The sequence below is a fragment of the Zalophus californianus genome, chromosome 2, assembly GCF_009762305.2.
Source record: "Zalophus californianus isolate mZalCal1 chromosome 2, mZalCal1.pri.v2, whole genome shotgun sequence".
In the NCBI taxonomy this organism is placed as follows: Eukaryota; Metazoa; Chordata; class Mammalia; order Carnivora; family Otariidae; genus Zalophus; species Zalophus californianus.
In genome coordinates, this window is record NC_045596.1 from 180,244,890 (window position 1) to 180,533,247 (window position 288,358).

The window sequence follows — 288,358 nt, forward strand, 5'->3', positions numbered from 1 at the left end:
CAGCTTTCCCCAAATACAAACCACCAGGTGAAAGGAGGTGAATTGTTTTAATTTTGATAATGGTATTTAATTATAACTGATTCCTTTGTAATCTTATGAATTTAATTTTTGCAGTTAGAAATACTGTTTTAAGACTGGGCCAGTAGGTTTTATTACACGATCAGAAATGTTCATGATAAAAGAGAAGAAATCTTGAGGTAGAATAAAAGCTACATTAGAACAATAATGGAGGATAGTTGGAAGAAAGGCAGGCAGGAACAAGCCCTTACCCCCTCCCCCCCCAAGAGGAAACCACCCTCAAAAGGATTTTACACCACCCTGAAAGGAGCCCTCCACCCTTTTCCAAGTGATAGATAGATGGCAAAAACCTGACTGGATGATGGAGGGTTAATCAGATTAAAACCGCCCTCCAACAAGCCCATAAAAAACCCTTAGATCTAAACGCCAAGTTGGCAACCCTCTCGGAACCTCTCCCTGTTGGGAAGCTTGGTACTTTCACTCAATAAACTTTGCTTTGCTGCCCTCCACTCTTCCTCTGGTCTCCCTCGTCATTCTTCCAAGCAGCCTAACCAAGAGCCCGGCACCGAAGTTAAAGAAATCCTGTAACAACAGTACTTGACCCATAACAGATAAGTTTGCTGCTATTGTTCTTAAAATGTTCAGAGAGCAGGAATTAAAAGTCCTTTTCATTTTTGCATTCCCACTTGTCTAGTCCAGTGCTCTGCACTTCGGCGCTCCATGGTTACTGAATGAATGGGAAGGAGTGGTGTGAAGGTTGGCTCCTCAGGCCCCTCAATTGGGGCTGCAAGGAACAGCTGTGAAGTTGCAGGCGGCTAGTAGGGCTAGTGCGCATCCGCGGGATTATACTACGTGGATTGTATTAGAGGCTTGAGAGGGCTCAGTATGTGAGCCACAGATGTGTCTCTAAAAACCTCCCAATGGAAATGGAGATTGCCCCTTGGCCACAGGGGCCATGTGCTTATTAATTCCTTAAATCGCTCCTCCATTATCCTAGAAGGCAATTAGGTCTGTGGCTCCAGGTAAACAGGAGTTTACTTCGGCAGGACTGAAGAGGCCCCTCGCATATTCCCGGAACCTCGCACTGGTTTCAGTAACAGTGCAGCGTTCAGCCGGTCAGCTAGAGAACCGTGGCCCCGCGCCGCGTGGGTCTCAGGGAGAACTCTGGCCGGGGGCGCAGCGCGCCGTGCACGAGGCCCCCATTCCCTCGCCACGCCCACTTCCTGCCCCATCCCAGGCCTTTCCAGGTCCCCTCTCCCGGTGAACCGGATGCTCTGTCAGTTTCCTCCTCCGCGTCCTCGGCGGCCTCCGCTTCCCTGGCGCAGCCGCAGGCACCCCCGAGGGCACGGGCAGGGGCTCCCGGCCGTTAGCCTGGCAGGAGTAGGACGCCGGTAGGAGCTGGGCGCGCACGGTTACCGAGCGTGGAGGAGACACTGCCCTGCGGCGATGGGTGCCAGGGGCTCTCCTTCACGCCGGAGGCAGGCGGGGCGGCGGCTGCGATACCTGCCCACCGGGAGTTTTCCCTTTCTCCTCCTCCTGCTACTTCTCTGCATCCAGCTCGGGGGAGGACAGAAGAAGAAAGAGGTACAGTGAATCTCTTGGCCTTCCGGGTGGGCCCAGGCTGGCTAGGGCGGGCCGGGGGGGTGGCGTTGCCAGGCAGCCTGGCTGCGTTGCTAGGCAGCCGGGCGGCTGGGCTTGGGCGAGGGCGGCTTGCGGGCAACAGCCCCGCGGTTGGGGAGCCGGTGGGCCACGCAGTCGCGGATGTGGGGTTAGCCTGGTGTTTTCTCAAAAACAGTAAAGCGTCCCCTTTCACTCTGCGCCTGAGCACCGCACACCTTTCAGACTCACGGCGCCCTTGACCCTCGGAGGCCGAGCTCTGGGTCCCGGAGTCACTAAAAGGGGTGTGTTGGATGTGAAAATACCTTTTAGGAGTATTTGCAAACCTACGGAGAACTATGTGGTCTTTCTGTTCGGTACTCAGCTCCCTTCGTTATTCGTTTACGTTTGTATGCATAATTACCATTTTTAAAGCTGTAAGGTTTGTTTTTCTTTAGGTTGAACTCCTATAACGGTGAGAATAAACTCATAATTTTGTTAGGTAAATTTGTGAAGATCACCTGATTTCAATCTTAGTCCTCTAAAAACTTTGATTAAGAGGATTGAAATCACTATATTTAAAATAGTAATTTGTGAATTTCAGTTATCCCTCTGCCTTGGATACTCAATCTAGCAGGATCGGAAAAAGTTATTTGGAAATGCGAGTAGTGTTTCTAAGAGTACATTGTTTTAGTAAGAGTATTCGCTTATTCAAGATAGCTTTTCCTGGTGAAGTATTACATACACGTGACTCAAAATCTAATTCGTGTTTAAAGTATTACGACAGGTTTCCTGATAGCTGGGTGGAGAGTGAAAAAACAGCTTCATGTGTAAAAATAATTGATTCTCTTCACTCTTTGCCTGAAACAACTCTGAACTCAATAGTAACTTCTTCCCGTTCGCTTTTTAATTTTATTTATTTTTATTTTTTAAAGATTTTTTTTCATTCGACAGAGAGAGACCAAGTGAGAGAGGGAACACAAGCAGGGGGAGCGGGAGAGGGAGAAGCAGGCTCCCCACTGGCAGGGAGCCCCATGCAGCTTGATCCCAGGACCCTGGGATCATGCCCTTTTGAAGGCAGAGGCTTAAACAACTGAGCCACCCAAGGCACCCCTACCTTTTTAATTTTAACATGAAAGTAGACCATGAGAAATTCTTCATGGAATTCTGGCAAGAGGTTTAGAGAACTGTTAAAATTAAAACTGTACTTACAAATAGAAAGATATATATTTTTTAGCATTTTTTTTTAGCATTTACATACCACATTCCAACAGTTTTAGATGTCATAGTTTTTCTTTTGTTTCTTTTTTTTAAAGATTTTATTTATTTGACAGAGAGAGACACAGCGAGAGAGGGAACACAAGCAGGGGGAGTGGGAGAGGGAGAAGCAGGCCACCCGCGGAGCAGGGAGCTTGATGTGGGGTTCTGTCGACCTGAGCTGAAGGCAGACGCTTAACGACTGAGCCACCCAGGCGCCCCATGTCATAGTTTTTCTTGAGGAAGGGAGATTAAAAAGTTTTTTTCGAGGATTACCACAGCAGAGGGCAGTAGAAAACAATGAGAAATTCCATGGAAATTTGATGTTTTACTTCTTAGAAAGATCACTGTGGGGGCACTTGGGTGGCTCAGTCCTTTGAGCATCTCCCTCTTGATTTAGGTTTAGGTCAAGATCTCAGGGTCTAGAGATGAGCCCTGCCTTGGCAGTGCTCAGCAGGGAGTCTGCTTGAGATTCTCTCTGGCCCTCTCCCTCTACCCCTTCCCCCCCACCTTCCATCTCGCTTTTGCCGTTCTCTCTCTAAAAATAAATAAATCTTAAAAAAAAAAAAAGAGGGGGGGGAAGACCACTGTGATCACAGTAACTTTCACTTGGAAGAAAAACCCAAAAATCTGTAAAGTGTACCTCTTCAAAGCATCTTGGTATCCAGTTGTACACTACTTTACAGGTGAAAAGCCTTGTTAATTTAGCACAATTACAATTAACATCTGTTCCATTAACATATTTATAAAAGAAGTTTTAAATGAAAAATTGGAAGAAAATTGTTAAGGATTAGAAAAGGATGTCTTGGGGCGCCTGGGTGGCTCAGGTGGTTAAGTGTCTGCCTTTCAGGCTCAGGTCATGATCCCAGGGTCCTGGGATCGAGCCCTACATCCGGCTCCTGGCTCAGCAGGGAGCCTGCTTCTCCCTCCCTCTGCCTCTCCCCCTGCTCATGCTCTCTCTCTCGTGTTCTCTCATCTGTTTCTCAAATGAATAAATAAAATCTAAAAAAAAAAAAAAGAAAGAAAAGGATGTCTTCCAGAACTGCTTTTATTTCTCTTAAACGGGAGGGTCTAATACTACTATTTGGTGGTATTGCAGAATACATATGTTTAAGGAAAAGAAGAGCAAAATAACAAATAATTGAAGTTTTAACCAACTAAGACACCCAGGCACCCAAATAATTGAAGTTTTAATACTTTGCTCAATGAGTACACATATCTGGAATGTAGTATGTGAGAATAAACTCACATTACTTAAATTTATTTGTGAAGTTCAGAGCACCTGATTTCAGTCTTTTTTTTTTTAAGATTTTATTTATTTATTTGACAGAGAGAGCACAAGTAGTCAGAGAGGCAGGCAGAGGCACAGGGAGAAGCAGTCTCCCCGCTGAGCAGAGAGCCCAACATGGGGCTCCATCCCAGGACCCTGAGATCATGACCTGAGCTGAAGGCAGACATCTAACCGACTGAGCCACCCAGGTGCCCCACCTGATTTCAGTCTTAGTCCTTAGTAACTTGGAGGGCTGTGGTGTCTTTCAATGCTAGAAGAAATACATTCTTTATTAGAAATAATGGAAAGTGGTTGGTTATCATTGTGGTACTTTTCTAGGGGTATTCCAGGGTTGTTTTGAACATGTCACTTCATTCTTTGCTGAATTTAGACACCACTGAATCAGCAAGTATAGCAGTTGGAACTTAGTTTACTACAATAAATATTACTGATGTAAGTGCTAGAGGAGTTGACTTGGCATGAGTAGTATATCCCTTCATACTGGGGAGGCCAAATTGACGTCGAAAGTTAAGCCTGGAACCAAGAATGGACTTTAGTTGCTTTTAAGGAAGTAATAGTTACGATAATAATAGCTACCACCATAGGTTTTTGAGTCAGACAGATGGTCCATTTACAACTCAAGTCACTATCTAATTGTATGACATCAGGAAAACCACTTAACTTCCCTGAATTTTAACTTCGTTTTAAAACACAGATATAATACCTACATCTCAGGGTTGTCACTGGGATTGAATAAGATTGTATATAAACTACTTAGTGCAGTGCCTTGAACATAACAGATAAACAATACTGGTAGCTATTATTATGTGTTCTTCATTTAATGAGAGCATTGGATATGATGAAATCCTAAAATGTGATAAAATATTTTAAAATTTTTTTGCTAAAGTGATTTTATCATAATTGTAAAATATATAGTTATTAGAATAAATTGCCTATTTTATTATGAAACACAGAGTTCCAAACTCTTATATTGTTTGAGAACTTCCCCGGAGATTTTGCAACATGGAAGAATTGGTGGTATTCATGAGTGTGTGTGTGTCTGTCCACATACAAGTTTTTGTATCTGTTTCTTCATGAAGACATTTAATTCATTAAAAAATAATTTTGTTATATTCTCTAAGAATATAGTGAATAGCAATAGATGAGTGAATAGGCAAAGAAGATTGGAGATTTTTATAGTCACTTTCCTTAATTACATGGAATATAGTCATTAAACTAATTTTTGAATCCTCATGTAAAGTGATATGAATTTGTGGGAGACTAGTTTCTTGGTAGTATATCATTTGCATATTTAGTGCATCATTTTCTTTTTATTTTAATGGCTTCCCTATTTTCTACATTGTTAACACTTAACCAGTTAATCAGCTTCATTTAGAATTGTATTAATCTATAATAACACCTGATAATATAAAAGGAACTCAAAATCTGTAATTATTTTCAGTGGATTTATTGACTTTGACATTATCAAAAGAAGCTACTAAAATAATTTATCCTTTACGTTAGCTAATAGGCTATGACATGTAGGTAACAATGAATATGCATTATGAAAATTTAAGCAGCTCATAAATATTTTTGCGAAGTAATATGATTGCCTAAATGAAATATCTCAATTGCTTCTGACAGAACTTCTGTATGTCATTAATGTTTTTAAGCACATTTTACACTGAAATGAATATATCCAGTTATTTTTTTAGTGGCATAACCATTAAATAGAGACTTGACTATCTTAGCAAATGAAGAAAAGGGAGAGGATGGAAGTTAGCAATGGATTTTATCTTTAAACAAAGAACTCAAGTTGAAAACAAAGTAAGTTTGTAAATACATGAGCACAACTTTAAGAAATGCACAGTAATTATGCATCGATGTATATACACATAGACCACTGATTATGCCCATGCAGGTATTTCATCTAGGCTAGACTTTGTGTATAGAAACTGCTTGCTGAGTAATTGGAAGTGACAGAACGGCTTGTCAAGTACTGTGAAGGCTTAGCCCACTGTAGTTTCACAGATGATGGCAGAACGCCTGGAATTCCCTGGCCCCAGGTGGACGGGTTATCACTCAGCAGCTGCAGATTTGCCAGAGTATCAGCATTCATGCTGATGACACAGGCTAAATGACCCCTACAGGTGTAGGAAGTTTTGTAGCAGAAGAACCTTGAGCTTAAGGAGCTCAAATCTTTTATAATGGGCGGAAAGCTTGTTTGACCTTTGACCAGAGGGTGACATTTTCATTTTAGAAGGGACACTGTCTTCCAAGGCTTGTGTACTATATACATCCTTGAAAAGGTTTCCAGAACAAAGTCCGTTAGTACTTTGCTTGCATGTTATGTAGAAATCTATGAAGAATTGTTTCCTTAAGTAAGAGAGTAATTTTGTCGAAAGAGAATTTTGGAATATTTTCCTCCGTATACATACACCACCAGTATATTCAGTTCCAGATATGTGATCTGTTCTACATGGAAGACAGAAAGGGAAAGGGCAGAAATACATAACCTGAGCCACAGATTTATCAGTTGTTAATCTTTTGCCGCATTTACTTTTGCATTTTCTCCATATTCAGTGAATTTGGATGAGTGTGATCCGGATGCCAGTGACTGACATTGGTTACTTTGGTGGTCACCACGGTTTATTTATCTTATGATTGCTTCTTTCCATAAGACTCCCTCCTGGAGCATCACGCTAATTCCACCAAGATAGAAAATTTACCTTTGTCTGAGTATAGGAGTGGCTCTTATTCCCCTGCTAGACAACAGGTAGATCACGAACAAATGTGTATGTTATATAACATTGAGAGAGAGAGAGAGAGAGAGAGAGAGAGAGAGAGCGAGCATGTGTGTGCAATAAAGGGACCAAATAGTATTTATGTAAGTGTCTACCTACTTTTTATTTTACCTATTGGGCAAGATATCTGCTGCTTCTCAAATTGAGCATATCTAAAGGGGAACTCTTTTTTTTTTTTAAAGATTTTATTTATTTGACAGAGAGTAAAGCGGGGGGGCCAGGGGCAGAGGCAGAGGGAGAAGCAGGCTCCCCGCTGAGCAGGGAGCCCGATGCGGGGCTCGATCCCAGGACCCCGGGATCATGACCTGAGCCAAAGTCAGACGCTTAACCCACTGGGCCACCCAGGGGCCCCTAAAGGGGAACTCCTAATCCTTCTCTTTGCCCACCTGTTTTCTCATTGCTGTTAACAGTGCTGTTTTATGGGGAACAAATTTTAACATCCTAGAATCTCATTTTTTAAATAATCACTTGCCAGTATAATATGACTTTGTCACTCTTACCCTGTATTTTGCACATTGTATACAGAAAGGCTGGCTCTACGTACTCGCTTGAGGAGTTGTACACAGATTTGAAGAGAACATCTTGCCAAAATTGGGTTTCTTCCTTAATAGCTATGAAAAACACATAAACAATGAGTTTGAATATTAAAATTTCAAAAAAGTTATTTAAAACAATAGGTAATTTTTTTTTCGTAGTAATTGGTATCTATCTGCCTTCCCACCTCGTTGTCTGTATTTAATGATAAAAGAAAAAAGATCCACAGTGAGCTTATGGAGTTCTTCAAAATCTATGATAAAAGTCTTAACATAGAAGAGTAGAAGAACTCTGAAGCGATTTATGAGCTGAAAAAAAGTTAATAAAAGGAAGTCTTTACTAGTTTTTTGTTTATTGTTACTAAAGTTTTGGTTGATCATATAAAGATACCTAATTAGTTTGACATTTGGAGGTGAAAAAGAAATTTCTTTCCGTTGCATGTTACCATGAGAACTTAACTACCTCTAATGAAAAGGAGCACTTGAGTATAGGTTGAATAAATTGTGATACTGATTTTATTAAATGGAACTCTTGTTATTTGTTTCAGGAGTGTATTTTTAGAGATGGCTTAACATTGTCAATATGATTTAACTCAACTTTTGGAAATATTTTAATTCAAGAGTCTTCTGTGCTTGGAAAACAAAACCACTGGGAAATTAATTTGTATGAGTATTGTGGTAAAACTTGGGGTACAGAATTCATTATAAGTTGTGGAATCTGCTTACTACTCATATTAAATATTAAATTGAGGGGCGCCTGGGTGGCTCAGTCAGTAAGCGTCTGCCTTCGGCTCAGGTCATGATCCCAGGGTCCTGGGATCAAGCCCTGCATCAGGCTCCCTGCTCAGCGGGAAGCCTGCTTCTCCCTCTCCCACTCCCCCTGCTTGTGTTCCCTCTCTCACTTTCTCTCTCTGTCAAATAAATAAAAAAAAATCTTTAAAAAAAAATTAAATTGAGTTACCTTAGGATAGATAACTCATTAAATTTAATAAACTTGGAAGTTGGAAATAAGTCTAAATTATATTAGGAAATGAAAAAAGTTACAATAGAACAAATAGGAGATAAAATGCTAGGTATTTCACTTAGGTTAGATATGGTCTTTACAGTATCTTTGCTTGGTGGTTTGGCAGACAGCTTTGTTTGCCTTACCTTTATTTTGCTAATAGTACCTTGTTTTGATTTAGAGAAACTGGGACTGTCCCAAGCCCCAAACATTTAAGTCAAAGATTATTATTATCCAATACCTTAGAAATTATTGGTTTAGGAGTGAGCACATATGCAATTATATGGGGACTTGTGACAAGTCTCCTCCTCTTTCATAAAGGACACAAGGAAGGGGAATTCTCTCGTCTTTGTTATATGAATATGAGAATGTGATGCTTGAGTTCCTGAACCCATTTTGTAAACATTAAAATACAAGCCTGAGGGCAAAACCAGTAAGTTCATGATGGCAGAGTAGAAAAATGGAAGGAATATGGGTGTTTAACATGACTTAACTAGCCTTGTAATTGCTGTAACTCTGGACTCCTTGTTAGGTGCTAATAAGTTTCATATTGTTTAGGACATTTTGAATTGAATTTTCAGATTTTTTGTATTTGAAAGCATTCTGTTGAGGAAAGTTATCTTGGATTAAGAGTTTTACCCATGATTGTCATTTAGCCAACTTGTAAATTTACAGTCTTCTTTCTTTTTATACTGTGCTTAGTAGCTTAATTACCTAGCTATATGACCTTCTTTGTTAATTAGATAATAAATGTTAAAGGATTATTTATATATATGTAGATCTCCCTTATCTTTGTATATTAGTGATCATTATTAGAAATCTGTATGTTTTGGTGTTTTTAGAAGTGAATTTTTCTATGTGTTCCTTTTATTAATATAACTTTGTTTTTATTGTATGAATTGAAGTTCTCTAAGTATTATATGTCCAAAAAATTGTAGGAAAGGAATTGGAAATAAATTTATTATGTGCCTTAAAAGCTCTTAGCCCAAGAAAGGAGAGAAAGGATAAGGCGTGCCTCAGATATATTTCCTGTATGCTGTTTTCTGTGTGAATGCTTTACTTATTTCTTTTGCTTTTGTGTGTGTAATAGAGTGGTACATAGTTTCATTCTAAAGACTCCCAAATGATCATGTTTTAATATTGTTCTTTTGGTTTACATTTGAGTTTAAGATTAAGCAAAAGAAAAGTTGGGACCCTCCTCCCTCTAAGGATGAGGGTATTGGGCAATGCTGATTGTTCCATGTTTTTTTTGTTTGTTGTTTGTTTTTTAGCATTGGAGCTTTCAAAGTGAATAAAGTATTTTTGTCATGCTCAGGAAAGTGAAGTGGTATGCTTTGTCTTGCTATTGTCTCCTGTACTTTTTCCCCTTGGAGACTTTATGGGGAGAAAGAGTGGCTGAGTCCAGGTGTAATACTATCATGGTGGTACTCTAAATTTAGCTTCCTATTGACAGGTACATGAGTCACATGCTTTGATGTTGGAGCATATTCCAAATCATAAAGAGTGTTGTAACCATAGATTTAAAAAAAAAATACTGCATTATGGAATGTTAGAGCAGAAGTGTCAGGTTTCAGGCTAAATAACAAAGTTGGGAATGGAAGTTTGGTTTCCTGACACCAGAGTTTATATTTCCATATTCCCATGCTCAATTATGCTGTCAGATTTTCCTCCCCCCCCCCAGCCCCTTCACCACTTTCATTATACTGTATTTTCCTCTGTCTTTTCATAACTGATGTTTTAACTTTATAACTTCCTCTTCGTGGATATTCGTTTTTTAAAACCTAAATGATTAAAAGTTTGGCAGGTGTAAAACCTACTAATACTGCTTAGACATGATTCCTTTGAGAACATAATTTATAAAATTAAGCCATCTGTTTCTTTATGAACCTGTGTAAGTAAATGAAGTTAGGCGACGGTAAACCTTAGTCACAAGAGTCAGAACTCTAAAACAGCACAGAACCCAAATCAGTGCCTCCTATAATTCCTAATACTAAGTGAAGCATATTCACAAATCTATTTGCCAAAGCCAGAAATCTGAGCACATTTCACTTGGTTTCAAACCTTTACTTACTTGTGACTTTTTTTTGACACTCCTTCCGTCACCCCAGCTAAAGATATTCTGTAACTTCTCTGACCAATGCTGTTTTTGAGGAGTACTGTTTACTTACTGTTTAAATGCCACAGGGTGCAATCCAAGGTTCTTTGCGTGCTATTAGTGCTTTTCCTGAGTGAGCCTCTGTCTGACTTTTCCTTTTGGCTCTCTCTCTGCTCTGAAATGCTTCCCTTCAGTGGCAAGTTAAGTCACTTACCCCCCTACCCCGTTTTGGATGAGGGACTCCTCACACAAATGGATCTTTGTATTTATTTCTTTATAACACTTAGGTGAATTATTGTCTCATCTGTCATTCCTGTTATTCTACAAGCCCTTTGAAGAGAAGAGTTTTTTTTTTTTCCCTTCATTTCTATACCCACATATTCAAGCATAGTGCCTTGCAGTTGGTAAATGCTTAGTGAAGTTATTTTGGTCAAGTTACTTAATCTCTCTAAGCCTCTTTTCCTTATCTGTAAAATGAAGATAGTGTGTTCGTCTGTACTGTAGAGCTGTGAGCCTTACATGAGATAATCCAGTAAAGGATTTAGAAGCATAGTGCATGGAACATAGTAAATGCTTCGTGTTAGCTTTGATGCTGATATTGGTGAATGAATGTGTAGGGTGTATTCTTGGTTGTTTTACATGAATAGCACACATTGATTTGACATTACAAGAGACAAAAACTAATGCATTTGATATGCATAATTTTTTATAAATAGTTTGTTTTCCTATTTGACAAGTTAGGGCTCTTGAGAATGTCATTGCTTTCTTCATTGCCAGACATAATGGGTACTTTTACTACTTGACTTTTATATGGTATTTAACATTGTTGGCTACTACTGCCTCACCCTCACCCTCCCCAGCTTTATTGACATATACTTGACATACAATATTTTGAATATTTAAGGTGTATAACATGCTGACTTGATAACACTTATATATTAGAAAATGATCATCACCATAGCCTTAGCTAACAGCTCTATCACATCACAACTTCTTTATCTAATCTTTTACTGATGGACATTTAGGTTGTTTCCATATTTTAGTATTGTAAATAATGCTATTAGGAACATGGGGGTGCAGATATCTTTTTGAGTTAGTGTTTTTGTTTTCTCTGGATACATTCCCAGAAGTGGAATTGCTGGGTCATATGATAGTTCTATTTTAATGTTTTTAAGGATCCTCCATTCTGTTCTCCACAGTAGCTATGCCAGTTTACAGTCCCACCAGCAGCATACTCACAGGTTCCTTTTTCTATGTATACTCACCAGCCTTTGTTGTCTCCTATCTTTTTGATGATAGGCTTTTTAAACAGGCATTACTTTTTTTTTTTTTTTTTTTTTTGATGGCCATTCTAACAGGCATGAGGTGATATCCCATTGTGGTTTTGATTTGCATTTCTCTAATGACTCATGATGTTGAACATCTTTTCATGTAGCCGTTGGCCTTTTGTATACCTTCTTGGGGAAAGAAATGTCTATTCAGGTGTTTTGCCCATTTTTTAAATTGGATTTTTAGGGTTTGTGTGTGTGTGTGTGTGTTTGTTTTGTTTTGGCTGTTGAGTTGTATGAGTTTTTTATATGTTTTGCGTCTGGCACAAATATTTTTTCTCATTCTGTAGGTCATCTTTTTCCTTTGTTGGTGGTTTCTTTTGCTGTAGAAGCTTTTTAGTTTGATGTAGGCCCACTTATTTTTTGTTTTGTTGCTTGTACTTTAGATGTCATAGCCAATCATTGCTAAGACCCATGTCAAGGATTTTGTTCCTGTTTTCTTCTAGGCATTTCATGGTTTCAGGTCTTATGTTTAAGTGTTAATCCATTTCAATTTAATTTTTGTGTGGTATAAGATGGGAGTCTAGTTTTATTTTATATGTGAATATCCAATTTTTCCAGCACCATTTTTTGAAGAGATTGTGTTTTCTACACTGAATGTTCTTCGCTCTCTTGTCAACTATTAGTTGACTGCATATGCTTGGGTTTATTTGTGAGCTCTTGATTCTGTTACATTGATCAATTTTTTTTTTGTTTTTATGCCAGTACCATACTGTTTTGATATTTAGTATTATAGTATTGCTGGAAATTAGGAAGTGTTAGGTCTCCTGTTTTGTTCTTTCTCAGGGTTGCTTTGGCTATTTGGGGTTTTTTATGGTTTCATACACATTTTAGGATAGTTTTGTCTACTTCTGTAAAAATGCCATCGGAATCTTGATGGGGATTGCATTGAATTTATACGTAGCTTTTGGTAGTATGAACATTTAACAATATTTTTTTCAATCCATGAACATGGGATACCCTTCCACTTATTTGTGTCTTCTTCAGTTTCTTTCAGTCTTGTAGTTTTCACAGGGGCACCTGGCTGCCTTAGTTGGTAGAGTACATAACTCTTGATCTCAGGATCATGAGTTTGAGCCCCATGTTGGGTGTAGAGATTACTTAAATAAAATCAGTCTTTTTTTTTTTAAGATTTTATTTATTTATTTGAGAGAGAAGAGTGAGAGAGAGAACGAGCACAAGTTAGGGGGGGGAGATTTTTGTCCCATGGAGACAGGGTGGTTAGGGGAAAGAGCTAGACCTCAAACACTGATCTTCTGACTCTAAGTTCATTATTTTTTCCATCAGATATACTTCAGAGTGAGTAGTCATGTATATTTGCTTACCTTGAGTTATAGAAGACACATATTTCTGGAAGTTGTAACATGCATCATATTTTGTTTCAATTTGTATTGTGTTCTCTATTGGTCTTCACTTAGTATTGACTACCAGGAGGGGCTTTTATTGAATGTGCTCTTGGATAAGACAGTGGTGCAGCCAAATGGGAATCTGTAACAAAGGTTCTGGTCATAGTTCTTTTAACTCTTCACTCTGTCTTCTTGGTTAAGCCACTCTTATTTTTTTTTATTTATTTAAATTCAATTAGCCAACTATAGTAGTACATCCTTAGTTTCAGATGTGGAGTTCAATAATTTATCAGTTGAGTATAACACCCATTGCTCATCACATCACGTGCTCTCTTTAATGCCCATAACCCAGTTACCCCATCTCCTTCCCCCACCTCTCCTCCAGCAACCCTCGGTTTGTTTTCTATAGTTAAGAGTCTCTCATGCTTTGTCTCCCTCTCTGATGACTTTCCATTCAGTTTTCCTCCCTTTCCCTATCCTCTGTGCTGTTTCTTATATTCCACATATGGGTGAAACTGTATGATAATTGTTTTTCTCTGATTGGCTTATTTCGCTCAGCATAATACCCTCCAGTTCCATCCACGTTGATGTAAATGGTAAGTATTCATCCTTTCTGATGGCTGAGTAATACTCCATTGTGTGTGTGTGTGTGTGTGTGTGTGTGTGTGTGTGTGTGTGTGTGTGTGTGTATCACATCTTTTTTTATCCATTCCTCTGTCAATCGACATCTCAGCTCTTTCCACAGTTTGGTTACTGCGGACATTGCTGCTATAAACATTGGGGTGCAGGTGCCCCTTCAGATTACTACATTTGTTTCTTTGGGGTAAATACTAGTGCAGTTCCTGGGTTGTAGGGTAGCTCTATTTTTAACTTCTTGAGAAACCTCCAGACTGTTTTCCAGAGAAGCCACTCTGTCTTTTTAGGTCGTGATAACTTCTGTCAATTAAAAAAAGAATTAAAATTGAGCTAGGTCAAGGGTTTCAAATTTCACATCTTGTCAGTCCTTTTAATGAAAGAATTGGAACATATTTAAGGGCAGTAAGGGAAGCTTTATTTTCAAAAGAGTGCTAAAGTTAATACTTTTTTCAGTTAAAAAATCCCCCCTTTTTTAAAAAAGATTTTATTTATTTATTTGGCAGAGAGAGAGTACAAGTAGGGAGAGCCGCAGAGGGAGAGGGAGAAGCAGGCTCCCCACTCCACAGGAAGCCTAATGTGGATGTGGGACTTGATTCCAGCGTCTTGGGATCATGTTCTGAGCTGAAGGCAGACGCATAACTGACTGAGCCACCCAGGAGTCCCCTAACTTACTGTTTTTGTACTTAGCCACTATTGATCACTCTCTAGGGGCTATCATAGCACATTTTAAAATTCTTTTCTCAAATACTAGCATAATGTCCTTTATATTTATCTTCAGATCTCCCATAGAACTTAGTCTAGTATTTTTCCTAGAATAGACGCTTAAGTATTTGATACTCAAAGTAGTAGCAGGCATTTCCTAAGTATACGAGGTCCCCTTTAACTGAAATTAACTAGTACTGAGAAATAGATTTATGAATCTAGTTAAAATTAGGAACAGTGTTTCATAGAAGTGAAGAAAAAGGAGCTATCCATATAAAATTAAATCAAAACTATGAAAATTCATTTAGCTGAATGTGTGTTTAAAATTTAGCTTTTTATTCCAAGTAGTCATGATTTGTTAGAATGACAATGGATGAATAAATGCTGATATTTTTGGTGTGATTTTTCTCAGTAAAATTGTATGATAGCATGATAGGACATCTTCAGTTAGTGCTTGACTTTTGGACTATGATTTTGGAGGTTACTTTCACAAAAATATTTTCAGGTTTACCAGTTTTCTCAGGGGCATCTCTGTTATTTAATATTCATATTCTTTTTGATGTACCTAATGTCATCATCCTTGTTGGTTTTTCTTTTATATGCTAATTGTTATAATTCTGACATGTCCTCATTTGTCAGTGATTTTACGTATAATTTGAGTAGTTCTTATGCATCAGTTTTTAAAAATCAACTTGATGAAATTCTTTGCTATTACTAAGATTGTAGTCAAGTGTGAGAATGACCAAAAAGTAGTGTGACATGGTGTGTTGGGCTATATGCTGGGGTGAAATGAGGATGGATGTCTGCACAGGGACTACTTTTAGAAGTGGTTGGTTCATTTGTATTCCTCGGTATTTAGGTGCATATACTGTGTTTATTTTCTGAAAAAGTAATGCATGGGCTTCTGAAGAGAAGATACGCATATATAAGGGACAATAAACCTTGTCCACATGTAAAAAAAAAAAAAGTGGTTGGTTCATTAGTGAATGTAACATAAACAAACATATATTGCCTCTCTATGCAACTTTGTATTTTTGTGTGTGTGCACGTATTGAATACTTAGATAAGGAGCATCTCTTGTGGCATATGCAGGACTGAAGACTGCTATGAAATTGCTGAGTCCAGTGGCTTGTGTTAGGTTACCAGTAAGAAAGGACAGCTTAAATAACATGGGGTATCTATTATTTTTGTCCTCTGTAGGCCTCCTCTTTCTTCCCTCCTCTTTGTTTTCATCTTTACACCCTTCTTTATGACCACATAGGTGAGTGTATTACCAGGCTAGGCTAGTCGTACTGCTCATTGCACTTGTCATATTTGGCACAGGGCTGGGCAGGTGACTTAGACTCATTCACAGGTTTCTCTATGAGGAACTAGTAGTACAATTACCTTGTTAATTGGTGCATTACATTGGAAGGATGTGATTTTAGGTTGCCTATCATTCCTGGCATGGAAAACTCTAATGTGTGGAAACTAAACAGATATGCAAAGACTGAAGAGATTTTTCACCGATTCAGTAAACCCTTGAGTATTGACTTTGTGCTGGTCTTTGTTCTAGGTACCATCAATACAGAAGTAAACAAAACATATAAAAAATATTGTCTCCTTTGAGTTTCTGTGGCTAGAGGGAGTAGTGACAACACCAAGTTAGTAGATCAATGATTCAATGCATGCACAGTAGTCAGCAATGGGAATTTCAGACTCTGGCAGGACTGGGTTGTTATATGGTCCAAACTAGAGTTCTGTTTTTTGATTGAACCAACAGTTGTTAGGTTTCCAATATTGTTTTTCCTTTTCTGGGACCACTTGTTGGGCATCTCTAGTCAGTTTTTCTAGATTGTCATTTGAGGGGATGTTCCTTCGGAACATGCCAGAAGTTTGGTCATTGGCCCTTTTGAGAGCAGCAATCTTAGCAGAAAAATCACCGTGGTAGTCCCCTTTTGCTTCTAGGAAGTTAAGTTTGGAATTTCCAGGGACCTTATAATAGCCAAAGTAGCTGGTAGGAGTATGGCATCTAGTAAGTTGGACATTACAGCATTTTTAATCTTGTTTCCATTAGGGATAAGAAAACCTTGCTCCTTGCAAAGTCATGGGTCACCTCAAAGTTTATATTATCGGTGTAAATATTAGGGGTTTTGCCCTTAGCTAGAGTGTAAGCCTGGGTAAGAGTATGAGTGTGAGCTGAGTATGAGTATAATGGATTTTTCATATATGGCCTTTATTATCTTGAGATGTAGTTCCCTCTAAACCAACTTTGTTGAGAGGTTTTTTTTTTTTTGTCATGAATGGATGTTGTATTTTGTTAAATGCTTTTTCTGCTTCTCTTGAGATGACCATGTGATTTTCCTCCTTTTTCTTGTTAATGTGATCTATCATATTGATTGACTTGGGAATATTGAAGCTCTCTTGCATCCGTGGTATGAACCCCACTTGATCATGGTGAATGATTACTGTGTTGTTGGATTTGATTTGCTAACATTTTGTTGAGAATTTTTGCATCTATCTTCATCATAGATATTGGCCTGCAGTTTTCTTTATTTGTAGTGTCCTTGTCTTGTTTTGGTACCAGGGTAATTCTGTCGGGCCTTGTAGAATGAATTTGAAAGCTCTTCTTCATCTTCCTCTTCTTCATCTTTTTCTTATATTTTGGGAATAGTTTGAGAGGAATATGTATTAACTCTTTAAATGTTTGGTAAAATTCACCTGTGAAGTCATCTGGTCCTGGACTTTTGTTTGTTGGGAGTTTTTTGACTATTGTTTCAGTTTCACATTGCACTTTACACTTTAGCACTCAACTTATTACATCAATAGATAGATCATCCAGAGAGAAAATCAACAAGGAAACAGTGACTTTGAATGACTTTTTAGAGCAGATGGACCTAACAGATACATTCAGAATATATGATTCTGAAGACAGAATACAAATTCTTTTCAAGTGCATATGGAACATTTTCCAGAATAGATCATGAGTTGCAATAAATTGAAAAACATTGAAATCACATCATGCAATTCTTTTGACCACAGTGGTATGAAACTAGAAATCAAGCACAAGAAAAAATCTGGAAAGAACACCAATACTTCTAGTTTTAATAACATGCAACTAGACAATGAATAGGTCAACCAAGAAATCAAAGAGAAAATAAAAAAAAAAATACATGGAGACAAATGAAAACGAAATCATAACAGTCCAAAATCTTTGGGGTGCAGCAAAAGCTGGTCTTAGAGGGAATTTTATAGCAACATAAGCCTACCTCAAGAAACAAAAAATCTCCAACATTCTTACCTTACTAAGGTAAGGTAAGGTAATCTAAAGAGGCTAGGAAAAGGAAAAAACAAAGCCTACAGGCAGTAGAAGAAAGGAAATAATAAAGATTAGAGTGAAATAAATGAAATCGAGTCTAAAAAAGCAATAGAAAATATCAGTGAAATCAGGAGCTGGTTCTTTGAAAAGATCAACCAAAGTGATATTCCTTTAGCCAAACTCTTGAATAAAGAGAGGGGACACAAATAAATTAAATAAAAAATGGAGGAGAAATAACTGATAACACAGAAATACAAAGGTTTATGAGAGAATGTTATGATAAATTAGATGCCAAAAATTGGACAACCTAGAATAAATGGATAAGTGCCTATAAACATATGACCTACCAAAATTGAATCAGGAAGAAATATAAAATTTGAACAGACCAGTTACTAGCATTGAAATTGAATCAGTAATCAAAAAGCTCCCAACATACAATATTTCTCTAATTTTTAAACGCTGCTTTTAAAATTATGCCTACTATTTGTTTTTTCATCAGTTAAGCAACTCATTTTCATTAAAATAGAGGCTTTTTTGCATCCTTTATTTATTAATAATGAATTATGGTTTATATATACAAAACATTGATGGATAAGTTTTCTCAAAAGAGCCCGTAGATATAAAAAAGGTACCCGCATTATTGTTACCCATTTATATCTTGTCTGTAACCCTGTAAGTTCTTTGTAACTTTTTCTGTATAGTGAAACTGATTTTGCACATTATATGATCTTCACTGAAATTTATTTCATTTCCTAAAACACTGTTGCACATGTTTTTGTTTTGGAGCGTTTAAACAGTATTTTATGTACAGACACACGTACATTGAATGCTGAAACACTTCTTTTGAATGTTAACTGATCTTCCTGATGATGTGTGATGGAAATTGGTTAAATTGTATTTGTTGTTTTGAAATATGTCAGAAGTATATAGCATATGGAAGTACATAAACTCAAATATAGACTTGTGTTTTTTCCCCCTCCTTTGTTAATCTAAGGAAAACTCAAAATTCTCTTTGAGTAGCAACCACTAGTAGTTTTGTGCTTGGAAGAAGAATTTGGAAATTATTTAAAAAACATAATTGTTTAGATTTAATTAAAATAGGCACTAAAATTTACATATCATTGGTATGTTCCACTGTAGTTTATAATAAACAAATGACAATAACTAGCATTTATTAAATACCTGCTATGTGTCATGCTTTGAGTATTTTTATATATGTCATCTCATTTAAGTACAACTTAGTGTAATTTTATTTTATAGATGAGGTTCACGTAGTTGAACTATTTTGCTCCAAATCATGCAGCTAACAATTGTGCCAGTATTCAGATACACAGTTGACTTCTAAGTTGTTCATTTTAACGAACTACTAGTTTATCTGTGCTTCTCATGTTAAGGGCAGAAGAGTGAATGCATACTTTGGGGCATCTGGAGGTGTAGCAGGATACTGCCTGATTGTTCAAAATGTCTGTGGTATTAGATTTTATATTAAACATTCTGCAACTTTGCCTTCTATTGCATTATGTTAGGGTTTAAAAAAATTTTTTTTAAATGTAATTGTCTATTTTTTGTACTCTCAGTTGTTGAATGTAACTATTGCTTCAGGATAGTATACCATGTTTTTCTTGGCATACCAGCAAGTATGGTATGGTATGGTAAGGGTGCCTAGGATTATTCTCTTTGTGAAACAGGAGAATCAGAGCTATCATGCCTTCCAGTAGAGTATTCGTAGTTATTACCAGTTTCAGCCATACAGAACTTGTGTATGTCAAGCATTTAAACAGTTCCTAAACATCAGTGTGGTGGCATCTGCTAGGTTGCCTTGCCATACTTAAATAGAACTTGCTGGTAAGGAGATCAGAGAACCCAAAGGAATTTAGATAGTTTCATTACTCCAGACACAGAAGGCGTTATGACCTTCAGGTTCTAAAGGGCTCCTCTATCTCCACTCATGGGGGTGATAGAGAGGTGGGCTCTGGTGGATGCTGTGCACTCGGTAAGTCTGTGTCACAACTGAGGAATCCTGAGTTTAGGAAACCTGTTCTTTAAAGGAGTCCTAACCTCTTTGCAGTCTTTGGCCTGCAGAGGGCATATTTTTATTATTCTGGTTGGGAAACAAACTGTTCTCTGACCCAGAAGGAAACCCCTGTCCCTAGCTTCTGCGACTTTTTGTTTTGGAAACATTACTGAAAAGATATTCTGGGAGAAAAGCTGTCGTAAGACATGCAGATATTGGAGATTTGTCTCCCAAGCACATGCCACCTTGCAACCTCCCTGGCAATTCCAAATATATGGAGAAAACACAATTATCTTCACTGTGCAAGGTAGAGAATGAATTGGCCAATCCCTTTCTTGGGTAATTTTAGCTATTTCCCTAGCCATTTTTGGGTGATATTTTGTTCCTGGAAGTTTTTCCAGTCTTTTTTTTTGAATCCTTTATCTCTGTTAGGTGCACTTAGGGAAATTCAGCATTGTTCTGTTAAAGGGGCCTCAGTGACAAATTGTTAATCTACCTTAGTCCCTCGTTAGTTTTTTTATGCACTCACCCGATAGCTGTCTCCTTCGGTGCCTCCCTCTCCTGCTGTTGTGTACACTTCAACACTACCAGGAAGATCTGTAGAGGTATAACCTGCCGCATTCCTCTTTGTTGCTACCGGTAGCAGACAACTATGATTGTAAATATAGCTATGATGAGGATGGGAAGATTGCATAGGTCATAAAAATGTCAGAAGCCATTATTTTTCTAGCGCTCAGCTTCTTCTCTGTTTGTTGTCATCCTGTTCTTATTTTTTCCTTCGTGTAGTTAGACTTCATCACATTGTCTCTCTTGCTCAGACTCTTTCTTAAAACCAGAGGTTCTTTTCTTTTTTTGCCAGTTAGATTATGATGGGACTGGACAATAGATGTGATTTAGTAAAGCATTCAGCTGCCTCTCAACCCCGTGAGCATAATTTATTTATTGATGATTGTGGTAACTGCCTCACAAAGCCTACTTCAGGGTTTTTACTCACAGGTGTTTCCATAGAGGTAGACTAGCATTCTCATTCCTTTTCAGAATTTGGGAGGATTTATACACTTAGTTGGGGCAGCTATAACAAAATACTGTAGACTGGGTAGCTTATAAACAAGAGAAATTTATTTTTCACTGTTCTGGAGTCTGGAAGTTCCATGAGGGTGCCAGTATGGTTGGGTTTTTATGAGAGTTCTGGGTTGCAGATGGCTGACTTATTTTATCCTCACATGGTGGAAAGAGGGCAATAGAGCTCTCTGGAGTCCCTTTTATAAGGCATTAATCCAATACATGAGGGCTCTACCCACATTACCTAATTACCTCCCAGAGGTCCTACCTCCTAATGCCATCACATTGGGAGTTAGGATTTCAACATGTGCATTTTGGGGGGACACAAATACTCAGTCCATTGCATCCATTTTAGAGAAATCACTCAAACATTTTAAGCTAGATGTTACACATTGTGTGCAAATGAGTTTTCATCCAGAGTTAATTCACTTGGAAAACATTTAGAGGGATCAGCCAGTTAGGACCTGTTAAGTATGCCTAACTTAATACTTCCAGCCTTAGGGAATGCCTCCTGCTGTGGAGCTAACTATCCCAGGGTTATTAGAGACACACCTAGTTTGTGCTTCCCTTCATGATGCTTCAGATACTGCACTTTTTTCTTTCTTTCTTTTTTAACAAATTGGAGGTTTATGGCAACGCTGCGTCCAGGCACCATTTTTTTTCTTAACCACATTTGCTCACTTGTCTCGGTTACATTTCACTAATTCTTGCAATATGTTAAACTTTTTCATTATTATTTGTTATGGTGATCTGTCATCAGTGATTATAACTCACTGAAAGCTCAGATGATGGTTAGATTTTTAGCAATAAAGTACTTTTGGATTAATTTAAATAAATTTTAAGTTAATGTTTTTTTATTTATCATGCTTAATAGACTACAGCATATTGTAAACATAACTTTTATATGCACTGGGAATCCAAAAAATTGACTTGACTTGCTTTATAGTGATATTAGCTTTATTGTGGTGTGGAAATGAACTTGCAGTATCTCTTAAGGTATGCCTTGTATTTTTTTAAAAGTTATCTTGAAGGAGAAAAGACAGTTTAACTTTTGGGATTTGGGGGGCTTATTTTTATATAATATTTAATTTTTATTTACACTTTTCTTGAATTTATTGTTTAGAAAAGTTTTATATTTACTGTAAGCTTACTCACTAAAAGCAATTAGCAATTTTTAAAAATACATTGTCATTTAAAATGCATATTTCTTGGGACATAGTTGAATAATATTTGCATATATACATACACATATTTTATATATGAACATATACTCTGTGTTAGAAAATAACAGGAATTTTGTAAAGTTCAGTTTTTTTTTTGGTAAAGTTTATTTGTGTGAGTTTGATCCTTAACACTTTGCTTTGTTTTATTTTTTTTTTAAAGATTTTATTTATTTATTTGAGAGAGCGAGAAAGAGCACATGAGAGGGGGTAGGGTCAGAGGGAGAAGCAGACTCCCCGCTGAGCAGGGAGCCAGATGCGGAACTCGATCCTGGGACTCCAGGATCATGACCTGAGCTGAAGGCAGTTGCTTAACCAGCTGAGCCACCTAGGCGCCCAACTTTGCTTTGTTTTAAAAAGGACTACAGCTTCCTTGTGAAGTAGCCAGTGTAGTATAAAAAAGCAGCTGAACTGGGATAATTTGATTTTATTTTGCAATGATTATTCACACTTGGTTTTCAACTGCAATGGAGTCTTTTCATGACAAATTAAAATATTAAGTTAGATGAATCTAATGTATGTATGTATGTACATACCTTGTTTTATTAAGTAAGAGGATAATTTATTTCAGAAATTCCTTTGTGTTATACTTCTTTTACAAATATGTAATCTTACTTTTGGTGGAAATGATAGATGTTTTAGACTTCTTAAAGATACTTTTACACCCAAGATTAAAACGAATTTTAAATCTAGGAAAGGGTTATAAAAGTCAGTCAGAAATTTGTGATTTATATATTAAAATATGTATTATTTTCAAGTGGGTATAGTAGCAACTGAATAAGATTACCAATTTCAGATTTTGAACTGATCTTAGTTTTTTTTCCCTATGGAAATTTAAAAGATACTATACTTCGGTTCATTTTTGAACCTATGTAGCACAAAAGTTTTCATTTTCATTTTTCTAAATAAAGGTTTTCTATTAAAGCAACAAATCAGTTTTTAATTGATGTGTGCAGAATTCTTGCTTTCTTAACTGTGAGAGACTAAACTACAAGTTCATTAGTTGATGGACCGGCTTCCTTTTGCTAGGCAATTAGGAATCTGCTTTTTCTATCTGATGTGAAAATAGAATTAAATATGTTGTTTCTCTTGAAGAATGAAACTTGAACTAGTTTTTATAAATTTTTTTTATTGTTTCAACATTTTTCTTTATTGTTACTTGTGCACCCAAGTGGATTGAGGGATACATTCATGCTGTAAGAAAGGGCATTTGACTACTTTGATTATACACAACAACATATTAAGTTTCTAAAAATTCATATTAACATTTTAAATGCAAATAATGAAAGATTAAAGAGAACAAAAGTTAAAGATACTGTAAATAACTTGAAAGATACTTATAGGTTTGTAGGTGACCATATAATTGACATCAGAACTGGAACAAATTCGAGAGTAAAAGGGGATGCTCATGGTAATTATCCTGTGGTAATAGGAATGATGTAGGATGATGGCTCAAGCATATCTAATACAAGTGGTCTTAATGATGTTATTAAGGACAATATAAGTTGTATATTTTGGCATAGAAATTTTTAAAATGTACATTTGCCTTTTTACACAATGCATCCTAGAGTTAAAAATCAAAATAATATGTTTGATGTTAATCATGTCAGGACAGTTTAATCCTACTTAGATTTTTTTGAGGTAGAAAGCATGTTTCAGACTCTTTTGTTTTTTCATTTGGTCGTGCTTTGTAGTTTGTTTCTTTATTTTTAATCTTTATTTGATGAATTGTCATCCTTTACTTTTTCCAGTGTGGTTTTTTTTAGTTGTTTGAACATACGTATAATAGCCACTTTGAGGTCTTTGTTAAGCCCAGTATCTGGACCCACTCAGGCAGTTATTCTCTAATCTTTTTTTTCCTGTGCAAGGTTTGCACTTTTGTGTTTCTCTGCATGTCTTTTTGCTGTTTCTATGCATGTTTTTTGTTGAAAACTGGATATCTTAAAGATATTTTAGGAACTCTGGATTCTGACTATTCCCTTTTCCCAGGCCTATTCTTGTTCTTTTACTTTTTTATTTGTTTGGTGGCTTGCCTGGATTAATTCTGTGGAGTCTTTTATTTCCCCTGCAGTGTTCCTCCTCTGACTTTAATGCTTAGTTTTTTTGCATCCTTGTTTCTGTTTTTAAGCCTGGCTTCCTAGGAATTGCCAATGATTGGTTAGAGGTTCCTCCAAAAACTAATGATACAACTACCATATGATCTGGCAATCCGATGTCTGGGTATTTATCCAAAGGAATTGAAATCAGAATCTTGAAAAAATATCTGCATCCCGTGTTCATTACAGCACTTTTCACAACAGCTAGATGTAGAAAAACTACCATATGATCTGGCAATCCGATTTCTGGGTATTTATCCAAAGGAATTGAAATCAGAATCTTGAAAAAATATATGCACCCCCATGTTAATTACAGCACTTTTCACAACAGATGTAGAAAAAACTTAAATACCCATTGACAAATGGATAAAGAAAATGTATATGCATTCAGCCTTGAAAAAGAGGGAATATGTGACATGGATCAACCTTGAGGACATTATGCTAAATTAAATGCCAGTCACCAAAAGACTGGCATTTTGATGAGACATCTAAACTAGTCAAATCCATAGAATCAAAGAGTGAAATGGTAGTTGCCAGGTGCTGGGGGGAGGGGAAAGATGGGGAATACTAATCAATGGACAAAACATTTCAGTTAAGCAACATGAATAGATTCTAGGGATCTGCTGTACAACATTGTACCTGTAGTCAACAGTAATGTATACTTGAAATATTAAGTGTTCTTAGTATAATAAAATAATTTTAAATACTATCTCTGCCCCCCCAAAAGACTATGCTAAGCACCAATTGGAAACAGTTGTGAATGAGACAAAAATTTGACTATGTTGCTGTATTAAGATACAGCCTATACTGTGTTTTCTTACATCTCTAAAATGTTTTCTGACTTCATAGACAGGAAGCATTCAGTAATGCCAACTGAATAGGTTAACAGCAATGAACATTTCTGGTAGGAGGAGGAGCCATTGCTGATGTGGTTTCTCTTTTGCTGCTACCTACCTTACATTCCTTCTGATCCTGAAGTTGAAGAGGAAGTTTTTTATTTTTTGAAGGTGCTTTAGAATTTTTCTATAGCATCTCCTGATTCTGTTGATTTTGTGATCCTAATTTGGGTTAGAACTGAAGATTAGGCATAGTGCTCTGTAGTTTTTGGCAGATTTTTAAACTTCATTGTTTAGCAATTTGACATTTAAGAGAATGAAAATGTTTTTAAAAATCCAGTAGTAGAATGAGCAGTGAGAAATGTATAGAATTGTTGAATCGTACACCTGAAACTAACGTAACACTGTATGTTAACTGTGCTGGAATTAAAAAAAAAATCCAGTAGTAATTAGGCTATTCTTACATTGATTATCTACACATATTTCAGATAAAGTTCTTTACCACTACAAAGATAATAAACAGTGGACCCGTTAATTTCATTTGTCAAACATTTAAGTAGACTGCTATGTGACACTGTTTTCAAGCGCTTTACAAATATAAACTTAGTGCTCTGATTTTTCTACTAATTGTAGTCCATAAATTTCATATTTAATCACAGCAGTTATAGGATTTGGTAGTATAGGGATTCTTTTCTAAGTTGTGTTGTTTTTTGTTCCAACATTCGTAGTCACTTGGTAATGAAATGAAGAGCAAGTAAAGCACTCTTAAGGTTTGAAAACTCTAGCCACTTGGTAATGAAATGAAGAGCAAGTGAAGCACTCTTAAGGTTTGAAAACTCTGGCCAGTGCAGAGAAAATTGACGGAGATGGTAAAGAGTGAAAACCACATTACTTGGGGAATATTGGAAATAATTTGGCAAGTTTAACTTAGAAAATGAAAGATAAAGGCTCATTATTGTTCCCATTAAATATTTGACAATGTATCTTCTATGGTTAAGACTTACTTTTGTAGCTCCAGAGGGCAAAATTAGGTTCAGTGGATGGTTATTATTTGAAGTATTATCACCATTTTGAAATTAAATCTGCCCGTTGAGATAGCAAGCTAATTTTTATTAAAAGTATTGACCTTTGGTGATCAATTGTCAGGATATTGTACATGCCGTATTGTGTGGGAGGTTTAATTAAATTATATCTACTCCAATGCCAATTATATCCTTTTGTGAAGGGAAATAGTGAATTATATTTTAAAAAAGGAAATTTTTTTGGTTGTTGGACAACTCTTAAAAAGGTACATTATAAGCATGAGCCATTTCTATATTGTAAGCCAAAAAAAACCTTCGTATTTTAGAAGAGTCTTCTCTTCAATGATTAGAATACATTTTTAGGAAGGAAAAATCAGGAATGGGAAGAAGAAAGGGGAATATGATCTCAGTGAGCAGATGTGCTTAATCAAGTTTCATGACAAGTGGTATTAAGTAGATTGCCCTTTCTGCTGATGGGGTGGTAGTTTGCAAGAAAATGCTCTTAAAAACAGCTACTTATGGAAAGTGTGATCAAATGCATTGGCACAACTGTTTAATATTTCTGTGGGAATTAAAAATATTTAGATGCTTAGTTGATGTTAAACATTTAATTTTCTTTAACATATTCTCAATTGTGAACCTCATAAACATCATTAATTTGAGTAGAGGACAAATGTTTTGATATGTCAGTGAGTAACTGTAAAATTGTTAATCAAGTTTAATTAAAAGCAAACTGATCAAGGAGGATAGTGTATTTGTTTTTGTATTGTAAAAGTGGAAAAATATTCTACTTACATGTAAGAATTTTCTTATAATACTTTTATGTGTTTTGATGAATTTATTACTCATTCATTAAATGTATACTAGCACAACTGGAGGAATTTACAGGTTTAGGGGGAAATCTAAAGGCAAAGAAAGTATATCCTATTCAGAGACTGTTTAGTGAGAGAGACCTATATAAATACTAATAACAATAGATAAGTGCTAGGTAGATTCACTTTATGACCTGATAAGAATAAGTCCATATCTCTACATGGTAAGACTTAGAAAGGCTTCAGAGTTAGGTATTTGATTGAATTTAGTTTTGACTAATGAGGAGTTTGACATCTTGGTGGAGGATTTAAGTGGGTGGGTGGGTGGGTGGATGGTGGTGGTGAAGGGAGGAGAATGGAGAATCTCAGCTGGTGAGAACAGCATTCCCCAAAGGTACAACAATCTGAAAGTATGAGTTCAGGGGATTTCAAATACTTAGGGCCTTTGCATGTGCAGGGTTCTGTTGGGATTAACGTGAGGTGAAGATGGACAGGCAAAAATGGAAGCCAAGCTTTGAGGGTGTGAAATGCTAATACAGAATGTTTGAAATTAACATTGTAGGAGATGTGAAGACATTGAAGGATAATACACAGATTTGTGATACACTACATATCTGTGTTTAGAAAGATAACTTACAGTAGTAGAGAAGAGATTTGGGGCTGGAGGTGTTTTTTTAAATATAACACTCTTAGAATAAAGACCAGTCAAGGCTATGAAAGTACTAGTTTGGGAGAGATAATGAAGCCTAAGATATTATGATAAAAGGAAAGGAGAAAAGGGGATAGAGCCAAATGTTTTAGGAGGTGGAAGGGCTGCTAGGGTATAGGAATGGAGGAGAAGGGGGACTGTAGAATGGATTGTATGTTTCTGGCTTAGGCAACTGATGTATTCACTGGCATTAGGAATATAAGTGTGGGAATTATATTAGGATACACATGAATTCAACTTTAGACACATGGCATTTGAAGTCCTTGGCAATTTCATTTGAGGTTCAGGATATAAACTTTGGAATCCACAATTGGTGTTACAAATGTGTAAGCTGATAAAGCCATAAATGTAGATGAGATCACCCAGGGAATTCATATAGAATGAGGAGACAAGTTGGCCTGTCTTAAAAATAATTCAGGGGGGAAGGATACAGTGAAGAATGCTGTGAAAAATTAGTGAGGGTGGGATGAGGAAACTAGGAAAAACATCTTAAGGAGGGAGTGATAAATGGTGCCAAATACTATGTTCAAATAAAGTAAAGCCAGAAGAGTATCCATCAGATTTGCCAAGTCATTTTTAGTTTGTCAAGAACAGTTTGAGTGGTTAAGTATGGAGGATTGAGTGTTGTGGGTTAAGGAGTGAATTCAAGGCAGAAGCAATTGGACAGATTACTTTTTAAAGAGCAGAAGTGGGGAAGAACCACAGTTAACTAGAAGTAAATATGAGCTCAAATGACAAGTGTTTTGTTTTTTATGGGAGAAGCTAGAACTTGTCTACAGGAAGAACATCAGTAGAAGCCAGGAATAATTGATGAAGGTGGGTTAGTAGAAGGCTAAATGATTAATCAAGGTCCTAGAATGACTTGATTTCTGTGTCCCTTCTGGGACACATACCTTTGGATCAGGAGGTCCAGAGTAATTAGTGTGGATGTAAATAATTTAGGGGTGAGAAGTTGAAGGGTTTATGTAATAAATAACATGGCTTAATTTTTCTCCATGAAGTAGGAGGCAAGTCATCTGTGTAGCAAATATACATCGTTCAGGGCCAAACACATCTATTGCTGTGGAGCCAGTGCTGACATGGAGAAGTAGCTGTGGAGCAGAGTCCCTAGATCTTTGATAGATACCAACAGCAGTTGAATGTAGTGCTTCTCAGTGTGGTCTTTTGACCAGGAACTTATTAGAATGAATATTTGGGGGCCATACTGACCTACTGACTTTAAAACTCTTAATTTAAAAAAATGAGCCCTCAGAGTAATTCTGACTCATGGTAAAGTTTGGGAACTCTTGCTGGTTGGGGGAATTACACTTTGAAAAACACAGTTTTTTTTTTTTTAAATACCAAATTGTCCTGACTTTCTTAGTCCTTGTTGCTATTGTAGCAGCTGTTTTTCATCTTGTGCTGAAACAATTAACAGAGACTTCATGATCAACTGACCGTATATTCAGATTTTACTACTTACGTACTGGGTTACTGATAAATATGGCACAAACTGAAGGTAATGTTTATGGACTTTATTCCTTACACTGCCCTTTCTACATTTATCCTGATCTTGAGTTTATTTAAATTTTTTTTCTAGATATACCTGTATTCGCTTGCCAGAAATGTACTTTTTTCCATGTAATGTGTTGTTATAACATTCAGTTTTATTACTATTTCTGTCTTTTATATTACAAAGAAAAGGATCTGCCATTCATATTTAAATGATACTCCCATGGTTTTTGGGGTTTTATCTTATTTTATTTTTAGAGAGAGCGTGCACGAGGTGTGGAGGCTAAGGGTAGGGGCAGAGGGAGAAAAAGAGAGAATCTTGAGCAGGCTCCACACTCAGCGCTGGGCCTGAGGCAGGCCTCGATCTCATGACTCTGAGATCATGACCTGAGCCGAAACCAAGAGTCAGATGCTTAACTGTTTAACCGACTGAGCAGTCCACGCACCCCACCCCCATGGCTTTTGAATAGCCCTTATTGTATATCTTGTTTCACCCTGCTACCCAGAAACATGCCAAAAGGAAGACTTATTAAAGTAGGGTTTTAAGTTCTTGAATAGAGTAAGTAGAGTTGTAGAGCAGTTTGGCTCTGGTGTTTAAAAAGAATTGACACTTAGATAACTTAGTCTCTCAATAGAACTGCATTACCAAAGATGTTTTAAGTTGATAGTATTGGTAGGATAATTATGTGTAAATGCTGTATTTATACCACTTTTTAAAAAGTGTTCTAGATTCATTAAGTGTTTGAGTTTCTTTATTAGAATTAGTTGACTTTATTGTTTTCAAATTAACATGGTTTCTAGGTTTTTGCCTCGGAAACAAAGCTTTTTTCCCCAGGTAATTATTCTGAGGTTGCTAGGATTTTGACTATTACTATTCAAAGTGTGGTTCATAGATTGACAGCATCAGCTTCACCTGGGAGTTTAACTGTAGCAGTTTGGACTCACACTCCAGACATTTTGAGAATCTTCAATTTAACAAGATCCTTAGGTGATCCATATGCACATTAAAGTGAGAAGCATGGCTTTAGAAAATAGAATAGGGTAAGATTAGAATCTGTGTTGATGTTGGTAAGTTGATCAATTAGAAACTGTGAAAATTTAAAAGGACAAACCTCACTAAAAAAGAGTTGCTAGGCCATAATGGGGAGCTTAGAAGGGAGTCCTAACATTCAAATGTCAATTATAGGAAGAATTGTTAAATAGGAACTCCAACAGTCCTGTCAGTTACCTTCCCCAAGGAAGAATCCTCAGCAGGAAAGAATCTGTCACAGGCCTCAACAGAAATTGGCTACCCCTGCAACTCAGTGAGTGAAAAGCCGTTGTCACCCTGACCTCTTGCTTTTCTCCAGTGGACTGTCTTTCAGAACAACTTCTCCCAACTTCCTCCTCCTTTTACCCCTCTCCTTTGTTGGACTTGCTTATGGTTTTGCCTTAGCTTGCTTGTCTTTAATTGCAGTTCTCTGCTATTTTCAAATAAACCCATTTTTGCTGGTAAAATCACTGGCAGTTTTATTTTTAAAGGTAACAACATCGGGATGAAGTTTGGGAAGGAAAAATGTAGTATGGAGCAGAGTTAATTTAACATAAGGCCATTAGTAGGTAATTAAAAATTAAATTTTAAATTAACATTAAATTTACTGTGAGATAGAAAATAAGCCCGCTGCCACATTGGAATTCATAAGTAGTGTGCTGGATCACTAAGCTCATATTATTACATCCCATAATTGTTAGATCATATTAAAATTCTATGTATAATTCCAAGCTTTGCAGCCTTAGATGAGTTGGACAATATGTGTAAGTTTGAATTGAAAGTTTCAAAACTGGGGCGCCTGGGTGGCTCAGTCGTTAAGCGTCATGGTCCCAGGGTCCTGGGATCGAGCCCCACATGGGGCTCCCTGCTCGGCGGGAAGTCTGCTTCTCCCTCTCCCACTCCCCCTGCTTGTGTTCCCTCTCTTGCTGTCTCTCTGCCAAATAAATAAAATCTTTAAAAACAAAAAAAAGGTTCAAAACTGAATGAAATTGGAAAGGGACAGTAAAAAAATTTTAGAAACACCTTTACTGCTAAAAAAAGATGAAAAAAAATACGGACTTGAGTATTTGCTTCCTGGTAGGTCACTTAACCACCATCATCATCACCACCTTACAAACAAGTAGACAGCATTAGGCAATGTAAGTAATATAGTCAGTGTCCCACCAGATTTTATGATAAAGATAAGACATGATTTGAATTCTTCTGGCTCTTGGAGAAGTTGGGGGAAAAAGATACTTCCATGTAGGAGCAAATGAGTATAAGATCTCACTGTCTTAAGTAAGGATAGAATAGCAAAGAATTAATAAACTTAAGTTCTCTTTAAGATAAACTTACTCATGTTGGTGGGATAAATTTCACTTCATCATTAATGTATCTCTAATTCATGATAACTATTTAAGTTTTTAATTAGACTCAACTCCATTAAATCTCTGTTTAAAGTCTCTGATTTGGATTTAGGCAGCCACATATTATATTGTGATAAAATAGATGGATGACACTTATGAATATTTCAATTTTAAGATGAGTCATCCTAGATTTTCTTTCCAGTTTATCCCAAAATATTTAATTATTTATACCCAAGTTCTTATAAGTTTGTTTTTCTAAATCTTGAGAATTTTGTTATATAATTACTCGTTTAGTACAGTTGACCCTTGAACAATGCCAGGGTTAGGGGCACTGACCCCCTGTGCAGTTGAAAATCTGTGTATAACTTCTCACCTCCTCTAAACTTTACTTGTAGCCTACTGTTGATCAGAAATCTTACTGATACCATAAATAGCTGATTAATAGTATGTCATATATATTTTTTACTTTATTCTTATAATAAAGTAAGCTCAAGAAAAGAAAATGTTATCATAAGAGAAGTACATTTATAGTACTGTACTGTATTTATCAAAAAAAATCCACGTATGAGTGGATCTGTGCAGTTCAAACCCATGTTGTTCAGGAGTCACTTGTATATGCATTTATGTGTACTAGATGGGATAGAAAAAGAAGCTACATTTCTACTCTAGTTAGTAGTTTTTGTTTATTTTTGTTACTTTTCTTAACCCTAATAGTGTAGTTTTGCTTTATTTTTCATGTCTTCTTTAGGTTTTAATATTATGTTTCTTCAACTGTTGTGATACTCACATGAGAAACATTCCCATACTCACTCTTCTGTGGACCTCTACTCCTTGACCATATGTAACTGATTTCTGTATGTCTTTTGTCAATAAACTAGGGGTATAAAAAGTTACATGCCTTTACCGCTTCCAAAATACTTGTAGTTTATTCTGTTGATTTCTTCTCTGTGAAGATACATCTTAGGAGATAAATCTTAAATTATTGATCCGTTCAAATAAAGAAGTTGTGAAATTTCCCTCTCTGTTACTAATGAAATGTTTAATCACGTTAATAACAAATTAAAAAGTAATAAATTTTGTCCTCTTTGAATGATTGCATGTGTATTCTGAGATAACTAAAATAGTTATCTCAGAATACACATTAGAAAATACTATTAGAAAATAGTATTTTCTTTTTTTTTTTTTTAAGATTTTATTTATTTATCTGACAGAGAGCGAGAGAGGGAACACAAGCAGGGGGAGTGGGAGAGGGAGAAGCAGGCTCCCTGCCAAGCAGGGAGCCCGATGCGGGGCTTGATCCCAGGACCCTGGGATCATGACCTGAGCTGAAGACAGACGCTTAACGACTGAGCCACCCAGGTGCCCCGAAAATAGTATTTTCTAATACTATTTTTGTCTGTTTCGGTGTATTAGAATTTTTTTTGAGGTATTAGTTTCAGGTGTACAACATGATGCAACAATTCTATACATGCATATTTTTAATAAAATTTGATTTTATTTAATGAAGAATTTACTTTATGATGGCAATGATAGGGGCCACACAGAACCTTGAATTTTTATACCAAGCTGAGCTTGCAAAATAGCTTTGCCATTAACTGACTATGAGTCTTTTCGAAAGTCATTTTTCTTCTCTGACATTCTCTGGAATTACTCACCTACAAATTAAGTAGATGGACCAGAAATTTATAGCCTTTTCTTGATACCATTTCATAATGGTACAAACCATTATTTTGGTAGGTGTGGTAAGGAGATAATTATGTTCTTACTTAGTTTTTTAACATTTAAAAGGTAAATAATATTTATAACTAATTTTAGTTTCACCGGAGATTTCTTTGCTGTATGCCTCCGATCTTTGCTGTTTTCCACTCAGATATTCATCACTGTTTTTGTTTTGTTATCTCTCAATTAATTGATGTATTAGCTTTTGGACTCAACCATTTCTTATACTTTTATTTAGAAAAGTTTTTTTTATTTATGTGAGCCTCAGCTTTACTAAAATGTTCTAGTCATTTCAACCATGAAGCAAAGGAATGGATTTTCTAATACTATTTTTGTCTGTTTCGGTGTATTACAATTTTTTTTGAGGTATTAGTTTCAAGTGTACAACATGATGCAACAATTCTATACATTACTTAGTGCTCAGGTAAGTGTAGTCATCATCTGTCACCATCAGCAGTTTTAAAATCTTACTGGCTGTATTCCCTCTGCCCTACATTTCATCTCTGTGACTTCTTTATTTTGTAACTGGAGGTTTGTACCTCTTAATCCCCTTTATCTAGTTCAGTCATCCCCCCACTACCTCCCCTCTAGCAACTGCCTCTTTGTTCTCTGCATTTAACATTGTTTTTTGTTTGCTTTTTTGTCTTTTTTTTCCTCTTTGTTCGTTTTTTTCTCCTTAAATTCCACATATAAATGAAATCATATAGTACTTGTCTTTGTGTATGACTTATTTGACTTAGCGTTACACCCTCTAGTTCCATCCACATTGTTGCAAATGGCAAGATCTCATTCTCTTTTATGGCTGAGTAATATTCCTATATTTATAAATCACATGCACACACACACACACCACATCTTTATCTATCCATCTACTGATGGGTGTTTCGGTTGTAAATACCCAGTAGTAGAATTACTAGATCATATGGTATTTCTATTTTTAATTTTTGGAGAAACCTCCATACTGTTTTCCATAATGGCTGCACCAGTTTGCATTCCCACCAACAGTGCACAAGAGTTTCTTTTTTTCCATATCCTTGCCAATGTTTGTTATTGTCTTTTTGATTATAGCCTTTCTGACAGGTGTTAGGTGGTAGCTCACTGTGGTTTTGATTTGCATTTCCCAGATGATTAGTGATGTTGAACAACTTTTCATTCGTTAGCCATCTGTACATCTTCTTTGGGAAAATGTCTGTTCAGGTCTTCTGCCCACTTTTAATCAGAATATTTGTTCAGTTGATGTTATTTGTGTAGGTTCTTTATATATTTTAGATATTAACTCAATTGGAATACCACTGGCAAATATTTTCTCCCATTACGTAGGTTACCTTTTTGTTTTTTGTTTTGTTTTGTTTTTGATGGTTTCCTTTGATGTGCAAGCTTTTTGTTTTGGTGTAGTTTTGGTAGTTAATTTTTGCTTTTGTTTTCCTTACCTTAGGAAACCTGTCTAGAAAAATGTTTCTGTGGCTTATGTCAAGAAGATTACTGCTTGTGTTTTCTTCTAGGAGTTTTATGGCTTCAGGTCTCACATTTAGGTCTTCTAATCCATTTTATGTTTATTTTTGTGTATGGTGTCAGAAAGTAAGGTCCAGTTTCATTCTTTAGCATATAGCTGTCCAATTTTCCCAACACCATTTGTTGAAGAGAAATGTCCTTTCCCCATTGTACATTTTTGTCTGCTTTGTCGTAGATTAATTGGCCATAAAAGCATGGGTTTATTTGTGGGCTCTCTCTTCAGTTTCACTGATCTATGTGTCTATTTTTTGCTAGTACCATACTGTTTTGATGACTACAGCTTTGTAGTATATCTTAAAATCTGAGACTGTGATACCTCCAGCTTTGTTTTTTTTCCCTCATGATTGCTTTGGCTTTTTGGGGTCTTTTGTGGTTCCATATAAATTTTAGGATTATTTGTTCTAGTTCTGTGAAAAATGCTTTTGGTATTTTGATTGGGATTGCCCTGAATCTGTAGATTGCTTTGGCTAGTGTGGACGTTTTGATCATATTCATTCTTCCAATCCACGAGCGTGGTATATCTTTCCATTTGTTTATGTAGTCTTCAGTTTCTTTCATCATTGTCTTATATTTTTCAGAGTACATACTGATTCAGTTTCATTGCCAGTACACAATCTGTTCAAATTTTCTATTTCTTTTTGATGCAGTTTAGGAAGATCTTAATGTTTCTAGGAATTTATCCATTTCTTCTAGGTTATCCAGTTTGTTGGCATATACTTTTTCATAGTATCCCTTTATAATCCTTTATATTTCTGTCCTGTTAGTTGTTATTTCTCCTCCTTCATTTCTGATTTTGAGTCCTCTCGCATTTTTTCTTAATGAATCAGGCTAAAGGTGTATCACTTCTGTTTATCTATTCAAAGACCAGCTCCTCATTTCACTGGTCTGTTCTATTGCTTTTTTTAGTCTTTATTTCATATATTTCTGCTTTAATCTTTATTATTTCCTTCCTTATACTGGCTCTTTGCTTTATTTGTTCTCCCTTTTCTAGCTCGTTTAGGTGTATGGTTAGGTTGTTTGAGATTTTTCCTGTTTCTTGAAGTAGGTCTGTATTGCTATAAAGTTTGATCCTAGAACTGCTTTAGCTGCATCCCAAAGATTTTGGATTATTGTGTTCTTATTTTCATTTTCATTTCCATTTCTGTCCATGTGTTCTTTTTAATTATCTCTTTGGATTCTTGGTTGACCCATTTACTCTTTAGTTGCATGTAATTAAACCTCTATGTATTTATATTTTTTTCAGACTTTTTCTTTTAATTGATTTCTAATTTCATAATGTCAGAAAAGGTGCGTGATGTGATTTCAGGCTTCTTGAATTTATTGAGACTGGTTTTGTGGTCTAACATGTGATCTGTTTTGGAGAGTGTTCCATGTGCACTTGAAAAGAATGTGTATTATGCTGCTTTTGGATGGAGTGTTCTGTATATATTTTTTAGGTCCATCTCATCTACTGTGTCATTCAGAGCCACTGTTTCCTTATTGATTTTTTTTGTCTGGATGATGTATCCATTGATGTAAGTGCAGTGTTAAAGTTTTCAACTCTTAATGTATTACTGTCAGTTTTTCCTTTTAGGCTGTTAATTCCTTTATGTACTTAGATGCTCCCATGTTGGGTGCATAGATACTTACAATTGTTAATATCCTCTTGTTGGATTTTTCCCTTTATCTTATATAGCGTCCTTGTCTTTTGCTACATGTGTGTTTTAAAATATGTTTTGTCTGATACAACCACTGCTATCATAGCTTTCTTTTTGCTTCCATTTGCATGATAAATGTTTTTCCATCCCCTTACTTTCAATCTGCATGTGTTAGGTCTGAAATGAGTCTCTTGGGGGTAGTGTATAGATGAGTCTTGCTTTATTTTCCATTCAGTCACTGTATGTGTTCTGATTTGGGAGCATTTAGCCCATTTACATTTGAAGTAATTGGTGATAGGTATGTACTTATTGCCATTTTGTTACTCACTTTTCAATTTGTGAAGTTCTCTGTCCTTTCTTCTTCTCTTATTCTGTTCTCTTGTGGCTTCATGGCTTTATTGTTAAGCTTGGATTCCTTTCTCTTTGTGTGTGCATCTATTATAGGATTTTGATGTGTGTTTACTATTAGGTTCATATATAACATCTTATATGTATAGCAGTCTATATGTAAAGGTGATTGTCGCTTAAATTTGAACTCATTCTAAAAAGCAGTATATTTTAACGCCCCCTTGTTTTATGTATATGATGCCATATTTTACCTTCTTCTATTTTGTGAATCCTTTGAGTTTCATAGATATAATTGATTTTACTGCTTCTGTGTTTTTTTAAAGATTTTATTTATTTGAGAGGGGTAGAGAGAGAGAGGGAAAGAGGGATTGAGAGAGGAGCAGAGGGAGAAGCAGACTCCTCACTGAGCAGGAGGCCCAATGCAGGACTCGATCCCAGGACCCTGGGATCCTGACTCAAGTTGAAGGCAGACGCTTAACTGACTGAACCACCCAGGCACCCCTGCTTTTGTGCTTTCACTTTCAAAATAACTTATAAGTTAGTCTAGTACCTTTGTTATATGTTTGCATTTACCTATGAAATTTTTTTCTTTCATAATTTTCTTCTAGTTATGGCCTTTTCTTTCCACTCAAACAATTCCCTTTAATGTGTCTGGTTTAATGGTGATGAACTTCTTTAACTTTTGTTTGCCTGGGAAACACTTTATCTCTCCTTCTATTCTGAATGATAACCTTGTAGAGTATTCTTAGTTGTAGGCTTTTTCTTTTCAGCACTTTGAGTATATCATGCCACTCTCTTCTGGCCTGCAGTGTCTGCTGAAAAAATCAGTTACTAGCCTTATAGGGTTTCCCTTGTATGTGACTGTTTTCTTTTGCTGCTTTTAAAATTCTCTTTATCACTGCTTTTTGCCATTTTAATTATTATATATCCTGGTGTGGTCCTCTTTGGTTTAATGTTGTTTGAGGCTCTATGTGATTCCTACATCTGGATGTCTGTTTCTTCCCAAGGTTAGGGAAGTTTTCAGCTATTATTTTTTCAAATAAGTTTTTCTGCCCTGTTCCCTCTCTCTTCTTCTGGGATCCCTATGATGCAAATGTCATTATGCGTGATGATGTCACTGAGTTCTCTTAACCCATTCTCAATTTCTGTTATTTTTTGTTTTTGCTGTTCAACTTTATTGTTTTTCATTACCTTGTCTTCCAGATTGCAGATCCATTACTCTGCAACCTCCCATCTGCTATTGATTCCCTCTAGTGTATTTTTATTTTAGTAGTGAGTTCTTCATCTCTGACTGGTTCCTTTTTATATTTTCTGTCTCTTTGCTGAAGATCTCACCGAGATCCTCCACTCTTTTTTTTTTTTTTTTTTAAATCTAGTGCGTATCTTTATGACCATTACTTTGGATACTTTGTCAGGCCTATTGTTTATCTTTGTTTTAGCTCCTTTGCTGTAGTTTTGTGCTTTTCTTTCATTTGGGATATATTCCTTTGTCTCCTCATTTTGGCTCTCTTTGTTATGTTTATCACTTACTAAAGTGCTATAAAGTACATTTTCCCATGCCAGTAGCATGGTCAGAGCATTATTACATAATGATATTTAAATAAGTTATTAATATTTATATATGTATTATCATCTTTATGAGTTTCATTGTTGTTTTAAAATTTTGTTTAAAATGAAAACTGTTTGAGTTAGGATTTGTCACCGGTCAGTCCCATAGATTAGTTCAATAATACAGTTACAATTCAAATGGCCAGATTTTTGTTACCCCATCTCTGCTATCCTTACTTTTGTAACTTTTTATAGTCTTTTTTTAGTTTTCACCATCATATTGAAATTACTCTGTTACTTTTTGCTGGTTTTCTCCTTTCTATACCTAAGATTCTTTTAATCCTTCTATTCTTTATGCGCTTTGCATCTTTGTTTATCATTGCTTAGTCCCAACTTTCTTTTTGTCCTTCTTGCCTTTTAATTACTGCTATCCCTTATTTTCTTCTCCATCAATCAAAATGTTACCAATTCTGAAGACCTAGTGAAAGCATTAACCTACTTGGTTGTCTCTGATCATTATAGCCAATATTAATATTCTTTTCATTATTCTATATCACTAAGTTTGGCATGTACTAATAATACTAAGATATGAGATGTTTTATACATGTATGTCTTTTCTCCCCCACTTTTATTTTAAATTTATGTTCTGAATTCAGTTACCCTTATTTGAGAGAAGCCTTTTTAAATTAGAGAAAATCAAAGCATTTTGTTTATTTTGAGTTCTTTCATGCACTGAGGTAAGAGCAAGCCAAGAGATCAAAGCTGTAATAGTTATGTTGGTATCAGAGTTCACACTTGATGTTTTTGTGATATTCTGTTCTTGAATTGTATGAGTGTTAACATGCTATATTTGTGCTAATGGTATTTACTTGAGAATCAAAATTGATGTGTTTATTGATTCACATGTTAAAAATAGGCTTGAGGATGAATGGAAACAAATCTGAATTTTTTTTTTTTTAATGGTGAACTTCATTTTAAAACCGTAAAATTTCCTGATTTCGAATTTGGAGTATAAAGATTTTGGGATTTAGTATAACATCTGTATATAAGTTAAATGTATATTCTAGTGTGATTATATGTAATGTATCAGTACTTTAAATATGTCACTGTGCTCTCTCTTCCTGGCATTATATCCAGTTGGAAATCTGCTATAATCCTGTCTTTGTTTTTGTGTATGTAGTGTGCCTTTCCTTTTCTCTTGCTCTTTTTAAGATTTTTTTTCTAATACTGGTTTTGAGAAATTTGATTATGCTGTGCTTTGGTGTAATTTTCTTCATGTTTCTTGTATTTTGGATTTGTTGCATTTCTTAGATCTGTGGGTGCATAATTTCATCAAATTTGGAGAAATTTCAGCCATTTATTTCTTCAGATTTTTTTTTTCTGTAATTACACATTTATTGGACCACTTAAAGTCCCACAGCTCACTGATTTTCACAACAGTTTTTATTGGCATGTCTTTAAGTTCACTTTTCTTCTATATGTCTCATCTTCCATTAATCCCAACCAATATGTTTTTCATTTCTGGAAGTTCACTTTGGGTCTTTTTATATCTTTCATGCCTAACATTTTGAATATATTGAATACAGTGAATTATACTCTCTGTTAATTTCACCAGCTCTGTCAGCTCTGGGCCAGGTTTGATTGATTAATTTCTCATTATGGAATGTATTTTTCTGCTGCTTGACATGCCTGGTAACATTTGATTGGATTCAAGAATTGAAATATTACCTTTCTGGATGCTGTATATTTTTGTATTCCTATCAGTGTCATTGAACTTTATTCTGGAATGCAAGCATTTTTGATCCTTCAGGGCCTTGATTATAAGATTTGTTAGGCAGTACCAGAGCAGCATTCTGTTTAGGGATGATTATTACCCCCTATTGAGGCAAAATCCTGTCCTGCACCCAGTGCCTTGTGAATTAAGTTTTACAGTCTGGCTGGTGGCACAGGCACTATCTTGGTCCCTTTGTGAGTGCTGAATACTGTTTTCATTATCCTTATGGGTAGAGCTTCTTCCTGGCCTCAGCTAATTTCCTTTTGTGCAAGTTTTGATCACCACTCGGCTGACTACTCAAGGGGACCAGCGGTAGACCTCTGGGTTTCTCCCCATGCAGTTCTCTATCCCCAACTTCTCTGTCCTGGGATTCCAGCTGCTTTGGTGACTTTCAGCTCCTTCTCCTTAACTCAGGAAGTTAACTGAGATCTATCTGTATTCTTCCTCTCCCTGACTCAGCCTTGAATCTGTCTAAGGGCAGTAGGTCAGAACAGCCATAGGGCTCACCTTGTTTGTTTCCTGTCTCTTCGGCTTCACTGTCTTTTATTTCCTGATGTTCACTGTCCTTAGAACTGTTTAATATATTTTATTTGCTTTTGTTTGTTTCAGGTAGGTGGGTAAATACAGTCCCAGTTGCTGCTCTTGGCCAGAGATGAAAGTATTCTATTTGTTGTTGCTTTTTGAAAAGCATTATGAAATTGATGAGAGAAATTTTTAGAGTTAGTCATTTTTAAGCCTGGTGCAACACAATGTAACACTCATATCGGCTTTATGTTACTCTGAAGTTGTCTGAAAAATTCAAGAAGTATTTTCTAGAATGTGTATGGAAATCAAAGTAGACTTGAAAACAAATTTTTTTTTTACATACAGGTTGTACTTGAGCTATTTTTGCTGTAAGAATTAAAATGACAATCTTAATAAGTTCAAGGTATGCTATAGGGAGTTAGTGGTTTTAGCAAATGACTATAATTCGACCAGTTGAATAAAGGTTCCAAGGGTATATTTTCAACATATTTCTCCAGGTCCTTACAATTAAGGTTTTGTGTAAAATAGCTTTAGGATGATAGGCAGTCTTCCTCAAACTTAGTTTGACATTTTTCTAATCTCTCACCTAAAGTTTTAAAACATTTATTTGTTCAGAATGCATTTACAGGGAGCATTTAAAAACCTAAGTATTCCTTTTCATTTTATAGTCACATGTTCTTACTGGGAGCATATAGTCTATCTGTAATCATGAGATGAATTTTCTGAAATGGGTTGTTTTTAAAGTTGATTTTATTTGCTCACAGGAAAAACATATTTTTTTCAGTGTTGTAAAAAATTATTTGGAACTTCAGTTAATATGCCTTCTAATAGTAGTAATTGTAGGCTAATTATGGGGTGTACTGTTCATGAGTTATAACCTTAATTTTTATACACTGTTGTTATGCTAATATCCTCATATGTCAATTGTGCTTACATTTTCTCTATAAAAACCCAAATTTAAATGACTTATGAAGAGGCTTTGAAAGTGGGATATATGGTGCGGGCATTGGATAATTTACATTATTTATTTATTTATTTATTTATTTTTTTATTTTATTATTTTTTTTTAATTTATATTACTTTAAATGAGTAGATGTGGTTTTTTGGCTGGGATTGAATATAGTTTTATTATTCATAACTCTTTTCTCCCTTCCCTTGAATGTTTCATAAACTATCTCTCTTCTAATGATACTCAACTATTAGAAGATATTCTTTTAAAATTTAACATAGTAAACTGACCATCGCAGATTGTGATGGAGGGTGTGCAGTTGGTGATAGGGTTGATAGTGCAATTTAAAGCTTGGACAGAAAGCAGCATTTGAAAGTAAATAATTAGTTGTGGAAGGCTAGGAGAAAATGGATCAGTTCAACAGAAGTAAGAATTATTACCCGAGAATTATCAACAGGGAAGATGTTAGAAATAGAATAAAAAGTAACATATGAGGATGAGGTAGCACCTTGCTCAAGGTCAGAAATATGACAGTGCAAGGAGGAGCTATGGTAGTAATAGAGATCTGCTGCAGATTTTAATGGTGGTAATTTAATCCTCTCTTGGTCCGACCCAGGAATTGTCTGTACTGATTGAGAAGGCCCAATGGCCCTATGAGCCTGGGTGATCTGAACAAAATATCGTTTAGTTTATCTGAGTATAATCTGGGAAACTATTTTTTTTTTTAAGATTTTATTTATTTATTTTAGAGAGAGAGAGTGATTGAGCACAAGCCGGGGGGGGGTGGGTGGGTAGAGGGAGAAGGAGACTCCCCACTGAGCAGGGAGCCTGGGACCTGGGATCATGATCTGAGCTGAAGGCAGATGCTTAACCAACTGAACCACCCAGGCGCCCTGGGAAACTATTTTTTTGAAGGAAATTTTGTATTATTCTTGGGTCAATTAGGTGCTGGGTTCCTGAAATATTAGTTGTTAATTTCAGTTTATCAGTATGCTTGGTAATTTATTGAGTAAATTCATGTGCTACTTTTCTTCTTTTTCTTTAAATTATTCTCTTCAGCTCATTGAAGTTTGAGTTATATAAAACTCTGCAAGTAATTTTTTTTAAATGATCAGGCCTATAAAATAGTAATAACCTAACATCTAAAGTATTAGTTTCACGAGCCTAAAACATCGGGTATATAATAGCAAAATATACATTGAAATGAGACTGACACTAGTTAGAAAAACCTTCATGAATGTGTTCTTGGAAAATGATGACCAGATATCTGTCATTGGAATTAAGGACATCTATTGGAAGTATATGCCTAATTGGCTTCTTGCCTTGTAACAATTTTACATTTTATCATTTGTCAGATTAAGAATCACCTAAATTTTTAAAGCAATTGGAATTCTAATTTAGTAATAAGGGGAGAACCCTTTACTTGATACTATGTGTTGTTTTAGATAATACTAATAATAGTATGTAGTAATGTCCACTGATCAGCGTTTATATATGTATACATACATACACACACATACACTTATTCTGTGGACCATCAGTGATAATTTTGAAGCGCTTTATATATGTATATGTACATACACACATGTACACTTATTCTGTGGGCCATCATTGATAATTTCAAAGTGCTTTCTGTACAATTTCTTGTTCTTTCTAGATTCACGATAAATAATTGCAGTGAGCATCTAGCTATTTCCAAACACCAAGAGTTTCTGGTTGAATAAATCTGACTCAAGGAGGGATTGGGAGAACATAATATAAATTTAGTTTTTATATGATTCCTGTCATTATAATCTAGACCTTCATCCACTCCCCCAACACTACACCCAAATGTTCATTAATTAATACATTAAATTTTTTTCTTTGGTTTTTCTTGTTTATACATACTGTAGTTTCATGATATGATCCCCTTTTTACTGAAATTTTGATTGAGTTAGATGACCTTTAAGTTTGTTCCAACCTAGAGTTGTGATATTTATAATGTTTTCCCCTGTCTTATAGTCAAAACTAACATGTTATATTTTGTTCCATTGCTGCTGGATCATAAGTAGAAGTACTGAAGTAGATTTCCATTCTCTTTTATTTCTGTACTTTAAAATAGGTTTGTAGCAACTTTTTCAAAGTTAATTAATTTCAAGTAAAATACTCTTCATTTAACCAGTACACAAGTATAATTCAAAATGTTACTATTGATTTGATATTTAATCTATGCTGGATAATTTAGGAGATCTTTTTGTGTTGATGAAGTAATCAGTATTTTCCATTTTTATATAATGACTTTCCTCTTAAAGATGTATAATTTTAGCATGGTAAGACAAAATTTCATATAATTAAATAGGATATGTGTACATACTAATTTTCTATTAGTCCATGGAAGAACATTTAAGTGGCAGTGTGGGGAATGCTGACATTTGCAATGAACGTAAAAGAAAATAATATTGCTGTAGTAATAATAATTAAGAAAAATGTTGAAAGGTTAAGTTAGGTAAATATATCAGAAGTGCTTATATTTAGGGATAAGCACATTTGATTAGGATTTAGGTAGGCTTAGAGAATGTAATGAGAACATTAATTAACTTGAGAATTAGAGATGAGTGATGATTCTTATAGTTTATTTTGTGTATAAATTTCTTTCCCTTGATCAAGTTTTACCATTATTAGGATCCTTAAGTTTGTTAGGTGTATAAATGACATTGTTTTATCTTTGTTTTGTCTTAATGGTTACAGAATAAAATGAGTTGGTTGGGCAATGGGAGAGGGATAAACATGAACATTTGAGGAGGTGACTCAGTACTGGCCATGAGATATGTATGAGATGTGAGATACTGTTTTGCCATATAAGTTAAAAAAAAAAACACATGCATGAGAGAGAGAGCGTGTGTGCACCAGCAGGGGAGAAGGACAGAGGGAGAGGGAGAAGCAGGCTCCCTGCTGAGCAGGAGCTTGAAGCGGGGCTCCATCCCAGGACCCCGAGATTATGACCTGAGCCAAAGACAGATGTTTAACTGACTGAACCACCCAGGCACCCCTGAAATCACTTTCTTCTTGAACTCTCTCAATGAATACTTCAGCTACTTGCTATAGATTGTGAATTTTTTTGTGTTTGTTAGCATTGTTGAACTTGCTAATAAAGGAATTTGTCCCTGGTAGATTGGGTAAATAGAGTATCAACAGTGTGAAATTGCTTTATAACAACAGAAATAACTAATCCCAATAACTTAATGATGGTAATTATACATATTAAGAGCTTATGTGTGCAGGTACTGTGTTAAATACTTTATGTATTTAGTGTAAATAACTTTTTTTCATTTCAGTGGGAAAAACACAGGTTCACTCAAATCAAGAAAAGTAAAGTCGATAACACCAAAGAACTTTAAAATATGGGTTAACTTTGTAAAAGGTCATCAGTGGATTTGTTCTCACAGTATCCTTGGGTAGCAAGCCTAAGGTGGGTTTATTTAACCAAAAGATTCTTATGAGAATGAGGTCTTAACCAGTTTCAGGGACTATTGTTTTAATAAGCAGCATGGGTATTTATTCATTAATTACAGTGATAGCTGTCTGCTTTTTTTTGGTATAAAATACATTACCCCTACCCCCACAAAAAAACCCCACAAAAACCTCTCACACAAATGTTTCTTCAAAGTGTTCTGTGACCAGTAGGCACTCATAATGGGAAGGTCTAAGTGCTTGAAGCAAGAGGTTTGTAGGTTGAAGGGATCTGAGAAGAGATGCTAGCCCACTGAACAAGACCATAGTGGTGAGGCACTTACCTAGTGGCACTGCCTGGTAACCTAAAACAGTAGAACAAAGCTTAGGTCCCTTTCTGTGGGACACAAGTGATCAGAGCTAAAATTTTGGTTACTCCTGTAACAGTTTTAGGTTTAAATTTGATACTTTCTATTTAAATTAATCCTCCACTTATAAAATCTGTTGTCCTGTATCAGTGGAGACATTGCTTTAATGTTAGGTTCAAGCAGAATCTGAGGAGACTTTATGCAGGCAGTAGAGATTTATAGTGGTCTCTTAAAGCTGGTGACGATGGTTCTCATGCAGCCTGGTGGCCTGGGTTCAGCAGTGGCAGCACTGCTGGGCCTGTAGACTGTGACAGAGGCCTGGAGACACAGTACAGCTGCCCCATCTGTCTGAAGGTACATCACCACCCCATGACCTTTGACACCCGTGGCCATGTGTGAGTGTGCTGGCCTCTGAGAAGTGATAGGGTGGGGTGTCTGTGCAGGGCCTGTTAAGGCCCGAGGCTTGTGGCCTCCCAGTAGAGCCTTGAAGCCTGCTGGACAGAGGACTAGGGCAGGGGCTGGGCAGCACCAGGGGGCACAGGTCTCCCTGTGTAGCGCCATTCCTGCCCTCTGGGGGCTTTCCTCCCCTTGTCTGCCAGCGCCAGGCACTTTATCTGACCACCCTTTGGGCATACAGGGGAACCTGCAGCCCTTCCTGGTCCAGCACCCTGGGGGCTGCTGGTGGCCTTAGTAGGCCTTTCTGGGTACTCAGAGGGCAGCATTCATGACCTCTGCACCAGTAGTTCTCAACAATTTGTTGAATGGATTCTATCAATTATATCTTCACATTTTACACTCACTTGTTTTATATATATATATATATATATTTTTTTTTTTTTAATTTTATTTATTTGATAGAGAGACAGCGAGAGAGGGAACACAAGCAGGGGGAATGGGAGAGGGAGAAGCAGGCTTCCCAAGGAGCGGGGAGCCCGACGCGGGGCTCGATCCCAGGACCCTGGGATCATGACCTGAGCCGAAGGCAGACGCTTAACGACTGAGTCACGCAGGCGCCCCACACTTATTATAAATATTGTTGAGTTTATATTTAGAGTCAGTTTCTCATCTTGGAATGAGAAGGTAATTCAGTAGATTGAGATAAACAGCATAGAGTTTGCAGATCTTGTGCACATTTGTTAACAATATGCACAAACCCCTCACACACAGTATCTGTTAACATAGTGCCTATGTGTTCAGTTTATGTTAGCTGTTGTTATCGGTACAAAAGGCAATAAAAGTGATCTGTAGAAAAGTGAAATTAGATGATTACCTCATACCACAAATAAAAATAACAAAAATAAAAATCTGTTAAATAAAATTTTAATGCTTATATTAGAATATTTTATGATATCGGAGTAAAGGTCTTTTTAAATAAGACAGAAAGAAGTACAGATTATAAAGAAACATACTGAATTTGACCAATTTAAGAAACAAAATTCTGTATTACAAAAGATATCATAAATTATTTGTGGAATCTTACATGATAGAAGATAGTTGTCACTCATGTAAATGATTAATATTAATTACTAATACATTGCTAATTAATTACCAATTAAAAACCAGGAATTCATAAGAAAAGACAACTATAAACAAGCAATTTGTAGAGGATACTCAAGTGGTTAATAAACATATTAAAATGTCTTTAATATCATTGGTCATCAAAGATATGAGAATTATAAGATTGAGATGCCATTTGTTACTCATCAACCTGGAAAAATATTTAAAAGTCTGAAACTTCTTATGTTGATAAGGGTATGGGAAAATGAAAATTCATACATTGCTAATGGGAGTGTAAATTGTTATAATTAGTTTGGATAAGCAATTTGGTAATATCTTACAATTGGTCACTAACTTTTTGGTGTGTTGTGGGCAAATTTGACAGTCTGGCACCTGTGTACTTCTTCACAGAATAATTTTTAAATGAATAAAGTATATAGAAATGCAAAAGATAACCATACTGAAATATAGTTATCAAAATATTAAAGAATGTGATACAGTATATAAACAATATCTAAGTTATCTAACAAACTGAATAAAATAGTAAAATATCTGTGATTTCTATTGGTTATCAAGTCAGGTATTGTTAATTCTACTGTTTTGTTGTTTCCATTTATCATTGAAATGTTAAATTTCAGTTAGACGTTTGTGAAAATGAAGACCTGTTTCTTTTCCCCTTTCCAAGTTTATGGTCTCTCTCTGAATTCTTATCACGGAAGCTATGGAGACCCAGTTTAAGAACTCCTGTAGAGAGAGTTGCTAAACCATTGGACAGTGCTCATGATTGTAGCATTGCTTATAAGAATTTAAAGAATAAGCAGGAAAAATCAAAATGACTTGTTAAAAAAATTAGAAAATGTTAGAATGATATATGTATATGATGGGATGCAAATGAATTACATATATGTTAACATGCATAGGTAAAACAAAATTTTGACTTAAAAGTTCCAGTATGATATTGGAAGCGAACATTATGCAAATTTAAAAAACCCATATAAAACCATATTTTGTATTGTGTTTTATGTACCTGTGTGTGTGTCTGTATAGATACAAAGATAGATTTGAAAATATAATACTTTTACCTGGATGGGAGAGAGAGGGAGATGGGATAAAAGAGTTCAGATACACCTGCAGTGTTTTAATTCTTTATGTTGAAAAACCCATCAAACGTTATTCAGTGATAATTGTCATTTATAGATAGTGGATACATAGGTATTTACTTTGCTAATCTTTGTACTTTTCTTAATTAAAACAGTTCTCAAAATTCTTAAAATGATTATGATAAAAATATTATAGTTACTATAAAGAAACATTATAATAAAAAAGTGGCACAGAGATAGTTTAGTAGAAAAGGGAGTAAACTTCAGTCCTTTGTTCCAGTTATATATAGCTTATTGAAGCACATACTTAAACAGTTGATATTTTGTGATTAATGCAAGATTTGGTTTGCCCTTTGCTTTTCTGTTTAGATAGTAATAGTAAGCCTTTGACTAGTGGTTGATGTTTATGGTAGCACAATGGGAACTCTATGAATAAGGTGGTTAAGACTGTGTTACTGGGCAAGAACTTAATAGCCCTAAATTTGTCCATTTCTGGCATGTTTATTACCAGAAAAGCTCAAACCTTTATCTTACTAGACACAGGCAGATGGTTTTATTTTTTTTACGTTATCTTGGTTTCTTGTATCTCTTCTCTCTAATGATTTACTGGATTAGATTTGAAGTGTCTGGAATTGCTTTCTTCAGTTTCTCGGTAAAGAGAGACATAAAATCCTGATTATTGAAGAAGAATTTTTGATACTTGCTCCAGGTCATAAAAGAAGGTGTTGGTCAATAAAGATGAATGTAGTAGTAACTGCAAGTTAGAGTATAGTAGTCCCCTCTTCTCCATGGTTTTGCTTTCCATCCTTTCAGTCAGTCATGGTCTGAAAGCAGATGATCCTCCCGCTGATAGATGATCAGTCAATAGTAGCCTCAGAAGATCAGTAGGGAAATGAGACAACGCTTTGTCACAATGCCTCTGTCATTCACCTCACTTCATGTTGTCATGTAGGTATTGAATCATCTCACATCGTCACAAGAAAAGAAGGGTGAATACAGTATAAGATTTTTTGAGAAAGACCACATTCATATAACTTCTATTATAGTATTTTATAATTCTGTTTATATTAGTTATTGTTAATCTCCTACTGTGCCTAATTTATAAATTAAACTTCATCAAGGTATGCATGTGTAGGTAAAAACATAATAAATAGAGATTGGTACTCTCTGCAGTTTTTGGCATCGACTTGGGGTCTTGCAGTATATCCCCTATGGATAAGGGTGGACTGCTCTATAATGAAACATCCTCATTTTCTCAAATACCAGACTGACCAAAAGTAAGGATTAGACGGAAGTGAAGTGAGTGTAGCTTCCAAGAGAGTGGAATCAATCCATAGATGGGAAGATTAGGGTAGGAACACAAAGAGGCAAACAGTAGTGATGTAACACCTGGCTGTGTTAAGTATTTCTTCCTAGAGGAATCAGAATTTCTTATCTTTTAACTTCTCTATTTGGGATATCTCTTTCACTGTCTCTTTCCAATTGGCAATAACTATTCTGTGTAAAGTAATGCAGGTAAAAATTTCAAACAACATAGACATTTATAAAGTGCGAATTAAATATACCTCTGTAATCTCTAGAAATAAACCATTATCATTTTGCTATACATCTTTTCAGATATTTAGCATATATGTAAAAACAAGTTGAGTGAATAGACATAAACATATTTTTAAAATATGAAATAGTACTTTACACAGATTCTGATAAGAAATCCTGTTGGATTACTTAAACATAAGTTGTGACTATCCTTTTAGGTAAGTCTGTCTCATCTTCTTAATGACTACAGTAGTGTTCTACTTTAAACTATATTATCATCCAACCAGTCTCCTTTTTATAGGCACAGAAATTATTTCCAAATACTTGTAATTATGAACAGTATTGCAGTGCACAGCCTTTGGTATAAACACATGTGCCTTGTCTGACTATTTTTTTAGGATAAATTCCTAGAAACATTGTCGTACTAAAGGGTATACACATTAAAATTTTATATGTATTAGTAGTGTGATCTTGAATGATTATACTAATGTACATGCATGTGGTGTCCCTTAACTTTTTCAGTGACATTTTCAATATAACATATTTATATGTGAAATGAAGCAAAATGGTTTTATAATATTTTTGCCAAATGACTATTAGCACTAAACAAGGACCTGTGTCCACACTACTTCCAGGTTTTAATGATGAACTTTTGCTTTGGGCTGCTGTCTCTAGTCATAATCACAAATGTTTTAAAAAGCGTAATTTTCCTTCCTTCCTCCTGGGGAAGGGTGTCTGGACTGAGGACCATGTTAGCCATAAAGGGGCTGTGTTAATTCTATTTCTGCATTTCCAGTCAGTTACTTCATTAGCTATATAAGTATTTATTTAAGAGGCATGGGCCTGGTCACTGGAGAGACAATGATGAATAAGACACAGTTCTGGGCTTTAAGTTCTGGGTTTTAGTGGTAGAAATTTAGTGGTAGAAACTGATAAATAGATAATAAGCCACTCTTCTTAAAACTAGCATCATAGTTATAAAATGATATATGTTTGTAAATTGATACATTATAACAAAAGGAAAATAGAAATGTTCAGAGATGAGCGCAAAAAAAAAATTCACAAAAAAATTACAGCATCCAGAAACAACTGTTATTAATGTTAGGTGAATTTCAACATTTTATTGCGCAGATTTGCAAACATACAGAAAAGTTAAAAGAATTTTACACTGAATAATCAAATACGTACCACCCAGATTCTACAGTTAACATTTTACTTTGCTTGCTTTATCATGTGTCCATCTTATTTATCATCCATCATTCCATCTGTTTTCAATGGATTTTATAGTAAGTTGCGGACATAATTATACTTCCTTTCTTCAACATGCATAAATTTATTTTAAATAACATCATGTTGTAATTAAAGCCTATATTGATTGACTTTATGCTGTAGATGTGGAAATTTGTATTCTTACATCCCTCTCAGATTTCTGTCTCCATCTCTAAATATTTAATAACTTTGTCTAATTATGAAACATAATGTGTTATAAATCTTGAATGACCATATGACTTATCCATACTGGGATATTTTTGAGAGAGAAAAGGGGTGCTATTGATGAATATGTAGGGACAACAAGTACAATTTGGGACTTCCTAGGCAAACCAGGGTGGTCTGACTGTAACAATAATTGCTGGAGTTTGTTCTTAGTTTTATAGTTAAGTGTATTTGCATTTAATACATTAAACACTGTAGTCAACATTTGGTCTTTTACCATAGCTTCTTTATTTCCTGAGTTCTTTATTCTGATTCACCTCTTAGCTGGATTTTATCCATAGTTTCTCCTTTCATGAGTTACTTATTTTGATTTATCATTTGGCTGGGTTTTATCCTCAAGTAGTCCCTCCTCTGCCCCAAGAGGGTCTAATTTGTACTGAATTTGTTAATTTCTTTTTGCTTGCTTTGTTATCTTACATTATTTTTGTACTTTTAATAAACAATAGATTTCAGTGTGTTTTTGTTTTTGATATTGTAGGGATATATGGAACAATAGTAGAGGCATCTCAGTCTATCTTGGACTGGGGGGGATGTGAGATTAGAATCTTATCTCCAATAGTACTCAATGTTTTCTACATAAAGCCCCATGTAAGAAATTTCTTTGGAGATTTTGGTGCCCCAAACTCTTTGGGGCTCTGCCAAGAACATAGATTTCAGTTAGTAGGTAGCTGTGATAGTTTTTAAATAGCATACCTTTTATACAGAATAACCCAAACAAATCTTTTTTTTTGCTCTCCAAAAAACTTAATTTGCTCCTGCCATTTGGAAGTGATTTGGTGGACCAAATACGATTTAGGCTAATAAAAAAGGAATTGGAAAACTTCCTAAGTACATGGAAAGCTTTGTTCTTGGCTTGTTTTCTGTTGGATTCCACTTAATTTTTCTTGGTTTTAATAATTTAACCATCACAGATTTTACTGGTTAGTTTGTGTGACTCAAGAATAAACTTGCTGAAAAAAAATCACTTCTAAGTTTTGTAATTTATGAATAGTTAATGTTTTTATTTTTTCATATTCTTGCAGTAAAAATTTCTTCAGCTGTATCACTCAGTGTGATGCTATTAATAGTGAAGTTACATACAAGGACTTCTAGAGCAGTGCAGATTATTTTATGATCTAATGTATTATTATAATAGGGTATCTGCTACACTCATTTACTCTGGCAATGGCTGCATCCATGCTTGCTCTCAAGGGAGTAAGGCCAAATGGCTGTGTACAGCTGCAAGTAGATTTTCTCTGCTCTTAATAGCTGCCATGGATTCTTTGTTATCAGGTACCTGTTTTAAAATGAGATATTTATTTATACAACAGAAGGTATATGAAGGAGTCCAAGAAAGATGGTGACAGAAACTAATGCAGTGGTGGAATGAAAATGAGTTGCTCATTTAACCCATTTTGTGATTGTCCCTTCTTTCACTTAGCATAATACCCCCTAGGTTCGTCCATGTTGTTGCAGATGGCAAGATCTCATCCTTTTTTTATAGCTGAGTAATAGTCTGCGTGCACGCGTGCGTGTGTGTGTATGTGTATCTCATATCTTCTTTATCCATTCATCTATCAGTTGACATGTGGGCTACTTCCATAGTTTGGCTATTATAAATGATGCTACAATAAACATAGGGGTTCATATATCCCTTTGGTTAGTGTTTTCGTATTTTTTTGGTAAATACTAGTGGGATTTCTGGATTGTAGGATAGTATGGTTTTTAATTTTTTGAGGAACCTCCAAATTGTTTTCCAGAGTGGCTGCACCAGTTTACATTCCCACTGGTACTACAAGAGGGTTCCTTTGTCTCTACATCCTCACCAATACTTGTTTCTTGTGTTTTTGATTTTTGCTATTCTGATAGGTGTGATGGGATATTAATATTTAATTATTTATTCAAATTAAATTTAAAAATAATCCATTTGAATAGGGTTAATAAATGATCAATTCCTAGGTTATAGCTTAAAATCTTACAAATTGTCCATTCATTGAATACATATACATAGGGGAACGTATATAGAGAGAGAGAGGAGCTTCAAGGCCTATCAGGAACTAGCCATGTTCAGATACATTTGAGGGATACAAAATAGCAAAAATGTGGATCTTTCCTCAGGGAAATTTTCTGAGCAGAGTTCAGGTTGATAAGGCCACTAATTAAGAGTTTTACTGGAAATATTTTTACTGAGTTTCTAGAAAAAGTTTACTTAACTGAATATTGTAGCACCATAATGGAAGATTTTTCCTTTCTAAAAAGCATGGACATTTGGATAAACTTTTTCTCAAATACCTTTATTTCTATATTTCTTATTCAGATCTGAATTGAATTACATATTATCTTTGACATGTTGGGCTTAAAAACGTATGTAAGCCCCCATATAAACTTGTGGATACTGCTGTATTGTCTTGACAGCTAGAATCCCTTTTATGTTCTTATACAGACCAGGATCTGCTATGAGGTGGAATTGGTCAGGGATTTTCTCCTAGTCCTTTAATTTTAAAGTGCTTAATGTTAAATACATCAAAAAACTTTCAGTATGGGGTGCCTGGGTGGCTCAGTTGGTTAAGTGGCTGCCTTAGGCTCAGGTCATGATCTCAGGGTCCTGGGATCGAGTCCCTCATCGGGCTCCCTGCTCTCCCTTTGCCTGCTGCTCCTCATGCTCTCTCTCTCTCTCAAATAAATAAAATATTTAAAAAACAAAACAAAAAATTTTCAGTATGATTTATTAAATGTATTTTGAATCTCTTACCAAAACCCTTGAAATAATAATAGTTGAGATTTTCCTATAGTGTAAGATTACATTTCCTGCCGAGATACCATGATTTGCCAAGTTCTTAACTGATTAAACCAACTTCTTGTTTGAACCTTTGTCCTCTTCATGGCATGTGTACTGCCAGAGGTTTTATATTTTCGATAAAAATGGTCTATTTATCTTATTGTGTAGCTCACTGTGGTCTTCTCAGTGCTCTTAAGCCTATTGGTGATCTTTAGTGAACAATTTGTAATGTATTTGGGGTGGTATAGTGATTAATCTCTGATATTTTGGTTTCTGGAAGCATTAATTGCCGTTTATATTTTTTTCAACTCTGAGAGCAATGACATAATATTAATGAATAAAGGTTTTTAGTATCAGATAATTTCAGAAGTTGAAGGAAGATAACTTTTCCCCCAAATGTAGAACAATATACATCTGGCTGCTTCTGTTTGATTTTTCAGTGGGCTTTGGTTGAACATCTTAGATTTTAAAGTCTTGAAAAGTAAAGCTCTTTTTCTCTCAGAGGTCTCTATAAAATACAGGGAAGAACAGAAGAGGTCACGACGTTTCTGTGTGTCACCAAGAGATGTATTTCAACATGTACTTCTTATCTTCCTTCCAAATCTATATCCTGTAAGTGTGATAACACATAGTACCTGCGTAAATACTATGTAGGTAACTAGTACACAGACATGAATAGCTAGCTATCCCTCTGGCAGATGTCCTTTTTTTTTTTTTTTTAATATGTAAGACCATATACATATTTTAAAATGGTTATTATTAAAATGTGCCGAAGGATAAGATGGTGGAAACAAAAACACGAGTATAAAAGTATTAGATTAGTGAGGCTTTTTTCCTGTTTCAGCTTTACTTTGGAATGAAGTTTAATTTAATGTTGTATACATGTACCATTTCTTTGTATTTTTGTTAAGAGGGTTCTAGAGGGGAGGGGCGTGGGGGGATGGGTTAGCCTGGTGATGGGTGTTAAGAGGGCACATGTTGCATGGAGCACTGGGTGTTATATGCAAACAATGAATCATGGAACACTACACCAAAAACTAATGATGTAATGTATGGTGATTAACATAACATAATAAAATTAAAAAAAAGAATTGGTTTGTTTAAAAAAACATGAATTGTGAAGAAGTTGAGTAATGTCACATATTGGGGACTGGCACATAGATTATGCCAGTTTGTTTATTGTATATATTGCCTTAAGATTCAGTTTTCATAAAAGCATTAAGATAAAAATATAAATCAGAAAGCTGGGCCCCTGTAGTTAAAATGACTGCCTATCTTCATTAATATGTGGGATCTGTTCGTCTTTTCCTTTTACAAAGTAACAGGTAAGAACAGGGTTTCCCCTTGAAGAATCTAAATTTTAGATTTCTTTTTCTTTTACTGATACTGTCAATTTATGGTACTTATGTACCTGTTCCCAGCCTTATGCCAGAGCAGAGAAAACCCATCTACTCACACAGTCTTCACTGATATTACCAGTCTGGGTTTCAGAATTTTCCTTTTTTTTTTTTTTTTTAATTTAATTTTATTTATTTTTTTTTAAATGGTTTTTTTTTTAATTTTTTTATTGTTATGTTAATCACCATATATTACATCATTAGTTTTTGGTGCAGTGTTCCATGATTCATTGTTTGTTCATAACACCCAGTGCTCCATGCAGAACGTGCCCTCCTCAATACCCATCACCAGGCTAACCCATCCCCCTACCCCCCTCCCCTCTAGAACCCTCAGTTTGTTTTTCAGAGTCCATCATCTCTCATGGTTCGTCTCCCCCTCTGACATACTCCCCTTTTCTTCCTCTCCTGTTATCTTCTTCTTTTTCTTTTTTCTTAAAATATGTTGCATTATTTGTTTCAGAAGTACAGATCTGTGATTCAACAGTCTTGCCCAATTCACAGCGCTCACCGTAGCACATACCCTCCCCAATATCTATCACCCAGCCACCCCATCCCTCCCACCCCCAACCACTCCAGTAACACTCAGTTTCTTTCCTGAGGTTAAGAATTCCTCATATCAGTGAGGTCATGTGATACATGTCTTTCTCTGATTGACTTATTTCACTCAGCATAACACCCTCCAGTTCCATCCACGTCGTTGCAAATGGCAAGATCTCATTCCTTTTGATGGCTGCATAATATTCCATTGTGTATATATACCACATCTTCTTTATCCATTCATCTGTCGATGGGCATCTTGGCTCTTTCCACAGTTTGGCTATGGTGGACATTGCTGCTACAAACATTGGGGTACACGTACCCCTTCGGGTCCCTACATTTGTATCTTTGTGGTAAATACCCAGTAGTGCAATTGCTGGATCGAACGGTAGCTCTAATTTCAACTGTTTGAGGAACCTCCATACTGTTTTCCAGAGGGGTTGCACCAGCTTGCATTCCCACCAACAGTGTAGGAGGGTTCCCCTTTCTCCACATCCCCGCCAACATCTGTCGTTCCCTGACTTGTTAATTTTAGCCATTCTGACGGGTGTGAGGTGGTATCTCATTGAGGTTTTGATTTGGATTTCCCTGATGCCAAGCGATGTTGAGCACTTTTTCATGTGCCTGTTGGCCATTTGGATGTCTTCTTTGGAGAAATGTCTGTTCATGTCTTCTGCCCATTTCTTGATTGGATTATTTGTTCTTTGGGTGTTGAGTTTGATAAGTTCTTTATAGATTTTGGATACTAGCCCTTTATCTGATATGTCATTTGCAAATATTTTCTCCCATTCTGTCGGTTGTCTTTTGGTTTTGTGGACTGTTTCTTTTGCTGTGCAGAAGCTTTTTATCTTGATGAAATCCCAATAGTTCATTTTTGCCCTGGCTTCCCGTGCCTTTGGCGATGTTTCTAGGAAGAAGTTGCTGCGGCTGAGGTCGAAGAGGTTGCTACCTGTGTTCTCCTTTAGGATTTTGATGGACTCCTGTCTCACGTTTAGGTCTTTCAACCATTTGGAGTCTATTTTTGTGTGTGGTGTAAGGAAATGGTCCAGTTTCATTCTTCTGCATGTGGCTGTCCAATTTTCCCAACACCATTTGTTGAAGAGACTGTCTTTTTGCCATTGGACATTCTTTCCTGCTTTGTCAAAAATAAGTTGACCATAGAGTTGAGGGTCCATTTCTGGGCTCTCAATTCTGTTCCATTGATCTATGTGTCTGTTTTTGTGCCAGTACCATACTGTCTTGATGATGACAGCTTTGTAATAGAGCTGGAAGTCCGGAATTGTGATGCCACCAGCTTTGCTTTTCTTTTTCAGTATTCCTCTGGCTATTCTGGGTCTCTTCTGGTTCCATACAAATTTTAGGATTATTTGTTCCATTTCTTTGAAAAAAGTGGATGGTATTTTGATGGGGATTGCATTGAATGTGTAGATTGCTCTAGGTAGCATTGACATCTTCACAATGTTGATTCTCCCAATCCATGAGCATGGAACGTTTTTCCATTTCTTTGTGTCTTCTTCAATTTCTTTCCTGAGTATTTTATAGTTTTCTGAGTACAGATCCTTTGCCTCTTTGGTTAGATTTATTCCTAGGTATCTAATGGTTTTGGGTGCAATTGTAAATGGGATAGACTCCTTGATTTGTCTCTCTTCTGTCTTGTTGTTGGTGTATAGGAATGCCACTGATTTCTGTGCATTGATTTTATATCCTGCTACTTTACTGAATTCCTGTATGAGTTCTAGCAGTTTTGGGGTGGAGTCTTTTGGGTTTTCCACATACAGTATCATATCATCTGCAAAGAGTGAGAGTTTGACTTCCTCTTTGCCGATTTGGATGCCTTTGATTTCTTTTTGTTGTCTGATTGCTGTGGCTAGGACTTCTAATACTATGTTGAATAGCAGTGGTGAGAGTGGACATCCCTGCCGCGTTCCTGACCTTAGGGGAAAAGCTCTCAGCCTTTCCCCATTGAGAATGATATTCGCTGTAGGTTTTTCATAGATGGCTTTTATGATATTGAGGTATGTACCCTCTATCCCTATACTCTGAAGAGTTTTGATCAAGAAAGGATGTTGTACTTTGTCAAATGCTTTTTCTGCATCTATTGAGAGGATCATATGATTCTTGTTCTTTCTTTTGTTAATGTATTGTATCACGTTGATTGATTTGCGGATGTTGAACCAGCCTTGCAGCCCAGGAATAAATCCCACTTGGTCGTGGTGAATAATCCTTTTAATGTACTGTTGGATCCTATTGGCTAGTATTTTGGTGAGAATTTTTGCATCCATGTTCATCAAGGATATTGGTCTGTAATTCTCTTTTTTGATGGGGTCTTTGTCTGGTTTTGGGATCAAGGTAATGCTGGCCTCATAAAATGAGTTTGGAAGTTTCCCTTCCATTTCTATTTTTTGGAACAGTTTCAGGAGAATAGGTATTAATTCTTCTTTAAATGTCTGATAGAATTCCCCTGGGAAGCCATCTGGCCCTGGGCTTTTGTTTCTTGGGAGATTTTTGATGACTGTTTCAATTTCCGTAGTGGTTATAGGTCTGTTCAGGTTTTCTATTTCTTCCTGGTTCAATTTTGGTAGTTGATACATCTCTAGGAATGCACCCATTTCTTCCAGGTTATCTAATTTGCTGGCATAGAGTTGCTCATAATATGTTCTTATAATTGTTTGTATTTCTTTGGTGTTGCTTGTGATCTCTCCTCTTTCATTCATGATTTTGTTGATTTGGGTCATTTCTCTTTTCTTTTTGATCAGTCTGGCCAGGGGTTTATCAATCTTGTTAATTCTTTCAAAGAACCAGCTCCTAGTTTCGTTGATCTGTTCTACTGTTCTTTTGGTTTCTAGTTCATTGATTTCTGCTCTGATCTTTATGATTTCTCTTCTCCTGCTAGGTTTAGGCTTTCTTTGCTGTTCTTTCTCCAGCTCCTTTAGGTGTAGGGTTAGGTCAGAATTTTCCTTTGTACTGAATTTAAATTAGCCACTATCCATCAGGTAGTGTTCGTAGAAGTAAGATCTTATATGCCATCCTTTCCTGAGTTGGCACTAAGCCATTTACTTAAAGCCACAACCGCTACACATCAACACAAATTAGCTTATTTGCTATAAAGGCCTTGACAGTGAGATTTGTTGTACGCATTTTTCATTTTCCATAAATTTAAAACAATGCTTGTCATGTAATTAGTAATCCACAATGCTTGTTTATAAATTTAGCACAATGCTTGTCATGTGATAAGTACTCACAAAGTATTTGGTAACTCTGAAATAGAAGGTATTAATGAGATTTTTTTAAATTCCCGCTGTTCCTTTAGCAGCCTAGTCCTAACCCAAGGACTAGGTTAGAAACGGTCAGTTTAGAAACTGACCCGAGGCAAGGAGCAAAATTTGTGTACCTATCCTTTGCAAGATGATGTCCTAGAAGTTTTCCATATATTAACTTATTTAATCTTACCAACATCTTTATGAGGTATTATTTCAATGATATTGATGAAGAAACTGAGATTTATAGAAGGAATTTGGGCCAGTCACATTGCATGTAAATACAGAATCATCATTTGAACTTGAGCTGTCAAATCCTTTTCTATTTTTAAAATGGTCATATGGCACTTTCTCAGCTTCAAAAGGTTGTATTATATTTCATCTTATGGACATTTCTGTGTTCCCTTAACTACACAAAGTTCCCTTAGGCATGAGTATTTTTTAATTCTCCAGTAGGAATAGGGAGTTCAGATTCATGGGCATCACTTTCTTTAAGAGACCAAGGGGAACACCCAAACACCTAAGGAGGTGAAGTCTTGGAAGTAGTAAGTGAAACTGTAGCAGGAAGAAAAATCTCCCAGTAAAAAGACATACAAATGGCCTTGGAAAGGGAAATACTTGGAAGGGATAAATGTACTCAACCTTGTCCATAAACAAGGCCATATTCCTGTCACAGAGAAATGCAGCAGTGGAATAATCTCTATTTATGGACATAGCTCAACATGTGAGTCTTTTTTAAATTTTCAAAGCTTGTATTCAAATTAATCAAATGTTTTCTCCTTACTGAATATTTCTCTGATGCTGTCTTGTAACATTTTTTTTTTTTTGAGAATTAGCTCAACCTTTGTAACAAATGCTCTTGAAAGTTTGAGTTAGCCATGATGCCCTAAAAAGCTCCCTTCCTAGAGCTTTTTTTTAATTTCTGTACAAAAGTGACTAGTTCAAGGTGCTGTGCAGTTTTCTCTTCTGTTGTTGCGTTTTCACTTCTTCAGTATGTAGACTCCCTTGCTTAACATTTTATTCCAAATGCAACATGTGTATTTTAGTATTAGGATATTGATTGCACGAATTTTTTTTAAATATTTTAATTTATTTATTTGACACCGAGAGAGAGTACAAGCAGGGGGATTGCAAGAATTTTTTTTTTTTTTTTTTTTTAGGTTTACTCTTTGTTTTACTTTCTGTGGGGTTTGAATTTTTTTAATTTTTTTTAATTTTATTTTTATTTTTTATTTTTGTTTATTTTTTTAAAGATTTTATTTATTTATTTGAGAGAGAGAGAGAATGAGAGATAGAGAGCACAAGAGAGAAGAGGGTCAGAGGGAGAAGCAGACTCCCTGTTGAGCAGGGAGCCCGATGTGGGACTCGATCCCGGGACTCCAGGGTCATGACCTGAGCTGAAGGCAGTCGCTTAACCAACTGAGCCACCCAGGCGCCCTTATTTTTTTTTTTTTTTTTTAAGATTTATTTATTTGACAGAGAGAGAGACAGCGAGAGAAGGAACACAAGCAGGAGTGGGAGAGGGAGAAGCAGGCTTCCTGCGGAGCCGGGAGCCCGATGTGGGACTCGATCCCAGGATCCTGGGATCATGACCTGAGCCGAAGGCAGATGCTTAACCAACTGAGCCACCCAGGTGCCCCGGGGTTTGAATTTTTAAATAATCTCTGAAACCAGTAAGATTCTGCAGTATAGTATAGAGGTTTAGTGTATATACTTTGGAAGAAGACTGTCTGGGAATCATGACTCTACCATTTGCTAGCTGTGTAATCTTGGACAGGTTACTCAACCTCTCAGTGCCTCAGTTTCCCTTCCTCTAAATTTGATCACCCCTCTCATGGGATTGTTATGAGGACTGAAGAATTCTTCACTGATGTAAGGAAAGTGTTTTGTAGAGTGCCTAGCATATAGTAAGCATTCACTATCAGTGTTAGCTAGTATTATTACTACTACAGTTCTTTAAGGTTCATTACTGCTATGTTTATAACACCTTTTGTTTTTCATATTTTTTAGACTTATTAATTTGTTAGTATAGTTCAGTATCTTCAGAAATTGTTGCTGTTTTGTGTATATATTTTTCACACGGACATTTTATTTACTAAGTATATATATTGTCTTTGCTATGTATAGAAATTATTGACTTTTAAAAAATTGGAACGTTTCTTTTAAAAAATATATAGTAAAACTAATCCTCTACCTCTTAGGCTGAAGTATTTTATCTCAGAGGATAGGTCAGCAGTATCTTTTATACTGTAGTAATGGGGTGTTTGCAGCTTGTCAAATAAGTAAAAGTGAAAGAACTCACTAGAGATGTCAGTTGTTAGATTATGATAACTCTGTTGTCCTTTTTAGAGTCTGTTCCTAGTATACTACTCAGTGTAGGGCAATGGTGAGAGCTGAACTTCTTTAGACTTTTGTTCCTCATCTGTAAAGAAGTATACTATCTGCCTGCTGCTATGATTGTTATGTCAGTTTGCTAAGACACCATATGTGATGTCTACTGCAGAGTCTTTAGCGTATAAAAAGCACTTAAGATTTTGTGTAGTAACTAGACAAAGATAGACTTTTATTTGGGAGATATCTCATTATTTTTTTATCATCTAGTATTTAACCTGAATATAAAGATCTTCTCAAGTTCTCTGGTAACAGCCAGAATTAAAACTATGGTTCTCACTGAAGTGTTGTGTTTTTGTTTGTTTGTTTAAAGATTTTATTTATTTATTTGAGAGAGAGAGAGAGAGAGAGGGAGAGTACAGAGGGAGAATGAGAGGGAGAAGCAGACTCCCCGCTGAGCAGAGAGCCCAGCGTGGGGCTCAGTCCTGGGACCCTGAGATCATGACCTGAGCTGAAGGCAGACGCTTAGCCGACTGAGCCACCCAGGAGCCCCTGAAGTGTTGTTTTAATGTATTTTCAGAATATGTGGGAAATTTGACAGGAAAGGAATTGTAGAATTATAGTGGTAAGATCATCCTTTGTTATTTTAAAACAATAAAAACAATATTACCAATGCTGCCTTATATTTGTATAGTACTTTATAAGGATTTTAATCATCCATTTGTGTTTATCAATAAATCTTTATGTGGGCAGGTCATATGTAGTACATGAGTCCATAGGTTCTAAGAGGTGAAATGATTTGTCCAAGCTTACATGTTTAGTGACCAGAACTTAGCCCCCTTGCCCCCCCCCCTTTTTTTTCAGTATTTGTAGACTTTGCTTGGTGCTCTCTGGTGTAACTATGTGTATCAAGTTTCATCAATTAAGTTATGCTTGAGTGTTGAAGCTAGAAGTCTGCAAATAGAAATTTAGTAAATTATGTATTCCTTATATTTTTTAGGCATTATTTTTCTTGAGTTTTATAATTTAGGTATAGAATTTTAATTCAGAACATAAAGGCTTTCTTTCATCCTGATGTACTTTTTCCATAACTTTATTCTTACCATTTAGGAAAATGTAATGGTCAGTGCTCATAGGGTATGTGATGTGCCTAACAGTACTTACCTGGGATACTTTTTAAAATCAGAAAAATACATAAGTTATAACTATATATTTTGGTGATTTATTTTTTTTTTTGAAACTGACATTACCAGAATCCCAGAAGTTAGCCATTCAGTTATTACCCATCCCCGCTCCCAAAGTTAGTGACAGTCTTGACTTTTATTTTTATAGATTACCTTTATTTTTGAATAGTGGGGGCTGTACTTTTCTACTCATCATTATATTTGTGAAATTCATCCAAGTTTTTCAAGTAGTTGTAGTTTAGTCATTCTTACTGCTGTATAGTATGTGTCATATGAACATACCGCAATTTATTAATCCATTCTGTTGTTGAGCTTTAAGAGTTGTATCCAAACTGGAACTTTTAAGAATAATGCTGCTGTGAATATGCATATATTTGCCTTTTCAAGAGCATTCCTATATGCATTTCTATTAGATATTGATCTAGGAATGGAATTATTGGTTCATAATACATACTGTCAAATAATTTTCAAATCCATTGTACCATTTTACACTCCATTTAACTATGTAGGACATTCAGGGATTGTCTGTTTTTCCCTTGTAGCCTTTCTAGTGGGTACATAGTATTATCACATTATGGTTTTAGTTTGCATTTACTTGATGAATGATCATATCGAGCACCTTTTCTAATGTTTGCAGATATTTTTTCTTGGGAAGTGTCTGTTCAGATCTTTTTGTGCTTTTTAAAAAATCAGCTAGTCTGCCTTTTTCTTACTGAATTGTAAGGAGTTCTTTATACGGTCTTCTTACAAAGTCTTTGTCATATATGTGTATTGCCAATATCTTCTCCCATCTGTGACTCGCCTTTTCCCTCTTTATGATATCTTCCAGCAGTTAATGAAGTGCAGCTTATCAATGTTTTTCTTTGATGTTTAACACTTTTTTTCTTTCTTTTTGTCTTTGTATATCCCCAAGCCACAAAGATTCTAACTTACATTTAGTTCTAAAGATTTTGTTTTGCCTTTGATATTTGTGTCTGAAATCCTATCTGGAATTAAATTTTGTATACAGCTTTGAGGTGTGGATCTGGATTCAAACTCAAATTTGAATAACCTGCAAGTATTACACATTTTCCTTTCTCTGAGTGGCATTTATGTAATTGTACTGGTTTAAGATTGTTTATCTGGCCTAGTTCTTGCCATATATCATGCATGCTTACAAAGAATTACTTTCTAGGCGTAGTCAGGGAATTAAATTAGAAGAACTTTCACAATAAACTGTCTCACTGGGTAGAAAGGTCTAATTTTGTTTAAATAGTTGCAATTTTTAAAAAAAATATATTGCATATGTATATGCATATAATATAAAATACATATGTATATAATATACATACATATGTGTATCTGTATAACATACATATACGCACACATCTCATTACATAGAGAAAACAGCACAGGCATTAATGACAGAGAAGCCAAGTTTGAATCCCTTTTAACAACTTACGAATTTGATCTCAAGTAAGTAATTGTTCTCGGAACCTGAATTTTTTCTCTATAGAATAGGGTTGTCGGTATGGCACCTGACACATTGTAAAATGGGACATGCCTAGTATGGTGCCTGATACATTGGAAGTACTTACTAAATATTTGTTCCTTTCCATTGATTTGGAGCCTTATATTGTACAGATGATAATGGTACATTTTAAAAATAAATTATTGTTTTCTGTAATGAATGTGGTTAAATGTCATTGTCTGTGTCTTTATCAGTGATGATATATTGACATTAGTGATGTGGGAAGTAAAAAATCTTAATTTAGCTTATGTAGGTTTTATTTTTTCCTTCGTTTATAAACGTCATTTATATAGTTAATACATTGCTTGTATGCCTTTAGTGTTTCCTTGTGTTTTTCTTGTGTGCACAGATGAAACCAGAAATAAATCAAAGGTATATATTTTATTTTTTTTAGTATTTGAGAGAGAGAGAGAGGAGTGGGAGAGATAGAGCGTGCCTGCGGAGGGGGGGAGGGGAGGAGAGAGAGAATTTCAAGCCCACTTGGTACTGAGCTTAGAGCCTGACACGGGGCTCAATTTCATGAGCCTGAGATCATGACCTGAGTCTGAACCAAGAGTCGGATGCTTAATTGACTGTACCACCCAGCCGCCCCATGAAAGTATATATTTTAATTTCAAGTGTCTCTGACTTTTGGATTGTTGGCTTTAAAACAGGGAAGAGATGTTTTAGGTAGGAGATATAAAAACTGATCACTTTGCTTCTTATGCTTGAGTATTTTAGAAATACTCAAAAAAAAAAGAAGAAAAAGTAGAGGTCTTATTCTTTACTGCCTTTTAATAGTGACTAACTTCTATCTTAGACGCTTATAATTAATGGTATATATTTGCATATAAAATTTAAACTAGGGTAAGAGGGGAGGCAGCATACAGGTAGAGCATGACGATGCATGTGGTAGGTGGTCTGCTAGTTTCTACAAAGGGGAGGGACTGAGGATCCCTCAGGGGCTTTATGAAAGAATCCTTGAATGTGGTTTTATTTGAGTTGTCCCTTTAGGACAAGGATAAATTCACCAGGGACTGGCAGTGGAAAAGGTACATATTCCGTGCTAGTCTGGTGATGTAAAAATAAGTGCCATGTTTCTGAGATTGATTAAAACAGTGGCTTCTCAACTTAGTCTTCATGTTAGAACTGTGCAGAAAATTTATTAAGGAAAATACTGGTTCTTAGATACTCCCAATCCAGGTATAAGATATATGAGGTAGAGAATGAGGTAACAGTAGGAGGTGAAACTAGTGAAATAGAGATTAGGGCCAATAGTGATCTTGGTTCTGTGTGCCATGTAGATTTTCTTCTGTCCACTGGGTAGGCGCTGAAGGTCCCCCCCCCCCCCCCCCGCAATTCTCTCTACTTTTTGTGTCTTTCAGGGAAGTTGGAACTTAAAAGTCAACATACCTTTTATTAGCATGCTATAATTTTGTTGATTTATTCTGCAAATATTTATTGATGCATGCTATGTGCTAGGTGCTATTTTAGGTGTCTAGAATTCAGGAGTGAACAAACAGAACACACGCAGTCCCTGACCTCAAATAGAGGGTCATCAACATCCAAAACTGAACTCAGTTTCTTACAAACTTGCTCTTCTATTTGTGCTTTCCTGTCTTAGCGAATGAGGAAATTGTTTACCTCCATGCTCAAAGCAGAAACTTTAGTATCATTCTTTAGTATCATTCTTGATACATTCTTTGAGAGAAATGTATCAATCTACATTTCTCTCATCTCTTACTTCTCCCTGTGTACTGCTTCTGCTCTGCTCTATGTGTTTATCATTTTAAGCTGACTTCTACTGCCTCTCAGCTGACTCTTCCCTCTTCTGGTGGGTTCTCAGGCTTGCAGCTTGAGGAATCTTTCCAAAACAAAAGTCCATAGCCTTTAACTTTTTAACTTAAATATTTTCTTTTTGACAAAAATTACTTATATTTAAGGTGTACAACATGATGTTTTGATATATACACTGTGAAATGATTACCACAAACTAACTAACATATCTGTCATCTCCCGTAGTTACCATTTCTTTTATTGTGGTGAGGATACACTTGACCCTTGAACAACTCTGGGGTTAGGGGTGCCCACTCCTATGCAGTCGAAAATCTGTTATAACTTTCGACGCCCCCAAACTTAACTACTAATAATCTAGTGTTGACCAGAAGCCTTACTGATAACATAAAAAGAAAATTAACACTTATTTTGTATGTCACATGTATTTATACTGTAGTCTTACAATAAAGTAAGCCAGAGAAAAGAAAATTATTAAGAAAGTCATAAGGAAGAGAAAATAATTTATAGTACTGTATCTAGTGGCAGTGTTTCCCTAGTCTGCTGGCCTCAGCTCAAAGGCATGAGGGCAGTAACAGCCTGGAGGTTCATCACCACCCGGTGGCCGTCTGCATGTGCGGCCACATGAGAGTGCGCTGGCCCACAGAGGCTGTCAGGCTGTGGTGCCTCGGCAGGCAGGTGTCTCACCCTGTCCCAGAAGGGCAGGCCCTAAGGCTAGGGGTCTGCCCCGGAAGGGGGAGGACCTGGGGGACAGGGCTCTTGGTGGAGCGTGGAGCGTGGAGCCAACCCTGCCCCCTTCTCCATCCTGCTGCCCACCGGCCTGGGGCACGCTCCCCCGGACCACTCCTTCTACTGTGACCTTAGCCCTGCCTGGTCCTGCCCTTCCAGCAATGAAGGGGAGAACTTGGGGGACAAGGCTCTTGGTGGAGCGTGGAGCCATCCTTGCCCCCTTCTCCAGCCTGCTGCCCACCGGCCTGGGGCATGCCCCCCCCCCCCCCGACCACTCCTTCTACTGTGACCTTAGTTGTGCCTGGTCCTGCCCTTCCGGCAACAAAAGGTCTCTGCAGGCCTCCCAGGTACTCAGAGGGCATTAGGTGCCACCTTTGCACCAGTTGCCTGTGATTTGGTTCTGTGGTGACTGGGGTTGGAGGTTATAAATAAATAACTTGTGGCTTTTGCTATTAACTCTTAAAATAAACAAAAAAAATTAAAACCCACATATAAGTGGACCTGCCCAGTTCAAACCCTTGTTCTCATGTTAATTGTATTTGAGATTGCTCTCTTAGCAAATTTAAAGTATATAATACATTATTATTATTATTATTAACTTAGTCACCATGCTGTTTTAGTTTCCAGAACTTAACTTATAACTGAAAGTTTGTACCCTGTGATCAGTATCTACCCTCAGCCCCGACCCTCCAGCTTCTTGGTAACCACCATTCTATTTTATGTTACTGTATGACTTTTTCCTTCTAATTTTTTTTTTTTTAGATTCCACATGTAAGTGACATTACGTGATATTTGTCTTTCTGTATCTGGCTTATTTCATTCTGCTTAATGTCCTTCAGGTTCATTCATGTTGTAAATGGCTAGATTTCCTTCTTTTTTAAGGCCGAATGATACTACATTTTGTGTGTATTTCACATTTTCTTTATCCATTCATCTGTCAAGGGACACTTAGTTTGTTTCCACATCTTGGCTTAGCTTTTAATCATTTAAGGCTTTTATGATTTTGCCTCTGTTTTCTTTTATAGCACAATTATCTCACCAAATAGCAAAAAAAAAAAAAAAATTCATTACACACCCAGTATAAAGAACATATACCTTCATTAACAGTGCTGTCAGTGTCATTTTAGGCTTCACTAAACATCATCATTTACCATACTGATGTTTGATTTTATTAATAAGTTTTGACATTACTTTTGTATATAGTTTTAAATTTGTTTTATTTAAGTTAAATAAAAGTTGTGCATCTGCATCCTCACCAACACTTGTTTCTTGTGTTTTTAAGTCATTCTGACAGGAGGGAGATGATATCTCATTGTAGTTTTGATTTGCATTTCCCTGATAATGAGTGTTGTTGAATATCTTTTTCATGTGTCTTTTGGCTATCTATATGCCTTCTTTGGAGAAATATCTGCTCTTGTCTTCTGCCCATTTTAAAATTGATTTTGTTTTTTTGGGTTTTGAGTTGTATCAGTTCTTTGTATGTTTTGGATACTGACACTTTATCCATTATGTCACTTGCAAATATCTTCTTCCATTCAGTAGGTTGCCTTTTAGTTTTGTTGATTGTTTCCTTTGCTTTGCAGAAGTATTGGCAAAGATTTGGAGAAAAAAGAGCCATCATGCACTGTTGGTGGGAATGCAAACTGGAGCAGTTGCTGTGGAAAACAGTATGAAGTTTCTTCAGAAAGTTAAAAATAGAACTACCCTATGATCCAGTAATTGCAATATTGGGTATTTACCCCAAAAATACAAAAACACCAAATCGAAGATACACATGCGTTCCTATGTTTATTGCAGCATTATTTACAATAGCCAAATTATGGAAGCAACCCAGGTGCCCAATGATTGATTAATGGATAAAGAAGAAGTGGTATATATATGCAGTGGAATATCATTCAGCCATAAAACGAATGAAATCTTGCCATTTGCAAAACACAGATGTATTTAGAGAGTATAATACTAGGTGAAGTAAGCCCGTCAGGGAAAGACAAATACCATATGATTTCACTCATGTGCGCACTTTAAAAAACAAAATAAATGAGCAAAGGAAAAAAGAGACAAACCAAGAAACAGACTCTTAACTGTGGAGAACAAACTGATGGTTACCAGGGGGGAGGTGGTAGGAAGGATGAGTGAAACAGGTGATGGAGATTAAAGAGGACACTTGATGAGCACTGTGTAATGTATGGAATGGTTGAATCACTATATTGTACACCTGAAGCTAATATAACACTGTTAACGATACTGGAATTAAAATAAAAAACTTAAAAAGTTCATGTCTATATAAAAAAAAGTTACACATCTAAATATAGAAGCCAAAGTCTATACCTGTTATATATCTACATATTGAAATAATATAGTAAAAATAATTAAGACACCTGGGATCAGCACACTATTAAAATTTAAGAAACACCACTCTATAAAGTCAGTGACATCAGGGACTTGATCATATTTTACTCTTATATTCTCAGGTCCTAATTCTGTGCCTGGCGCATAGGAGATACTCAGTAAATATTTTTTTGAATTAGAGAATGGCTCACATGTATAAATATGTGCACTTTTGGAGCTGTGCTTCAGTTTTTCAGTGTGCTTCACGTATCATCCTGAGGATTTCCCAGCGAAGTCTACCAAAATCTGTTGATCTAAGAGTTTTGCCTGATTGTTTTCTTTTCATCACACCTTCATGATCCTGATCATAATATTTCCAAAAATTAAAAATAATTATTCATTTTGAAAATGGGCTAGGGTAAAGCAACACTAGCCTGTAATTTTCTCTCTCTGAACTTTGAGCGCAGAAGTTTTCATTCCAACATAGACTGACCAAGAGGTGAAACCTGTGTGCATTAAAAAATTTAGGGATATAATGTATTTTTATATCTTATATTTATGCTTTTCCTTTTTTATTTTGAAATATAGTTTACCTTTGAACAACATGAGTTTGAACTGTGCAGGTCCAGTTATATGAGGATTTTTTACAGTACAGTACTGTAAATATATTTTCTCCTTTTTATGATTTTCTTAACATTCTTTCTGTAGCTACTTGGTTATAAGGATACAGTGTATAATATATATAACATACAAAATATTTGTTAATAGACTGTTTATGGTATCAATAAGGCTTCTGGTCAGCATAGTCTATTAGTAGTAGCAGTAGTCTACTACTCATAGTATTCTATTTGGGGAGTTAGAAGTTACTAGTGGATTTTTGGCTGTGTGGGGGGTCAGGGCCGCTAAGCCCAGGGTCTTTCAAGGGTCAGCGGTAATTTTAAACTTACAGAAAAGTTGCAGAAGTTGTGCGGTGGTCCCATATGCCTTTCACTCAGTGTCTCCCAGGGTTAACAATATGTACAGTTTCAAAAATAAGATGTTAACATTGGCTCAGTATTATTAACCAACCTATAGACATTTAAATGTCACTAGTTGTTTGACTAGTGACTAATGTCACTTTCTTGTTCTAGGATCCATTCCAGAGTTCCACATCCTATTTAGTTGTCATGTCTCTTTAGTCTTTTCCAGTCTATGACAGTTCTCTGTCTTTCCTTATCTTTCATGAACTTGATACCTTTCAAGAGTACTAGTCAGTTACTTTGTAGAATATTACTAATGTGGGCTTGTGTGATGTTTTTTCATGATTAGATTGAGGTTATGTGTTTTTGGCAAGAATACCACAGAATGATGCATTCTTGTTAGTAGATTGTATCAAGGGATACATGATGTTGAGAAGTCTTATTACTGATATTGTTAACACTGATTACTTGGATGAGGTGTCCGCTAGGTTTCTCTATTATCACAGTACTATTTTTCTATTGATAATTACTAAATATCTTTGGGCAGGTACTTTGAGACTATGCAAATACTATGTTTCTCCTCAAAATTTTACCTATTAAGCTTAGAACCCATTAGTGTATATTACTAATTGTATTTCTATTACCTCTGCTACCTCTCCTTTATTATTTGGAATTCTTCTCTAAGGAAGAGTAATCCCTTTCTCCTGTTTGTTTATTCATTAAGTTATTTATATATATGTAAGTATGGACTCATGGACTTTTTTCATTATGTGATTTAGAATTCAATGCTATTGTCATTTTTCTTGTTGCTTACATTTTTCAGCTTTGGTTATTGGGAGCTTTTTCCAGTTGGTTCCTGTGCCCTTTGACATGCCTTTCTTGAGCACTTCTTTACTCTCTGGTACTACGAGATAATCTGGTCTCATGTTGTTTTTCTCTGTCTCAGCCTTTTAATCAGCTGCTACTCTAAGAAAGCCTGGGTCTCTTTAATGGAGAATGATATTTAGAAACAAAGATCTTGGTGCCATGTGTGCTCATTGTATTGGGATGTCATTGCTCCCCAACCTTCTCATTGGACAGAGCTGGAAATATATGTATACTAATCCATGTATTCATACAGGTTCATAGTTTTATCTGTATCTATCTATAAATATATATGTGTCCATATTTTTATGTATGTATGTGTGTATGTATGTGTATGTGTGTATGTATCTATACATCCAATCAAATACTCTTTTCCAAAGTTATGTGTATATTCTTGATTTATAATACAGTTAGCTTTATTTTTTAAGGTTTATATTTCATTTTGCAATCTCCTCCCCCTTGGTTGAATTTTTAAAAATAATTACTTAAAATTCATTTTTATGTCATATATTTCTTTGGGTTTTGACAAATGCATAGATGTGGTTCTGTCATCACAGTCATGAGAGAGAATACTTCAGTCATCCCTCATGCTTAACATTTTGGAAGAAAATATTAAAAGTGGTTTGGTACTTAGAGTGCATAGGAAAATTTTACCAGTTGATTTTACTGGTGTTTGGTTTGAATAATCACATTAAGAGCGAAACTTGTTTAATTAATAAAGCAGTTAGGATATTAGAACAGGAGGGAGACTTCTTAATGGCACCATCATTTGTTATTCATTGTGGCTCCAGAACATGGATTTGTTTTTTCAGATTTTAAAGAATTGAGATTTTTAATATAATAGAGACTTTTTAAATGAAAGTAATTCACAAGATATAATCAAATAGATATTTTTAAAACATTACTTTTCTTATTGGCTCTATGTTCACCCTGTAAGCAAAAAGAAGATAATTTAGAAGTGATAAAATCTAATCCTAGTGCTATTTTAATTTGTTATTATGGAAAGGGTTTTATTACATATATCTAAATCTCTTCTATCTAATAAATTACATTTGTGAGTAGATGAAAGATAAAGGACATGAGATAACTAGTAAAAGATGTAGAACTGATATGTAGAATTGTGGAAAAATGTTCCATTTTGCCAGAAAATAACAGTGCAGATTAAAACAATGAGAGGGCGCCTGGGTGGCTCAGTTGGTTAAGCGACTGCCTTCGGCTCAGGTCATGATCCTGGAGTCCCTGGATCGAGTCCCGCGTCGGGCTCCCTGCTCAGCAGGGAGTCCGCTTCTCCCTCTGACCCTCCCCCCATCTCATGTGCTTTCTCTCTCATTCTCTCTGTCTCTCAAATAAATAAATAAAAATCTTAAAAAAAAATAAAAAATAAAAAAATAAAAAAAATAAAACAATGAGAAACCATTTTAGTTATTGAGAGATTTAGTTATTTAGTTATATGAGTGAGAATGAATACCCTAGTCTGGTGAAGGTGTAGTGAAACTCACTCAAATACATGAGTACATAGCAGGTAACATTAGCATTTCACACCAATACCATACTTTTAAGCACGGTAACTACAAAAATACTGATACAGTTGACCCTTGAACAACAGAAGAGTTAGGGGTGCCGACCCCCACACAGCTGAAAATCCAAGTACAACTTTTGAGTCTAACTACTGTATAGAATACAAACAGCATACAAAGTATGTGTTAATTCTGACTACTGATGTCATAGGTAAGGCTTCTAGTCAACAAAGGTCAAGTAACACTTACTTTGTATGTTGTTTGTATTCTATACTGTATTTTCACAATAATACATAACTTTTTTCTTAATTTTTTTTCAGTATTTCTAAGCCACTCATTTTGCAAGTTTTCCAAATTGTCTCTCCAAAAAATTTCCCATATATTTATTGAAAAAAATCCTATTTATAAGTGGACACATGCAGTTTAAAACCTGTACTGTTCAAGGGTCAACTGTAGTCTGTCAGGCTGATGCACACTTGTGGGACTGATGGGTATTTTCTTTTTTAAAAAATATTTTCACTCATATGTGGAACATAAGGAACAGCATGGAGGACATTAGGAGAAGGAAGGGAAGAATGAAGGGGGGGAAATCGGAGGGGGAGACGAACCATGAGAGACTATGGACTCTGAGAAACAAACTGAGCGTTCTAGAGGGGAGGGGGGTGGGGGATGGGTTAGCCTGGTGATGGGTATTAAGGAGGGCACATACTGCATGGAGCATTGGGTGTTATACGCAAACAATGAATCATGGAACACTACATCAAAAACTAATGATGTAATATATGGTGATTAACATAACAATAAAAAATGTGTGTATGTATAAAATGGAATCATTTATATGTTGAATTTAAAAAAGAATTCAAATAATAGAATCAAATAGAAAAGTGGTTGCCAGGGCTGGGGCACATACAAGGGTTGTGGGGGGGGGGCAAGGAAAGGTCGGTAAGTGGGGACAGACTTTCAGATATAAGATGAATAAGGTCTGAGGATCTACTGTGTAACATGGTGACTATAGTTAATACTGTATTGTGTAGTTGAAATTTTCTGAGAGTAGGATTTAAGTGTTCTCACACACACACAGCACACACACCGAAGACAAAAAGGTATTCTATGTGAGGTGATGGATGTGATAATTAACTAGATGGAGGGAACCCTTTCACAATGTATATGTATATCCAATCATCATGTTATAAAATTTAAATATCTTACAGTTGGGTCAGTTATACTTGGTTACTTATACTTGATTGAATATACAGTAATATAAGTAAAGCTAGAAAAAAATAAACCTTGTTGAGAAAAAAAGTCTTATTTTTGACTCAGGATTCTTGTTTTTGTCAGCATCCATGAAACTGGCTTGCTTCCTCGATAACTCAAAAAGTAGAGGTAGAGCAAAATCCTCTGCCTTTCACAGTTATTTAATGCCTTGAAAGATACATATTGGTGTAATGATGTGACTTTTTTAAAAACAAGAACAAAGAGAGTAAGATTACTTTAGAAATACAGAATTTAAAAGGAAAGTGTGTGTTTGTATTTGTATTTATTGTATTTATTGAGAAAAGTATATGAAAATACCCTAGGAACTTGCAGGTAAGTAGCTGTTTTTTAGACCACTTCCCTTCTGCCCTCATGAGGGTTTATTTATCTCGCTCAATTTCCAGTCTGGAGGTTCTGTCTCTACATAGAGGGTCACAGTCCTTCTTATAAATAAAATATTTATATAGTATATATTTTATTATTTTAAAATTATTTCAGAAGAATTTATAGATCCTGAATTAACTCACTAAGTGTTAGGGTAAACAATTGAAGATTTTAAAATAGTAAGACAAACACTAGTAAATTATGCTTAACATGGAAAATACTTTCACTATTTCTCAGAATTCAAACCAAGAAAAGTTAGTAAAAGTCCTTCTGCTTAGGTTTTAGCTATTTTGTGTGTATTGATGAAGCAGAGCAGTATCTTCTAAAATAAGCTTTAATTTTCAGTTTAACAAGAGTATTGTTTTGTTTTGTATGGAAATATATTCATATTATATTTGCTGTCAGAATTAAAGGCCCAAAGTCAAATATAATCAAATCCAAATAATTTGTTTTGACATTAGAATGAATTTCAGTGAATACCTTTTGTTAAGGTAAAATTTTGTGTTGTTTTTTTTTTTTTAGTAACAATTATGCCAGTAATTAGCTATAATACTTCTTTTTTATACCGTCAGTCTGCCATTGTGCACTTACCTCAACGTTCCGTCCCATTACTTATTAAGCATGTTGCTCTTTGACCAAGCTACTGCCCCTCCCTCCCTCCTCTCTTTCATTTCTTTTGATTTATCTTTTCTCTTCCTCAAGTAGGTGCAGAGCAATTCACCAAGTCTTTTGCCCTAACCCAGGGAAGAGGTCTGCCTCTCCTCTCTCCTTCTCCTCCTCCTCTTTTTTTTTTTTTTTAAAAGCTATGGGTTATAATCGATATACAAAACATTGAACACATTTGATATATGTATCAGTGAGTTTGACATATGTACACATCTGTGATTCCATTACCACAATCAAAGTACTAAACACCTACATCACCTTTAAAAATTTTCTTTTCTTTGCATGTGTGTATAGGTTGTGGTACAAACACTTAACATGAAATCTGTCCTTTTTAACATTTTAAAGGTCACAATACTCTACTGTTAACTATAGATACTATGTCACAGGGAATCTCTAGAACTTACTTATCCTGCACAGCCGAAACTTTATATCCATTGAGTAACAATTATCCATTTCCCCCTCCCCTAACCCCTGGCAACAAACATTCTTATCTCTGCTTCTAATGAGTTTGACTATTTTTGATACCTCATACAAGTGGAATCATGCCATATTTGTCCTTAGGTGACTGGCTTATTTCACTTAGCATAATATCCTCTGTGTTTATCTGTGTTGTTGCAAGTAGGGTTTCCTTCTTCTTTTTTTTTTTTTTTTTTAACACTGGACATCCTTTTTCAGAGCCTCCTTCTGTTTGTTTTTTTTATATAATGGCCAGAGTTTTTTGTTGTATTTAGTGAGAGGATTAGGAAAAAGCATGTCTGTTTCATCTTTATGGAAGTGGTAGACTGTTTTTGCTTTTGTTACTGTTGTATAAACCTTTGTGATCATTAGGAAAAATAAAATGAAATATTTTATGCATATATAGTCAGTTAATAATGAATACACTCACCAAAAGAACTTTTAGCAGAAATTAGTTTTGGTTAAGACACAATTTCATGTAATTCAGTTTATATGAAATACAAAGTGAAGAACTTTAACTCTGTGTAAATTTAAATTCCTATGTTTAATTGCAGAATCTTTTAGCTGAAAAAGTAGAACAACTGATGGAATGGAGTTCCAGGCGCTCAATCTTCCGAATGAATGGTGATAAATTCCGAAAATTTATAAAGGCACCACCTCGAAACTATTCTATGATCGTTATGTTCACTGCTCTTCAGCCTCAGCGGCAATGTTCTGTGTGCAGGTAATTTATGTATTCTAAAAATATTTTAAATTATTATCATATGCTTGTATATTTATTACATATATATAAATCTGTATAATAGAATTCAACAGCTGTTCAAGGTTATAGTCAGCTATAAATGTGGATTTAAAAGTAAACTCAAAATCAGGGGCGCGTGCGTGGCTCAGTTGGTTAAGTGTCTGACTCGGTTTTGGCTCAGGTTGTGATCTCATGGGTCCTGAGGTTGAGCCGCAGGTCAGGCTCTGCTCTCAGTGCAGAGTCCGCTTGAGATTCTCTCTCCCTCTGCCCCTCACCCTGCTAGTGAGCATGCGCGCGCGCTCTCTCTCTCTCAAATAAATCTTTGAAAAATATAAGCAAGCTCAAAATCAGTGTATTTTAGAAAATAATTTGATAGGCTAATATTCTTTTATTGTGTAAAATACTTATTGATCAATCCATTTGTAATCATAAAACAAATTTGCTTCTTTATGTCCTGTATGAAGGTAACTATGTGATAGAATTTGGTTTGAATATTGCCTTGTAGGTCACCTAATTATGTTTTATGGGCAATGAAGTCATCTCCTTAAACATATTCTATTTTAATAGTTTAATAGAGAGGACACACTTTTACCTACAAAAGTCCATTTACTTTTCATTACCTCAATGATTAGAAATTTCTCCCAATGATACAGAAGTACATCATTTCAAATGAATGAAATATTTTTTTTAGTGGGAATGTACTAAAAATTTTGGACAAGTACAAATACATATGCAGCAACGCTTTAAAAAATTCCTGTTTTTGAAATAATTGTAGATTTACATGCAATTGTAAGAAATAATACAGAGAGACCCTACATACCTTTTATTCAGTGTCCCCCAGTGGTAACATCTTGCAAAACTATAGTATAATATCACAAGCAGGGTATTGGTATTGATATCGTGAAGATACAAAACAGTTCCATCACCATAAGAATCTCTCCTCTTGCCCTTTATAGCCACACCCACCCACCCATTCCCATTCCACTCCCACATCCTGAATTTGTGCTCCATTGTGTTGTTCCAGTAATGTGATGTGAATGGAATCCTACCCTTAAAGATCTTTTGGGTTTTGCTTTTAATAACTTAACATAATTCCCTCAAAATCCATCCAAGTTACTGCATTTGTCACCATTCTTTTTATTACTGTGTAACATTTCATGGTATGAATGTACTGCCATTTGTTCAGCCATCCGTTACAGAACATCTGGGTTGTTTCTAATTTTTGACTATTACAAATACAACTGTTGTGAACATTCTGGTACAGGTTTTTCTATGAACTTAAGGTTTTATTTCTCCATGATGGCTAGGTTGTTTGGTAGTTACATGTTTAGCTTTGTAAGGAACTGCCAAAATGTTTTCCAGAGTAGCTGTATTATTTTACATTTCCTGTAGCAGTGTATGAGTGGTCTAGGTTATCCATATCCTTATCAGCATTTGTCACTATTTTACTTTACTCAATTTGCTAAGTATGTAGTGATAACTCATTATGGTTTTATTTTGCATTTTCCTAATGGCAGTGGTGTTGAAAATCTTTTCATGTGTTTGTTATCTGTATATCACATCTTTGATGAACTATCTGTTCATGTCTTTTGCCCATTTCTAATCAGATTTTTTACTGAGTTTTGAGAGTTCTTTATGTATTGTAGATACTAGTCCTTTGTCAGACATGTAGTTTTCAAATATTTTCTCCTAGTCTATAGTATATCTTTTCATGTTCATGACTGATCTTTTGCATATTTTAATTTATGAGGCCAGTTTACCAGTTTCCTATTTTGTAGCCTACTTTTGTTATCCAGTTGAACTCTTTGCCTAGCCCTGTATCCCAAAGTTTTTCTCTAATTTTTTTTTTTTCTGAAAGTTTTATAGTTTTTTGTTTTACATTTTCATCTGATCTTTGGAAGAAAGTATTTAATCATTAATGATGGTACTAGCTGTAAGATTTTTGAAGATGTTCTTTATCAAGTTAAGGACGTTCTCTACTAGTTTGATGAGAGTTTTGATCATGAATGGGTGTTGGATTTTATCAGTTTTTTTTTTGGTGTGAATTGATATGATTTTTCACCCTTAGGTGCTTGGTATAGTGCTTTATAGTAATGGATTTTTGTATATTGAACCAGTCTTGCATTTTGGAATATATCCTACTTGATTATGGTATATTACTCCTTTTATGTATTACTGGATTCTGTTTACTAATAAAAGTCTTATTAGAAATTTGCATCTAAGTTCATGATAGCTATTTATCTGTACTTTTCATTTTTTATACTGCTTTTTGTCTAGTTTGGTATTAGGCTAATACTGGCCTCATAAAATGAGTTGAGAAATGTTCCCTCCTCATTTACTTTTTAGAAGAGCTTGTGTAAGATTAAATAATTTTACAAGATTGTGTAAATTCTTTAAGTATTTGATGGAATTCTTCAGTGAAACCATCTGGGCCTCATGATTTTAAATTACATATTTCATTTCCTCAATGGCTAAGGACAATTCAGGGTGTCTCTTTTTGGCTGAACACTTTTTCAAGAACACTTTTTATGTGGTGATTCCACTTAGTGACTCTCCACATTGCATAGTCATTTGTAGACTTTTAGAATTTAAATCATTGTGAATTCTAGTGGAAACAAGTTATTAATAACATGGGTCAATGAAAAAAAAAGTTTCAGACTAGTTTGCAGAAAGGGAATTTCAGTGTCTCAACATTTTCTAGAAGATCTTATGATTTAATAATGACTGTTGACTGTATGTTGGGGGCATGTCTAAAAGTGGGTAGAGAAGATGGTGAGCAAAAGTATTTTGAGGGGCTCCTGGGTGGCTCAGTTAAGTGCCTTTGGCTCAGGTCATGATCCCAGGACCCTGGGATCAAGCCCCGCAGTAGGCTCCCTGCTCAGCAGGGAGTCTTCTCCCTCTGCCCCTCCGCCTACTTGTGCTTTCTCTCTCTTGCTGTCTCTCAAATAAATACAAATAAAATCTTAAAAAAAAAAAAAGTGTATTTGAAAAACAGCGTTGTAGATGATTCAGGATTCTCCTTTCATCTTATACAAGGGACAGTATGCAAGTTGGCATTAAAAGTGTTGTCAGAATTGGGCTAGCACATTTGGATGAGTCTATATACTCAGACTGTCCTACTCAGACAAAAACACCACCTTAATTGGCATTTTGGTGTAACAGTTAAGTTTCCACTAAAAATACGTGTCTTCTGGCATCCTCTAACACCATATATATTTTAGGAAAATCATTTGCTCTTAAAAATTGAATATATTGCTTTCTTATATTTGCCACTATTAGGAAGTATATTTAATTGATCATTATATTTTTTGTAGCTGTAAACTAGAAAGACTTTATTACCCAAGTATTTACTTCATAGTTATATAAAATTGTATGTATTGTGATGATACAAACTATAATATACTGTTAAATGTTGTATCCTTTAGATATTATTTTACTTAATGCATTATGTCATTAAATGAATTGTTGAACATGGAGCCTTAATTTTTTTAATGACACATAGGTCAAAATAACCTGTTTTTTACAGCCTATTTTGTAATAAACTTGAAAATTTTAGAAAAGTTTTGGATTTATAAGAGAAAAAGGTTGAAGTTATTAGAAAGTTAAAATAATAACTTTAGAGAAGAAAAAGTAGATTAAACTTTAGAAGCAAATAAAAAGTAAAGAGCAGACATGGTTCCCATACCCAGAATTCTTCTCCCTCCCCTGCATCAGTATTCTGACTTAATTGTTTTTGGGTAGGGCCAAGACATTGACATTTTAAAAAGTAAGATCTCTAGGTAATTCTAGTGTGCACCCAGTATAGAGAAAGGGAAGGTAATAAAAGCAGGTACGTGATTCATAGCTTTTATTTATTTGCTTTTCATTGAGCGGTGGGAATGGGAAGGTTTAACTAATTGGGTGACCATATAGCATTGAGAATCCTTTTGAAACTATAATACCCAAATTCTGAATCTGTAGAATTTAATGATTTTCTTCCCCAATACTCAGCAACGGAGGAGAAAGAACACTCTGCTTAGAGGTTAATATGTTTGGTTTATGGTGTGAAATGGATTACGTAAATGATTTTAGGTGCTAGTGAGAGTATATTTGAAAGATATAACTGTGGGTCCAGAATTGGCTGGGGGGTTAGAGGACGCCGGGGATAGCTGATAAACTAGATGTGATATAATAAAGCTAAATTTTTCGTGAGAGTGAAAAACAGGTTTTGTGTAAAAGTAAGGTGGAATTGAAAGTTAGGAAGTAGTTATAAAAGGCTTTTTTAAATAACTAAATTGCTGAAGTATAATGTAGATGATTGTTGATCTTGTAGAGACATTTGAGGAACTATAAGGCTGTGGTGATGTCTGGTTTATAAACATGTATTTGAAATTATTTCAGGGTGATAAGGGAACTGGAGAGGAAAAAAAATTAAGTGAGCTGATAGAGGGATACCTTGGACTTTATTAGATGAGGATGATAAATTTATTCTATAGGATAAGTAAATCTCAAAGATCTGTTAAATAATTGTGGTGGAGCAGTGGTCTGTGATCTATTATTGAGCCAAGAGAGTATTTTTTTCATATGATAGTGTATTTCATATGATAGTGGGCAGTGTGGATCAAACAGATCCCAAGGTGACAACTATGATGAAATATAGAGAGGAGTTTCCAGAAAAATTTTCAAGAAAAATTATTCAAACTTTATTTCTCTATTACAAATTAAGCCTCAAGGGGAGATGCAGATTCCCTGAGAAAGGCAACCAACCCATCATCAGTAGCCTTCTTTTTTTTTTTTTTTTTAAACATGAATTAAATTTTCCTGGATCCTTCTGTGTCATTAGAATTTTGGACCATTTTTATAGTACTGCTATAAATTTTTATAATTCTACAGAATCATTGAAAAGTTCATAGCTATAATTTTTTTCATAGCTATAATTTAAAACTCTTAGTGCTTCCCTCTGTGAGATGGAGATGTTTTTTGCTTTTCTTTTTTTTTTTTAAGGAAAAGTGAAATTTTCTTTTAGAGTTGACTCATACTTAGATTTTCCAGTTGCTTTTCTTTGCTGAAAGGCTAGTGAATGAGCTATTGGCTTCCTATAAGCCCTCTCACTAAATCATTCTGCTTTTCCTTTTTACACAGTTAGTTTATTCACAAATTTCAGAATTCAATTCTCACCTTCATCAATGCTAATATCAAACTCCTTGGCCAAATAAAGTTGTTAATTAAGACTACGCAGTACAATTCTCACCTCCCCTAAGTGTTAACTCCAAACTTCCTTTATCAAATTGTACTATAGAGAATATTTCCCATAATTGCTAAATCTCTTAGGTGTATTCTACCGCAAAGTTACTCATTTCTTCCAGAATTCACTAAAAATTCTAGGAACAAAATATCCTTTTCTAGGGTTATTACTATGGATCAGTAGATGCAGGAAAAAAAATTTAGGTGAAGGAAAATTAAAAAGTATGTGTAGAATCAAGCAGAGTGCATGAATAATCAAAGTTTGCTGACATGTTGGAGATTAATATCTTATTGGACTTCAATAAATGAAAAAAATTAGCAATTACATATTTTAAAAAGGAGCATGAATAAATTATGATATTGACCCATGAATGTTCCTTCCTCCTAAATATAATTATTATGTGTAAACTATTGGGGTTGCATTATTAAGTTGTTGTGTGTGTGTGTGTGTGTGTGTGTGTGTGTATATATGTACACACCCACACACACATACATATATATATATAATCCTACATCATTCTCACTAGTCAAGAAGGTAGGCCTGAAAAAATACCCATTTTATAGATGAGAACATCAAAGCTGACGGGTTATATAATTTATCCAAAGTCACACAGCTGTCAGGGTTGAGTTTTGGAACTCCAGATCTAGTAGAGTTTAATGCTTCCCTTAAGTGTATATGTCCATCATTGCTTTTACCGTGTAAACTGTATTTGCATTTTGATTTTGTGTTCCCATCTAAGATTATTAATCATAGGGCAGGATCCGTCTGCCAGCATTTCTTAAACTCATTAGATCATGAAAAGCTTTCATTCAGAGTAGCCATCTCATAATGGACTGCCGATTTAAATGGCTGGCCAAAACTATGTGGAAAAGAGCTCATCAGCTCATCAGCCTTTTGTTTTACTACAGTGAGGTTACATCTCTTAGGAGATTAGATTCTAAAGTGAACACAGAAGGTGAAAATTATGTATAAATAAAATTACCCTTGTACATAACTTGATGCACTTGTAAGTGCTTTATGAATGGTTTTGGGATTATAACTTTTATCATTTCCTTTTTTCCTTAGATAATATTTCTCCATGGACTTAATTCTTAAGTTTTCCTCATATGCGTGGCTACCTGAACAGAATATTTCACTTCTTTGACAAAGACTGGCAAACTCTTTTGACATTCACACATTCTTTGCCTGGCTTGGGTAATGAGAACTGTGTCAGGCTTGATTGAATCCATGACTAGTGTAATATAAATGAAGATCTCAGTTTATTGCTGAGCTCCATCCAGTTTAATTTTTTTTTTAAGTGAAAGCATATACATAACTTCATAAATTTCTTGCTAGGTGTCCCTTGAGATTGGATAATCTCAACTCTTCTAGTATTTTCAGTGAACTCTTACTATCTATGTGACATTGTAGCATTTTCGGAGCTCTTTGTATTTTCCATATTCCAAATTCCATTTCCATGTTTATAAGCCCAGCTTTAGTCCCCCGTCTTTTAAATTTCAAACCTACCAAAGTTGAAACAGTAGTACAAGGATACCAGTCTACCCTTTACCGACATTCACTAATTATTACCATTTTGCCACATTTTGCTTTAATCCTTTTTTAAGTCAAAAATGCATCCCATATCACCAAACGTATCTATAATTTTTAGATATTTTGAAATATCACCATTGAGTAGTATGCAACTTTTCAGAAAGGGACTATCTTACATAATCAGAATACCATTATCACTTTTAAGAGAATTGACATTAATTCAATGATATATTCTTCTTATACTGTCCATATTTAAATTTTGCATTTGTCTTCAAAATGTCTTTTATTTCTTATTTTTTGTTTCAATTTTTTAAAAATTTGAAATGGAAGTATGGTGACATGTAATAAATTAGTTTCCAGTGTATAACATAGTGATTCAACATGTATATACATTACAAAATGCTTACCATGATAAGTGTAGTTACCATCTGCCACCAAACAAAGTTACTACAATATTATTGACTGTATTCCCTATGCTGTACTTTTTTAAAAATTTTTTTTGAAACTTAATCTTTTATTTACTTGTAAGGGTTTTTTTTTACTTAGAGAGAGAGAGAGAGAGAGACAGAGGGAGAGGGAGAAAGAGAAGCTCAAGCAGACACTGCTCTGAGTGAGGAGCCTGACGTGGGGCTCAGTCTCAAGACCTTGAGATCGGACCTGAGCCAAAACCAAGAGTTGAATGCTTAGCCAGCTGTGCCACCCAGGTGCCTCTAATGGTGTACTTTTCATTCTCATGACCTATTTGTTATAACTGGGAGTTTGTACCTCTTGATTCCCCTTCACCTATTTCATCCATCTCTCCAACCCTCTCTCCTCTGGCAACCACCAAGTTTGTTCTCTGTATTTGAGTCTTTGCTGTTATTTGTTGGTTGGTTGGTTTTGGTTTTTAGATTCCACATATAAGTAAAATCATATGGTAATTGTCTTTGTCTGTTTCACTTAGCATAATACCCTCTAGCCAGTCCATGTTGTGAATGGCAAGAATTTGTTCTTTTTTAAGGCTGAATAATATGCCATTGTATATATACCACATCTTCTTTATCCAGTCAGCTATCAGTGGATACTAATGTTGCTTTCATACCATGGCTATTGGAAATACAGCTTCAGTGAACATAGGGGTGCATATATCCTTTTGAATTAGTGTTTTCTGTTTCTTTGGATAAATACTCAGAAGTGGAATTACTAGATCATATGGTATTGTAATTTTTTAATTTTTTGAGGAGCCTCCATACTGTTTTCTGCAGTGGTTTGCATGAATTTACATTCCCGCCAGCAGTGCACGAGTTTCCTTTTCTCTACATTCTCACCAACACTTGTTGTTTCTTGTCTTTTTGGTACTAGCCATTCTGACTGGTGTAAGGTGATACCTCATGTGATTTGGATTTGCGTTTCCCTAATGATGAGTGATACTGAGCATCTTTTCCTTTGTCTCTTGGCCATGTGTATGTCTTCTTTGGGGAAATGTCTATTCACGTCCTCTGTCCATTTTTTAATTAGATTGTTTTTGTTTTCTTGATGTTAAGTTGTATGAGTTTTCTTATATATTTTGGATATTAACCCCTTATCAGATATGTCATTTGTAAATATCTTCTCCTATTCAGTTTGTTACATTGTTTTGTTGATGATTTCCTTCATTGTGTAAAAGCTTTTTATTTTGATGTAATCCAAATTGTTTCTTTTTGCTTTTGTTTCCCCTGCCTGAGGAGACAGACGCCAAAACAAACAAACAAAAACATTGCTAAGACTCATATCCAGGAATTTATTGCCTATGTTATCTTCAAGGAATTTTATGGTTTCAGGTCTTACATTTAGATCTTTAAACCATTTTGAGCTTATTTTTATATGTAGTATAAGAAAGTGGTCCAGTTTTGTTCTTTTGTATGTAGAGATGGTTTTAACCCCATTGCATATTCTTGCCTCCTTTGTTGTAGATAAATTGACCCTATACATGTGAGTTTATTTCTGGGTTCTCTGTTCTTTTTCATTGATCTCTGTCTTTTTTTGTGGCAGTACCCATACTTTTTTGATTATTATAGCTTTGTAGTAGATCTTGAAATCTAGGTTATGATACCTTTAGCTTTGTTCTTCCCTCTCAAGATTGCATTGGTGTTTTGGGGTCTTTTGTGGTTCCATACAAATTTTTAGGATTATGTGTTTTAGCTCTGAAAAATGCTATTGCTTTTTGATTGGGATTTCATTGAATCTTTAGAATGCTTTGGGTCGTATGGATGTTTTAACAATATTTATTCTTCCAGTCCATGAGCATGGAATATCTTGCCATTTGTTTGTGTTGCCTTTAGTTTCTTTCATCAGTGTTTTATAGTTTTCAGGGTACAGGTCTTTCACCATCTTAGTTTATTCCTAAATGTTTTATTCTTTTTGGTGCAATTGTAAATGTAATTGTTTTAGTAATTTCTCTCCCTACTACTTCATTATTAGTGTATAGAAATGGAACTAATTTCTGTGTACTAAATTTGTATCTTGGAACATTACTGAATTCATTTATTCTAACAGTTTTTTGGTGGAGTCTTTAGGGTTTTCTATGAATAGCATCATGTTATCTGCAAATAGTGACAGCTCTACTTTTTCCTTACTAATTTGGATGCCTTTTCTTTTTCTTGTCTGATTGTTGTAGCTGAAGCTATATGCTTTTTTAAACATTAAATACTAGGTGGTCTGTTATGACTGACCCATCCTTAGGTACAGTTTACCATGGTACTGAGGGATGTCAAGATAGTATTAGACTTTCACATGAGAAGCACAGCCCTAAGGAGTGTATATAGTGCTCCTATGAAGTGTTGCTTACAATTATTGACATTCCCCAAGTGGGACCTGCCTCATTTAAGGGGTACTGCTTGACAGTGCTTCCAATGTAGTCTTTTGACTGGTTGGTAGATTTTGGGTCCCCAGCTCAGTTTGCATGATTAAATTGTGTTCCTTATTTCAGACAGCCCACTTGAGGATAGTGTAACTTGCCTTATTTGCCCATGCCACTAACATGATATCCCTTGTGTACTCCCAGGAAACAATAGCCAAGGGAATGGGCTGATAGAAACATCTAGAAAGGTCTATTGTATTTTGTATGGAAGCCCAGTAGCCATTAATGTTTCCCATAAATTCCTCAAGCTTAAGAAGAATGGCAATCAAAGTTAGTCAGAGCCCGCTGGTAGAAGATGGCAGGTCCAGCACTTGGTTAATTAAGAGGTGCTTGAATTGCTTTGGAGAGCTGCAATTGGGTGTATTTTTTTTTTGTGAGAAAGTCTCCAGGAGTGGTTCTGAAAGGCAAAAGTTCATGGCTCTCCTTTTCCTGTACCTCCCAGGGTCTGAGTTGTTCTCTTTTCACATACCGAGATTGCTCCTTGCCTTTTACCACCATAAAATTGGTGTCTCCCATCCTCTCCTATCTTTTTAGTCCAACTTTTATATCATGCCTTTTCACTTTCAGTTTTTGTTCTCTTACCTGTTTTAAATTCTTTTCAGTAGTGTCCTTTATTACGTTTTCAGTCAACTCTGGCTTTTGAGCATTGAATAATGCAGTGTTCATTTCTGCAAGGATTCCATTTTTAGTTTTTTCCTTGTATTGGTTTTTAGTCAGCTCTCATGTAACATGTTTGTGTTTATTCACTTCTATTTTGAGTTTTTGAATTTATGATTTGAGATTTTTTTTATGTCTTCAAATGCTTATTTAATGATGCCTAATACAAGTTGGAATACTGTGTTTTATTTTTCTCGTCATGGTTGTTTTTTTCAGGTAAATTTTTTATCAGTTGAAGGATTATGCTGCTTTTCTTTTCTTTTTATAGTAGTGTTGCATGGATACCACTGGCTATGTGCTGCTTCTAAAATTTTTTTTTTTTCTTTCCTAGACCAGAAATAACAATTTATATGTGGAGGTGATGGTGATACTTCTGAGTAGCCTACTAATTTTTTTTAAGTTTTATTTTTAAGTAATCTCTACACCCAACTTGGGGCTCAAACCTACAACCCCGAGGTCAGAAGTCACATGCTCTACCAACTGAGCAAGCCAGCCACCCCTAGAATACTAGTTTTTGAATTTGTTAATTCAGGTACCCTTTTCTCTTTATAAAACAGAATACGTTGAACACAGCAGTTTTCTTCTTTACCTTTTTCTCCCTTTTCCTTTTTTTTTTTTTTTTTTGCAGTAGCATCTTCTGATTCTAAGATAATTTCGTGTTTCCATAGGTCCTGTACTTTTCATAACTTGCTTCTCCCTTTCACTGTATCACCAAGCCTCTAAGGACTGTCTGACTCTTTGTTGCCTCTCATTCCCCACAAAATGGTACATCCTTAAGGCTGCTGTGTTTGTTCCTGTGGACTTGTAAGCCTCTTCTTTTACATTGGCTAGCAGCCACTTTCTTATCTATCAAGTCTTAGTCCTGTTCTCAATATTGCCTAATTCAGGTGAGATCTTTTCTTTCTCAGTGTGTGTGTTTTTTTTTTTTTTGCATTCCACATCTGCTAAGATCTCTGTTCCCCCCTTTTCTGTGGTCCCTGTCCTTCCTGTTCTTGCATGGGGGTCTGAGGTCATGGATGTGAATTTCCCCACCTTTCTATAGCTTTACATTCTCCAGTTTTTTTTTTTTTTTTTTAATTCTAGTTATTCTCTAGGGATGAATAGTTTTGTTTTCTCTTCTGGTAGATCTGCAGTTTTTAGAAGCTGTTAGTTGGTTGTTATTATCCAATAGGAAGACTGAACTCTAGGCAGAGTTAATCTTAGTAGGAAAATTTGGAGTCTTTACACAAGTGAGAAAGTTCTCTGAAGGAAAAACTATTATACAAATACGATGATGATGGTGACATGCCAATGCTAGATCACATGCAGTTAAGGGCTTTGCGTTTTCTATGTACTAAGTAGGATTTTATTGAATGAAACTAATGATTAATACTATCTATTGGAAAAAAAACACATTGAAAAGTTTCTTGTTATGTAATTATGAAAGTAAATAGGCTATAAAACAGCATTTTATTCCTTTAGAAAGCTTTATTTATGAAGAATATAACTGAAATGATACAGTTATAGTCTTTTTTTTTTTTTAAAGATTTATTTATTTATTTGAGAGAGCGAGAATGAGAGAGAGTACATGGGGGGGGGTCAGAGGGAGAAGCAGGCTCCTTGCTGAGCAGGGAGCCCGATGCACGGGACTCGATCCCAGGACTCCGGGATCATGACCTGAGCCAAAGGCAGTTGCTTAACCAGCTGAGCCACCCAGGTGCCTGATACAATTATAGTCTTGATAGCTACTGTCAAGCATTCAAAATAAAGTACATTTTATCTTTAAAGCTAGAAATATTCATACATATAAATTCATGTTCACAAATGATAGCATTCATGTTGTTTTTAAGCATTTGTTCTTGAGTTCCATGATTTTACGATGTTAGTCATTAACATATTAAATGTAGTTTACTATTGATTGTGTTCCCCACCTTAGTCCCTAAATAATTTCTCTTAGATGCATAGGAGGCTTGGTCCGATGGGAATAAATTTGTACAGTCCAGGGCTTTGTCAATTAGAACAGCTTCAGATTTATTCTTTGTCGTAGATCATTGTCTTTGTGAGTAAAATCCAATGAACAACATGACTTGTTCCTTATTTTTTTGCATGGGTGATGAACCTGTGCAAAAACAAATTAATATAGCAGACCTGAGATTACTGTCCTTAGAAAGGTCTTTCTCAAAAGTTCAGTTCTTCATTGGTGTATGGAACTTGGATTTTAAGAATGTTCCCACAATTCCATAATTGGTAAGAGTCTCACTGTGCCTAAACTCTTTATACAAACAATGTGGTTTATGCTGAACATGTGCTTTTGTTCTGAGAGTCTGGAATTTTGGTCTGTGCTAGGCAGAGGGTATCTACATGACCAGCCCTCAGTATACATCCTGGACACTAAATCTTTAATATGTTTTTTTGGTAGACAGCACTCTGCATGCACTGTCACAACTCACTGTTAAAGGAATTAAGTGAATCTTGTGTGACTCCATTGGGAGTCACTCTTAGAAGCTTGCATCTAGTTTCCTTCAAAGTTTTTCCAGGTGCCTTTTCCCTTTGCTGATTTTGCTTTGTATTCTTCCACTGTAGTAAATCTTAAAACTTTCACTGTAATGAATACTGACTATAGACTAATTCCCATGAGTCTTTTTTTGTGAGTATCTGAACCTGGGGTTGGTATTGAGGACACCCAGCATGCAACCGTTTAATAATTATGAAGTGTTTCTTAATACTATTGACGACGAAGTTATGTACTTAATATTCATTTTAGTTTTTTAACTTAAATTCTCATGTTTCAGGTCTGCAGAATAGTGTTTGTTGTTTTGTTTTTCCCTTAAGAATCTTAAATAGAACTGGCAATAAAAAGAATCTTTATAAAGTTATGGCTTTTTGCCATGGAATTGGATACTACTGTGATGATACAATATTATATTGATTCTGACATTTAATTTATATTTTGAACCAATATTTTTTGAACAGTCACTATGTATAGATACTGAGCTGGATACTAAGGAGGTAATGTGAACAAACTGACCAAATTGCCCCTGTCCTTGATCTCAGAATTTAGTTGAGGTGCTGAACAGTCTCTCATTACACAATTAACCTTGTAATTACCTATTGCCTAAATACCATGAAGAAAAAGCACAGAGATCTATGAGAAGACCCTGGTTTTATCTGTTAATATCGATGTCTAAATAAAAAGGCTTATTGGGGAGGCAGGATGGCTCAGTCAGTTAAGTGTTTGCCTTCAGCTCTTGTCATGATCCTAGGGTCTTGGGATCAAGCTCCATGTGGTCTGTCTCCCTGATCAGCGGGGAGTCTGTTTGTCCCACTCCCTCTGCACCTCCCTTCACTTGTGCTCTCTCTCTTGCTTTCTCTCTTTCTCGAATAAATAAATAAGATCTTTTAAAAAAGGCTTATTTTACAAAGTAATAACTGAGGTAATAAGATCTGCAGGATGAGTAGGAATTCACAAGGCATGTATATCTGCTCCCGTGCCCTGGACATGGCTGTGCTCTCTGTCTGTAAAAGATAGGCTAGAAGAGAAGGAAGGAAGGAAGAGCACCTAAAAAAAAAAATTCAACTTCAAGAGTAAGCCTAGTTTGTTGAGGGAAATAAAAGAGAACTTTTAGGCCTGGTATAGGGTAAGAGGGGAAATACCTAAGGATGAGATTTGAAAATTCAGTCAATGGATTTCAAGCTAGATACTGGACACACTGAGATTTGCATAACCCTTTGCCATTTACTAAAGATGTTCTAATATCTCATGCTTTTAATTTCATAACAATCAGGAATTATTGTCATGCTACAAAGGGAAAAATAAACAAAGTATATGTGACTTTTCGAAGTTTGTATATTATGAAATGCAATGCCAGTACACAAGTCCAGATTTCAAGAACTCAAATGCTATGTATATATTTACTACTTGGCCAAAAGGATAATAATAAGAGTAGTATTACATTATTTGGAAGTCATGTTGAGAATGTTATGGTAGTTTTATATTTGTTTTATTTTACAGCACATTATTGTACTTTTATACATACAGTGTTTTTCTTTCTGAACATAGATTAACATGTTTAACTTTTGAGGGAAGACTAGTATAGGATCAGATGAAAATACTTCATCTCTGAAACTTTTCCATTGTTTTGGAGTGTTCATTTTTACCAGCTATTCCCATACTTCTCTGTGCATAAAATATACCTGGAAAGCTGGTTAAAATATATTTCTGGAAGACATTTTTTTTTAATTTTTTATGGTTATGTTAATCACCATACATTACATAATTGGGTTTTGATGTAGTGTTCCATGATTCATTGTTTGTGCATAACACCCAGTGCTCCACGCAGAACGTGCCCTCTTTCATACCCATCACCAGGCTAACCCGTCCCCCCACCCCCCTCCCCTCTAGAACCCTCAGTTTGTTTCTCAGAGTCCATCCTCTCTCATGGTTCGTCTCCCTCTCCAATTCCCCCCCCCTTCATTCTTCCCCTCCTGCTATCTTCTTCTTTTTCTTTTTTCTTAACATATGTAGCATTATTTGTTTCAGAGGTACAGATCTGTGATTCAACAGTCTTGCACAATTCACAGCGCTCACCATAGCACATACCCTACCCATTGTCTATCACCCAGCCACCCCATCCCTCCCACCCCCCACCACTCCAGCAACACTCAGTTTGTTTCCTGAGATTAAGAATTCCTCTTATCAGTGAGGTCATATGATACATGTCTTTCTCTGATTGACTTATTTCACTCAGCATAACACCCTCCAGTTCCATCCACGTTGTTGCAAATGGCAAGATCTCATTCCTTTTGATGGCTGCATAATATTCCATTGTGTGTATATACCACATCTTCTTTATCCATTCATCTCTCGATGGACATCTTGGCTCTTTCCACAGTTTGGCTATTGTGGACATTGCTGCTATAAACATTGGGGTGCACGTACCCCTTCGGATCCCTACATTTGTATCTTTAGGGTAAGTACCAGGTAGTGCAATTGCTGGATCGTAAGGTAGCTCTATTTTCAACTTTTTGAGGAACCTCCATACTGTTTCCCAGAGTGGCTGCACCAGCTTGCATTCCCACCAACAGTGTAGGAGGGTTGCCCTTTCTCCGCATCCTCGCCAACATCTGTCGTTTCCTGACTTGTTAATGTTAGCCATTCTAACTGGGGTGAGGTGATACCTCATTGAGGTTTTGATTTGGATTTCGCTGATGCTGAGTGATGTTGAGCACTTTTTCATGTGTCTGTTGGCCATTTGGATGTCTTCTTTGGAAAAATGTCTGTTCATGTCTTCTGCCCATTTCTTGATTGTATCATTTGTTCCTTGGGTGTTGAGTTTGATAAGTTCTTTATAGATTTTGGATACTACCCCTTTATCTGCTATGTCATTTGCAAATATCTTCTCCCATTGTGTCCGTTGCCATTTGGTTTTGTTGACTGTTTCTTTTGCTGTGCAAAAGCTTTTTATCTTGATGAAGTCCCAGTAGTTCATTTTTGCCCTTGCTTCCCTTGCCTTTGGCGATGTTTCTAAGAAGAAGTTGGTGCGGCTGAGGTCGAAGAGGTTGCTGCCTGTGTTCTCCTTTAGGATTTTGATGGACTCCTGTCTCACATTGAGGTCTTTCAACCATTTGGAGTCTATTTTTGTGTGTGGTGTAAGGAAATGGTCCAGTTTCATTCTTCTGCATGTGGCTGTCCAATTTTCCGAACACCATTGGTTGAAGAGACTGTCTTTTTTCCATTGGACATTCTTTCCTGCTTTGTCAAAGATTAGTTGACCATAGAGTTGGGGGTGCATTTCTGGGCTCTCTATTCTGTTCCATTGATCGATGTGTCTGTTTTTGTGCCAGTACCATACTGTCTTGATGATGACAGCTTTGTAATAGAGCTGGAAGACCGGAATTGGGATGCCACCACCTTTGCTTTTCTTTTTCAACATTCCTCTGGCTCTTCGGGGTCTTTTCTGGTTCCATACAAATTTTAGGATTCTTTGTTCCATTTCTTTGAAAACAGTGGATGGTATTTTGATGGGGATTGCACTGAATGTGTAGATTGCTCTAGGTAGCATTGACATCTTCACAATGTTTGTTCTTCCAATCCATGAGCATGGAACGTTTTTCCATTTCTTTGTGTCTTCCTCAATTTCTTTCATGACTGTTTTATAGTTTCCTGAGTACAGATCCTTTGCCTCTTTGGTTAGATTTATTCCTAGGTGTCTCATGGTTTTGGGTGCAATTGTAAATGGGATCGACTCCTTAATTTCTCTCTCTTCTGTCTTGTTGGTGTATAGGAATGCCACTGATTTCTGTTCATTGATTTTATATCCTGCCACTTTACTGAATTCCTGTATGAGTTCTAGCAGTTTTGGGTGGAGTCTTTTGGGTTTTCCACATAAAGTATCCTATTGTCTGCAAAGAGTGAGAGTTTGACTTCTTCTTTGCTGATTTGGATGCCTTTGATTTCTTTTTGTTGTCTGATTGCTGTGGCTAGGACTTCTACCACTATGTTGAATAGCAGTGGTGATAGTGGACATCCCTGCCATGTTCCTGACCTTAGGAGGAAAGCTCTCAGTTTTTCCCCATTGAAAATGATATTCGCTGTAGGTTTTTCATAGATCCTTTTATGATATTGAGGTATGTACCCTCTATCCCTACATTCTGAAGAGTTTTGTACTTTGTCAAATGCTTTTTCTGCATCTATTGAGAGGATCACATGATTCTTGTTCTTTATTTTATTAATGTATTGTATCACGTTGATGGATTTGCAGTTGTTGAACCAACCTTGCAGGCCAGGGATAAATCCCACTTGGTCGTGGTGAATACTCCTTTTTAATGTAAGGTTGGATCCTACTGGATAGTATTTTGGTGAGAATTTTTTCATCCATATTCATCAAGGATATTGGTCTATAATTCTCCTTTTTGATGAGTTCTTTGTCTGGTTTGGGGATCAAGGTATGGTGGCCTCCTAAAACGGGTTTGGAAGTTTTCCTTCCATTTCTATTTTTTGGAACAGTTTCAGGAGAATAGGTATTAATTCTTCTTGAAATGTTTGGTAGAATTCCCCTGGGAGGCCATCTGGCCCTGGGCTTTTGTTTGTTGGGAGATTTTTGATGACTGCTTCAATTTCCTTAGTGGTTATAGGTCTGTTCAGGTTTTCTATTTTTTCTATTCTATTCTATTTCTATTTCTTCCTGGTTCACTTTTGTAGTTGATATCTCTCTAGGAATGCATCCATTTGTTCCAGATGATCTAATTTGCTGGCATAGAGTTGCTCATAATATGTTCTTATAATTGTTTTCTATTTCTTTGGTGTTGGTTGTAATCTCTCCTCTTTCATTCATGATTTTGTTGATTTGGGTCATTTTTCTCTTGTTAAGTCTGGACAGGGGTTTATCAATCTTGTTAATTCTTTCAAAGAACCAGCTCCTAGTTTCTTTGATCTGTTCTACTGTTCTTTTGGTTTCTAGTTCATTGATTTCTGCTCTGATCTTTATTATTTCTCTTCTCCTGCTGGGTTTAGGCTTTATTTGCTGTTCTTTCTCCAGCTCCTTTAGGTGTAGGATTAGGTTGTGTATTTGAGACCTTTCTTGTTTCTTTAGAAAGGCTTGTATTGGTATATACTTTCCTCCTAAGACTGCCTTTGCTGCATTCCAAAGATTTTAAACAGTTGTGTTTTCATTTTCATTGGTTTCCATGAATATTTTTTAATTCTTCTTAATTTCCTGGCTGACCTATTCATTCTTTAGTAGGATGCTCCTTTGCCTCCATGTATTTGAGTTCTTTCTGACTTTCCTCTTGCGATTTGAGTTCTAGTTTCAAAGCATCGTCATCTGAAAATATGCAGGGAATGATCCCAATCTTTTGGTACTGGTTGAGACCTGATTTGTGACCCAGGATGTGATCAATTCTGGAGAATTGGCTGGTCCCATGTTAGGGGCATAGAAATTTACAATTTTAGAACTTCTTGTTGGATAGACCCTTTAAGTAGGATATAGTGTCCTTCCTCTTCTCTTATTACAGTCTTTGTTTTAAAATCCAATTTGTCTGATATAAGGATTGCTACCCCAGCTTTCTTTTGGTGTCCAATAGCATGGTAAATGGTTTTCCACCCCCTCACTTTCAATCTGGGGGGGGGTCTTTGGGTCTAAAATGAGTCTCTTGCATTTAGCACATCGATGGGTCTTGTTTTTTTATCCAATCTGATAGCCTGTGTCTTTTGATTGGGGCATTTAGCCCATTTACATTCAGGGTAACTATTGAAAGATACGAATTTAGTGCCATTGTATTTCCTGTAAGGTGACTGTTACTGTATATTGTCTCTCTTCCTTTCTGGTCTATGTTGCTTTTAGGCTCTCTCTTTGCTTAGAGGACCCTTTTCAATATTTCTCGTAGGACTGGTTTTGTGTTTGCAAATTCCTTTAGGTTTAGTTTGTCCTGGAAACTTTTTATCTCTCCTTCTATTTTCAATGAGAGCCTAGCTGGATATAGTATTCTTGGCTGCATATTTTTCTCATTTAGTGCTCTGAAGATATCATGCCAGTCCTTTCTGGCATGCTAGGTCTCTGTGGATGGGTCTGTTGCCAATCTAATATTTCTATCGTTGTAGGTTACATATGTCTTCTCCCGAGCTGCTTCCAGGATTTTTTCTTTGTCTCTGAGACTCGTAAGTTTTACTATTAGATGTCGGGGTGTTGACCTATTTTTATTGATTTTGAGAGGAGTTCTCTGTGCCTCCTGGATTTTGATTCCTGTTTCCTTCCCCATATTAGGGAAGTTCTCTGCTATAATTTGCTCCAGTATACCTTCTGCCCCTCTCTCTCTTTCTTCTTCTGGAATCCCAATTATTCAAATGTTGTTTTGTCTTATGGTATCACTTATCTCTCGAATTCTGCCCTCGTGTTCCAGTAGTTGTTTATCTCTTTTTTCTCAGAGTCCTTATTTTCCATCATTTGGTCTTGTGTATCACTTATTCTCTCTTCTGCCTCATTTATCCTAGCAGTTAGAGCCCCCATTTTTGATTGCACCTCATTAATACCCTTTTTGATTTCGACTTGGTAGATTTTCGTTGTTTTATTTCTCCAGAAAGGGTTTCTCTAATAACTTCCATGCTTTTTTCAACCTAGCTAGTATCTTTAAAATCATCATTCTGAACTCTAGTTCCGACATTGTACTGTTGTCTGTATTGAGTTAGGTCCCTGGCAGTCGGTACTGCCTCTTGTTCTTTTTGTTGAGGTGATTTTTTCTGTCTTGTCATTTTGTCCAGAGGAGAACAGATGAATGAGAGAACAAAATGCTAACAGGTTAACAACGTCCCCAGAAAATATACTCTAAAGAAATCAGAAAAGACTTGAAACCGGGGGAAAGAAAGGGAAATAAAGATAAAAGAAAAAAAAATTAAAAGAAAAAGATAAAAACAAAATACAGAACAGAACAAAACAAAAAACAGAATATGATCAAATATGATTAGGCTGGTGCATAGATCAGTGCCACACACTAGACTTTGGGTGTATTTTGGTCTTTTAGAAGAAAGTGCCTCCCAAAATTTTAAAGAAAGAAAATCTTATATATGTACAAAAATAAGGGATGGAATATGACTAAAGATGAAAACTATGAAAGATTTTATAAAAGGAATTGATAAGAAGTTGTTTGAAAAAAGAAAGAAGAGGTTTTAAAAGAAAAAAGAAAATAAAAGGGAGAGAATGTGATCAGGCAGGAGACTAGAACAAAGCCATACATTAGAGATTTATGGTATATTTTGATCTTTTAGAAGAAACTGTATCTCAAAATTTTAAAGAGAGAACTGATATATATATATGCCAAAAATAAGGGTAACTACTATGAAGGGATAGAATATGACTCTAAAAATGAAAAATAAAAATGTTTTTTAAAAAAGGGATTGATAAGATATTGGTTGAAAAAGGGAAAAAGAAAAATTAGAAAAAAAGTTAAAAAAATTATCTTTGAAAGACTAAAGAATCATGGTAAAAAAGCCATGAATTCTACGTGCAGTGTTCCCCTAGCGCTGGAGTTCTGCCGTTCTCATTGATTGGTAAACTTGGTCTTGGCTGGCTGTTCGTGCTGATCTTCCGGGGGGGGGGGCGGGGGCTCTTGCCATGGTTCCCAAATGTCTTTGCAGGAGGCGGAATTGCCCCTCCCTTGACAGGTCCGGGCTAAGTAATCTGCTCAGGTTTGCTCTCGGGAGCTTTTGTTCCCTGCAAGCTTTCTGTACAGCTTTGTAGTTGGAGAGTGAAAATGGTGGTCTCCCAATCTCCGACCCAGAGGAGCCAAGAACTCGGGGCCCCGCTCCTCAGTGAGCCCCCAGAGAAAAGCATCAATCACTCCTGTCTCTGCAGTCTCTGGCCGCACTCCATGCTCACCCGGCCTGTGACCGAGCGTTTATGTCTCTGGCACCCGACCCTGTGCGGAGTCTCCAAACCCAGCAGATTCCTGCGGTTCCCCCTGCGCTGCTTCTCCCGGGGGAGGAAGGGGAGTCTCCCCCAATCTGCCGCTTGTTGGGTCCCTGCTTCCAGAAGGTGGTGGCTTTTCTGTTCAGAGAGTTGTTGCTCTTCTTTTCTTCCATCTCCTTTTGAGTTCGTAGGTGTTCGGCATGGTTTGATCCCTATCCAGCTGAATTCCTGTGACCATACGAAATCCAGGTCTCCTACTCCTCTGCCATCTTGTTCCTCACCCTCTCTGGAAGACATTCTTAATAGACTCTAACTTGTTATGTGATCACGGATTTGTGTTTACTAAAAGACACTAACATAAATGAAGATTCCCTTTTATGGACTTAGTAGTAGACTGAATATGAGCTGGAGGATATATCAGTAGAATCCTTGAAAACTAAAAACCAGAGAGAACGAAGCTTGAAAAAAAATCCAGAATATCCACGGACTGTGGGACAACTACAAAAATTTCAATACCAGTGTATAATGGGAATAATCAAAAGGAGAAGGAAAGGAACATAAGAAAAATTTGCAACAATAATGACTGAGAGTTCTCCAAATTAATGCCAGATCTCAAAGTACAGATTGAGAAAGCTCAAGGAACACCAAGCAGGTTAGATGCCAAATAAACAATCCCTTGGCATATCATTTTCAAACTATAGAAATTGAAAAACAAACAAAAATTCCTGAAAGAAGCCAGCGTTGGGGGGAAAAAAACCTATAGAGGAACATGAACAAGAATTACATCTGACCTCTCAGAAACCATGTGAACAAGAAGACAGCAGAATGAAATATATGAATGTTGAGAGAGAGTAGAAGAAAAAGCCAACCTAGCACTTGCACCCTATAAAATTGTTTCACAAGTGAAGGATAAATACTTTGTCAGACAAACAAAAATTGAGATTTGTTGCCAGTTGACCTGCCTTGTAAGAAATGTTTTAAAAGAAGTTCTTTAGAGAGAAGGAAAATATATAGGTCAAACACTTTTGGGTCTATTTAAAGAAAGGAAGAACATCAAAGAAGGAATAAATAAAGGTCAGATAAAAACTTAGGAAATAACATATATACAGATTTGGAAGGAAGACATAAAACTATCTTTGTTTACAAACAACATGATTATGTAGAGAACACAAAAGAATCAACAAAAAGACTTTTGGAACTAATGATTAATTATTGCAAGTTTGCATGATACAGGGCAAATATGCAAAAGCCAATTGCTTCCTGTATACCAACAACAACACATGAAATTTGTAATTAAAAACACAATACTATTTACATTAGCACCCCCCAAAATGAAATAAATACTAAGGTATAACTCTAACAAAATACGTAAAAGATGTATATGAGAGGGTGCCTGGGTGGCTCAGATGGTTAAGCGTCTGCCTTTGGCTCAGTCTGCCAGAGTCCTGGGATCGAGTCCCTCATCGGGCTCCCTGTTCCTTGGGAGCCTGCTTCTCCCTCTGCCTCTCTCTCTCTCATGAATAAATAAATAAAATCTTTAAAAAAATTTATATGAGAAAAATTACAAAAGTAATGAATGAAATCAAAGAATAAATAAGTGGAGAGATATTTTATGTTCATGGATAAGAAGACTCAATATTGCCAAGATGTCAGTTCTTCCCAATTTGATCTATAGATTAAATGCAATCCCAATAAAAAAATTCCAGCGAGTTATTTTGTGGATGTTGATAAACTGATTCTAAAGTTTATATGGAGAAGCAAAATACCCAGAATAGCCAACACCATGTTGAGGGAGAAGAACAGAGTTGGGAACTGACATTACCTGATTTTAAGACTTATTCTAAAGCTACAGTAATCAAGACCTTGTGGTACTGATGAAAGCATAGATGAATACATCAGTGGAACAGAATAGAGAACCTAGAACTGCACCTCCATAAATTGAAAAAAAATCATTGACAAAGGGTCAAAGGCAACACAGTTAAGCAACAATAATCTCAAATAGACATCCACATGCAAAAAATGAATCTAGATACAGACCATTATAACTATCACAAAAATTAAAATGTATAGACCTGAATGTTAAATGCAAAACTATAAAATTAGAAGATAATATAGGAGAAAACCTGGATGACCTTGGGCATGGTGATGCCTTCTTGGAACACCAAAGACATGATTCATGAAAGAAATAATAAAAAACAACTTCATTAAAATGAAAAATTTCTGCTCTGTGAAAGGACAATATCAAGAGAATTAGTAGACAGGCCACAGACTGGGAGAAAAATATTTACAGAAGTCTCATAAAGGACTCATATTATCTGAAATATAAAAAGCACTCTTAAAAGAATAAACACACACACACAGACACACACGCAAATGGGCCAAAGACCCTAACAGACACCTCACCGAAGAAGGTATATAGATGGCAGATCAGAATATGAAATGATGCTCCACATTGTATGTCATCAGGGAAATGACAATTGTGATCACAATGAGACCCCACTACACACCTATTAGAATGCCAGAATTCAGAAAACCAAGAACACCAAATGCTGACAAGGATGTGAAGTAACAGGAACTCTCATACATTGCTGGTGGGAAAGAAAAATTGTATAGCTACTTTGGAAGAACGTTTTTGTACAAAACTAAACATAATTTTGTCATATGATAGTAGTCACTCATGTTGGTATTTATCCAAAGAAGTTGAAAACAATGTCCACATGAAAATGTGCACACAGATGGTAATAGCAGCTTTACTCATAATGTCAAAAACTTGGAAGCAACCAAGATGTTTTTCAGTAAGTAAACAGATAAACTGGTACATCCGAGCAATGGAATATTATTCAGTGCTAAAAAGAACTCAACTATAAAGCCATGAAAAGACATGGAAGAACCCTAAATGCATGTTACTAAGTGAAAGAAGCCAATTTGAGAAGGCTACATACTGTGTAATCCCAACTATATGACATTCTGGAAAAGGCAGAAGTATGGAGACAATAAAGATCAGTGGTTGCCAGGAGTGAGTGGCGAGAGATGAATAGGCAGAGTACAGAGGATTTGAGTGAAAATACTCTTGAAGATATTATAATGATAGGTATATATTTATACTTTTATTCAAGCCCATTGAATGTACAATACTAAGAGTGAATCCCAAGGTAAAGTATGGAATTTGGGTGATATGATGTATCAATATATGTTCATTTGTGGTTTAAAAAAAAAAAGAATGTACCATGCTGGTCAGTGATGTTGATAATGGGGGAGTCTATGCATGTGTGGGGGCAAGGAATATATGGGAAGTCTCTGTTCCTCCGATTTTGTCATAAACTAAAACTGCTCAAAAAACAAAATAAAGTCCGAGAAAAAAATCCCAGATGATTTTTGATGCAAGTGGTCGGGGAACAATAATACTCTTGAGAATTGAGTTTGTATCTTTATCTTTATATATAGCTGTAGGTGTAGTTATAACGTGGCTCTTATTACCTGAGTTCAAATTCTGCTGGCTCTAATAATTACTGGCCATAGAACAGAGCCAAGTTGATTAATTCTGTTCTTCAATTTCCTCAAATGAAACAGAGATAAAGCCTAGTACCTGTATTAAAAGGCTTTGTGGAGACTAAATGAGAGAAGTGTAAATACCTAAAAGCACACTTGCACACTGTAAACCTCAAATGTTACTGATGATGGTGATGCTTTTAGTTAAGTAGAAAACACCTAATCTCCATCTCATGGAACACAGTGTTTTTCATCTTGTGTCTGCCTTTTTGATTCATTGCCATTAAAGTTCTCTATAAAGTCTGCATATTTTAGGCTCTTTACCACATGTTCAGGCATCCTGTAGGATTCATGTTACGAGTTAATGCTTTCCTATTTTCAACTTGTTAGGTTTTGTGATAAATGTATTCTTTTATTCAGATATTTTTGGATATTCTAATAATTCCTGGGCAAGTTATTATAAACAAGATTTACATTGTTTTGAACTTGTTCATTTGTTGTTCTGTATTCATTATTTAACATTATATACATTTCCCTAATAGGTGGACATATCATATGGCAAGGGCCTATATCTTTCTGCTCACTTTTACAAAAACCCTTCCACTTCATCCATTTATTCATCCATCTGTTAATTCTTTATTGTTCCACAAATATTGATCAATATATACTACAGTTTTTATGTCTATAGTGTGTGTGTGTGTATAAACTTGTTAAGTGAACAATGGATGAATCTGTTTCTTTACTACATTGTGTATCAGTCTTCTTCAGACTCAACCTCTAAGCATTTATATGTTATTGTTACCATTTTTTTAAAGAGAACAAAAATTCTGACTTATAACTGAATGGTTACTATGTGTGTGTGTATATATATATATACACACATATATAAAATTCAGTATCTCTTATGTTCATACACAATTTTGACTTGAGATACATGTTTGAATCACATATTTCATGTTACAGTTGTTTTCCAAGGAAAGGTAATCTACTTAGGTCTGATAAAGGGAAAAAAATACATGCATAGAAAACATGGAACATGATTGACACAACCTCTTTAATTTTTCTTACCAAGTAGTCAATCACAATATAGTATTGAACTGTTGATACTTCAACTCTTCAGAGGCATGGGGTTTGTTGAATATATTTCAATATATTTATTAAAGGTCCTGGGAACGTATAGCATAACCAGAGGAAAATCACTGTTAAAATGTTTATATATTGTGCTGTTTACCAGTTTGTTTGTTTGTTTTCAGGGTACCAGAACCGTAAGTAATAGGCATTCTACTCACATCAGATCTCTCTTTACATATCGTTATCTATAAAAATTGATTAATTAGGGGTTTTATGAAGAAATACTTTGGAATAACTTTGTAATGTGTATTTATATACATATATGTCATCATAAATATATGACTCCAAAAGACATACATTGAGATTTTGATAAGAATCTGTTACCTTATAGGAAGTTTGATTAACATTAAAAAGAAAAACCATATTTCTTTAAGAAAAGTCCCTTCAAGGACATTAAAGATAAAAATTACATTCATCATGGGAAATATATTAAATATCTACAGCTACAGATGAGTTAATAATCCCTTTTAGTTTTACATAACCTTTTAAAAAGGGTTATAATATTAAAAAGTTACAGCGTTTGGATTAGGTGATGTTTTTTCTTGTTCCCATAATAAAAAAATTTAGAAGATTTAATATAACAGATTTAACAGAAGCATGCCCTGAAATTATTGCCTAAGCCCTTCTGGATGCTTTGATGCAACTTGACTGCCCTCTTCAGGCTGTATAAAAGTATATTAGAACAATTTACAATGTCCTTTAACCTTAAAGAGAACTGGGTTTACGTTATCAGGGCACATTCCTTCTCAGGAGTCCTTTTTACTTTGAATAGGTATCATTAACTTTGAAATACATATTTCCCAGTCTCATTGAATTATTTAATGACAAACAGATCTGTTCACCAACGCTATTGCTACTGAATTGCACCCAACAGAAAAAAAGGCCCCCATTTACGTTGTCAGTATTATATTTTCTCTAATTATTATATTTGTGTTAAGAAAGTGTAATTTGCTTGGCTTCACTGGAATTCTCTATTCCAGCTAGAAATCTTTTTTTTTTTTTGATTTTTTATTTATTCATTTGAGAGAGAGTAGGGGGGAGGGCCAGAGGGAGAGGGAGAAGCAGACTCCCCGCTGGAGCTCGATCCCAGGCAGAGGCTTGACTAACTGAGCCACCCACACACCCCCTAGCTAGATATATTCTTAAGTAGAAGCAACCTGTCTAGAAGAGTTTTTGTTTGCTTTGTGCTCTAGATTCCAAAGGAAAATATGTAAGAAATAGGTCATAACTTCATTTATATACTAGTTTAATAACCTCGTATATTTTTCCAACTAGACTAGTATAGTAACATTTTAAGTGTTTCCCAAACATTTATTTTCTCCACCTCCGATATACAATACACACTGTTGCCAGATACCACTTTTTAAATTAATATTTTGTACAATCCACTTTTTTCAGAACATTTATAGTTGTTCACTGTAGAATAAAGTCAAGGTCCTATTTATATTTCTACTGGAAGAGAGCTTCCAGTCTCTTCTTGCCTTATTTTCTAACATGAAACTTGAATTCTATTATTTGAAATACATAATACACATTTCAGGCTGGGTAGTCTTTGTTTATACTGCTTCTGCTACCTTAATATTCTCTTTCTGTCCTTATTATAATTTTAGTCCTTCCATTCTTTTCTGAATATTTTCACATTCATGCTTTGTCCAACTACTGCAGTCCACTGTGATCTCATTCTCCTCTATATTCTATATATATCGCACTTAGAATCTGCATTATTTTTTTTAAATGTACGGTTGATCTTTGAACAACACAGAGGTTGGGGCAATGATCCCTGTATACATTCAAAAATCTGTGCATAACTTTTGACTCCCCCAAAACTTACTAATAGCCTACTATTGACAGGAAGCTTTACATATAACATAAATAATTGATTAGCAAATATTTTGTATATAATATGTATTATATACTGTAGTCTGATAATAAAGCTAGAGAAAAGAAAATATTAAAGTTATAAGGATGAGAAAATACATTTACAGTATTGTATCGAAAATTTTTCATATAAGTGGACCTTTGCAGTTCAATCCCATGTTGTTCAGGGGTCAACTGTGTATGTATCTTATTTATGCATTAGTACATTTCTATTCATTTTTCTTAAAGGTGGAGATTGTGAGTTCTACTTTATTATTGTAGCACATATTAAAATGCTGAAAAAACATCGTTAAGTTCTGGGTTCCATATTTGCATATGAAATTGACATTATGAATTATGTTAGATGATGCTTTAGATGATGTTAGATGTTAGATGATGACTTAGTCATTATATTAGATGATGTTAGATTGATGATATAGTCATTATAACCTTTCAAATCATGCCTAGTATTCCTTTGGCAAATAGCATGTATTTGTGATGGTAAATAGACTTAAAATATTTCTTTTTCTTCTTCCCAAGACCACCATCCTCTTTGACTCCTCAATACTCTTTGTCACATATTCTTTTTTTTTTCAAGAGACTATTAAATCATTTATTGATTACACATGATAATGGATGATACACAAGCTTTAATCCCATCTATAATTTTATCTGATACCATAATTCAATTTAGATATATTGCATAGGATGTGCCAACAATCATATTAATAACCAAATAAACTCCAGGACTTTGCTTAGGTGACCCTTTTAATGGTGAACTCCAGGTCACAACACATTAAGTGTCAGTTCAACTACACCAAGGTTTGTGGAGACAATGGCTTCTGTGCCCAAGCAGGTTGCAAATCAATTTCGAATGGAACCTGGCATCACCCTGAAGGAATTCCAACTTCACACTGTTGGGGTAGTATACCAAGATGGCTTCAGAGTAGACTAACTTTACACAGCACATTTAAAAAAAGACACATTTAATCAGCGTCATGATCAGACTATTACATTTAGCAATCAACAGCATGGGTGCAAAAAAAAAATCTACATTAAAACCCTTTGTTGGAATGCTTTACACTTTCCACAGAACAGAAACTAAAATAACCTGTTATACAATTAGTCACAAATACAGTCCTCGAGTTTTTTGCCCGTACACATGAGTATTGTCTAAAACATGTCTTCCTTGTAGCAGCTAGGCCCTGCCACCACTGTGCTTGGCTGAGTTCACAAATCTGTTGTAACCTGTAGCTTCCCTGTCACTTCTCTGGCTCTCCTCTCCTGCTAAGCTTTGTTTCCTGGCAGTAATTAAAACCTTCTGCCGCTGCCATAGCTACTGCTGCTGCTGGAACCACCACAGCCACCTTGGTTTCGTGGTTTGGCAAAATATTGGCCTCCACCACCATAAGGGCCAGAGCTTCTGCCTCCAAAATTTCCTCCTTTCATGGGTCCAAAATTTGAGGATTGATTGTTGTAATTGCCAAGATCATTATAGCTTCCGCCTCCTCCAAAGTTGCTTCCATCATGACCAAATCCGTTATAGCGATCCCCACTGCCACCATATCCACCACCACCTCGACTGCCACCAAAGCCACCTCGACCACTGAGGTTCCCTCCACCACCAAAGTTGTCATTCCCACCAAAACCACCTCCACGACCACCACCAAAGTTTCCAGAACCACTTCGACCTCTTTGGCTGGATGAAGCACTAGCCATCTCTTGCTTAGATAGGGCTTCCCTTACTTCACAGTTGTGGCCATTCACAGTATGGTATTTTTGAATGACAATCTTGTCCACAGAGTCATGGTCATCAAATGTTACAAAAGCAAAACCTCTCTTTTTGCCACTGCCTCGGTCAGTCATGATCTCGATCACTTCAGTTTTCCCATACTGTTCAAAATAATCTCTTAGGTGATGTTCTTCAGTGTCTTCTTTAATGCCACCAACAAAAATCTTTTTCACAGTTAAGTGGGCACCAGGTCTTTGAGAATCTTCTCTTGAGACAGCCCTCTTTGGTTCCACAACTCTTCCATCCACCTTGTGTGGCCTTGCGTTCATGGCTGCATCCACCTCCTCCACAGTGGCATACGTGACAAACCCAAAGCCTCTGGAGCGCTTGGTGTTTGGATCTCTCATTACCACACAGTCCGTAAGCGTTCCCCATTGCTCAAAATGGCTCCTCAGACTCTCATCGGTTGTTTCAAAGCTCAAACCTCCGATGAAGAGCTTCCGCAGCTGTTCAGGCTCTTTGGGAGACTCTGACTTAGACGTGACGGCGGTGGGAGGGGAGACTTTAATGATGCTTACTCTGCGGCGTCCACGGGCAGAAAGTCTTTGTCACATATTCTTGTTTTACTTTCTTCAGAGTACTTATGATTATCTGAAATGTTGTATATACTTGTATGGGCCCTCTCTTTCTCACTGGACTGTATTCTCCTTAAGATCAGAGACCTTGCTCCTTTTTAATTTTTGGCAGCACTAATGTATATTTGTATAGTGAATGAATGCATGAATGTATATTTAGTAGATTCTAGTAGGTCTGGGCTAGGTTACAGCATTATGAGGGAAAGAAATTCAACATTATTCCTATGCTACATCATTCTATAAGATACTATACATAGATGTTGAACACTAAAATTTGATTGTTTTCTTCTTGCATATTTTTCAGAATGAAGCATTTTCATTTCTTAGAATATCATTGTCACAAGAATGCCAGCTTTTGCTGATTTGCTATTTCCCTTAGTTTCAGTTTTTTGAAGTTAAAATGTTCTTTTGTGGAAAAATATACTGTTTTTTTTAATTGTGATGTTAATCTGTTTAATGATTTTTTTCTAAAGGTAGCATTGTTCTCTTGAGGTTTGTTAGTGTGCAAAGATGTTCAGACCTACCTAATTGTTGGTGCCAATTTACTGTGTGAAGTGCTTCTTTAAAAAAATCAATGATGAATACTTACCAGTATTATATTCCATATGACAAAAATCAAATCAGATTTTAGGGCTTATGCTGGTTTTTACTGTTTTTATTGTAGCAGTGAGGCACTGTTTTAAATAGATGAGGGAGGGCATAAGCTCTGTATTCTCTGTGTATTCCTCTAATAAACAGAGAGCATGTTCTCATTTATGTCACAGCTTCATTTTACCAGCATCTTAAGTTCTTTCCCTCCTTAGGCCTTTGTGCTTGCTTTTCCTGCTACCTGAAATGTTTATTCTCTAGCTTCTTTCAGTGTTGTGATTTTCTCATCCTTGGGATTTGAGCTTTAGAGTCATTTTATCTGAGAAACCTTTCTTGACATTCCATGTACATAGATCCTCCATTATTTTCTGTAATACCATTCTATTATTTTCTCAGTGTGTATTGTGGATTTTAATTACATATTTGGTTGTTTATTATATGTCTCTCCACTGAAATATCAACTTCATGAGAGCAGAGACCTTAGAAATTAGCTCACTTAGCTATTAAGTGCTCAATAAATGGTTTTTGAGTGAATTATAGTAAATTAAATCTTATTCAACCACCAAAGCTTTAAAAGATTGTGATCATTTTCATTGAACATGTTCTGCCTACTGAGCGCAGTGCAGTCTTAAGCTGATCCTTACAATGATCTGTTTTTGTACTATGGTCCAATAAAATGATGCCCTTAAGGTCTTTATGCTAAATGACCTCAGATTATAGCCCTGTTCGTATTTAACTCTTTTAAATATATATATTTTAATCACAGCAATATTATGTGCTCTTTGTTAATTTAAAAAGCCTAAAATGAACAACTACACTCCCTAGCCTCTACACTCATCTGTGTGTATACTTGGCCATAGGCAATCACTATTACTCCTTTTTATTTTCTTCCTCTAGTGATTTTTTTCTTGATATTTCTAAATATTATTTTATAACAGTATTTCATAAAGCAGACTTGATGTTTCTTGCTATGGTAGGTAAGGATTTAATTCATCTCTCCTTATTTTTATAGCTTCCTAGTTCTTCTTTTATTATTGTAACAGTAAATAGCATCCTTCTATTTCTTGTGCATTAACTGTAGATGACCTCTCTTGATTCCCTATTTGGTCACATGAAGATTAGTAAGTACGCCCCTTCTTCTCACCTCTTCCCCTTCCCTTTTACCCACCAAATCCTGTTAATTGTACTTTTACATCATCAAGGGTTGATAGCATTTACATTCCATACTGTTCAAAGTAATGAACCTTCCTCATTTCCAATTAAAATTATGATACATTTTAATTTGCATCGTATATATTCATTTTCTTGTAGTTTTTCCTGGACCAAATATGTCTTACATACTATGGTCTTAATATCTTCAAACTTCTACTGATTCTAATGATTGCTTAGAATCTTTTTATCTTAAAGTCCAATTAAATTTCTGTTCTAATTTGTACTTTATAGCTTCTTAGGTGGATCACAGTTTTCTTACACATCTTCTACCCCGCCTACCTTAACCATAATTCTAGTTGCCCTTTTCCCTTTCTTACAGCGTTTCTCTCATACTCTCAAGTTTTCTCATTTTTTCATTCATATTACCTTTCTTTCAGTTATATCCTAAGGTAATTTCACATTCCTTACATTTCTGAGAATATGTTTATTTCAAACTTAATTGTTTGGCTTGATACAGAATTCTACATTGAAAATAACATGCTCTCAAAACTCTGAAGGAATTTTTCAATTATCTGCCAGTATCTAGTGTTGGTAATTACTGTTCCAGTCCCAATCTCATCATTTGTCATTGTGACATATTTTTTCTTTTTTTTTTTTTTTAAAGATTTTATTTATTTATTTGAGAGAGAGAGAATGAGAGATAGAGAGCACGAGAGGGAAGAGGGTCAGAGGGAGAAGCAGACTCCCCGCTGAGTAGGGAGCCCGATGTGGGACTCGATCCCGGGACTCCAGGATCATGACCTGAGCCGAAGGCAGTCGCTTAACCAACTGAGCCACCCAGGCGCCCCTGTGACATATTTTTTTCTCTGACCTTCTTTTTCTCTATAATCTGGAATATCACAGTATGTCTGGTGTTGGTCTTTTCTTGTTTTTCTTACTTAGAACCTGGGAAATAATTTTAATTTGAACACTTAGTCTCCTTTAATTCTGTCTCCAGAAATATTTCCTCCATTCTCTCTCTCTCGTATTTCTGGGTCTCCTCTGAAAGTTGGAATTTTTGGATTATATCTCTAGGTCCCTTTCTCTCTCTTTTTTTCCATTATAGTCCACCTGTGAATTTTTTATTCTGTGATTTTTATTTAACACTACCTTCTAATACTGGTATTTAATTTGAACAATCATATTTTAAATTTTAAGTGCTCTCTTTTACTTTCTTTGTTCCTTTTTTCTATGATATTGGGGTGTGTGTGTGTGTGTGTGTGTGTGTGTGTGTGTGTGTGTGTGTGTGTGTGTGTGTGTGTGTGTGTGTGTGTGTGTGTGTGTGTGTGTGTGTGAATACTATTGGAAGAAGCAGGCTATCGTGGGCCTTGAGCATCCCTGCATGTTCTGACTGGTTATGCCAAGAAGGCAGAGGCCTGATTGCTCTTTACCTGGGCAGTGTCTCAGGGGTGTGTGTGCAGTGAGAAGCCTTAAGGAATGAAATAATGTCTCCCACTGAACAAAGCACAGGCTTCTTCTTACTTATTATAAAAACAGTAAGTGCCTCAACCTCGGTGTTCTCCTTTAACACAGTTAACTGTGTGTGCTGGCATTCACGAAGGACCCTTTGTGTCACCAGTGAGACTTGGGGGCAGGGGGAACTGATGTGAATGAACATGAAGTAATAAAGTCCTCTGTCTCTGACCCAGCAGTCTCATCTTTTCTGCCAGCCTCCATGAAACAGTAACAGGGTAGCTTGTTAGCTTGTATATAAGATAAAATCTCATACCCTGCACGGTTCTTGACAAATTCCTCTGACTTTTTCTGAGTATTTTAAGTTTCTTCTTAATGTTTTTGTACTTCTTTGAATTATGTTTCTTCTGGAGTCTGTTTTGTTTGGGATTTTTTTTTTCTTTAATCATGTTGGGTTTTTCTCAGTCACATAAAGTGATTTTTTTTTTTTTTTTTTAATAGTCCAGTCACTTAGGTATAGAAAGACTCACATAGGAATTGGTTGGGAGTGGGGCAGGAGTTTGGGTCTTCTATCTCATATAAAGAAATTGAATTATGATCTCTGAGTTCCATTTCTTATCTCCAGACTCCGCTGCTTCTTAATCCAGCATTTTTCCTCTTTCCTGCAGTGCAATCTCCTTTTGTAATTGTACATTCCTTCATCAAAACTTTTCCACTAGCTTTCTGTTTTCCAGGTATTTCTTGAACTCTCTTATTTGCTGCTGACTACTCCAAGTCTTTGTGTTATTATGAGATTATACATTTTTATCTCTTCCATTTTGGGAGAGGAAGGAGATAGACTCCTTTCTCAATTATGTGGAGGTAACACACTTTATAAAAACATGTTTTAATGATCACTTGTTGCTTCTTGTTTCTATGACTGTACTTATAGCCTTCTAGCAATGCCGTGTCTCTGTTTCTACTCCAAACCTACACTTAAATAAAGCTTTATTATTTGGAAAATCAACAAAATGTCCACTAGAAATTAATTCAAAACAGGAGTGGATAATGTTCATAGAAGAGGGCTTATTTGTGGCATTTGGTTTAACTACCAGTAGAATTTTTACTTACTTTTGCTAATTAGTAATTTTGAATGTAAATGCACTTTTAGATAAATGGAGTATATAAAAGATGCAGTATAATTGCGTTCACAATGTAAAAAAATGCCTATGATTTTTGTTCTGTTAAACTGAATTGCCCATATTCTTAAAAATTGCTTTATGTCCTTTACATAAAAATCATCTGAAGATTTAAATTTTATGTATAGGGGATGCCACAAACCCTAGAATAAGAAATGTCAGTTATTTAAAGTGCCATGCCACACACTTTTTGGCCCACATGCTTTCCATTACAACTGTTCAGCTCTGCCCGTATATAGTACAATAGCAGTCATCGCAACACAAATGAATCAGTGTGGCTGAGGTGCCGTAAAGCTTTATGAACAACATGATACGAATCTTAAATAATTTTCACATGTGATGGAATATTTCTCCTATTTTGTTACAATCATGTAAAAATATAAAATCAGTGCTGCAGTCTGTGCAGAAATTAGCCAACCCTGGTGTTGGAATTACCTGTTATTAATAGCTTTGTTAATGCTTGAGTACTGATATGTTTTTACTCTGCCCCATTCTCCTTATCAGGCAAGCTAATGAAGAATATCAAATACTGGCTAACTCCTGGCGCTACTCATCTGCCTTTTGCAACAAACTCTTCTTCAGTATGGTGGACTATGATGAGGGGACAGATGTTTTTCAACAGGTATTATTTTGCTAATAAACTTAATAGAGTTGGTTATGGTACGTTTTTGTCGGTCAAATAAAAATACAATTCATTGAATAAGTTAATAAAGACAAGTAGTTATAATAAATTCTGTGATGTGATTAAAATAATTTTAGCCAATGTTATCTTTATCATTGCACAGTTTTTGCTATTAGTATGCTAAACACATTTTAACTTTTCCATTATAGAGGAAATAGATATATATATTTTTAAAGATTTTATTTATTTATTTGACAGAGAGGGACAGTGAGAGAGGGAACACAAGCAGGGGGAGTGGGAGAGGGAGAAGCAGGCTTCCCGCTGAGCAGGGAGCCCGAGGCGGGGCTCAATCCCAGGACCCTGGGATCATGACCTGACCCGAAGGCAGATGCTTAACAACTGAGCCACCCAGGCGCCCCGAGGAAATATATTTTTTCAAGTGTATAGTGCAAATTTATGAAAATTTATATAAATTCAACGTAATTTTTACTTAACCCTCACTTTTTCCAATGTGACAGAGAGAATTTTACATGTAAAGTAATAAATATTTATTTAAAAGTATTCCTATTGACTGAATTGTGTGCCTCCCAAACTCATGTTGAAGCCATAACCTAGAAGTAACTGTATTTGGAGCAAGGGCCTATAAGGGATAATTAAGGTTAAATGAGATCATAGAATGGGACCCTAATCCAATAGACTGGTGTCCTTATAAGAACCAGCAGATACCGGGAGAGTATGTCCACAGAGAAAAGGTCATGTAAGGACACTGCAAGAAGACGACCGTCTGCAAATCAGCAAACCAGGTCTCATCAGAGACCAGTTCTACTGGCATCTTGATCTTGGACTTCTAGCTTCCAGAACTGTGAGACAACAGATTTCTATTTTTTTTTATTATGTTATGTTAATCACCATACATTACATCATTAATTTTTGATATAGTGTTCCATGATTCATTGTTTGTGTATTACACCCAGTGCTCCATGCAGAACGTACCCTCTTTAATACCCATCCCCCGGCTAACCCATCCCCCCACCCCCCTCCCCTCTAGAACCCTCAGTTTGTTTCTCAGAGTCCGTCGTCTTTCATGGTTCGTCCCCCCCTCCGATTCCCCCCCTTCATTTTTCCCTTCCTACTGTCTTCTTTTTTTTTTTTAAACACATAATGTATTATTTGTTTCAGAGGTGCAGGTCTGTGATTCAACAGTCTTACACGATTCACAGCGCTCACCATAGCACATACCCTCCCCAATGCCTGTCACCCAGCCACCCCATCCCTCCCACCCCCCACCACTTCAGCAACCCTCAGTTTGTTTCCTGAGATTAAGAATTGCTCATATCAGTGAGAACAAATTTCTGTTTTTTAAGCCACCCAGTCCGTGGTATTCTGTTATAGTAACCGGAGCAGACTAACACATTCTCATTTACACAGTCTTCTCTGTAGAGCAAGATAATGAATTATAGCGTAAGGATGCTAGTTGTCATCAATTTTGTCATGGTTGTGTCATCATCATTGCTAACATTAAGTGCTCATGATCCAAGCACTCTTCGAAGTGCTTAATGTATATTCTTTCATTTAGTTTCACAATGATCCGATGAGGAAAATAATGTGATTTTTATTTCACATATAAATAAGTTAAAGTATGGAGAGGTTGCTTTTCTAAGTTTACAAAGTTAGTGTAATATAGGGCTAGAGTTTGAGCTCGGTAGTCTGTCCCCAGAGCTCTAGTTCTTAGTTATGCTGTTACCTTGCAGCTACTCATATTTTTGTATTTATCACTATGTGATCAGTGCCTTTCAAATGTAAAATTTATTGTAGTACATGGCATTGATTAGTTTGGTCTATTTTATTTTTCTCATATGTGACATTCTTTGGCATTATACTTTATGAGGTCATGGAAAAGCATTTAGTTCTGTAAAGAATCTAGCTCACTAATTATAAAGGGGCCATTCGTAAGTATTTTTTCTTATTTGCTTCCAGATTGATTATTTGAATGCCAGTTTCTAGTTGAATAAGAAATTCTTTTTTTGCTTTCAGAACCCTTTATTCTTGGTCTTTCCTGTTAGTATTCCTCACTTATTTCTTCCCCTATAAATTTATTGTGCCTTTTGGGATGTTTCTTTCTGTTCACCTATTCAGCAAATGTTATTGACTGTCTACTCTGTAGGAGCAATGGATTGGTGAGAAACACATACATAGCTCTTCCCCATAAAGAGCTTACAGATCAGGGAGCTGATAGTAATAATATCATAATAATAACACACACACACACGTGTATGTACAGATCTTCCTTGACTTACATTGGGGTTATGTCCTGATAAAGCCATTGTAAGTCGAAAATATTGTAAGTCAAAAATGCATTTAATACTCCTAACTACTGCATATCAGTTTAGCCTACCCTACCTTCAGTGTGCTCAGAACACTTAAATTAGTCTACAGTTGGACAGAATCATCTAACACAAAGCCTATTTCATATTAAAGTATTGAATATCATTGTGATTCATTGAATATGGTAGTGAAGGTGAAAAACGGAATGGTTGTCAGTGTATCAGTTGTTTCATGATCTCATGGTTGACCGAGAGCTTTGGCTCACTGCACTTGGTCAGCATCATTAGAGAGTATTGTATTGCGTATCACTACTCCACAAAAAGATCCAAATTCAAAACGTGAAGTACAGTTTCTACTGAATGTGTGTCACTTTGGCACCATTGTAAGGTTAAAAAATTGCAAGTTGAACCATCATAAGTCAGGGACTATCTGTAATTTCAAATAACCTTACAAAGGGAAATTATAGTCCTATAAGAACCAAATATTATTTCATGTAATTTATAGGTCTCCGTGGAATCTCAGGAGAATTGACCTTAGAGATCATCAGGTGAAGTGCTATTCATTATACACTTGAATCCTCACTCCCATATTAGGGAATAGCTGTCCAGGTCCAATCTGACCGCTAGAGCAGAGGCTTCAAGCCCAAATATCTATCCTGGCCAGGTTTGTAAACTAAATGAAGAAAGCAGATTGGATTAGTTTAGTTGCATTATGGTATCTTTATTTATGTACATTCTTAATATATTAAACACATTAGTTCTTTACTTGTATAATTACATATGTTCTCTCCTATTTTCATAAAACAAAGTCTTTCTGGGTCTTTTTTTATAAAATAAATCTTTAGTGGAAATACTATTTCATTTTTCTCCTAACTACTGTAAGAAATAAAATCAGCAAAACAGTGTGGAGCTGACTGTTGATCTCGTTGTTGAGGAACCAGTATGGTGTGCATGAGGACTGCAGCAAACTGGAGCAGACAAACTTGACCTCAGGGATGCAGCTTGGTCCAGCTGTGTTTACCAAATGCAGGCCACATGTAGCTAGAGCTGTTTTTTTCAAGGAGAAACCCAAATATGAATTTTTATATGAAATTTTTCTATCTTTAAAATGTGAGCAACTAATTCAAACTGTGCTGAATACCGACTGCATAGGCTGCCAGTATATAACCATATAGATATGTTGTTAGATAGAATCATTGAATTCTTTTGTATGCTTTAGACATAAGTTTTTTTTTTTTTAAGTTTGACATAGATATGAAAGTTGACATCAAGATTGTTTTTAGTTGAAAAATTTCCTCAGGTTAATTTTGATTCAGCAGAGTTCTGAATATAGAACTGCTTTGTCTTTTCTAAAACCTAGCCCCTGGCTTAGCAATAAGAGTTATTTTAAAATGCATAAAAGTAACAGTTAGTGGCTTTTATGTGGAATTATAATGTACAAAAACAGGGAAGTACATATTTTGCATTATTGAGAACTAAAAGATTTTTAATGCTAGGTTTCTTTTCTAACTATTGAACCACATTTTGTTGAAGTGCTCTTTCTAAACTGCCATTTTAAAACATTGTGCTGTCTGAAGATAATATTAATATGAATGCCAAAACTTGGTAGTTCCTGATTTACTTGGGACTTGTTGGGAAAGTAACTTCAGTTATATATGATTCCCATGCAATGGTTGAGGCTAAGTGAATGATGACAGACCAACCAGTTAATGATTGTGCTGTGTTAGAAGCAGGTCTGGACTAGCAATAAGATCTGCGTTGTACCCTGCTTTGTGTAGCCTTGGGGAATTTGTACATTTTAATGATGATGAAAGCTTTGAATTGTATGATTTTTTTTTTAAACTGTAAGATTTTTAGATCTTAAACCTTAGTAGGAATTTTTTGATTGTTCCAACGCAGAGAGTTTTTACTTGTAGTATGTTATTTACGTGTTGGCTCTAGTTATCTCTCATGCATCCACCATGGACACACACACGAACAAAGTCTAGCATGGGAAAAAGCACAGAGAAGAAAGCAACTGGTGACTGTGTGTTTTGTTCTCTTTAACCAGCCTTACTAATGTCCATAACATGCAAGCCCACTGTTGGTACTGCTGCATCTTTACTTTGATGTCAGCTGCAATGACAATTTTTGCTTTGATTTTGCTTTTAATTCTCAGTATTGGGAAATGCTGAACTATATTGCAAGTCAAGGCCAAAAATCTAGTGGCCTTTTATTTGAGACATTTTTCATATTTCTGAGCAGTGAGAATTTAATTTATATAATTTTTGTAGTTTGCTATTCCATGCAAATTAACCTAACATTTGTTTTAGGTATTATATTCTTAATAAGCACCATTTATATTAAAAGTAGTCTTCTATTCAATGCACTTTTCAAATGGAATTACCTTTAGAAAATAATTGTGAGATATAATCATTTTTAAGACACTTGAATTAATAGAGAAATTGAACAGAAAAAGATGATCATGTGGCTTTCTCCTGTAGTCTGGTAAATTCAGGTTGTTTGTGTTGGTTTCTGGTATAATCATCATTTTTAAAAAGTCTTCAAATTTTTAACAGAGAATTTAATAATTTGACATTAATGCTTTTATGCATTTTTTTCAACAAGTGCTAGTACTTTTTCTTTAATAACTGCTTAAGTGAAATTGTAATGTTGTATGTGAAGGTTCTGAGAATTTAGCCAGATTCACAAGTTCTTTTTCAGTCAATAGCATATTACAATGAATAAGAACAATAATTAAGCTCTGGAAAGCCACTTAGATTTTCATAATATATGCTATCTTTTTAAAATTCATGCAGGAAAAACCATAAAATGTTAGATTAATGAGATATAAAGATTGCTGGGATATTGTATTTAGTATTTTTTATCTTATGTTTTACAGCTCAACATGAATTCTGCTCCTACGTTCATGCATTTTCCTCCAAAAGGCAGACCCAAAAGAGCTGATACTTTTGACCTTCAAAGAATTGGATTTGCAGCTGAACAACTCGCAAAGTGGATTGCTGACAGAACGGATGTTCATGTATGTTTTTATTCATCACAATTTTAATAATAGACTAATTAGTTTGGTTTGTTATAACACTGTAGTAAGGCCACAGGATTCTTAAAATTAACTCTATAGAACATTTTTCCTTGCTTAGAGAAAACTGTGTGATAGCTGTAACCCGAATTTTGACTGAGTTAGGTGAATTTAAATGGTTTTTAGAATAATGGTACATTGATATTTTAAGAGCCACTAAAAAGTACATGAGTTGAGCACAAAGTAATTTCAGGGGCTAAAATATATATGGAATATTGTTCAAAGGTATTAGTAAAGAAATTCTAGAGTATGTGCTATAGTGAGCACTGTGAATTGTGTAAGACTGTTGAATCACAGGCCTGTACCTCTGAAACAAATAATACCTTATGTGTTAAAAGAAAAAAAAAAAAAGAAGAAGATAGTTGGAAGGGAAAAATGAAGGGGGGGAATCGGAGTGGGGAGACGAACCACGAGAGACTATGGACTCTGAGAAACAAACTGAGGGTTCTAGAGGGGAGGGGGTGGGGGGATGGGTTAGCCCAGTGATGGGTATTAAGGAGGGCACTTATTGCATGGAGCACTGGGTGTTATACGCAAACAATGAATCATGGAACACTACATCAAAAACTAATGATGTAATGTAGGGTGATTAACATAAAAAAGATGTGTAATTTTTATTTAGCTTTTGGGCAAATACAAATGATATAATACTTTTCATGAACCACGTGAGAAAATATACTGTTCTTTGGACTATGGAATAACTAATTCTGTGTGTGTAATGTCTTTATTTTATGTAATTGAGCTTTAACAATTCTACTTCTAGAAGTTTAACCTAAGGATATATTAGGGATGATTCAAATACTCAGCCATAGAAATATTTGTTAAGTAACATTCATTATAATGGAAAACAATTGGAAATAAGTGAAATGTCTAAAAATAGGAGACTACTTATATGTACTGTAGCATAGACAACAATGGTCTACAAGTATTCTTGACATAGAAAGAAGCTCAAGGTATAGGTTAGAAAAGTAGTATTTATAGTATGATCTAGAATTTTGTTTTAAAGCATAAATATGAGTGTAGATATGTAGACAGTTTATTGAGGAAGTAAACAAACCGAAATCTTGATGGTGGTTAATGTCTATGTGGAGGGCTTAAGGCTGCTTTATTCCTTCATCTCACCAGAATTTTCTTTTTTTTTTTTTTTTTTAAGATTTTATTTGAGAGAGAGAGAATGAGAGAGAGCACGAGAGGGAAGAGGGTTAGAGGGAGAAGCAGACTCCCTGCTGAGCAGGGAACCCGACATGGGACTCGATCCCGGGACTCCAGGATCATGACCTGAGCCGAAGGCAGTCGCTTAACCAACTGAGCCACCCAGGCGCCCCTCACCAGAATTTTCTATAGTGAACAATTATAACCAGTAATTTTAAAGTACATTTATTCTAGAATATGTAATTTTACCATAAGGTCTAAACACATTCTTGGTCAAGATGGGTGTCTCTCATCACCATTAACTCTTGTCATCTTTTTTTTTTAACCTTTTGGCAAATACTGAGTTCTGCAACAGTATCATTTAGTTCATACAAGATACTAAGGGTAATACTGAAAAACTACTATTAATTCTTTATAAGGGTTACTGAATTTTCATCAGAAATGATTCTAATCTATTGATCATACCTACACTTTAAGTTGCTTGATAACCCTGTGAATAGAAAAACCACTGGTACACCAGGTGAATTGTATGGTGTGTGTATTATATGTCAGTAAAGATGTTAAAAAATGTTAAAGATGTTAAAATGTCCCAATTTGGAATAATAAATATATTACACCCCTATTTCCTCCCCCTGTACTAGATGATCCCATGTTTCATAGGTGAAACACAGCAGTTCTGGGTTAAACATAAGTAATGTGTATGTATAGTAACTGTTCACCTAAAGCAGGTCTTTTTACACAACCATGATGTTGGAAGCCATTTGTTTCTGATTTGTAAAGGGTAAAAGGAATGTTAGTTCCACAAATGAAAAGTAGGGTGGCACCTTTTTAAAGTTTTGGAGTTGAAAATTGGAAGGACTGGAATATGATCAAGAGAAAAACACTTTTACTTTATTCAGCTCTTAAAATTTTCATTGCATGTTTGCAGATTCGAGTCTTCAGACCACCCAACTATTCTGGCACCATTGCTTTGGCCCTGTTAGTGTCACTTGTTGGCGGTTTGCTCTATTTAAGAAGGAACAACTTGGAATTCATCTATAACAAGACTGGTTGGGCCATGGTGTCTCTGGTATGTTATTACACTATACTTTTTCTCCTTATTTCTTTGTAAATAGTATAAGTTGCATGGTTGTTGATTTTCAACAAGTGTCAGAGTATTCAGTGAGAAAAGAACAGTCTTCAACAAATTGTGCTGGAACAGTCAAATGTCCTCATGTAAATAATGAACCACAACCCTTAACTCACACCACATATAAAAATTACTCAAAATCGATTATGGTTCCATATATAAAACTAAAATTATAAATCTTCCAGAAGAATACCAGATCTTTATAACACAAAAAGCATAAACCATGGGAGAAAAAATAAAGATTAAAATATTTACTCTTCAAAAGAATCCATAGACTCAGAGAAAATATTTGGAAAATATATGTGTATGGGGCATATATCTAGAATATGTGAAGAATTCTTGCTACCCAGAAGATAGAAATCATGGTTTTAAAAAAATCGTCAATCTGTTTATAGGTAAGATGGTATATAAACATACTAGTCTCTCTCTCCTGCTAACAGAACTATAAACCTGGAGTGAATGCAAAGCTCCTCAGGTATTTGGTGTAAAGATCAGGTGGATCAGGTAAGAATACCAGCATTCAAGATGACATTTAGTTAGTAGATAAAAAATTACCAACCTTCTGCATCTCTACATCCTTGATTTGAGTTTGGGCAATTTGGAGCAGACAGAGAGGTATCTAGGAGATACCTCTAGTTCTGGCTCAAGGAGAGTAGAAGAGATTCTTGTGTTTTTTTTCTATTTTCTTCTACTCCAATTCCTCATGCAATCCTGTGGCAGAACAGTAGAGACAATGAAAGCAGTTGGTAGTGGAAACTATAGGAGCCAAACTCTTAAAGGGGAACCTTTCTCATCATGTCAAAATTTATAGAACTGTACACCAAAGAACAAAAAGTCAATTTTACTGTGTACTAATTCAGAAAATAGGCAAAAGATTTGAAGTGATGCTTGACTAAAGAGCATAGACAAAGGGCAAAAAAGCACATGCAAATTCCATGGTAGTGAAAACACATGTGGCTTGGATGTTCTCGTGGTCCAATAAAAGTTTCTATTCTGTATACTGACATATATCCTGTGAGTCACCTAAGGCAAAGTGACAGCGCCCTGTTAAAGAAGATACTGAACTTAGAAGCCTCCATTTTATGGTTGGTAATTGATTGATTTTGATTGTGGTACTTGTAGGCAAAAATCCATGTTCTTCACCCTGGGGATAAAGAAAGAAAGAAGTTATAGTCTTCCACTGCTGGCTGTTGAATAGCCATTCTCATCTCTCTTCAATTTGAGACATTGCATAGAGGTTAAGAGCTTGAAGGATATGATAGGCCCTTGTGGGGTCTTCTGTGGAGACCAGGATATCAGTGTTGTAAAATAAGGGTGTACAATTGGAAAGAAAGGGGAAGGTGGCCTGGTTAATCCTGTAGAACAAATAAGAAATATCCTTTCGGAGAATTGCTGCATTGAGACCCCACACTGCTGAGTAAAACAATGTATAAATCTAGAAACAGTAGGCTTTTTGTTTGTTTGTTTCTTTGCTATCTATAAGGAAAGGACTCCGCCCCCCCGCAGCTTTACTGAGGAATAACTGACATAAAACATCCTGTGAAAGTTGAGGGTATACAATGTAATGACTTGATACCTGTATATATTGCAAAATGATTACCATAATAAAGTTAGTTAATACCTTTATCACTTCATATAAATTACCTCTGTGTGTGTGTGTTGCGTGGTGAGAATATTTAAGATTAACTCTATAACTGGCAATTTGTACCCTTTGACCAACATCTCCCTGTTTTCCCCACCTTACAGCCCCCTGAAATCACCATTCTATTCTCCCTTTTTTTAGATTCTACATATAAGGGAGATCATAAAGTATTAGCCTTTCTCTAACTTATTTTACTTGGCATTATGCTCTCCAGGTCCATTCATGTTGTTGCAAATGCATGATTTTGTTTTTTATGGCTGAAATGTGATATATATATATATATCCATATTCATCTGTCAGTGAGCACTTAAGTGGTTTCTACATCTTGACTGTTGTGAATAATAATGCAATGAATATGGGGGTTCAGATCTCTCTTTAGGATAGAATATGGTTGCTTTCAGTTACATACCCAGAAGTGGGATTGCTGGATCATATGGTAGTTGTATTTTTAATTTTTTAAGGAACCTCCATACTGTTTTCTATAGTGGCTGTACCTTCTACCTTCCCACCAACAGTGTGTAAGTATTCCTTTTTCTACATCCTTGCCAACACTTGTTACCTCTTGTCTTTTTGATAATAACCATTCTAATAGGTATTAGGTTACTTCATTGTGATTTTGATTTCCATTTCCTTGATAATTGGTGATTTTTGAGCATCTTTTCATGTACCTGTTGGCCATTTTTAGGTCTTCTTTGGAAAAATGCCCATACAGGTTTTGTGTCTACTTTTTAATTGGATTTTTTTTCTTGAGTTGTGTGAGTTTCTTATACATTTGGACTCCTTCTCCAACATATGACTTGCATATTATTTTTTTTGAATGACTTGCATATTATTTTCTCCTGTTCTGTAAGTTGCCTTTTCATTTTGTTGATGGTTACCACTGGTTTGCAAAAGCTTTATAGTGTGATATAGTCCCATTTTTACTTTTGTTTTTGGTGTCATATTCAAAATATTGTCAAGACCAATGTGAGTGAGCTTTTTTCATATGTTTACTTCTAAGAGTTTTATAGTTTGGGGTCTTAGGTATAATCCTTTAATCCATTTTGAATTAGTTTTTGTGATTGGCATAAGATAGGTGTCCATTTTCATTCTCTGGCATGTGAAGATCCACTTTTCTCAGGACTTTTTATTGAAGAGACCATGCTTTCCTCATTGAGTGTTCTTTACTGCCTTGTCAAATACTTGTTTTGTTTTTCTGCCATTTTGGTATGTATGTATGTATTTTATGTTCAGTTAGCCAGCATATAGTAGTACATCATTAGTTTTTGATGTAGTGTTCAGCCATTCATTAGTTGTGTATAACACCCAGTGCTCATCACCATACATGCCCTCCTTAATACCCATCACCAGTTACCCCATCTCCACAGCCCCTTCCTTCTGTAACCCTCAGTTTTTTTTTCTGGAGTCTAGAGTCTCTCATGGTTTGTCTCCCTCTCTGATTTCTTCCCAGTTTTCCCTCCCTTCCCCTGTGGCCCTCCACACTGTTCCTTATGTTCCACATAAGCGTGAAACCATATGATAATTGTCTTTTTCTGTTATGACTTATTTCACTTAGCATAATCCCCTCCAATTCCACTCATGTCGATGCAGATGCTGGGTATTCATCCTTTCTGATGGCTGAGTAATACTCCATCACATCTTCTTTATCCATTCGTCTGTTGAAGGGCGTCTTGGCTCCTTCCACAGTTTGGCTATTGTGGACATTGCTGCTATGAACATTGGGGTGCATGTGCCCCTTCTTTTCACTACATCTGTATCTTTGGGGTACTTGTATTTACCCCAAAGATACAGATGTAGTGTCAAATACTTGATGATAGTACTTCTGTGAGTTTATTTCTGGGCTTGCAATTCTATTGCATTGGTCTATTTCTGACAGTACCATTCTGTTTTGATTACTTTATAACATACTTTGAATTCAGGGAATTTCGTGCTTCCAGGTTTGTTCTTTCTCGGTATTGTGTTGGCTATTTGGCATCTTTTTATGGTTCCATACAAATTTTAGGATTTTTTTTTTCTATGTGAAAAATGTCATTGGAATTTTGATAGTGATTGCATTGAATTTAGGTTGTATGGACTTATTAACAATATAAATTCTTCTCTATGAACACAGGATATTTTTCCATTTGTTTCCTTTCTTTCTTGAATATCTTTTACCTCCCTGGTTAAATTTATTCCTAAGAATTTTATTGTTTTTGATGCTATTGTAAATGGGACTTTTTTAAAAAAAAATTTTCAGATGTTTTGTTGTTAGTCTCTAGCAACATAACTGATTTCTATATACTGAAACTTTATTGCAATTGGTTATTCTAATAGGTTTTTGGAGGAGTCTAGGAATTTCTGTATATAAGATCATATCATCTACAAACAATTTTACTTTTCCCTTTCTGATTTGGATAATAGTAATAATAATTTCTTTTTCTTGCCCATTTTTTGGTCTGGCTAGGACTTGCACTATGATGCTGAACAGGAACGATGATAGTGGGCACCCTTGTCTTGTTTCTGATCTTAGAGACCTTCCAGCCTATCATCATTTAGGGTGATGTTAGCTGTGGACTCATCAAATAGGGCTTTTATTATGTTGAGCTATATTTCTTCTATATCCAATTTATTGAGAGTTTTTCTCATGGAAGGATGTTGAATTTTGTGAAATACTTTCTGTGTCTATAGAGATGATCATATGGTTGATTTTCATCTTTCATCCTATTAATGTAGTATATCACATGCCTTATCTTTATTGAACCCTCCTTGCATACATGGAATAAATCCCTCTTAATCATGGTGTATAATCTTTTAATGTACTGTTGAATTTTGTTGAGAATTTTTGCATTTGTGATTCATCAAGGATGTTTATTTGTAGTTTTCTTCTAGTGTCTTTATCAGGCTGTTGAAATTGGGGTATTGTAGTCCCTGATTACTGCTGGGTTTTTTTTTTTTTTTTTTGTACCTTCAGATATGTTAGTGTTGGCTTAATATGTTTAGGTTCTGTGATATGGTCATATATATTTACAACTATGATATTTTTGGATGAATTGACTCATTTTTCATTATATAATGACCCTATTTATCTCTTGTGACCATTTTTTACTTCACCTCTATTTTTTTTTTGATGCGTGTATAGCTACCCTGTTCTCTTGGTTTCCATTTCTGTGGAATATCTTTTTCCATATCTTCCCTTTGAAAGTATTTTCTGCTTGAAGCTGAAAGGAGTGTCTCCGGGGCACCATATAGTTGGGTCTTCTTTTTTTATCCATTTATCTACTCTATACCTTTTGAATGGATAATTTAATCCATTTACATTTCAAGTAATTATTGATAGGTAAGGACTTCTTAATGCCATCTTAATTGTTTTCCGCTGCCAGAGGGCTTGGGGTTTTATTTTTTTGGCAGGCGGGGCTGGGGGGAGTCATTTTGTCACTTTCCCTCAGTTGAGCATCTAGGAAGTATTAAAACTGTGAAGTCTTCTCAGTGCACTTTGAACCTGGAAGACAATCCAAACAGGCCCCTGGGATTATGAGTCTGGGAGGTTGGACATGTCCCCTCATCCAGGAATTGTGATGTCTAAGGAACAAAACCCAGACTCAAAACAATAAAATAAATTCCATACCCCCAACCCAGGGGGAAAAAAAAAAAAATCAGTCTATATGTAAGAGGCTACTGCCAGCTGTTTCTGGCTGGTTTTTTGTTCCCTCCTTTATAAGGTGATGATTGTTTACCGTGGTATGCTTTGACTCCCTTCTCTTTTTCTTTTGTGTATTTTGTGTAGTTTTACTTTGTGGTTACCATGAGGCTTACATAAAACATCTTATGATAGGAATATCCTTATGATACTCCTCATAAGGATCCTTTGTTATTGAGAGAAGCAGAAAGTGCTAAAGGGTGCGGTGTTAGTGGCAGGTATCAAAAATTGGCGAGAAATATTTCTTCCCAGACAATGAGGACCCCGTCCTGAGGAGGAATACTTGTGGTTGGGACCTTACTTGGATACAGAAGGATTACATGGGGAGGTGGTAAGGACAGCTCAGGCAATGAGTGCTAAGGAGCCAGAGATGGCAGAATTCAAAGTACAAGCAAAGATCAACCCAGGAGAATGAGTGGTTTACCTTTGAAGTACTGATCATGTTTCTTAGTGGCAGTGGCTCATGAAGAAATCATGGGGAGTAAAGATTTAGGGGAAGAAGTCTGCCTGAAATTGGTTTAAGTTCTGAGAGACAAAGGAGGTATGGCTACCCAGAGGCATCATATTTTAAGGAAATGGCCAGTTTTCATAACAACAACAACAGATTGAACCGCTGAGTTATGTGGTCTCTTGCTTGTAGCCATTTCACCAGTTCAGGAAAAATGGATGCTATTCAAATATAAGCAATATCAGAGCAATATCAACAAAGGATTTAACACAGTATATCTGTGCATATCTGTTACAAGGAAATAATTTACAAATGAGAGCAGCTTTTCCTACAGATACAGAAAACTTACCAGAAAACTTTTGCTGGAAAGTTAAGTGAAATTATAAAAAAATCACTCTAGTATGGATAATGAAGTGCTTGCAAGAAAGAATGTAAAACTAAATATGAGAATTTAGAGATGGCTAGAAAATAGGAAGTAGTAATGTGGCATATGACAAATCTTGCTTATGAACATGGAATCAAAAGGTTTTTCTTTAACAGTACTACCAACCAAATTTAGCTGTATATAAAATAACAAAAGTCAGTTTGTAGGAATGGTTGGTTAAGCCATAGGGGAAATATAAATTAATTGAAAACCATCACAGTAATGGCTTAAAGTAGAAGTACTGTTACTAATACCAGAGAAATTACTTAATATTCATCACTTAAGATTTTAAAAAGTTAGCCAACTATAAATACAAGTGAACTTTCTTAATTAGGTAAAGGATATCTTAAAATGTCTAGCAAATACCTTATTTAGTAGTGATAATTTAAAATAAAGCTTATTACATACTATTCATCATTTTATTAGTGGTCTTAGTCAAAGCTTAAGAACAGAAAAAGAAATGCAGGGAGTAAATAAATGTAAATGAGTAGATATGTCATATTTACTTATGATTGTCCACATGGAAAATTCATCATTTATGTAGAACCAACAATAAAAATTATTACTAGAGTTGAACAGGTTTTCTGAATTCAAAGTCACTATCCAATAATCATTAGGATTTTTATACAGTAAACAATTTATATAATTGGACATAAGATTTTTAACAATAGGAAGAAAAAATATACTTAAATCTAACAAAAGGGGCGCCTGGGTGCCTCAGTCGTTAGGCGTCTGCCTTCGGCTCAGGTCATGATCCCAGGGTCCTGGGATCGAGCCCTGCATCGGGCTCCCTGCTCTGCAGGAAGCCTGCTTCTCCCTCTCCCACTCCCCCTGCTTGTGTTCCCTCTTCCGCTGTGTCTCTGTCAAATAAGTAAATAAAATCTTTAAAAAAAAAAATAAATCTAACAAAAGATGTAAAAAATGTTTACAAATAGAATATCAAAATTCAGACTATATATATCTGTATATATTTATAGCTAATTGTTGGTTTGTGTGGTAGTCCTTTATCCTTCAAATATAAATTTGAAATTTGAGTTTTTTTTCTTTAAGTTCAATATTTGCTTACTTTTGATAATTGAATTATAATGGATTAATTATACTCCAATATAATTGGATACTAGAGGTGATCTCAAGCACCTTAGTAAGTTTAAAAGTGTTTTGGGTTTTGCTCAGGCTAGTTTTCGAGTTGTTTCATTCAGTCAAGCTACCCAGGTTTTTTTTTTTTTTTTTAAGATTTATTTATTTGACAGAGAGAGAGAGACAGCGAGAGAGTAGACATGTCACTCCCCATCCCAAGCAGGGGGAGAGGGACAGGGAGAAGCAGGCTTCCTGCCGAGCAGGGAGCTTGATGTGGGGTTTGATCCCAGGACCCTGGGATCATGACCTGAGCCGAAGGCAGATGCTTAACGACTGAGCCACCCAGGCGCCCCTACCCAGGTTTTTTGATGAAAATATAGTACTTGTTTCAGTGTTTTTGTAAAGTTAAAACTTATTTAGTATTTAGTGTCATGCCAAATCTTGTCACTGTTTTAGGCTAGTGAAACACTGATAATCTCTCTGAATTAGACTCAATTGAAAATAGCATGCCTTCATTATCCTCCTCCCCAGAATTACTGTTGTAAGCTAGTAGTAATCATCATTACTATTTTTTGAGTCTCTTCCTTCTTTGCGGTATGTTTTATGTACTTATTCCTTACAATAATGATGAAAAGGTATTCTTTTGTCCTCCTTTTATAAACAAGGAAGCTAAGATTCAGTAAACTCAACTCGTAGCTCACACAGCTAGAAAATGATTAACTAGGAATTGTTTCTACGTGTCTGACTTCAAGTTGTATATTCTTTTCACGATGCTGGGCTTCTCTAAATCTGGACACATATCTCATATGTTGGATATTTAAACCAATGGATGTAGTGGGCCATTATGACTACAAATAAATGCCTAAGAATATTTATATGGTGCATAAATGTTAAATACTTGAACAGATCCATTTTCTTCCATCCAGATTTTGTATTTCTGCTTTGAATCCTTGGAAGCCACTTACCTTGGCATAGCAGAAAATATTCTAATAATCACAAACACACACTTGAGAAGGAAATCTTGGCAAGTGTGCATGCTCCCCAATGGCAGACTTTTAGAAGTCAATAACAGGCTGCAGAGTACAGACATGTTTTCAAACAATATGTTTTAAAACTCTGATGACAAAATGTTGAATTAAAAAAAGCTCCTCTTGAAACTTTTCTCCCTCTGTTTTTCATTAATATAGAAATATACAAACTGTAATCTTTTCCTTAGCTGTTGATAGCTTATGGAAACTAATTTGAATCTTCTTTACATTCTGCCTGATAGCCACCACTACCACCACCAAACCTGACTCTATTTATTTTTAAAAAAGGCTAGGTTGAAGTGAAAAGATGGATTTGTTCATTTCTAATCTTATCCAATTCTTAAGCTATACTTACAGAGTTAACAGGCTAGCTACCCAAAATGCTAACCCATTTATTCAGATTCTCAAACATTTGTCTGTGTGAAATAACCAATATCCCATTTTCCTTTGGGAAAGAGAATGTTTTTTAGTAATTTTTGGCAAATTATTATCTGATTTGTGGAAACTCTGATGAAAGCCTTGGATTGCACAGAAAAGGAAAACTTCTAAAATAAAAATAATGAATTAGAGCGGACCACTTCTGTAATACCAAAAATCGTATGCAAAATGAGAATAATGAGAAAAAGTTTGTAAAAAAGCTCTATCCACATACCCATTTCTTGGTAAAGAACAAGTCTGTATACAATTAGCAATTGTATATTGAACCTATGCAAAAATAATCTCCCAGGGGATTACTGTTACACATCCGTAGTTCTATAGACTGTATTCTATTGCTGGTTTTGTCTTTTTCATTATTCATATTATTGTATATGACTCAAAGGTAGACTGAGAATGCAGTATTTCTTGGTGAGAGGAAGCTGTTCATAGTGCTTTAGGGTGTAGGATAGAGACAAGTTTGCAATTTCCTTATATAGAGAAAGATACGCAAATATTTAAAAAGGTAATATTAGAGCTTCCTGATTCTGAGTTTAAAAAAAAATTGGTAAAGGAATATTCATAGGTTCCTCCTGGTCTTGAAAAAAAATATTATTAACTCCTGTTTATAACTGATGATAATTGTTTATAGAGCTGAATAAGCATTGATTCTGGTTTTACTCCATTTTCCTTTCCTCCCTAAAGAAGAAGGATGATAAACAATAAACTTACCCAGTACCTGTTTTATGATGAGTTTAAAGTAGAATGTTGGGTAAAATATTGAACTACACTGGTACATAACTTTAAGGAGTATAATATAAATATATAGTTTATGGTTTTCAGAAATAAACGTTGACTTGGAATATCAAAATGAGTTAAAATGTTATGTTCCGTAGCCCTTAGCATAGATCTTCATGGCAACCTAAAGCTCCTCAAAGATGGCTATCATTTGAAAGCAGAAATATAAGTGTGATAAATAGTTATATTCATTTCACATGCAAAGAAAAACATCCTAAGAATTTACAATTAAAAACACGAAAGATAAACATCACTTTAAAAATCTAATAACCCAAACTTTATTATCACAGTAAATCTTAGTAGGACAGAAGCTGTTTTCTGCCTTTTAACACTGATGATCTATATTGTAAAATGATTCACATATCTTAATGTGTCTTCTGTCTCAAAGAAATTATATCAGTTTAATTAGGTAAGTTTTGTGACAAACCTAAGCTTGAAATTAATACAAACGATTACACAATTTTCACATTCCTGAAGGGTTCTTTGGTGTCTGCATATTGTGTTGTATCAGTCAAAATGTATTTCTTGTGACCACACAAAAATGCAAGGTGGCTCTGGCTTCAGAATGAGCACCTTTACAAATTTATTTGAACTAAATTATGTAATTTATGCAGGCACTATCTCTGTGGTTTTTTATTTTGTTATCTCTACAAGTGAGAAGCAGATAAGTGCTGCTAATATTTTTTTCAGTAAAGCAACTGTTGTTTTTAAGTTTGAGTCGTTTGAAGATGGGTAGGTCTGTTTGCAAATTGGTAGTTTCTATATATATAGCCTCGTGTATATTTTTGTGTTAGGATTATGACAAGAATATTATGAAATTTTAATATATTTTTAGGTTATACTTTTCTTAATAAATTTAGTTCCTAATTTTGTGTAATGAGGACAGACAATAGCCCAATAATTCAAAGAATAGTCAAAGATGACTGTAGAGAGGATTATATAAAACAGGATATTTAGTCTTTCCTATAAACTGAGTACAGTTGACCCTTGAACAAGTCAGGTTTGCATTGTGTGGGTCCGTATATCAGATTATTTTCAATAAATACAGTACAGTACTGGTAAGGTATTTTCTTCATACTATTTTCTTTAGCTTATTCGAAGAGTAAGTATATAATAGGGGGCACCTGGGTGTCTCATTTGGGTATCCATCTGACTCTTGGTTTCAGCTCAGGTCATGATCTTGGGCTTGTGAGAGGGAGACTGCTTAAGATTCTCTCCCTCTTCCTCTGCCTGTCACCTCTGCCCCCTTAAAAAGATTTTTTTTCTTTTTCTTTTTTATTTGAGAGAAAGAGAGTGAAACAGGCAGGGGCAGAGGGAGAAGGAGAGAGAGAAAGGGAGAATCTCAAGCCGACTGCATTGATTGCAGAGCCCAACACGGGAGAGAGTGCGATCTCACAACCCTGAGATCATGACCTGAGCTGAAATCAGGAGTTAGATGCTTAACCAACTGAGCCACCCGGGCACCGCCACCCTCTTTTTTAGTATAGTCTTTATCTGGTTTTGGTATCAGGGTAATGCTGGCCTCATAGAATGACTTTGGAAGTTTTCCTTTCTTTTCTATTTTTTGGAATAGTTTGAGAAGAATGGGTATTAACTCTCCTTGAAACGTTTGGTAGAATTCACTTGTGAAGCCATCTGGTCCTGGACTTTTGTTTGTTGAGAGTTTTTGGATTCCTAATTCAATTTCTTCACAGATTATTGGTCTGTTCAAATTTTCTATTTCTTCCTATTTCAGTTTTGGTAGTTTATGTTTCTAGGAATGCATCCGTTTCTTCCAAATTGCCTAATTTGCTGGCATGTAATTGCTCATAATATTCTCTTGTATGTGTTTTGGTGGTGTTGGTTATTATTTCTCCTCTTTCATTTGTGATTTTATTTATTTGGGTCCTTTTTCTTTTTGGTAAGCCTGGCTGGAGGTTTATCAATTTTATTGTTTTTTTTTTTTTTTTTTCAAAGAACCAGCTCCTAGTTTCATTGATCTGTTTTATTGGGTTTGGGTTTTTTTAGTTTCTATATCATTTATTTCTGCTCTAATCTTTATTATTTCCTTCCTTCTGCTGGCTTTAGGCTTCTTTTGTTCTTTTTCTAGCCCTAAAGGGTGTAAAGTTAGGTTGTTTGAGGTTTTTCTTACTTCTTGAGGTAGGCCCGTGTTGCTATATACTTTCTCTTAGGACAGCTTTTGTTGCATCCCAAAGATTTTGGACTCTTGTGTTTGCATTTTTTCCATGTATTTTTTTAAATTTCTTCTTTGATTTCCTGATTGACCCATTCATTGTTTAGTAGCCTGTTGTTTAACCTCCATGTATTTGTGGTCTTTCCAAATTTTTTCTTGTGGTTGACTTCTAGTTTCATAGCACTTGGTCAGAAAGGGTGCCTGGTATGATCTCAGTCTTTTTGTATTTGTTGAGGCCTGATTTGTGACCTATTATGTGTTCTACTCTGGAGAATGTCCCATGTGCACTTGATAAGAATGTATAGTCTGCTGTTTTGAGATGGAATGTTCTGAATATATGTTAAGTCCATCTGGTCCAGTGTGTCATTCAAAGCCATTGTTTGCTTATATAGTTTTTGCTTAGATGATCTGTCAGTTGATGTAAGTGGAATGTTAAAGTCCCCTGTTATTGTATTATTATCAATTAGTTCTTTTATGTTTGTTATTGTTTTACATATTTGGTTGCTGTCAGGTTGGGAACATAAATATTTACAATTACTATATTTTCTTGTTGGATTGTCCCCTTTATTGTGATATAGTGCCCTTCTTAGTCTTCTTGTTACAGTCATTGTTGTAAAGTGTAGTTTGTCTAAGTATTGCTACTCCAACTTTCTTTTAATATCCATTTGTATGGTAAATGTTTCTCCATCACCTCACTTTCAGTCTGCAGGTGTCTAGGTCTAAAATGGGTCTCTTGTATGCAGCATATAGATGGGTTTTGGATTTTTAGTCCATTTACATTCAAATTAATGATAGATATATATTTAGTACTATCTTAATTTTTTTTTTTTTTTTTTTTTGGTCATTTCTGGAGATTTCTCTGATCCTTTGTCTTTGTCACTTTTGGTCTTTCCAGTCAAAGAACCCCATTAGTATTACTTGCAGGGCTGATTTAAATGGTCATGAACTCCTTTAGTTTTTGTTTGGGAAACTCCTTATCTCTCCTCCTATTCTGAATGATAGCCTTGCTGGATAGAGTATTTTTGGCTGTGGATTTTTCCCATTCAGAATGGGAATGTTGAATATATGGTGCCACTCTCTTCTGGCCTGTAAAGTTTCTGTTGTGAAATCTCCAGCTAGCCTTATTGGTCTTCCCTTATCAGTTAAGGACTTCTTTTATCTTGCTGCTTTTAAGATTTGTTCTTTATCAGTATATGTCTAGGTGTTGCCCTGCATTTGTTGATTTTGATTGGGAGTTCTCTCTGCCTTCTGGATCTGGATGTCTGTTTCCTTTTCCAGATAAGGCAAGTATTCTATTATTTTTTGAAATAAATATTCTACTCTCTTTTCTCTCTCTCTCCTTCTTCTGGGACTCCTATAATATGAATGTTACTATGTTTGATGGAGTCACTGAGTTCCCGGAGTGTATTCTCATGTTCCATAATTCTTTCTCTCTTTTGTTCAGCTTCATTATTTTCTGTTATTTTATCTTCTGCGTCACTTATTTGTGCTCCTGTGCTTCTTCCAGCCTGCTGTTCATTGTATTCTTCATCTCTGATGGATTCTTTTTTAACTCTTTAATCTCTGTGGTAAGGATCTCCCTGATGTCTTCTATTCTTTTCTCAAGCCCAGTGAGTATCCTTATGATTATTGCTTTAAATTTTCCATCAGGCCTATTACTTATATCTGTTTCACTTATATCTCTGGCTGTAGCTTCATCTTGTTCTTTCATTTGGGATGAATTCCCAAAGTCCCATAGTTAGTGAAAATTATTCTAATGGGTGAAATTTTTTTAAAAATGCAGTACTGATATTCCTTGATGTACATATTATAACATTACACCCTGTTTTTCAGTGTATAGTCTTTGCTATGACTTCTGGCCAGATGTGGAATCATATCCGTGGGCCTCCATATGCTCATAAGAACCCACACAATGGACAAGTGGTAAGTGCATGTTCTAAACATCCATATTTTAAACTTTAATCCTGTTTAATTTTTAAATAATATTCACACACACGTGGGGCCCGAACTGAGGACTCTGAGATGGAGAGTCACATGCTTTTCTGACTGGGCCAGTCAGGTACCCCTTTCATCCTGTTTATCAGAAATCATGTGCAGTATTTAGTGAGAAAGGATTTTGTCTGTAAATCTAAAGTTTTGTTCTTTCTCTTCTACTACTACCTCTACTGTATGCGTACACACATGCACATATATATATGTATATTTTAGGGTGAGGACTGCTTTACTGTTTAAGAAAATTTGTGTACCTACCACATCAAATAGCCATTCATAACCTAGTTTTTCACCTTTACATATTGCTATGGCAATAATATGTAATGCCAAAAGAGGAAATAGGAACAGTTTATAGGCGGTGTCCCATAAATGGTAAATTTAGTTAAGGAGAGATTAATTAATTAAAACATCATTAAGAACCCTGGCAGTCATATTAGATTGCTAAGAAGTGTTTGTTACAAAATTGAAAGGGAAATTGATATGCAGTTAAATCAGTAGCAAAGTTCACATTAGTAACTGCTACTGAATTTATTTATTTTGTTGCTTTACTTTTTTTAGGTTTTTTGTTTTTGTTTGGTGAATGGGATATATTGTAATAGATCAACTTTGGAAAAATAGATCAACTGTCTTTGAGGCTTTAACATTTATTAGGTTGGTGAAGATTAACTGTTTAAAAATGTGACCTTTTTTCTGTAACTCTTTCATTTGGAAAACATACAGATTTTGAGAGAATAATGTAATGACACCCCTCATGTACCTGTTACCAAACAATTACTAGCCAGTAACTAATACTTGTTCCATCTCTTCCTCCATTCAGTTCTCTTTACCTTCTGTCGGATTCTTCTGAAATAAGTGCTCAGTTTCATTTCATTTCATACAGAAATACTTTCGTAGGAGTCCCTAAAAGATAAGGTCTTACCACAGTCACCTAGAATATTAAATTCTTAATTTGTTTTTTTGTAAATAAATTCCTAAAATTGTAATTCTGAATAAAATTTTCATATGGCAAAATGTTATAAATTTTCTGGAACTCTATAAATATAGGTTACAACATAAGTTTGAAGATTGATTCTTCATTGCTTATAGTGCTTCAAATACCTTTAATATTAAAGCCAACAAGTTATTATTTCTTCTTCCTACATTGTGACTTTCTTTGAACTTCTTCGTGGAACTCTGTACATTGGGAAATATTTCACTTTATTCATTGCCCGTTCCCTGACTGCCCAGTCAGGTTTTAAGGACTAGTGGCTAATTGCCAGAGTTAGATAATGATCAGTTTGGTCTCAGATTTCTCCTGAAGTTGGCAATGATACGGAGTTAGACTGGATGATTAGCTGCCATAGTCATTTAGACATGGGTTTTGCCACGTGTGTATATTTTTGAAATCTTTCACTACTTAGAGGGGTTATTGAATGTTTAAAGATTCAAATTGAATTATTTTAAAGAAAAATAATTGGAAATAATTATCAAGCAAGTCTTTCCAACAGCCCGACTAGTAGGTGGTGTCCTTTCCTCTCCTCCTCCCCGATACCCCCACTCTTTCTCTTTCCTGTTTTATTTTGCCTTCGTAGCACTTAATCATCTTCTAACATGCTATCAAATCTACTTATTTTGTATTTTTATTTCTCTGATTTTTATCATGACATCAGTAAGACATAAAAAGTCCTGCTGTCAGGTCTTACCAGTTTTTGTCACTGATATGTTCCTATTTCATAGAGAAAGTCCTGATGAAAGATTGGATCACTATTATGTTCCTGCTACCTCAGAGAATATTCCTTAAGTTGAAAAGCATGAAGCATTGCTTTTTATTGTTTGGTTGTTAAAGTATATGGAAAATTAACCAACATTCTTATGAAATGTGTTTACTTGTATAGGGGAAGAAAAAACAGTTTTTCTCTACTCTTCTGAGTGTTTGGCTAGGACCCCTATAACAAAATAAAGAAGTATAAGAGAAAAACTTATTAACACGTATACTTCCTGTACACATGGGAGAGACTCAGGGAAAAATTAGTAACACTCAGAGGTGTCTTAGAGTCCAGACTCAAATAACCATCTTCAGCTAAAGATAGAAAAAAAATATGTGCAAGGGAGGCCACTTACATGGAGGTGACCAGGAAAAGCAAGGTAATTAAAAGTAAGATTTATTATGCAGAAGTCAGTCACAGGTACCCCCCTCCACACATTTTTTGATAAGGGTCTAAAGTTGTTTGTAGGAATTTACCTTTGTCATTCCTGGTAGAAGGGGAGGAGGGACACCTTCGGAAACATGTGCTGCCTTTAGGCAGATTGGGGAGGCCAGAGAGCTTTTCTTGTATCTTCTTCTCAACTTCCTTCAGGCCAAAATAATCCTTACACGAAAGTGACATATTTTTCTTACTGTAATCTCTGTTATCTATTGCTTTTCTAAACCATCTAATCTCCTTACATGTAGTTTACTGGAGTAAGAAGCTCCTAAAGTTTGTGCCAGTAACAGTAACTGAGAATGGATGTGACCTATTGTTTACTGACTACATGTGAGGCAGTAGACTTCATAAGCTGAATATTTTAGGCTACCAGGTGAATATTCCTAAAATATAACTTATTATAATATGTATGGACCTAAGTTACCAGTGTACAATCCCAAGTACCTGTCCCATTTCCTGACCATTGTGATTTTACTTTTCAACCTGTTAACTCTACTACTTTGCAGAGAAAGTGTTAGCCTGTTTGTACTGTTGTATGTTTCCTAAACTTTTTTTTGCTGCTTCCATTCCTGGAATGTCCTCTGTATCTATAAGATTGTACCTCTCCTTCATATCTCACCTGATTTTGCCATCCTGCTGAGATGTGTTACTTCTTAATTACATTGGAAGTGCCCCCGACTTCCCTTTACATATTTATTAACATGTGGTTAGTCCACTTATCTATGCATTTTTTAGTATAATGATTCTTTAATGTTTCATATATCCCATTTTAGTCAAGTCCTTATACATATGGAGTTTCTTTGAAGCTATTTTCATCTCTACAACTTGCATTGAGCTGGTCCTCAGTAAATGTTTTATTGAATGATTGTAAGGACTCATACTAGAAGATTTTTGTTTCTAAAATTGAATTATCTTTTAATTTTCTCACTAGTCAGAAGAATAATAGGATTAACATGTCACTATTAATTAAGCATAAACCAGTTACTCACCTTAAAGTTCAGGTTAGAGATTTTATTTATTTAGAAAATTATCTTTTTCCACATTTTTATATTACTATTTTTCAGGTAGTGATTGGCATGGCCCTTAGGAAAAGGTACTCTGAGGCCCAGAGGAACACATTAGGAGAATTTTCTGTATTTTTAAATGGAAAAGCATTTCCTTCATACATACATCTTTTAACATATTTATCTTAAATTTCAGCAACTTAATCAAAAGTTAGAAATAATGAAATTTAAACCAAGGTATTTAAAAAGATGAATTTTGTTCCAAACTCTACCCTCTTGTATTTTATAAAAATATAAAGATTTTAGAAATTCAGGAGCCTCTTTTACAGCAACAATTGCATGAGTATGCTCTTGGCCACAGAGATGTGGATACAGTTTTAAGTTGATGTGAGATATTAACTGCTTAGCCGTATAGACAAAGCCTTTAATCTGCCTATTAAAGCACAGTGAAAAGGGCAGCAGAATGTTGCCTGTTAGTATATAGCTTTTTTCTTGTTTTGCATTTTGACATATTCCAACAAAATTTCTCTTCCTTCCTTTTTATATGCATAATGTCAACATACACTGAAATAGGAAATTATGGTTTAAGTTTTGCTTTAATGAATTGCTTTACATAATAATGTGTTTTCATATTACTGAAACATGGTTACTGGTATAGAACTTTAAATAATGATTGTTCATTAGAATGATAACAGCAGATGTTTTTCTTTATAATAGATGTGTTCAAATTTCAAGATATAACTTGAAAATTAGTACTATCCTTCTTTGGTAATTTCTTCATATTTTAACCTGTATTTCTAAAGAGAAATTACCAAATCTCTAAAGAGAATTTGTGTTTTTGAGAATAATTATCATGAGGCTATTTACCTCTTTCAGTGGTATGGAGTATCTTATGAATATATAAAGGAATTTTATAACTTGGCATTAATTCTTGATGACCAGTGTACATCAAGTGCATTAGGGTGGAACTAAGAGAGTACTTCTTACTGGTTTTCACATCTGTAACGATTTCCATTTACTCTTATTTGTAGGTAACTATTATACACAAAGATCAGCTAACTGAGTTGTAATTTTTGTTGAGTTTTGCTAAATTAATTACATAAATGTTTTACTTCAACTCAGATGTTTTGAGGAATTTATTCATGAAGAATTTAATCAGTGTTATGTTAACGTGAACTAACTTTGTAAATACTTGAGGATTGCATTATGAAAGTCTGTGATTTACAGAATTATTTTTTTCCTTTTTTCTGAAGTTGTGATTTCTATATAGAATTCTGGGTGATTATTGGTTCTTTTGTCCCAATACTATATAACTAGATTGCCATTTTTCCTGTATAAGTTTAGAAAGAATTTAAGATCAAATTTTATACTTTTTAAGCATAAAAACCACATTAATTATAAAAAGGCTTACTTTTATTTTTTTCTTCACCCTGACCAATTTTCATTTCAGGCATTGATTTATTAGTATTATCACTTGATATTTTAAATTACACTTTAGGAAATTCAAATGTTTAAGAATAGTAAGACAATCTTGAAAGAGAAGTACAACGCTAAATGACTTTAGGTTACAGATTTCAAAACTTTTTATTAATTGTGAAAGTATATTCTGTTAAATTGGTGTATTTGTCCTTCATGCATATGCACACAGTTATGGCAATAGTAATGCCAAAATGCAGTGTGGAACATTTAAAAATGTAGAATCTTAACAGTTGTCATATACCATAAATATAAATCCCATATGGATTATGGAGGTAAATATGAATGGAAAACATGCTACACTGAAAGACATTATAATTAGGAACTTTCATCATCAAAATGTTCCTATCAGGAATGTGAAAAGGTAAGTCAGAGAGTGGAGAAATCTTCGCAAGGACTTGGATCCAATACATATAAAGAAGAAACACAACTCAGTGGCAAGAATTTGGGGAAGACTTGATCACACTTTCTCAAAAGAAGCTATTGGAATGGCCACTAAACATATGAAAAGGATTTCAGCATTATTACTTAAGTAAATTGAAGTTAAAACACAGTAAAGTGCTATGATACAATCGCCACAATGATTAAAATCAGTAACACTGATACCATGCAGTTTCAGTACCTAGAAAATGAATTCATTCAAGCAGTTTAAAAGCTGACAACATGTATTAAAACAATCATACTCATACCCGTGATCCTGAAATTTTTCATAAATACATATTCAAAAGAAATGCATACATATGAGTGCCAAATGCAGTGCATAAAAATGTTAATAGCATTATTCTCAGTAGCCCCAGAGTGGCAACAACCTAAATGTCTATCAGTAGAATGATTAAATAAATTATAAATAGTGGAATATATGTAACTACTTATAACAAAAAGAACAAATCTCAAAGATATAAAGTAAAAGAAGTCTGGCACAAAACCAGGCAGAACTTAACTGTGGGTTAAATGTCAGAGAAGGTACCTTTGAGCTGTGTGGGTTGTAACTGGAATGGGACAGGAGACAGCTTCTAGATACCCTATTTCTTCATTTAGTTAATAGGTACACAGGTGCAATCAGTTTCTAACTTTGTGAAATGTGAACTCTTCTGGGTGTATGCTATACTTCTATAAACATTTTTCTATACTCTGAAAACTTTAAGACGTTGATAAAAGAAATTGACAATAAACACAAATAAATGGAAAGATATACCATGCTCATAAGTCAGAAGAATTAATGTTAAGTTGTGCAGTGCATACTACCCAATGCAATCTGTAGCTTCAGCACAATCCCTATCAAAATACCAATGGCATTTTTCACAGAACTAGAACAAAGAATTCTAAAATTTGTATGGAACCACAAAAGATATGGAATATCTTGAGAATTAGAAAAGCAAAAGCTGGTGATATCAAGAGCCCTGATTGCAAACTATACTACTAAGCTATGGTAATCAAAACAATATAGTACTGCACAAAAACACATAGAGAGTCCAACAATAATTGACCATATAAACATGGGTCTAATCTTTGACAAAGGCGGCATGAATACACAATGGTCTCTTCAATACATGGTGTTGGAAAAACTGGGGAGCTAAATGCAAAAGGATGAAACTGGACCACTTTCTTACAACATACATAAAAATAAACTCAAAAGGGATTTAAGACTTCAATGTAAGTTCGGAAAAATTCTTAAAAGGTAACATGGTATTGGATATTTGCCTAAGCAATATTTTTTTTGGATCTGTTTAGGCAAGAGCAAAACAGGCAAAAATCAACAAATGGGACTACGATCAAGCAAAAAGCTTTTACATAGGGAAGGAAATCATTAACAAAATGAAAAGGCAACCTACTGAATGGGAGAAGATATTTACAAATGATATATTTGATAAGTGGTTAATATCTAAAATACACAGAAAACTCCCACAACTCAGTATCAAAAAAACAATACAATTAAAAAATGGGCAGAGGACCTGAACAGACAGTTCTCCAAATACATACAGATGACCTACAGGTACAGGAAGAGATGCTTAAAATCACTAATCGTCAGTGAATGCAAATCAAAACCACAATGAGATACCGCCTAATGTGTCAGAATGGATAGTATCAAAAAGAAAATAAGGGTTAGCAGGAGGAAAGGGAACCCTCATACATGGGTGATGGGAGAACAAAATGATGACACCACTGTGAAAAACAGTATGGATGTTTCTCAAAAACTTAAAAATAGAACTGTGTGATCCAGCAATTGCACTTCTGGCTATTTATCCAGAGAAAATGAGAACACTAATTTGAAAAGACATATGCACCCCTATGCTTATTGCAGCATTATTTACAACAGCCAAGATATAGATGCAATGTAAGTGTTCATTATTAGGTGAATAGATGATGTTTGTGATGAATTTGTCCCCCACCCTTAGGGAACATTTGGTAGTTTCTCTGCAATTTTGGTTGTTACAACTGTGGGGGCATCTGCCTACTAAGGGCAGTTAGTGACAGAGGCCATAGATGCTGGTGAACATCTTACAATGCAGAGGACAGTTGCCCACAACAATGAATCATCTGGTCCCACATGTCAGAAGCAGCCCTGTTTTAGAGCTACAGAGAACCTTAAATATAATTTTGTCTTCTCAGATGTTTTGCAGCCAAGGAAACATTCCACTTAGCATTTATACTCAAAGGTTGACTTTCTTAAGAAAATAAGTAAATTGAAGTAACCAGTGCTTAGGATCACACTGACCTATAGTTCGATGTTTAGGATTGTTGTAAATATTGAAAGCCATCAGTAAATATATTGATATAGAGATGTTTTTGATATAATCATTTTCCTTAATATACCTTAGTAAACATGATTTAATCTTAGACATTTAATATGCTTAAAAAAAGATGTTTACATAAGAGAAAGTGAAGAAGACTCTTAATCCCAAAGACTCCTTTTTATGCCTTTGTTCTCAACTGTTTAAGAAAAACAGGGTTGAATTTTTCCCAAGCTCTCCTCTTACTGGTTATGTCATTAGGGGGTATTACTGAGTCTTTCTGTTCTTCTGTAAAATAAGTCTAATCTTGCTTTTCTTACCTTGTGTAATTCTTTATGAAATAAAATATGATAATAGATGTAGAATCAGTTTTAAAAATGGAAAGCACGCAGCCTTAGTTTGGATTCCTCCCAAAACAGTCTCAAAGGCAATAATTCAAGTAAGAGTATATACATATTTAAGAATATCTATTGTATCTTTATTATAATTTTTAGCAACTATATAGATTGACAGATCATGTATTCCTTTATAGAAGATTTGTTATTTTTGCTCCATCAACAGGGTCTGTGTTTTGAATTGTATTTTCCAATAGTAGTATGCATTGCAGTCCTCTGAGCTCTGCATCCCTACTGCTTTTTCACCTTAAAATAGACAGTATACACTTAGGGAAACACGGGTGAGAATGGCACAAAGTTTGTGGCCATCAATAGAATCTACGTGTAATGTGTCCATTTGTCAGCTCCAAACTTCTCATTCTAGTTTTAATAGTCTAATATTTTAACTGGACTGAGCTACCTGGATCAGACAGCTTAATAAAAGACTATGGGGGACGTCGTTGGGTCTTCATTTAGCTATTAGTTTACAAAATTCAACATTTGTAATGTTGGTGACTTTATATTTTCATATATTTTGGAATAAAACATGTCTACAAGATCTAAAAATGCTATTATAATTTCACTGCATTGAAAATGTAAGTGTAGATAGAGTGTAAAGAAAATTAATAGCGCACACAGTGTGATGCTGTGCTGATTTGCAAGTTTGTTTGTCACCATTAAGATGCTTTGTAATGGCACAAGCCAAGTACTAATGGTCTACTTAACAGCATGAAAGTCATCACAAAAGCAGTTATTACTGTGTAGCTAAAGGGAAACTATACAACTAACTGTATCATTACATAGGACATAAAAAGATATTTTCTGTTAAAAAAAAGACATCATCCTGAATGAAATGCATTCAGTGAAATAAAGCTTATATTTAGATAATAACTCCCAACATATATAAGTGTAGTATTCTTTTTGTTTTGTTTTAATTTCCCAGGATTTGGCTTTTCACTGCTGCCTGAGGATTGCTATGGGTTTACCATATAAAATCCAAAATATTTCACTGCACTAAACCTAGTTCAATTGTGAATGAAACTAAGAGCTGTGTTCTCTGTGCACATGCAAAAATATTGTATTGCAAAAATGGCGTGCTGCTTAATATAGAATTTATCAAAATGGAGCACTTTTTCTGTGTCTCAGGCAGCCACAATAGTCTTAGACTTTCTCAATTCCTTTATACTTTTATGCCTCAGGGATTTTGCATATGCTGTCTTTTTGAGGGACATATTTTAGCCATAAGTTGGAAACTGTATGGACTTATTTAAACTAAGAAAAATTATTTTGAATGAAAATATTTACAGGGAATTCAATAGTTTTACTGTAATCTTCATACCTCCACCAGAGACAATGTCAGCATGCAATTAAAATTTTTAAATATTTGCAAATGACACTACAGACAAAGCGCTGATATCCAAAATCTATAAAGAACTTCTCAAACTCAACACCCAAAAAACAAATAATCAAGTCAAAAAATGGGCAGAAGACATGAACAGACACTTCTCCAAAGAAGACATACAAATGGCTAACAGACACATGAAAAAATGTTCATTGTCATTAGCCATCGGGGAAATTCAAATCAAAACCACACTGAGATACCACCTTACACCAGTTAGAATGGCAAAAATTGACAAGGCAAGAAACAACAAATGTTGGAGAGGTTATGGAGAAAGGGGAACCCTCTTACACTGTTGGTGGGAATGCAAGTTGGTACAGCCGCTTTGGAAAACAGTGTGGAGGTTCCTCAAAAAGTTAAAAAGAGAGCTACCCTATGATCCAGCAATTGAACTCCTGGGTATTTACCCCAAAGACACAGATGTAGTGAAAAGAAGGGCCATATGCACCCCAATGTTCACAGCAGCAATGTCCACAATAGCCAAACTGTGGAAAGAGCCGAGATGCCTTTCAACATATGAATGGATAAAGAAGATGTGGTCCATATATACAATGGAATATTACTCAGCCATCAGAAAGGATGAATATCCCAACTTCTACATCAACATGGATGGGACTGGAGGAGCTTATGCTAAGTGAAAGAAGTCAAGCAGAGAAAGTCAATTATCATATGGTTTCACTTATTTGTGGAACATAACGAATAGCATGGAGGACATTAGGAGAAGGAAGGGAAAAATGAAGGGGGGCGGAATTGGAGGGGGAGACGAACCATGAGAGACGATGGACTCAGAAACAAACTGAGGGTTTTAGAGGGGAGGGGGGTGGGGGGATGGGTTAGCCTGGTGATGGGTATTAAAGAGGGCACGTTCTGCGTGGAGCACTGGGTGTTAAATGAAAACAGTGAAAATTAATGGTGTACTGTATGGGGACTAACATACATAATAAAATTAAATTAAAAACTTTGAAATAAAAATTTAGACAAGTCAGAGGGGGAGACGAACCATGAGAGATGATGGTCTCTGAAAAACAAACTGAGGGTTCTAGAGGGGAGGAGGGTAGGCGGATGGGTTAGCCTGGTGATGGGTATTAAAGAGGGCACATTCTGCGTGGAGCACTGGGTGTTATGAACAAACAATGAATCATGGAACACTACATCAAAAACTAATGATGTAATATATGGTGATTAACATAACAATAAAAAACTTAAAAAAATTAGATAATCATAATCGATATACATTGAAGATATGCAGAAACTTTACAGTGGATTTTGGAATTGGGATTCTGCCCTGTCATTTATTCATGTTTTTATTTTTCCATCCAGTAGACATTTCCTGAGAGCCCATTAAATACTAGATCCTATATTTGCCTTAGTAGTGCCAGTATATCACGGAGCTCATAGACTAGTGGAGAGATGTAACATCATACGGATTTGCATAAAAGCTCAGTTAGTAAAGCCTCACCAATTGGTGCATTGCATGGCATTAGAAACTGGAATTGTTTTCTCATTTTGCCTCAGTACCATGGTCACTTTGTTGCTGTGACCCTGAATCTTATTTTTTAGAAGTTTGGCCTTACATCTTATTCCTTTTGATTTTTAAATTTTTTGTGTCTATTTGGACTCTGGTAAAACTCCTTGCCTTTAGCATCTGCTGCTGTTGTTCTGTGCCTTCATCATCGCAATACAGTCTTAATCCTAAACTCTGCCTGACCTTGATTACCAGCTTCTGGAACCAACCCAAACTATGCCTACTCTTACTTTCAGCTGTTGCTACTTGTGATCAGGCAATTAAGAAGGACCTTGTGACTTGTATCCTTACCTCTAATCAAAGCATTTCACATGATAGATACTAAATAGTTGAATAGATGGATAGATCTTTCTTTGCAAAAAAGAGTTCAATGTATATTTTTAGCCTCTCAAAAATGTTTGTTTAAAAAAATGGTTTTCCCTAAATTTTGTTTGTATTTTGTAATTAAGACCTTGAAAGCATATACACAGAGAATTATAGAACTACAAAATGAGAATGTGTTTTCTTTTGTCACACTTAATCTAATACAGTTAAATATTCTGAGACTCCAGAATAAATGCAGTATCAGAGGAGAAAATAGACAAATAGCCATCCTTTCCACAGAGAAAAGGATATATTGCTTTCTAACTGGTTCGTATTGTTTAAATTTTTTCCAATTTGGGAAAATTATTTAGTGCACTAGAAAGAGTAATGTGGTCTTTAAAAGCCAAGGAAATTATTCTCATCCTACCAATGAAACTGAGTCAATTATATTAAACATAATTCATAATAGGCATACACATTCTAGTTTGAAAGAAGCTAAAGTTATGTCTTTACAGCTTCAAAATAAGACCATGTAAATGTCAGTAACACAGTAATTCTTGTTTAACGTATGTTTTTTAAACATTATATTTTGATTTTCTAAAATGCTAATCAATGATTTAAATACAACTATTCTTAAACCTGGATGAAATTTACATTCAAAAGTTACTTCAGTATATCACATTTAGATAAAAAGATTAGGAGCTATGAGAAAACTTGTAAAATTTGAGATTAGGTTCAGTGAAATATGTTTTACTGTTTCTTATATTAAGGAAGTTTTGTGGTTTTTTGTTTTTATTTTTTTTTTTTTGGTAAAGTCCTAAGCACCACCAGTCACATGTCACATACTTACCAAAACAGAGAACCAAATATACTATGTCACTTTTATATTAAAGGTCACAATAGGATTTGGTAATGTTGGACCAGATTATGCTTTAGTGTATAAGTTCTAAAACTTCAGAATAATTGATAACTCTTAAGGGAAGAAACAATAGATATACATTGGAGAAATTTCCCATTACTTTGGATGAGTCATGCTGAATATTTTAAAATAACAGTAGATCTCTCTCACCTACTTCCTCCCTCCCCCTAAATGTTATTAAACTTGTGGTGTCATTTTAGCTAAAAAAAATCAAATAACCTAAAGGATGGAAGAATAGCATGCAAATAGAAAAATGAATCAGATATATTTTTTTCTGTTAGTTCTGATTTAAAATAAACACATAAAATATTTTATTGTAACTATTATAAATTTTGGAATGATGGTCTTCCTTTCTCCATACTTCTAAATCCTTTCTCTCCTAGTTCAGCTGTCACTTTTTTGGTAAAGTTTCTTCTTTATGTTCTTGGATGCATATAAAATTTTCCTATTCAGAACGGCCATGATAGTTATTTGTCTTACCTTTTGCATAATCATGTCCCCTAATTAATTTTTCAGAGTATCTTGAGCACAGAATCAAAATATTACTTGTCTTTATAATCCTCTATGAGACTGTATACACTTTGAATAAATGAGCAAGCCAAAAAATATACACACAAAATGACCAAACCTAAGGGATTTATATAGATTTTTTTTTTTCTATATTTGGGCTACCAATGCTGCCTGTGTTTCCCTAGCTTTTTATAAAATGTCGAAGTTTTTATGTTTTTTTTTTATTTTTGGCTTGTTTTATGTTAACCTTAAAAAGTGCCTGATTTTTTTTTTTTTCTATTAACTAGGAGACCATTGACTAATATAGTATAGAAATGGTTATTTATGAAATTATTTCTTGCTCTATAACTATATTTACTCTACTTAATATTTTTCCAATATAGGTTGTAATTGTTCCTTATGTGCACTAAAGTTTAATCTATTTGAAAGATTTTGGACTGGTTCCAAGTGTGTGTATTTAATTTGGACTTACCCCAAATTGTGTATTGAAATACAGAGTTAATAAATATATACCATAAAATGTTTTAAAACAACTTAAAAATATTACTTGCCTCTACTATAATGTATAATCTCTTATTTTATCCATGAGTGTAACTTTTTAAAAGCTTTAAGATTCATTCCTGCATTTTATAATAGATGTACTACTAACAGAGGAACTGCTGTGTTAATAATGCAAAAATGCTTTAATTCTCTCCCAAGGAAGCAATTACTGTGAATAGCAACATTTTATTTCTGCCAAGAAATGAAATTATTGTGTCCTACATCACATCTCACAAGAATCTGTCAAAAGCTCTGAAAGTTAGGTAACATTACAGTTTCCTTTCGCTAAAAAAAATGAAAAGTTTTTTTTTTTTTCCTCACAACAGAAAGGAACATTATGAAATAAGTCATCACTATTTATTTTATCTGAAATTTGATTTGCAATTTATTTATTAAATCTTTAAGGTTCAGGCTCAAAATGTAAACTATGAATCTTTGGGGATGATTTTCCAGTTATAGGAGATTGCGTCATACCACTGTGCTCTTTCTTTGAAGCACGTATCTGTTTAGGTTCAGTTTAAGTGGATATGCAAACTAATACCTACAGTTTATTCTCATATACTCAAACCTATGAGGCACCAAAAATGGTATATGCTTTTCAAAAAATTTAATAGTATAAATAATATGTAAGTTTGCACACATAGTGAGTACGCCACCACTTTGTTGTTCTTCAGGAATCCTACAACTGTTCAATTCATACAAACTACCTCAAGCCTCATATATGAAGAAGAAATGTTTGCATTATTATTATAATCTCTATGGAATCTAAATTGTTTGGAACTGTTACATCTCAAAATAATGTTTGCTATTAGGTAATTATAGTTTCTGATGTATATTTTGATACTGTACCATTCCTACACTTTACATGAAAATGAAGTGTTTTTTTACACCTTTCATTGTGATATGTCCTCACGATATTCTGGTGCTGTTTATATTTTAAGTTTTGATAAATAGAAATAATTTTTTTCTCCATTTTGCTTATTGGTTAATATATTGAGTTTTGAAAGCATGGATTGTCTTCAACCATATATTAAACAACTAACAGCTTTATTAAAATACACTAAATATAACTAGCAATCACTAAGTGTAATAACTCTTCAGTGAGTTGTTATTTACACTTCATTACTGATTAAGCCATTACTAAAGGCATTTTCATTTTACAGTGTTTTCATTTTCTCAATTTTCCCCTTACACTCCTTCCATTCATCATGGTTTTAGAAACTTTCAAACCTTTATTCTGCTCTCTTGTTCCCTCTCTGTGTTTACTATTTCATTAATGCTAGTAAAATTCTGGACAACCTAGATTTTTTTTTAAGTATCCAGCTATCAGCAGTCAAAATCTATGGTAAAATCTAACATTAAAAGGGATGGTATAATCTGAGATAATTAATGTGGCTTTTAAAAGTGCTAATTGCAAAAAATAACAATGTATGAGAACCTAGCTTCCTTGTCTACCCACAAAGATCAAGGGTTAGACAGCTATCCACAAATAAAAACAACACTGCAAGAGGCTATAAAGTCCACTGTTAGCAACACAGTGAACAAAAAAAAACTGAGAATAGTAGCACAACAAAAGAAGGAAGACTGCTTCATTTTGCATGCATCATCCCATGCTGGCATTATTCACAAAGAAAGAACTTTCCCAGCTAGAAAGTATTCCCAGAGCCTAAGAGGGAAGAGTGGATGAGCAAAAAGCCTTTTGGTGTACTGTGCCATGGTCCACTTCAGTTTTACCCACCCAGACCAGCAAAGCTGAGACATATAGTACCAGCTAGGATCAAGCAAGACAAGAAGAGGCTGCTATTAGCTGACACCCAGCAGGAGAGATTTCCATAGAGATTTGCTCTGAGCACAAACTCAGTAAGTAAAGCCACTGGTGAAGCCAATGGCCAGGGTAGCCACCAAGGACCCCCTGCAAATTTTGCCATTTTTCACCCCACAGGTATTTTCTTTTTTTAAGTTTTATTAATTTAAATAATCTCTACACCCAACATGGGGCTCTGACTCCCAGCCCCAAGATCAAGAGTGGCAAGCTCTTCCAACTGGGCCAGCCAGATACCCTACCCCCCACCCCACACAGGTATTGCTATTCACTGACCCCAGCTGCTGAGTTCAACCCTGCCCCACTGGAGCCTGGGAGTCCTGTTGGAAGCCAGTTCAAGACTCTGCCATGCAAGATGAAAGCCTAGAAGCCCTGCTCATCACTACCATGGTAGACTGAGCTAAAGAATAAAGAAACAGCACACCCCCCAACCTGGTACCAATACATTCCCCTCACTCGGTTCCCTGGACCACTAGACACAGGGTGATATCACCCTCTGCTGTGCAAGGTTTTTTCTTATCAAAGTCAGTCCATAAGGTCTGGAAGATGCAACTGCTTCTTAAAATGCTTAGATACCAAAGCAAGTCTACAGGGATTGCAAAGAATCAGAGAAACAAGACAAGACTCCACCAAAGGAGAGTAAATCTTTAATAACTGTCTGCAAAGAAATGGAAATCCAGGAATTGCCAAATAAAGAATTGAAAATAATTGCCATAAAGATGATCAGAGATCATACATAAGAGAATACAAATAAACAATACCAGGAAAACAATACAAGAACAAAGTGAGAAATTCGCCAATGAGCTAGAACAGTAAGATTAAAAAGACTCAAATACCCACAAGCAAGCTGATGATGGCTGCTGCCAAGGCTTAATGCTAACAATGTGGGGAAGAAACTGCCAATCAGGGTGCCCACCACAACTGATTGCAGGCAGCAGGGCTGAGTAGTAACCTACCCATCAGCAAGCCTGAAGGGGCTGCAGCCAGGCCTCTCTGCTAACAGTGTGGGGAGCAAACCTAGATAGTAGTTCATTGCAGACAGTCCTTTCAGCTAACAGCACAGGGAGCAAACCATGCCCAACAGTATACCCACAGCAATCGTGGCTCAGCCATAACAGGAGGGCATATACAGCTCACACAGGAAACATACATCAACCACCTAGTTCTGGTGATAGGGGGAATTGCACGACAGGGAACCACAGGAACCCTTTTACATAAGGCCACAACTTTTTTTTTTTTTTAAGATTTTATTTGTTTATTTGAGACACAGAGATACAGAGAGAGAGGGAACGCAAGCAGGGGGAGTGGGAGAAGCAGGCTTCCTGCTAAGCAGGGAGTCCGACGTAGGGCTCGATCCCAGGACCCTGGGATCATGACCTGAGCTGAAGGCAGACGCTTAACGACTGAGCCACCCAGGCGCCCTAAGGCCACAACTTTTAAGATGAGGAGACATAGCTGACCTGTGTGATAGGTAGAAATAGAGTGTTAGACAAAATGAGAAGGCAGAGGAATTTGAGGAAGCCAAATGAAGAACAAAACAAAATTATGAAAAAAGAACTAAACCTAACAAAAAGCAGCATGACCAATGAAGAGTTCTAGGTAACGGTCATAAAGATAATCCTCAGACTTGACAGAAGACTGCATGAACACAGTGAGAACATCAGCAAGAGATAGAAAATTTAAAAACCAATCAGAGCTGAATATACCATAACTGAAATGAAAAATAAACTAGGTGAATCAGCAGTGGATTAGAGGATACAGAAAAACGTATCAGCACTCCTGAAGACAAGGTATTGGAAAGCAACCAAACTAAATAGCAAAAAAGAAAAAGGATAATAAAAAATGAGGTAGGTTAAGGGTACCTCTGCAACATGATTAAATAAAATATTTGCATTATATATAGGGATCCCATAAGGAGAGTAGAGAAGAGGAGACAGAAAACTTATTTGAAGAAATAATAGCTAAAACCCTTCCTAACATGGGTAAGAGACAGAGACTCATGTACAAGAAGCAAAGAGAGTTCAAAACAAGATGAGCCCAAGGAGGTTGACACCAAGATTACATGGTAATTTAAATGACAAAAATTAAAGGTAAATGGAGAATCTTAAAAGCAGCAAAAGAAGAGCAAATTGTTACATACAAGGGAAATCCCACAAGGCAATAATTGCTGGTTTTTCAGCAGAAACTTTGAATATATCATACCATTCCTTCTGGCCTGCAAAGTACAAAAAGGAAAAAATTTACAACCAAGCATACCTGGCAAGGTTATCATGCATAATTACAGGAGAGTTTTCCAGACAGACAAAATTAAAAGGAGTTCACTACCAATAAACCAGCCAGCTTCAAAGGTGAATTCTACTAAACATTTAAAGAAGAGGTAATACCTACTCCCAAACTATTCCTATAAATAGGGAGAGGAAAGCTTCCAAATACATTTTATGAGGCCGGCATTACCTTGAAACCAAAACCAAACACACTAAAGAACAAACAAAAACTACACACCAGTATCCCTGATGAACACAGATGCAAAAGCCCTCAACAAAATATTACCAACTGTATTCAATAATACATTAAAAGAATCATGATCACATGGGATTTATTCTGGGGATGCAAGGATGGTTCAATATTTACAAACCCATCAGTATCATAAACCACATTAACAAAACAGAATAAAAACCATATGGTTATCTCAATAGACAAAGAGAAAAAGCATTTGACAAAATTCATCATCTGTTCATGACAAAAATTGAACAAAGCACGTTTAGAGGGATAATCCCTTAACATAATAAAGGCCATATAGGAAAAACCCATAGCTTAAATCATAATCAATGATGAAATACTAAGATCTTTTCCTTTAGATCAGGAACAAGATAAGGATTCCACTGTCACCCACTATTATTTAACATAGTACTGGAAGTCCTAGCCACAGTGATCAGATAACAAAAGAAATAAATGGCATCCCAATTGGCAAAGAGGTAAAATTGTCACTCTTTGCAGATGACATGATACTGTAATAGAAAACCCTAGAGGCTCCATCATATAACTATTAGAATAATTGGATTCAGTACAGTTGCAGGATACAGAAATCTGTTGTGACAACACACTAATAACAAAGTAGCAGATAGAGAAATGAAGAAACTTTCCATTTATAATTATACCAAAAGAATAAAACACTTAGGAATAAACTTAACCAAGTTGCTTAAAGATGTGTATTCAGAATACTATAAAACACTGATGAAAGAAACTGAAGATGACCAATAAATGGAAAGATATTCCATGCTCATGGATTGGAAGAATTAATATTGATAAAAGGTCCCTACTACCCAAAGCAATCTACAGATTTGATGCAATTCCAATCAAAACAACAGCACTTTTCACAAAACTAGCATAATCCTAACATTTGTCTGGAACCACAAAAATCCTTGAATGGCCAAAACAATCCTGAGAAAGAACAAAGGTATAGGTATTATCCTACCAGATTTTAAGATATACTACAAAACTATAACTAAAATATGGTACTGACCCAAAAATGGACACCTAGATCAATGGTACAGAATAGAGAGCCCAGAAATAAATCCATAGTTACATGGTCAATTACTCTATGGCAGAGGAGGCAAAAATATTCAGTGGGGAAAGGACCTCGTCTTCAGTAAATGGTACTGGGAAACCTGGACAGTTATTATAAAAAGAATGAAACTGGACCACTTTCTTAACCATACATGAAAATAAACTCAAAAGGGATTAAATGCCTAAATGTGAAACCTGAAACCATAAAACAAGAAAACATAGGTAGTAATCTCTTTGGCATTGGCCTTAGCAAAATTTTTTAGATACGTCTGCTCAGGCAAGGAAAACAAAAGTAAAAATAAACTATGAGATTGCATCAAACTAAAAAGCTTTTGCACAACAAAGTAAACCATCAACAGAAAGACAAGGCAACCTACTGAATGAGAGAAATTACTTGCAAGCGATATATCCAATAAGGGGTTAATATCCAAAATATATAAAGCACTTAAACAACTCAATACCGAAGAAACAATCTAATTTAAAAATGGTCAGAGGACCTGAAGAGACATTCCAAAGAAGATACACGGATGGCTATTAGATACATGAAAAGATTCTCAACATCACTAATCATCAGGAAAATGCAAATCAAAACCACAGTGAGATAACATCTTATACTTGTCAGCATGACTAATGTCAAAACAAGAAATAACTAGTGTTGGTGAGGATATGGTAAAAAAGGACCCTCATACACTGTTGATGGGAATGTAAATTGGTGCAGCCACTGTGGAAAATAGTATGTAGGTTCCTCAAAAAATTAAAAATAGAAATACCATATATACTACTGGGCATTTTCTCAAAGAAAACGACAACACTAATTTGAAAAGATATGCACCCCTATGTTCACTGCAGCATTTTTTACAATAACCGAGATATGGAAACAATCTAAGTGTCCATTGATGGACATGAATGGGTAAAGATTTGGTATATATACATACAATGGAATATCACTTAGCCATAAAAAAGAATGAGATCTTGCCATGTGTGACAACATGATTGGACCTAAAGTGTATTATGCTAAGTAAACTAAATCATGCAGAGAAAGACAAATATATATGATTTCCCTTATATGTGGAATCTGAAAAACAAAGCAAACAAACAGAAAACAGAAACAGACCCATAAATACAGAGAACAAACTGGTAGGTTACCAGAGTAGAAGTGGGGTAGAGGGATTGCCAGATGTGTGGAGAGGAGTGAAGATACAGGCTTCCAGTTATGGAATGCATAAGTCACAGGCTGAAAGGTACAGTATAGGGAATATAGTGAATGGTATTGTAATAGTGTTGTGTTGTGACAGATGGTAGCTACACTTGTAAGGATAATGTAAAAGACAGTATGTTTTATACCTAAAACTAATATAACATTGCCAACTATATTTCAATTAAAAATTGAATCTTCCTATCAAAAGGCACAGAGTGGCTGGATGGATAAAATAAATGTACCTACTGTATGCTGCCTACAAGAAATTTACTTCAGCTTTAAGGACACACAGGCTCAAAATGAAGAGAAGGAAAAGATATTCTATACTAGTATAAACAGAAAGAGTGCAGGGGCAGCTCTACTTATGTCTTACAAAACAGACTTTAAACCAAAAATGAGCAGGCAACTTCAGGAGATAAAAGATAAGAACTTCATTATATAATGAATAAGGAGTCATTATTAGTAAAGAGATCTGAAGAAAGAAGTAGGCAACAATACAATAATAGGGACTTAAGTAGAAACAAAATATAAATCAAAACAAAATGTCAATGAAACTAAAAACTTGTTTTATAGAAAACAAGTGATTTTTTTATTAGAAAAAAATGCCCTATTTTAATACAAGATCACTATGAGAATGCGTACTATAGAATGCAACAAATTGATCTTAAAAACAAACATTACAATAAGAGAAAACTTGATATACTGCATCTTCGAGGAGGCCAACTAGAAACCAGGCCAACTAGAAATAAACACACAACTCCAATCACCCCCACACACAAGTATGTACAGGTTACATCAGCAAACATTTAGAAAACACACTGGAAGATGAGGATGAACACACCCACATGTGTACATCCACATATGTATATGTTTACATGAATTTCCTTTATTTTACTCAACTAAAAGAAATTCTTGATCTAAAATTATTTCATGCCTAACACTCTTAAATATATATATTTGGATATATATGAGTGTACACACACACATATATATATGTATATATTTTTAATATCATAAAGCAAGTCTGCATTCTCCTGGGAGCTGTGCACTGGAAGTATAGGTTGTATTTTGAATTCTCTTAGGGTAAAATTTGCATACAGATAGCAGTTGTTACATGGCGTTTGCCATTTAAGTGTAACATTACCACAAAGCTTTATACAGCACCATTTACACTATGGAAGAAGAGTATCAATGATGAATTGGTGATCAGTGCTTCAAACTTTTAAACAAAAGTGACAAGTTTTTAGCTTAATTCAGGAAACAAGACAAAATTGGAAAGAAAAGACATTAAAAGTGTTAACATAGAAATATGAAGGATGATGAGACTACTATGAACAAAACTGTGCCAATAAACTATAGACCTAGAAGAAATGGATAAAGTCTTAGAAACATACAACTAAGACTGAATTATGAAGACATAGGAAATTTGAAGAGACTAACAATGAGTAGTAGATTAAATCAGTCATCAAAAGTTTCTTGATACAGAAAAGCCGTGGACCGTATGGTTTCACTGGTGAATTCTACCAAGAAATAATTAACATCAGTTCTTCTCAAGCTCTTCCAAACAACTGAAGAGGAAACACTCCCAAACTTACTTTTACAAAGCCAGCATTACTTGGATACCAAAGCGTTATACAGACATTACAAAAGAAGAAAATTAGCAATATTTCTGATGAATACAGATAAAAAAATTTTGGCACAATAATAGCAAACCAAATTAACAGTACATAAAATGGATCATATACCACAGTCAAGTGGGATTTATCCCTGAGATGCAAAAGTGGTTCATCATAGGCAAATTAATAACTGTGATTTACCACAGTAAGAGAATGAAAGATAAAAACCTTATGATCATCCCCACAGATGCAAAAAAAAAAAAATCATTTAACACGTTACCACATCTTTTCATGATAAAAGCACTTAACAAATGGGTATGGAAGGAACATACTTGCACACAATAAAGGCCATGTATGACAAGTCCACAGCCAACATCATACTCAATAGCAAAAGGTTGAAAGCTTTGCTTCTAAGGTCAGAAAGAGTATTCACTCTCATCACTTCTATTCAACAGTACTGTAAGTTCTAGCCAGAGCACCACCCAAAGCCATCTATTAATGAAGCGTAATCCCTATCAGACTCCAATGACATTTTTCACAAAAATAGAGGAAAAAAATCCTGAAATTTGTATGGAGTCAAAAAAGTAAATAAATAATAGCCCAAGCAATTCTGAGAAAGAATAAAGCTGGATGCATAACACTTCTTGATTTCAAACTATGCCACAGTACAATATTAAAGCAGTATGGTACTGGCATAAAAATAGAAACATAGCCCAGTGGAATAGAATCAAGAGTCCAGAAATAAACTCTCTCACAAATGGTCAACTAATATTTAACAAGGGAGCTGAGAATAGTCAGTGAGGAAAGGATAGTCTTCAATAAATGAGGTTGAGGAAACTAGGTAACCACATCCAGAAGTATGCAAGTGGACCCCTACCTGTTACACCACTCAGAAAATTGAGTTTGAAATGGATTGAAGACTTAAATGTAAGACTTGAAACCATAAAACTCCTAGAAGAAACATTGGGAAAAATTCTTTTGACGTTGGTCTTTGCAATGATTTTCTGGATATGATACCAAAAGCACAAGTAACAAAATCAAGGATAAAATGGGACTATATCAAACTAAAGAGCTTCTGCACCGCAAAAGAAACCATCATCAAAATGTAAAGACAATCTACAAAATGGGAAAAATATTTGCAAATCATATATGTCATAAGGAGTTAATATCCAAAATGTATTAAGAATTCATACAACTCAATAGCAAAAATTACAAAGAACTTGATTAAAAAAGGAGCAGAGGACCTGAATATATTTATCCAAGGAAGACTTACAAATGGCCTACAGGTATATGAAAGGATGCTCAGTATCACAAATCATCAGGGGAATGCAAATTAAAACCACAATGAGATATTACTTCACACCTGTTAGAGGGCTGTTATCAAAAATGTAAGAAATAATCTGACTTATTTATAACTAGAAATTTTTATTAATCCCCTTTACATATCTTGATGTACAGCATCAGGAATATAGTCAATAATATTTTAATAATGTATGGTAACACATGGTGGCTCTAGTTACTGTGGTGAGCATGCAATAATGTACAGAATTGTCAAGTCACTATGTTGTACACTGAAGCTAATATAACATTGTATGTCAACTATACTTCAATAAAATAAAAAAATATATATGTGAGATAAATTGTTACTGAGGATATAGAGAAAAAGGAGTCCTTGTGCCCTTGTGTAAATTGGTACAGCCACTATGGAAAACAATGTGGAGATTCCTCAAATAATTAAAAATAGAACTACCATATGATCAATCTTCTGGGTGTATATTCAAAAAGTGAAAACAAGATCTTGAAGATCTTGAAGAGATACCTGCGTTCTTGTGTTCACTGCACCATTATTCACAATAGCCTAGATATGGAAACAACCCACATGTTTGTCATTGGAGGAAGGGATAAATAAAATGTAGTGTGTATGTGTGTGTGTATATATATATATATTGTTCAGCCATGAGAAAGAAATCTTGCCATTTTCAACAACTAGAATGAAACTTGAGAGCATTACACTTTAGTGAAATAAGCCAAACATGATAGGACATAATTTAATAGTATAACCTATGTATGGAACCTTCAAAAGCTGCACTTAGAGATACAGCAGAGTGGTGGTTAGCAGCATTTGGGGATGGGAAATGGGGAAATACTACTCAAAGGTACAGACTTCCAGTTTAAAGATGTATAAGATTCTGGGGATATAATTTACAGCAGGATGAATATAGTTAACAGTACTGTATTATATACCTTAAAGTTGCTAAGAGTAGATTTTAAATATTCTCACCACAAAAAAAAAGGAATGGTAATTACGTGACAGGTTGGAAGTGTTAGCTAGTGCTATGGTGTTAATCATTTTGCAATATATAAGCATATCAAATTAATGGGTTGCACACCTTAAACTTACACAGTGTTATAAATCTTTATCTCAGTTAAGCTGAAAAAAAAAATACTGCACAAAAACACTTTAAAAAAAAAAGGCTACTTGCTCTAGAAAGAAGTTTAAATGCAGGATGAAACTTACTTCATTATTAATTATAGTTGGATTTTCAAATGAATTTTATATTCTGATAGCACAGGACTTTTTTCCCCTCATAAGAGTTTAGATAAGGACAAGCCATTGGAATGCTTTGTGGCTTTTTAGACTTTGTGTAGTTACAAAGAGCACAGACTTTCTATTAGGCCATAACTAAGGCACTGGAAAATCTAATTCAATGTTACACAATACACTTATAGATAAAATAGAACTTTTAAAAGTATTTTTTTTTGACCAAGTGGTTGTCCTTGCAACAAATGCCATTGAAGAATTACATAAACAACAAAAACCCATATAAAAAATCTTGCTAGCTCATTAGCGGGATTTGGGTCCACATAAAGAGTAATCTCATGCTGCAGTCTACTTATAGAATCCATTTGAATAGAATCCATTTGAATAGAATCCATTATTAGTTGTAGAGACTGAATACCTTGTCTTTTGCACTTTCCTGGGATGAAAAAAAGAACAAGATTACAGGGACTGCAGTAAGCCTAGGTAATGCTATAATACATATCCCAAGTTTGCTCAACTCCAAATGATCTGAGTCTAGGAAACGATGGCAGTGACTCAGAAAAAATGAAGTTCACCGTGCTGTACCACTGGAAATATTTACATTTGAACCCATTCCAGTTTAATTCAATGAATAACTCTGTGTTGCTCTGATGTTGTAACAATATTCTGGGCTTCATTCTGACATTCATGAATTTCACAATTTAGTCAAGGATGTAGGTAAGTATACAGTTTGGTTCTGATACTGTGACAAAGAGCTATAATCATGATACAAGCAAAATGATACATGAGCCCAGAGTAAGGAGTAATGAAAGACCTTTTCCCTCAGGCTGAGTATTGTAGGAAAAGTAAAATTTCATCAAAGGACAAGCAGAAAGTATATTCAAAGTAGGACAGAATGAGCAAAGGCCACATGCCTTGTCCAGAGAACAGAAAGTAATTTTATGTGATTAGTGCCTTCAAGTGTTGAGAAATAAGGCTATAATGATAACTTTGTGCTAGATTTTGAAGCACCTTGAAAACCTTGTGGTGATTTGCTCATTATCATGTGAGCAGTAGGAAATCATGGAATGATCTGAAGCAAGAACTGGGTGGAGTGACCTGAGAGAATGTTTGTATAAAAGTTTTTCATTATTGCTAGGCTGCACCTGTCTTGGTCCTTTCGGTAGAAACAGGCTTTTATTGGAGTTTTTTTTGGGGGGGGCGGCGGTGGGAGCTGTCTGGGCCCATTGGCGTTTCCTGGCTTGCCAGCTTCCTCAGTATCATCCAGTCTCAAACATATCAAGTGCAAAGAAAATTCAGTGAACTCACTGTTGTGTTGAACCTGGGTTCCTGAGGTCCCAGGACTATATGTTTCTTCTATTTTTCTGAGTCTTTTTATGTTTGTTTTATGTATGACATAACAGGGTTTAGGACAGTATTTACTGGAGAAACAGGGAGAAAATGCACTTTCTCCATCTTGTCCAGAACCAGTAGTCTTAATTTGACTTTTATTTTTTTTATAGAAATAAAGTATACAACAGCATAAGAGATCTTAAATACACAACTTGACAAGCTTTGATAAATACATATCTTAAACAGTCAAGATATAGACCATTTGTATCCCACCACCACAGGTTGTTTTTAAGTCCTCCATTTATACCCTCCCCCTCCTAGGAAGCCACTGTTCTGATTTTCATCCCCATAGATTAATTTGCCTGCACTAGAATTTTTTTTTAATTACATTGTATATGTCTGGATATGTTTGTTTTACACAGTGTTCTTGAGATTGAAATGATTTGTAAAATGTGAGTGTGTTTGTGTACATAGATTTTAGTATTAAAATTTTTAAACCATAGAACAATATATTAAAAGTAATGTTTTAGAAAGGCATTTTGTAGTAGGTATATTAGGTATTTGGGGAGTGAGGGGATGGTTGGTGGGTCATTGTCAAAAGTAGGTATACCTGGAGATGTTGAACTCCCCACAGTGCCATTGTTAGCTGTTAAAGCAGAGGTAAACGTATTAGAGCTTTACTACAGTGAGAAAGTCTTTGCCATGTCTCGTAAGAAATAGAATATTTATAAGATCTTGGGATCTGGACTCAGATGGTTTAAAAGGCAGAAACTGATTTGGATTAGGCAAAATTTTTTACAGCACAGTTTAGGTTTGTTGAGCACTGTGGAGCAAAAATCATAATCAGTTTGGCCAGGTGTTCAGACTATTGCCTCTGACAAATTGATAAGAATTTCCTGAAGCAAACAGTGAGTTGTTTTGTGTGAGTGTGCGTATGTGTGTGTATAGTCTTATCTTTGCTAGGCAAAGATTTCTTTGGACAAACTACTAAGTCATGTTGACACAGATAGTTCTCAGAGATAAGTTAAGAGGTTGTTGATGAATTTCAGGTTACTAAGGCTGTAAACCAGGTAATAACAATGTGATGAGAATGGAAGAACCATTATATAAGGAACCAATTGGGTGTGTGGAGTAAAATTAAAGGGATTCTGTTTTCAGGGCCTGATAGGGTTTATTTTTATAGACTTTTTGCTTTGTCATTTATTCTTCAAAGACTTTTCATAGATCTTAATGGGTGGAAGGGAATCTAGAAGTTATCAAAGCCAGAATCCTCTATTTGGCTGAGCAACCCCTTTACAACATCCATATCAAATAATAGTGTTTGAGCCCCTTAAACAATTTAGATGGTAGGGAACTTTCTCATGAGACAGCCAGTTTTAGCTTTATTCGTTGGGAAGATGCTTTGCATATTGAGTTGAAAACTGTTTCTTTGTAATGCCTAATAGAGTACTAGTACTTTCCTCCCCACCGCCCCGGAATCTCAAATCTGGACTCTTTCCTAGGCAGCTTGTCTTCAGGTCCTTGATGGTGTAACTCCTCACCACCTGGGTGCTGCTGTTTGCTTTCTGGTTGGTCATGCCACTCTTGGTAAACTGCTCTCCAGATGTGTTCTGAACAGGGAGAAGTATCGCTATTATTGCTGGGTACCAAACTTATATTACTTTAAAAAAATTCACAACACAACAATAACAAAAATAAATCTAGCTTTTCTCTTGGCTTTTCTAATTGCTACATCAGACTGTTCAGCTCATGATTCACTTGGTTTCAGCTTTACTAGGCACAGGTGAAAATGCCAGGTAGTGGAGTTAGAGGGAGGGAAAATGGAACTGCTTGTTTATGTGCACAATACCTGGAAGTGTACTGTCTCTGTTCACTGATTTAGTAAAGACTCCGCTGCTCTTTGCTTCATATCCTGTTCACCTCATTTGCTTCTAAAAGTGAATGGTGGAAGAAAGTATTTATAATGAGGCTGTGTGAGTCAAAACCACACTTCTGCAAGTTAAGAGAGAAAATGTTGCTGTATTTCTGATGTAATCCCCCCTCAAAGAGTTAATGGTTTCAAAAAGGAGAGTAGAAAATATTGTCAGCAGAAGTCCAAAAGAATAGACAGCTTTTGGATTTCTCATTTATTTAAATAAGCCTCTGTCCTTTGGTAATTAACTCTTAGGGAGAGATACAACACATTTGAGTCTACTTGAACCTGAAAACGCTTGTGCAAAGGAGGTAGCATTGAAGCTATCTTGTTATTGTTTAATTTAGATCCTAGAACAGGAAGAACTGCTGAGATGCTTGCTGTTGATTGCCCATATGATGACAGAATCTCGTTCTAGTTGCATGGCTTGCTATTATTAGGGAAAGAAGTGTCTTTCTAATCTCTTTGAATTCAAGGACATTGTAAAAGAATTAGCAGGGGACACTGGTATGGCTGTAAACTTTAAAGAGAGGTGCCTGGATCCAGCCTAATTAATTACAGAATATAATATCATGGAAATAGAGGTAAAACAATACATTCCAACTACGCTACACTATTGATTTCTTTTTCTGAACCATTTTAAGTGGGAATTTCTTCTTCAAAGTTAGCATACTTTGGGTTGCAAATGAGTTGGAGAATTTGATGTTTCAGTCTCATTTTTAACATATATGTATATTTATTAGTGATGCTGAAAATGACAATTTTTGGCAGCCTTGTATTCATGTCTTCACTCAGGAGAAGTCTAAAGAGTGTCTACTGTGTGCCAGATATTGTCTTAGCCTGGCTGCTAAGTGATCTTGGTTAGGCACTGTAAATTAAGTGGGGAACAAAACAGATAAATCTCCTAAACTCTAAAAGCTTTCATCTTAGTTAGGGGAAACAGACAATAAAAAAGCAAGTGTGCCAGGTGGTACTAAGTACTTTGAGAAAAAATAAAGCAGAGTGGAGGTTGGGAGTTGGGGGAGAATGCTTTTTTATATAGTGTTTTGAGTAGTTCTATCCCCAAAGAGGTCATGTGAGCCTAGACCTGAAGGAAATGAGAGAATAGAGAATGATTTGTACTAATACCTGGGAGGAGGACCAGGAGCAGCAGTGGCAGCAAATGCAAAGATTTTGAGATGGAAACATGTTTAACTTTTTGTAGGAACAGCAAGGAAGCAGTGTGGTTGTAGCAGTGAGTGAAGGAGAGAGTGTTGATAGAGGAGATCAGCGAGCGTGACAGCAGGGTTCCAGGGGCATGGGTCCCCGGAGTGGGAGTGTGGGTTAGCACGCATATATTGTATGGCCCTGTGAGCTATGGTAAGGACTTTGCATTTTAATCTAAGTGGGGTGTTATCGTAATGGGAGGATATTAACCAGAGTGGTGAGATGAAACTGACATGTTTAAAGAATCACTTTTTCAAAAAGACAGTCACAAAGCTTAGTTTTCATTCAATTTATGGCAACTAATAAAGTAGCTTCTAACACTGGTTCTCCAGAGGACACGTACTGCTGCTCTCTCCCCTACACAGAAATGCGTTTTGGAAGTGCAGGGAAATATTTTTGCTTTTATAGTGACTGACATTTAGAGACCGAGGATCAGAGAAGCAAAATGTTCTGCAGTATGTGGGATACTAACAATAAAAATTGTCCCACACCAAATGTTGTGCCCCAGTCCAGAAACACTGCCCAGGAGCAGCACCAAGAGAAACGTGCATGCCAGTTAGAGGACCTTTTCTTTCTTCCCCCTTCCACCTCCTTCCTTCTTCCCCACCTCTGTGCCCACATCTCCTTCCCTCTCTTCCTTTTTCTTCTGCAGCAGATTTACAGTGCTTGGAAATAGAAAAAATGAACAATGTTTGTTCCTTTGTGACTAAACTTTATCAGCATAGATTTTGTAATGGGAAGGATCCTTACTCAATCATTTAAATTTTTAAGTGAAGAAACCAGGAATCCAAATAGATTAAATGATTTGCCCAAAGTCACATAGCAAAGTTGGCATCTCATATTTTATGCCTTTATTTCATTAGTATATTATTTACATTCTTGTATTTTTATGACCCATTTGTTCAAAGATAATTTAAAATGCCCTGGAAGCATGATTTTTTTTTCCCCCCTGATCTTTTTAAAGACAGGAATTAGAGCCACAGTCACCAGAATAATTATTCCAAAGAAGAAGGGCAGGAACAGTATTTTGGTGATGAAAAGCAGTACTGCTAGAATATTTTCTTAGCTTTTTATGGTGAGTGCAACTTTATGGTGGCATAGATTTTTTTAAATATATATTTTGAACAAAAACAAACTAAATTTTAAAATATTCTAAACATAAATAAGCAGTAATACTTGTTTTAGAAATCTAATGCAAAATCTATTCATATTTAGAAACCAAGATGAATATAATAATTGTTAGTAAGATGTGATTACAATATCATATATATTAACTTACACATAAATTTAGAATAAAGTAATAAAGTATTTATGTAACCAATTTTTTGGTAATAGAGCTACCAAACTGCCTTTAAAATGACTCTTACCTAAATGTTGATAGCTTGCTCTGATAGAACTTTCTCAGAAGACTGCATTCTAACCTCCTTAAGCATTACTCTATGATAGATTAGAAAAAGCAAGGTCTTCGTGCATCTCCTCTGGAGTACTGCTTCAGTCCTGTGGTAATGGCAGGTAGGTCTTATGCAATCACTCACATCTCTTAGATATTTTAGAAATAGCTTCTCTTTCTGCTGTCATTCCCCCCTTTATGCTCTGAGTCTTACTTATAATCAGGTGAAACTCCATGTTTCCTTTTTGCTCGTAAAACTTGAATCCCTGTGATGTGACTCAACAGAGGTCAAATTCAAGGCATCCATTTTCTACTATGTGTTTTCTTATATGTTGTAAATTTGGGGTTTGGGTGCCAGTTACATATTCTCTTTTAAGATGTTCATATTGTACATGGTTGAATCTCTCCTAGTTTCAATAGTGGGCCTAACAGAAATAGTTATCTTTTGTAACTAATTCAACTAGACTGTGATCTAGAGACAACAGCATTACCTCCTATTGTCTCAGTACTCCTGATATAGCCCAGTATTGCATAATGCTCCTCTGAATATTTGGTAAATAATGAATGACTATTAAGGCATACATTCATGGTATCTTTTGATGTATATTTGTATATCTGCTGCTAATTTTAATTTTAGAGCCTAGGAGTATTATTCTTTGTATTTATTTTATCAGTCGATCAGTTAAGGAAGCAAAGGGAAAGAAGAAAATGTTATTTCTCATGAACAGCATTCTATTTTGAGGTGTTTTCCCCAGGTAATGGAGCAAAGATTTTTCATAATATATAATCTAACAAAGATATTCAATTAGGTATTAAAATACTAATTCTTAAGTAAGCTAATCAAGAAAGTAACTTCCATCAGGACTTTGTACTTTACCAAACATGTCACAATCAAAATGTGAATACTTAAAAAGGGTTTGAGATATCAATAGAAGCTTCCATTCTGAAATTATATTTGCAGGAGTGAAGAAAAGATAATACTATGAGCAATTTTTTTTATATATAGTATAGCCAATTTCATGTTTATATTAAAAAGTGTAGTCTATAATAAAAGATATTAATACAGTGATAAGTATTTTGTAACTTGAAAGTAAAATCACAGGCCTGTGTATGGATGAAACATGAACCATACTGAACTCTTGATTATGCAAAGATGTGATCACAAACATATTCTGAACATCCTTCATTCTACAACAATTTCAACGTTTAAGGAAACTAAAGTACTTCTAGAGAAGCATATATTAAGCGTCAAATGTATTCTGCTCTTTATTCTACTGTTTTGTGCTTTTAAATTTGAAGTTGTAAGAGAACTCATGAAATTGATTCAGGCATCCAGAACAACATTAAAACAATAATAACTAGAAGAATGCTAGTTTTGATCATTCAGTCGTAGGAATTATAAATCATTTGCTAACTATAAAAAGTATATTTCATGAGTTTTAGACTTCATTTTTTTCTGAATACTCATTTTGTTTTCTTTTTACAATATTAAGTCTCTCTAAGTTTTACACCTATTTACTATTATATTAAAAGTCTGTAAAGATAGAGAAACAGGTGGTTGTAGAAGGGAGAAGGGTGGTGGGGTCGGCCAGAAAGGTGAAGGGGATGGAGAGGTACAAACTTCCCATTATAAAATACTACACCCGAAAACAATATAATATTAAATGTCCACTCTACTTAAATATTTTAAAAAGTCTTCCAGACTAACCTAATTTTATATAAGGTGGTATTATTCACTTTGAGATTCAGCTACTTCTTTCATAGTGCCTACATAGAGTAACTGAACTAGATAATAGGTGAATGAAAATGCATATACAACTGGAAAATGCTTTTGCCAAGTTAATCTCAAAAGCTTTAAATTTACTTTTTAAAAAAATCTGAAATTAGGTTAAAGTTGTTGGGCTTTTGTTTCCTATCCTTCTGTGACAAGCACTGTAACAATAGTGTTGAATATAATACAAAAGTTTGTAAGTTGAATGGTTTATGTTTTTTTCTAAAACCTATACATTTTATTTTTTCAGCAAGTAATTCTTGACCATCTATTATGTCAAGTACTACTAAACACTGTACATCAAAGGAAAATGAGTTTGTTTTCTCTCTTGATAGGCTCTCAGACCCACACTCAGTGATAGATATAAAGTCGGATATATTTCCGTGGGAGTGAAAAGGTAGCAACAGTTTACTGCCTGGATACATCTTCAGGAGATGAGGAAAGAGAAGTGGAAGAACCCAGACCTTTACAATTAAGTAGGATTTTTCACAAGCAGATAATTGGGTGTCTTAGTTTTCTACAGCTGCCATAACAAAGTGTACCACAAACTGGGTAGTTTAAAATAACTGAAATTTGTTCTCTCACAGGTAGGCATTAGCAGGGTTGGTTTCTTTTGGAGGTTCTGAGAGAAACCATGCCATACCTCTCTCCCAGCAGTTCTTGGCATTCCATGACTTACACGTGTTTCACTCCAATCTCTGCCTCCACCTTCATATCACCTTCTTCTCTATTTCTGTCTCCCAGTGATACTGTCATTGGATTTAGGACCCACCCTAATTCAGTATGATATCAATCCTAACTAATTACATGTGCAAAGACCCTATTTTCAAATGAGGTCACTGAATTTCTGGGTGGGCATGAATTTTAGGAGTCAGTATTCAACACCCCCCCCCCCCCACTACACTTGGCAAAGTAGCATAAAGTAAAGAAAATGCCTAAAGGCATAGAGGCATGAAAAGTTATTGGAAGGTTCAGGGTAATAAATTTAGAGGAAATGGAGTAACCTGAGAACTGTTCAGGCGACACTGAGAAAGTCAACTGGGCACAGACTTGGAAAAGCCTTGTAGGCTACACTAAGATGTTCACACTATCTTCTGTAGGCATTTGGCTCTCAGAAGCCTATCAGCCTTTGAGCTGCACAGGCAGATTTGTATTTTAGGAAAGTGATGTATGAAATTGTTGAAAGTCTAGTTTGGAGATTGAGGCAACAGATGAATAAATGTGTGGTAGTGACTACAGACAGATAATTACAGAACTCCACAGGTAGTAAAATGAGCGGAGTTAAAAAGAGAGGATTGAGATGATTTTCAGATTGGCTTGGGAGCAAGTTGATAATGCACGCCATAACAGATTTTTGGTGGGGAAGGAAAGAACATTGATATTTTAGATACAGCATTTGATTGAATAATCAGCAGTTATTTAAGAACACTTTCTGTTTAGCATTATCCTGTGTACTTTGGAGATTCATATGCATAATCTTGATCCTATTTCAAGAACTTTACAAACCGTTTGGAGTCATGAGACTAATAATAAAGTGAAGCAGAAAACAATTCAAATCCATATATAGGCAAGTATAAACTTAGTGATTCTGATTTATAAACACTTCAGAGTTTCAGATTCAAAAAATATTTGTGTGGAGTTGAGTGCTATGAAAAGCTTGATTGTGAAAGTGGTACTTAATTTAGATTTGATAAGTCATATTTAAGTTGGTTCAAAAGAGGACAGGAAACACTCAAAATGATAGGTGATCATACATTAAGATGGGAAGGCATCAATGAAAGTGGTGTGTGTTATACAGGAAAGATAGCCTGCGGGCAGCCAGATGTTACATAGTATTAAGTTTGGAAAGGTACATTGCAGCCGGCATAATCTGTCTTGGAAGGTAAGGTAGGCAGATTGGTTACCTGCTTAGCTGATTGGTTAGTTACCTTTGAAAAGAGTTTTCTTTTAGTAATATTAATGTGAGAACAATGTACAGTTCTGTTATTTTACTAGACGGACGAGAGCCAGTCTGGGAGCTTTTGCCCAAATCCAAGTATGAGATGATGAGAACAAGCATTATTAGAGGGGGTGGATTTTGTGTATTTTGGCTCTTCCATATATTTTCCAGTTCTCCTTTGGCATATTGAACTCGACTTAATCTATCATCTTGTGTATTTTATCTCTTAATTTTCTTTTTCCTTCTCCCTTACCCTTTAATTCCCCCATCAGAATTTAGTTCAAGCAAAACTCACATGAGCCATCTAAATACACTGAATCTAAGAACACAGGAAAAGCAACGAGCCATTGAAAAAGTGGGTGATGATGACAATGATGATGAATTACCCCTAATGTGTTAGGAGCTTTCTGTGTTACCTCCTTCAGTCTGTAAAGTGCTCTTATATGAAGTCATCACTATTATCTCCCAATTACAGGTGAGGAAACTGTGACTCAGAACGGCTAAGCAGCTTGATCAAAGTAGAGTCGCAGTGGAACCTAGATCTGTCCAACTGTATAGCCTAGATTCACAGTCACTGATAACAGCATAGTGACTCACCTTCATCTCACTCTTGTTGCAATCCATTAAGTTGATGGCTTCTAGATTCAGCTTCCTAAAGTCACATCTCTTTTCTGTTCAAAGTCTTCTGTGACTTCTTATGCCTGTAAAATTAAAATAAGGTATAGTTATTTCTGCCTTTTATCCAAGGCCTCTCCAAATGTAGTGACAACCTACATTCCTAGCCTGTACTTTCTTCCTGGTAGCCCTTTATATAGATATCATTGCTTACCTCAGTGCTCCCCGACCTGCCCTTTCTGGAAATTTTCATTCTTTTTTCTAATGTTGAAATTTACTTTAGGTTTTATCTAGCTTTTATGGTATCCTGTGTCGGAACTTCTGCTGTCCTATGAAAGCCCCAAAATGCCTGGCAGAGAGATTGAACTAGAAAATGACCAGCAGTCATTACAGTTTTATTCTGTGGAAAGTAGAGATTGTCTATTGGTGCGATGGTAACAGCGAACTAAGAAAGTTCAGGGACTGCACTGTTTATCATGACTTGGGGGGGGGCACCGGAAATAAAGGATTTATTGGAACAGTTCTGTCAGAAAAAGAGAGAGGTTGTACACCTTGCCCTAAGTATAGAAAAGGTGGTATTTTTCATCGGGAAGAGACCATTTCTAGGCTTGTATATAACAGCAGTAATAAAGGCTTTGCACCTACAAAAAAAAAAAAAAAAAAATCCTCTAAGAGAGAATTCTTTCTCTTTCATAGTGATTTGCTACCACTTATGCTACATAATTTTTTTTTGTATTTTATGTAATATATACTTAAAGTGGATTTTAAACTCCTTGAATGCAAAAACTCAGTTTATTTTTGTGTTATCTAGTATAGGGCCTGGTGCTTTTTTAAACCAAGGTATAATAAAAGATGAAGAGTGGAAATGAGTTCTGACCTAAAGTGAGCCCTTATACTATAGTCAGTGATCAGTCAGCTTTCTGGACAACTGGAGTAGCAGGGTTTAAAATCAGTAGATTCATTGAATGACCTAGAAATGTCTATGGAGGGAAAAAGCATTGCTGAGCTGATAAATTACTCTGAAGCTCTCAACTATTGTTTTTCCAATTATGTTCTGGAGATCAGCTGCATAGACCCGCCCCGCCAGGGTACTTGATAAAATGCAGATTCCGGAAAATGGGATGCAGAAATATACCTTTATAGCATGATTCCTAGACTATTTACTTATTTATCTGAGTGGAATTTCTAAAGAAACACTACATCTCTTTGGAAAAATGCACAAATCCTGTGTGCAGCTTAGTTAATTTTCATGAAAAGAAGACACCCATGTAACTAACACCAGATCAAGAACTGGAACATAACCTCCATTCCAGAAGCCATTCCATGCTCCTCTGTAGTCACTAACTAGTCTACCACCTCAACCCGCCCACCCGTGCAAGGGTTTCCTGAGTCTTACGTACATTAAATTTTTGTGCATTAAATTTAAGAATTTCTGCCCTAAAATGCAGGCTTGTTTCCGGGAATGCAGACATAACAAACATTATTCCCCAAACCTACTACCTCCTTTTTCTTCTTCCTCCTCTCATCCCCTCCCTACTAGCTGTCCTCCTTTGTAATGAAAATCATGAAACATTTCTTCTGAAGAATTCATCTAAAGTTTCTCCTCTGTGTTGAACTCCTTAAGCTCTAAGGTTACATTTCTCTCCCTTCTCGTGTAGTGTTCCTTAATTCATCCATTAGGCATAGAACATTCTACCTTTTTTCTCAGACATTTGGAAGATTGAGAGGATGGGCATAATTTCAGAGTATCTGTGCCACTGATAATCTATTTTACTTTTTCTAAACCAAAAATTTAGGTTACTAAAGAGGTTACTAGGTTCTAGACACCCCCCCAAAAAAGGTACAAAAGACAGATTTTTAAGTTGCTTTATAAAAGCATTAATCAAGGACTCTTAATTTTGGAATTTGTGATAGTTTAACATTATCTTTAGATAAGTTTATCATTGTACTGTGCAATCCTGTTTTACTAAGCAATTAAGACTGCAAACACTTTTATCTGAGTTTTGTTTAATTTGCTCAAGCAAATATCTTTTAGTGAACAATAGTACCTTGATTGTTTATATCTATTGGGATGATCTAATTGCCAGTATATTTTATTGAAATAAGTTTTCCACTTGGAAAATTTTATTTGACAATTAGAGTTATTCTATTATTTAAGAATCTGTTTTAAAATTTATATCTTCCTCCTCCCCCCAATTTGATACAGTCAGGTTTTCACTATTTTTAGGGACTGAAAGGAAATCATAAACAAGATATTAACTTTATGAATTCATTGTTATGATTTGTTAAGCAAAAACATTGCAGTAGCTACCATATGATATTCCAATTAAGATAAATCATAATTGTTCAGCCCTTTATTTTTTATATTTTCAAGGGAAAAAACCTCAATAAGTTGATTTGCAGTTTCTGTAAATGATGCTACATTTTTTTATTCCTTAGAATTGACTATTCTTTGTATCACTTATACTCTTTTTTGAAAGTGTCACCTATTTTTTTAAATTTATTTATTTTTGCTTAAATTCAATTAACATATAATGTATTATTGGTTTCAGAGTTGTAGAGATCAGTGATTCATCAGTCTTATATAATACCCAGTGTCAGCTATTTTTTTTTTACAATATTGAAGACAATCACATAGTAACTTCTTTGAAAAGTAAGATTAGAAGGTCTTAAAAGGACTTTTAAAGGTTATCTAATTCATTCTTCTGCCTTCAGATATGATTAAAAAAAGTTTTTTTAAGTCCCTTTGTTGAGAACACCCATGCTGTCAATTCTTTTAGCACACTGACTTCATATTATCATTTTTCTCTTTAAATTCTATAACCTACCTTTCCATTCCAATTAAACTGCTCATTTGGGAACTAGCACTTGACATCTCATCAAAACTTGTGACAATTCCAAAACCAAGATCTCAAACTTGAAATTAATCATTGAATTCAATTTCTTCTGCTCTCTTATTTTTGCTTATTCTGATCTTTATTCCTTATCTATTTTGTTGAATCCCTCCTATATTTTCCTATTTTGTCAGCCTCTTTTAAGGGACTCAGCTGGTCTCCTAAGGACACTAAAATCAATTTTTTTTTAGAATCTCCAGCTTATTTTTTCCAACCATATCCTTCTTGCCAGTCCTCATTATTAAGCTCTACTCTTCATTTGGCTGCTACTTGTAAATAGTGTGGGAAATAAGGAAGTTTTGTTTTGATAATGTATTCCACAATGTTTATTCCTAAAGTTTCTCACCACTGCACATCTATCCCAGTCTTCACACTCATTAGATGACCTTATGTCCTGGGTGAGATACCAGAAAAGTTGTCTGTATCCATAAAGTTACTTAATTTCCTATTCACTTTTCTGTGCACTTCAGTCTGGCTCTTGTATCCACTGAAAATCACACTCACACACACAAATTCCATATAATTTCACTTACGTGTGGAATCTAAAAAACGACAAACAAAGCCACTCTAACAAGTATTTCCATGTTGTTAGATGGACATTTTTCAATTTTGAAATTTGATTTGTCCTACACCATTTGCAGGCAATTCTTATTTTTCTAGAATGTTACAAACTACTAGATGGCAAGAATATTTTTGCCCTTCTTTAAAAGAACATGTTGATCCCCACAGAATACTCAAATACTTTTTCTAACATTGTAAAAGACTCAAATAATACGTAACTATATTTAAAACGTATAGGCCTCCTTTTCATTACTCTACTGTCAGTTTGTAAAATTTGTTCCACAAGTAACAGTGGTTTACAGTTTTGTGGGGATCTTACCAATTGCTTTTCCACACATGTCCATTTGTAAAATATATATGTATGTGTAATATATATAATTTATGTTTATAAACATTTGAAGTTCATAAATGGGCGAAGATACTTGCAAATGATATATCTGATAAGGAGTTGATATCTAAAATTTATTAATAAATCCCATAATTCAATAACAAAAATGATTAGAAAAAAGGAAGAGGACCTGAAGATTTTTCAAAAAAAGACGTACAGATGGCCACCAGACACATGAAAAGATGCTCAACATCAGTCATCATCAGGGAAATGCAAATCAAAATCACAATGACATACCACCTCACACGTGTCAGAATGGCCATTATCAAAAAGACAAGAAATAACATGTGTTGGCAAGGATGTGGAGAAAAAGGAACCCACCATACACTGTTTAGTAGGAATAAAAGTTGGTACAGCCATTGTGGAAAACAGAGTGGGGGTTCTTAAAAAAAAACAGGGGACACCTTTGTGGCTTAGTCGGTTAATCGTCTGCCTTTGGCTCATGTCATGATCCCAGGATCCTGGAATTGAGTCCTGCATCAGGTTCTTTGCTCAGTGGGGAGCCTGCTTCTCCCTCTGCCTGCCGCTCCCCCTGCTTATGCTCTCTCTCTGACAAATAAAATCTAAAAAAAAATTAAAAATAGAACTGCCATAGGATCCAGCAGTTCTTCTCATGTATATTTATCCAAAGGAAACAAAAACACTAATTAGAAAAGATAAATGCACCTCTGTGTTCACTGCTGCATTATTTATAATAGCCAAGATATGGATGCAACCTAAGTGTTCATCAGTACTTGAGTAGATAAAGATATAGTATATATACACAATGGAATATTACTCAGCCATAAAAAGAATGAAATCGTGCCTTTGTGACATCATTGGACCTAGAGGGATTATACTAAGGGAAACAAGTCAAAGAAAAACAAATACCATATAATTTCACTTATGTGTGGAGTCTAAAAAACAAAAAAACAAAGCCAGAAACAGCCTCACAGATAAAAAAAACAAACTAGTGGTTGCTGAAGGGGAAAGGAGTGGGGTGAAATAGATGAAGAGGTTTAAGAAGTACAAACTTCCAATATAAAATAAGTCTCATAGAGATATTAAAGTACAGTGTGCAGAATATAGTCAATAATATTGTAACTTTGTATGATGACAGATGATAACTAGACTTATTGTGATCATCTCATAATGTATAAAAAACATCAAGGGGCTCCTGGCTGGCTTAGTCAGTTGGGCGCACAACTCTTTATTTCTACGCAGGTCATGATCTCAGGATCTCGGGCTCCATGCTCATTGTAGAGTCTGTTGGTCCCTCTCCCTCCTCCTTACCCCTCTGTGCACACTATCTCTCAAATAAATTATCTTTTTAAAAAATCAAATCACTATGTTGTATACCTTAAATTAATAATATATGTCAATTATAATTCAATAAAAAAATCATCTACAGAATAAAATCACTCGTGTCCTAAACAATAAAGAAATATTATTACATTTTTAAGAGTAAAATCCAAATGTGATGTTGCTATTATTGTTCAAAAGGAAACTGACAATGAGAATTTCAACCATCAATCTCAACAATTAAAGTATTTTAAGAAAACTAGCAATAATTTTTTAGGTTGGAACATGTATTATTTTGCCAGGACTTCCATAACAAAGTACCATATATTGGATAGCTTAAACAACAAAAACTTACTCTTTCTCACAGCTCTGGAAACTACAAGTCTAAGATCAAGGTGTCAACAGGGATGATTTTTAGAGGTCTCTCTCCTTAGCTTGTAGATGGCTTTCTTTTCTTCCCTTCCCTTTGTCTTTTTTTTTAATTTTATTTTATTATGCTATGTTAATCATCATACATTACATCATTAGTTTTTGATGTAGTGTTCCATGATTCATTGTTTGTGTATAACACCCAGTGCTCCATTCAATATGTGCCCTCCTTAATATCCATCATCAGGCTAACCCATCCCCCATCCCCCTCCCCTCTAGAACCCTCAGTTTGTTTCTTAGACTCCATAGTCTCTCATGGTTCGTCTCCCCCTCTGATTTCCCCCCCTTCATTTTTCCCTTCCTACTATCTTTTTTTTTTTTTTTAACATATAATGTATTATTTGTTTCAGAGGTACAGGTCTGTGATTCATCAGTCTTACACAATTCACCACACTCACCATAGCATATACCCTCCCCAATGTCTGTCACCCAGCCACCTCATCCCTCCCACCCCCCACCACTCCAGTAACCCTCAGTTTGTTTCTTGAGATTAAGAATGCCTCATATCAGTGAGATCATATGATACATGTCTTTCTCAGATTGACTTATTTCACTTAGCATAATACCCTCTAGTTCCATCCACGCCATTGCAAATGGCAAGATTTCTTTGTTTTTTTCTGATGGCTTCATAGTATTCCATTGTATATTATACCACATCTTCTTTATCCATTCATCTCTTGATGGACATCTTGGCTCTTTCCATAGTTTAGCTATTGTGGATATTGCTGCTATAAACTTTGGGGTGCGTGTACCCCTTCAGATCCCTACATTTGTATCTTTGGGGTAAATACCCAGTAGTGCAATTGCTGGGTTGTATGGTAGCTCTATTTTCAACTGTTTGAGGAACCTCCACACTGTTTTCCAGAGTGGTTGCACCAGCTTGCATTCCCACCAACAGTGTAGGAGGGTTCCCCTTTCTCCACATCCCCACCAACATCTGTCGTTTCCTGACTTGTTAAATTTTAGCCATTCTGACTGGTGTGAGGTGGTATCTCATTGAGGTTTTGATTTGGATTTCCCTGATGCTGAGTGATGTTGAGCACTTTTTCATGCGTCTGTTGGCCATTTGGATGTCTTCTTTGGAAAAAATGTCCATGTCTTCCACCCATTACTTGATTGGATTATTTGTTCTTTGGGTGTTGAGTTTGATAAGTTCTTTATAGATTTTGGATATTAGCCCTTTATCTGATGTGTCATTTGCAAATATCTTCTCCCATTCTGTCCGTTGTCTTTTGGTTTTGTGGACTGTTTCTTTTGCTGTGCAAAAGCTTTTTCTCTTGATGAAATCCCAATAGTTCATTTTTGTCCTTGCCCTTGCATTTGGCGATGTTTCTAGGAAGAAGTTGCTGCAGCTGAAGTCGAAGAGGTTGCTGCCTGGGTTCTCCAGTAGGATTTTGATGGACTCCACACCAGAATGTGACCATATTTGGAGACAAGGTCTTTAAAGAGGTAATTAAATTAACATGAGGTCATTAGGGTGGGCCTTAATCCATACTGACTGTCTCTTAAAAAAAGACCTTCCCTTTGTCTTTATATGGTCTTTTGTGCTTGTCTCTGTCCTTATCTCCTCCTCTTAAAAGGGCGCCAGTCAGTATGGATTAAGGCCCACCCTAATGACCTCATATTAATTTACCTCTTTAAAGACCTGGTCTCCAAATACAGTCACATTCTGAGGTTCTTGGGTTTGGTACTTCAACATAGGTATTTGGGGAATAGTGACACAACTCATCCCATAAGAGAGCATTACTATTCATTAGAAACATTTGTTAAAAATGTTTCTCATAAAAACTATTGGTTTTTTGCCTATTTATTGAAGCTTTAGCAGTTGTTCACAATTGAGTAACTTTCAGTAACTTCTACGTCGCTTGTTGAGAATGGGATAGATATCTTTACTGGTGATATAAGGCATTTTGAGACAGTGTGCATAAAGTACACTGTACATTTTAAAGTATTCACATTCTGGACGTTACCGTTACTAAAAGTGTTCCATTGTTAGGAGTATAACAATAGAATTGTTTTTGTAGCTCTACCTCAAACACATTTATAAAGGATTTGGATAATTAATCTATAAATTTATGTAAAGAAAAAGTATTGCAAATACAGATTTCATCTTGAAACCCAAGTTTATTGAAGTTATTATGCAATCATCTAAAGATAGAGGAATGAAACAGATAGCCTTCTTAGCTTCTTTCCAACCATAAAATATTTTAATTACCTCAAATTTATACATTATAAACAGATACTATATTTTTAGTTACATTTGATAAGTTATAATTGCTGGAATTGCTTATCAGGAAGGCTTTAAAGTTGATAGCAACATGGTTCTAAAATAATTATACTAATAATAAAGTTGTGAGTTACCTTAAAGCATCTGGTATTAATCCAAAACAGATTATTTCAGTACTGAATAAATAAATACCTAGGTTGTATTTCTCTTGAATGGTAAATACATAGTTTTTTGTTCTCTACCTGCTGACTCTTCTTTCAATATATTCATAGTTTTATTAAGAACAGTTGAAAATCCTTTCAAATTTCTTCGTCGTTCTCTGTTTTAGAAAAAAGTACTTCCTTATTATAAATGAAAAACTTATGGAAGTAGTTTACTATTGGTATGATGGAAGGACTCATTTCTTTCCTATTTTTTCCAAATAATATTTCTTTGAAAATAATACCTCTCTTTTGTGTTGATGCATGATTTGTATACAGAAAAATGCAAAGAACATGGCGAGGGGAAGAAGAAAACCAAGAAATAGAACTCATGGTTACCAAAGGGGGGTAGAGGGATGGGTAAAATGGGTGATGGGTATTAAGGAGGGTACTTGTGATGAGCACCTGGTGTTTTATGTAAGTGTTGAATCACTAAATTCTACGTCTGAAACTAATATTACATACACTGTACATTAACTGGAATTTCAATAAAAACTTGGAAGAAAAAAATGCAAATATTAGAAATCTGTAATTGCAGATGAGTTTTGACTGTGTTTTCCCAAGGGAGAATTTGTGAATGCCCTTTCCCCCCTAATATTGTATTTCTGATTAAGGATAAATCTGAGGGATTTCTTATGAATTAGCCAGCTAAAAAAAATAAATAAAGCTTACAGATAAAAGAGAAGTGCTCTTCGTGTTTAAGGTAGGTGTACTTAATGGTATCATACTTAATACGAACCATGAGAGACTATGGACTCTGAGAAACAAACTGAGGGTTCTAGAGGGGAGGGGGGTGGGGGGATGGGTTAGCCTGGTGATGGGTATTAAAGAGGGCATGTTCTGCGTGGAGCACTGGGTGTTATGCACAAACAATGAATCATGGAACACTACATCAAAAACTAATGAAGTACTGTATGGTGACTAACAAAACAAAACAAAAACCCTGTTTGCAGTTAACCATCTTTGGAGTCTTTTTTCTTCCCTTTCAGCATTCAGTAAGTTTGCCTTTTATATTTCTCTAAAAGTCATTGTACACATAAGTAAGTTGATAACCAAAAGATAAGAGTCCTTACTAAATGCCATGCAGCTTAATAGCTACTTTTACTAATTTACGATGTCTAATCCTATAGTATTTCTCAATAAGAAGGATACTCTTATTATCCCCATTTACAAAGGCAACTCAAGCACAGATTCAAATCTTGGTCTACTAAATGTACAGGGTTAAGCACAGTGCTCTCACTCTCTTTTGCCTTTATGCTTAGATATTTCTTTATGCACATATGCTATATTTCCTTTTGAGAAAAAAACACCATGTTTTCTATTTACTTGTTTTTCTCATTTTATGAAGTGCAGTATCTCTTACTCCTAAGTACTGAATAGGTATTTGTTGTATTGATTGACTGATTGACACAAAAGTATCTAGCTTATATTGGCAAGGCCTCTCAGCAACTTTAAATTTTCTAAAGTTTGTGAGTAGTAGACTGATGAAAGTGGTGATTTTGGACGATTTAGCTAAAAGTGAGAGATTAGAGAGTAAAGATTAGGAAACCATAATCCAAGCATGATATGATAAGCATTCACACAGAATCAGTTGTGTCAAAGTAATAGAAAAATGCCAACTATAGAATAGAAAGTGTTCACTGACTTTGTGATTAATGTAGGCACAGATGTCAAAGTTGAAAATGAGATCAGAAGAATGCCTGTATTATTGAGAGAAGCATGGAATTCTGGCAAAGAAATTAATTTGGAGAATATTGACATTTGAGAATATTTTAAAGTGTTAGGATATTCAAGTGGGATATTCACATAAATATACACAACTTATAGTATGATTTGAAAATACAGACCTGGCTGAGAAGGGGTGTTTCATACAACAGAACTGTTGGATTGAAAAGTATGCATCATTCAAGAGAGAAAACATAATAGAGAATAGAACTTCATGGGCAAATAATGTTAACATTTCTCTTTTATAAGTATGTTTACCATTTGAGTGACCTGTATTTTAATAAACTCATACAACTGAACCTGTAGATTGTTTTAAATTCCTATTTCCTTAACTGAATGTAAATGTTCTATGCTTGTATTAGTTAAAATACTACAACGTATATGTTTACTATGATTTTTTACTTTACATTTTTACTTCGCATTCATTCTATCATTTATAAAGTTACACTTTCATCTTGCATAAAAACAGAGGAAGTAAGAAATGCTGTTCTTCCTTCAAAATATATCCAGGATATATCACTTCTTAAATACCTGCCATCAACCTTCTTTAAACTATCAGCATTTTATGTCTGGATTACTCTGGTAACTTCTCTCTGGTCTCTTTGCTTCTATCCTTGCTTCATTATGGTCTGTTCTCAGTATAGATCCTGTTACTCCTCTGCTCATAGTAGACTGTAAGCCTCTGAGGCCAGGTTTATTTGTTACCTATTTTATTTCAAGTGCCTAGAAATGTACCTATGATATATTAGATATTCAGTAAATATTGGAATAAATAGAATGACAGTAATAGCTAACACTTAAGGCTTACTTCATGTTATACTTTTCTAAAAGCTTTAAATTTTTATAAGAACCTAGTTTTATAGATGAAGAAACTGAACCCAAGGTTAATTAAATAACATACTCAATCCCTCAAGCTGGAATTCAAACCTAGCAACCTGAGCTCTGTAACCAGAGCTCCCAACCATTAGAGTATGGTACTTCTATTAAAGATTATCATGTTTGGTGCTGTAAAGTTTTTTTAGTAGAACCTCAAGTTGTATATCAGCCTGTTATATGCAGACTACTTCTTATATAACTGAATTCATATTGATAGCATACTGATTAAATATAAAGATGAATGTTGATAATTTATAGCCTTCAAATAGTTAAGTTTAAGGAAAGAGAAAATTAAACCAAGAATTTAATGTCTTGTTTGGCAGATTAGCAGGTTCAACCAGTAACATCCATCATTAGTTAAACCCATTCTCAAGGCCCACAAAGCCATGGTACTGTCAGCCGTGTTATATGGGTCTAATATCTGAATCCTTATCAGTCTCATTTTCACTTCTTAGACAGGTTTCATTTATCATACTTTTGTACTATATTTCATATCAAATGTCAAGATAGAGTCTCTGATGTCAAAGATTTAGAGGCAGTGATTTCCTAGTTTCACTCATCAAAATGCAGTGGTCCTAGGTGTATGGAGAAAATGGATGACACTGGACTTTTAAAGCAATTGGCAAACTTCAGAGAAAGTGTCATTATTAAGACAATATAAGTTTCAAGGATATAAACTAAAGCTTTCTGAAGAACTAGACTAGAAGAACTGCCATAGCAGATAGTTCAGCATGATGTAATGGGACTCGACTCAGCAATATTTTGCTCATATTGCAATCAGTGAGGCAGCAACATGAATAAATACAAAGTACAAATAATGTTCAGAGGATGATTTAACAGATATGCTAAAAGATTCATTATTAAGGAATAATTGCCTGGCCACCCAGGGCATTTGTCATCTACATGAATATGCTTATGTGTATAGAATTACCAAAGAATTATCTATCATGTGAGTACTAAGAGTAGAGATGTAGACATCCATTTTCCCAGACACATGAAAAAAAGAAGAGAAATGTAAGAATCTATGCTTCAAAAGAGTGATTCTTGTTTATTTTTTGTTTAAATGCCTTTTATAGACTTTGCTTGATAATATCTTTTTTATCACCTAATAGCTTCATAGGTAACAAAAAATGATCTGTACCAGGAAAGTGAATTACAGAGATATTAAAAGGCTTTCCTGGGGGGAAATCATTCAGTTTGTTGGCAAAACTGGAATAGGGTACAGAGAAGCTCTGTTCCTAACGCATGTCTTAGACCAGTCACAGGTGTAAAATATTTGGTGATATAAAATGATTTTATTTTTAAACACAGAATGATGTAAAATTGAAGCTACATTAGTTGTTTTGTTGTTATTGTTCTTGCATTTTGGATTAATTTTATAATAACAACTTGGGAGTATTAAACTACCTTGACGGTTGCTTATTTTTGAGGATATAAAGAAAAAAAACATACATTTTTATTATACTTTTCATATATACCTGATATGACAGAACTACTAAAGCTTTCACATTGTAGATTTACATATTCAGTATATCTCACATTAAAAGCGATTCAGTTGGATTTTAAAATGCTGAACATAACTTCTTTTGAACATTTTATTTAGTTACAAAAGAAAATTCTATGAGAATAATTATACTGTGCCTTTCAAGTTTTCTTTTGTTACTCAATGAAATGAAAACTGTAATAAGGCTAGAAAATGTGTTGTCAACAAAATATTACTAAAATTACTTAGAAGGTGAGTCATAGGGCCTTTTAAATTTTTGCCGTACACTTGGAAAAAACAGTCTCATTATGTTATAGTTTTACTCTCTCAACATTTTGAAAGTACAAAGGAGATCTTTATCTCATTGGTCATATTACCAGTTCTGTTCAGAAAGTAAAAGACACCTCTCCAAACATAGTCTATCCCGTTTCTCTCCCTGGTGTCTGAGGCTTAGGGTTGTTACTTCTTAACCCTAACTTTTCCAGCCCTGCATTCTGTGTTCTCATTGGTTGACCTTCTAGGAAGGGGCAATTACAATGAACTGTTACACAGAATATTCTGTTTAGGATTTCCTTAGTAATGGACTGAAAAAAATTTTTTTATTCTGTTTTGTTGTTACTAGCCCTGCCCCCTTGCAATACAGGAATTACCAGTCAGTAAGACTGGTAAATTCAGGTAAAGCTCATGAGAGAGATTTCTCCACTTTACTATCAGGGCTCATAACTTTTTGTGGAGAAGGGTTTGAATTGGACCAACCACACCCTTTCTAGCCTGGGGTCACAGTTATTCTAAAACTGTCAGTTTCTCTTAGGTCCCCAGTTAGGAGCTGCTAGCCCACCATTTGGTTCTGCCACTTCCAATATGCTCAGTTTCCACTTCTTGGTGACTTTTACCCTGTGTTTTGTAGTGTTCTAGAAAATATCTCATAATACTGGACAGGATGACTGAAATTTGAATTTTCAGACTTGTGATAATATCTGTTGCTCACACATCATGTAGTTTTTCTGTTGCTTGGGGCCGATTTGCAGCCAGCACTCTTTTTATAGGCTCGTGTCCATAGAGCTAAATGACTACATTTGAAATAACAATTCTTTATTATTTATAAAAACAAAAACTCCTCCTACTAATAAGGTGTTTTCTCTGGAGATGTAGCAGTTCTTTTATTATAAAAAATAAGACAACCAAAAAACCCAACTTCTTACAATAAGATGTTTTCTCTGAATATGTAGCAATTCTTTTATTACTTAAAACCAAACTTACTAGTAAGACTTTTTTTCCCAGTAAGTAGCCTCTCTGACAACTTTCAAAGGATTACACATTCCCTTCTTCCTATATAGCCTCTTACAAAATGTAGATGTGTAGAAATGGCTTTCAGCTCATGAGCGGTGCAAATTTCTGGTACTACCACAGACCTGTTGCATTATAATCTCCACATATGATGTCTGAGAATCTGTTTTATTAAACAAATATCCCAGGTGAATCTCATGCACCCACATTTTGAGAATCACTGACCTAGGTTAACTGGTCAACCTTTTTGGTCTTCAACTGTAATAAGAAAAACTGAAGAAATCCTTTTTGGAATATGGCTGGGGCAGGTAAGGGTTTCATACTCCACAACTGGTCATGCATTAAGTTCACCTGGAAGAGGGCTTAAAGACGCCCTAAAATTTCAGTTAAAGGGAGAGTGGTAGCTTATTGCTAACAGCCGACCGATGAAATACTTTGAGAGGCAGACAGATTTATTAGTTTTCATGAAGAACTGTTTTAGGTCTATTGTAATTATTTAGTAAGCCAAATATTTAATGAAGTACTTAGGAATTTCAAGCCTGAGTTATGTGCACCCTCTGGAGAAATCAAACACAGTGGCATTCTTTGCACCTAGATGTAAGATAATACTTATTTATAGCTCTTCTTTCAGTCAAATCCAGAAGGACTCAGCCTAGCTATTTTATGATCGATATCACATCTGCCATTTAGTGTAGCAGCCTAGCAAAAACTGGTGCTACCTTAGAAAAGTTGCTGTAGGATGATGAATAAAAAGCCCCTAAGGAAAAGGCTAGAAATGTGTAACTATCAAAAAATAGAGAAATCTTTTATTAGAATGTCAGAGTGATAAGTACCTTGGGATTTTAACTTGTTTGTGCAGTAACAGTGGTGACCCAGCGTACTTCCTTTTGCCATTAGCTAAACAGAAGCTTGTCTGCCTTCCTACCCTCTTCTTTCTCTCACACTTTGTTTTTACTAGAGACCCAGTTAATTGGTTCCATGTTAAGCAGGCATCATGCAGGGGAAGATCATAGGACGCCTTTAAGTATTTCTATTAATTTTAACACTAAGTAAGATAGTGTATCTTAACATTTTAAAAGACTCCTTTCCTGGACATTAGAATTCCGAGGAAGAAACTGAAAAGGAAATACTAAAGATTATTCCAGCTTAGCGTTCGGTGTACTTTCGCGCACAGAGGGGTCTCAGGACGAGGATGTCATTGCTGTGGTCCTACTACCGTATGTATTTTGAAGTACCATCTTATTTCCTTAGAATTACATACTAAACAATGTGGCTCAGCCGGTAAGCGTCTGCCTTCGGCTCGGGTCATGGTACCGGGGTCCCGGGATCGAGCCCCGCGTCGGGCTCCCCGCTCCGCGGGGGAGTCTGCTTCTCCCTCTGACCCTCCCCCCTCTCATGCTGTTTCTCTCTCTTAAATAAATAAAATCTTTAAAAAACAAAATAAAACTAAATTAAAAAATGATTGATTCTGTCATATACAAAAAATGGATCCCTCATTCTACATAGGCTTCGATCAGGAAAGCAACGGTTCTTCTGGTGGCAACTCTTAAATAGCCAAGATTAATTTCAAAGACAAAAATTTAAAAGTAGTGAGGCAGTTCTTTTGACTTCTTGGAAGTGCTGTCATTTATTTCATGTTGATAATAAACTGTGTTTCCTTTCCTTACCAACGCAGTATTTCTTTTGCAAAGAGTAAGAATCATACACTAGACAATTGAGAGTCTATCACTTAAAAGATTGTCTTAAATTTTATGTGTCTGCTGTCCTTGTACTAGGAGTAAGGGACTGAAAAAGTCTAAAGGATTCACATAAGTAGTTTTTTGCAATATGTACAAAAAGGGGGAAAGGAAGTGGACAGAAAGGAAATTTACATGTCATTTGGGTCAAAATACATGAAAAAATTAGAAAAACCTCATGTAGTTGCTAAAAGATAATCCCCAGCAGTGTTTCTTCTAGCAGTTGACAAGTTCTCGGTTCATTATGCAATCATGTATTTTAAAATGAAAGATGGGACCAAAAGCACTTTTATGGATTTGACCTTGAACTGAGACAGATTGCCATTTGGGTTAACACCCAACAATATCCAATCTTCACTTGATGCATTTGCCATTTTCTTGGTGTTATTAACGATTCTTTTAAAATAAATTACATTTTTTAAAATGATCAAAATTCAAAACTATGGGATTGGTTTAAGTACACTTTTGTTTTTTTCCTCAACAAGACACTTATGCCAAAGCAGATAGATACGAGTATATATCTTAATCAGTGAATAAAGGAGAAACAACTAATTTGAATCCTATGCATTAGTGTCTTCAAAAGAGTTATTTCTTGGCTTATATAGGTTAGTGAACAACTTTTTGTATTCTGCTTATGTTAATATTTGGTTTTGCTCCAAAGCCCATTTAACTGCAATAGTCTTTGTTCAGGTTCATCAAACAAGTTGGTTGTTTAGATCTTGCTTTTGGTCCAAGACAGGTAATTTTAATATCAGCTTGGAAGTTTAAGAAATAATTATTCACTGACAGGGAGAATTTAACCCAGACATATTCTGCTGTTAATTGACTACCAATAGACATAAAATCAATGACCATTATGTTCATCTGTGAGTCACATAACCAAGTAAAATGTTGAAATTCACTTGAATTTTAGGCAACTGATGGTAATAATAATGATAACTTATCAATGGCATACTGGTTTTTAGGCCTGATACTAAGGATTTCACATGTATTAGCTAATTCACTTCTCACATTTTGTTTTTTTCAACTGGAAACACATTTTATTTTGAACAATTTGAGGCTTAGAATAATTTTGCTCAAGGTCACACTTGTGGCATATCCAGGATAGGAATTCCAACTCTGGCAGTTGGATTGAAATGTATTTTATAAACTACCATACTATCCTGTTTTCTTGATATAATCAATTTCAGTGTCTTTGTTTTTCAGATTAGGAAACTGAGACCCAAATGATGGAATTGACTGAGATTAATAACTAGTTTCGTAAATTGAATGGAGTTTATCAGCACTAGAAACCCACCTGACTCTAAGTTCAGTGTACTTTTCATTACAATAACTTCCTTCTCAGACCACAAACTGTTGGTCCACACGAGCCAGTTATTTTCAGAATATTTAAGTGTATAAAAGGACCCCTTACTGATTACTCAGTACCAACACAATTTTAAAGCAATATTGAAAAAGCAGAGAATGACAGATACCATTTTCCCAAGAATTTAGGATTAAATTAAATGAAATGAGGTTCCTTTTTTCTACTGACCTATACTATATTTAGCTTAATTTCTATTTCCTTTTCTGATACTCTTCTAAAAGAGGCATTAGAACCATTGTATTAAACAAAACATAACTTTTTTATTTTCAAGTATGTTACTTGAAATTAAAATTATTTATATATGTTATTTACTTATATTATGCTATGCAAAATTCAAATCCTCTAATTTTTCTTCTTAATAAAATTGGCCTTTAGGTGGTATCATGATAAGGAACTTTCTGATAAAGAAATTTTTATGAGTCAGTCTTTCATTTGATTTTGATTTATATGCTCTGTAAATAAGTGCTCGATGGACTGGTCAAGAGAAGAATATATTTGTGGTTTGTTAAAACATTTTATCTCCATGGAAAAAAAATAGATATGTATCAAGAAGTATCTGAGACCATGCAGATTTCCTTGGTGCCTATTCATCATTCTGTAAATGTGCTGTGTGTATATACTTAGGATGAAATTACCATTAGTTACTAATACTTATCAGAATTGGTAAAAATAAGAAAGGGAAAAGATGTTAATCATGCTAAAGCTACAAAGGAATTTATTAGTTGTTATTTCTTTCAAAGGATTTTGAAAGTTGTTCATTAAATACGGTATTTTAAGACCAACTTAAAAATCAAGCATAAGTTCATTTTAATTGGATTAAATCATTGCTTTGGGTGGCCCCATAAATTAAAGATAACTATTTCTAAGGTCAACGCTCAAGCCTTTGGAATGTTTGTGCTTATATATTTCTTTATTATTTGTGTTTGTATTCTTGTGTTTGCTCTTATGTCTTTTAGTGTGTGCCAATAATCTGTTTACTTTGGTAGACAAATAGTGTTCTCACAGTTTGAATGTGTAAGTCATGAAAACATAGTTTGGGGGGTGTTGGTTGTTTTCTCTTTTGCTATGCTGGGTCCCCATTGCCTAAATTAATACCTGGTAATAAAAATTGCTCAGTAAAAATTTATCAAATGAATTCTACTTTATTAAAACCTGAAATCTTTCAGGGTATCTGGTCTTAAAGTCATGTCAATGACTAAGGAGATGGATAAAAGTCAAATTTTAGTACAGGTTCCTGTCATCTTTTTAAAATATCAGTTCAACAAACTAAATTTACCTGTGTAAATAAAATAATTTGTGAATGGTATTTAAGCATGTTTGTCTAATGTTTAAAAGATACAAATAGTTTAGAATAGAGATTAAGATGATTTGTCCTTGATTATTTTTGACTATGTACTACAAAGAAAGCCAGATGCTGTGCTAATTACTTACCATGACATTATCTTACTTAATTTTTAGGGCAGTATTTTGAGGAATATCTTCCTAGTTCTTTAATAGGACTATTAAAGATATGAGGTTAAGTAATTTGTTCAGGATTACACAGCTAGCAAGTAGCAGATTCAGGACTTTCTCCAAGCCTTTACTCTGTACTGCCTCATGTATATAAGAAGTAAGCCCACAAGTATTCTAGATCGGATATAGTGAAGTAAGTCTCTAAGGACCAACTTTAGATTTTTTTTTAGTCTATTTTTTAATTAGAGATATGTAGATTCTTTGGAATTGTGATTAGAAGCAGATAACAGATTATATCATATAATATTTTTCTCACACATTTAAGAATTGAAGGATTCTGAGTAGGGTGATGATAGTTTCTCATTAGTTTTAGCAGGATTAACTTGGCTGGCAAATAGACTTTAGGGCAGAGGCAGGGAGAAGAAAGGAGGATATTGCAATAATCTAGGCAAGAGATGGTGACTGCTTAGACCAGACAGTAAGTCTTAACCTTCATCCTTGAGCACTTGGGTTTTTTGTTTTGTTTTGTTAAGATTTATTTATTTTAGAGGGAGAGAGTGTGAGCCAGGGGAAGGGCAGAGGGAGAGAGAGAGAGAGAGAGAAAGAAACAGACTCCCCGCTGAGCATTGAGCCTGGCTCAGTCACACAACCCTGAGATCATGACCTGAGCTGAAATCAAGAGTTGGACACTTAACTGAGTCACCCAGGCCCCCCCCGTGGGCACTTTTGCCAGTGCTTCCTTGGAAGTGGTTACGACTGGTTGAATTTGGAATGGATTTTTAAAGTAGAGTCAGTGGTATTTTCTGAATGATTAGAGATAGATGAAGAGAGGAGGGAGGAGTGAAGAATAGACTAAGATGATTCCAAGGTTTTGGTTTAAACAACTGGAAAAATTATGTTGCCAGTTCTGGGATAGATTCAAAACTTTGGTTTGGACCACTTTAAGTTTTAGACTTTCAAGTGGCGTATGTTAGTGAGAACTATTAGACTACCAAGTCTTTTTTAGTCAGTTTGCTTGAAGCTGGGCTTAAAGAACATACCTAAACATATCTTTGGATAAAGCAGCAGCCGTATGAATTACTGATGTTAGAGATAGAAACAAAGACCGTTTAGGTCAGAGTAGAAAAAACAGCCTTTAATCAAAACACCAAGACACAATTTATGAAAAAACATGGAAGACTTTATATACTTCAAAAAGATCACAGAAATCATCTAGTTCAGCTCCCGATTTTATAGATGAACGGATATTGAGTTTCTGAGAAATTTGGTGACATGTCCAATATTAAGGCCAAGAAGGAATAATTTTCTGATTCCTAGTTACCCTTCATAAGAGCATACTTCAGGTATGCTTTCATCCGTATTTATTGTCAAAAGTAAAAACAACCTCTCTAATGATAATTATGCTTCAAATGTGACAATTTGAGGACATTGATTTATACCATAGATGTTATTTTTTTCTCCAAACTTTTTTTTTTGATAATCAGATAACCTAGAAAAGGCAGCAGAAATAATGGGAGTCAGTTTTTTAAGCAGTATAATATCCTAGATTGAGATTTGTGTCATATTTTCTGTAATTGATTGGCATCAATTATTAATAGTTCTTACTAGGTATGGAAAACTACATTTCTTAGTGTGGTAAAACAATTTTTTTTAAAAAAAAAGCCAATTTAAATGCTCTAATGGAATGAATAAATTTATAAACGTATCTTATTTTAAAACTCTGATAATGTGGAAAAGAGCAATTTAATATTTGATAGGTCATTTTTTTCCTTAAAGATAAACTTAGTTGCTCTAATTTGTGTCTTACATCTTATAGTAACTGTGGAATAATCATTACATTGTATGCTTGTGTTTGTGGTAAACCTTTTAACAAGTTATATTAAATTTACTTTTGATATTAAGTTGCTTTCTACAAATTACAGTAATATCAACCAACATATTGATTTGTTATTTCTAGTTAATTATTTTATTCAAAAGAATTATAAATAGGAGTTCAGATTTTTCTATTATTTCCCCTCATGGTATAAAATTAAAAATGCCAAAAACAAAAAAAAAAAAGGAAAAGGAAAAATAAAACTTAACAAAAAGATCTGTTTTTCTGTAGATTGTAATTTTTGCTTCTCTGTCTTGTTTTATAGAGCTACATTCATGGAAGCAGCCAAGCTCAGTTCGTGGCAGAGTCACACATTATTCTGGTACTAAGTATCCTTAAAAATACTGACGGATTGAAAAGGACAAAAGCTGCATGCTATCAAATTGACTTTTTTTCATGACAATAATTATCAAGATTTTAAAAGGTATTAAATTTTAAACGTTACTATGTCACTTTCTAGTTCCTATGCTAATTATTTCTTATTTAATTTTGTTTTTATTCTGAGTCATTAACAGCCTATAATTTTCTCTTTTTTTTTTTTTTTTTACTGACTGTTGAATTGCAAAGTATAGCTTTTGCTCTGCATTGGTTATCTTTGGCTAACGTCTTTTCGTGGAGTTTTGTGTGGTTTTACCCTATAGGATGCTAACAGGGAGAAAAACATGTCCTAAAATATAAAAAGCAGAATTTTAAAATACTAGCTTACTACTGGTTCCCTGAAACAGTATGGTAGGTCAGAAGAGGGAGATTTAAGATGGTTAGACATGTCTTTTTGGAACATACCAGACTAAATGTTTTGAATCAGATAATGGAGTACAATTCATGTTTGCTGGTAGAAGGGCAAAGAAGACAGGATAGAATAGGAGAGAGGTAAGGTTAAAGTGTCTGATTAAAGCCAATCTCTGAATACCCTTAGAATGAAATAAAGTTACTCTTTGGGTAAACAACTGTATCTTGAGGGGACACTAATGTTTGTGTGTCTTGGGAAATATTTGAAGGTTAAATTTATAATGTTGAACATATTGAGTCATCATCAGGATTTAAAGTGTGCCTATAGAATTGTTTATAAAATTTGATTACTTTCCTGCTTACTAAGATTCTTATTCAACTGAAGTAATCTAGCCCAAAGTTTCAATATTTTATATTATCAGAGCTCTTTAAATCTTTAAGGAATCTTAGAACTCATCTAGGTCCAAACCTCATTTTATAGATGGGAAAACTAAAACCCACAAAATTTAATTGACTTGCTTTAAGTTGAAGGAAGAAATAGGATTAGAATTCACTTTTCTTTTTCATGGTCTGTTGGTTAAGTTTCGTATATGTTATTACGGTCTGTGGTACAGGATTTCATGAATAAATGTCAGTCATGCCATTTTGAAGTTTTTACTTTTAATCTGGAAGGAAACGACTATCTTTAATATCATTAAGGTTTTTGTATTTCTCTACCTTATAACAGTGCATTTTTTTAATTCACCACCAAGTATGTATTTTCTACCTTCAGCTTTTTAAGTAATCTATTTTATTTGCATAATATGTTCTGGACAGTGTGTCAGGTGTTGGTGTGTACTGAGTCTTCTGTTAATTGTAGTGGAGGAAAGGGGTAGGAGTGCTTAAAGCACTTTGAATTCTCAAGAAGCTCACAGACTTCCTCATTTATAAAATCAGAATTAGCCAGGTAACCACATGGCACTTCCGTGTGAAGTAAATGAGATAGCACACAAAAACCATCGAGTACTCACTACAGGCTGTTTTGGGTTTTTTTCCCCTTTTATTTTCTCATCAGTTCTACATTTGTATTTCTTCCACCCTTTACACATACTTGTGTGCATATGTGGAATTGTGCATATCTTCAGCCATTTCTTGCTTGCAATTACCTGTGTGCTTTATTAAGAAGCTACTAGTATGAGTATGTTTTTGCTGTAGTGTGTCTCATAGATTAAAATCAGAAATATCAGTATTTGAATTAACATTCTCAAGTTTTGTGATCTTGATCCGTATGTGCCAGCTTTCTCTTTTCTAACTTTATTTATTTATTTTTTTTAAGATTTTATTTATTTATTTGAGAGAGAGAGAGAGAGAATGAGAGAGAGAGAGAGCACATGAGAAGGGGGAGGGTCAGAGGGAGAAGCAGACTCCCCGCTGAGCAGGGAGCCCGATGCGGGACTCGATCCCGGGACTCCAGGATCATGACCTGAGCCGAAGGCAGTCGCTCAACCAACTGAGCCACCCAGGCGCCCTCTTTTCTAACTTTAATACGGTAAGAGATTCATACTTTATGCACATCAGAGGTGCCTTGAGTGAGAAGATGAAATATTTCCAAATCTCTGTATTGGATCTTCTCCTTCTCCTTATTGGAAAATAAAGGAAGACCATCTTTACCCTTTACTTATCTCTCCATTATATAAATGTACTTATGAAGCAAAATACATTTGTGTTGAAGCATATTGTTAGGAAACAAACTATTTATTGCAGGTAACTTTTAGCTCTTATTTATATATTGTAGGCTTTTGTTGTCTATCGTATTTCAATCTATGATATGGCATTTTAGCAGGGTACTTTATTCCAAGCAGCTAGTCTATGAAATACATCAGGAGTACCTAGCAAAAAGCTATGTTGAGACCATCATTGTATGGCAGGAATTCTCCAGGGTTTCATTTCATGGCTCATGGACATCAGGCTGAGATTTAGGATGCAAAGAAATTTCACAGGCAATATAAAGTCTTCCATGTAGATTTTTAGCAGTAATAAATAACAGATTTAATAGTACTTATTCTCTTTATGCTACCAATAGTTACTTGTTGCTTTATTTTCCTGGTTTGTTTGTTGTACAGATAACTGAAAAAGAGAAAATGTCTTTTAAAATGGTGGACTCCTTAAAATTGGTGAAAGTTAAAAAGTAGCCAAAGTAATAATTTCTGATTTTACTTTCACTTGGCAGACTCTACTGATATTTTTTAAACTTACCGTGTATTTTTTTTTTTTTTTTGGTAATTTGCATGTGTATTTTTTCCTTTATACCAGAAAAAAAAAAAAGTAAATTCCAGATGGTCACTTTTTGTTTATCTGGAGAGAATATGCCTGCTTTTTGCTTTTCTCCTTCTGATTTAGTAAGCCAAATCATTAGATGCAATTGCTGTATGCAAAATTTTGTTGAAAAAAACCTAAGAACAGATGGAGTCATTTGATGTCATAGGTTATAGATTCATATTTACTAAAAATAAGATTTTTGTCCCTATTAGTGGTGTTTTATTTTCTCAGTACCTTGTTTAGGGAAAAAAAAAAGAAAAGAAAGAAAGAAACAGTCCTAAGTAGTTCACTAGAGAAAACTATATAAAGAAGGAGTAAGAAATACCACATTTTAGTCTACGGCCATACCACCCTGAACGCGCCCGATCTCGTCTGATCTCGGAAGCTAAGCAGAGTCAGACCTGGTTAGTACTTGGATGGGAGAAATATCACATTTTAATATGGAATATGTGAACTAAGAATAACTTATATCATCCTTTTATTTTTCCCAGTAAAAATTCGTTGTTACTTATTTTTCATTCAGTTATGTTTCAATACCTGATGCAAATGTAAGATATTTGCTGTTTACAAGATGGTGGACTGATAGAAAAATAATTATAATTTAGTGTGACAAATGTTATAATGAGTGCTTGGAAGCACAAAAGAAGGAGCAACTCACTGCCTAGAGAACTTGCACTGACTTTTCAGCTGGTTTTGATAACAGTGGAAAAAGGAGTTTCCCAGACAGCGAATGAATGAGAATATTCTAGTAGAAGGTCCAGCAGGTACAAAAACATAAAATGAGAGAGAATATTCATAAATGATTAAGAGAAGATTGATGAAAGTTTACTTTGGATGGATAATGAAAATCTTCCCATCTTGCTAAGAAATTTGAACCTTACCTGAATTCACCAAGATGTGGTCTATATGTGCTAGTTGATAGAGGATACATGAGTTCTAGGACTGGCTTTTATTTTTTTTAAAACTTTGATCTGTCCCTTAGTTCTCCACATCCTTCAAATTCTAGGGTCTCAAGATGATGACATGAGATAAACATCTTTTGGAAGTAGAAGTGCTAATATAAAAGACAAAGGATACACTAGCAATAATTTTAAAATATATATATATATACTTATAAGATATATATACACTTATAAAAATCACATTTGCTTTTTCTCTGAGAAATTTGTTCTCCATTTATTATAAATGAATATTATTTTACTTTGCATTTGTTTTCAATCTGTGATAGAGAGCAAATGTTTTAGTATGTTATATCCGAGGAAAAACAAACTACATATAAATTAATGATGGATGCAAACTGAAGATAATTTTAAATTTAGATCTCTAAGTCTTCTATAATATGCCAACATTTTTTTGACATCTGTTCTCATTTATCTTTAAATTGACATTCCTCATTCTCTTCCTAGAAGTAACAGTAAACTTAACATCATGTACAACTGAGAATAGATCATAATATAGTGCACATGTATTTGTTACTAGTTCAGTAGGATGCTCAGTGCCTCTGGGTACTAGATATAATTTATACAAATAGCAGCTTCTGTTTTATGTGCGATTATGTCAATATTTTGACTTTTTAATCAATAAAAGGTGTTTGACAGATTCAGCAGAGAAACTCAGGTGTGCACAGTAGTAAGTATATATTGCTGTGACATTATTCAATACAAATGAGAAAGTAATACATGAAGTAGACTGGGGTGTATGTGTGTGTGTGTGTATGTGTATGTGTATGCATAGGCATTAGCAAACTCCGAACAATAGAAAAAGTCTTATAGTTCATCCACTATATAGTTCCATCTCCTATTCTAATGTTGGGACTCTTCAATAAGACACAGCCGAAATGGCCACACCCACAGTTTAATGGCAGAAAATCAGCTGTTATTCCAGAGTTAAACATCGAAACTCCAAACTCTCAGATTTGTGCTGAGTCAGTCAACCCTCTACTCAGTGAAGGAAGCCCTATATATCAAGTCTGACAGATCATCATCTAGCTTTTACCTGTTTCTAAAAATTAACACTTTACCTAAAAATTATATTACAGATGTGGGTTTTTTTCCCCCCAAATGATAAGTCTTATGTATGCCCTTTTTTAACCAAAACTTTTTTTCAGTGATATATTGGAACTTAAGTTAAATAAATAATAATTCTCAGTACTCAAAGGCTTTAATTTAAAAAGTCATCTTTAAATAAAAGAGAGGGGAAATTGGCTAATTTAAAGCCATTTTACTTTAATTCATACAGCTTAATTACAACTATCAAGTTTAAAGTAGGTTCACACTTATTTTTTGGTAAAGCCTAGAAAACTCAAGTTTGCAGGAAATACTCTGAAGATAAGATCACACTTGTTTCTTGACCCTACTCTTTAGAATAGAGTATTTTACCTTGGGGTTATACACAACCATATAACTTTTAGTCATTCCTTTGTTTTTAAATGCTACTTTGGGATTGTATGCACTGTATTTACTAAGTTCTTGCATTTATTTTCAAGTAAATAAAACTAACTTCCTCTCAGATATAACAGTTTATATGCCTTTGGCACTGCCTTGGATCCTCTAACAACAGTTGACAAACTAGGACCAATAAGTGCCAAATCCAGTCTGTCTACTATTTTGGTAAATAAAGTTCTATTGGAACGTGGACACACCTATTCATTTCTGTACTGGCTAGGATTACTGTGCACCACAACAGCAGAGCTGAGTAGTAGCCATACATCATACGGCACAGACAGAAGTATTTACAGTTGAACCTTGAACACTGTGTGTTAGGGGTGCCGACCCCTCCCCCCCACACTTTTAGAAATCCACATAATACTTTTTACTCCTCAAAAATTTATTAACAGCCTACTGTTAACTGGAAGTCTTACTGATAACAATCAATCCATATTCTGTAATAATATATGTATTATATACTGTATGCTTACAAATAAAGCTAAAGAAAATATTAAGAAAATCATAGAGAAACTACATTTATAATACTGTACTACAATAACAAAAACATTTGCATACAGGTGGCCCCCAACAGTTCAAACCTGTGATTTTCAAGGTCAACTGTACTTTCTAGGCCTTTACAGAAAAACTTGGCAAATTACTGCTCTGTAGGGTGTGGTAACTCAAGAGCAAAAATCCACAACCTTATTACCTCAAGATAGTTGCTGTTAACTTTATTATCTATCGTTGCATTTCCAGCTATTTTGTTCCTTTGCCTCTCTCTCATGATTTTCATCTAACCTTATGATATCATCCTACCCCATTTCTTTTATGGTTTTTTTTTGATTGGCAACTGTCACTTACTAGTTTTGTGGCTTTTCATAAATTATTCAGACCTCTCTGCTTCATTTTCCTTATTTGGAAACTGAAGAAGAGGAAATCTGTGTCAAAGAGTTGTATGGCAATGAATGAGATGATGAACAAAAATTTCCTTTTTGGGGGCTAACATTCTAGTGGCAGGAGAAAGACAGTAAGTAAATTAAAAAAAAAATTGAGTGTGACATATCTTTCAAAAACAATGTTGCAGAGAAAAAACAGGAAAAATGTAAAGAGGTTGGAGGAGGCTTTTCTGATAAGATGTCATTTGAGCAGAAACTAAAAGGGAAGTGAGTTATGTGGATATTTGGGAGAAGAGCATTAAGCAGGGGAATATCAAGTACAAAGATGCCAAGGCAGAGAGTCCAGTTTTGTTGGAAAAATAGCTAGTAGGACAAGAATAAGAGCAAACAAGAGCAGAGAAATATAGGCTGTGGATCAGGGTGCAAATCATGTATGGTCTAGAGGCCATTTTGAAGTCGTTTATTCAGAGTGACATGGAAAGCTTTTAAATTGTTCTGAACAGAAGAATGACATTACCTGACTTAAAGATACTAAGAAAGAGAATGTTTTCAAGATTTAAGGGTAAGAATTTCATAAGCAAGAAACAACCACAAAATTCATAGGGAAAGATATATAATTTGCCACGTTAAAATGACAACTCTTCATAACAAAGCAATTTAAAAAAAGAATGAGGTCAGCATCATCACAATATGAGTTGTTCCTTTTGCTTTTTGATTTACAAGTAATTGGACATCTGTAACCAAACAAAAGTACCTCTGCTCAGTACACCAGGACACCCCTCTGTATCCCCTATAGTCAGTGAGTAGGATGTCAGAGAGGGCTGGATCCAAAGGAGTTTGTGAGCCTTACCCTCTACCCACTTGCTGCCATCAGAAAAGGTAATGTGGAGAGTGAAAAACTGGTACACTAACTGGAGATGGATATTTGGGGGATCCCACCAGCCTGATGGAAGAAACTGGCAAAGGGTCAGAACAGAACAGAGACAAGTTTGGGGGCAGAGAAAAAAAGAGGAAAACATACCAAGTTGCCCTTCTACCGCAGGGCAACACTGCCACCTGCTAGGCTGGGAGGGTGGTGAGCAATAGCAGCTACATCTCTGGCAGAAGAGGTGGAAAAGGAAAGTGGTGAGGGACAGATGGCCTAGCAGTGCAGGCTGCAGGGACCAACAACCCCCGGCTCTCTGAGGGGGAACCTTATGACTGGGGGGAGGAAGAGTAAAGGGAAAAAGGCAGACAAGAACATCAAAGGGTCTTAAAAGTGTTTCCTGCAATAGGCTCCAGGATTTCAGCAGAAGGTCAGCCCATGGACCTCTAGAATTTTCCCACTGGAGGATTCTCTTACTGGCTCAAGGGTACTCCCAAAGCCCCAGGTGCTAAGCCCACAACCTACTCCAACTCTGCCACCAGTTTTTTGTTTGTTTTTTTGTTTTTTTTTAAACACAGTTATTTTTACAGGCCTGCTCCTGAGGGTAGCAGTGAAAGCCATCTCGCATAAGAAAGCCCAAAAACTTGTGCTGTAGCACCACCTTCTGGAAAACAAGATAAAATTTTCTAATTGCCAGCCTGTTGAACTGCATGTAACAAAGTAAACAAGAAAGTGGGTGCTACTTCAAATGGGACACCAGAGGCACATTTCATTAGAGACTGAAAAACTTAGTAATATGGTATCACAAAAAGGATAATTCAGCAACCAAACTTCAAGGCATGGAATATTATAATCTAACTGATAATTCAAAATTTCTTTTAATAAGAATGAAGAAATTTAATTAGCTACAAGAAAACTCAGGCAATTCAGTGAACTCGGGAATAAAATTAATGAACAGAAGGAGTTCTTTACAGAGAGATTTAAATTAAAAAAAAAACACGAAACAAATTCTGGAGCTGCGAAAATAAATGAGATAAAGAATACATTAGAAAGCATAGAAAATAGGGCATGTAAGATGGAAGAAAGAATAAGCAAGTTGGGGGATAGGAATTTATAAATGACTCAGTTGGAAGAAGAAGGAACTAATATTTTTAAAAAGTTAAGAAACCCTAAAGAGTTATTACTCTATCAGACAAGCAAATATCAGAATAATTGGTATACCACAAGGAGAAGAGAAGGAGGAGATAGAGTTTATTTAAAGTAGTAATAGCTGAGAACTTCCTAAACTTGGGAAAGAAACTAGACATATAAGTCTGCTAAGGTAAGGGAACATCTTATTATCTCAGTGCAAAAAGAGCTCCAAGAAACTGTTGAAAATCAATTATAAAGAAATCATCTTAAAGGCAGCCAGGGAAAAAAGGAAAATAACCTAAAAAGGATTAAGCTATTCCCCATTAAGTTACCAATGGATTTCTCAGTAGAAACTCTATAGGCCAGGAGAGAGTAGAATAACATATTCAAAGTATTGAAAGATTAAAATTACCAGTCAAGAATACTTTATCTCCTAAAATTGTCCTTCAAATATGAATGAGAAATAAAGGCTGAAGAAGCTCAACACCACCAGATCTGTCTTATAAATAATGCTGAAAGGAGTTTTTCAAGTTGAAATAAAAAGATGTTAATTAGAGACACAGAAAAAAATGAAAGTCCACAAAACTCTGTTAAAGGTGATAGAAAACTGTAACTTTATAATAGAATAGTATGTTAACCACTTAATATAAAGATTAAAGGAAAGAATATTAAAAATCATAGCTACTGCAATTTTTTAATGAATTCACAGCATAAAAAGATATTTTGTGACATCAAAAATAAAAAGGTGAGGACTAAAGGGTAGAACTTTTATGGGTGAATCAAGTTTTGTTTTGTTTTTTTTTTCCGCTGATAGCAACTTATCTGAGATGTTTTATCTAAGCCACATGATAACCACAAGTTAAAAATCTAGAGACAGGAAACAAAAAAATGGGGGAGGATTTAGGGGGGAGACAACAAATTACTATGGAAAAACCACAAATTTACAAAGAAACGGGGAAAAAGAAACATTGGAGATACAAACATCCAGAAGACAAAAGATAAGATGGCAGTAGTAAGTCCTTATGTATCACTAATCATGCTAAATGTAAGTGGATTGAAATCACCAATCAGAAGGCACAGACTAGCTGAACAGATTTTTTTTAAAAAGCAAGACCCAAATATATGCTGCCTGTAGGAGACATTTCAGCTCTAACCACACACGGAGGCTCAATATAAAGAAATAGAAGAGGATATTCTAAGCAAGTGTAAACAAAAGAAAGTGGGACTAGCCATACTTAGATTGGGCAAGATGGACTTCAAGCCAAAAATGTTAGCAAGAGACAAAGTAAATCATTATATAATGATAAAGGGGTCAATACATCAAGAAGACATAACAAATGTAAATATATATGCACCCAGCATATCAGAGCAGCAAAATATATTCAGCAAATACTAGCAGATCAGAATAGAGAAATAGAACACAATGCAGTAAGAGGAGGGAATTTCAGTAACCCAGTGTCAGTAATGTATAGACCTATCCAGATAGATCATCAACAAGAAAACGTTAGAATTGGACCATACTTTAGAACAAATGGACATAGGACATTCCATCCAAAGCATAAAACACATTCTCTTGTCACGTGCACATGGAACATTCCCCAGGATAAATGATTTCATAAGACCCACAACACATATTAGCAAATTTAAGAAGATTGTAATTATACCACTATCCTTTCTGACCACAATGGTATGAAACTATAAATCAATTTAAGAGGAAATCTAGGAAATCTACAAATATGTGGAAACTAAACAACATATCTCTAAACAATCAGTAGGTCAAAAAGAAATCAAAAGGGAAATTTAAAAATATTTTCAAATAAATGAAAATGGAAATACAACATGCCAAACTAATGGGATACAGCAAAAACAGTTCTGGGAGGTAAGTTTATAGCAACAAATGCATATATTGAGAAATTATAATCTCAAGTAAACAACCTAACTTTATACCTCAAAAAACTAAAGAAAGAACAACAAATTAAGCCCAAAGTTAACAGAAGAAAGGAAGTACAAAGTAGAAATAAATGAAATAAAGACCAGAAAATCAATAGAATGGACCGATGAAACTAAGAGCGGATTCTTCGGAAAGATACAAAATTGACAAACCTTTAGCTAACCCCCCCAAAAAAAGACTCAAAATCAGAAATGAAAGTGGAGATATTAGAACTGATACTTCAGAAATATGTAGGATCATAACAGACTTCTATGAATAAGTATATGCCAAAAAATTACATAATGTAGAAGAAATGGATACATTCCTAGAAACATAATTTGCCAACACTGAATCAGGAAGAAATAGAAAATATGAACAGATCAAATAAGAGTAAAAATAATTCTATCTGTAATCAAAAACCTCCCAACACAGAAAACCCAGAACCAAGTGGCTTCACTGGAGAGCTGTACCTAACACTTAAATAAGAATTAACACCAATCCTTCTCAATTCTGCCAAAAAATTGAGGAATAGGGGACATTTTCAAACTCATTCTATGAGGCCAGCATTACGCTGATACTAAAACCAAATAAGGACACTACAACAAAAGAGAACTAGAGACTAATATCCCTGGTGACTACAAATACAAAAATTTGTCAGCAAACTATCAGTAAACCAAATTCAAGAACACTTAAAAAGAATTATACACCATAACCGAGTGGGACTTATCCCTAGAATTCAAGGATGGTTCAACACGCAAATCAATAAATGTAATACATAACATCAATAAAATGAAAGATAAAAATCACGTGTTCATCTCAATAGATGCAGAAAAAGATTTGACAAAATACAACATCCTCTCATGATAAAAATCCTTAATAGATTGGATATGTCAGAACATCAGAACATACCTCAGCATAATGAAAGCCATATACAAGAAACCCATAGCTAACACTGTATTTTTTTTTTTTAATTTATTTATTTGAGAGAGAGAGGAAGCAAAACTAGGGGGAGGGAGAGGCAGAGGGAGAAGCAGACTCCTGCTGAGCAGGGAGCCCTATATGGGGCTCGATCTCAGGACCTTGAGATCATGACCTAAGCTGAAGGCAGACACTTAACCGATTGAGCCACCCAGGCACCCCGCTAACATTGTATTCAATGGAAAATATTGAGAGCTTTTCCTCTAAGATCAGGAACAAGACAAGGATGCCCACTCTCACCACTCTCATTCAATACTATACTGGAAGTCCTAGCTAGAGCAATCAAGACAAAGAAATAGAAGGCATCTAAATTGAAAAAGAAGAAGTAATATTGTTGCTACCTGCAGATGATATGAGCTTATATATATCTATATCAGTATCAGAGAGAGAATCCCAAACTCTGAACCAAAAATCTGTTGCAACTAATCAACAATTTCAGTAAAGTTGCAGGATACAGAATCAACTTGCAGAAATGAGTTGCATTTCTTTACACTACTGATGAAACATCTGAAAAGAAATAAAACCATCCCATTTACAAGAACATCAAAATCAAAAAAATCATAATAAATTTAAACAAGGAAATGAAAAATCTGTACAACAAAACCACAAGACTTTGCTGAAAGAAATCAGAACACAAACAAATGGAAGTACATTCTACATTCATGGATCCAAAGAGTATTGTTAAAATGTCTCTACTTCCTAAAGCCATCTATAGATTGAATGCAATCCTCATCAGAATGTAAAGGCATTCTTTACAGAAATAGAAGAAACAATCCTGAGGTAAAAGAACAGAGCCAGAGGTATCACACTTCTAGATTTCAAACAATTCTTCAAATCTGTAGTAATTAAAGCAGTATTGTACTGGCACAAAAACAGACCCAGAGACCAAGGGAATAGAACAGAGAGCCCAAAATTAAACTCCTGCATATAAAATCTACTAACATTTGACAAGGTATCCAAGAACACTCAGTGGGGAAAATACGGTCTCTTCAACAAATAGTGTTAAGAAAATGGATAAGCACATGCAGAAGAATGAAATTGGACCCCTATCTTGTGCCACTCACAAAAGTGAACCCAAATGACTTAAACATAAGATCTGGTACTATAAAACTCATAGGAGAAAACATAGGGAAGAAGCTCATTGACGCTGGTCTTGATGGCAATGATTTTTTGGATATGTCACCAAAAACATGACAACAATAGAAAAAAATGGGACTACACCAGATTTAAAGGCTCTGCAAAGCCAAAGAAACAACAGTATGAAAAGGCAACCTACAGAATGCAAGAAAATTTTTGCAAACCCCATATATCAGATAAGGGGTTAATATCCAAAATATATTAAGAACTCATGCAACTCAATTACAAAAACACAACCTGATTTAAAAATGGGCAGAGGAATTAAATAGCCATTTTTCCAAAGAAGACATGCAAATGCCAACAGACACATTAAAAGATGCTCAACATCACTAATCATCAGGGAAATGCAAATCAACACCACCATGAGGTATCACCTCACTCTGTTATAATTTAAGCCTGTTATCAAAAAGATAAGAAATAAATGTTGGTGAGGCTGGAGAGAAAAGAGAATCCTTGTGCTCTGTTGATGGGAATGTAAATTGGTGCAGCCACTATGGAAAAACAGTATGGAGTTTCCTCAAAAATTAAAAATAAAACTACCATATAATACAGCAACTGCACTTCTGGGTATGTGTCCAAAACCACTAGTTTAGATACATAACATGCACCTCTGTGTTTACTGCAGCCTTATTTAGAATAGCCAGATATGGATACAACCTAAGTGTCTGTTGATAAATGAAGGGTTAAAAAAAAAAACTGATGCACAAATATTGTTCAGCTATGAAAAAGTAGGATGTCTTGCTGTTTGCAACAATATGGATGGAATTTGAGCACATTGTGCTAAGTGAGATCAGTCAAAGAAAGACAACTACTGTATGATATCACTTATATGCAGAATTTTAAAAAGCCAAACTTGTCAAAACAGTAAAATGGTGGTTACCACAGGATGGCAGGAAGGGTGATAAGACAGTTAAGGGTATAAAGTTAACAATGGGTAGCAAATAAACCATAAGAGATTTAATGCACAGTGAAATGAATATAGACAACAATATTGTACCATAATCAAATTTGTTAAGAGTCTAGAACTTATTTCAACCTTTAAAAGATAATTATGTAATGATAGAGGTGATAATTATCACTACAATGGCAATCAAATTACAATATATATCAAATTAATATATTGTACTCCTTAAATTTACACAATATATAAATAGAAAAAAGGAGAGGAGACTTCTCTTGCATTGTAGTTAAGAGCAGATGGGCACTGGCTCAGATAGCCTTGGTTTGAATTCTGGCTCCAGCACTACTGAACACCTTGTGCCGGTTATTAATCTCTAATTTTCATTATCCCAATTTATAACTAAGACTAAAACAGTACCCACCTCACAGCACTGTTAGAAGGCTTAATGAGAGAAATCCATGCACAGAGCTTAGCTCAGTTGCCTGCACTTAGTTGGCGTAAATAAATGTTGGCTATTAGTATTAAACACATACATACATATATATAAGACAACACATAAAGGAAGAATCCAAATGCAACACTTCAATCAATTTGCGTCCAAAGGAAGCACCATACAAATTAAGAAAAATACAAATATGGGTAAAAGACTTACGGGGAAATGGGCCAAAAAAAATGAGCAATATACAAAAGGTTAAACAAAAAGAGGAATGAACTTATCAAAGGATGCTCAGATTATTAATACAGATTGTCACTCATCAGTTTGATAAAATCAATAGTTTGGCAAAACTATTGGTGAAATATAAGAAAAATAGAATATGACTGTACCTTAGTAAATTTGATAATACACATATGCCCCCTCTAAAAAACTCTGCCTCTAAGTGTAGATCTTACAGAAAATATTGCACATGTACATGTAAACAGATAACCTTGTAGGAATATTTATAATAGCAAACATTTGGAAACAATTGTGCATCAGTAAGATAAAGCAATAAAATGTGATTATGCTTATGAAAATCCTATAATTCTGTCACAAAGTGAATTTGCGTGAAATTCAAAAACAGTTCCAACAAGAAGCATGTTGTTCACATAGTTTTCACATTGTAACTTAACTATTTGCAGAGGAAAAGTAGTCAAAAATGGTATGAAGATCTTTTAATAAGGATATGTTATACTTGTGTAACCATAGTTAATATCCAATATTCCTTTGCCTAATAAAGCATACTTTTTCTTGAGATTGTATCTGTGAATAGGTGTGTTTATAACATACACACATAGATGTGCACACAGGTGTTTATATATAAAATTTTGTCCTGAAAATATTTTTACATATGGCTATACTTTTATTAAAATTTGTAAGCATTTCATTTTGTAAAACTTATTCCCCAGGAATAGAAAGTTCCATTTTCCCCATGATTTTATTAGTGGAATTTCAGAAGCATTTGGAATGATATTTATTTTACTTAATAATATCTACATAAAATCATCTTAAATGTCATTTATATTTTGAATACTTGCAAAAAGTATTTTGTTAGAGTTAAAATAATCTGGAATCCTGTGTCAATTTTCAGATCAAATGTGTTTATTTAAATGTGTAGATTCAAATTTGTACCTGAATATAATAAAGGGTGTTAAGGTGACTTACAAAATAGAAACCAGACTTAAGAATTCCCTTAGCAGACAAAATCATTTAAGCCACATGAACAAGACTAAATCTAGCCCTTTTCATGAATATAAGTGAAACTTAACTTGGGATATTTCTTATAAATGTGTCTGATAATCATAAAAGAAACTGAAGTCATCTTCCTAAAGATGGCATGAGAGATCATCACTTATAACCAACCCCCTGCTGTGTGGAAACCGCCACTGTAATAACCAATCACTGTAAAGGTCAACAACTTCTTCATTTTTACTTTATAAGCCATTCTGGGGGCGCCTGGATGGCTCAGTCGTTAGGCGTCTGCCTTCGGCTCAGGTCATGATCCTAGGGTCCTGGGATTGAGCCCCGCATCGGGCTCCCTGCTCCGCGGGAAGCCTGCTTCTCCCTCTCCCACTCCCCCTGCTTGTGTTACCCCTCTCAGTGTGTCTCTTTCTGTCAAATAAATAAATCTTTAAAAAAAAAATAAGCCATTCTGTAACTTCATGTCCCTGAGTTTTATATTAGTCCTTGAATTTGGGGACCCCTAGTTTAAAAACTGTTATTACACTCCCAATAAACTTTTATTACGTACTATTTATGGATGTGATGGGTTTAACTTTGTTATTTCTGGATTTTGGACAGATGTAACTAGAGAAAGATGAAAGGGAATCCTAATTTAACTCCTTATTAATGATCTATACAATCACAGTAGCTTAGCTCCACTAAGCAATAGAAATTCCCTACATATGAGCAGTTTGAGTGATAGGAACTATTAATTTTTTCCATCACTTTATTATTAGCATAGTCCTATGACTCTAGGCTCAAAGGAATTTTTATCAGTGGATTGTCCAAAACATTTTAAGAATGAATCCTTTAAGTCCACAGACTACCGTACTGGTAAAATGAAATATTTGTTCTCTTACGTTGCTCTTTTCAGGCCATCAAGACATGACTGAAAGGCAAGGAACTCAAGAATTACCCCATTTCAATGGTTCTCAAACTATGTATCATGATTCCCTAAAAGTTCATTGGTAGTATATGGTATATATGTCTGTTAGGCTTGGTTTGAGAATGGGGAGTGGGAGGGGCTGGTATTGCACAGTGCTGATAGAGGCTTTTCTCTTGTATGCAGTAGGTTTCCAATCAAGGTTGGTTGGTTGGTTTTCTCCAATAAGGGTTCCATAAAGGATTGCTAAATAGAATAGACTGAAAGCCATTTGTATAGAGAGAGGTTATTGTAAGCATAAATACCTAACTGGACAAGTCAGGTATTTATTGTTTTCCTGAAGTTGGATAATATGGTCATGAAAGACTCAATTACTTTATAATTATTTATTAATCAATATTTTGATATAATGGTTATGAAAACAGTGGAAATATTTACTCTGCAGAATTTTCCCTGACCTCCTCCACTTAATTGTACAGACATAGCCAAATAATATTCTCAGAGCTCGCACTGTTTGGAGTAGAATATATCCTGTGCAGCCGACTTGCTGGTGCTGGTTGTACCTAGATAGCAGTAGAAATGAATACAAGGGGACCATGATAAATTTGAACAAATTGAGGGATTTGGGGGCTAAAATTATTTTAGTTTTCTCTTCATTTTTCAATCTGTTAGTCATTTGGGCAGAATTCATAATATATTTCCAGAATTGATGAGTTCTTAAATCTTAACTATAGTCCTTGTCAAACCTGTTTTAATAACATAGCAAAGAATGTTCTTATAAAAGTGAAGCTCCTATCATTTTCTTAATCTCTGGCGTCTTTCAGTATGGTTTGGATATATTCATCCTGCTGCAAGCAGACATATTAAGTACAGCATTTTGTGTTCATTCTTAAAATGTCAATTTAACTAAATTAAGATCCTGCTAAATTTGTGAGAGCATTTTATTATAACGTGCTTGTTGCTTTTGTAAGACTTGTAATTGGTAACAGAAATTTCCAAGTGACACAATACCGGACCTTAATAAATATTTCTTTAAAAAAGGTAATCTATGAAACAACACATGAAATAGAAGCCAAGAAAAAGAAAGCTATGCACACAAGCCCTGGAGTAAATATATTCTGATTTTCTATGATTGCCGATGAAATTTGTCCCTGTGACTGTAACTAGTACATATCTACATCTGTAATGTGAAATGGTATATAATTGATGATGGGAATCCATATAATTCCTATGTGCTAAGAAAATGAAAGTTGTGGAACTTAACATTTAGAGTTAGACCTTCAAAATCTCACAGTTTCAGGTCATTTATTTTTAAAATAAATTAAGGCATATGCAACACACGAAGAATGGTAATTTTGCGCTAGATGGAGAGAGTTAAATCATAGCTAGCTCTGTGTGCAGTTGTAACCTACCCATTCTGGAACAGAACACATGGTGTTCGGATCCAGAAAAATTAATAGATTTTATTCGCATGTATTTCTGCTGTTTCCTTGACAACTACTATAGATGCTGCTATTACCATGGGAATGGTTCTTCTAAATGAAGCAGCAACATCCAAGGGAGATGTTGGAAAAAGACGGAGTAAGTCTGTGTTGCTGTTTTTGTAGTTTTGTTTTAAGATTTAAGTAAAATGGGAAATATATAAAAATCCTTAATAAACAAATTTCTAAAGAAATGTTCTGATATGAGAAAGGTCGCAGTTTGTTTTTGTTTTACTTTTTTCTGTTTCTTGGATGTGGATGTACAAATACTTAAAAATATATTTCTTCCAAAATGGGATTGGGTGATTTTCTGTGGGAATGCATGTAAAGGCAAGCTGTCAGCCCTTGTCAGGGGTGCTGTGACCCATGTCTGCTGAAGCTGTAGTCTCCATAATAATGTGCACACTACAGTGAGACACACAATTCTGTGGCCAGAGTCTTCAGAGATTTTATTGGCAAATGCTGTGTTCCTTATGCCACAAGAATCAGGTTTACATTCAAGGACTCACAGTTTTCAGATAGGTTTTGTACACTGAAATATAATACCTTCCAAATACCTCCAGACTTCTTTTGATCAACATTTGAAAAGGAGTTAGCTGTTCATAGTGTCTTTTCCAGGCTCTTTGCCTTTTCCAGTGGTATTCCAAGATTTACAACTCCATGGATTTCCAGCATTATGTTTCTAAGCAAGTTAACTATGTTTTATCCTTTGATGGAACTGTTCTCTTGTTTGGGGGCCGGGGGGGGGGATTGTAGGAAAAAAATCATTTTTATGAAGTAATAGGTTTTGACAAGACAAGGGAAGAACACAGGAGAAAAATCTGCCCTTAGGAGCATAGGTTAGGAACGAAGAGAGGGCCTTAAAATTTCCTGCCACAAACGTTTTTATTATTATTATCAAGTTCCTATGTAATTTAATGATTAAACCTATAATTAAAATTTTTCCTAGTATGCTTTGCATTTCCCAAACCTTTTTAAACTCAGAATTTATGTGTGAGCAGCATAGATGTCTGAGAAAGACAATTTATTAAGTTTAAAATAAAAATCCAGACTTATTTTCTTCTTGGAAGTATTAGCTATGGTGACGTGTATATAAATAAATCACAGTGATTTCTAAATAGTTGTCTCAAGTGTTAAAATATTTTGGATTTAATACACAGTTTAGTCTGTCCTTGGTTTTCCCATGATGGTGTCTTTACACCATTGTAAAGAAACCACAAAAGAATCTAATGCATTACTTTTAGTTAAGCATTGTGCAGAATATCATTTTATGATACATCTTTTGAACAACGTAATGCTCTTGCAATTGACAGTGTTTATGAAGACAAATTCTTGTCTGATTATTATATATCCTGTCTTATTAAACTAAGTAATAGTAATAAATACATAATTTTTTTTATCTTACAACATCTGTGATACTGAATTTACAAAATCACTACTTCCAGCTTCCCTCTTGGTAGATGTTTCTCTACATATCACTCCAACGCTCAGCACTGTCAAATTATTTATTCATGTGTAGTGTGAGAGAAAGAAAGAGACATGGGAAATATATTTTACAATTACTCCTTTGTGATATATAATACAACTACTGTGATTATTATTGCTCAGATCAGAATGATCCTGTGTCATCCCAGCATTTTCTTATAAGTATGTTACCTTGTATGGGCTGCAGCGGTCCATTCAGTAATTACTTACTCCTTACTACTACTCACTCAATTCTGCTGCTCCCTTCCCTATATACAAGGACTTGAGTAGCACTGTTTTGTTCCACTGCACAGAATCAAGTAAATATATTGTTTTACTTGATCATGTACTTTGAGCTTCATTTCCCATTGAGCACAACCAAAGTGGCAAAGGGAGTAAAAGTGTTTTATTTAGCTTCTGAAAATTTAAAACAAGAAAGGAAAGGATGAAGTGTTTGAAAAAAATACCAAATGTGGTAAGGTGTAAAATAAAGCATTAGGTAATTAATTCTAGGTTTAGTAAGGTCGTTGTAAGAAGGGACGCTATTGTTGTTGTATCCAGTGCCTGGTATCTCTCATACTTGGATAGTCTATATATTTTTAAAAAGATGTTTTTTATTTTGGGATATTCAGCAACCTACTTTTTACTTTATCTTCTGCCAATATTCATTTGAAGTTCAACTGCATGAACTGTGTCTGAAATGGAATGTCACAGAGGCTACAGTTGAATGTTGTTTAAGCACTTATGACTTCCAACAATTTATACTCAAAACTGAAAGAACGATATTCCTACAGAGCTGAAAGAAAACTGACAGATTCCTAGACCATTTTTTGACAGTGTGAGAACTTATTGACTCCTTGATTTCCAGGATTGTAATTAAACCTGGTCTCAGACCTGCTAGAAGGATTTTTTTAAATGTATTTCATCATTATGGAAGTATATTGAACTGCTAACTTTTCCTTGTGTTCCTGTGCCTCCATTTCTTTTCTTTCTAATTATTTAAGATATTTTCAGTATTTTTATAAGAATTCTCTGAAACTAATGAAGGGATACAAGTATTGTACAAGTGTTTTATTCTTAAATGCTTAGATTTTTCTTAAGAATTAACTCTATTTTCTCCTTAGGGCATAGATTTAAGTCCATTTCAATTCTTTAAATACATTTATTTTTTTATTCCAAACATATCTACATTTAATTGGCTCAGATTCTTAAGCATTTTAATTTTATAAGCATATATTTTACTAATAAATCTTGTTTATATACTCTATATATTTGCATACATATTTCCATTGTATTACATATATTTATTACTCTTTGACTTTAGAATAAAATCTTCCTAACCATAACAAAAAGGAAAAAGAAAACAAAAAAGTGTTTTCCCTCTTGTTAACTTGGCTGGGATTAAAGGGATACTGAAAACCTAGACCACAGCACATTCTACTCTAAGAATAGCTTTCTGTTCGTTTGTTAAAAGAAATAACAGCACTTTGACACAATTATCTACTCTGTGGGGGGATTTTCCCTCCTTTGGCTCTCCAGAATCCATATTACTTCACTCCCAAAGGTTTTATTCCTAGCTTTTTGTACACTAGGATGACTATTTCTAAGTAACAGACAATACTCTAACCAATAATCTAAAATGACATTTCTTTGTAAATACTGCATGGCATCTGAAAAGAATAAAATTCTGTTTAGTATTCTAATAATGCAAATGTCTATGCTAATATAGCCAACGCTTTATAAGGCAGGGGCTGGTAATCTTGTTTGTGGTTTATCACATATTTTGTTTTGTTTTGATCCGTCTGAGGCATTTTAGTACTTGTAGGAAGGAACTCTGTAAGAGAAGAAAAGCACCAGAAGACTTAGATCAGTCACTTTTGTTTTCATACCCCAAATAGTACATTTTCATTGAGAAGAATGTGGAAAATAAGAATACATTGTATTTTGGATTATCTGGTTTGTTGTGCCTGTATGTGCCATGAACTATTAAAATGTAAGTATACTGTTATTAATTGAATGCATTTATAAAACATACGCATTTGGGTTCCATGTGTCTAGACACTAATGGCATTTTCTGTCTCTTTCTAGTAATTTGCCTAGTGGGATTAGGCCTGGTGGTCTTCTTCTTCAGTTTTCTACTTTCAATATTTCGTTCCAAATACCACGGCTATCCTTATAGGTAATATCATTATACTAATGTGAATGTTTTTAACTAATAAACAATTTCATTGGTTAATGTATATTTAAAGGCTAATATAAAGTAGCTAACTCATTTGCCAAGTGATTGTAAACTCAGTTAAGCAAGTCTTTGAGCACCTGCCATTCGTTCGGCTCAGACTTTGCAGAGGACCTATAAGGCATGGGGCCTTATAGGCAGAGTAGAGTTTCATTTTAGAATGAAATAGTTTTCATTATATACATATATACAGTGGGTTTTAGCCTTATGGAATTCATCAAATTTCTTTTTCTCTTGTTTTGTCTGTCCATCCGATCATTCACATTCAAATTCTTTGGCTTCCTCAGGTTTACATAGGATATATGTTTCCTCCCATGACATTTAAATAAATGCATGTCTCAGAACTAACAAAATATAGTAAAGGGAATCAGTATGCAACCTTAAAATACCAATTTTACATTTGAAAAGTTTTGTCTTAATTAATCTAGCACATGGATTTTTGCTAAAGTTACCTTAGTTGTGGTAGATCCTGCTTGTTTTTTTTTTAATTGCACTGCATCATTTTCCTTTTGAATTATCTTTTATTTTTTTCTCAGAAATGTTAATCAGTTGTCTTGTGAATGTGGTAATAAATAGATGATAAACATCAAAAGCAAGTGTAGCTAAAAGGTCTGCAGAGATTACGAGAGTCTTGGATAAATCCTGAGCTAAATCCTAAAAACCTGACAGTACAGGGGGAAAATATACATCTATACAGCTAGTTCACTGGAGAAAAAGTAAAGATGATAGCACAAGCAAGAGTGAGAGAGCTAATGAATGAAAGAGTGGGAGAGAGAAATAATTCTGAGAAGTGGAAATGTGAGATGTTGCTAAAAAAGAAAAAGATCTCTCTTCCCACGGAATTATTCTGCTTGAGAAGCTTGGTCAATTATGAACGTAACATAGCACCACATTCTCAAACAGTTTGCATTCCCAGAAGTGTGTTTCTGTGGCACAAGCATTAGAGTACTTGATTAAAAAAGAAAAAAAATCAGCCTTGCTCATCTCATATAAAGGCAGTTTATAAGGAATAAGAAGTGAGATACAGGACACCATCATTATAGGAAAGGAAAAACATGCAAAACATTCCAGAAGGCATGTGCTGGCCTGAGTACTTCTGAAAAGACATTTGTGGGTATCTGTCTGCGCAGAGAGGCCCTACTATTAACCCTGGGGACCAAGAGCTAAGCAGCAGACATACACTGAAGTAGGTTTGCAAAAGAAAAGAAGAATAGTTTTGTCCAAGACCATATCCTTGACTTGGAGATGAACTGCAAGGACAAACACACTTTTTCCTTTAAAAAGATTGAAAAAACTTCCCACTTCTGCCTGCTTTAGCTAATACCTGTACTTTGGATAAATGTGTTGAGGTATCCTATAGTGAAAATGTACATTTGAATATAATACCATATACTAATTTAAAAATCGCTTGTAGCCAGGGACTTCAGCTCCAGTGCCAAAGTATTTTCTTGGGTGTAATGCCCTAGCGTTTTGTGGCCTTCGATTTCTTCCTTTTAAATTTCTATGAGTTACAACTTTTGTATCAAGAAATACTACTGATAGTTTAAAGGTTATAGTTCTGGACATAGTTCTAATTTTTTATTCCTCATAATTTTGAATTCCGTTTAATCTACAACCTTTAATTTCTTCTGTGTGGTGATCTTTATGTGTTTTATTTTTGTTTTTCTTTTAATCTTAAGCCTCACAAAACCTTAAAATTTATGTTCTTCATTATATTTTCTCAGTACTTCACACTATTATTTTTGTTGATCTTTGTAACTATTTAAAGGGATAAGTGTCTGCTTGAAATATTTATCCTTTTTCCTTAAATCTTTCCCACATTTTAGACTTAAGGGTGCTTTTCCTACAGTATCAGTAGGTTTCACGCCATCACTGAATTCTCCCAGATTCTGTTAGGTTTCAATAAGCAAACTTGTTGGATTTAAATTCCTGATCTAAAAAAAAAAACAAAAACAAAAACAAAAAAACCTCCCGATCTGTTACTGTGTGACCTTGGACAAGTTACTTCATTCTTCTAAATACTGGTTTTCTCATTTGTAAATGGAAAAAAAAAATTACCTACTTCATTTGACTATTGTAAGGATTACATGAGAGAATGCATGTAAATTACTTAACACATTGCCAAGTATTAGTAAATAACACATAGTATTACTCAATAAATGTTAGATGCTTATTATTAATTCAGATAGATGTAAATATTTCAAACTCATTTATATTTAATTTACTTTTCTAAGTAGGATTTTCTTTACACTGAAGATTAAGTAACTTTTCTATTTGCATGGTTCAGTTGAGTAAAGGACAGATTGTCCCTGAACCTTTTGATGAACTTAATTGGGCTCCTGAGTCCCTTGAAACTACCAGTGAAATATCAAGATTATTAAGAATTTGGTCTAATTACCATCTGAGCCATAGTTCAAAAAAAAAATTTTATTCTAATGGTAGCACTGCATTCATTTTGTGTATTAAAGATTAACTTTAGGTGCATCCCCATTTTCAAAGAAAAGCAGAGCTAATAGCAATACATGATAGTCTTTACTTAGGGGTAATTTCCCATTTTTTTTCCCACTGATGCACTTTGACCTACAAAAATTTCAAAAAATTTCTATATAAGTACTTCTGACCCAGGTCTCTACTTTAGTTAAAAAAAAAAAAAGAAAGAAACATTCTCTATTCTATCACTTTGCATCCTATTTATAAAACTCTTTAGTTGTCTTAGCAAGATAGAGTAGCAGAATGGAAAAATAATATTTACAATCAGAAGAGCTGAGTTCAGGTTCAATATATAATTTTGTAATTAAGAGCTCTGCCTCTACAGTCACACAAATCTTTGTTTGAATTTTAGATCCTCTCCACTAACTTTGGGACTTGGAGTTAGTTACTAAGTTCTGCGTCTCATTTTTCTTCATTTGGAAAATCATGCTTTAGTTTTTTTTACGGGGTTGGAGACAGGCTCAGTTGTTAGGTTTGTCTCATATTATTTCTCTATCTTTTGCCAAGATATTTAACTTTTTTGAGCTTCTTTCTTCATTTGTAAACTTGGTATAACACTGTCTCAGAATTCTGTGGGGTTAAGTTATATGATCACTTTGTAATGCCTGAAATGTAGTGGGGTTCTCACTAAATATTTACTTCACCTCCTTCTTAACCTGTACAAGCCCTTCAGCTTCAGCATCTTCATTACATTTTTGTTCAGCACTTTACTTCATTACATTGTTCATTAAGTATTCATACATAACTGTTTTATATATTAAAGTCATGTTCATTCTGTAATATCCTGATATATTTTAGAGAAGAGTCTTTGAAAATACCTTTTTGTATCTGCAAAGTGCTGTGCGCATAGTAGGTGCTCATCATATTAATTTACTATTTAACTCAAAAGCATTTTTTATTTATTATCTAAATGCAGCAGGAACCATTAAGATAGAAACAGTGAAAAGAAGAGTACTGGCTTACCACATTGTACAACTCCACCTCGTGGGGTGGTCAGGTTATTCCACACACCTAAAGGGATGTGTGGTGTGTGGAAAGATAATTATTCCAGAAACTGGAGCTATAAAGATACTTACTGCAAACTCAGATTGAGTCTTAGCTGGCTGGCATCAAATAATAAAAATATATTTTAATTAAGCTTATAATGGACATAGAAACTATCTTCTGTTGTCTTTAAAAAAATACTTTTAATTCCTGATGTCCTTGGCTATTTTGAGAGATAATGAATAACAACAACAACAACAAAATGGAATGACATTCAGTAATGGAAAGTACAGAATAACAGAAATGAGACATTCATATGAATTTTGAGGAAAGTATGATAGTGAACAAGCATAGCAAGGCAAAAAAAATCCCAGGGTATACAGTATTGCAATCTCACATTCATTTCTATATCTTACATGTGTATCTTTCATCTGTAGAGAAAATATTAAATATAATCTTGAGCTGTACAAGTAGAAAAATAATATCGAAATGATGTGGTGATCAACCCACAATACCTATCACTGATAAGAATTTCACTGGGATTGTCTTTCTCCTGCTGAGTTCCAGCTTTGAAGAATGACATAAAGGACCGAAGATTTAGAGAGGATTCGGAGAAGAGCTGGAATGCTCTAAAGGCACCATTGTCTGGCCCCTATCTTATCTAGATAAGGAATACAGTGCTAAATCTTGTAATAATATTTTGCAAATGGAAATTGAATCTTAAGGACTATTTTTTCCATATTGTTGTATTTCACTGTGGTGTATTGGAAAGTGATCTGGACTTTGAGTGAGAAGATGTGATTTGGACCATGGCACTTTAAAACTATAACCTCAGGCAAGTCTTTTAATCTTCTCTGAGCCTCAGTTTTCCTCATCTTTCAAATAAAGACCATAATATTTCTCTCATACATAAGACAAGTTGCAGCAAACTATTGTTTTACAGATGTAAGATAACTTTTAACGGTGAGACCCTACATTCCAGTCTTAGGCTGTTGTACTTCGCTGTAGAGATAAGCCCTCAGGTACAGGTGTCTGCAATAGACTTTGACCCATGGAATTAACCATTTTGACAAACAGTAGGTTTTTAAAATACTCCCATATATGGATATGCACTCTACTCCAAACAAAATATAATTTCATTTAGTTACTTCTCTCTTAAAACTTTAGGGAGGAAAACAGAACTAAAAGAAATGACAGAAATACATTTCATTCTGCCTAGGACAAATGTAGTCACGTCTCTCCCACTAACGAATGGTATAAATTTTAATTTCCAAGATAATAAGACAAACTACAGATCTTTTAAGTATATACTAAGATTTTTAATCAGCATTTGGTAATTTCAGGAATAGATAGTAGGAACCTCTATATAAAAGAAAATAATTTCTGTAGAAAATTGTTTTTTGCTTTTCTTTTACATTTTGTACTGCTCGTTCCAACCCCTCCAGCCTCACAACACACAGTCTGAATACACATGCACAAAATAGCTCCTAGAGGGTGAGTTCCATCTTGAAAATGCAACTTTTTTACTTTGATAGAAACTCCACCATTCAGCATCCGATTGAAAACAGTAAAAACATAGGCAGCTCCTGTGGTCTAAAAGACATTTTTCTTCTTCACCTATCCCCCAACCTTATTCCACACCCTACCTTTATTATTCTTTTTCCCCCAGACATAGTATCCACCTTCCTGATCATGCCTAATTATTAATAACCATGCTATGAAAGCTGTTACTTAAGTCTCTCAGTTTAGGCTGCGTAGAGAAGTGGCCTTAGCAGTAGTGAGACTTAACTGTTGTTGCCCTGTGTAACCATAGATCTAGAAAGGTTTCCATCCCAAAGATTCTCCTCATGAAGCCTTCAATTTCTCTAGGCCTTTTTTTGGATTGCTGACTTCAGACTTGAACATTTTTCTGGGTTCAGTAATCTTCTATTACAAAGCAGAGAATCAGGCTAAAGAGGGCTGGCTAACAGCCATAATGTACTTCTCTCTTGCATCCCCTCAGAACATTTATGAATATAAAATAAAGGTTAAGAAAACCCTAAGAACAGTGAGTCATTGAGTTCCACCAACTGCAAGGCCAATTGAACAATTCAACCAGTGGACGATCCATGCTCTGAGTAAAGAAGCGAGGCTTTTCCTCCCTTCCACACTTTCTTTTCAATACCAGAATGAAATCTGAGCAACTGCCCCTTAATCACGAAAATGATTTCTGTAAGACAGAGCATCATGTCACCATTAGGTCTCCCTGACTCTTCCCCAGTTGGAGAATAGGAAGTACAGTACACAAGAAAAGTCTGTCCATCTGAAGAGCTCAGAGAGTTTAACCAGCTCTCAGTTGGACAGAATTCATTTAAGAGTACTGTGGACACACTTTTTTAAAAACACCAACAACAGATAATTAGTTTAAGGTAAGTAAAAACAAAATGCAAGCCACTATTTCATGCCTATTTAGTTTTTTCACGGGAAGAAAAAAGGAATAAACATGCTTTACATATAATATGGGTCTCCAGTGACCACCCAGTGACCAAATCCAGAGGTTTTTTTCTCATTCTGCAACAGCTTAGTTAAGTGGTTTCAACAGAGACTTAGAGCCCACAGTGTGTATTCACTTCCTGGCCTTTTACAGAAAGTGTATGGACTCCTCATACTGAACATAACACACTGTTATTTTCATTCTTGGGCACCCTTCTTCATTCCTGTAGCCTAGGCTACTATCTCTTCTTTTAACTTGGTTTCAAAGTCAGAGTATTGCTTTGTTTTCCAATTCCTGTAACACTTGGACGTGCCATCATATCAAGTATGTCTGTGTTACACTTAATTGTGTCCAGGTCTTACTCTCCTTTAGGAAAGAAACCTAATGGCCCTGACTTTTAGTCATGACCTGTCTTACAACACCCTTCTATACACAATATTCTTGTATGCAATAAATGGGCAGTAAATCTTTGCTGAATAGTGATTGAGACAGACATTTTTTTGGCTCAACTTTGAGAAAATAATTACCATTTTAAATAATGTTTCTCTAGAAAAACTTACTTGGGATTTCAAATAATAACCGTGCTACAAACTTTTGGAACATCACTTCTCTGCAAGTCAGGGACCACATTTTTATGTAAATCCTGAATGTTAGTATGAGGGAGTAATTAGGAAAGAACCAAACTTGCAAGTTTTGGGAGATCTTCATCCCATTCCTTCTCTGTATACACAATGCCTGTCTGCATCCCTAATGTACTTTTAAGCGGTAATCAAATTACACAGACCAGAAGGGAATAGTTGCAGCCCTTCAGGCTAGAAAAAGAGGGAGTTTCTGGGGCATATTCATGCTGGTTCTCATCTGCTCTGTAATCTTTCTGTGTACAGCTCTCTAGACTTGCCATGTAGCCTCCATCTTCTGTTGCCACTTGAGTCAGTTGACCAGTCACTTCAAATTAAGCTAGCTACAGTAGTCAGTGTTAACACACGTACACACTGCCATGACCTGTGAAGAGAATCATTCATGACAGAGGGTAGAGGGGAGTCCAGACAGAAGTTGATGGTGGTACCCAAGGCAGCTGCTCCCGCTCTGAAGAACCCCACCACAACCCTGAAAAATACATTCCAAGTAAGAGCAGTCTATTTGGTTTTTGGTATTCAACAATTTCCATGTTATAAAAGTATTTTTAAACATTTTTACAATAAGCATTACTAGGAAAGATACTCTCCAAGCACTATTAGAAACATAAATATAGGAGAATTGTTAAAATATACATGAAAATTACTAGACAGGTAAATGTGAAAAGAAAAAATTCATGTCAGAACCTGACACATAGGAATGAGGGACTAATCTCGAGTGATGAAATCCATATAAAACATTCATACTGGAATATACCTTGGATGTTTAATAGTAATACTGAATGATTACCTAGAGAATAATAGTTTATGCTTTTCTAAGAAAGATTTTAACAAACATTTTTGACACACTTTGATCTTTCCAATGTCTTGAACAAACACTTGTAAAGTTTTTAACTTTTTATGAAAAATACTTTAAATATAAAAGAACAGGTAGTCTGTTAACTTATCCTTTATTGTAAGACAATAGGATCACGTTCAAGATAAAATATATAATTTGTCATTGCATAATAAAATGTAAACAAAAGATTGTTTTAACAGCTTTTTTTTTTTAGAAAAAATGGTATTTTAGTTTGGGAAAAATCCCTAGTGTGAACCAATAGTGTGGTAACTAAGGATTCTTAGTTTATTTGAAATATAGTAAGATGCAGAGATCCTTTTATTTTGTGAATTTAACAACATCTAAAAATCAGAATCTTTTGGACTTTTCTAGGGCTAAAAAGTTAGGAAGTATAAAATAATCATAAGGGTCACATTACTGTTTTTGCTTTGATGGTATAGTATTTTTAGCAGTGATAAAAGGTGATCTTTAATGCACACAGCCGGAAATGTTTAGACCAGTTAAAAAATAAATAAACCCTACAAATTCTCAGTTTTCTTAAGTTATAATTTTTTCAACTTTAAGTTTTAAGTATTTTATAATCAAGTTTTCTTTTCATCATTAACCCCCATTCTTCACTTAGCTTTAATCTTTAGGGGAACTTAAAATTAAAGGCAGAAAATGCCAAAGAGTTCATCTACAAAGGACACATCTCTGTGCACTGCCATCAGTGTTAGGGATTATTTGGATTCAATAGCAGCCACTGCTTACTGCTCTGAGGAAGTTTCCCTGCTGACACTCTTCTTCATGAAGATGGTTACCCCTACAGGATCGCAGTCATAACTAGTTATTTTGAAAAATAGAAGCAAGGTCTTATTGCATCGAGGAATCAGCACGTGGTTTCTAGCCTTTAATAATTCCTCAGAAATGGAGTACTTATTTTAGTTTGTATAGCCTTTTTATTTTATAATTTCGTATTATATTTATTATATTTTTATTATATATTACATAACATTTTAAGTATTTTTAAATACGTGTTTACTTTTAGCACATAGTGTCACTAGGTTGATAAAATACGAGCACTGTAAAGAACTCTGGAGATCAACCAAACATTCTTTTCACTAATGAGGAAACCGAGGTTCAGAAAGACAAAGAAATACATTCTTAGGATATTAGGATTTAAATATCCCGATGTTAAACTTACGAAACTAAACAGTTTTCCAACCAACTACATGGCTTTCCCACTATAGCAGCAATTAATTTCATTTTTGTTTTAATATTTGGTTAAAACATGGTTTGTCTCTGGTTGTCCTGCAAAGTTATATTGTCAAAACAAAAAAACCTTGCCACGTGTTAGAAAAAAGGTAAAAATATCAAGCAGAAACTTAGTAAATGTTATTTAAATTGACTTACCATCTTACAACTTCTATTTCTGTTCATAGATTAAAACTTTGCTTAGGGAAGTTAAAAAAAAATAGCTCCCTTTTACTTTAATTTCTATCTGTACAAGCATCTATGTACAGATATTTATGTACTCAGAATCTAATGACACCAATTCATAAATACATTCTTTTTGGTTGTACAATATATTTCAGCTATAAAGTTCATTAAAAAACATCAAGCGTTTAGTTATTTTATGTAAGTGAATGAATTATAGATTGAAGTTTTTTTTAAGACATTGAAACAACCCACTTCAAATTTTTGTTTTAACCGACACTTTTTGTTCCTTTTACTTACATTACCAGTTTAAATGCTGGTTTAACTACTGCTCTAAGCAACAGTGAAAGTGGCTCACAGAAAGAAATAGGGTATTTTACCCAAACTTAAACACTGCTAGTTCAAGTTCTTATCAGCATCCTCTCCCAGCCCTGGCCTATTCTCACCACAAGTGTTGACCCCATTCCAGGAACTAGTTCAGAGAAATTGCCCTGATAAAAAATTAGAATGGGATGAATACAATTATGACATTTTTATATGCTATTTACATGTACTATTTTAGAGTGAATAAAAAGTATATTGTGTTTTCCTTATTTTCAGCATATAATTTTCTTTCTTTTTCAGCTTTTTAATTAAATGAAGCCAAGTGGGATTTGCATAAAGTGAATGTTTACCATGAAGATAAAGTGTTCCTGAGATATAGTTTGAATTCTTGAGTTCATTTCCATGTTGTGATAATTCTAGCTTATTCTTGTATAATTTTTGAAATGTGTTTTCCTAGTGAATTTAATTTATAGAAGTGGATGGTTAAATTTCATATTAGCACTGGAAAGAACAAAGGAAATACTGAAGTGTTTTCAAGCATATTATATTCAGTATATGCTATAGGACTGAAATAAATGACAATGTAATTATGAATTCATGTGTTAGAACTGTTCACTCATTAGTAAAGAAAACCACAATGTTAGTAAGGGAAAACTATGAAATATATGTTAAAGAATCCTTAAGGTTATACGGAGATAAGGTATATGCATGATATGTCACGTACTGAAAAATTATACTCATTGTCATTTCAGTATAAAGGATGTGTGTATGGTTACAGATGGTTTTGTTCTTATTAATCACAATTAGATGAAGAGACAGGGAGCTGGATGAATAGTGCCTGCAACTTGGAAGCCTAACCTGGGAAACGGAGGTGTTTCCCAGGACATAAATTTTAAAGCAAACAGGACTAAATCAATAAGCTTGAAAGCATCAGGTGATAGAAGCAACACACCAAAACTAGAAATTAATTCCTCTCTAACTTTAGAAGGGTCACCCAGGAATCTAGACTTGTAACTGCAAAACTGACGCATGATGGCCATTTTCCCCACGTGTTATATGGAAAAAGTTTGCCATCAAAACTTCATTCCTTAAATCCAGATGAAAATTATCCTATGCGTGAGTGAGTCAGTGAAGCTTTCTTGAAAACCAAATATAGGAGTCTAATCATTATGTTTGTATATCCTCTTTTAGTTTATAAAGTACTTTTGCATATGTTATCTTTTTTCTTTACAACAACCCTGTAAATTAGACAGGAAATACAAATTTTGTCTGACTTACAGAAGTATTAGAAGCTGAAAGCCAAAAAGAATAGAAAAATAGAGCTTCTAACTGGGGTTTCAAACTCTGAAACCTGAATTTTTATTTTCTGTGGTGCTGAAGAATAATTTAAAAATGCAGTCAGTTCAATAAACTTTTTTCCTTTTTTTTTAAAGGTTATCTAATTTTCATTAAAATCTAAATAGTAGAACATGGAGAACTTTGTTAGGAGTTTCAGGTATACAGTCTCAACAGGAACCAAGTGCACATCTACTGAATTTGCTTATTTCATACCTTTATGAAATTCAGTAAAGAATGGGAAATATAAAATCCTACAGGGGTATATGAAGCTTAGTTCCAGGGCAATATGTGTGCTAGCAATAAGTTATCTTGTCAAAACAGAATATTCAGTGAAAATTGCATAATTCAGAACTATGTTCACCTTACCACATATTCCCAAATCTATTCTTAAAAAGCACATTAAGTCCCCTAGTTCCTGTTCAAAGTGTGATAAATTTAGTACTGGAATGGCATTTATGGAAAAGCATTAAGTGATCATGATCATTTGTTTAATGCCTATCCCTAGGTAGCACTTGACATGTAAATGTAAATCCATTGAGTATTTTTACATTTTCTAAGGTTCATTCAGAACAGGTATTACAATTGGAGTCTGAGACCAAATTTTACATGTAAACATCTTTATTATAATTATTTTTGTTTGTCCCCTTAAGGCTCAAAGTTGTTATTAAACAACATACCTTTTGGGCGCCTGGGTGGCTCAGATGGTTAAGCGTCTGCCTTCGGCTCAGGTCATGATCCCAGGGTCCTGGGATCAAGTCCCACATCGGGCTCCCTGCTCCTTGGGTGCCTACTTCTCCCTCTGCTTCTTTCTCTCTCTCTCTCTCCCTCCTTCCCTCTGTCTCTCATGAATTAAAAAAAAAAAAAAAAAATCTAAACAACATACCTTTAGTTTGTCTATAAAGCTTTAATATAGTGTTCAGTCACGACCAAAGTCAGACAATGACCAAGGTAAGGAGAACTTCCCTATTCCAGATTAGTAAAAGTTTTGTAGCCTATTATATAATTTCCTCTCAGTCATTATATGCCTACAACAAAAACAGTCTTTTAGCATTTTACAGCTAGAGAGCTGTCACTTTTCTATAGACTGTTGTTGCATTAGGGAAGTGATTCTAGAGGGAAATAAACTGCCTCAAGACAAGTTGTTCCTGGAAAGTGCTATAGGCAAAACTACAAAGAGTGGTTCAAATGTAGTTTCCTTTCAGAATTTAGCATATGGAAAATCACATATGTAATATATAGGCCATCTTTACCTTTGCCAAACAAATTAAATTGAAAAATTAATTATCTGGTATGCTGTATCCTCCAATGTCACTTTTCAACCAAATTTACTGTATTGAAGTCTCCCTTAAATACTGATTATATGTTGAACAGTCTTCAGTTAGAGGAAAAAATCTTAACAGAAAATTCCATCTAAAGGAGTTTAATTTCTAACAACATCTGATGAATAAAAAATGTTGCATTTTGCTCAGCATACTGTTCCTTGCATCAGATATTCACATGAGTAAGCCCAATAGTGTTGTGTGTTTACTATAATTTTCTTTTGTGTATAAAGTAATATCCCTTGTCAATTAACAATTCAGCAAGCATGGTGATTTGGGGAGATTAGATCTTGTAACCATAGAAGAACCTCCCTAAGGGTACATGAAGGGAGTAGTTATTTCTAAATAAGGCATGACATACTATTTTGAGATCAAACACATGACAGTAAACATTGTGTTTTAAGAAGTACTGGTAACAAAGGCAAACATTAACTAGAGCATCTAGCAACAAAACATTTGAATGGACTTTTGGACACAATGTTCCTAAGAGCTCATTAACATTCAATTTAAAATATTAAAACAAGAGGCTTTTCATACTCTAGCAAGGACCTGTATTGGGTCAAACATAATTGTTCTGATAGTATTTTTTCTAATAGTGGGGAAAGGGTGAGCATAGGAGTCACACTACAAGGGTACAAGTGTGTTCATGCTAGCCCCTCAATCCCCTTATACGAGCCATGAGTATGTGTCATTTATGAATTCTTCTATACTCCTTTTTTTTACCTACTTATGTCTGAAATATATATGCAATGTTTTTATCATATAACAGTGTAAGTATTTACTAAGTTTGAATAAAGCATCACACATTCAGACTATAATAGGAAAAATCGGGTCACATTCAGCCAAATGTTGGTGTGTCTATTTCCATTAAAAATTATGCATGCTTATAGACAATGAAAATGGCAGAATGAGGAACTCTAAGGACCCATCCATTCCACAGAAACACTAGAAAGACTGGCAGAAACTGTCAATATTGTTCAAAGTCTGGAAGATAATATAACATAAATCAAATGAAAGCTTAAACAAAAAATGACTGAAACTCAGATGGATAGCTTAATAGCATTTATCTTAGTCTTTCCCCATCCTCCCCCCCGGTCAGTAGTGGAGGATGAAAAATTGCAGTCTGTAACTGGTATGGGGACCTGGCTCTACAGGAGGCAGAATGCTCCTGTTCCCAAGGAATAGTGTTTGTTTGGACCTGCGGGCTACTGGGAGGATTCAAGCAAGGGGTTCACCTTTGTTTCACCTAACTCAGGAGTTTCTCAGAGTGTTGCTACAAGAGGGTGTTTCTCCAAAATACTGAAAAGGAAATGAACATGCTCCTGCCTAAGGCAAGAATTAACAGTTGTGACAGACAGTAGACACATGGCTAAGGCCTGAATGAAAGGAAAAGCTGGAGGGTGAAGTACTTTGGGGAATAAAGGCTTTGAAAAGCTGCCACATGCCAAAACCCAGGTCAGTATACGTCCTCAGAAAAGATCTGAGAAGACCCTAGGCTTTTACTTCTTAATGATGTTTACACCCAGCCCAAGCAAGACTTGTGAAGGCTAGAGCATAGTTGTAAATCCCTGGATAAGTACTGATGGCGTGACCCAACAATCTGCAAAGCCCAGGGGACTAGTTTCTTTTATTTCTTTTTCTTTCTTTTGTCTGCAGGCACTTAAGGACAGCTCTGTCAAACCACTAGCTGACCACTAAACTAATGAAATACAAACTTCAGAGACCACACGTGACAAGGAACACAATTTTCATAAAAATAGTTTTGAAAATTCACTAAATAATCACAACTTAGATCAAGCAACAAAACTAATTCTAGAGAGGGAGCAGAATCCAATTTCCAGAGTTGCTACATTGGAATATTTAGAATGACCAGTTTGAAAAACAAAGAAACTAGAAAGCAGACAAAGAAAGAGAAAAGAGGTTAACACTGTCCTTAAAGCAGAAATTCGCTTGCTAAAAACGTTAAGTCTTTAATGTATTCAAAGAGCTAAAGAAAACCATCGACAAAGGAACTAAAGGAAACAAATGAACAATGCATCATCAAATAGAAAATATCAACGAACAAATAGAAATTATAAAAGGAATCAAATACCAATTCTAAAACTGAAAAACCATAATTGAAAAATTTGCTAGAGGGACTCAACACACTTATCAGACACAGTGCATGAAATGTAATTTGACAATAATCTCATAAAACATGGCTAGAATTGTAGAGGAGCAGTTCTTGTATACTGTTGAATGTAAGCTGCTATTCCAACTAGACTGTGGATAAATTTAATATAAACCACAGAGTAGTAATGGAAGAATTGAGTAAATATATATCCCATATAGAAAACAAGTTGTAGAATGACAGAAGTCCCTATCAGCAATTTCTTTATAAATGCACTAAACATTCCAACCAAAAGCAGAGATCTGTCAAAAGGATTTTTAAAGTATAACTATATAAAATTATATACCAAAATAAATCTCAAATCAATACCCTAACTTTATGCCTTAAGGACCTGGAAAAAGAAAAGCAATCTAAACCCAAAGGCAGCAGAATGAAGGCAATAGTAAGATTAGAGGAGAAATAAATATGATAAAGAATAGAGAAGGGAAAAAGTCAAAGCAAAACTTGGGTCTTTGGAAAAAGCAACAAAATTGAGAAACCATCAGCTACACTAATAAAAACAAAATAGTTCTCAAACTTCTAAAGTTAGGAAAGTAGGAACGAAAATTAACACCTATCCTACAGAAATAAGGAGCGTTATCAAAAAGTTCTATGAAGATATTTCAGGAAAATGGTATTAGGGGAGGATCCTGAGCTCACCTCTTCTTATGGACAAATCAAGGCATGACCTACATATAATGCAACGCTCTGAAAGTGACATAGTGAAAATGACAGAAAACAGAGACACAGTGGGAACCCACAAGCAGGAGGGATCGTATATGTCCGAAGGTCTTCCGTGAGGAACAAAGGGATCAAGTCCCATATGGGGCATGCCCAGTCCTGGAGACCTGCACCAGGAAGGTGAGTCTCCTAAGAACTAGCAGGGCTTAACTCTGGGACCTCTGCAACTCAGTGGGGCTTAGCTCTACCTAAATGCAGTCAGGACTGGCATTTTCCCAAAAGCACCCACCACCCATCACACCTGGCAGGCAGCCCCAGCCAGGACCAGCACTCCTTGAGAGCAACTCTTGCCCTGGCGAAGGGGAAGCCAACTCCGTTCACCAACACTCCCACAGCGTTGCGACCCGGTCACAGTAGGAAGGGCCCTACAGGATGCCTTCTGCATAAGGCCACTCCTTCAAGACCAGAAAACATAGCTGACTTCCTTAAAGCACAGAAACAGAGACAGACAAAATGAGATTATGTTCCAAACAAAAGAACAAGGCAAAAAACTCAGAAAAAATACCTAAATGAAACAAATAAGCAATCTATCTGATAAAGAGTTCAAAGCAATGGTCGTAAAGATACTCACTAGACTGGAGAGAAGAATGAATTAACTCAGTGAGAACTTCAACAAAAAGAACATATAAAAACCATTCAGAGCTGAAGAATACAATAACAAATGAAAAATAGGCTAGAGGGAATCAACAGATTAGAGGATGCAGAAAAACATACAGTGATGTGGAACACAGGGTAATGGAAAGAACCCAACCTGAACAGCAAGAAAAAAAAGGAAGTTTAAAAATGAGGATATGTTAAGGGATCTCGGCAACAACATCAGGTATACTAATATTTGCATTAAGGGATCCAAAAAGAGAGAAAATAAAGTGGCAAAAAATTTATTTGAAGAAAATTTCCCTAACAGGACAGATCAGGCATCCAGCTTCAAGAAACACAGAGCTTCAAACAATATGAACACAAGGCAGTCCATACCAAGATACATAATAAAGTCAAAAATTAATAAAGAGTATCTTAAAAGCTAAAAGAGAAAAGCAAATAGTTGTAGACAGTAGAAACCCTATAAGGCTATCAACTCATTTTTCAGCAGAAACCTTGCAGTCCAGAAAGCAGTGGCATGATATATTCAAAGTGCTGAAAGAAAAAAGCATACAACCAAAAATATTCTACCCAGCAAGATTATCATTCAGAGTTGGAGGAGAGAAAGAATTTCCAAGACAAAAGTTAAAGGTGTTCATCACCACTAAACTGGCTTTATAAGAAATGTTAAAGGGACTTCTTTCAGTAGCGGGGGGAGGCCATAACCAGAAGAAAATTATGAAAGAAAAAAATGTCATTGGTAAAGTAAACATACAGTAAAGGTGGTACATCAAATACTTACAAAACTAGTATAAAGGTTAAAAGACAAAAGTAGTAAAACCAATAATCTCTACAAAAATTAGTAAAGAGGGCGCCTGGGTGGCTCAGTTGGTTAAGCGACTGCCTTCGGCTCAGGTCATGATCCTGGAGTCCCGGGATCGAGTCCCACCTCGGGCTCCCTGCTCAGCGGGGAGTCTGTTTCTCCCTCTGACCCTCTTCCCTCTTGTGCTCTCTATCTCTTCTCTCTCTCTCAAATAAATAAATAAAATCTTAAAAAAAAAAAAAATTAGTAAAGAGATACACAAAATAGATGTAAAACATGTTATATACATAAAACATGGCGGGGGGAGGGAGTAAAAATATAGCCCTTTAGGGTATGTTCAAAGCGAACTGATCAACTTAATATAGGAAGTTATTTACTAACCTCATGTTAAGCACAAACTAAAAATCTATAATAGACACAGAAAAATAAAGAAAAAGGAAAATCACAAGAGAAGAGAGCTAGAGAAGAAAGAACAGTTGACAATAAAAACAACCAGAAACAATTATCAAAATGGCAATATGTTCATAGCTACCTATAACTACTTTGAAGCATTAAGTCCATTTACACTTAATCAGAAGACATAGGGTGCATGAAAAGTTAAAAAATCTATATGCTGTTAAAAACTCGCTTTAGTACTAAAGAAACATACAAAGTGAAGGAATGGAAAAAATAGTCCATGCAAATGGAAGCAACAACAACAAAAAAATGAGATAGCAGTACTTATATCAGACAAAATAGACTTTAAACAGACTGTAACAAGAGAAAAAGAGGGCCATTACATAATGCTGAAGGGACCAACTCTACTAGAGGATATAACAATCGTAAATATCTATGCATCCAACATAGAAGCATCTAAATTTATAAAGCAAACATTAACAGATGTAAAGAGAGATTCACAGTAATATAATAAGAGTACTTTAACACCCCACTTAGACCAATGCATAGATCACCCAGACAGAAAATCAGTATGGAAACCAGTGGCATTTACAGATACGTACAAAACATTTTATTCAAAAAGCAGAATACACATTCTTTTTAAGTGTGCATGGAACATTCTCCAGGATACACACGTTAGGCCACAAAACAAGTTTCAATAATTCAAGAGACTGAAATCATATCAAGTATCTTTTCTGACCACAACACTATGAAACTAGAATTCCAAGATAAATACTGGGGGGAGAAACACATGGAGTCTAAACACTCTACTAAACAACCAATGGGTCAAAGAAAGCAAAGAGGCAAATAAAAATTACCTGAATGCAAATGAAAATGGAAACAATAGTTCAAAATCTTTGGGATGCAACAAAAGCAGTTCTCAGAGGGGAATTTGTAAGGATACAGGCCTACCTCAAGAAACGAAAAATCTTAACAGTCTACACTTGCACCTAAAGGAACTAGGAAAAGATCAAAGCCCAAAGTTAGTAGAAGGAAGAAAAGATTAGAGGGAAATAATAAAAATCAGAGTGGAAATAAATAAATAGAGACTGCAAAAGAAAACAATCAATGAAACTAAAAGCTAGTTCTTTGAAAAGATGAATAAACCTGAGAGTCATCAAAAAAAGGGGCGGGTCGGGGAGGACTCAAAATCAGAAATAAAAGAGAAGTTATAACCTACACTACAGAAATACAAAGGATTATAAGTAACTCCTGTGACAAATTGTATGCCAACACATTGGAAAACCTAGAAGAAATGGGCCAATTCCTAGAAACAAAATCTTCTAAGACTGAATTGGAAAGAAATAGAAAATCTGAAAAGACAGATTACTACTAATGAAATTCAATCAAAAAACTGAACAAATGTTCAGAATCATATGGCTTCACAGATAAATTTTATTAAATATTTAAAGAAAAATATGTATCCTTGTCAAACTATTCCTGTCTATATATATAGAGAGAGAGAGAAGCAATGCTTCTACCTTAATTTTATGAGGCTAGCCATTGCCCTCATACCAAACCAGACAAGGACACTACCAGACAAACAAAAAACAAGTTACAGACCAATATCCCTGATGAACATAGATGCTAAAATCCAATAAAATATTAGCAAAACAAATTTAACAATATATGAAAAGGATTATTCACCATAATCAGTAGGGTTTATTCTAGGGATATAAGCATAATTCAACCTCCCAAATCAACATGATACAGCACATTAGTGAAATGAAAGATTAAAAAAAAATCGTGATCATTTCAATAGATGCGGAAAAGGCATTTAATAAAATTAAACATCCACTCACATTTAAAAAACAAAAACAAAAAACCTCTCGACTAGATACGAAGAGAGGGAGCATAACAGAATAAGGGCCATTCATATATGAAAACACACAGCTAAAAACATACTCGATGACTCTGGCAAAAAGCTGAAAGCTTTTGCTCTGAGATCAGGAATAAGATAAGGACGTGTTCCTTAGAAACATATAATCTTTCAAGATTGAATCAGGAACAGAAAATCTGAACAAATTTTTATTTTCTAGGAACAAGATAAGTCCACTATCACCACTTTATCCAACATAGAATTGGAAATCTTAACCACAGAAATTCGAAAGTCATCCAAATTGGTAAGGAAGAAGTAAAGCTGTCACTATTTGCAGATGACAGGACCCCCATTCATAAAAAGCCCTAAAGAGGCCCCCAAAAACAATAGCATAAATGAACTCAGTAAAGTTGAAGGACAGAAAACTAATACACAGAAATCCGTTGCATTCCTATACACTAATAATGAACTAGCAGAAAGAGAAAATTTAAAAACAACCCCATTTACAATTGCATGAAAAATAATAAAATACCCAGAGATAAGTTTAACCAAAGAGGTGAAAGAAAGACCTATACTCTGAAAACTATGAGACAATGATGAAGAAATTTGAAGACAACACACACACACACACACACACACACACACACACAAATGGAAAAATATACTATGCTTATGGATTGGAAGAACACTGTTAAAATGTCCATAAAAGCCAAAGCAATATAGAGATTCAATGCAATCCCTATCAAAATACCAATAGTATTTTTCAACAAAATTCAAACAATTGTAAAATTTGTATGGAACTGCAAAAGACCAAAAATAGCCAAAGTATTCTTGAGAGGAAAAAAAAGTAAAACAAGCAGAAGGTATCATAATCCCAGAACTTACACTACAAAACTACAGCTATCAGACGAATTTGTCACTGGTACAACAGACACATAGATCAATGAAACAGAAACAAACCTACACCTATATGGGCAATTAACCAACAAAGGAGAAAAGAACTTAAAGTGGAAGAATGATAGTCTCTTCAATAAAAGGTTGAGAAAACTGGACAGCTACTTGCAAAAGAATGAAAGTGGACCCCTTTCTTATTACTATACACAAAAATAGAATTCAAATGATTAAACACCTAAATATGAGACATGAAACCATAAACCTTCTAAAAGAACACATAGGCAATAAACTCCTGGTCATCAACCTCAGCAATATTTTTCTGGATCTATCTCCCCAGACAAGGAAAACAAAAAACAAAAAATCATAACTAGGCTTATATCTAACTAAAAAGCCTTTGCAAGGTGAAGAAAATCATCAACAAAACTAAAAGGCAACTTACTGAATGGGGGTCAGATATTTGCAAGTGATATATCTAATAGGGGGTTAATATATAAAGAACTTTTTAATATATAAAGAACAATTCAACACCACAAAAATTCTGAGTAAAAATGAGCAGAGGACTTGAATAGACATTTTACCAAAGACACATATGACCAACACATAAAAAGATGCTCAACACACCAGGGGAATGCAAACTAAAACCACAATGAGCTGTCTCCTTACACCTGTCAGAATGGCTATTACCAAAAATTCAGGAAATAACAAGTGTTGGTGAGGATGTGGAGAAAAGGGAATCCCTTTGCACTGTTAATGGGAATGTAAGTTGATACAGTCATTATGGAAAAAACACTATGGAACTTTGTCAAATAATTAAAATTAGACCATACAATTAGTAATTTCATTTCTGGGTGTTTACCCAAAGAAAATGGAATGCTAATTTGAAAAGATATATGCACAGAGGTCTGTTTATTGCAGCATTATTTATCCAAGATATGGAAGCAACCCAAGTATTTATCAATAGATGGATGGATAAAGAAGAAGTGGTATATATATATATACTCAATGCAATATTTGTATCTAAAGACAAATGAAATCAGATCCGGGGAAGATGGTGGAATAAAGGGATCCTAAGCTCACCTTGTCCCATGAATACACCTTTACAACATCCACATTAACATAAATAATCTAGAAAACAACCTGAAGACTGATAGAACAGACTCACCACAACTTATCTAGAGAAGAGACCACGTTGACAAAAAGTAGCAAGGGCAGAGACATCGTCAGGAACCAAAGTGAGCCACAAGACTGACCTTGGGAGAAAAGGACACTACAAGCACAGAGAAGAGAAAGGAGCAGACCCCGTACAGGCACCCCAGGCATGGCGAACACACCCTAAAGACAAATCCCATGACAACTGGCTTTGAAAAACAGAGGAACTTAACTTTCTCAGTTTTTACTATCAGTGGGACCTAGCACCAAGAACTTTAAAAATCAGTGAGCAGAGCTCTGGGAGAGGTGGACAGCAAGAGGAAACAGTCTCTGCCCTTAAAGAGATGGCACAAAACAATGCCACTAAAGATACAGCACAGAAGCAACAATTTGAAAAATGCCAGGGATATACAGGCAGGAGATTTATTTACTAATCTCAGAACAAACACAACAGGGTCGGGGATCTTTAGGAGACTTCAAAAACAAAAGAGCTATAAGCCACCATTTCTCTCCCATGCTCCCCCCATCTCATCAAGATAAACGGACATCTGCAAGAACCGGCATAACCACTCCATGTAGCTTCCAAATCACACAGCCTAATCCCACATTTTCCTGCTGATCCACCCCATCGAATCCACCTCACTTGGCAGGAGTCCATCTGAAGTGGCACCAAAATAATGGTATTGTGCAAGCAGTCCAGAAAGGGGCCACCACCACTCCAAAGTGACTCCTGCCCTGGGGAAAAGGTAACCACACACACCAGTTTGACTGCAGCCCCAGCAGGGGGCTGACATCTGGTCTGACTGCAGGCCCAGTCCACCAACAAAAGTGTCACAGGGACAACACCATGCACTTTGTTGTGACTGCATCTCCAGCAAACATCTGATCTGACCCAACTTAAGCCCAAGGCAGCTGCAAACTGGACCCTTAACAACACAGAGGCCAAACCCTGCCCACAACAGGCAAGAGAGCCACTGCAGATGACTGAACTGAAGGCAAAAATGTCACAGCTACAATAGGGGGTATGCAACAGACATAGGAGACACCCCTGAAGCACCAGGATCTGGTGAACACGGAAAATTGCATGGGAGGGCACTACAGGACCGCTTCTTCCCAAGGTCACTGCTTTTAAGAGCAGGAGACCTAGCTGACTTTCTTAACACATAGAAATCGACCAAAGAGTTAGACATGATGGGTGACAGAGGAATAGGTCCTAAATGAATGAATAGGACCGTTATAGCAACAGAGCTAAATGAAATGGAGATAAGCAATACGCTTGATAAAATAATGGTCACAGGGTCATGAAATTGAGCCCTGCATCCAGCTCCATGCTCAGTGGAGTCAGCTCAGGATTCTCTCTCCCTCCCTTCTGCCCCTCCCCCCCACTCTCACACTCTCTCAAATAAAGAAATAAAATCTTTAAAAAATTTTTTTGAAAAGTAATGGTCATAAAGATACTCACTGGACTTGAAGAAAGAATGGTGAATCTCAGTAAGACCCTCAACAAAGAGATAGAAAATTTAAAAAATTAAAAACAAAAACAAATACAGAGGTGAAGAACCCAATAACTGAAATTAAAGATACAATGGAGGGGAAACAATAGTAGACTAGAGGAAGCAGAAGGATGAATCAGCAACCTGGGGCAGAATAACGGGGGAGCAATCAACTGGACAGGAAAAAGAAAAAAGAATTATAAAAATGAGAATGCGTGGAGAGAAGTCAGTGACACCACCAAGTGTAATAACAATCACATTATAGTGACCTCAGAAGGAGACGAGAAAAGGGGGCAGAGAATTTATTTGAAGAAATAATAGCTAAAAACTTCCTGAATCTGGGGAAGGAAAGAGAAATCCCAGATCCAGGAGGCAGAGAGCCCCCCAACAAAAATCAACCCAAGGAGGTCCACCCAAGGCGCATAATATTTAAAATGGCAAAAAGTAGTGACAAAGAGAGCATTTTAAAAGCAGTAAAAGGAAACAGTTACATACAAGGTAAACCTCATAAGGCTATCAGCTCATTCTTTGGCAGAAACTTTATAGGCCCAGAAGGGAGTGGCATAATATGTTCAAAGTGCTGAAAGCAAAAAACCTACAACAAGAAATACTCAATCCAGCAAGGCTATCCTTCAGAAAAAAAGGGAGATAGTTTCCCAGACAATCAAAAGTTAAAGAAATTCATCACCACTAAACCAGCTTTCAAGAAATATTTAAGAGGATTCTCTGAGTAGAAAGAAATGACATAAGCAGGAGTAAGAAAAGTAGGAAAGGAAAAAATTTCACAGGTACATACAAACATAATAAAAGCATATTATTCACTTACAAAACCGATGTGGCGGTAAAGCACAAAAGCAGTAAATCAGGTATATCTCTAAAAATCAGGTCAAGTGATTCACAAAATAAAAGGATGTAAATTATGATACCATGTGCCGAAACTGTGTGTGTGGGTTGGCAGGGGAGGGGGGAATAAAAAACTTAGTGCTTCTTAGAATATGTTCAACTTAAGCAACCATCAATGTAATGTAGACTGCTATATCCATAAGATATTAAAAATAAATCTAAGGGTAACCACAAATCAAAAACCTATAATAGATATGTAAAAAATAAGGACAAAGGAATCCAGGTATATCACAAAAGAAAGCCAGCAAAACACCAGAGAAGAAAGGAACAGAACTACAAAAACAACCATAAAACAAATAACAAAATGGCAGTAAGTACATGTCTTTAAATTACTCTGAATGTAAATAGACTAACTGCTCCAATCAAAAGACATAGGGTGACTGAATGCATTTAAAAAAAAAAAAAAGACCCCTTTATATGCTGCCTACAAGAAACTCATTTCAGACCTAAAGACATATGCAGATTGAAAGTGAAGGAATGGGAAGCAGTTATCATGCAAATGGAAGTGAAAAGAAAACCAAGGTATCAATACTTGTTATCAGACAAAATAGACTTTAAAACAAAGACTGTAACAAGAAACAAAGAAGGACACTATGTAATCATAAGAGGAACAATCCAACAAGATATAACAACTGTAAATATTTATGCACCTAACATGGGAACACCCAAATACATTAAAGCAGCTAATAACAAACATGAAGTAATTGATATTAATAAAACAGTAGTTAAGGACCTTAACACCCCGCTTATAATCAATGGATAGGTCACCCAAACAAAATTTAAAAAGGAAATGATGGCTTTGAATGACTATTGGACCAGATGGATCTAGATATAATCAGAGCATTCCATCCCCAAACCGGAGAATACCCATTCAAGTGCATATGGAACATTTTCCAGAAAGATCCCATGTTAAGCCACAAAACAATGCTCAGCAAATTCAAAAAGATTGCCATCGTATCATGCATCTTTCTGAACACAATGCTACGAAACTAGAAATCAACCACAAGAAAAATCTGGAAGACCACAAATACATGGAGGTTAAAAAACATGCTACTAAACCATTAATGGGTCAACTAAAAAACTAAAGATTTGAAAAATTATATGGAACAAATGAAAATGAAACACACAAAAGTCCAAAACCTTGGGAATGCAGCAAAAGCTGTTCTAAGTGGGAAGCTTAGAGTAATACAGGCCTACATCAAGAAGAAAAATCTCAAACAATCTAACCTTATACCTAAAGGAGCTAGAAAAAGAACAAACCTCAAACCAGCAGAAGGAAAGAATATAAGATTGGAGCAGAAATAAATGATATAGAAACTAAAAACAACTACAACAACAACAAAACTACAAAAATTATAATAGAAACAAATCAATGAAACCAGGAGCTGGTTCTTGGGGTGGGGGGGGGGAATCAACAAAATTGATAAGCTCTAGCCAGACTCAAAGAGAAAGGACTCAAACAAAATCACAAATGAAAGAGGAGAAATAACCAACACCACAGAAATACAAACAATTGTAAGAGAGTACTGTGAAAAATTATATGCCAACAAATTAGACAACCAAGAAGAAAGGATAAATTCCTAGAAACATATAACCTACGAAAAACTGAAGCAGGAAGAAATAGAAATTTGACCAGGACCAATTACTAGCAAGGATATTGAATCAGTAATCAAAAGCTCCCCAACAAACAGAAGTCAGGGTCAGACAGCTTCACAGATGAATTCTACCAATATTTAAAGGAAGGTTAATACCTGTTCTCATACTATTCCAAAAAATAACAAGAGGAAGGAAAAATTTCCAAATTCATTCTGAGGCCAGCATTATGCTGATACCAAAACCAGATAAAGATGCCACAAAAAGAAGTGAACTACAGACCATTGTCTCTGTTGAACACAGAAGCAAAAATCCCTCAACAAATACTGGCAAACTGAATCTAGCAATACATTAAAAAAATCATCACAATCAAGTGGGGTTTCCTCCTGGGATTACAATGGTGGTTCAATGTTCACAAATCAATGAACATGATACATCACATCAATCAGAGGAAGAATAAAAACCATATGATTTCAATAGATGCAGAATAAGCATTTGACAAAGTACAATATTCATCATGATAAAAACAAAAAAAACCCTTAAGCAAAGTAGATTTAGAAGGAACATACCTCAAACATAAAAAAGGCCATATATGAAAAAAGGTACAGCTAATATTCATACTCAGTGGTGAAAAACAGCTTTTCCCCTAAGGGTCAGGAAAAGACAAGAATGTCCACTCTTACTCCACACAGTAGTGGAAGTCTAGCCACGGCAGTAAGACAACAAAAAGAAACAAAAGCCATCCAAATTGGTAAGGAAGAAGTAAAACCATCACTATTTGCAGATGCACTGACTTCTCTATATAGAAAACCCTGAAGACTCCACCAAAAAACTACCGGAACTGATAAATGAATTCAGTAAGGTTGCAAGATACAAATCAATATACAAACCCTGATGCATTTTTATATACTAATACTGAAGCATCAGAAAGAGAAATTAACAATCCTATTTATAATCACAGGAGAAATGATAAACTATCTAGGAAAACTTAACAAGGAGTCAAAAGAACTGTACTCTGAAAATTATAAAACACCAATGAAAGAAACTGAAGGTGACATAAACAAATGGAAGATATGCCATGCTCATGGATTAGAAGAAAAAAAACATTGTTAAAATGTCCATACAACCCAAGGGATTTTACAGATTTAATGCAACCCCCTATCAAAATGCCAACAGCATTTTTCACAGAAGTAGAACAAATAGTCCTAAAATTTGTATGGAACCATCAAAGCAAATAACCAAAGCAAGCTTAAAATCAAGAACACTGGAAGCATCACAGTCCCAGATTTGAAGATACAGTACAAACCATAGTAATCAAAACAGTATGGTAGTGATGCAAAAATAGACCTATAGATGAATGAACAGAATAGAGAGCCTAGATATAAACCCATGATTATATGGTCAATTAATCTAATATAAAGGAAGCTAGAATATCCAATGAGAAAAAGACAGTCTCTTTAACAAATGGTGTTGAGAAAACTGGACAGTTACAGGCAAAGAATGAAACTGGACTACTTCTTTACACCACACACAAAAATAAACTCAAAATATAGAAGAAAGCATAGGCAGTAATTCTGACATTGGCCATAGCAACATTCTTCTAGATATGTCTCCTAAGGCAAGAAAACAAAAGCAAAAATAAACTACCAAAACTATGCAAAACAAAAAGCTTTTGCACAGCAAAGGAAATAATCAACAAAACAAAAGGCAACCTTCCGAGTGGGAGAAGATATTTGCAAAGATACATCTAATAAGGGGTTAATAACCAAATATATACAGAGCTTATACAAGTCAATACCAAACAAGAACAAAAACCTGCATCCAATTAAAAAATGAGCATGAACAGACATTTTCCAAAGATATACAGATGGCCAACACACACATGAAGATGCTCAACATCATTCATCAGGGAAATGCAATCAAAAACCACAGTGAAAGATCACTACACACACTGTGAAACTAGCTAAATCAACAACACAAGAAACAAGAGGATGTGGAGAGAAAGGAACCCTCCTGCACTGTGGTGGGAACACAAGCTGGTGCAGCCACTGCGAACAGTATGGAGGTTTCTCAAAAAAAAATTAAATACAGAACTACCATATGATTCAGTAATTCTACTACTGGATATTTACCCAAAGAACACAAAACACTAATCTGAAAAGATATGTGCATCTTTGTTTACTGCAGCATTATTTACAATAGCCAAGATTATGGAAGCAACCCAAGTATCCAATGATAAATGAATGGATAAAGATGATGTTTTATATATATATGTGTGTGTGTGACACACACAACACACCATGGAGTATTACTCAGCCACAAAAAAGAATGAAATCTTGCCATTTGCAACAACATGGATGGACTTAGAAGGTATAATGCTAAGTGAAATAAGTCCGAGAAAGACACATATGATTTCAACACATACTTGGCATTAAAGAAACAAAACAAATGAAGAAAAAAACAAAAAAACCAGACTGCTAAATATAGACAACAAACTGGTGGTTGCCAGAGGAGGTGAGTGGAGGGATGGGTGAAATCAGTGAAGAGGATTCAGAGGTACAAATGTGCAGTTATAAAATAACGTATGCATGGGGGTAAAAACTCTAGCATGTGAAATGCAGTCAATGGTATGATTGTATATGGTGACTACAGTTATATGGTGAGAATTTTGTAATGTATAATTGTCAAATCACTATGTTGTACACACAAAATATATTTCATTGTCAACTTCAATTAAAATAGAAATTTGGGGCACCTAAGTGTCTCAGTCAGTTAAGCATCTGCTTCGGCTCAGGTCATGATCCCAGGGTCCTGGGATCAAGCCCCCCTGCGTCGGGCTCCCTGCTCAGTGGAGAGTCTGCTTCTCCCTCTCCCCTCTGCCCTTCTTCCCCGCTTGTGCTGTCTCTCAAATAAATAGATAAATATTTTTAAAAAATAGAAATTCAACCCAAAAAGAGTACTATAAATAATTCTACAGCAACAATTAGATCACCTGGATGATATAGACCAAATTCTAAGAACAAAGAACTACCAAAACTGAACCCAGAATAGAAAGTCTGTACAGACCTATATAACACAAAATGAAATCAGTTTTCAGAAACGTCCCAATAAATAAAAACCCAATATGTGATGACTTTAGTGGTAAATTCTACCACATTTTCAAAGATTGGTCACCAACCTAAATTTTTCCAAAAAAAAAAAAAAAAACCCAGATGAGAAGCAAGCACTTCCTAACTATTTCTATATAATCAGCATTACCCTGATTACCAATACCAAAGACCATATAAGAAAATAGAATTACAGAGCAATAACTCTTATGACTATATATACATACATACTCAAAAAAAAATACTGCCAAATGTAATCCAGCTGAATATTAAAAGTTTTGTACAGCATAACTATGTGGGATTTATTCCAGGAATGTAAGGGTGATTAAACATATAAAAAAATCAGTGTAACACACCCTATTGATAGAATGAAGAGGGAAGAACTACATTATGTTATGTGATCATGCAGAAAAAGCATTCATCAAAATCCAGGACCCATTTATATTTAAAAAGATTAGACAAACTAGAAAGAAGACAACTTCAACTTGATATAGGACATTTTTGAGAAATGCCAGCTATCATACTCAGTGTTGAAAGATTGAAATCTTCCCCCCTTAGGAATATGAAAAGGTACCCCTTTTCCCCATTTCTATTCAACATTGTAGATGTTCTAAGCCATAATATTCATCAAAAAATAAAAACAAAAAACAAAATTTGAAATGAAGACATAATACTACCACTGTTAAAAAATTCTAAAGAATTTTTTTTAAAGTATTAGAATAAATGACTTCACCACAGTTGCAGGATACATGGTCAACTTGTTGGATTTTTTTACTCACTAACAATGAACAATCTGAAAGGAAATAAAACAATTCTACTTATAACAGGACCAAAAAGATGATGATACTTTGGAATAAACTTTACTAAAAAACTAAAGTAGAAAACATTGCTGAAAGGAAATAAAGAAGACCTAAATAAATGAGAAAGCACCTTGTGTTTGTATATTGGAACACTCAGTATTTTTAAGATGGTAATACTCCCCAAAGCAATCTGCAGATTCAATGCAATTCCTATTAAAATCCAATGTCTTTTTGCAAAAGTGAGTAAGCTGATTGTAAAATTCAAATGGAATTGCAAGAGGGCCTAAATAGCCCAAAACAATATTGAAAAAGAGGAGCAAAGGTGGAAAATTCACTCTTCCCAGTTTTAAAACTTTATACAATGTTACAACAATGGAAACGCCGGCATTGACAATTACAAGTTTCCAAACATTAGGCACTGCCATAAGGAGAAAACATATAGATTAATGCAACATAACTGAGATCAAAAGTATACCTGTAGTCTCTGTTCTTTTAATTTTTTGACAAAGGTGCCAACACTGTTCAGTAAGAATGGTCCCTTCAACAATGATATTGAGACAACTGGGTTTCCACATGCAAAAGACTAAAGATGGACACTTACCTCACACCATATGCAGAAAATTAACTCAAAAGGGACCAAAGCTAATATAAGAGCCAAAAACAAAGGAGCTACAACTTAAAACTTTTACAAGCAAAACTTAAATCTTTTATAAGTAAACATAGGTGTAAATCTTCATGATTTTGGATTTGGCAATGGTTTCTTAGACACAAAACAAAAACACAAGAAAAAAAAATAAATTGGACTTCATCAAAATTAAAAACTTTTGTGCAAACATTATTAAGAGAATGAGAAGGCCATCCACAGAAATAAAGAAATATTTGTGAATCAATCTGAACAAGATCTAGTATCTACTATAACTTTCATAAATCAAACCCATAAAGATAGTCAGAAGGAAAAAATATATGTTACAGATTAAACTGTGTTCCTCCCAAAAAGAGATGTTGAAATCCTAACATCAGTACCTCAGAATGTCTTAACTGGAAATAGAGTGGTTGTAGATGTAATTAGTTAAAATGAAGTCATTATTGGAACAGGGTAGGCCTCCAATCCAATATGACCGGTGCCCTTATACAAAGGCCACCATATGAAGACAAAGGGAGATGCTCGTATGGAGATGGAGGATTAGAATGATGCATCTTTATGCTAAGAATGCCAAAGATCGCTAGCAATGACCAGAACCTAGGAAGGGATAAGGCAAGATTTCCCTGATGATTTGAGAGGGAACATGACCCTGCCTGTATCCTGCTTTTGGATTTCTAACCCTCCAGAACACTGAGACCATGAATTTTTGTTTTACCTTATCTAGTTCATGGTACTTTATTTCAGGAGCCCTAGAAAACCAATGTGATGGGCAAAGGCCCTGAGTAAACATTAGGGCCAAAGATACACAAATGGCCAATGAACACAAGAAAAGATGCTTAATTTTCTGTAGTTATAGGAAATACCATTCAAAATCACAGTGAAAACACCACTTCACATCCACCAGAACAGCCATCATTTAAAAAGAAAAATAAATGTCTGCAAGGATGTGGAAAAATGGGAGCCCTTATACATTGCTGGTGGGAATGTCAAATGAATAAACTCCTTTGGAAAGAGTTTAATGGCTTCTCAATGAATTAAATGTAACTATTGTATGACCCAACAATTTCACTCATAGGTATATATCCCGCAAAATTGAAAACAGATGTTCAAACAAAAATGTGTACACGAATGTACATAGCACTATTGTAATTGTCAACAGATGGAAAACTCAAATAGACATCAGCTGATAAATGGATAAACAAATGGGTTATATCCTTACAATGAAACACTGTCCAGCCATAAAAGAATGAATTACTGATACATGTTATAATATGTATAAACCTTGGAAACATTACGCTAAGTGACAGAATCCAGATACAAAAAAGCCACATATTGTTAAGATTACATTATATGAAACACCTGAAATAGCAAATCCAGAGACAGAAGCAGATTAGTGGTTGCCAGAGGCCGGAGGAGGAGGAAGATGGGTAGTGATTATGTCATGGGTTCAGAGTTTTCTGAGGTGACAAAAGTTCTATATAAATGTCCATACATGCACACGGGCGCACACACACACACACACACACACACACACACACACACACACAGGCGCGCGCGCGCGCGCGCGCGCGCGCGCACGCCCTAAAATATCCATAATGGTGAAAGGCGACATTTAATCTTCTTAGAGAAGGAAATCACTACTCCTGAATGTGTCTCTTTTTCCCATTGTAATGTGTCTTTGTATAGGAGAAAAGAGGTTGATTGGTATGGAAAGCAAGAGAAAATGAGCAAAAACAAGATAAACCAATGAACGAATGAATGAATGAAAGAAAAAGAGAAAAGAAAAAGAGAAAAGAAAAAAAAAGAGAAAGAAAGAAAGATCCAATTAATTGACCAGGGAGGAAGTTAATCAATGGTTTTTCAACTCTTTAAGTTTTACTGTATGAGTTTTAGATACAGAAAAGATATGCTTATCTAATTCACTGCTTTTCAAATGCATAGCAGTTTCTATATGGTAAAGCACTTTTAGCTTATCACTATGCAAAGGACAGTAGCCTTGAAGAATATCTAACTGGTGATTGCTTTTATATCAGCAGGTTTTCAACCTTCCATTATGAAACAAGAAATCACCCTATTTTAAATCTTCTTTTTCTTTTTCTGGTATCTCATTTTCACCTAGGATCACTTTTTTTCTGTGACCCTCAAGAAAGAAGACATTTCTATTTATTTTATTTATTTTATTTGTTTTTATTGAAGACATTTCGATTTTAGCCTACATTTTCAGATTTCTTTATTAAAGGACAGATATCATAAAAATGTGAACACATAGCCTACCATTCCTCTGGGAGAGAAGACTGTAGCATTATACCTAGGGAATACTATTGTTGAAACATTTTTGCAATACTTAACATGTCAATATGCTGTTTTTCAAGTCCAGTCTTATCATAGCTCAAAAGGCAGGTCTTAGATTTATTTGCCTTGTATAATTAATCCTATTTGTAAGTTTCAATATAGCTAGCTTTTAAACTTCTCTGTATTACCATGCTTTAGTGTTTAAGAAATATTATTCAAATCAATTTTTAACGTTTGGGGATTTTTAATAATATTTTCCCCTTATTCTTGCTGTGTACAATTGGCAATGAGTTATATTATCTTTTTAACTATTATTTCACAAATGGTTTTATATTCTATCATTACGAAATACTTATGATTTTATTTTTTTAATTTTTTTAAAGATTTTATTTTTTATTTATCTGACAGAGAGAGACACAGCGGAAGAGGGAACACAAGCAGGGGAGTGGGAGAGGGAGAAGCAGGCTTCCCGCCCAGCAGGGTGCTGATGCCGGGCTGGATCCCAGGGTCCTGAGATCATGACCTGAGTTGAAGGCAGACGCTTAAGGACTGAGCCATCCAGGCGCCCCCACAAAATACTTATGATTTTAAAGCCTTTTATGGATATTGTATGGTAGACCCTTGAATAACAGGAGGATTGTGGTACTGACCCTACACAGCTGAAAATGTGCACATAACTTTTGACTCTCCCAAAGCTAACTAATAGCCTATTGTTGACTGAAGCCTTACTGATATCAATTAACATATTTTGACTGTTTATGTATCATGTACTATGTTCTTATAATAAAGCTAGAGGAAAATATAATAAGAGGAAATACATTTGCAGGACTGTATTTATTGAAAAAAATCTGCACGTCAGTGGACCCTTGTAAACCCATGTTGTTCAAAGGGTCAATTGTCACATTTTAACTGATATGTTCCAAAAAGATTCTATACATCTCTGTAAGATAAAACTTGTCACTATTACATGAAAAAGGCAGAGTAACAGGATGAAAACAACTTGAGACTGAAGTGCAACATGGTTATATTTTTATGTTCATTAAAAATCATTTAACTTCTGGACATTGCTATATCAGCCTTTAAAATAAAGTAATGGTACTGTACCTACTGCAGACAGGTTGTGAAATCCAGGAAACATGTTTCACACATTTCTTTGTTTAGGTCTCAACATTTTTCTAGCTAGAGACTTTGAAGAGTAGAAGGCACAAAGAAGAATTTTTCCAGCCCCTTTCTTAGAAACTGGAATTAGGTAAGTCAGCTGCTATTTAACATCTCCAGCTTCAAGTTATATAAAAAATAACAGTTCAGAGGAAAGTTATACCAGCACCTCAGAAAATTCAAGGTATCTTGATTACCTTCACCCCCTTTTTAGGGGTGAGTGGTGCTATCAAACTGTTCCCAAAGGTGAAGAGAAAAGGTATAACTTGGCTTTATGAGTTTCCTCTAGTTTATATTGCCTTTACCTCAGTCATAACCACCCATAAAGGGAGATTTTATTTTATCGGATCATGGTGCCAGTGCACAAAAGTTAATGGGTAGAAGATAGACATCTTTATGTATTTTGCTTTAAATATAAACTTGAAAATAATAATTCAGTTTTGCACTGTTTCATGTTAGGGGGTCAAGGAAGAAAGACACAGTCCTAAAGCTCAAGCAAGTAGTATATAAATAGTACGTTTTTACACAGCATCTTTATTTATTGAAATTTTTGCACATTAATTATCTCATTTGATCTTTACACTTCATATAGTTAGGAAGGCAGGTGTAACTACTTATTTTATAGATGTCTAAGGCACAGAGAAAAAATGCTCAAAAACTGATGGACTGTGATGCCTATTCACTAACTGTTCCTGATCCATCCTTCTTTCCTCTTTGAAATTCCCTTTTAAAATACCACATACATATACATAAACACATGAAAAGTATAAATCCATAAGAGTTCTTAACAATTAAGGCTATTCATATACAGTTTCGTCAGTTTCCTGAAGGAATTAGCATAAATTGAGGGTAGATGGATCAGATTCAAAATTATCAAAGACTCACTCTATGCCTAGATCTTTGAAATGAAAAGAGCATTGAAGATCTTCATTTCCCTCTTCTTGCCTCCACCAATCCCAATGTGCCCCTTATATCAGAGATTCTGAGCCCATATTATCAGGCAGAAAAACTGGCTACCACCACCCCTGTTTTCAACTAATGAGGAGCTGCTTCTCAGGTACCAAAGCTGCTTTTCCCACCTGACTTTCCTAAGGACCAGATTTACTGCATTCATTCTGGAAACTATAATCAGCACAAAGGTAAAAACATAAAGTGAGAAAGAGAAAGTGTTAAAAGTAACAGATATCATTTTTCCCAATAATGATGTCCTTATGGTCCTGGAAAAAGCAGACAAGAAGACAGGCAAACATTTTTGCGTTTTAATATTAGGTGTTTTCAACTAATCAGCATCCACTATGCGAGGGGACTAAAATTCAAGCTTGACTCAAAAAAGGCAACTATTAACAAAGATTTTATAAATGTAAGCATCTTTCTTCTTTTATTCTGCTGCCAACATTTATCATCACCTGCTGAGCACAATATAAAAGGTGACTATGCCACTCATTTAAAATCATTTTTTACCTAGGGCGCCTGGGTGGCTCAGTGAGTTAAGCGTCTGCCTTCAGCTCAGGTCATGATCCCAGGGTCCTGGGATCCAGCCCTCGCATGGGGCTCCCTGCTCAGTGCGGAGCCTGCTTCTCCCTCTCTCTCTGCCCCTCACCCTGCTCATGCTTTCTCTCTCTCTCTCCCTCTCAAATAAATAAATAAATAATCTTTAAAAAAAATAAAATAAATAAAATCATTTTTTACCTAGATTTTATACGCAATAGGGGAAGGGTATATTTCCAAATGTACTTCTCCCAAAATGGATTTTTTTCCCCATAGAAAAGAAAATAATTGGCCACAATAAAAGGTGGTTTTCACATAATGGGAGTGAAAGTTCCAGCAATATACTCTTTATGCAAGGCATTTTGCCTTGAGTTATTAAATATACAACAATGAATACAGAATAAGGCATTTAAAAAGTTTTCAGTCTTTCTGAATTTGCAGTAATTCTATTTGAATATTAACCCCCAGATGTTTTTTAGTTCACTTTATTATCATTTCTATATAAGTTTAATAATACTTCATTAGAGCTGGAGTTGGGATATTCTGTTTCAGTTATGTTCATACCCATCCTGGAAAAGTACTAGGAGTCGTCTACCCTTAGCATTACCTTTTTTCACATTACTTTTAGCTAAAGAGTAATGGTACATGGTTTTAGATTATCTGGAAAGAAATACTATTATGAGTGGGATCAAGGGAAAAGCCTACGTATCTCTAATACGAGGAACCAGGACCTTGCATAAAGGCTTTGTGGTTGCAGTGTTGAAGAGGATGGAGAAAAACTGGAAAGCGATCCTAGAGAAACCTTGGAATTAGAAAATGTATTGCCAATAAAATACCCCTGATTTCTATTACTTTAATGAGTAATAATAATTACAAATAAAGAGAAGAAATATCATGGAGCCTATGATAGCTCGTGTTACACAAAAAATATACCAAATTTAAAAGAAAAAAACATTAAATAGTATATTTACTTTTTAAAAAGTAAAAAATGAACAGAACCTTGAGAGTAGTTTGCCTAAGCTATCATTATTGACCTTTACATAGGCCATGCCAAACACAGACAATTATCATCTATTTTTAAAGATATTCAGAGAGTCACTTGTATCTTTAAAAGATGTAGCAAAAAAATAAAAGATGTAACAAAAGCCACACATCAAAAAGCATGTTGTAGTATGTAAGCAAAATATTTCATTCTCTAAGCCAATTTGTTTTTTTTGTTTGTTTTTTTTTAAGATTTTATTTATTTGAAAGAGAGAGAGAAGGGCACTTGCAAAGTGGGGGTGACAAGGAGAGAAGGAGAAGCAGACTCCCCCCTGAGCAGGGAGCCTGGCCAATTTCTTTTAACCTTGTTCTCAGAAGCAAAAAGGAATATGTCATTTCTTTCTAATTATTAACTTCTTTCCCAGTCTTTTCTTTTTTTTACCCACATGAAATATTTTCTGTTTTCCTTAATAAAGTTCGCTTTTCACCTTTTAAAAATAATTAGAATGCTCTTTCTTCTATCTACTATCCTTATTTATATCTGATCTGAATCCAAGTGTTTCGTGAGGACCAACTTTGCTTTGAAATTCATTATCTGTATAGTCCAAGAGTTTATCTGAGGTCTCAAGAGGGTACCTTTCTGGATAAGTTTCAAAAGGTAAAAGTACCTTTAGTTTCCATGTATTTCCATCAGTCTTGGACTTCTGTCACTCTTCCTACATCAGCACATATAAGGCACTCAGCCTGGAGTCTCAGCATCCACCTGGAAAGATTTTGAGACAGAAAGATCAGAGGTATAAAGAACAGAAATGGTGATGCAGATTGTTTAACGGGGAAGCTATTCTTTCACGGACATGTTGGTAGATCTTCTGAGATATAAGAGTAGTAACAAAAGTCCTCACGATGTTTTTGCTGATTATTCTACGACACTAGTGAGACCCTTGACATACACAAGAAATTTTTCCACATACGTGAACAAATGCCCCAAATTTCAATTGATCAGTCATTGATTTATTCATTGAATTGTGATGCTACAATGTCCAATAGGCTCACTAGTTAAGTGAAAAGTAAAAAAGAGAAAATTAAATCTGCTTTGTGTTTTCAATAAAATGTAGACAACAAAAACAAACCATGCCTGGAGCAGTGTAAACTAAGATGAAAGGGGACATAATTAAGATAGGAAATAAGATTAAAAAGAGATGGCAGTGCTGAGACAGCACAGAAAAAAAAAGCAAAATGGAATTATAAAACTGAATTGACGAGATTAATAAATAGAAGCAAATCTGCAGAAAATCAAATCAGTGTGGTAGAGAAAACTTGAGACTAAGAAGTCCCAGCAGAGATTAAGACAATTAGAATACTGAGAAAAGACAGCAAATACGCAAATATTTAGTCAAAAAATTATGGACATTCTTCAAGGGAAAACAAAAAATAAACTATTGGGACTACATCAAAATAAAAGCTTCTGCACAGTGAAGGAAACAATCAACAAAACTAAAAGACAACCTATGGAATGGGAGAAGATATTTGCAAACGACATTATCTAATAACGGGTTAGTATCCAAAATATATAAAGAACTTTTAAAACCCCCAAAACAAATTATCCAATTAAAAAATGGGCAGAAGACATGAACATTTTTCCAAAGATGACATACAGAGGGCCAACAGACATATGAAAAGATGCCCAATATCACTCATTATCAGGCAAATGCAAATCAAAACTACAATGAGCTATTACCTCACACCTGTCAGAATGGCTAAAATCAACAACACAAGAAACAACAGGTGTTGGCGAGGATGTGGAGAAAAAGGAACCCTCTTGCACTGTTGGTGGGAGTGCAAACTGGTGCAGCCACTCTGGAAAACAGTATGGAGATTCCTCACAAAGTTAAATACAGAACTACCCTAGGATCCAGAAATAGCACTAGTAGGTATTTGCCCAAGGAATACAAAAATACAAAAATACAAAAAAACTCAAAGAGATACATGCACCCTGGTGTTTATAGCATTATCAACAATAGTCAAATTATGGAAAAAGCCCAAAGGTCCATTGACTGATGAATGGATAAAGATGTGGTGTATATATACCATGGAATATTATTCAGCCATAAAAAAGAAAGAAATCTCGCCATTTGCAAACAATGTAGATGGAGCTAGAGAGTATTAAGTGAAATCAGTCAGGTGAAGACAGATACCATTTGATTTCACTTATATGTGGAATTTAACAAAACAAATGAGCAAAGGGGGAAAAAAAAGAGAAGCAAACCAAGAAACAGACTCTTAACTAAAGAGAACTAACTGATGGCTACCAGAGCAGAGGGGGGTAGAGGGATGGGTGAAATAGGTGATGGGGATTAAGGAGGGCACTTTTTGTGATGAGCACTGGGTGACGTATGGAAGTGTTGAATCACTAAATTGTACACCCAAAACTAATATTACACAGTATGTTAACTATCTGGAACTTAAAAACTTAAAAAAGGATATAAAAAAATTAATGAAACATCCCTAAGGAGACTGTAAAAACAGACATTGAAGGAATAACCAAATATATCCTAAGAGAAAGCTCCCTTGTGCTAAAGAAATAACCTGGATATATAGGCAAAAAATGGCTCAACAGGTTACAGAATAAGCTAATAAACTAATCCCAAGATATATTATAAAGAAATAATTCAATTTTAAGACTAAAGAGGGAAAATTCTATAGCCTAGAAAGAGTAATAAAAAAATGGACAGAAATCAGGTTTCTCTTTAAAGTCTCTCAGCTAAACATCAAATAAAAGACAACAGTGAAATAGTGTCATTCTATAGTTTCAAAATGTAGTGACCCAAAAAATTATAGTGACCCTAATTGTGTGCCTATCTAATGTGTGACAGCTTTACTTTCTCTATGAGTTCAAATGTATTACCCTTTTACTTTTCATGGAAAACAAAAAGTTACTCAAAATATTCTTCATTCAACCATGTGATTAATTTAATCTAAGAACTCAAGAAACAAAAAAGTTAGGCCCAAGAGGGATCAGTGGGTGTTGATACCACAGCAGTATGGAAATTGTCTAAACAATTTGTTGTGAATAAGGTCAAGTAATGGAAGTCCTAGATAAAGAAATCAAGGAAAAAAAAAGGGGGGGCATACACATTAGAAAAGAAGAATTGTCAGGGCGCCTGGGTGGCTCAGTCGTTAAGCGTCTGCCTTTGGCTCAAGTCATGATCCCAGGGTCCTGGGACCGAGCCCTGCATAGGGCTCCCTGCTCCGTGGGAAGCCTGCTTCTCCCTCTCCCACTAGCCCTGCTTGTGTTCCCTCTCTCGCTGTGTCTCTCTCTGTCAAATAAGTAAATAAAATCTTAAAAAAAAAAAAAAGAAAAGAATTATCCTTGTTTGTGGATGATATGATCTTGTATATAGAAAATCCCAAAGACTCAACTAAAAAAAAACATTGTAACTAATCAACAATTCTGTAAAGTTGCAGAATATAAAAAAATAACATAAAAATCGTTGCATTTCTATATACTAATGATAAAACATTTGAAAATAAAAAAACTATCCCATTCACAATAGTATCAAATAATAAAATACCTAGGAATAAGTTTAAGATCTGTACAACAGAAACTATAAAACTTTGTCAAAAGAAATCAAAGAAGACATTAACAATGGGAAAGACATCCTATGTTCATAAATTGGCAAACACTGTTAGAATGTTCATCCTACCCAAAGCCACCTTATGGATATGATGCAATCCCTATCCAAATTCCAATGGCATTCTTCATAGAAATAGAAAACAATTCTAAAATTCTTATGTACCCACAAAAGACTACAAATAACCAAAGCAATTGTGAGAAAGAGAATAAAGCTGGAGACATCACACATCTTGATTTCAAATTATATTATGAAATGATAGTAATTAAAACAGTATGGTACCAGCATAAAAACATACACACAGACCAGAACTGGCAAGCCAGAATTAAATCCTCATATATACATCAAATAGTATTTGAGAAGGGAACCAAGAACATTCAATAGGGAAAAAATAGTTGCTTCAACAATGTTGGGAAAATTGGACAAACATATGCAGAAAAATAAAATCAGACCCCTTGTCTTACACTGCTTACAAATTTATGTCAAAATAGAACAGAGACTTAAACATAAGACCAAATCTCCTTGAAGAAAACACAGGGAAAAAGTTCCTCAACATCAGTTTTGGCAATTATTTTTTGGGTAAGACACCAAAAAACACATATGAAAGCTAAAATTAATGAAGTAGACTACTTCAAAGTGAAAAGATTTTGCACAAAAGGAACAACCAGCAAAATGAAAAAGCAACCTGAAGAATGGGAGAAAATATCTGCAAACCATATATTGGGTAAAGGGTTAAGATTCAAAATATATGAAGAATTCCTATAACCCAACAACAAAAATAAACATACAATCTGATTAAAAATGGACAGAGGAACTAAGTGGACACTTTTCCAAAGACAACATCCAATTGTCAACAGGTACATGGAAAGACACTCAACATCACCAATTATCAGGGAAACCCAATTCAAAGCATTATAAGATACCATCTCACACCTGTTAGGAATGGCTATCATCAAGAACACAAGAAGACAAATGTTGGCAAGGAAGTGGAGAAAAGAGAATCTTTGTATACTTTTGGTAGAAATTAAATTGATTTCACCTTTAAGGAACACAATATGGATATTCTTCAAAAAATGAAAAATAAAACTATCATATGATACAACAATTCCATTTCTGGGTATATACACAAAGGAAAGCAAATCAAGATCTTCAAGAGATATATTCACTCCTATGTTCATCACAGCTTTATTTACGAGAGCTAAATTATGGAAACAACCTAAGTGTCACATATAGATAAGTTAATAAAGATGTGGTATATATGCACAGTGAAATATTATTCAGCCATAAAAATGAAGTCCTGTGGATGGATCCTGAGGACATTATGCTAAAATAAGTCAGACAGAGAAAGGCAAATACTGCACAGTATCACTTACATGTGGAATCTAAAATGACAAACTCCTAAAAAGAGAGTAAAATGGTGGTTGCAGGGGCTGGGTGTGTGTGGCTGAATATGAAAACTGTTGTTCAAGGGCAAAAATGTACAGAGCCTGGCACTGGGCTTCACTCTCACCAGGGAGTCTGCTTGAGATTCTCTCTTCCTCTCCCCCGACCTTCCCACTACCACTCCCCCACCCCCAAAAAAGCAATAGATGTACAGAGCTGAAGGAAGCTACTCCACGCGTGCTGGAAAAACCCATGACCCTGAAGTGTGCTGAAAGCCCTGTGGTCTCCTGCTCACCGTCCACACAGATCCTAGCTGTGACCTGAGTGAAATGCTGTATACCCCAAGAACATTTTAACAATATCTCACAGAGACAAATATAAATGAAGGAATGCAGTCATGGAAGAGACTGTGTATTTATAAAGAAACAAAGCCATGACTGAAGAATAAGAAAGAAAAAAACCAATGACCTTTAGGATCCCAAGTTTGTTACTGCAACTGAATAAAACATTTATATCATAGAAACTCTTTGAATGTAGTTCCTCTTATAATTTATTGATCTACAGACTACTAATTCTTCTCTTTTAAGGTACTTCAATAGACTTATTAGATGCTGTTTCAAGGAGGTACCTAAATATAGACTTCAAAATTAGTAAATGGCAAGTATTTAATGTACAGCCAAAAATTCCCTTGGATTAACAGGAAAATAAATGTTCTGACAGTTTAGGATGATACTCTCCTAAATAAAAGGTATGTGTTAATATATTGTTTATATTTATTTATGCATTTATTATCTATATACATTAAAATATTTTAAAAATCACATTGCAATCTGTGGACCTTTGTGATTGTATTGCTCTAAATATCCCATTTTACCTGGTAGATAAGCAGATGGGTCAGCCACATTTGGCTGGTCATCCGGTTTCTGACAAACAGCTTTCTAAACTATTTGTCACCATCCATTCCATCTAATCTCTATGTAAAAATGTTTTTTACTTATCAAGATTCCATATACCTGTAGATTTTACTCTGCCTGGCAATTTTAATGACTAAATTACTTGGAACTACTAGAGCTCAGGTTGTTCAATTTCATTATCTACCATCTTTTTTTGGCATTCTCATATTACATTAAAAAAAAACAGGTGAAGGGGGCGGAGCAAGATGGGGGAGGAGTAGGAGACCTGGATTTTGTCTGGTCTCAGGAAATCAACTGAATAGGGATCAAACCATTCTGAACCCTACGAACTCAACAGGAGATCGAAGAAAAGAATAGCAACAACTCTCTGAACAGAAAAGCGACCACTTACTGGAAGGTAGGACGTGTGGAGAAGTGAATCCGAGGTGATATTCAGGAGGATAGACGGCGGGGGAGGGGGCCTCCATCGGCCGCTTCTGGCAAGTGCTAGAGCCACGGAGCACAAAATTGGAACTTTTAGAAGCCGGCTCCGCTGAGGGACGTCGCTCCAGTGGCTAAGCGGGGGGTGGAACCCTCGCGGGACAGTGTGGTCTCAGGACCCTCGGGGTCACAGAAAGACCGGGGGTGCCTGAGTGCGGCAGAGCTCCCAGGTATCGGAGCGGGGAAGCCGGCTGCAGAGACGGAGCCGAGGAGCGGGCTCTCAGCTCGGGGTTGCCATAAACTGTGATCCGCGGCCCAGTCGGGCCACTGCTCCTCCAGCAGGGACCCAACAAGCGGCAGGTCCGGGGAGACTCCCCTTCCTCCCCCGGGAGGAGCGGCACAAGAGCGCACTGCGGGGATCTGCTGGGTTTGGAGACTCCACACGGGGTCTGGTGCCAGAGGTCGGGTGCCAGAGATAGAACAGCTCGGTTACAGGCCGGGTGAGCACGGAGTGCGGCCAGAGACGGGGAGACAGGAGTGACTGCTTTTCTCTGGGGGTGCACTGAGGAGCGGGGCCCCGAGTTCTCGGCTGCTCAGGGCGGAGATTGGGAGGCCACCATTTTCACTCTCGTCCTCCAAAGCTGTACCGAGAGCTTGCGGGGAACTAAAGCTCCTGAGAGCAAACCGGAGCAGCTTGCTTAGCCCGGACTCCCAAGGGCGGGGCAATTCCGCCTCCGGCAAAGACATTTGGGAAACAAGGCAACAGGCCCCTCCCCCAGAAGGTCAGCACAAACAGCCAGCCAAGACCAAGTTTACCAGTCAGTGAGAACGGCAGAACTCCAGCGCTAGGGGAATACTGCACATAGAATTCATGGCTTTTTTTATCATGATTCTTTAGTCTTTCAAAGTTAATTTTTTTAACTGTTTTTTTTATAATTTTTCTTTTTCCCTTTTTCAAACATCTTCTCAAACCCTTTTTAAAAAAAACATTTTTATTTTTCATATTTAGAGTCATATTCTATCCCTTCATAGTTACCCTTATTTTTGGCATATATATATAAGTTGTTCTTGCTTTAAAATTTTGAGATACAGTTTCTTCTAACAGATCAAATATACACTAAATCACTAGTGTATGGCTTTGTTCTATTTTCCTGCCTGATCACATTCTCTCCCTTTTTTTTTTCTTTTTTCAAATCTTCTTTCTTTTTTTCAAACAACTTATCTTATCAATTCCTTTTATAAAATCTTTTATAATTTTCATCTTTACAGTCACATTCCATCCCTTCATCGTATCAACCCTTATTTTGTACATATATAAGTCTTTCTTTCCTTAAAATTTTAGGAGGCACTTTCTTCTAACAGACCAAAATACACCCAAAATCTAGTATGTGGCACTGATCTATGCACCAGCCTGATCATATTTGATCATATTCTGTTTTTTTTTTTTGTTTTCTTCTGTTTTTGTTTGTTTTTATCTTTTTTTTCTCTCTCTTTCTTTTTTCTTTCTTTCCCTTTCTTTTCCCCTGGTCTCAGGTCTTTTCTGATTTGTTTAGAGTATATTTTCTGGGGATGTTGTTAACCTGTTAGCATTTTGTTCTCTCATTCATCTATTCTCCTCTGGACAAAATGACAAGATAAAAAAAAATCACCTCAGCAAAAAGAACAAGAGGCAGTACCGTCTGCCACGGACCTACTGAATACGGACATTAGTATGATGTCGGACCTAGAGTTCAGAATCATGATTTTAAAGATACTAGTTGGGCTTGAAAAAAGCTTGGAAGTTATTAGAGAAACACTTCCTGGAGAAATAAAAGAACTGAAATCTAACCAAGTCGAAATCAATAAGGCTATTCATGAGGTGCAATAAAAAATGGGGGCACTAACTGCTAGGATAAATGAGGCAGAAGAGAGAATCAGCGATATAGAAGACCACATGATGGAAAATAAAGAAGCTGAAAAAAAGAGAGATAAACAACTACTGGAGCACGAGGGCAGAATTCGAGAGATAAACGATACGATAAGATGAAACAACATTAGAATAATTGGGATTCCAGAAGAAGAAGAAAGAGAAAGAGGGGCAGAAGGTATATTGGAGCAAATTATAGCAGAGAACTTCCCTAATGGGGGGAAGGAAACAGGCATTAAAATCCAGGAGGCACAGAGAACTCCTCTCAAAATCAATAAAAATAGGCCAACACCCTGACATCTAATAGTAAAACTCATGAGTCTCAGAGACAAAGAAAAAATCCTGAAAGCAGGTCGGGAGAAGAGATATGTAACCTATAATGGTAGAAACATTAGATTGGCAAGGGACCTATCCACAGACACCTGGCGGGCCAGAAAGGACTGGCATGATAGCTTCAGAGCACTAAAGGAGAAAAATATGCAACCACGAATACTATATCCAGCTAGACTCTCATTTAAAATAGAAGGAGAGATCAAAATCTTCCAGGACAAACAAAAACTAAAGGAATTTGCAAACACGAAACCAGCCTCCAAGAAATATTGAAAGGGGTCCTCTAAGCAAAGAGAGAGCCTAAGAGCAGCATAGACCAGAAAGGAACACAGACAATATACAGTAACAGTCACCTTACAGGCAATACAATGGCACTAAATTGATATCTTTCAATAGTTACCCTGAATGTAAATGGGCTAAATGCCCCAATCAAAAGACACAGGCTATGAGATAGGATTAAAAAACAAGACCCATCTATATGCTGTCTGCAAGAGACTCATTTTAGACCAAAGACACTCCCAGATTGAAAGTGAGGGGTGGGAAAACCATTTACCATGCTAATGGACACCAAAAGAAAGCTGGGGTGGCAATCCTTATATGAGACAAATTAGATTTTAAAACAAAGACTGTAATAAGAGATGAGGAAGGACACTATATCCTACTTAAAGGGTCTATCCAACAAGAAGATCTAACAATTGTAAATATCTATGCCCCTAACATGGGAGCAGCCAATTATATAAGGCAATTAATAACAAAAGCAAAGAAAAACATTGACAACAATACAATAAAAGGGGGACTTTAACACACCCCTGACTGAAAAGGACAGATCATCTAAGCAAAAGATCAACAAGGAAATAAAGACTTTAAATGACACACTGGACCAAATGGACTTCACAGACATATTCAGAACATTCCATCCCAAAGCAATGGAATACACATTCTTCTCTAGTGCCCATGGAACATTCTCCAGAATAGATCAAAACCTAGGTCACAAATCAGGTCTCAACTGGTACCAAAAGTTTGGGATTATTCCCTGCATGTTTTCAGACCACAGTGCTTTGAAACTAGAACTCAATCACAAGAGGAAAGTCGGACAGAACTCAAATACCTGGAGGCTAAAGAGCATTCTACTAAAGAATGAATGGGTCAACCAGGACATTAAAGAAGAATTTAAAAAATTCATGGAAACCAATGAAAATGAAAACACAACTGTTCCAAATCTTTGGGATACAGCAAAGGCAGTCCGAGAGGAAACTACATACCAATACAAGCCTTTCTCAAGAAACAAGAAAGGTCTCAAATACACAACCTAACCCTACACCTAAAGGAGCTGGAGAAAAAACAGCAAATAAAGCCTAAACCCAGCAGGAGAAGAGAAATAATAAAGATCAGAGCAGAAATCAATGAAATAGAAATCAAAAGAACAGTAGAACAGGTCAACGATACTAGGAGCTGGTTCTTTGAAAGAATTAACAAGATTGATAAACCCCTGGCCAGACTTATCCAAAAGAAAAGAGAAAGGACCCAAATCAATAAAATCATGAATGAAAGAGGAGATATCACAACCAACACCAAAGAAATATAAACAATTATAAGAACATATTATAGGCAATTATATGCCAGCAAATTAGATAACCTGTAAGAAATGGACGCATTCCTAGAGATGTATTAACTACCAAAATTGAACCAGGAAGAAATAGAAAACCTGAACAGACCTATAACCCTTAAGGAAATTGAAGAAGTCATCAAAAATCTCCCAACAAACAAAAGCCCAGGGCCAGATGGCTTCCCAGGGGAATTCTACCAAACATTTCAAGAAGAATTAATACCTATTCTCCTGAAACTGTTCCAAAAAATAGAAATGGAAGGAAAACTTCCAAACTCATTTTATGAGGCCAGGATTACTTTGATCCCCAAACCAGACAAAGATCCCATCAAAAAGGAGAATTACAGACCAATATCCTTGATGAAATGGATGCAAACATTCTCACAAAAATACGATCCAAGAGGATCCAACAGTACATTAAAAGGATTATTCACCATGACCAAGTGGGATTTATCCCTGGGTTGCAAGGTTGGTTCAACATCTGCAAATCAATCAACGTGGTACAATATATTAACAAAAGAAAGAACAAGAATCATATGATCCTCTCAATATATGCAGAAAAAGCATTTGACAAAGTACAGCATCCTTTCTTGATCAAAACTCTTCAGAGTATAGGGATAGAGGGTACATACCTCAATATCACAAAAGCCATCTATGAAAAACCTACAGCAAATATCATTCTCAATGGGGAAAAGCTGAGAGCTTTCCCCCTAAGGTCAGGAACGCAGCAGAGATGTCCACTATCACCACTGATATTCAACATAGTATTAGAAGTCCTAGTCACAGCAATCAGACAACAAAAAGTAATCAAAGGCATCCAAATCGGCAAAGAGGAAGTCAAACTCTCACTCTTTGCAGATGATATGATACTTTATGTGGAAAACCCAAAAGACTCCACCCCAAAACTGCTAGAACTCATACAGGAATTCAGTAAAGTGGCAGGATATAAAATCAATGCACAGAAATCAGTGGCATTCCTATACACCAACAAGACAGAAGAGAGACAAATTAAGGAGTCGATCCCATTTGCAATTGCACCCAAAACCAAAAGATACCTAGGAATAAATCTAACCAAAGAGGTAAATGATCTGTAGTCAGGAAACTATAAAATACTCATGAAAGAAATTGAGGAAGATACAAAGAATTGGAAAAACGTTTCATGCTCATGATTTGGAAGAACAAACATTGTGAAGATGTCAATGCTACCTAGAGCAATCTACACATTCAATGCAATCCCCATCAAAATACCATCCACCTTTTTCAAAGAAATGGAACAAAGAAAGCTAAAATTTGTATGGAACCAGAAAAGACCCCAAATAGCCAGAGGAATTTCGAAAAAGAAAAGCAAAGCTGGCAGCATCACCATTCCGGACTCCCAGCTCTATTACAAAGCTGTCATCATCAAGACAGTACGGTACTGGCACAAAAACAGACACATAGATCAATGGAACAGAATCAAGAGCCCAGAAATGGACCCTCAACTCTATGGTCAACTCATCTTGGACAAAGCAGGAAAGAATGTCCAATGGAAAAAAGACAGTCTCTTCAACAAATGGTGTTGGGAAAATTGGACAGCCACATGCAGAAGAATGAAACTGGACCATTTCCTTACACCACACACAAAAATAGACTCAAAATGGTTGAAAGATCTCAATGTGAGACAGGAGTCCATCAAAATCCTAAAGGAGAACACAGGCAGCAACCTCTTCGACCTCAGCCGCAGCAACTTCTTCCTAGAAACATCGCCAAAGGCAAGGGAAGCAAGGGCAAATATGAACTATTGGGATTTCATCAAGATAAAAAGCTTTTGCACAGCAAAAGAAACAGTCAACAAAACCAAAAGACAACCGACAGAATGGGAGAAAATATTTGCAAATGACATATCAGATAAAGGGCTAGTATCCAAAATCTATAAAGAACTTATCAAACTCAACACCCAAAGAACAAATAATCCAGTCAAGAAATGGGCAGAAGACATGAACAGACCATTTTTCCAAAGAAGACATCCAAATGGCCAACAGACACATGATAAAGTGCTCAACATTGCTTGGCATCAGGGAAATCCAAATCAAAACCTCAATGAGATACTACCTCACACCAGTCAGAATGGCTAAAATTAACAAGTCAGGAAATGACAGATGTTGGCAGGGATGTGGAGAAAGGGGAACCCTCCTACACTGTTGGTGGGAATGCAAGCTGGTGCAACCCCTCTGGAAAACAGTATGGAGGTTCCTCAAAAAGTTGAAAAGAGAGCTACCATATGATCCAGCAATTGCACTACTGGGTATTTACCACAAAGATACAAATGTAGGGATCCAAAGGGGTACATTCACCCCAATGTTTATAGTAACAATGTCCACAAAAGCCAAACTGTGGAAAGAACCATGATGTCCATCGACAGATGAATGGATAAAGAAGAAGTGGTATATATACACAATGGAATATTATGCAGCCATCCAAAGGAATGAGATCTTGCCATTTGCAATGACGTGGATGGAACTGGGAGGGTGTTATGCTGAGTGAAATAAGTCAATCAGAGGAAGACATGTATCATATGACTTCACTGATATGAGGAATTCTTAATCTCAGGAAACAAACTGAGGGTTGCTGGAGTGGTGGGGGGTAGGAGGGATGGGGTGGCTGGGTGATAGACATTGGGGAGGGTATGTGCTATGGTGAGCACTGTGAATTGTGCAAGAATGTTGAATCACAGATCCGTACCTCTGAAAGAAATAATGCAATATATTGTAAGAAAAAAAAAAGAAGATAGCAGGAGGGGAAGAATGTAGGGGAGTAAATCGGAGGGGGAGATGAACCATGAGAGAGGATGGACTCTGAAAAACAAACTGAGGGTTCTAGAGGGGAGGGGGTGGGGGGATGGGTTAGGCTGGTGATGGGTATTAAAGAGGGTACGTTCTGTGTGGAGCACTGGGTGTTATGCAGAAACAATGCATCATGGAACACTACATCAAAAACCAATGATGTAATGTATGGTGATTAACATAGCAATAAAAAAAATTAAAAAAAATAAATCTAGAGGGGCGCCTGGGTGGCTCAGTTGGTTAAGTGACTGCCTTCGGCTCAGGTCATGATCCCGGAGTCCCGGGATCGAGTCCCACATCAGGCTCCCTGCCCAGCGAGGAGCCTGCTTCTCCCTCTGACCCTCCCCCCTCTCCTGTACTCTCTCTCATTCTCGCTTTCTCAAATAAATAAATAAATCTTTAAAAAAATAAAAATTAAAAAAATAAAAATAAATAAAAAAATAAATCTAGAAATAAACAAACAAAAAAACAGGTGAAAAGTTGCTACTAAAATATGACCATCTAAATTTCTGTAAGGATGTCTTTTTAATTCAAATACAAAATTTTGCATATGATTTACCTAGTAATTTTGATTGCCATTTTTAATGTTAACTAACTTCTACCTTCTAAGGAGAGAATATGGAACATCTAGGAAACATTTTTAGAGGATAAATATGTATTTTCTTATAAAAACAAAACAGAAACAACCTTAAATATTCCTTGAATTTTCTTCATCTCCTGATCTCACAAATTAGCCATATTTTATACCAATCTAAAAATAAATGTGTTAATCTAGTAAATTATGAATTTCCAACATTAGTTAAAATATTTAAATATGTTATAAATTGCAGTTTAGCTTTAACAATTGAATAGGAGTTTAAAAATCTCAATGTGCAAAGAATTAATTTGATGTATTGTTTCTGTAGTTACCTTGGCCACTAGTGCTGACAAAGTTTGTGTACAATAAAATGATTAAATTAAAAAAATATTGTATTTAACATGGTACATAAACACATGTGTTTTCTACACCTCCTAAGATACCACTGAAACTTCATTACAGGCAAAAAACAAAACAAAACAAAACAAAAAAACCCGACTGGAAACAGGCTTGATAACCAGCGGTATGCAATTGACAGCAGCAAAAAATTTTTTGAATTGATTTCAATAGACACAAAGTTATTGGTGTCTTATTAGATTAACAAGAGCAGAGACAGCTGGGAGGAGAGGGAGGTTGCGTTACCTGTGGGAGAGTCTGCACTGTGTGAATGGAGGTCCTGGTTTTTGGATTCCCCATGAAAGATTTACACGAGAATCCATGCTCCAATAAAGACAGCCAGAAGGAAAGTAGCAAACACAAAGGAGTTTATTAAGGACAGTACACTCTCCAGAAGGGAGTGGGCAGGCCCAGCGATGGCAACTGCCCTGAGGCTACAGAGGTCTTTTATGTGAGTGGGATCTTGGGTCATGGACAGGGTGGTCTCTAATGTCTCTAATGGAGGCTGCTTCTAATCATTTGGGGGACCCCTCCCACTGGTTGGGAGGAAGAGTTTTTGACGTTAGAGGGTTTGTACCAGAACCAGCGTGGCAGGCTTCTCCAACTGGGCAGGGCCGGGGGTGGGGGGAGGGGGGTGGGGGTGGGGGAAGGGGGGGAACTGGTGGCTAAAACTGCAAAGCAAATGCATTATAATGAGCCTAAGGGTGACCCCAGGGCAGAGGTGGAAGGGGAGAGCATGTGTTCTACACCTGTGGCCCCTCACCTGTTAGTCCTGGGGTCTTGGAAGCCACAAGGTCAAGATGTTGTGCCCCCAGGCTCCTGCTGTGTAACCTATTTATCACCATCTTTGCCTCCAGCTCCTGTCTGTCTACTCTAACAATTATTCTGTTGATACTACCTCGAGGTGACCAATCAAGACACAGAAAACAAACTCCTTTAGAAACATGATAATTAGAGAAATAATTCAAAAACCAATGAATCAAGTATTTGCCTATGGGACGGAGCCTTGAGACACAGGGTGGATGTTTACAGGGGAAGGAGAGTAGGAGAGAATTCCATTTTTATACCATCATTGTTTTAGTAGCTTTTTGCTAAGTTCTATTACTCTAAAGTAATAACTGAAATATTATACCTAAATGTATTTTTCAAAGGTCTGGGAAGGTGTAGGCACACATGTAGTTGATAATAGTTGTGTCCGTTTTTGAGTTGACTAAAATGAATACAAGGAAAAGAATTTTTATTTTTCTAGGTAGTCTTCTATTTGCAACAGTATTACATTCTTTCTGATGTAGAGTCCAGTCAACTTGGAAGAACTCTGAGTGGGAAGTGTAAATCCTCTCACTTATAGCTCCTCTACACTAGGCAGAGCTGATGGTTGGGTGGGTATCCTATTGGATTTTCTTCAAAGCAAATTCATCTTACTTTTTTTTTTTAAAGATTTTATTTATCTACTTGACAGAGAGAGAGAGAGAGACAGCGAGAGAGGGAACACAAGCAGGGGGAGTGGGAGAGGGAGAAGCAGGCTTCCTGCCGAGCAGGGAGCCCGATGCAGGGTTCGATCCCAGGACCCTGAGATCATGACCTGAGCCGAAGGCAGACGCTTAACGACTGAGTCACCCAGGCGCCCTCATCTTACTTTTATAAATTCTGTAGACATTTTTATTAAAAAAGAAAACAGCATAATGATATAAAGATGTGAAATATGCTCATCACAGTCTGCTAGGTGAAAAAGGACTAAAATGAAAATCTATATGTGATTATTATAACCAAGTAAACAGTAACAAAATGTCTATGCAAAGAAAACCCATAATAGTCCAAAATGCTGTATCTTTTATTTGACAAATCACTTTAAAATAATAACAAGACAACAACCATCACCAGTTCAGCTCTAGATTAGAAATTTTGAAACTTTCATCATATTTGTGCCACAGACACACATCACCTTGTGGAAAAAAATACAGCCATTTGTGAAGCCATTGTGCTAATCAGTAAAATCAAAGATTTCATCAAATGATAGCTAAGGTCCTTTTAGCTCACAAGTGGCTTTTTCCTATGATTCCAAATAAAACTGGCAAGAAATTCTAATGCATTAGTAAATGGAATGAGAAGACCATGTATAGTCTATGTTGGACTTCTGAAACTATCTTGGAAAAGTGATATTTTTTAAACTTCTCACTGGTACACAGTTATCTAGGACTTTCCAAGTTATTTTCACAATATTTCTAACATCTCATTTATATCCTGAATTGAAAAATAACTGCATTTTTATATCCTGAGTTATTTCTTTCATGCATACTATATATTTTTGAGCCCGGTTTTAACAAGGTCCAAGGTAGGCCAGGATAAAAATTAACTATGTTTGGAAACAAAATTTATCAGACCTTATGACACTATTTTACTGAAGTAGTTACTAAATGTTACCTTTAAAAATGTTAAGGATTGAAAACATTTGTCTTAAAGGAGCAATATGTCCCTGTACAGACCACTTTTAGGGTAAAATATTTTACTGTGTTTTTAAAATGAAAGATGAAAGAATTGGAAGTAAAGTACTCAAAAGGATGGAAAGCAAGCTGGTGGTTCTTGTTCCAGGATGTGAATTTGCAAAAGTTTCCTCGCTTTTGAAAAACCTGGAACTAATTAAGGAAGTCCAACAGAGAGGAGGAAACAACAGGATACATTTCTAATTCCCTTCTCTTCACGAACACACTTGCGCATACACAAATGCAGACACCCTCAGAACATACTAGAAACCAGTTAGAAATGACAGAATGAGATAATACAGGGTAAAAGGAAGGTAGAAATGGAGTTGCAAAGCTTCATGGCTTTTGATCTATATTGTTACTTACTATATTTTGTTTTCTTCCTTGTCTTCTTATTCATTTACCCCATCACACTGCACCTCAAAATTTAGAACTGCAACATTCTCCAGATATTTCAGATATGTGTATTGTTATAGTTTTCTTCTGTCCCAGAATTTATAATTTTGCTGTGATTAAAACTAGGCTATCAGTTACGTCTTTTTCAGAAAAATAAATTAACTTAGAAATCAATTATTTTTGTGTACAGATAGTGTTAAATTCAAAGATATTTTTCAACATGATTTCAAAAGTAAAGTAAGCAAGTTGCTTTTGCCATCAGGATCGTACACACTACAGAGTGAAAACATCAATGGTTAGTAGTGGATTAGAACCAATCTTTGATAATGAAACTAGGCAAGAAATATGAAAGGCAATGGACAAAGTAGATGATGATTTGGTCTGTGTGAAATACTGCCAACAGATTATGTGTTTATCATTGATTATATTTCTTGGAGTGTTTGGGTCAAAGTCTTGTACAACTTCCAAGAAAATTATATTGGAATGGATTTTATATTGCCAGTGAAAACCTTTCTTAGAATGAGACCAATATTAGCGACCGCTATTTTCTCACCACACCCAGTCCCTTCTTTCTCCTGAGATATGTATTCCACAAGATTAAAATTTGATGCTCTCACCTCCTAAGAGCCCTTTCCTGCACTTAATCTTCATACACAACAAAGCCAATTAGAACAATGTCTATTGTTAGACTGCTTATTCCCCTTTATCCTAGACTGAAAGTCTTTGAAGATAGAACCCATTTCCCAGGGTTAATACTAAAAACACAGTTCATATAATTCCTTCTCATTCTTTAAAGAATTTATGCTTGTAAGGTTGATTTTAGTCACAAGTTCTAGTGTTTGCTAAGGAAAGTCACCATTTTCATTTGGAGTGGTGAGTGGGCTTAGCATGGTAACATTTACATTAGAATACAGGCATCCTTCCATCCTTGTGGGAGGGGGGCAAGTATTTACCTAAGAGTTAAACTTTAAAGCTAGTTAAAAGAAAATCAGGCCTCCAGGCAGCCTATCTGGAAACTGATGGAAACATTAAGGATGAATATGATGAGGTGAAAGGTTAATTTCTCTCTGATGCCTCTTATTTAATCAGTCTCTTACCTCAGAACACGCCAAGAATGCTGTAGGCACTCAGGAAACCAGACTTAACGCCAGCAATGGCATTGCCGCGAGATACCAGCATCCTTTTCGTTTCAGAGCAAAAGGGCTAAGTTGGAAAGCCACTCTCCTACTAATAAAAGCGAGGGCCTTGAAAAAAGTTACTGTTGATGTCTCCACAATGCTCAGCCATTTTGGGATACAAGAGGAGTCTCACTGGCAGGTGTTCGATTATTAGGAAAATTAAGCAGATAGCATTGGCAAACCATGGCTCCCCTTTTCCTCAGCTGCCAGGAACTCCTACCCTCAGGCTTAGCTTCACATATGTTTGTTTAATAAAGTTCCTGCCATTTCAAGGAAAGAGAATCAGTGTCAGCATTCAAGCATGCCCAGAACTGTGAACTAATAGCATCGTCCACATTTTCCCAGACTGGTAGGCAAAAAAAAAAAAAAAAAAAAAAAAAACTCTTGGTGTTTTCTGTGTCACTCATACCTGCCACAGTGGAGTCCACTGAGGTGGCCCCTGTCACTGGCTCAGAGGAGGGAAGTGCGTGTGTCTCAGTGGTTGTTTGCAGTGTTCGGCAGACTGTAAAATGGATCTGATGTCCTATGTTGACACATGAACAAGAGCCACCCAGCCTCAAGTCTCTGCACAAGAAGTAACAGAAAATATCATTTCCAAAAAGAGTATTTCCTATTGTCTAAACCCAGGCCACTTTGGTAACATTATGTTTAGCTGTTAACCGTGGACTCGTTTGATTTATCAGCCAGTCTTTTTTCCTTTTTTTTTTTTTTTTTGACAGAGAGAGAGCACGAGCAGGGGAGGAGATGGAGAAGCAGACTCCCCGCTGAGCAGGGAGCCCGACACGGGGCTCGATCCCGGGACTCCAAGACCACGACTTGAAACTACTGAGCCACCCAGGTGTCCCTCAGCCAATCTTAAGAGACAGCTCACAAGTTTACTGACAGAGGATCTCCGGCAGATGCCTCATTAAGGCCATTAACATAATGAAGCCATGAAATTTTATGAATTAAAAGCATTCTGAAAATTCAAATCACCCTAACAAAAATAAAATAAACATCAGTTGTGATTTTACATATCAATTTTAATATGCAGGCATAGAAATAAAATATAATCAGTTCTAAATATATTATAATGAACAAAAACTTATTCATTCAACAACGACTGCACATTTACCATCAGCCTAGCCCTGGGACATACACTGGGGCTACAATAAGGAACAAGACAAATACATTTCCTGCTCTTGATGACGAATGACAAGGAAAAAGAAAAGCGGATGGCAAGGAAACAAAATGATAGCACAGTGTGAGCACATAGGAGGGATACCCACCTCCAGAAGGGCAGGGGTAACAGAGAAATGCCTTGGGATACCCAGAGGAGGTCAGGCAAAACACACAAAGGAGAACTCCTGGCAGAAATTGGAACTTGAGGAGAATCAAGGTATATCTGAGGACATGAGATTAGTTCAACACGGTGGAGAGGTCAGGAGTGAAGGAGGGGGGAGGGGCAGAAATGTGCCTGGAGGCATCCGCAGGGCTCCCATCATGGAGTTGATGCTGAGTCTGTCAGCAAGCCACTGGCAATTTTTAAGCAGGGGAGAGGTACAGATTTGCTTTTTTGGAAACAGCACTATCACTACCATGTGGAGAACGGATTGGATTGGGGCAGGCATGGAGGAAGTTGGAATACTCAAGACAAAAAAATTGATGAACTTCAACCTGGGTGGTGGAGGTAGGAATAGAAGAAAAAAAAACAACAGAGATTTTATCTTCGGAAAGAAAAAAAATTAACAACCTTACCGCAACCAAATGTTTTATGAGAATCACCAGCAGAATTACCTTTACTGAATCAGTCTTGTCTTTAATTTGTCCATTTGCCAGAATAGATGCTAATGTAATGATTAAAAAAAAAAAAGGCTAACTGGATAACCAGCCCCTTCTTAGTCCATGGTGTTGGTTATACAAATGCAGTAAGGCGCACGCACACATACACACACACACACACACACACACGCACGCACACACACTCATCCTGTATTTGCCTTTAAGTAGGAATATGTGTCATGGTAAACAGCGGCAATCTTATCATTCAGGTACAAAAATAGAATATACCCTTTGAGTTGTTCTTATATTTATATGCACAGATCAGCCAACCTGAATGCATGGCACAGATTTAACTGTAAACCTGGACTAGAGACCACCTAATCTGGTTCCTGCTTGGATAACAAGACTGGGGAGTCCAACCTTGAGAAATACTGTCCCACTATTGGTCAGCTTTGTTAGAATATTTTTCCATTTACATTATACCTAACCTCCCAACAAATTTCACAGCATTGCTAATGCTGAAATACAAAAAATTTCCCATTCTTACACACTGGAAAAAAAAAAAAAATTGAAGGTAAAAGGTCAGAGAGCTCTGTCACTCATAGTTTTAGAAATTTACTAATTTAACCTCTTGATAAAACCATGGGCCTTCTGTTAGCCATGTTTTTATCATCTTCATGATATGTACATGTACTATTCCACTCTAGTTTATAAACTGCTTTAAGTGACAAATCTCATTCTATGACATCATCTACATGGCCAACTTTTATCCCTTCCTCTTTTTTTCCAGTATGAAAACTCACCTATTGAGGGAAAAAGTGAAATATTGAACTGTCTCCAAGCCTTTCCATTCTTGAATATAAGAATGCTATAGATGTTTCCATTTGGGTTATCAATCCTATTTGGATGAGGAGAGTGTTGTGGTTTATGGGTTATCTGTCTGCCTTCCATTCTGGATTTAGGATTTAGAAAGCAAATGAATCTGCTATTAACCCACCTCCAACACACACATGCATGCACACACATGGGGGTGACCATTCATTCATCACTGATTGTACAACTAATATATACCAAGCAAGGTTTCCAACTTAGCAGGGAATGAAGTAGAATATACATCTGCTTTCACATTTCCATATGAAAAATGGGTAGCACCCAGACAACTAAATAAACAAGAAAACAGTGCCACATGTTATGCAGGGAATTAAAATAGGTGGGTGTCACTTTTGGGGGGGCGCTGTGTGGAAGGGAGAGAGAGGTCTCTGAGGAGGTAACATTTAAGCTGAGATATGGACAAAGACTAGATTATTTCATGTCTGTACCTACAGCTGGCTTTAGCCTGGAGACAAACACATGAACATGCTGAGGGAGTCTCATTTGAAATTCATGATCACAGATTTCTACAGGACCCTTGACACTGCTGGTGACGAGATCACATTTTTCTAGTCCATTACATACCCACTATTTTCCAAACCTCCAATACCTCCTTTCCTCACGCTCTGCTGAGGCCCCAGCCTCTTATTTCACTGAGAAAGGAGAAACAGTCACAGCCTGCTTGGAGAATGAGAGATTCTCGCTGCCATGTCTGCCCACCCATGCTGCCTTTCTCCTGTTGTTCTGGATGGGTCTTCTGGGCTACTACCTAAGGCATTTCCTTTCACTTCTGCCCCATGTAATTTGCCTTGTGGCTTTCCCTAAGGTGGCTTCAGATCCACTCCCCAGTCTCTCCTACATCTTCCTATTTCTTTCACTCCCTGATTAATCCAATCATCGGTCCAGCCTGTCTGAAGATGGAAACTGCTTCTCCTCACACACAATAGTGGCCCACGTCCTGCAATGACCACAAAGATCACCAAGATCCGGCCTTGGTACTTGAGGACTTTAGCTCCTCCTGTACCATCCCTCTCTCACCTTGCTCTAGCCACACCGGCCCCTTGACTATTCTTTGATCATGGCACAGAACACTTCCATCTCAGGACATTTGTGCGTCGGATTTTTTTTTCTGCCTTGACCTGTCTTCCTCCAGATTTCTATGTGATTCAACCCCTCCTCCTGTGTTCTTTGTTTAAATGTTACTTGTGAGATAATCCCTACACTCCACTTAAACCCGTCACAATTACCCTGCCATTTACTATCTTCCTTACCAGCTTTATTTTTCTCATTTCAAATTGATCATTAATTGAAACAGGTTTTATTTATATAGTGTGTAGTCTGCCCTCACACACTCCACTAGAATGAGTTCTACGAGGGCAGGATCTTCTTAAATCATTTTGTTTAGTTTTATTATTGCTTTATCCTCACAGTATAGAAAAAGTGCGACATGCAATAGGGTCTCACTAAATGTTTGTTGAATGAATTGAATGTATGCAAAAAGCAGCTAGTTTTCCAAGGATCATGGGAAGGAATAGTCCAGGCGGAAGGTGTAGCTCAAACAAAGGCTCCTATGAAGAGGAAAAGCTTGGTGTGTTTGAGAAAACCAGAATAGGTCAATAGGATGAGAGCAGGTCCACAGGACTAGAGCAGAGGAGAGGGGCACTGTGGTCCAAGATACTTCCTCCTGAAGAAGTAAGGGTCAAAAAACTGACACTGGTCTTTCCTAGACCCAGATCATTGCCTGCCATTCCTGATACTTTCCTCCCTCCACTACGTAGGGCTTCCAGTTGTTAAGTATTGAATGAACTGTACATTTCAATTATGGCACTTTTGGAACACCATACAGTCTACCACATAATGGCCCTTACAGGATCAGCCGCAGGACTACGACACTTACCTTGGCCCCTGAAAGTCACTCTCTGCTGGGTTCTGCCTTTCTCTCCTTGCCTGTCACATTTTTCTGAAAATCCAGACATTTTTGAGACTGAACTTTTTCCAATGACACAGCCAATATAAAAGCTCTTATTTTTCTAATAAACTATTCTACGGAGGTGATCACTGGGTCTTCCATCTTTCCCTCCAACTAGAAAATAAGATTACATTTTTATTATATAAAATTGATGATTTCTCCCAAATAGAGGAATAGTTCTAGCATATTTGAATTCACTGAAATTTATCACCAAAAACTGTAAAGAACTGGAAATTTTTATCCTACTTGCAAGCTAAAAAGTTAACCTGACATATTTTCATGGGGGTAGGCAGAAGGCATCAGAGTCCTCATCATAAAAGACAGTTTATTACTCAAAGCAGTGACTGCAGCCAGATCAACTGTATCTTTTCTGCTAGTTTTCCCAGCTCCAATTCCAAGAGAGCAACAGAGAGAGGGCCGGAAGATGCCTGTATGTGCAATGGGTTGAGTGACAGGAGAGGAATCCTAAGCTTTGGAACCCCAAATGTTTATAATCGGCAGTGATCATGTTCCCCCCTTGCTCCAGAGGGAAATGTTACCTTTATTCTACTGGTGGATATGTGAATATGCCTGCCTTTTGCTTCGGGAAAACACATGGTCTCTGTTTTCCACAGCTGTTGTCTATACAAACATATTTCAGCAGCCAATCCGGAACAAAGGGAAATCAACACCTCATTTCTATCCCATCCTGGCTTCTGGTAAACCTTCCAGATACCACTCAGAAAGCCACTCTGCCACCTGACAGAGGCTAGGACAAATCCTTCATCTTATGTAGCATTTTATTGAGACTATTAGCAACAGGAGTCCAAGCAGCAGTCGTGATCTTAATCATGGCCTCTGGAATCCCAGACGCAATCCCTTTAACAAATCTGTAGGCCCTCAGGGTTAACCATAGAAGGCCAGGTAGCTTTTGAAGTTTCTGTACTGACCTTTCTATCTGGCTGAAAACATTGATCCATGCACAGCAGGATGTGTTAGCAAATGTGCAAAGCATTTGCACACACTCTGCCTTGCCTGCAAGTAGAAGGCATAGGGCAATTCTGTCCTCATAATAACCCTGGCCAATGAGCAGAAACTGATATGATGGTCTTCCAGGGCCAAGCTGACATCACTGATCCCTTCAGCTAAAGTCAGGGACAAATTTTATCATTTCTAATTGGAGGATTCCCTATGTATAGATTACTGCTTACAGGTTGCATATGAATAATGTGTCATTTACTCCCTTCATTAACCAAGGGTGGCCTCATATTGGAGAGATCTGTGGTCATCTGAGAGCTCTCAGGTCTACCTGTAAGGTATGAGTCATCATGTTTTCAGGAGGGAGGTAAGAAATGCTTGTCTTTATAAAAGAAGCATGGATGTGGGAATTACACAGTGCCTCTGGAAAGAAAGTGCTGTTTACATTAGAGTGCCCCAAGTAATAACTATACCAGTTTTTGTGCAAAGCTCGCAGGGCCTTTAATGTGGCCTCCCAACTGACTGATGAATGCTAGGGTTTCCAGTTCAGTTTGAATAATATTATCAATTCTTCTTTGGGATGGAGTGCTTGAGGTCAGTGGTTCCAACCTGTCCTTTGGGTTTATACCACCAGCTGAGTGCCCTTTGTCTGCCCCAAAGAATGCCCCAAAGTCAGATGAAGAGACTGGAACAGCAACAACGCAAACCGAAACTGTATCAACAGTGCTGAAGCACCATCAGTAGTCCTGAGAGGAGGTCCAAGTTCAATGTAGTCAATCTTCCAGGAGGAGAGCTGGACCAGCACTCCAAACAATGTGACCTCCCTTACCTGAAGACAAACTTTCAGCACAAGTTGCAAGTCTGACTTGTATTAGTTGCCTCTGCATCAGATCACAGAGACCCTTCCTTGGTACCCAGGATATACTGATGGATGTGATACCATATCTGGTACCATGATAGGTCCAGGAAGCACAGGTGACAATCTGGTGCTTAATTCAGTTTAGTCTCATTAAAGAACGGGCTCTTACTGTGTGCCTATGTGAGTGACCCAGACCGTCTGATAAGCAGCTACGCATAATTCCTCAGTTTTGGACCTCAAAAAGGGGTATTTCTAATCTGCCACTCTGTAGCTTTCCAAGTGTCACACCAAACGGCCATGCCATTGGCTAAGACTCCATAAAAACAAGACCAAGTTCACAAAGGATTGTAGCAGCCAGGGCTATATGAAGGACTTGGAGTTACGTCCACTGACAGAAGCGGATCACCTACTTTTTCTGCATAGCTACTACCGAGATTAAAGAGCCCTAGCAGCTGAGTTAAACTCATGGGTTTCAGCTCAGCCAAGGCATCAGTGAACCAGGCCCAGCCATTTAAGAAACAAGACATATAAGGAGCTATCGATCTGTGTAATGGATTCAACTACTCTTACAATGTCTGCATCTGCTGAGGCTGTGGAAGGAACAACAGAATTCTACCGCTGATAATCTGCTGCCAACCTCTAGCTCCTGTGAGCTTTTCCTGCTGATGGTGCAAGACTGTTGTATTCCCCTAGTGCATCTCTTATTTTACTTCCTTACTTTTAAGTCCTTCATTGAGCCTGCGATTTTCCTTCCCCGTTCTCAGATGCTGTCCTCTTTCTGTAAGACCAGCCAGGGAAGATGGGGATGCAAAGTGGGGAGCAATTTCCACATCCCACTAGTGTTTTTCTGCATGTGGCTCTTTCTAATCAAGAGAAGTGCCCCTGGCACTATGGGACAAGGAAGTACAATTATCACACATCAATTTCCACTATACATACGGATGTAGAGACATCAACAAGAGAACATAGGCTAGGCCTACACGGCCACACTTGTTCCCTTTCCCTGCTATGAAGTCTTTGCAAACCTGGCCAACTGCATCTAGGCACATTTTCCTCCCATTAGTCTGTTTATGAGTATGCCTGAGGCAACTATATCCAAAAGCCATGAAAGTTTAAATGCTTCCCCATTCAAAATTCCTGACCCTACTTAGGTGGGTAGATACAGTCTTTGAGTCCCCCTTGGGGAGGGAGACCCCAACTATACCTCTGGTTGTCCTCCTCTAAGTAGCTGAGGTCAGCAGCGAAGGAGAGTGGCCTGGGGGAGGGGGCGGGGGCACAGAGAGCAAGGCTCTGTGCCATTCACCAAGGCTTCACACTGACCAGTAGTTCTGGGGGAAGGGACAGGTGAGATCCTCTCGCTTGTCATGGGAAGCCCCTCCACTCAGCAACCCCGTTGATGTGATTTGAAGTGGAGCTGAGAGCAAATTCTTGAGAGGTTTTTGGTGCAAAAAGATATTTTTATTAGAACCCCATTGGAATTGTGAGAAGTAACTGATTATATACTTTTAAGTTTTTGGGGGCTGGGGGTGAAGATAGAGATAGCCTAGGCCTTTAAAGGGACTTCGGCATGTGTTTTTTGTTTTTGTTTTTGTTTTTTTTTTAAGATTTTATTTATTTATTTGTCAGAGAGAGAGAGAGAGAGAGAGAGAGATTAGCAGGCAGAGGAAGAAGTAGGCTCCCTGCTGAGCAAACAGCCTGACGTGGTACTCAATTCTAGGACTCTGGGATCATGACTCTGAGCCTAAGGCAGACACTTAACCGACTGAACCACCCAGGAGTCTCGGGACTTGTGCATATTAAGAGTTATAGGATCCCGGGGGTTGGGCTATTATCAAGATAAAGTTGTTTTTAGTCCCTAGCAAAACATTAAGGCAAACACAGTTCCTCGAGGAATTTCACCCATATCCCACCTCTGGGGTCTGTCGGGGGGTGGGGTGGGGGGTTTGTTAGCTTGCGCTTTGCCCTCAGCTTAACTTCTGCCTCCTCATCACCAGCACACTGCTTCCCAACAACACCCCTAAGCTTGCACGCTGGCTGACATGCGCTTGGCTCAGATGCAGCAACTTTTTAAAGGTACCCACTTTAATTTGGGACATCTGGGGCCCTATTTCCCCACTTAACATCTCAAGCTCTTGCCTCAACTCAGTAGAAGGGCTAAGGAAGTTTTCAACGTGGTGGGGCTGGCCACAGAAATTTACTTAAGTTTCACTGGGTCAGTTTTTCATTCTCCAGTGGGTCTTCTACAATGTCAGCATTGTAAATCCAATCCAGGCCAGGAGGATCCAGAATACTAGTCAATGTCTCTTCTTTGGCTGGCCCAGGACTTTGCCTCAGAGAGACCTGCCTAAAAGGGTTAACACTTTCTTATCAAAGCCAGGATCCATGGCAAACAAGAAAAAAACAAAAACACTCCACCCCAACGAACAAGCCAACCTCTGAGGCCTACACTGTTGTCCTCTATAGTTGGCATCACGGACTGCAGGGGGATGGAGCTGTAAGATGGCCCAGCTGCTGCCACTCTTCCTGGATGAGCTCCTCGCCCTCACATCCCAAGGGAACCAGCCAAGGTTCTAAGAATTAGCTTAGTTTCTCCTCCGAGTAGTCCCACATTTCTCTCTTCTACACTCAGTGTAGACACACAACTCTGTAAATGTTGCCTAAAAAGGGTAGGAAACTTCTGCCTGCCTGGGATGAATCTTAGCCCTGGTTGTTACAATCCAGTGGACTTGGGCTGACCCTTAGGCTCTCAAGGAAGGTCCTCTGCCTCAAGGAAAGTCAACCACAATGACATACCACTTAGGCAGTTGTTTTTGTTCTGTTTCCTGCTTTTCTCAGCCTATGACCACTTCCCCAGTTTCCCCTCATTAATGGTCAGTGGTGAAGGACCATTTATTGTCCAACTGATCACACAGTTTGATCAGCATGTTCAATTCCCATAGACTCCCCTCATGAGTTGTTAATCAGCCCATGAAGTCCTCGTTCCTTATCTTCTAGCAAGGCAAGTCTTTGTCAGCATCTCACCCTCATGGCTGACACCATCAAGGACTATGAATGGTCTGAAATATTACCCTACTTTCAACTAACAAGTTAGCTGCCACAGGTTCATAGATATTGGTAGATGACATGAAACTTCAGGTTGGAGATGAAAGATAAATTATCACTCATAGCAACAGCAGTAGCCAGAGTATTTGCATTTTTGTGCCAGTTTCTTGAGCTCTGGTTCCCACAGGGCCACACAAAGAAGACCAGATGACACCAGCCAATGTGGTGGGTTGTACTACAGAAGAGGACCCACAAAACCAAATTTTTTATAACGTGAAGTAGGCATGTTTGACTTTTGTTCCAGGGAGACACACTACTCTATCTTCCAAGACTGTAAGCAAATTTGTTGTTTGCTATAGATAGACACTACTGTCTCTAAGGCTATTCCCTGAATAGACAGTTCACAACAAAAGGCAGTCAGTGCCTTGCTTTCAAGACTTACAGAAACCCAGCAGAGTCAAAATGAGCTCTTTGTAGCTCGTCCCTTACAGCACCACTTGGAAACTGCATGGATAATGCTTTCTTCTGAGATGAACCTTCTTTATAGCAATGCTCCTTATATGACTACTTATCCTTAGCCTCTACCAGCTACTAACTTGCCAACCTGCTCCACAGAACGTGACTTATTCATTCCATAACTTCGAGATGGTACCTCCCACTCCTCTTTACCTATTTTGCCTCCCCTCTAACAACTATCAGTTTCTTCTCTGTATTTATGGGTCTGTTTCTGCTTTTTTGTTTGTTCATTTGTTTAGTTTTTTAGATTCCACATATGAGTGAAATCATATGGAATTTGTCTTTTTCTAACTAATTTCACTTAGCATAATACTTCTAGTTCCATCCATGTCACTAATGACACGATTTCATTTTTTTATAACTTGGTAACATTTCATTGTATGTATATACATATATATATATATATCCCACATCTTCTTTATCCATTCATCTATCAGTGAACACTTGGGTTGCTTTCATATCTTGGCTATTGTAAATAATGCTGCAATAAACATAGGGGTGCATATATCTTTTCAAATCAATGTTTTGGTTTTCTTTGGGTAAATACCCAGTAGCAAAACCACTCTTTTTTAACACAAGAAACATGCACAATCTTATTCTTAATTTGATATATTTTTCCTTGGCTTCTACTGGTCTCCCCCAACAGCCTAAGATCTTCACATGCTTAGTCTAAAAACTCCAAACAATGCAGTTAGGGACTACTCCAGTCATTTAGTCACCCATACAATATTGATTGAGCTCCTACTATATGGCTAGTACTGTTCTATTCACTGAGGATAAAACTATAGAAACTAGCAGGATTCTTACTCTTGTGAGTGTACATTCTATGGTAGTAAATATCATATCGTTTATGGTAAGGTGATATTTGAGTTCAAAGCTAAAGTAACCCTAAGTAACCCATGTCACCCACTCTCTCAGGCAAAGGAAGCAGGAAGTAAAAGGCCTTGGGACCTGGGCTTACTTGGTGTTTTTGAGCCACAGCAGACTAGTGTGGCTGGAACAGAATGAGTACCGGAACAAGCAGTAGGACATGCAGTCCAGGAGGTAGCAGGAAGAGGGAGAGGGGGGGTGCTTGTGGAGGTGCTTGTGAGCCATTTTCATGGCCTTTGGATTTTACTGAGTGAAAAGTCAACAGAGGGTTTTGAGCATGACATGATCAGACATATTTTAAAAGGATTATTGGCTATTATAAGGAGATAGACTAAGGGGGTGAAGGGAGAAATAAGAGGGAAAATGTGGAGGCAGAGAATCCAGTAAGGAGGCTTTTCATTAAATTAGGTGAGAGGTGATGGAGGCTGAAATGGGAGGAGGAAAGTGGAAATGGTCAGAGGACCCTGTATATAAAACTAGAGGGTTTGCTGACGGCTTGCAAAGAGTTTTCATATACCAATGTGGGGACAATTGCCAGAATTGGGATGGGCAGGTAGGGTGAGTGAGGAATCAGGAGTCTGGTTTTAGGTATGCTAATATTGAGACACCCCATCCGGTAAGCAGGGAGGAGGTAAATCCAAAGATCAGAGAAGTTGTAGGGGTGAAAAATTTTTCCTTCTTCCCTCCTTTGTTCTTTGGCCAGTCTAATAATTAAATTGACATAAGACAGATTAACAGGAAAAAAAATTACTTTTAGAAGTATATGAAACTCAAAGAAGTGACCAAAGCAGGCAGCTTTTAAAACGTTTAGAGACAGAAACAATAACTTTGTGAGGAATTGACAAGACAAAGGGGTTTGGGCTTAGAGTAGTAAATTGGTGAAGAAGTAACAAGATTTGCTTATACAGTCTCCTTGGTCCTAATTTCCCTCTCTCTGGTGATAAAGATGCATTATACCCTCCTGTACAGGAAGGTACCTGTCACATGGGAGATTTACCTCCTGCTTTCAGGGAGGCAAAGGTGAGTTAGACTGTCCTTGTACCAGCTGCCACTCAAGTACTTTTTATTCAAAATAATCAATATGCCAAAATGGTGTATTCTGCTCTCCTTCAAGGTCCAGGCAGGAGGTATACATTTGGGAGCTGTCAGTATACATATGTATTGAAAGCCATGGTAGTGGAAGAGATCACCTAGCAAAGTTGTGTTTACAGAGATAATTACAGAGTCTCAAAGGCACTGAACCCTGAGCCGTCAAGAGATGAGGAGCCATCAGATATGCAGATTGAGGATGGGGATGGGTAGTAAAGCAGAACCATCCAGCCACACCCAGCCAACTCCAAGCCTAGAGTGAGTGACGGTCTAGTGAGGCCAAAGAAAAGACCTGGAGACTGAGATTGAGACATAGGTTTGTTGGGGGAACTTACGTACATGGAGGCTAAGAGCTACTGACTGGACTGAGCATCCGCTACTGGGACCTATGTGCAGCAAGTTTTGATATCATAGCAACTTACTCTAGCAACTACCAGTGACCCTTCCTCTCCTGGCATGGCCAGCATTTCTAAGGAGATCAAGGGGTGCCACTTGAAAACTCTTTGTTACAAGAGAGACGTTCCTGGTTGGCCACCCCCAGAACCCCTGACCTTGAACACCAAACAACACGTTCTGCTGCACATTCTGCTTGTTGGGAATATAGAGGGAGGACAGGATTTCTACATTCTCAAGACAGTGATTAACAAAGACATTCAAGGTATGCTTGCACAAACTAGCTTTCCAGCATGTACCATCCAAGAACCAAAAAGATGGTGTTCTGGAAGGCAAGTGAAAGAAAAGTTTTGAAAAGGAGGAGTCATAAACTGAATCAAATGCTGCTGATAGGTCAAGAAGGTGAAGACTAAATGCTGCCCCTTGGGTTTGCCAATGTGAGGCTCTTGGTCACCTCGACAAAATCAAGTTCAGCAAAGTGACTTGGGCAAAACCTTGTCTAAAGTCAGTTCGAGGGACAATGCCAGAGTGTTTGGAAGCAGTGAAATTAGACAACTGTTTTGAATTTTTTTTCTGTTAAAAGATAGAAAGAAATAGGTAGTACCTGTGGGGCAACCTGCTCCGGTGAGGGCGGGCAGCAAGGGGTGGGGAAGGGGTGCGGGCCAAGAATTCACCTGAGGCAGAACAAAGGAGACAGAAGTTTATTGAATACACTACAAAGGAGCAACCAGCAGGACAGCAAAGGAAAGACTGTCTGCCAGGAGGCAGTGGTGGGGGAGCTGTAGTTAAGGGGGAAGGAGGAGGTATTGTTTCAGGATTTCTTTCCCTTTAGTGCCTGTGGTTCTTGGTCCTGCTGCTTCGAAGAATGAAGAGGCAGACCAAACTGAAGAGTGGTGGGCAGCAAAGCAAAGTTTATTGAGTGATAATACAAAGCTCCTGAAGAGGGAGGGGACCCGAGAGGGTTGCCGATTTGGTGCTTAAATTTAGGGGTTTTTATGGGCTCTTTGGTTTTAATCTTTCTGTTTCAATCCGATTAACCCTTCTTGCACCTATCACCCTGTCAGGTTTTTGTCCACGAGCTCATCTACTTATCGGGTAGTTGTTCACGTGGGAAAGAGTGGAGGGCTCCTTCCAGGGAGGTGTAGAACAACAGGATGGGGTCTTTTTCCTTTTAAGGGTAGTTTCCTTTTGGGGCGGGGTGGGGGGGGGCTTGCCCCTGCCTGCCTTTCTTCCGACTATCTTCCATTAGTATGGGAATCTATGGAATTGACCTTTTTTGGTAACTGTGTCTGGGTGTAAGTAACCCATTGGTCAGCTCGGGCTTATGGATATTTTGGGGTGCGTCGCCTAATGGGCTGTTTGTATTCAGCCAGGAGGGGTAGTAGGGGGTTCACTGTGGGCCCTTCTATCTTATTCAGCTTTCCATTGCTCAAGTTGGTTGCCTAAAATTAGCCTCTGCAGTACCTAGAACATTACATGAGGTCAAGGGAAACCTTTTTTTAAAAGTGTGCTCTATCACCATATTTTGTATGATACAAGAGAGACTTCGTGCAACAATGCAGGAGAGATTCAGTTGCTGGAACAATGTCCTGAGAAGGTGAGAGGTGACTGGATCCAGAGCTAAAACCAAGTGGCCAGCCTGGAAGAGGAGCTGAGAGGGACAGTCCTCCCGGGAGGAAAGGCCCTGAAAATGGGACAATGTTGTTAGCCACGGGAGCTTGTGGAACTTCTCCTCTGCTTGATACGATTTTCTCCATGGAGTAGGAAGCAAGACAATCAGGATGAAAACAGAAGACCAGGTGTTGATGCTCTGAGGGAAAAAGAGACGTGAAATCGTCATATGGGGGCATGGAAGAGAAATGGAATTTGGGAAATATGCTGGGATTGAGAGGAAGCACTAAGGGTTCACTTGAGTGTGTGGGGGGGCGCGGGGAGGAGAATGTAAACTGCGATGTCAGTCAGGATGACGTTGTTGTGCACGTTTCCTCAGCCAACTTCAGCTGTCAGGGTGCAAGCGGAGTAGGCAAAGAACTTTTTTTTTTTTTAAGATTTTATTTATTTATTTGACACAGAGAGAGAGAGAGAGAGAGAGAGCATGAGCCAGGGGAGGGGCAGAGAAGCAGCATCCCCACTGAGCAGGGAGTCCAATGTGGGGCTCGATCCCAGGACCCTGGGATCATGACCTGAGCCGAAGGCAGATGTGTAACCGACTGAGCCACCCGGGTGCCCCGTAGGCAAAGAACCTCTAATTTGGGATTTTGACTTGGTATATTTAAGGGTGTGTTTTTAAAGGACCATGGAATCTAGGATGTTGGCAGGTGAAGAAGGGCCTGAGGGAGTCAGCCCTCTAGGGCTTTGGGCTAAGATTAGGAGAAAACAAGCTGTACACTGCAGACTACAATTATTACATCCCTTTCCTGCTAGGGAATAAACAGTTCCCCCTCTTTTACCCCCATCGTAATGCTAATGACCTTTTCAGACTTACTTCAACGTCTCCTGAAGTAGGTGTTTGCCCTGTGGCCGTTCCTGGGTCAGCAGGAGTATTAGCCTGTGCTAAACCCTCTGCTCATGTCCTCACCTTCAATTTTCACAAAAGCCTTACAGATAAACAACAGCAAATAAGCTGGAGAAAGGTGGAATAGCTCATCCAACATCATGGGTGTTGTTACATGTAGATTTGAACCCAGATCCCTCTGATTCAAAATTGGATATAACCACTACATTTTGTTAAAAACTCAGATTCAGCCGAGTAAATTTTAAAGACCTTACTGCCTTTATTCAAAGATTCATGAAGTGGGCAGCATCGAATCTAGCAGGTAGAAAGAAGCTCCAGAGAGGTATGCAAGACAAAAAGTTTTATAGGTAGAGGAAACAGGAATGAGGAAGTCTTACTAGGCAAAAACTGAATTGGTTATTGCAGGGTTACGTTCCTTGTAGGGGAGAAGAGGGGTCCAACAGGCAGATTACCTATCTAATACTGATCAGGTGACCAGCATAGAGCAGTCCTGATTGACTGTTTTAAGATTTTATCTCTGGGAGCACTGAAACTGTAATCAAGTCTCAGTTCGGTGACATGGGCTTAGCATGAGTGACTCCATTTTGAACCTGTTGTCTCGTTTATTTTTAACAATTTCCCATTCCTCCAAAACACTAATGTTAACACCAAGTTAGGTTTAGGGCATGGATTATTTTTAGGAGCATCTAACACTAGTTGTTCTTCTAATACACAACTAGTTTGATTTCAACTTCACAGTCAGGTTGTTCTGATAATAAAGATGCAGTTGCATTTACATGTCACAGAAAAGATGGAGTTTGATTCTACCCTGCTGGGAAACACCTTTTCCCACCACCAAATGTACTTCCATTTCCACATGAGGCTTGGGTGTCTTTTAAAAACCCCAGTGCTTGAGAGATGCTTCAGACTGAGACATATCATCCACATGTTCAGAATCTAACCTGGAGGGTCTCAGAATGCAGAAGGAGAACTCAGAGGTGAGAAAGAACAGAACAAGGGCACTAAAGACACACTTGCCAAATTTATAAGTTTGAAAAGCACAGTTTTACGAGGGTTTAATTCAAGTAAGAGTATCCCTGCCTTTCTAAATCTCACTCACTGTGTGAGGGGAATAAAAATTTTTAAATACATTTTAGTTTTAAAAAAATGTAAATATTTACATCAAAGAGTATGACTAAAAAAGGTCCATTAAGCCTAGCTTGTAAGATCTTGAAAGCATGGAAGGAGTATCAAGAATTTCCTGTAAATAATGCCTAGCTGACTGGTGTGTGCTCGTTAAGAGATGATGGCAAGGGTGTGCTCTGAGCTTATTTTCTAAATTAAGATGCAGAAACCTCCACAGCAAAGTTGCCTGAAAATCAAGATGAGAGGAAATATAACTATATCCCCCAGCTACTATAAAATCGTAACTACAATTATTCCTGATGGTTTACAAAACAGTCACAGACTCCCATGTTGCTGCAAAGAGAAGCATTTAGTGAGGATATCAAATCAATCTCTCTGTCCATTAAACCCTTCAGTGAGTCTGATGCCAGTTGTGTTTCTAAACTTTTCAGGGATAAATTTTTACTATGTGGCTTCATGCTCTAAATCCTGAGAACATTCCAGGAGCCTGGTGGTGTGTTCGGGGGGAGAAGGACAGTTCAAAGAATTCAACAGTTCATGCAGTTGCTAGAGCAGGATTGCTGAAGAAATCACATTTGTGTGCTGAAACAGCTTCATAGATTTTACTGTGGGAGTAATTGGGCTCTGCTATTATTTCTTGTTAAATCCTTTTAACTAGCATTCATGAGGAGATAAAACAAAATGACCTGTCCGTTTCTGTATCTTGTGGTTTTTAGCAAACCTCAGAACCGTTCTTAGAGAAGAATCTTGGATAATGCCTGCGGGAGAGAGGGTATTAGAACCTAAAAACTGCAGGGCTGTTCAACGCGACTCTTGCTGTGCACAATTTTTTTCTGAAGACACACCACCCAGGAGTAGAATGAGGAATGCCTGAGTCCTCAGTTAAAGCACAACATTCACTACACATATTTTAATCCACAATAGAGAGTGGGAGGGTGGTTGCAGAGACAATGAGTGAAATCCCATATTGCAGTCATGAAGAGCCCCAGGAATCACCAGGTAATTAACACTTATCTTCGTTCTTGTCAAAACACATGGCATTAATAAACTGTGTTGTTGGTTCATGGTTCTCAAGTAAATTCCACTAAGATTCAATTATGCAGCCATCAAAAGGAATGAGATCTTGCCATTTGCAACGACGTGGATGGAACTGGAGGGTGTTATGCTGAGTGAAATAAGTCAATCAGAGAAAGACATGTATCATATGACCTCACTGATATGAGGAATTCTTAATCTCAGGAAACAAACTGAGGGTTACTGGAGTGGTTGGGGGTGGGAGGGATGGGGTGGCTGGGTGATAGACATTGAGGAGGGTATGTGCTATGGTGAGCGCTGTGAATTGTACAAGACTGTTGAATCACAGATCTGTACTTCTGAAACAAATAACGCAACATATTTTAAGAAAAAAGAAAAAGAAGAAGATAACAGGAGAGGAAGAATGAAGGGGAGTAAGTCAGAGGGGGAGACGAACCAGGAGAGATGATGGACTCTGAAAAACAAACTGAGGGTTCTAGAGGGGAGGGGGTTTGGGGGATGGGTTAGCCTGGTGATGGGTATTAAAGAGGGCACATTCTGCATGGAGCACTGGGTGTTATGCACAAACAATGAATCATGGAACACTACACCAGAAACTAATGATGTAATATATGGTGATTAACATAACAATAAAAAAATAAAAAAAATTGCACTAAGATTCAAGTGCCCCTTCTCAAATATTAATTATGCATATTGTAATATGGGAAGAAATAGGAATAACTGCTGAAATTCCTATAAAAGAATTTTTTTGCCTAGAAATTTCGCTTGCTTATTTAAAGATATAATATCTCTGTTAGATTATAGAGAGGAACTGATCCTTCAAACTGCAAATGAAGTTAAAAAAATGCTTGAGATTGGACATCTTCACTGAACTTCAAATTTATGAAGAGAATTTTGACTGGATGGGGTCTCAGTCAGCTTGGGCTGCTGTAACAAAAAAGCCCGAACTGGGGATTCAAACAACAGACAATTCTTTCTGCTCAGTTCTGGAGGCTGAAAGTCCAAGACCAAAGCTCCAGCCTGGCCAGGTTCTGGTAAAAGCTCTCTTCCTCACTTGCAGATGGTACCTTCTCACTGTGTCCTCACACAACCTCTTTGTGGTGTTGCTTGGATATAGAGCAGAAGCCTTAAGCTGGTGAACAGGACATCTAGAGATGCTGACAATGTGGAAAAAAGATAATTATGCTGTGACAGGAAACACACTGGTTTTCCTGCAGTCCTAGAGCCTGACGTCTGTGTGGTGCCCTGGATGAGAAGAGAGATAGGATATCTCTGTAACTGGTGTCTCCTTTGTTTGTAGACTTACCTGGAAAGCCATATTTTTCCTCACCTGTGGCATGGCTATAAATTGCATCTACTGAATAAACACAGGGTTAATCACTTTTTTTGTGATCCAGAAATATCTCTCTGTCCTATAACCCAAAGTGTGGTCAGTCTGAGAACCATTAATCAGATAGGAGACAGAATTCTTAGGTAACACAAATGAAGCATATCTTCTCAAAAGAAAAGCTATTTGTGTAGCCACAGACCCAGAATTTGGCTAAATGTAGCAGAAAATTGCTAATTATAGTCATGCTCAGTGGTCATTCCAGCATTAAAATTTTAAAGATTAATAAGCATAAGCAATTATTATGTATGTACTATGTCACCTGAAAATAACTGCTGGATAAAAACAGTATTCACTTTAGGTAAATGTGTGATCCTTACAAAAAACACACAGCAATGATGGCTGGGAGGAGACGGAAAAATATAAGAACACGGTCGATGTTGATGTTCACTCCTTTCTTCTGAAAGTTTACTCTCCTTATAGCACCATAATCATGGCAGCAAATAGACAATGAGGGCAAGTCATTTTCAAATTGTTTAAAAAACACTTCATAAAATAGGCTTTCTCTTGTAGGCAATGTACTTTCATGGCTGTATTTGATGATTCTTTTCCAGGGAAGAGAGGTAAAGCCTAATGAGAAATATTACATTGAACCGCTTACATGTTCTTAGTAAAGTCAGTATTGTCATCCTAATTTGACACATAGAAGACAGTTTAAACCACTATGAAATCTGTTATTGTTATTAGGCTATAAAATAACTTTATAAGCCTATACATGACCGTAAAAATCTAACTTCTTTCAACATTGTAATTTCTGAAATCAAATAAAGCCTTTCTAATTAAAAATAAGAAAGGTCACATTCAGCAAATGAGAACTGGGGAGTTTACTACAACAACAAAATATATTCTCTTATCCCAAGTTGAAATAAATATTTGTAGGAAATTTCAGTAGCATAAAAGGCTAAATAGATATGTTTAAAAATGTTTACATTAGTATCATTTTTTAAACTGATGTATAGTTGACACACAATGTTACATTAGTTCCGGGTGTATAACAGAGTGATTGGAGAGCTCTCTACCTTCTGCTGTGCTCACAAGTGAGGCTCCCATGTGTCACCATACGACACTATTACAATGCTATTGACTCTATGCCCTATGTGGTACCTTTCATCCCCATGACTTATTCATTCCATAACTGGAAGCCTGTACTTCCCACTCCCCTTCACCCCATTTTGCCCATCATCCTCCTCTCCCCTGGCAATCATTAGTTTGTTCCCTATATTTAGGAGTCTGTTTCTACTTTTTGTTTGTTTTGTTTTTTACATTTCACATATAGGTGAAATCCTACAGTATTTGTCTTTCTTTAACTTACTTAATAATACCCTCTAGGTCCATCCATGTCATCACAAATGGTAAGATCTTACTCTTTTTATGGCTGAGTAATATTCCAGTGTGAGTGTGTGTGTGTGTGTGTGTGTGTGTGTGTGTGTGTGTGTGTGTACCAAATCTTCTTTATCCATTCATCTATCCATGGACATGGGTTATTTCCTTATTTTAGCTATTGTAGATAATGCTGCAACAAACATAGGGGTGCATATATCTTTTCGAATTAGTGTTTTTCTCTTCTTTGGGTAAATAACCTAGTTACACTAGTATCTTTTTAAAGCTTCCTGCATATACTAGCTTATCAACATATTATGAACATATTACCCCATATCATTTTATTGTAGAGATTCAGAATGCTTTATGTTCTGACCTGTATTAGAAAAGATTTCATTGCATAAAAATTACCCATCATCTTCAGTGCACACACTTCCTTTACCTGGTAACAATTATTTCCTAAGAAACACTAGCATTGCATAGAATTTTTGTCACAAATTATATGCCATTATCATTTTAATACTGAGTTTTATTTTAAAATATTAAACATAAAATGAATATAATCATTTTGAAAAAATGCTATATCATGAGCAGTGGGGGAATAAAATGAATACATTTACTTCAGTATGTAAGCCTTTCTTGAAATTCTTTTGCATTTTATTACTACACATGAAAGTTTTGATGTTAGACAAAGAAAAGTTGAGGAGATAGGAAATGTCTTTGTATCTAGACCTTCCATTGGCCAATTCTGCCTCCAGCCTGAGTTCCGATTGTTCAGATCACTCTGTAACTGATGAACTTCAGACCTGCCATTGTTACTTCTTCCATGAAATTAAGAACATGGAAAACAGAAGTGGTTCATGTAAGAGTCTTTTATACTTCCCAAGAGTTAAAATGCTGGAGATCGTAGATGGAAATTTGCCTGATGGCTTCTCGTTTTAAACAATTTCTAGGCTCAAGTGTGTGTTGATGTTCACCTGGGTCTGCTACTGCCTCTGGAAACCTGGCTTTGTTTCAGATTTGCCTGCCACCTGGGTTGCTGGTTATGTGTTCATTGAACCTGAAGCTCCTCAACCTACAAAAAATTGTGTTTTTAAAGGATGTTTCTGTAGACTACAAACATATATAATTAAATGTAACTTAAAGCTTCTCACCATTTGGCTATCTTTACACCTGGTAATGCTGGCCTTCTCCCAGCCTTAGGGAAAACATTTGACCCTATATTCCTCCTGTTCTTTAGAACCTTAATGTTTTGCAAACTCTAATATGCATACGAAACATCTGGAGAATGCACCTTGTTAAATCATCTAGTTAAAATGCAAATTCTAATTAAGTAGAACTGGGGAAAAGGCTGAGCTTCTGAATTTCTGAGTTGCTCCCAGGTGATGCCTATCCTGCTGGCCCATGGATCACACTTTCAGTAGGAAGACTTAGAACAGTGTTCTCAACGTGTGGTCCTTGGATCACCAGCTGCAGCAGCAATGGCGGCAGCACCCGAGAACTCCTTTGAACTCCAAATTGGCAAATTACATGAGATTTACTGAATCAGAATTGTGGGCGTGGGGCCCAGCAACATGTATTTTAATAAGTCTTCCAGAGGATTCTGATGCACTCTGTAGTTTGAGAATTTCTGGCTTAGAGAAATATATATTAAAATATCTCTTCTACACCAAGTCATCAGACACAAGATGTTGAATATCACCGCAAAACTCACTTTGCACAGTTAAACTAAAATATGCCTTGTATTCAAATAGTAGACTACAATGGGGAACAGATAAAAATAATCTGTAATCTTCATTTTCTTTTTTGTAAGATTTTATTTATTTATTTTAGAGATAGGGAGAGAGGAGAGAAAGAGAGAAAGAGAGAGCCCAACATGGGGTTCGATTCTATGACCCTGAGATCATGACCTGAGCTGAAATCAAGAGTCAGATGCTTAACTGACTAAGCCACCCAGGCACCCCTTCATTTTCTTTTTCAAAATTTTAAAATTTTCTGTTACAGTTGCCACGCTATACATTACATTCCCATGACTATGTTGGATATATTTTTGTATGACAGCCTTAAATGTCTCTTTCTGGTGTGGGTACAGGATTATTTCATAACTGGAAACTTGTTCCATTTGACTACTTTCGATTGTCACTTTCTTCATGGAGAGTTGATATGTGAAAGTTAACTTTGCTCCCATGTTATGAAAATAGACCAAGGTATTCAAGAATCACTCACACAAACAGGTTATAAGGCACCTAAGTGAGAAATAACAGAATACACCACCCCCAAATACGACATTTTGGCATGTGCATTCTTTTGATTTGAAGACAATCAAGGCCTAACAGACTCAGAACTGTTTACCTTCCCCTAACTGCCTAAAAGAATTTAGATAGAGGGCCTTTACCAGGAGAAAGCTAATACCAAAGATAACTTTTTATCAGAAAGACTTATCTGCATAACATGGCAAACATATTTTTACCAAACATTTGCTCTATTCATCTTCCTGTGACTTGTTTTCTTCCCCTTTGAAGTCCAAAACTCCTACCCACTTCTACTTAGCTCAGCATGGCCTATAAGCCTCCACTGCTGATGATCTTTGAGTCTCATATCTTTGGGGCTCCCATACACATAAAATTTGTTTTTCTCCTGTTAATCTGTCTTATTTCAAGCTAATTACTAAAGAAGCCTAAGAAGCTAGAAGGGATAAATGGAGAAGTCTTCCATCCCAACATATGTAATGGAATGTTTACTGTTTCAACTACTAGGGTATGATGGCAACCGAAACAGAGAAAAATATGTTCTTGTGCTCTTCATATTGTGTAGACACAGAATAAATAAATATTTGATAATACATATTCTGTTGTGTATATGTATAATGGCACATATAAATTAATATATAAAGATAATATGTTATAAACACAATTATATTAGAAGACAGTAATGACAGGAAAAATCAAGACAGGACAAAGTAGAACAAAGAATAATACTTTAAATGTAGGAGTAGGGGAGGGGGTAGTTAGGGAAGACCTCACTGAGAAAGTCACTTTGAACAAAGACTTGAGGAAAGTAATGAGGGAACATGTAGCTATGAGGGGTACAGGGAAAATCATTCAAAGCTAAAATAATGGCCAGTGGAAAGGCCCTCAGGCAGGAGCATGCCACGTGTGTTCAAGGAACAGCATGGACACCAGTGTGGCTGGTAAGGATGCAACCAAAGCAGAGATACTGGAGATGAGGTCAAGGTGGTAATCCAACACTTGATCAATGGGAGTCTGGACGGCCATAGAAATTTGGGGTCTTACTCTTATGAAAATAAACAAAGACCACCCTAAGGAGAACAAGCAGAGGTGATCTATTCAGAGCTGGCTATAACAAGGGCATCAGTCACCATCACTTTCATTTAGCAGAAACCCAAAGGTAGTCAGGGGGGTAGGAAAACTTTACAGTAAAAAAAAAAAAAAAAAAAGAGAGAGAGAGAGAAATCTCCAGATAGCAATCTGATCAGAGGATGTTGGCTGGATGTGGGCTTAACTAGAAGTGGGACACCTTATGTAATTGGTTTGGAGATTTTGTTTGGCTTTTCCTGGTTGGCCCTGAGTTGGAATAAGGGGTGGGAGGAGTGGTAAAAAAAAAAAAAATAGAGAAATTTTCAGTGCTTGACCAAGTCCTAATCATTCTGAACCAATTGCTGCAAAGGTTGTGGTTTGGCTTCCTGGATTGGTTACTGCAGAATCTGGTTTGTCCTCCCTGCCTAGTTGCTGCAGAGGTTGTAGGTTGAAGTTCTATTTTCATATACAATCTGGCCATTGTCCTTTTATATATTCAATCTCTCACTTTGAGAGAATGGAGAGATGTTGTGGGGTTATGAACAAAGGGAGTGGCAATTTGATTTATACAGTAAAATGATCATTCTGGCTCTTATTTGAAGAAGAGATGGTAGGGAGGCAAGGATGGAAGCAGAGAAACCTGCTCAGAGGTCTTCATAATAACCCAGGCAAGATGTGATTCTTACTGGCATCCTAAAGTATTGTTGTTGGAGGTGTGAGAAGCAGTCCACTTCAGAGCATCGATAGGATTTGCTGACACACTGAACATGAGGTCTGAGAAAAAGGGAGGGGTCAAGGGTGACTACAAAGAATTTGGCTTGAACTAGTGGAAAAGATGGAAGTGCCATCAACTGAGGGAGAAGGCTGTGGAAGAGCCACTCAGGTGCCCCCCTGGAGGGTCATCTTAGACATGAGCTCTGGGTGAACACTGTGTGAGAGGAGTGTTGAACCAGGTTTGAGGAAATAGAAAAAAGTGTGAAAAAATCATTTAGGAGAATAGACCTGTGAACAGGCTCGGGAAATTCAGCATTGTTGTCTTGAGGTATTAGGACTCATTGTTTATGGCAATTGTATTAATAAGGGTAAACTGAGGACTCTCACAAACAACTCCCAAGCCTCAGAGGCTAAATAAAGGCTTTTTATTTCCCTCTACCTTGTTTCATTCCAGAGAGGTTTAAGGGGAGAAAGAGGTGCTCAGTTCTGCAGTCTTTTCATTGAGCATTTCCACCCCCTCCCAACCCACTCCCTAAATTCAAAGTCCTCCACTAAAATTTCTTCATGGATCTGATGAAAGAAGAGAGAAGAAAGAAAGAAAGGAAAGAAAGAAGAAAGAAAGAGAAAGAAAGAAAGAAAGAAAGAAAGAGAGAGAGAGAAAGAAAGAGAGAGAGAGAGAAAGAAAGAAAGAAAAAAAGAAAAAGAAAGAAAGAAGGAAAGAAAGAAAGAAAGAAAGAAAGAAAGAAAGAAAGAAAGAAAGAAAGAAAGAAAGAAAGAAAGAAAGAAAGAAAGAAAGAAAGAAAGAAAGAAAGAAAGAAAGAAAGAAAAGGAAGGAAGGAAGGAACAACTTCTCAGGTTTTTAGGAGTCATACATCACTTCTGCCCACATTCCACTGGTGGAACCTAAGTTCCAGGGCTCCTGTCAGCTGCAGAGGAGATTAGGAGATGTGGTCAAGCTATGTGCCCAGAAGGAAGAGGAAACTGAATCTGGTGAAGACACTGAAGTGTAAGCTATAGACATGACTTTAGAGTGAAACCAGACAGTATGGTTGTGTTTTTTCCCAGACACATTCAGCTGCATGGATGGTATGAAACATACATGTAGAGTTGGATTTGACCAGGATGTGGGGTTTGCAGGGCAAGCACAAAGAAGCAAGTGAGAAGCAAGAAGGAGAGGGTGTGAAAAGCCAGATGACTATTATCTTTGACCTTTGAATTTAATTTGAAAAAGAAGGCACATGAGGAGGGAGACTGGAGGAAGTAAACAGGTGGCAGGGTCAATGGATTTTTTAAAAAACATAGTTTTTTGACAATGTGGTAAATGTTAGAAGCATTATCTGGTGTTAATTATGTTTTCAAGTTTCATTGAGGGCTGTCACATTTATCTGAATAACAAAAGTCTGCATAAAATGGCAGAGCTATTCTCCATTACTGATTTCAGCAAGATTAAAAATAGAAAAATAAACAGTAATAGGTATTTGAAGAACAGAGGATTTTATGTTCTCTTTGATGATGATCCATTAAAATATTTCGCCCAAGGTTTCTTATTGACTTAATTTGCATTCCTTTTATTCTCCAAAGAAATAAGACGCAGGATGCAAGACTACTTTTACTGGTTTTCTTGTCAAGGTTTTGGGGACATCCAACTTAGATGCGAAGTTTTAATTGTATTGTTAAAGTGTATCTTAAGTTGAAATGTATTTGCTGCCCTGAATATAAAGCTTATAAACAAATAAGTACTCAATGTAAAATTATCTGAGATTTTTCGTCCAGCGGATTATAGACTAAAAGTTTCAAAAGAATCACAAACAGTAAATATTTAGAGGGTGTTGTGGAAAAATTCTGAAGACCTTTTTGTATTTATTAACTGTGTCTATAGGAATCAAAATCTGAAGGAAATGATAGTGTACACATTGCTATAACTACTAGTAGCACAATTTTGAAAAATTGTGCTTGATTCTAATATGTCCATTTGCTTGTTAAAGAAATAGTCTCAGAGAAAACAATAGGTAGATTTGTGACTGCTATAAAAATATGGCGAGGTTATCATTAGGTCACAGGCTTCATCTATCTCAATTGGGTTCTTACTGAGAAAATACATGTACTCCTGACCATCCACACCTCAGTAGTGTCCACTGGTCCCAAGAAGGGCAACTTACTGGGCAAGGGAGAACCGTGGGTGCTCAGATCACTCCCAGTGGCAGAAAATCAACAGATAACTGTTGCTAGAAGCATATGAATGGTGATATTTAAAATATGTTTTGTCTTATTCCATTGATTCCAATATCCCATGGAAAGTAAGATGGACTGTGAATTTCAGTAATGCTAAGAAAAAAAAATGCTACCGTTAATGCAGGACACAATTCTTTCAATCACAGAATTTATGTTTTATACTTGCTGGAAGAGTTTGCTTAGATTTAGACACTGTTCACTAACCAAAAGAAAACATAATGGAACAAGATTGGTTAAAAGATTCCTGAAAGTTCTTGCAATTTGAATTCTGAGTCATCTGACATAGCTTTCAACTTAAGGTAGCTGAGTCCTCTGCACCATTAAGAGTATCAGTAATGCAGCATTTATTTATTAAAAAAAAAACACTGAAAAAACAAAATGTATCATTCCTATCTGGGGTTTACCTCTGAGCCTTCTGATGCCATCCTACAAATTTTCATGCTTTCTTTCCTGAGCTTACCAGAATACATCAGATAATAGCAACCACCTCACAACTATTTTCTTGGTGGCAGCAACTGAAAAATTGAATTGAAAAATATGCTGTAAATTTTAAGGCATATTTTAATGTTTACATTAAAAATGATGTCAAACATAAAATGTAAATGATTGAAATGTAAAAATTATGTTTCTTAGAATCTATGAAATTTGATATGTGGGAAAATGGAATGCTCTTCACTTGACAAGTTTATAGTGAGTACCTGGTATCTATACATTCCTGGAATAGATCAAGATAGCTTATTCCATGATATGAGAGACATTACCTTTTAGACTTTCAATATTTTTCTTTGGTCATTCAACATTAATGTTATCAAAGCAGTATGTTAAGGCAGTATAAGTGTGAAGAGTACAATCTCTTTAGAGCTAGACTACCTGGGTCTAAAATCTGGCCCTGCCGTTATTTGCTTTGTGACTTCGAGCAAGTTACTTAACCTGTGTCTCAGTTCCCTCATAATACTAGTATCTAGCTCATTGGGTTCTTGTGAGGACTACATAAGATAGTAACCATAAAGTAATTAGAACAGTGCCTGGACATAGAAGGCTTTAGTATTATTTTAGTCCTATGTTAGAAAACTGTGTATATATTGTTTGGAAATTTGGAACTTTTTAAAAGAATTTACCTATCATTGCTATTTAGTCCAATGGAGCATCAGCAGGTGTCTCCTGCCACAGTTAAGGGATTAAGAACTCAATTTAATTTTTGACAGACTTGTACTTATGTTTAGTCTTTCTCTGACAGAGTACATGTAAGGTATTCCTACCAAGTTCCATGATTAAAAAAAAAAAACTTTCTTTTAGAAGGATGCAGAGACACCCTTTGCAAGAACAAATTCACGTTTAAGTATGAGGAAGTGAAAATTCACGTTTAAATTGAGGAAGTGAAAAAGATGTAGTTTTCAATCTACTAAAATGTAAATATAGATGCCTCATTTTTAACCACCTCCATGCAATTTATTTCTAGGAAATATACTTTCTGATTCAACAGTTGGTTAATTTTTAGGGCACTTTGCTTACTGATAGGCTTTAAGTGATTTGAATTTGTTCAAGTCCATAAATATCCATTTGCCCAGAATATGAATGAAAAATTTGCATTTATGTTAACACGCAAATACAATAATATGTCCTTCTTGTTTGCTCATTTCAATTATCTAAAGAGTTGCCTTAAGCAAAATCTTTCCCTTGAGCAAACCAAACATTTCAGATGGCCTCTGGACTTAGAGATTCACCAGTGTTAAGTATTAATGAATATAAAAATATTCATGAATACCTAGAGATGTGCTGAAAGTCCAGTGGCCCAGAATTCAAGTATACAGAGGATGCAGACTATGTACTTAATACTAACAGTGAAGTTAGCTCTGTGCAAAGTGTTACTAAGTATGAAAAAAAGTAAGATATATTGGTTACTAAGTATGAGAAAATATATGTTGATTATCCACAGATTGCTTATCATTTAGTTGCTAAAAAATACATCATGAAACAAATAAGATGCACACACACAAATGCTGTAATAATTAAAGCACAATTAATACAGATAATGAGACAATGATGTGGTATAAAAAGGTATTAACTGAATAACAAACTAAATAATCAGTAAATGATTTGCATATAAAAACCTTGGGAGGAAAGTGACTGTGAACCTTCAAGGGAGGTATCACGCAGGATGTTGATCAGGAAGATGGATAGAATATTAGTAAATAGAGAGATGATGAAAGGGAATTCAATTAGGGGGAAGAACAGGAGGAAATCCACGGACATAATCATGAAAGGTCTTGGGGGCTGGGTAGGGAGAGATAGTAAGGAAGTCAGCATCCTGAATCAGATGGAGTTTCTGGAGGAAATAATAATAAATAATAATTAGTACAGTTGACCCTTGAACAACATGGGTTTGAACTGTGTAGGTCCACTTATACATGGATTTTTAAATAGTATAGTACTGTAAATGTATTCTCTTCCTTATGATTTTCTTTTCTTTTTAACCCATCGCCCCCACACCTCCACTCTGACAATCACAAGTTTATTGTCTATAGTTAAGCAGATCTGCTTGTCTTTTGTTCATCATTTGTTTTGTTTCTTAAATTCCACATGAGTGAAATTATATGGTATTTGTCTTTCTCTGACTGACTTATTGCACTTAGCATTATATTCTCTACTACATCCATGTTGTTGCAAATGGCAAGCTTTCATTCCCTTTTTTTTTTTTTAAGATTTTATTTTTAAGGGCGCCTGGGTGGCTCAGTTGGTTAAGCGACTGCCCTCGGCTCAGGTCATGATCCTGGAGTCCCGGGATCGAGCCCCGCGTTGGGCTCCCTGCTCGGCGGGGAGTCGGCTTCTCCCTCCGACCCTCTTCCCTCTCGTGCTCTCTATCTCTCATTCTCTCTCTCTCTCAAATAAATAGGTAGAATCTTAAAAAAAAAAAAAAAAAACACAACTATTCTCCTGAGAACAAATGCCCAGTTTAGGGCATTGGATGCAGTAATAATGCTCATAGTGAAAATTCAGGTAATAAAATGAGAAGGGAGATATTACGGGACAAGATAGATCTTTGAAGCACCCTGGCATAGATAGCTCTCAGCAACAAGTCCTGGAAGGGTGGCCTCTTCTATCCTGAAGATTTGTGCAGTTTTCTGGTGCCACCTATTGGGAAACTTAATTCAAATGGTAATTTCCCCCAAATGACAGTTCATTCAATACAACTCTTAGGTCAAGGCTTTTATCCACATTTGAATCTCTAGTGCCTGGAACATAACATACTTATTCACAAACTCACAATTCAGAGCTTTCCCAATAACTAAAAGCCCTCACGGAGTAGCTGCCT

General features: G+C 35.9%; 1 protein-coding gene across 4 annotated transcripts; it reads left to right on the forward strand.

Moving 5' to 3' along the window:
- The first annotated feature begins 1,238 nt into the window (after positions 1 to 1,238).
- TUSC3 (tumor suppressor candidate 3) lies at positions 1,239 to 218,797 on the forward strand. 4 transcript variants are annotated; one of them, XM_035726148.1, is made up of 11 exons: positions 1,242 to 1,602; positions 75,419 to 75,588; positions 109,993 to 110,110; positions 115,316 to 115,456; positions 117,594 to 117,734; positions 131,308 to 131,397; positions 185,385 to 185,448; positions 202,499 to 202,573; positions 206,026 to 206,116; positions 210,420 to 210,482; positions 215,634 to 218,797. In XM_035726148.1, the coding sequence occupies exons 1-10, from the start codon at positions 1,465 to 1,467 to the stop codon at positions 210,436 to 210,438; spliced, it is 1,047 nt and encodes a 348-aa protein (XP_035582041.1). In that variant the 5' UTR covers positions 1,242 to 1,464; the 3' UTR covers positions 210,439 to 210,482; positions 215,634 to 218,797. The 4 variants fall into 4 exon arrangements, with proteins under 4 accessions (XP_035582044.1, XP_035582041.1, XP_035582042.1 ...); XM_035726151.1 differs by lacking the exon at positions 131,308 to 131,397 and having other exon boundaries at positions 1,239 to 1,602; XM_035726149.1 differs by lacking the exon at positions 210,420 to 210,482 and having other exon boundaries at positions 1,378 to 1,602.
- Positions 218,798 to 288,358: the final 69,561 nt, after the last annotated feature.

What these genes read in the sequence shown, in the direction of transcription:
- TUSC3 (XM_035726148.1), top strand. Translation starts at nt 1,465, where the DNA reads ATGGGTGCCAGGGGCTCTCCTTCACGCCGGAGGCAGGCGGGGCGGCGG. An exon ending in GTTGGGCCATGGTGTCTCTG is followed by an intron (nt 117,735 to 131,307) that starts GTATGTTATTAC and finishes CCTGTTTTTCAG; the next exon opens with TGTATAGTCTTTGCTATGAC. An exon ending in ACACATTATTCTGGTACTAA is followed by an intron (nt 185,449 to 202,498) that starts GTATCCTTAAAA and finishes CAACTACTATAG; the next exon opens with ATGCTGCTATTACCATGGGA.